The sequence below is a fragment of the Maylandia zebra genome, linkage group LG15, assembly GCF_041146795.1.
Source record: "Maylandia zebra isolate NMK-2024a linkage group LG15, Mzebra_GT3a, whole genome shotgun sequence".
Classification (NCBI taxonomy): domain Eukaryota; kingdom Metazoa; phylum Chordata; class Actinopteri; order Cichliformes; family Cichlidae; genus Maylandia; species Maylandia zebra.
In genome coordinates, this window is record NC_135181.1 from 2227501 (window position 1) to 2460176 (window position 232676).

Genomic DNA, 232676 nt, shown 5'->3' on the forward strand with positions numbered 1-232676 from the left:
GGCAAAGCACCTTAATTAGCACATTAATTAACTGTGAATTAATAAAATAAGAATAATATATTTAACCAAACTAGTATTTCTAAAACCAACAAGTTGTGCACATCTCTATTACACACAGCTAACTTTACCATCAACATGCTAACAGTCACATCTTTAAGAGCTAATCCAAATATTCACAACTCTAATAGAGCTCAATGTCATCTTCACTGACCGCACCGCCATAGCTAACAACACATTTAGCAGGTACATGTCCTTTAACATCCTGCTGGGGATTACCAAACCAAACTCCCTGCTACCTCCATTAGCTGTCAATATATGCATTCTTAACCTTTTCCACAGAGCCAAGCTAGCAGCAGTTTTCATGCTAAGCTAAACTAGCACCCTGACCTTAGCTTTATGTTTGATGGTGCTAAATGGTATCTAACTCTTAGCAAGAAGATATATATACAGTAACAGTTTTGGACATGCTTACCCATTCATACAGACAGAAAATGAATATGATAGATTTCATAATTTATCAAACCACTCTGTTAAATCTGTCTTTAAAAGCTTCCATGGCTCCATTTACATGTTAGCAGCTTTTGTTGTAAGGCAGACTGGGGCTTTGCTGACTGGGGAAACTTGAGAGGGAAGCTGAAACAAGCACCTCAAAGACCTGTGTTTCTCATACATTCCTGTGTGCAGTCCCCTTCCTGCTGCTGGCCTTTTGCCCACTTATACATTGTGCTATTGTGGCCACCTACCTGTCGCTGCAGCTTCACTCTTACCAATTCTGCGCTTCTCTGGCCATTCCACATTTAAATATCACAGTTGCGGGCATTAACGTCTCACCACAAAGGGTACAGGAAGTGAAATAAACGTTCACCGGCCTTTCAGGAAAAGAAACCTGTACCGGCGAAGCAGTGCATGCGGTGGTTTGCCGTGATGGTGGGCAGAGAATTGGACCGCTCTGCTGGCGTGGGTAGCATTTGTATTTTCACTGCCATGAGTGCCTGCGGTGCCGTGCGGGGCTGGCTGGCAGGCTAGGGGAAAAAGACCCATCTGTTGTATGAGATTATTTCAAACCAGGAACAGCACAGGATGTCACCTGTTTGTAGAGACTCAGGGGAGGTGGGATTATGGGGAAGCATGTATGTGTGTGCGTGTTTGAGAGAGGAGGTATGAAAGTGAATTTCTCAAGACAATGTGTTCTCTCATCCAGTCTAGTCACAGAACACATGTATGTGTGTTTAATGTGAGTTAGTATAGCTGCCAACTTAGCAATGTATACATTCATCATAAATAGACTCCCTGAAGAGAAAAGAAGATGCAGCATCCTTTAATTTATTGTATTTTTTGCAGTTCTTTCATACACTGACTTCAATTATCTGAATTTGTTCTATTTTTAAACAGTAACCAAATCTTTGCTGCTGCAACAACTCAGAAAGTTTCATCTAATCGAATGTCTGCAGGAAATGGACAGATGACTACAAGATAGCACTACCAGCTTCTGGGAGGACTTAATCATATCTGATTAGAGTCCCCCCGTTTTACATGATGTTGTTTTCGGTTAAATGTGCATTAGAATCTATGTTGTTCGTGCCAAAGATTAGGGATAGGCTGATGCATGGATGTAAAAAGAAAAGAGATAAATGGGAATCTGCTGAGCTGTTAAAACTGCCTAAAAAGTGCGTGTACGAAAAGCCACCAATAACCTCCTTTTATGCACAGACCAGTTTCATTTTCATCTGAACTTCTTCTCTACATACACAACTGTTCTTGTTTTTTCTTTTTAATATTGGTGTCTGGCTAAATGCTACTTTGATACCACCCCCATTTTCAATTTTACACTCAGTTTAGACTCACACTTTGTTCTTGCCTTAATCATGAATTTAATACAAATCAGCCTTTATTATTTGATTTAGGTACATGATTAAAATATTAAGTCATAAATGTTATTTTGCATATTTTATGAATAGCTATACTTGTGCATATATGCATGAGCAGTATAAATGATGAATGAGAACGAGGCGTTTTAAGAACGTTTCTACGTCTAGTATAACCATGAATGCAGTGGACAGAGAAAATGCAGAGGACACAGATGGTATTTTACACTGTATATTATATATTACCTATCCAGGAGCTATGGAGCAACATGAGGTGTTTTAGGGTTTTTTAAGTACTCTCTTTCCTTAAGCTCTGTTTTTGGTTTCCATTTTGATCTTCTGCTAATCTGCTAAATGTTCAACTGTGTTCACCACCTATTTGCCAACTATGTTTATGTCTTATCAGTTATTTGTTTGTGTTTGTGCTTTGAAGCTTTATGAGCATCTACCATTGCAACAATAAATAGATTTTAAAAATTAAAACTTGTTATAAAATGGTGTATATAATTTGTAAAGATGTGGAAAAAGAAGGATTTTTACAGGACTGTGCACACTTACTGCTTCCACATGAATTAAGAGAATAGGCAGCAGCCAAGTGCTGCTAATAAAATGTACATGATTAACTCATCATCGTCAAGTGTGAGCACTTTCATTAAAACTAAAGCTCTGGCAGTTTGCTGCAGCATCCTGCTGTGTTAACGCCATGCAGCAATCTTCCTAAGAGTGGACATCCCAGCAGCTTCATCCCAAGAATGAATCCCAAGGCCCGACCGGGCAATGCTCAGAGACACAGAAAACCTCAGAGCCTTGGTTAGCAGGTTACATGTTCATGACAGTGCAACTAGAAAACGCTTGAACAAGTATGGCTACTTTGGAAGGGTTGCCAGAAGAAAACTTATTTTCTCTATAGAGTACACTTCAGTACAGCTTAGATTTGCAAAGCTGAATCTGAACAAAACACAAGACTTTTGAGCAATGTCGTCTGGACAGACTAAGGTGTTTGGCTTTAATACACACCAGACGAAAACGCTGCATATCAGGACAAACACCTCATACCAGCTGCACACTGCTTTAATGGTGGAGTGATGGTTTAGGCTTGTTTTACAGCCACAATACCTGAGCACCTTGGAGTGACAGCTAAAACTTGGTTGAAATGGGCTCAACAGGACAATGACCCCGGGCACATCAGCAAATTTGAAAAAAAAAAAGAGAAAAGAATCAAGATGTTGCAAAGGTCCAGTCAAAGTCCAGATCAGAACTGCCTGAAGTGCTGTGTCTTGCAACAGACACTTGCCCTATAGCAGCTGTGATAGACTCCAGGCCAGTGTTTCCCAACCACTGTGCCGCGGCACATAGGTGTGCCGTGAGAAATGATCAGGTGTGCCGTGGGAGATTATCTGGTTCCACCTGATTAGTACTCTAAGCCAGCGGTCCCCAACCTTTTTTGCGCCACGGACCGGTTTATGCCCGACAATATTTTCACGGACCGGCCTTTAATGTGTCACGGACAAATACAACAAAATAAAACTAGTACCGGTACTGAAAAAAAAAGAAGATTTATAACACATGTGAAAAGACCCAGGAAAACCTTGCTTGAATATATTATATTGCGCAAATGAATTCACTTTTTGACTTAAACTCTACCACTGAAAGTCCAGAAGCTCAAATAATATTATAATAAATAATTGCATCTAAGAAAACCTGTGACATAGATTACAGTTTCCTATTCCTCTGTCAAACACATGTAAATCACTTAATGATATAAATGCTTATTGCAGGCACCAACTACTAAGTATTAATGCTTCTCCACTGGTAATGTTTCTTGACTTTCCAGGAAGATAAATAGACAGAAGTTGTAGTTTTGAGGTTGTAGAATTCGGCTTTAGACAATTCATCAGTTTAGATAATTTGGCTAAACTGTTGCCCTGTGGGACTCCATTGTCTGCTTTTAAGAAGCTAATTTGGCTAGCTTTTAAATGATCGTGACCAATATAAACCATTCCCCCCAAAATAGGATAAACCCTAAATTGTGAAAAACTAGAACTCTAAGCTTTAAAAAAGTGAAAACAGTTGAAAATGCCAGAGTGAGATGTGCCCACTGCCTGATCAAATCCTCAATGGTGATGAAGCACCACTGAGGGAGTCGGACCTTCGGCCAAGGTTAGAATGATGCACCGCCTGCATCCTAATGGCTGTAAAGCAGAATCCCTGTCTGCGGGTGATGAATGAGTGTCATGTCATCAGGGAAGGGGAACTAGAGGAGGAGAAGAGGAGGACGAGGAAGATAAAATTTGGCTCTAGAGATGTTGCCCACAGGATGCTCAGCCACAGACCTCAGGAAGCCCTAACCCCTTCACTCTGCCATCTGTGGCTCAGGGGTGTGTGTGGCATATGTGAGTACAGGAATGTGTTATTTGTGCATACAACAGAATTAGTTTAAGCAACTTTTGCGGCGAGGTAATATCAAGTAATTTATGCTGCGTTCATAAACATATATGTTACCAGTGCTTGTTTTAATGTTACATTTTTAAATGTGTTTTTCTGGATATTTGAATCTCTTTACACACCTGTGCGTGTTTGTACATTCTTGCTTGATTTGTCATTTTTGCGTCCCTGTAACATTCACACACACACACACACACACACACACGCTCAGCACCTCTATCACCTCTTGCACCTCCGTCGAGCAGAACAGATGGGAGAACAGGAGAGAGGGTTCCCACGTCCGCTCCTCCACTTCGTCCAAATTCAAACCATCGCAGCCCAGCCTGCCTCGACCCTGCCAGAACCACAGTGACTCAGCCAAAACACACACATGCGCACACACACCTCTGTTGGAAAACATACACTCCAAAAATAATGTGACACACTCATATTCAGACAAGCATGATTAAATACACTTTTTTTAAGCCACACATTCACATAGAAACATACACACACACCAGCCACATCGTCTCCCCGATGGTCGACCGATGCCATTGAATTAAATTACGATGAAGTAATCAGAGTGATGTTTGCAGCAAACAATCTCACATCTTAGGTTAGAGAGAGTTTGCTGCTAAAATGCAGCTTGTGATCCAAATCTGTAGCCAGGGTGAGTATTTGTTGCAGCTCAATGACAGGAAATGGTGCCAGATCACTGCACCTGTAATGTCATTTGTAGCCTACTGTTGTGCTCTAAATTGTGGGCACAAGTTGCAATAACAGGATAATGGCACATTTCCCTAGCTTAAATAACGCCCTCTTGAGTCAGTTGCTTCAAAGGTATCATCATAAATCAGTGGAGATTGGCACAATATGTCCTCTGCTGAGGTAACCTGCTATTTGCTTACCTTTTTTTATAATATGCTAAAACAAAGCAATGTTTGAGGGGCTTCTATATTATAAATTTTATAAGACAAAATCTGTGATTTATCGGGTATCTTTTGCAAGAAAACTTATCAGTTGGCTCTAACTTCAAAAGTAGGCCAAATGTTAACCTAGTTAGCCACGCTATCAAAGAGGTTACACTTTCCATCCTTTATGCACTGCCTCTCTCATGATCTTGGGAGCATCCTCCATTGTTTCCCTTTAATACATGGTCACCTACAACTGCCTCATTTGAAATCAGGCAGACAAGATATCCAAAAATAGATTACAAATTAATGCCTGCATGAGTTTGTTATAGCAATAAACTGTTTACATTAAGTGAGTTACATAGGAATATCTTTCTGGTTAATGCTAACATTAGCTAACAATAGCATCTACTTTTCAAACAGTGGAGTAATTCCAGTGTGTGACTAAAAGAATGGTGTTTCAAATGGAAGTGAGAGAGCACTTTCACGTTGACTCTTTTTAGATTTCTGTCATGGTGTGCTGTGTGCAGGCAGGAGAAGAGGACCCAAACGCAGGAAGAGGCAGCTTTATTGCGCTGTGGCAGAAACTCCAAACATAAACTCACAAGAACAAACCTAAACTGAAAACACAAGGCTAATAAAAAAAACACTAGGAAAACCCTGGAGATGAGAGACTGGGAGCACGGAAGCAAAGCACACAGCTTATTGAGGGTACGACACGAGGTAGGAACAGGTAGGAACACAGCCGGGAGAAACAAGACCTAACGAGACAGATGTGAAGCTAGAAACACTGATGTAAGACAAACCTTCAAAATAAAACAGGAAACAAGAAACAATTCACAAAGACGCAGACTTGTAACTGAACTACACCTAAAAACGAAACCCTTGACCAGAATAAACTGAAACATAGATTTATAATAATGCTCAACAAAGCATAACAAGAGAATCAGAATACAACCCACCTATCCATCCATTCGCTTCCTCTTATCCTTTTCAGGGTCGCGAGGGGCGCTGGAGCCTATCCCAGCTGTCATAGGGCGAGAGGTGGGGCACACCCTGGACAGGTCGCCAGTCTGTCGCAGGCAGAATACATCCCATAATACAAAATCAAACCAAAACATAAGAACTCAAGATGCTGGTTCAAAATGACCCAGAAGCGTGACAATTTCACTGGGAAAGCACTGCCAGCCTTGCTTGCTCTGACAGAATATCACTGAGAAAAGATTACGATTTAGGATCAAATACACACTGTTCTAACACAAGGTGTTTGTTAGAAATCTCCTCTTTCTATTTAACAATTTTCAAAGTACAAAGAATAGTGTTTAAATAAGCAGCTGTTTGCTAGGAAGTTCTTTATATCACGTTGAAGAAAGAGGGGAAAAGAAAGGTGGCGTTCATTTATTTCCACTTTATAAACTGTCAGGTAATTGGTTTATATGTTTATTTCTTTTAAAACAATCACAGTTCGAATGAAAGACAGTAGACGCAAGGTGAACATGCAAGATGTAGAACTAGTGAAGGTACATGAGTTTAAATACCTGGGGTTAACCACCCAAAGTAACAGACAGTGCACACGGGAGGCGAAGAAGAGAGTGCAGGCCGGGCAGGAGACAAGTGTCAGGGGCAATTTGTGACAGAAGGAATGCAGGAAGAGTAAAAGGGAATGTTTGCAACATGGTAGTGAGACCAGCTCTGATGTTTGGTATAGAGATGGTGACATATCAACAAAAAACAGGAGGCTGAGCTGCGGAGCCCCGCAGGGGACATGGGAGAAAAAAAAATTAAGACGGACTTTTGCGAGATCTCGCAAAAGTCAACTCACAGTCCTGATCTGTAGCATGCTCGACATCCCTACCCTTGTCACTCTTGCGAGATCTCGCAAAAGTAACTCGGGATCTCGCAAAACTTTTGCGAGATCTCGCAATCTCGCAAAACTACGGAGCCCCGCAGGGGACATGGGAGAAAAAAAAATTAAGACGGACTTTTGCGAGATCTCGCAAAACAAACTCGGGATCTCGCAAAAGTTTTGCGAGATCTCGCAAAACAAACTCGGGATCACAAAGGTTTTAGCCGCATTCTTCCCGTTAGCTCGAAGCTAACGGGAGGTCGAGACCTACTACAGCCGGGAGGAACACCGCTTTCCCGGCACATCGTGCCTCGACCTCCCGGTCGGCTTCGAGCCGGTGTCCGAAGAATGCGGCTAAAAGTTTTGCGAGATCTCGTTTTCCCGAGTTTGTTTTGCGAAATCTCGCAAAACTTTTGCGAGATCTCGCAAAAGTCCGTCTTAATTTTTTTTTCTCCCATGTCCCCTGCGGGGCTCCGTACAAAACAAACTCGGGATCTTGCAAAACTTTTGCAAGATCTCGCAAAACAAACTCGGGATCTCGCAAAAGTTTTAGCTGCATTCTTCGGACGCCGCCTCGAAGCCGACCGGGAGGTCGAGGCACGATGTGCCGGGAAAGCGGTGTTCCTCCCGGCTGTAGTAGGTCTCGACCTTCTTCGGCCTTCGACCTCCGGTTAGCTTCGAGCTAACGGGAGGTCGAAGGCCGAAGAATGCGGCTAAAACTTTTGCGAGATCACGAGTTACTTTTGCGAGATCTCGCAAAAGTCCGTCTTAATTTTTTTTTCTCCCATGTCCCCTGCGGGGCTCCGTAGCAAATAAAGATGCTAAGATATTCAGTGGAAGTGACCAAAATGTACAGGATTAGAAATTAGTATATCAGAGGGACAGCTCAGGTTGAGCGGTTTGCAGACAAAGTCAGAGGTAAGGCAGAGATGGTTTGGATGTGTGCAGAGGAGGGAGGGTGAATATACTGGACAAAGGATGGATCCTCCAGGCAGGAGGAAAACAGGAACCTCTAAGGAGGTTCATAGATTTAGTTAGAAAAGACATGCAGAAGGTTGGTGTGACAGAAGAGCATACCAGGGAAAGGGTGGAGGCAGGTGATCTGCTGTGGCAACCCCTAAAAAGACCATCCGAACAGGTAAGAAGACAGTTTACAGAACAATTAGTAAGTCCAGCTGTCACATAAATAGCTTATTCTTGAATCTGAAATTGAGCACCACTATACTAGATGAAGAAACTCAAGTAAAGTACAGTTTTCAGGTAATTGTACTGCACAAAAAGCTCTACACTGTACAAACATTAACAATGGCTCTGCTCCATTAAGCTTCTGCCTTTGAGCTCATGGGGTTTTGGATTGTAATGGATGTTATCAGTTTACACGAGTGCTTACCCTCTACTTTTGTTTAAACCGTGAAATGCCATTCCACACCTCTGACTGAAAACAAAACTCATTTACAGTGTGAGTAAATCACCAAACAGTACTACAATCTACCTGCCTCGCTGTGAATCACCCGCTGATGCTGCACCCCGCTCATCGAAAGCTTTCACAGTTTTACATACCAGTACTGTTCTGTTAAAACCAGACCATTGGCTCACTCTCTCTCTTAACAGAGAAAGAAATGGCATCAGAAAGTCTCAAAATCGATGACTGTTTCATGCGGAAATCATCTCTCTTTCTTTCTGTTCTCCACTGCCTGAGTCCCTTCTGGCTGTTTTTATTCTGCAATGACTAGAGTCAGGGGGACAGCCGGAGGACGGGCACAGAGAGCGACGAATCGCAGTACAGGGATAAAGCTGGGTAGTAATCGATAAATAGCTGGCAAAGGGCTGGGGCCTGGGATAAACAGTGAAGATTGCTCTGAGGGGCTAGCATTGATGTGTGATTAAAGTCAGAGAATCCCACTGCCGCCCGGAACTTGTGAGTGAGATCTCTGACGCCTGGGTAATTGGTCTCAGGAAAATCAATGGATTTGGTGAATGAGCCAGTTCCAAGCAGCTGGACAGTACAGAGTCGACACTGACATTTTCACCTGAGGCTGAACCTGACATTTGTGTTTGAATCGGCAAAGGTCTGACTTGACTGCAGCTAGCAAAAATATTGCTGAGAAGTATAAGTGCCCCTGTAGACCCTGCAATCATATTTTCTGTTGTTGTTGTTTTTGGTTGTTGTTTGCTTGCTTGTTTTTATTGTGTTATTTAGTGTTTACATGAAAATGTAATGCATAGTCAGTATTTTATAAGCTGATTACAGCAATCTGTTTGGCTCTAGAGGGGGAAATAATTCATGGCACTTCATTAACTTTGTATGATGTGAAGGTGCCTTCTTGACAATTCCCTGTGGTAGAAAAAACAAGAAAAGAGTGAGAAATGCCTAACGGGTATATGATCCAAGATTCAAGTTTTGTTCGTTTGATTTTTTATTTTTAAGCTGCTGAATTGAGTCTTTCATCAGGTCAAAAAACTAGATACCAGCAGAAAGATTGAGAAACTGATAGCAGTCAGTAACCCAGATATCGTAATGTCAGTTTTAGGTCTCATACTTTTGATATTTAAGCTGAAGAGTAAGTAAGAGACAGTGTGTAGCTTGTACTACAGCTTGTATGTCAGTGAAATGTGTTTCAATTAGAAAGCTGCAATTAATAAAGCATTTAAGCGCTTTAGCTAGCTACAGTAGCTAGCTAACACCTTAGCTAACATTAGCATTCATACATAGGATACTAAAATAACCCCCTTGAATATGCAATACAGCTAAATCTAATATTAGATTTGATACATGAATACATGACTGCATATTTGGGCTAGTGAAGGATACAATAAAGGCGATATGGTACGTGTATCCTTAACTACACAAAATAAAGAGAGAGCAGCTTAATGATTCTTTCTGAGACGTTACTAGCTGAGCTAACTTCGGACACACATAAACATAGATGGTTTTTATCTACTCTGGGCTGACAGAACCAAGGAGAGCGTTAAGAGAGGAAGGGGTTAGGCTGTGTTTGTGAATGACAGATGGGCACTTAACTATCACAGAGACACTTTGCAGTGCGGACATTGAGCTGCTAGCTGTTAGCATGAGGTCGTATTATCTACCGCAGGAGTTTACACATGTATGCCCCCCCAGGCTGTTGCTGCAGCCTGTAATGGATAACATTGCAGGCTGCAGCAACAGCCTGTAATGTTATCCATACTGTTACCAGCAGACTCCAAACACAGCGTCCCCATGAAATTTAATAATCTCCATGTTCTCCACTCTGCCCACTTTTACCCAATATGTTACCTGCCACACCAGACACAATAAAACGCTGGACTTATTGTAGACCAACACCAAGGAGGCATAAAGCTCATCTCCTCAAGGCTCTCCTCAAGGAGAAGAAGAGAGCCTCTAGATCAGGAATGAGGAGGAGATTAGAGCAGTGCAGAAGGAACTGAGAAGGAGGCTCAGGGATGGAAGAAACATTTATAGGAAGAAGATGAAGGACCAACTACAGCAGAACAACATCAGTGTGGTTTGGAAGAGGCTGAAGACAATTTCAGGTCTGGTCAGGTGGAGCTATCAGGAGTGGCCCACCACTTTCCCAGTGGATACTGGACCACCTCACTGGCCGCCCACAGGCTGGTCTGCAGTATGGAGGCCCTGCAGGGAACTGTCCTGGCACCGTTCAGCCTCTACACTGCAGACTTCTCCATCAACTACCCAGGCTACAAAATTCTCTGATGACTCTGCCATAGTTGGCCTCATTACAGGTGAGGATGACTCAGACCCACCACACTGGCACACGTGAACACAGGTGACACTGAGAAGGTGAACTCTTATACTGTAACTACCTGAGTTTTCACCCGAACAATAAACTGAACTAGAGTCACAACACTAATGCTCTTTACAGGTAGGGTCGGAGCAGAGTCTACCCTCTGAGGAGACTGAAATCTTTTGAAGTGCAGCAGGCGCTCTTGAAGACCTTTTTTAACTCTATGGTGACGTCAGCCATCTTCTTTTGGGCTGTTGGAACAGCAGTTTATCTACAGCTGAGAGGAAGAGCTCATTAGGAAGGCCAGCTGTGTCCTAGGACGCCAGTGCAGGTGGTCAGAGACAGAATAACTTTGGTAAAAATAACATCACTCTTGGACAATGTCTCCCACCCCATGCATGAAGCTATTGCAGAACTGGAGAGCTCCTTCAGTGACAGACTGCTGCATCCTAGATGCACAAAGGAGTGTTATCGCATGTTGTTACTCTCAGCAAATTTTAGACTTAACCATCACTGCTCCCAACAAATGCAATAAGTTGTTAATATTATAATTATATTATAGTTGTTTCTATTGCTGCAGTGTTCTAATTTTCTGTTTTAGTCTTTTTTCTGTTCTTAAATACTTAATAACTGTACAATATTTCTTCCCTTATGTCGTTAATTTCTTTTTGAATCTGTCACTTTGCTGCTTGAACAACTAAATTTCCCCAATGAGGGACAATAAAGTAATCCAGTTGTTAAGTGATGACGTGACGAATCCTACTACCGGGCCTAAAGTAGTCTGCGTTTAATATGGCTTTTGTGTTGTTAACATGTTTAATGTTTTGTATTTTCTTCTATTTGATCTCAAAAAGCTCCTAAAATAGTCAGTGATCACTGTTGACCTCCCTCGGCTTTTATTACCGCTAATCATTTATTTAAGCTCAGTTTTTAAAACCTTAGGATGTAACTACAGCCCAGCCCATGCAGCAGTATATGAATGACTAACCTCGTATTGTGGATGGATTATCTCAGTTGTTCTCCTGGCTGAAGTTTGGTCCTTTTACAGCATCCTGCCATGCGATTACATTTGTTCCTGACCACCGAGAACACTCACGTTAACTTTTATCGAGTGGAAAAAAAGTTAGCTTGTTTATATTATGCTAACATAGCTGTGTTGCTAGTGGTCACGTAGCACAGCTAGCCAAACTTCAGTAACCCTACGAACGTCACTGCTGTTTAGTTTTCTGTCTTCATTTATGTTGGAAGTGATAACAGAGCTGTATGTTTTAATTTGTTTCCAAAACCCCGCAGTCAGGACATGCTATATTGTATTTAGATAGAAGCTAGCGAGCTAACTCCCTGCTAACTTCTAACTCCGTTAAATGTCAGAAATTCCGTTTTCATGGATGCCTGGATGTTAAACTCAGTTGTTACACCTGGTAGAGCAGAACGCTGATCATTTTATTAAAGATGAAAGACTTTAGACAGTTTTTCAACACGGCTAGTGACGTCAGACTGAACAATCGGATACTCCTCCACTTGTCCAGTTTCACCAAGTTGTATTCTAACTTCACAAAACTGAACAAGAGGACCAAAGAAGAAGCTGCAGACCTAAAAGACTATCTAGAGCAGTTAAACAGTATTTGAAAGTCATGTCCTTAAGAAATAGGAAAAAGAATCCAGCAAAGACCTGACAAGACCTGAGAGAAGAATCTGGTTGTTCAGTTGATCAGCAACTGTTTGCTGAAATCTCCTTATAAATACTGTCAGTGGATGTGTGGCTGTCAAAGGGGACATTTTTGGTTCAAATGATTGCAAATATATACAAAAGGGTTCAGGAGATGTCTACAGTGTCTACAACCATCTGTAGATGGTAAAGCTTCAGTCATGGATTGGCCTCCCCTGAGCCCGGACATAAACATTATTGAAGCAGTGCAACAGAACAAAAGGCAGAAACATCCAAAGAGGAGCTTTGAATGTCCTTCAAGACGCCTGGAGAACTAATCTGAAGACTACTTTAAAAAAATTATAAGAAAATCAGGCTCTTTGTAGAAATGTTTGTACATTTCAATTGACTCTGCCTATTTTCCATATTCATAGAAAATGTAAAGAAATAATGTGTGGCCTTTAAGTTGTAAACTTAGGAGAGATTCTCTAAATTAAAATATTGAAATACTATCAAATGTTCTCTTTATTAGTTTGACATTATTGGATAATTTAAAAAAATCTCCTTCAAATGATTATGATCGCCTTCTTTCAGACCTGTAGCACGATCAACAGGATACCGCTGATGTGTGAAGTGATTTTGTGTCATTATTTGCCAAAAGCTGTAATCAAGACGCTAACAGCAGTTTTAATGTAAAAATGTAACGAGCGTTCAAAGAACAGGTGAGTCGTGCTGGTGGGTGTTTTCTATACAGGAGTGGAACCGGAGTTTCTGCCAGAGAGGAGATAAAACGATTGCCAAGGTGGGTTTCACAGACTCCTGTGATGTTCTCAGTTTCATTCTGAGACCTTACCTGTTTGTATCTTGAGTGGCAGCTGGCAGGCGGGTGGAATTCCAAAATGGCAGAAAGAGATTTGGTGAAGAGTAGGCAGGCAGGTGAGTAACAGGCAAGTGTTATCCTTTACAAGCGTACTGGCCAGCTGGAATGCTCAGGTATAACCGGAAGTGTCTGTTAAATTCCTCATGGAAACAGGAATTCAGGAAAACAGGGTATCCATTCTGGCAATGGGTGGGCAAGTGGAGAACAGACGAGAAAGCAATGCTAGAACGCAAAAAACATGTAGGCTAGGACCATGACACCACACTCTGTGATATTTAAGGTAATATAGAACAGTTCAGTGGCCCTAATAAGCAATCATACAAATATACACCAATTAAGCAAAACATGATCAGCTTCCTAATATTGTGTTGGTCCTTCTTTTGCTGTAAAATGACACATTGTGGCATGGACAGACCCCTGAAGCTGTGCTGTGGGATCTGGCACTAGGATGTTAGCAACAGTCCTGTATGTTGTGGTGTGGAGCCTCCAAGGATCAGACTTGTTTGTCCAGTTTGAGCTACCCTGTCACTGGTTCACTGCTGTTCCTTTCTTCCAAACTGGGAACACCCCACAACACCTCTAGCCTTTGCAATTTGGCCCTCATCAAACTCACTCAAATCCTTATCTTTGTCCATTTTTCCTGCTTCAACTTTGAGGACAAAATGTTCACTTTCACCCTCCCACTCACTATCATGTGTAGATAGTAGATATAATCAGTGTTATCCACGTCACCTGTGACGTGTCCCTTAGCACAGCGGTCCCCAACCCCCGGGCCTCAGACCGGTACCGGTCCGTGATTCGTTTGGTACCGGGCCACGAGAGTTGAGGCTCAGGTGTGAAATGTATGGTTTTCAAGGTTTTTAGCGTTATTTTCTTTTCGTTTTTATCGTTAACTCTGTTTTCCTGGGTCTTTTCACGTGTGTTATGAATAAATCTTCTTTTTTCCGGTACCGGTACTAGTTTTATTTTGTTGTATTTATCCGCGACACCTTAAAGGCCAGTCTGCGAAAATATTGTCGGGCATAAACCGGTCCGTGGCGCAAAAAAGGTTGGGGACCGCTGCCTTAGCATGTAGCTTAAAGTGCCTTTGTGGCTGTTAGCATGGCTGCTAATCTGACAGCAAACTCTTGTGTTTTTTCAGAAATATTTCACGAGATTGTTCTGATCAGTGTCTGGGGCAAATGTTTTGTGGCTAAATCCCAATCTTAATCTTTTTTTTTTAATTAATGTCTCCCATAAAGAGTCAGATCCAGTATTTCTGTGTATAATGAAGAAATGATGAATTTGCACACCTTGATTAAAATAATGATGCTTTGATTCCTAACTATTGAGTTCAGCTTAAACATATCAGAAAAAGAAAAAGGTTGTAATGCTGAAGCTTATATAAGACATCCCATTCTTTTAGTGTTTTCCAAAGAAACAAAGCGCAGCTTTTTGTTCCCTCATAAAAGTCTCTGGCACAGCACAACATACATTCATCCCACCCTTACTGAGCCAGTAATGATGTGTACAAGCATAGACAGGCGAGCAAATGTAAAGTGGATATTTATAATTATTGTGCTGGTTCAAATGGCTGCATTCCTCTGTGCCACGTTTTAATAAAGAACCAATTTGTCAAGGACAATAAATTGTGACAAGTGGAATCAGGTTGGTAACTTGATTTCTGCAACCCCAACGTCGTCTCTTACTCTGTTCAACATGACAGATTTCGGTTCCACGGGCCCTTCATTTTCAAAAAGGTCATTGATGATGCGGGGACACATCAGCACACATCTGATCGAGTGACAGCTGTGCCTGCGAGCCATCTTTCTCACAGCACAGACCAATTAGAGAGGGTCTTGTATCAATCACAAATCAAATAACATCTCATCAAACCCCCTGTCTGTTTTTGATTCCCCCTTGCCCCCAAGAGATCCACGGGACTCCCCAGATTTCATCTCCATCACCCTTCTTTGGGCTTCTGACTAGAGCCCATATCGTATCTTAACAGTGCAAAAACTAAACAGATGAACATGAACACACATCTTCACATACAGATACACACACACACACACTGCCCAGGGCAGTGAGGGACAGTGCAGGTAGCCAACCCAATTAACACCTTAATGAGGTGGTCCCCAGTAGCTGTCGGATGTGCTCTGCACACACAGCCGAATGCACAGCTCTTATTTTCTGGGACATAGCATCCAAGGATCTTACAGGTCAACTATAGCTGGATTCTCTAGGTTCAAAATTTCCTGAAGGGCAGCCAGCATAGATGAACATCTTTTAACACCCACTGGTGTCAAGACAACCATCTCACCCTCAACGTCGCAAAGACAAAGGAGTTGATAGTGGACTTCCGGAGGTGCAGAGAAGTACACACCCCCATCACCATCAACGGCGCTGCTGTGGAGAGAGTGAGCAGCTTCCGGTTCCTTGGCGTACACCTGGCTGAGGATCTTACGTGGTCAGTACACACAAACAAAACAGTGAAGAAGGCCCAGCAGCGCCTCTTCTTTCTCAGGAGACTGAAAAGATTCGGCATGAGCCCCCGCATCCTCAGGACCTTCTATCACTGTGCCATTGAGAGCATCCTCACTGGATGCATCACCACCTGGTATGGCAACAGCACCGCCTACAACTGCAAAGCTCTCCAGCGAGTAGTGCGGTGCTCTGAATGGATAATTGGAGGTGAGCTTCCCTCCCTCCAAGACATCTACAGGAAGCGGTGCCTGAGGAAAGCGGGGAGGATCATCAAGGACTCCAGTCACCCCAGCCATAAACTGTTCAGACTGCTTCCATCAGGAAGGAGGTTCTGCAGCATCCGGTCCCGTACCAGCAGACTGAGAGACAGCTTTTTCCATCAGGCCATCAGACTGCTGAACACGTCATAGACACCTCAGCTTCACTACTGGAACTTCAACATTATGCACTCCACACTGTACATAAATGCCACTTGTTTTGCACATATTCAACTCTGTATATTTTATATATTTTATTATTATTATTATTATTATTATTATTTTATTTTATTTTTTTACTATTTAATTTGTAAAAATGTGTATACACACACACACACACACACACACACACACACGTAGGAAAATATTTAGTATACACATCCAGAAATGCATACACTATTATATATTGTACATATATTTATTAGTTTCAGGTTGGCCATTCTTGTATTTTGCTCGTTTGTGTTGTTGTGTTTGCACATCTCTGTTGCTTGTGGGGCTCGCACACAAGAATTTCACTCGCATGTGCTGTGCCAGTGTGCCTGCACATGTGATGTGACAATAAAAAGTGATTTGATTTGATTTGATTTTGATTTGATTTAAAAAAAACACAACTGGATTAATGCATAACTGCATAAATCACTAGTGGAGAAACCCAGAATTTGCAGACAAACCCCAGTTCTCTTTGGATAAACTTTGCTTTCCCAGTGCATTTAATAAGCCACCAATCATGGAGCTGCTGTGCAAAAATGTAGAGTTTTTTATCCGTCACTCATTGTCATCAGTTTTTTGTTTTTTTTCGTAGAACAACAACATACACCAGCAGTTCCCAACCTTTTTTGCACCACGGACCGGTTTATGCCCGACAATATTTCCACGGACCGGCCTTTAAGGTGTCGCGAATAAATACAACAAAATAAAACCAGTACCAAAAAAAAGGAAGATATATTCATGACACACAGGAAAAGACCCAGGGAAACCCAGTTAACCATAAAAACGAAAAACCCTGAAGACCATAAATTTCACACCCAAGCCTCTCATGGCCCGGTACCAAACGACTCACGGACTGGTGTCGCTCTGTGGCCCGGGGGGTTGGGAACTGCTGACATACACCATCGTACATGGAAGAACGAGTCCTGAAATTCCATCAGTCTGGGACAACATGGAGGATACTCAGAAAGCCTGAAACCACATGAGAACCACGGCAAGTTTTTTTTTAAAAGATATGAACCACCTGTCTAGCAAATAAGCGAAAATAATGAGACAAAGCTTTTAATTCAGTTGCTAAGCTAGACGTCCAATCGGAACATCTCAAGTAGGGCTAGCTATTTCTGCAAACCACTTTGCAACCCCCTTCCACTCCAGCTCCTCTGTTCATGCCGTTTCTGATTCAGCGAATGTCATATTTTCTCTCATGGATGTGCGATCGGTTTTGTGCCAGGTATTGCTGCTTTCTCCAGCTTTCCATGTGTGCCATACTGTCAAATAGAAATTGCTGCAGAAGAAAATACCAGTGGGTTGACCAAGCCCACAAGCGAGTAACTTGAAGAATTATGACTATTTATCTCACACAGAGGCTGTTTTAAACACCAGTTTAATGTTAGTATTCTAGTTAATACAGAATATATATAATTTCATCTAAACATGAGACACTACTGAACTACTTTTTAGTGTAGGGCCAAGAAAAGCTGTTGATAAACATCTGTCCACATCACATCAGTAAATACAACAGAAGGCAGACAATATTAGTCTTATAAGTGAGTGAGCCTTAGTGATTGCAGTGCAGTCGTAGTGGTATCCAGTGTTTTAGTCTTAGCAGGACAAGTTGACAAAAGCAGCGTGATGAAGACAGAAGAAGAGTGTTGGACTTGTGAGCTCCTGAAGAAACTTTGAATCTCTTGCTTGTGATCAAAGAGGCAGAGTGACTCAACCCGAGCTTTAGTTTAGCCACTTGTTCTCTCCTCAGAGTTGAAATCCAAGTTTGCCTGGAATAATAATAGCACCTTGATGAGGCTCTGTGCGGCACACTGCAGCATTAGGGCAGGCGGTTTGATTCATGGCTCTGACAAAAATCCTCTTGTTTATGATCACACAACATCTGTTGACGGTGAATCACTCCTTGTAATCAGCACTCTGCTGCTGTTTGATCATTTTATCAGTCACAACGTAGTGTGACTGTGAATGTGTGTGCGTATGTTTATGCGCGCCTCTCAAAGCACTTTGCAGCACAGGCTCCTATACAGGCAGCTCTATACCTGCCTAGAACTGCACTAATAACAAACTGCTCGGGGTTATGTGTTTGTGCTTTTGAGCATGGATTCGATGGTAGATGAATGAAGCCATAATCAGCACGTGAATGTGCGCGCTCGCTCCTGAGGGTCCACGATGGTAGCGGTTTCCTATCATCAAAGCCGATAAACATCAAATAGCTATTCAAACATCCACCAGTGCCATTAATGAGAATGTACCAAATACCAAAGACAATGATGTAGCAGCTCAAGCAAATAAAGCTGCGGCCTGACCCTGGAAATCGAAACCTGACTGTTATCCGTTTGTTTTTGAAGTGAGAGCGTGCGCTGCTGCCACTAATTCCAAACGCTAATTCAAAGAGGATTCGTAGGCATTTTTTCTAGGTCAAACATCACAGCTTTGAAAAGCTCTCCTTCCCTTGCTGTTATGGGGTTGTTGTTTTTTTCTGGTGCTTCTGCTTTTCTAAATTGCACTTCTGTTGAAAGTGACAGGAGTTTTAAAAAAAGAGGTGGGTGGGTGGGTGAAGGGGGGCAATCTAAAGGTTACAAAGTGGAGCCAAACAAGAAAAAAAAAACAAGCTTGCACAGGTTGGTAACTCTTGATACTCGCTGAGAGGCATTACATCTTTCATTTGTATTTGTTTTCATGCTCTTTGAGCGATGTGTCTTACTCTAAATCTTCCCCTGTTCCCGGTAGAGAGATCAGGCCAAAGCCTTGAACGCTAAGCGAACACGAGGGACCAGATACAAGAAACCTTGATCCAGAAAAGCTTAGCCATCAGCTGGCTTGAAGGGTGTCGCAGGCCTCCAGCACCATGTGCTGAAGTGATAATCTGTGATTTTTTTTCTTCTTGTTCTGGCAACATGTCGGTGCTAAACGATCACCTCTGCGGTGTTTTGCACTGGTCTGCCCACCAATCACTTCAGTCCAGTGTCACTATTACTCTGACATCACTGGGCTGACAGCAGCTGATGACCCTCCACTTAAATATATAAGGACACTATAAATAGCAGCCTGACAGTTTTCTACTGAGACATGAATCAAACATGCCTGTTAACAGAGCGCGTTACTCGAGTTATTTCTTATAGCGACAATTTCAAAATGAGCAGCCGGCACAGGCACAGGACTTATAACCCCAAGTAAAGATCAAAAGAATAACGTCATAAACTAGCGTACACGTCTGCAAAAACACGACCCACAGGGCAGGTGCTTGGTAAAGAAATGAGCACTAAAAATAATTACAATCTGATAATGATAAACAAAAAATGTGTCCATGTCCAGCTGTCTTTGTGAGCATTAAAGACCATAGAACGTTTTTATATCTTTTTCAAGACTTTTAAGACTCAGTTTGAGGTCTAAAATTTCAACATCATCGTAACAAGTCCAACCATAACTGAAATCCCAGGCAAACAGAACATGTCATTTCTGTTTTTATTCAATTGTTCTCCCAAACCTTTGGTGAATAACAGGGAACAAATAAAAGAATCCTTCTAATTGACACATATATTTTCCAAAAGATCCATTTCTTTGTTTCTCCAAAAGTAGGTTTACTTTATTGTGAGGGTTAGTTAGGTTTGGGGTAACATTTATACAGGATAGTTCATCTTCAATCATCAAAGAAATCATCAGTGATGAATCCTGACCTAGCCATGTTTTCTGGAGTCCAGCAAAATTTATTTTTCAGCGGAAAAACACAAAATCAATTTTAGTGTTGGGATCTAGTTGACGACTTAGACCACAGGGGGCACACTCGGCTTAAAATCTGACAATCACTCATCCCAACGACCTCAAACTTGATACTGCACTTCCCCGGTCCGCTCAGCATCACACCTGTCAGTTCAGTAACTGATCAATGGATGTGCAGAGATTTCTTGAACTGTGTGTACAACATGTCAGTGTAGTAATAGTTCATTTGGCTACATACAGGCACTGCTTTTTAAATGTTTCCATTTTCATCAGAAATGATAAAAATTAAAGAAAATAATCAGTGTAAAGTTTTAGGTGTCAAAAATAAGGACAGGGCGTTGAGTACTTCCACTCATTTCCTTGTGAAGCTCAAAGGTAAGCTGGAGTTTTTCTGTGGATTTACTTTGTCTCAGCCTCTTTGATCTTCTCACATAATCCGAGAAACACATGAGTTTGAAATCAGGGAAGAATACAGGAAATCTAACGTGCCTAAACTTTTTTGCTCAGTCCCTCTTTTCCACATTGCCTTTAGCTCCTCTACGTTAGTGGATGAATATATTTGAATGTATTCTGTGTGTAACTGATGGGTAGTATTTTTAGAGCAGCAAGAAGATTCTTAGTTAAAACTCCAGAATGGAGTCTGCATGTTCCTCCCACAGTCCAAAGAAATCCACATCTTACTATAATGGTCACAGCATATGTATGTATCAGGGATGTTCCTGACGACTAATTTCTTAGTCAACTAAACGTGGAAAACAATTAGACTGACTGGTCTAAAACTAAGAAACACTCAGATATAGGGCTGCCACGATTAGTCGACTAGTCACGATTACGTCGACTATCAAAATCGTCGACGACTGATTTAATAGTCGACGCGTCGTTTGAAGCTTTGTAAGATCACAAAAGACGCAGGAATAAGTAGTAGGATTTAAGAGTGTAATAACGGACTGAAACAGAAGATGGCAGCACTGCATGTACAAGGATGCTGCAAGCAAGCAAGCTGCCGTTAAACCCCGAAGAAGAAGAAGCTGTGTCCCAGAATTCATAGCGCAGCCCAGCTCAGTTTCCAACAATGGCGGCAGCTAGTTAGTTTTAATATTACTCTTATTATTCTTTCTGGGTCACAGAATAAACGTTTAATATATTTTCAGGCGAGAATGTAGCTGTGTAAACCTCAAATATCTGCTCAGTTTATCAAGACACCGCATATTTTCAAAAGCGCTCCGACGTTTTCGGAGACGTCTGTTACCCACTAGCTCGATAGCTAGCCGGGGGCTAGGTCACTAGAGCCGTGAGAACCAGTGTTGCCAACTTAGCGACTTTGTCGCTATATTTAGCGAGTTTTCAGACCCCTTAGTGACTTTTTTTCTAAAAAAAAAGTCGCTAAAAAAAGACGTGAAAGCGCGTATCGCTTTTACTCTCAACAAGCAGCGGGTGCTGTAACGCAGTCAGTTCTTCTTTTACTCTTATGCTGTTTTGTGGATCACAAGGTTTAAAACTACTTATAAACACACACACAAAGTAACTCCACCAGAGTGCCTATTTCAGGTCACTTTTGCCGGTCCAAGCCCGGGTAAAGGAGCAGGGTTGGAATTGTGACATTAAAAAAACAATAATTGCTAAAATAAATTTAATTTGTAGTTCTAAATAAACTCTAAATGCATTTAGGACGTTTTTTACTCACTTTATGTCTCTTCCACGATGTTATTTCTCTCTCCAACAACATAGGTTACAATTAGATTAGCATGACCAATTATGCAAATTAGGCAATGACGTCATTTAGCGACTTCTAGCGACTTTTAGGACAACCAATAGCGATTTTCCTTACTGAGGAGTTGGCAACACTAGTGAGAACACCGGACTCCCGGCAAATCGTTTTCAAACCCACCGCCGTCTTTCACTACTCAGGTTAAACATGATATATGAGTCACTTAGATAACTTAAAAATGTTATTGTTTGGCTTTTTTTAGTATTTTATTTGTTCCTGAGTAAATCTGTTTGGCTGAGATTAAAGTTTTTACACAGCTGAATAAAGGTCAAGCAGACAGCTGATTATCAGAAGTGTGAGATGCTCGAGAATTTACTCCGGTGTCCTGTTATATTTTAGATAGCAAGGAGTTTATTAAACTTCACTGAAACAATCTGCAAATTTCATTAAAATTTAATAAACTATCATCTTGTCTTTATTTTTAGTTAGCACAGACCTTAAACACTTAAAGCTGTAAGCTAATGATAGTTATATAAGAGCAGATGCTGCTGGTGCAATAAGCTGTAGTTTTACGTCCAATGGATGATGATCTGTTTAGTCGACTATCAAAATAATCGCTTGTGGCAGCCCTACTCAGATATCAAGTTAAATTTGAGACAATTTAACATCAAAAAACTTAAAGGCAGTAATCACTTTGTCCAATGATGAATCATGTCGCTGAGCTGCGCGGCTCATCGCATCGTCAGCATTGCGTGTAATACTCCAGACAACGAAGAAGAAAAATTGTCCATTATGAATGTTGCACGCTGTTCAAAGATTCATGACAACGACTTCAATAAAAGTTAAAATCTAAAATAACAGAAGAATAAATCATCCATCCATTTTTTTATGCTTATCTTAAGTTGGGTCACGGGGAGCAGCAACCTAAGCAGGGAAGCTCAGACTTCCCTCTCACCAGCCTCCTGCAGCTTATCATATGTAGAGGCCAGGCCAGCTGATAGATGCATGTTCTCCAATGGGTCCAGGTCTACCCTGGCAAGTCAGAACATGTTACCCAGAAGACGTCCGCTATAGCTGGGCTTCTTTAGATGTGGCGGAGTTGCCGCCGCACTCTGAGACCCTCCCGAATAACTGGAATTCTCACCCCATCACTTAGTGAAAGCCCTTCCATCTTGAAGAACTAGCAATAATAGTGTTGATCATCAATCATCAACTTTTATGAGCTTCAACCTGCCTCTTATCAAATAGTATGTGTAATATACTTTGAACCCTTATCAACCCTTCTCCACTTTCACTCAGTTCTTTCTCAAACTCGGGCTTTTCTTTCTTTTTATAAGTCCTTGAATAGAGGAGCAGATTTTCAACACTCTGGTGTGAAGACCAGAGTCTCCACCGTTCAAACAATGCTTGATTTTCAGCTGGTGCACTTGTGCAGCAGGTACTGACTCTCTGTGAGCCCAGCCAGGGCGGGTGCTATGTGCCCGGTGTTGCAATTTATTCCAAACAAACCACTTTTGCTGCTTCCAGAGAAACAGCAGATTCATTACCGCCTCATGCCCGAGGGCTTTTCCCTGTTAAATACCGAGAAAACTCCAATCCCCTTATCAGTGTTTACAGCGACAGCAAATAAAAAGAAAAAGTGAAAATGACTTTAATTTATATTCAAATGCCACGTATTTTACTTGAATTCTTCCTTTTATGCATGGCCAGGCTGGCTCGCAGACAATACATTTACAGTGAAACACGAGTGAACTGAAGCACCACCTTGGGAACTCGGCAGTCTTTCAGAATGATCCTCTGAGGTCTATATTTAGACACGAGAAACCCCTGAGGTAGAGGTTTGTTTTGTTCAACAGGGAATACAGTTAAACTACACCATGATGAAAGTGTGTCACACACACACACACAGAGCGTGGTACCCACGGTGATAAAAGATCATAACTGACGATGCAGCTTGAAAAGAAAAGCAGCATGCTGACAACACTGGTGCTATAATACCTGTAGAAAACAGAAATATGTTGACATTTCTTATTAATACCTGTATGCGCTGCAGCCGATGTATGAAGCGAGTCCTTGGCAAACAAGTCTTTGATGACGCTCACTCCTGTGTAACCACCGTAAGTTTACCGTGCTCGAAAAACACTCTTGTGGTGCTTTTTGGACACCTCATATAAACAGACAGAAAGAAAAGCACAATCGTTCATGTGAAGCTACTCATCGCGTAAAGCCTCGTGTTTCTGCTCTGTTTTACATCACCCTTGTTTACTGCTTCAGCTTGTCCTAAATAAGCTCTAACCTCTACTTACTGTGAAGTAGGGTGTTTAGCTGAACCGACCATCAACCGCCACTACTTTTGTATTTTCATTTTTGAGGTACTAGTGATCCTCATCAAAGGGTTTGTTTAAAAAGCTCTGCGGCTTACTGACGATAAATCTGAGAGAACAGAATGGGACGCACGAAACGAAAAGAAAAAACACCGCCTGGTGTGTTACAGAAAATACAGTATGCGTGGGTGGTTTGACACGTCATAGAACCTTACACAACTATTTACTCTGAGCAACACACCAGTGGATTTTTAATCAAACAATTAAGATATGACTGAAATTTTTTTCAGGGTTTTCAGCACAAACTGTTTAAGAATTATAAACCTTTGTGTACAAAGTCCTCTCATTTACAGTAATGGGACAAACTAATATAAATTTAAACATAAGATTTGTTTTAATATTTAAATGAAACTACTTTGAACTCATGAACATCACCAGTTGTTGCATTTCCTCTTTTGAGATACTCTGACAGCCTAGGTTTCATCTGTAGTCCAAGTTCAATTCAATTTTATTTATACAGCGCCAAATCACAACAGTCACCTCAAGGTGCTTTGTATTGTAAGGTCGACCCTACATAGAGAGAAAAACCCAACAATCATATGACCCCCTATGAGCAGCACTTTGGCGACAGTGGGAAGGAAAAACTCCCTTTTAACAGGAAGAAACCTCTGGCAGAACCAGGCTCAGGGAGGGGCGGGGCCATCTGCCTCAAGATTCTGGGTTCATCCAATTCCCAAGATTCAATTCAATTCAATTTTATTTATATAGCACCAAATCACAATAACAATCGCCTCAAGGCGAGAAGCCAGCAGCAGGGAGAATTTCATGGTTTGATCCCGGAGCAGGAGTGAAGCTCACAACTTCTTTAGTGCATGTTTCGAGATGTGAGTGGAGCAGTTTGAGCTCCTGTTGACAGAGTTGGGACCACATCTGAGGAGGCTGGGAAATCATTTCAGAAACCCGATTTACCAGCTCTGTGTGTGAGGTGAAATAGTATCATTTTACTATTTGTATATTGAGTACTGGTGGGTCTATTTTAGGCTGTGAGTGCACTTGTAGCCAAATGGTAAAAAATCTAACTTGATCTGGAAAAATTTAGTCAGCAAAGCAATGAAGTGCCAGCAAACAGGCCGAGTTAAACAGGCTACAATTACAGAAGCTGCAGTTTAAAACTCCATCATACTGTATGCAGCAGCTAGTGAAAAGTTTGCTTCATTAGCACGTATCCCTCTGCATGCATGCATCAGTGCACATGGGAGGATGACCGAGTTGCATACTCGACTCTGCTTGTCGTTTCTGTTTTTTCTTCTTCTTTTTTTCATATCAGTGTGGGCTGACAGTTAACATCGCGCCGAGGTAGAAAAGTTACAGCAGAACTGTGAATGGAAATGTTTTTGGTAGACAGCCATTCAAACACAGCCTGTTTCTTCAGCATCTGTTGCCAGCTTCACGGAAGCTTGAGCCTGCAGCCTCGGGCTAAATCCTGCTTTAAAGACGACAGCTCGTCAAGATGAGTGACAGGTGCTGGGGTACGAACTTGGCCAACTGAGTATGAGGAGGAGGGCGGAGCTGACGATACACTTCCTACCTCAAGGCATAAAGTTACATCTGGTAGCCGGGTGTTACCGTGATCATTTAAGAGCTTTTTACTGCGAGGGCCCAGAGGGCGAAGTTTGTACAGCACCAATCATCTTTTCACACACCGCGTAAGGCTTGTCAGGTCACCATTACTCATTAGGTTGTTTTCTTCTAAGTGAACCAGCTTTACAGAAAGACTGTCTCGAGGAGCTGGTGGCTCAGAATCAGCCCCTGCTTTGTAATGACGGAAAAATTACAAAGCTCTCTGACCCGTTTAAGACACCGAGGGCTTTATGCACTTATTTATGACCGCTTCCTGCGTGCAGCTAAGGGGAGGGAGGTGGCAAGCGCAGGGTGCCACTGTGCCTCTATCACTTTATTAACAAAGGGAGGACACACGGCACAGCGGCGCATTCATCATCCAACCAGCAGCCGGCCCTGCGGATAAGACAATACACATTGCTTTGAGCTCGCATTTGCTCACGATGCTGCAGGTGTGTGTGTTGCTGATGGTGTTAGATCCCTGCGTAGTTGAGGTAAGTGATGGCGACATCCCACAGATCCTCTCCAGACAGCTGGGAAAACTCTAATGAGCCTGTGAACCTGCTGAGAAGTGTGTGTGTGTCTGTATGTGTGTGGACGTGCGAGGATGTGGTGAGCGCCTGTGTGTGTGTGTTTACTGCGGTGTGTAGACAGTCCTGTGTTTTCAAATCTGTAATTCTTATCCCAAGACTGAATAAAAATAGAACCCTTTCAGACTGATGCATCTCTTATGGTTTGCAAAAACCAGCTCTTCATATTCCCCAAATACAAAATGAAATCAACTTTATCTGAATCACTGCTCTCATCTGTCTTCCTTTGTACAACAACATCCTGCCTGCTTTGCTTCAACCATAAAAACCAGTCGGTGATAAAACAGTATTGCAGCCGGTAGTTTGTTGTTAATACAGACTGAGCGTGTGTGTGTGTGTGTACGTGGCTTTAGCTGTGTTCCACTCATGACAGCCGCCCAGCAGGGGGGAAACACACACTCCATCTTGTGACCTTTGCGGGTGTTAACGTCGTTGCCATGGCAGCGACGCTTGATGCTTTGACAGGTCTGATTTGCCCTTGACAGAAATACGGCTACAGGCCTCGCATCTCCTCGTGTCCTTGTCTCATCTACAGTATATAAACCTGTCATTTTCACACACACACACACGTATCCATATGCTCTACACATGCAGTTAAATTGCATTTTAACTGTATGAGCTCGTGGCGAGCTTCCCGGCTGCGAGGCCCCCTGCTGGCCTCTTTGTAGCTCGAGACTTAAGTGAGACGAAGCCGTTTGAGGAACAGAGACTGTACAAATTCACGTTGAGCTCAACATACTCCATCTATCCCTCTTTTTTTCTCTCCTCTGTTGACTCCCCCCTAACCCCCCATGACTCTTTGTCTTACGCTGGTTCTCAGGCTAAAAGTTCACTTAAGATTGGATGGAATCGGTGTGACTTCAAATCCCAGCCACTGCTCTAGTGAGTCATGGCGAAATATTTCACTATATAATAGATGGCGCTGTAGTGAGATAACCTGATATATCTGATGATGGCGCAAACATGCACACACATAAACACACACACACTGCTTCCACTATTCTCCCTGCTCTTTATCTCTGTCTGGGCTGCACCGGGACCCTGTGTGCACCTCTCTGACGTTGACAAAGCACTATGGGTGTTTTTGGCAGTCATCCTCCCCTCAGCTACCTGCTCACCACTTCATCAAAACCACAGGCACCAAAATGGCGAGGGATCCATCAACTTCCCACGCTGAGAGATGATGTCATCAGCGAGGGACGTCTCCTGGGGGACCATTGCTGATGGCATGATGGTGCATCAGCTGCTGCTAGGTCTGAAAATGCCCTTGCTTATTTCCCTTTATGGATTTAAGTGTGGAACTTTTTTCAAATCCCATGTTTATGTGCAAAAACTTTCACGTAAACATTTGCCCGCTTACTTCAATAAGATTAAAAAAGACATAGCAATGGGAAAAAATGAATATTAGAAGAAACGACTCAAAACCCATAACTACACATCTAAATGCACACCAGTCAACACACAGACGCAACAAAAAAACACTCCAAATCCAGAAACATCTCAAAACACAAAACAGTAACAAACAAACCTCCAAAGGTTTTGGAAATTTGATGCAAGTCAAAAATGAATCAAACAGACACAAAAGAAGAATGTGCATGGAGATACTAAAAGTAAATATGTTCATTTAAAATATATATGCAGTTGGAGGTTTCGTCCACTCCATATGGACGGTCAGCCCAATCAGTTCAGGTCAATTCAATTTTATGTGGAAAATAAAATATGAGCAAGCATTTGGCAACAGTGGGAAGGAAAAACTCCCTTTTAACAGGAAGAAACCTCCGGCAGAACCAGGCTCAGGGAGGGGCGGGGCCATCTGCTGCGACCGGCTGGGGTGAGAGAAGGAAAACAGGATAAAGATATGCTGTGGAAGAGAGACAGAGATTAATAATAACTAATGATTAAATTCAGAGTGGTGTATAAACACACAATTGTGAGGTGAAATGAAACACACAGTGCATCATGGGAAGCAGTGCGGGCCCATTGCAGCGTAACTAAGGGAAACTAAAGAGAGCAAAACACAGCAGACTCCCACTGAGGTCAGTGAATGTAGCACACATATAAAGGTAAAAAAAAAAACTTTATAGGAATATATTTTTCACTGTTTGGTCTTTTTCCAATTCTCATTAATTGTCATATTAATAAATACAAATTAACCAAAGAATACATTAACTATAAACATGAATCTGTACTCAGTATGAGGAGCTTGGTTTCTGGGATCTTTGTTAGTTGCATTGACAAAAGAAGGACCCGGCCACCATGATTCAGTGAAGTCCTTTTTCGCTTGGTGTGGGTCTAACTGTGAAACTGCACTCACTGAGCATATTCAGGATAATCCTCCTTCTGGGGTTCAGTACAGCCACAAAATAGATTCAATGCTTTTCATTTGTGCTTTTTTAATACGACTGAAAATGAGAGAAAGACCCCTGAACTCATCAAGAAAGTGTTTACTGAGTCACTTTTCCATAGACTTGTTTTTGCAGCCACAGGTAACCCCCTCGTGGACATTAAAGACGTGAAAGCTGTGTCCATATTATGTGGTCTGTTGTTAGCACAATAATAATAGTAAAAGTGTTTTGGACATTACATAATGTGCAAATGTAATCAGTTACTAATGTAAGCAGCAATTAATGAAGCAGTCACATTGCTTTCTTTCACTCAGCGCAGTAGTGTCAAAAGTTGAATTCTTGCCGTCTCAAAGCTGCCACACTCTTGTCTCATTGCAATTCCCTGCAAAACCACTGCACACCCACACATATGATTTCATTATTTTTGGATAATTGGAGCTCATCTTGCGGGTTTGTGGGAGTGTGAAGACTGTATTTGATTGACATCTTGTTCACTCTCTTGTTTGCTTTGTCGCACCAGCCTTGGGGGGACAAATTACACCCACCTTACGAGGCTTCCCACCTTCAACCTGAGCAGAGGTCTAATCAGCCAGAATAAGTGAAAACACATGTGAATGTGTATGCTGCCTTTAATAAGCAGTATTTACTTACTCGTGATGAGCAGCTTGCTCAGCTCTGCTGAATATATGCATTACTCTAGAAGTCCTGACAGGGAAGCTGCAGGGTTCGTATGCCCTCCAGCTCTGAATAAAACCAGGGGATCTCTGAATATCTGCTCACCAGAGACTAGCTAATCTGCAAGGAAGATATTATAAGAGCATGAAAATAAAACAGTTTTGTTGCTCCTGCAGGCCATATTCTTTCTTTTTAAGTAAGCTGTGACATTATACATCCCCTTCACAGAGATAACGTGTCTTGTACGTCACACTGAAATCATCAACCTCCATTTAGCTCCTGAAATACAAGCGAACTCACTCGCAACCTGAAAACTGTAAACACTGAATTTGGTGCTCACTGAACAGACTTGATGTGCCAGTTTTTTGCAGCTCTGTTTGCTCCAAAGCATTTTTTTCCTAAATCAAATGAACAAGTCACTAAGCTGGTTACAATAAATGATGGAAATATGGAAACAGTCCACATTTACCAAATTAAAAAAATATCAGCCAAAACCCAAGCCAAATGGCTCGCTAAAGCTGGCACTGGCAACTTTATTTATCCAATAAATCAGTTTTGTAATGACTAATATCTATACTATCGCCCACAGCTCATAAGATTCTTATGTTTCTTGATGTGTTTAAATGTTTTGACTCGTCCTAGCAGTGAAAGGACAGGTTTGTAGCAATAAAAGGTCTCAGCATGGATGGATTACAAGAATAGCGAGTCCTTGAGTGACCTCTAGTAGGTATATGTCTTGTGTTCAGGCTTTTGCACACAAGCTAAAACAATGATGACTGTCATAACATGGATGAATTACTGGAGCTGTCTCACCAGTCAACACTAGTTGCCATACAAGTGCGAAACCTACATGTTACGTGACAATTCCAAAACAGCATTTTTCAAGTAACATGAACAATAATCACATCATTTCTAAACACGTGGCAATAACTTGCCTGCCACATTGTACGTGTGATGCAGCAGGACGGAGACCATCCAGCGACCACGATATATATCAGACATATATTCCCTGACCGATTGGCAAATGGTTGGCAGAGGTTGATGGCAGAGGTACGCGGTGGTCACTGCAGGTTGCTGCGATTCGCTGCATTTTCTCCAAACAAAGCCAACTACTCTATGAGCAGAAGTGAAAAGTTACTCAAAATGAGTTACCAAGATCATGAACGATGTGCTTACAGAGGTTAGCAGAGAAAGAGCCTTTTCCCATAGATTTCTATGGAACTGGAAGTATTTTTGGAACCACAGCTATCATCATCCGGTGCCCTACAGATAAAATTCATCTTTAAGGCACTTCCACAATGGCTTCAAATTTCTGACTGGAAAGCTACATCCACTTTTTTTAAATGCCTATGTTTGTGACCAATTATAGTCTTTTCACATATACATAAAAAAAAACCCCACACTGAATACATGTAAAATACTATATAGTGCATATATCAAGCATAAATTATATTACTCATCCATGCACAATTACAGGGCCCTGCTTTATTCTAGGTCAGCGGTCCCCAACCCCCCGGGCCGGTCCGTGGGTCGTTTGGTTCCGGGCCACAAGAATTTATGGTTTTCAGGGTTTTTATCGTTATTTTTTAATTGTTTTTTTTTCGTTAACTCGGTTTCCCTGGTCTTTTCCCTCGTGTTATGAATAAATCTTCTTTTTTTGGTAGCGGTACTTGTTTTATTTTTTTGTATTTATCTGCGACACATTAACTGGTCCTTGGCTCAAAAAAGGTTGGGGACCGCTGCTCTAGGTCATGTGAGCACGCGCTATAAGAACTTCTGGTATAAGTGCATATATTCAGAGTTAGCTGCTTGTAGTAAATTTATTTCGTGTGCGTATTTTCAGTCTTTGGAGTGTATACTCGTCGTTGGGCCGCCATAGAAACCTTTTGAGTTTTGCTTACTTTTTTCTGGTTTTCTCCTTGTCAAGCCTCAGAGAAAATACTAGAAGTAAAGAGTGAATTAGCCTCAGTCTCAGCTGTAGTTGTTGGTCAGCACTCCAAAGTATTTCACCTTCTCTTGTGACTCTGTTAAATTTATAAAACAAGTCACAAACAGTGGTCTTCCTTGGGATCTGACATATACATGATTAGTACATGGCTGTGTACTCTGTGTTATTGTGTAATCTCTCACTATGAATGCTGTAAATCCTATTTGAGGTAATGTAGAACACTTTAAGGCTCCCTAAGTCCTCTTGCATGACACTCATCCTGAATTTGCATTTAGCTCCTCTTCATTATTCTCTTTCTCTCTGTGTGTTTTCTTTGGCTGCTCTCAGCGTTGCCGTCAACACTGATTGGTTTCCTTTAACCAATTAAATCATCCGAACTCATTAAAGCATAATTAACTACATCCACTTTGTCAGCACTGCTCCGTTTTGCCTTCACCGGTTCTTTTTGTCGTGTAATTGTGTGTACCTGTACTTTCTCCGCATTACAAGAAGAATTTGGATTCCTGGCCCTCTCCATTCTTCAGCCCTTTAATTGACATAATTACAGGATTACAGTGTAAAGCTGCTACTCTGTCACTTCAGTGCCGCAACCGGCGAGGTGACAGTGCAGAGGCGGGATCCGCACAGCCTCTCGGTTTGACACCAACATCCAGGAGGACAACAAAGATAAGGAGGGCTAGAGGGAAAACCCTGGTTGTGACAAGAGCAAATTAACCTGCTGTGCCCGACAGAGAGCTGTCGCGGTCTCCTCCCTTTGCCCCAGTCATTCTCCTTCCTCCCTCGTTTCCTTCCCTTCCGTAGGCCTCAGCTTGAAATTTTGGTTTACTTTTTCCCGCCTGCTTTAATTGAATAAGGATCTGTTGTTATCAGTGGTTTCTTCCTTTATGTAATCTCTTTTATTACCGTGCTTCACCATAATCACCAGAAAGCTGGTCTCTCATTCTCATCTCCCAAAAGAAATAAAAAGAGGGTTTAATTTCCTAACAAGGTGACCACTCCCTTTTTCCCATAGACTCTCACTCTCCTTCAAACTCTGTTTCTTCTCCTCTCGTTCCCTCTCTCATTATTGTCATAGCGACGCGGTAGCCTCGGGCGTCTCACCTGGTCTGAGACGTTACTAATCGTGTCCCGGAGCTAAATGGACTAGAATGGCATCTTTATCAGGCCTTTGTTGTCTATAATACCTCTGCAGCACCCCGGGCGTGGATTAAATCCCTACATATCTAAAGTCATCTGCTGCTGCCAAAGTGCGTCTGTTAGAGTGGGCGTGTTCCGTCCTCGGGGAGCCCAATCAAGAGGTTACACAGAGCAGCAGGTTGGCAGGGGCAACATCATATGTTGTGATGTGTGTGGGTGTAGGAGGTGTGGAGGGGAGGCTATGTGTGCGCTAACTAGCCCGTGTGCAAAGGGAGGACCTCCAGGCTCGTGACTAATTAGGAACAGCAGATTGGTTAATAGAAACGCGTGTTAACATGTAACGTGAACTCCCAGCACGCCCTCTCTTTGACACCGAAGGCCCCTTTCTTTGCCCTCTATGCTCGAAACTACAGAGACTCGATCTCCCACCGTGACCTCTGCTGTCAATACAGCGTCAGCCTGACTGACGTGCCGTTTATTTGTCTCCCCCTCCTCTGCAACATCCACCCTTCCTTTGTTGTCTTTCTGCGTGACTAAAGGTGTCACTCACTTCCTTCTAATCGCAAAGTTACATGTCAGGCATCCGCTTCGCTGCGCCGCGTACATGGGTGAATTTGCCGTCATGAGCACGTTTATGCTCGGCACACATATGTTAATGAGAGACTGGTGAAAAGGAAAAGAGCCGTGCTCGTTGATTCCCATTGAAACTCACGATCGGCCTCGTGCGGGCTGATCAGTTGTGCCGTCAATCCAATGCAGTTTACAACCTGCTTCTATTATTGTTGATATTTCAGGTTCACACATGATAAGAGTCGGTGGAGGTATAACGATAGACTGTCATTTACATTTGTTTGGAGCAAATACAACCCCGAATCTCTGCTTTGGTTACTGTGGAGTGATTTTTATTCATCTTCTTTTTCGCCAGTCAGCCTCCAGCAATTCCGTCATGCTCATTGCAAGAACTTCTCTGCTTCTCGGGGAAACTGTGATAGATTTCACAGCTGACATTTTGACTTGTCACAGCAGAGAAAGCACAGGCGTATTAATGATGGCTCAATTCCATTAAGCGGAGATCCTGCCACCTGTGACGAGTTGAAATGTCTGCATGGAAAAAAGGTCTGGTGTAAAATGTTCTCGACTGAAAATCACTGATTACTGCTCGCAAAAAGAAAAAGCATAAAATAATCTTCTTTGATCTTATTTGCTTACACTCGGCTTTTATCCAGAGCAACATGCAAACTGTAAGCTGAATACTTTCTGTAGTGTTTATTTTGCCATGTAGTTGCCTATAAAATAAGATGCTGGCACCAGATGCTGGCACCAGTGTAGTCATTCCTCAACAACAGAATAGTCCAGTTCAGTCCCAGTGCAGGTAGATTTCTCCTGTTTCGAAGAACAAGCTTCGATCACTCTCAAAAAGGCTTAAAGTGTGGGGAGATTTAACATGCACTTATTTAGACAGACAGGAAAGGTTTACGGCATAAACACAGGAAGTACCGATGGAAGAAAAAGCTCCTTCACATTAGAATAATGCTCTTTCACAATAAATGCACACTAAAGGCTTGAGTTTTTGTTCCTTGAGCAGAGTTACAGTAAAAGATATTCAAAAGCATTTACAAGTTGATTTTGAAAACATAAAATCAACAAGGACTCGATATAATTTCAATAAAAAGATGTCTACATATGCATATTTCAAAGACTGTATATCAAAGATGGCTGTAGCCACCATGACATAGCCCAGTCTTGCCTTTAGCTTTATGGACATCACCGTCTTGATTTTTTACTGCTGGGAGTGAGATTATGTATGCAAGGGACTGGGGTGCTACAATATTAGATAATGCTAGTAGGTTTAGCTTGCAAGAAATGTCCATAAGGTATCAGTAGAACCCACAGACATAGATTTCTACTAAAAAATAGATTTTTCTCTCAGTAAAAATTTACCACAAAAGTTTTGGATTCATGCCATTAAAAATCGTCCAAAAGGCACCAGCATCCCAAACATGTGGCAAAAATCGAAATGTCTTAGTCATGTATAAATATTTTGTTTTTAATCTATAATTATAGAGATCAAATAGTATTTTAATCAGGCTGTAAACAAGTAAAATCCACCATTTATAGCAAAGGAGTGTAGTCTTTAAGAAGTGATCCTCCAGTGGCTATTTGAGAACTGGCCCAGGTGACTTTTTTTCAACTGACAAATCGCACTTGCGTCAAAACCATCGGCCTTTACATCTGCAGCTGTAGCCTTCTGACATTCATAAACAATGACAGGCACTCACAACAAAGACGTTTTAGCCGATGATTAAACCAAATACTCGTTACTGTCTGATGATAGGACTTATGAAAAAAGGTATGTCCAAGGTTATGTCTTTATAGGTAATCAAATACAATACTGGGGAGAAAAGACAATAGCAATGATCTCTGAGAAGCAACTGTTGCTGCCCATCAATATGGGGAGGATAATCCTCCCCATATAAGGTCAAACTATCTGACGTCCATCATCTAGAGTGAGAAATGTTATTCATGAATGGAAAACATTCAAAACAGATGCCAGTCTTCCCTCGAGTGGTCCCAGCAAATTCACCCAAAGGTCACAGCAGGAAACTCAGAGAAACAGCAAAAAACCCGAGAGTGCCATGTCAGACTCAGGCCTCAGTTAGCATGTTAAAGGTTAAAGTTTCTGAGCGTACAATCAGAAAAAGATGGATGAGTATGACTCGTTTGGACAGATTGCCAGGAGAAAGCCTCCTGGACAAAAAAAAGGACACGAGAGCACATCTTAGGTTTAATCTAAACAAAGAAGGAGACTTTCACATGAAAGCAAAGTGGAGCTGTTTGGTTATAATGTGCAGCAAAACCAAACAAAGCACATGAGCACCAACATATCATACCTACTGCCAAGCACGGCGGCAGAGGGGTGATGATTTAGGCTTGTTTTGCAGCCACAGGACTCAGGCACCTGTCACTGACTCCATCACTTTTCTGTATTCCTCCAAAGTTTTCTAAATGTGCAGCCATCTCTCGAACAGCTAAAGTTTGGGTCATGCAACAGGACAATGATCCCAAGCAGAGCAGCAAAACAGAATGGTTGAAAAAGAGCAACAGAACTGACTGAAATGCTATCCGGTCGTTAAGTGATGAGGTGACGAATCCTACTTCCGGGCCTAAAGTAGTCTGCGTTTAATATGGCTTTTGTGTTGTTAACATGTTTAATGTTTTGTATTTTCTTCTATTTGATCTCAAAAAGCTCCTAAAACAGTCAGTGATCACTGTTGACCTTCCTCGGCTTTTTTTTACCGCTAATCATTTATTTAAGCTCAGTTTTTAAAACCTTAGGATGTAACTACAGCCCAGCCCATGCAGCAGTATATGAATGACTAACCTCGTATTGTGGATGGATTATCTCAGTTGTTCTCCTGGCTGAAGTTTGGTCCTTTTACAGCATCCTGCCATGCGATTACATTTGTTCCTGACCACCGAGAACACTCACGTTAACTTTTATCGAGTGGAAAAAAAGTTATCTTGTTTATATTATGCTAACAAGCTGTGTTGCTAGCGGTCACGTAGCACATCATTATATACCAGCTAGCCCAACTTCAGTAACCCTACAAACGTCACTGCTGTTTAGTTTTCTGTCTTCATTTATGCTGGAAGTGATAGCAGAGCTGTACATTTTAATTTGTTTCCAAAACCCCGCAGTCAGGACATGCTATATTGTATTTAGATAGAAGCTAGCGAGCTAACTCCCTGCTAACTTCTAACTCCGTTAAATGTCAGAAATTCTGTTTTCATGGATGCCTGGATGTTAAACTCAATTGTTACACCTGGTAGAGCAGAACGCTGATCATTTTATTAAAGATGAAAGACTTTAGACAGTTTTTCAACTCTCAGTAATGCCATAGTGATCGTTTGATATATGGACCTGCAGCGGAGTTTAGACCCAGACACGGCTAGTGACGTCAGACTGAACAACCGGATTGTGGGACTAAAGAAAGCTGTGCATAAATGAATGACCACCTCAGTGAACTGTGGCAACATTGTAAAGAGGAGTGAGAACTCCTCAACAGTGATAAAAGTCATATAAAAACAGTTACTTAAAGTTGTTGCTGCTAAGCTACTGAATCATGGGCTGTACGTAGCTGCTGACAGGTCGGCTTCTGTATTTTTTTGTTAAAAAAAATAATGGCATGATGTGCATCATGTGTTATTGTTCATCTGACACTGTATTTAAAAAATGTTAGACCCTGCTGAGAAACAAGTCATCGATACATAAGAACCGCAGAATTGAAGGAGTGTGTGCTTTCTTTTTCACATGACTCATTTATTGTCTTCAGATAAGTGCAGTTTGTAGACTTGGTCTTAATCCTGCCTTTGCTTTGGTATATCAACTTATAAAACAGCTTCATTTCTCCTGTGATTCTTATAAACTGAGATGCTGCTTTCCAGAAATCCCATGTCAACATTTGATGGGGTTCACAAATGCGGACTGGTGCAGTCTCTAAAGATAAACTGGTTGCTATAGCTTTGCCAAAACCCTTTAAATCCTCTGGCCAAATTATCCCAAATTGTAGTCTGAAACAATTAGAGAAGGGAAACTGAACCAGGATATAAAGTGATTGCCTCAAACATACTTAGGAGCCGCTGACTGTTTGCTCAAGATCTTTTTGCCTGACTATGGATTTCTCAGTAAAGATGTCTGGATTAATATGGATTTCTGCGTTTCTAGCATCTACATATTGCCATCTCTCGTCCTCAATCTGCTGCTAAATATTCCGCTGCTCGCCTGCAGTAATGAAACAACTGCATCCATCTGGCTTATTTTTTGTTTAGGCATTGGAACGCATATTGTACAGTTTCCTAATCTGCGAAAACAAATTGACGAGGAGCACATGAAGACACAATTAGTCTAGGAAAAACCCCAAAAAGAGCCACTAAAACATTCTGATTGTTTGAGAGTGTTGTTGGCTCAAAAAAAATATTGGTTTGAGGGTACAGACAGCTTGGCAAAAGCAGGTTGTGTGTTTATCCGTTCCTCCCTTTCCCCCCTCCCTCTCAGTGTTGGTTTCCATCCAGTTCCAAAAACAGTGAACGTTCAAAAAAATAAAAATAACTTTTTCTTCCTTCTGAAGGAAAACCAAATGCCTCTTTACGTGAGGTACGCACAAGGAGGTACTTCACCCTGCTCAACAAGGGGATCATAATCTTCTTGACACAGACACTCTGGGTATTGGAGCCGGCCTACAGCAGCACTTCTAGAGTTTGTCAGCAAGAAACCTGCTTCTCCCAGGATTCCCATTCTGCCTCCTGCCTCACACTTTAACACTGACTTTGTCATTAAGGCCTCTTTCTCTGTTATTCCTGTTCCCCCTCCTTCCTTTCCTCATCCTCCTTTCTCCCTGTCTTCCTTCACTCTCACAGTCCCAGTTACCACAGCCTGCTATTACACATCTGAGTCAAGCATTTAATTTGCATCTGTAAATGACAGAAAGAGGTTGGATTTAAGGAGAAGTCACATATTGCATTCGCTATTTCTGTGTGTGTGTTTGTGTATATGTTAGTTGTGTGTTGCCATACATTTATCTTTACTGGCCAGGAATAGCTCCGATGACCCCGCTGTGTGCATGTGTGGGAGCTGCCATCACAAGTTAGCAGGATCCTACATCAGTTTTGTCTGCGCTACACGACAGTCGTAGCTGCAGCGCTGTTACAGATGGTTGCTATTTTGGGGTGGAATCGGCCAGTTTTATTCCACTTTCTTTCTCGCCTTTGTTTTTCATCTCATTTTGATCCGTCGCCCTTATTTCTGAGACAACTTTCAACCTCGTGTGAAATGCTCATCGTTATTCTGTCTGTCAGTCTGTCTGCGTCCAAAAAGAGATGTCTGATGTTTCTGTGTGGGCGTTTTTGAACACCCTGCTGGGTGGGCGGGCACCGTGGACACCCGAGTTTGTGAGTACGATAACTTGAGAACGAAGCTCTGTAGGATTTTGAAATTGACACCACTGTACAGCTACTAAAAATCTCAGGCAATTTTGAATTTCGAGGTCAAGGTCAAAGGTCAAGTTTTCTGAAAGTCTTATGAATGCCATAACTAGCAGTGGCACTGGCAGCCATCAGTATATTTATGCCTAATATCTTTTCTTATATTAGTAAATAGACTTTAGTGAAGAGCTCATTTTAATCAGAGGGTTATATATAAAATAAAGAACAAGCTGTTTTCTTTAATGGGCCAAATTACAGTCAACCCCGTCCTTTTTGGCTACTTAAGTATCTTTATAGATCTGTGATGTTATATTTGTTACAGTTTTTGGTCAAATCTGTTTTAAAAAGGACATTTTTTAATGTCAGTGACACCTTTAACCCAGATAAATAAAGGTTTTATTTGAAATTCACACAAAAACAAATTTCTCGCACGTGGGACTAATAAAGCTTATCTTATCTTATCTTGTCTTATCTTAAAAACTGATTGCAGCTTGTGCCTTGTGATACAAATGTTCTTTCTAGCGCAGAATGATTTGATATCATTCATGATAAGATAAGATAAGATAACCTTTATTAGTCCCACACGTGGGAAATTAGTTTTGACACAGCAGGAAGTGGACTGTGCAAAAGTTATATAGCAAAAATTAGAATACAATACGAATAATATACAGTACACAACTGAACAGAATAGAATAAAATACAATACTATATACAGTAGAATAAAATAGAATAAAATATACAATGGGATAAAAATAGAATACAAATTCTATATGCAACTGAGTAAAAATACAACTTTGTCAGAAAAGAGTATTGCACTTTTATTGCACATGAGAGATATGTTTGAGCCAACGAGTCTTTTATAACAGTTTAAAATCGCTTTTGGCAGATGATCACGTTTTAGCACAACATTGTCCTTCCCAGCAGAATGACGGCAAAGGTTCAAATGATGGAGCGCACCGGAGGCCAGAGCATATTATGTCTACAGTGAGGGGTCGGCATGGTTGATGACGAAGATCGAGTTAAAAAAAACAGCACAAGGGGATGACCCGAATTACAGAATTAAAAGAAGCAGAGTCAGAGAGCAGAGAGAGCAGATATTACCGGGATGCAGGGACTTGTTTTCTTCCTGGACAGAGGCAGAGATGGTGGCGTCCTGCTCAGAAAGCAGCTGTACGAGCCCACAGGTTGACACTGCAAAAAGCCGTGTGACCACTAGGGACCGGTCTTTACAGCGTTGGCCTCCTCTTCCTTGTTGCCTCCAGTGGTAACAACATGTTTTTTGTGTCTTGTTGTTGTTTTTGTGCACTCCCAGCAGGATTGGAGAGAAAACATATTTTTAGTGTTCGTTTTTCCAGGTGTTGAAACATTTCAAGCTTTCCCCCCAAAAACCTCACCGATTTGAAAACATGTTTACAGCGGGCTACACCGCCACAGTTATCCGCCGAATAGAACGAGCCAAAAATACCCACAATACGCTACATCCAGGAGAGTCCGGGCATTTGGATGGAGTTCCTTTTCCTCGTTGCGCTCGGATGAATGAATCACGTGAATGTTTTGATTTATACAGTCAAACCTACAAGCATTCGGGAGAGTTTCTTCTCTTCAGCCTGTCGGTTCGCCAGAAGCAAAAAAACAACCAAAAAAAACGATGCGTGACAACTTGATGGATGGTGATAATAGTAGGGTTTGTATAAGGCCACTGTGGCATTCAAATGATCTCCAGTAGTCTACACGCTGTAGCGAGCCGTTTAAATGCATGCTTGCTGGTCTGCATAGTTTCGCGGCCATATGGGAGCACACGCTGCAAATGTTTCCTTCAACAGTAATGGGCTTTAATTTTTATTACATGTTACCATTTGTTTTCGCATCACAACTGTGTTTTCTTGGCATTTTTTTCTGGCTTTCATTAAGATACTCGGCTTTTTCATGCTTTTGACTTACATAATGGAATTTTATGCGTGACCAGGCTTTCTTTTGATCCTCTTCTACGTCCGGCTGAAAAGCTTTCAGATGTTTTGTTTGGAGATTAAAGCCCATTGTCTTTGAGCAGATTGCGCTAAATGCGGACTGTGTCACCGAGTAACGCTGTGGGAAATGAGAACAGGATCTCACTTAGCATTTCACCTCGATTAAAAAAAGAGAAAAAAACAGACTCTGCGGAGTGGCTCCATGTGATGACACAGTCATTACTCATTCTTTTTGCTGCATTAACCAGGTGCAGAACTTTATGGAAATTGACTTTTTTTTCTGCCCATTTCTCCCTGGACATACTTGTGTAGACTCTTTAAATCTTGTCACGAGAGTCCATTTGCTGCTTTGACCTCAAAATTAAGTTTGAGACCTTCCAGAAAAGGCAGGATCTGAAGCTTTCGGGATCTCCTGTGTTTCTATAGATGACAATGACCCAGTTGCCTCAACTACTCTTAATGATTGCTGCTGGAAAGTGCTCATCATAGACATCGCTTTTTATTCCTCGAGGTATTTATTATCCGATCAGAGTAATTAAGTGTGTTGCTTTCCTAAGAAACTGTTATTTGCTGCGGTTAGCGAGCTCTTTGCAATCCAGTCACTCTGTTCTTTTTTTTTTCTTTCACGGGGTAAACCATTTTCTTTCCAGCCCCGGATCTTGGCTGTACAAGTAAGGAAATCTGTGCATGCAGAGAGTGCTAAAACCTGAGTGTGATGATGAAGGCCATTGGAAAAGGGATAAGTGATTCAGCAGGCGGATCAATAGAGAAAGATCCATGCCTCACAGCCGGCTCAATCAGACCCCCAGGGGGTGAGCCAAACATTAGGAGACAGAAAGATGGACAGAGAGTGGCGTGTGTGTGTGTGTGTGTGTGTGTGTGTGTGTGTGTGTGTGTGTGTGTGTGTGTGTGTGTGCTGAGAGAGAGCATGCTTTCATTTAAGGCCTGATTAGACCAGCAGAGAAAGAGAGAAAATGTGGATCTTTTGTCTCACTGCTTTGGCATTTCAACCGCTATGCTAATGAACCACATTGTACTGAAGTGAATTATAATAAATTGAACCAAACTGAAAAGGGGAGACATAGAGACTAAGTGCTTCGGGATTGAGCTTCTTCTTTTTTCATAATTTCTTTTCACGAATTGATCATGAATCTAATTTTTCAGAGCCACACGACAAATCAGATGTTTGATTCGCCCTTGAACTTAAACGCTCGCTTCCACTCAGGTTCATTGAAGCCCGAACGACTCCGGTTCCTCCACGAGATGAGTCACTTTCCTCGCCACTTCATCCTCTAACCATTTGATGTGTGATTGATTAAAATAGAAGCGGGTGCAGCCTCATCACGCTGCTGCATTGATGTTAACATCTCTGGTTGCTGGTGTGGATTTCAGCACTGACCTCTGCTCAGTCTTGTAAGTCAACCCTGCAGCCCCCCCATTCTCCTTGTACGACCGTCACACTGATGCCCCCAAAGACAGTTCAGTTTAGCCCTGACAAGCCGGCACACGTGACTCCCCCCCAGCACTCACTCTGAGATGTTTTCCTTACGTGAATAATGTATCAATTTCTACAGAAACGGCAATGTTTGCATTTCTCTCTTCCTCTCTCTTCCTCTTCCTCTCTCTCTCTCTCTCTGGATGGTTCTCCCTTTTCAGTCTGAAAATAGAGTGCAGAAGAAGGCTGTTGCTATGGTGATACATCCACTGGCGTTGCCCGGGACATTTTTAGCCACGCGATGCGCGGGGGGATTTAGCTCGCCTGTAACTTTCTGTAATTTCCATTCTAATTATATCACTTCTGCTTGCGCTGTGTGCCACCGCATGGGGTAAAACAGCCGAGCACGGCTGGGTGAAGATCCAAGACTCTGCTCTCTCCGCTGCCCTTACACCACATTATGCCATGCTATCGCATAATATCAGCATTCAAAGAAAGAGGAAAGACGGGGACGCGGGCAGGGAGGGGGAATTTGTGCCTGCACGCTCGTTGCACTGGTACGTGAACGAGAAACTGAGACAAAGGGAGAACTGCCCGAGCAGAAAGAGTAATGCTGCTGCAGTACTGTACATGACAGAAGGGTGGTTTTACAATGTGATAAAAGACCACACTCTGTTACTACTCAGTGGACAAATCAAATGAGAGACGAGCTGAGATTAGTTGGGCACTCACCGGACTTAACATTGGTACCAGCAGGGGGTCTCAGCTATCACTAATCACCAGGAGTTTGAACTGCGTGCATGCAGCAATGCTACAGCTTCCTATGAGGTTGCGTAGTCCACCAGCCAGGATAAATGACACATATATTATTTGTCATATTTCATTCATGTCAGTATCCTACTAAACTGTCAAAAACAGAAAGCCATATGTGGACACATTTGGCATGTATTAAGACAGATTATTGAGCGCTATGTTTAGGTGACTGAAGCACAGTCCTGCTGTCAACTAAACAAAACAAGGGGAGGGAAAAAGAGAAAGTGGGCTTGTAAATCTAAACGTATGTGATGACCTAAATGAGGCGACGTCTTGATGCATGCTCAGTCATCCAGGTAAGTAAATCCCCAAAAGTGGATTCTGTTTAAAAGATCGGAGAAACCTGCAGTCAGAGACTGAAGAAGTCACCTGGACGAAACGTTTCTCCCACTGAAAACGTCCAGATGAACAGAATCAAGCTTTTGGGGATGAGGAGGTAACATTGCAACACCTAAAGGTTAGACAGCACTATTAAAAAGAACAAAACTGTAAAGCAACATTTACACATCAGTCATATCTCTTATTTCTTACTTGTAAAGGAATTAAAATACTGGGTCCGTCGTGGGTCTGAACTAGTGGACCTGCTGTGGTTTAAAAAACAAAAAAATAACGATTTTTTATGTCTACAAAAAGAGTGAATTTTAAATTGTTCAGTTTCAGGAAAAGTGGGTCAGAATTACTGGCAATAATTTCAGCTATAATTAGATTTTTCTTTTTTTGGGAGAAGTGTGGGGGACATGAAAATGGCTCTGCAGAGTCTAGATTATTGTGAAGCAAAAGTTCTGTATATGGCCATAATTTAAAAACAATCATGCTTGTTAATTATAACATTAAATATAAACCTATGGTGACACTGAATGAATTACAGTGTAATTTCAAACTACAGTCTTGTGCAAAAGTCTTGACTCACCCTTTGTTTCTTTATATTTTTCTTGAAACTCAATATTTGGTGTGACCACTTTCACGTAATTTCTTTAAGTAGTCTCCGGGAAGAGTTCTCCAGGCTGCTTGGAGGACATTTAAAGCCTTTTGCTCTGTTCTCTGTCAACATGATCCCACACTGCTTCAGTAAAGTTGAGGTCCGAGCTCTGGGGAGGCCGATGCACGACTGATGGTGTTCCACTGTCTGTTTCTACACCCAGGTATGCTGGTTGTGAACTGGCAGTGTGTTTGGGGTCATTGTCATGCTGAAAAATGAAGCTGTTTCTTTCCAAATGGTGCTGCATGCTGGATCAAAATCTGATGGTATCTTTCTGTTTGTAGTTCCTTGGACTTTGACGACAGCTCTGTCTGAAATGAAGCTTCCCCGTGTTTCACAGATGGCTGTACCTCTCTACAGACCTTCTGATGAGGTTTTGAACCGAAAATGTTCTAATTCGCATTTATCACTCAATAAAACCTGATGCCAGTGATTTTCATCCCAGTTCATGTGTGATATGGGATACCTCAGCCTTTTCTCCCTTCCTTAAAAATGGCTTCTTGACCCCCACTGATGTAGATGGATCAACTGAAGGGTCAGATGGATTTCTCAGGTCCTGTGTCAGGTCTTTCAGATGCCATTTATCTGCTGCAGATCGTTTTTAAGCCTGCCACTTCTTCGTGTGTCCAGTTTCCTCAAATGTTTTAAGGACACACAGCACACCACGCCCAGATATGCCAAGGCTTCAGCTGAAATCACCTCGTTGGTTCGAAGATACTATATTATCCTTTATACCTATATTGTATCTTTGCCATCAGCTTTTTTGTAGATTGAGAACAAATGATGTATTGTTGTGACATGCTGCTAATAACAAAGTGCCTAAAGATACCATTTAAAATGGGTGTTTGCTAGTTTTTTTTAATATTCAGGCAAAACATTGTTTCATTCTTTGTGTTTTTATGCTTAAATAATTCATAGGCAAACGTTAAGTGGCTTAAGAAGCAAAAAGAAACATTCCTGTGGACTGAAAATGAGTGAAAGAGTCGGCAGTGACAAAGAAAAACTTTGAATGGCATTCAGAAAGTCTGAAGAACCATCGCTCAACATTTACAGTGACAACAAAGTCTGCCACCTTTGAAGCAAAAGATAAAGAAATGAGGTGTGGCTCAAGACTTTTGGGATGTATACGATTGGCTAAACTTTTTCCTTTCCTAACGTCGTCTCTGAGATGCAAAAATAGCCCTACAGTACGTGACTGACAGAGAGCAGGTTGGGACTTCAAATGCAACTGCTGTAAAATCTACCAGAGAATTACTTGTGTTTGAAGACAACTTACTTTAGGTACTTGGATAGCAGCACCAACCAACTGTGTAAAAAGTGTTTTGTTCCAAGACACTGTGCCCACCATTTGGAAATAAAAAGAGACACCCACTCTTAAAGGACAGAACAAAAGTTTATAAAACACTTGTATTAATGGATAAAATGTGCAAACTCTTTGGAAAAAGGAATTCTAGCACAGTCTCAGGCGTTGCCAGTCATGGGTGCCTTTTTCTTTCGTGGTATCTCTCCTCACTCCAGTGATAAAGATTTGGTGGGGTAGCGCTGGGAAGTAATTCCCAAAGTAAGGAATTATTTTAAAAAGTGTTGTCTTTAAATAATTCATGGACATCAAAGACCTTCCTCATTGAACCTCATGAATAAATCAAAACCTTGGCCAAGCTCAGCGTTCCACAGCACGACTTCACAACAGAAAAACCTGAAATATGTTTAGAGATAAAACAGAAGGAGACAAAGGATGGAAAAGGAGCAAAGCAAAGAAGATGTGTAACATCTGAGCATTGCTTACTAAGCGTGCAGAATAGTTAGAATGAATCATCTTTGGATGTTTAACTTCTGCTGAATAACTCTGGTGCCAAAGCCTGAGACATTTAAAAAGTGAGTGAGCTGCTTCTCTAAACTAAAGTGTATGTGTAAGGAAATGAAGAGTCTGACTGATGTAGCCGTTCCCTCGTTGACCATGACATCTTGTATTTCCTAGTGTCATTTTACGCTCCATTAGGGCTGCTGATGTTCATTAAAGATGACTGCCCTTCAGCAGATGTGGCACCGCAAACTAATTACAACTTTTAGCAGCCGACGCCCCCAAACCTTCATTCACTGTCATAGTTCTGCGACAGAAAAAACTGAAGTTGAGTCGTTTCTAAGTTTAAAAGATGCCAGAACTCGGTAAAAAGTAAAAGCCAGTCATTCTTCACTTCAGCACATGCCTTGTGCAGGAACTAGACTGTGTATCATCCTCCAAGTAAAAACTCCACTTTTAATTATTTATTATCAATTGCATCAAAGTTGTAGGTTTGCAGGGGCCAACAATCTATCATCGGATTTCCTGCATTATATTAGTTGCTCTTATGAGGGGCCATTTAACCACCTGTGTTATTATTCTTGTAAACCTTTGGATGTTTTCTTATTTTCTGCTGTGTGAGGCTTTTAAAAGGTAAAAGCAGTATGTGTGTATCCCATACAGCACAGCTTCCTACCTGATGCCTTTTAACTTTCTGCTCAGATGTTTCATTTGCAGTGTCATTTGGCATCTTGCTAACTGGAATATAATATTCATAATCTAGTTCAGGGTCAATGCATGTGTACACTGCAATATATAGACTAATGTAAAAAAAGAAATGTTTTTGTTTTTAATAAAGAAAATAGTGGTTTTTATAACTATTATAACATTAAACTGCCTGAATATGTTCTTAGTTAAACTTACACAGCGTGTACTACTCCCTTCATGGGGGAGGTCAAGTGTGCAAAGTACATCAAAGTCTCTAGTTTGAGAAACAGACACCTCATACGCCTGTAACTAGCTGCTTGTTCACACGGTAGCTTTAAGAGTCAGACTGTGCAAAGCTGCACGAAAAACAAAATATTTGGGAACTTAAAAAGCTTTTATTTCAGAAGGTTATTTGTTGAGGGAGCCAGAGGTGGGGAACTCCAGGCTTCAAGGATCAGTGTCCTGCAGGTTTATCAACCTGGGTCAACACACCTAAATCAAATGATTAGGTCATTACCAGGCCTCTGGAGAACTTCAAGACTTGCTGGGGAGGTCATTTAGCCATTTAAATCAGCTGTGTTGGATCAAGTACACGTCTAAAACCTGCAGGACACCGGCCCTTGAGGCCTGGAGTTCCCCCTCCCCTGCTTTAAACGGTAAGAAGTATAACTATGTAGATGTATTATATAACCTGGTATCACTTCTTTAATTATTAGTTTCCATTCACTTTAGTTTGATCAGTTATACTCGGTAAAGAGAAACCTTTTCTTTCAGAAACAGTAACATTTCTCAGTGACTCCAAACTTTTTAATGGCTACATTCTGGTACTAATACTATAACCTGCAGTGTGTGGAATCTGTTAAAAATAAACAGAGCTACCTTCAGTGGGTCAGCATTGCACGAATCCTCTCTGTGTCTCGTTTGCTTTCTGTTGTTAGCCCTGTACACTTGCTGGCGGTACATCTGACCTACTTTTTCCAGCCAGTACAAAAGATAGTTAACATGTGTCAGCTTGTGCAAACAAGTTCCCTGTGCCTTTAAATGCTCCTCTATTCATTTCTAGAATACATGACCTTTTTTGCATGCTGGTTTTTGCTTTGGGGAAAGTCTGGTTCTGAATTGGCCTATGACAAACATACAACAGTAATTGAATTAGATGGCCTACTTCTGCTTAGTTACCAGTTAATGTAGGTATGGTTATTCAATTTCTCCACTTTCAGCTTCAGCAAGAAGCTAATGCAGATTTTATTGTTGGACTCCGTCTATTTGTGGCTTTGGCAAATGGCCTTGTGCCTTTCTCTGTGAGTTAACATTAGCAGTACTAAACTGGACATGCCAAGTCTTATTATTAGTGCCTCTAAAATTAATTCCAGTACAGAAATTCACTGTTCCCTCTTGCTTAAGAAATCATATTTTTATTTGTTTATCTGAGCAGACTACAGCGTATATAGCAAGGACCATTTTCTGCATTCTCTGGCAATGAGCCTTACTTGGCTTCTTATAGTGTTTAAGTAGATATTGAGTACGCACAGACTCCTTACACACAGGAAATGTAAAATATTGCAGTATTGGTGTTTAGTTCAAGAGAAATCATTTGGATTCTTGCAGTTTTTCTGTGTGTGTGTTTCTCTCTCACACAAAATCTTTCTCTCCATCTTCCTCGGTTCCTCTCTTCATCCTCTTGATTCCAAGTAAAGCAGGCAGGCAGTCTCCCTTCCACGGGAGGCCTCTCCACAGCAGATAATAGTCCATTCCACTCATTTTGGCTTCCTTTTATTTGTTCACATCAACATCAAAGCCTGTCTGTTTCCTCCACTGGGGAGCAGGGCTTTAAGTCTTTGACTGATCTGCCTCGTTCACTCGTAGCGCTGCCCTGGTGATGCCCATCCCTTATCGCATGTGTTGGAAACACACGTGTTCATACATGCTAATACACACACACAGGGAACAAGGAGCTGCATAGGCATGTTTAGAGCATGTGTAGAAAGCCTTACATAGAATCTATGGGTTGTAAATCAGCGGTCTCCAGCCTTTTTTGCGCCACAGATCAGTTTATGTCCGACAATATTTTCGCAGGCCGGCCTTTAGGTGTTGTGGATAAATACAAGAAAATAAAACCAGTACCGCTACCAAAAAAAGAAGATTTATTCATAACACACAGGAAAAAGATCCAGGGAAACCCAGTTAATGATAAAATAATAAAAAAAATCACAATAAAATCAGATAAAACCCCTGAAAACCATGAATTTCACACCCGAGCCTCAACTCTCGCGGCCCGGTACCAAACGACTCACGGACCGGTACCAGTCCGTTGCCCCTGTGTTTGGGGGCCGCTGTTCTAAAGTATAGTGGAAAGGAAATAATAGGATTTATAATGGTTTAGGCAGAAATACACCAAACACAGGAAGAGCACAGCTAACCTGTAGCAATGCTAATGCTCTCTAACTAGCTTGCTGTGGGAGATTTTTCAACCACATAAATGTGGTTTTGTTGTTAATTATCATCTTCAATATAAAAGTATTTAATTGTGTAGTCTTGTGTTATCAGATATTCAGCAAGATACGAAGCACAAAAGCTGCTAAGCACTAGGCAGATAGCTTTTTATGGTGGATACGAGTCTCCAGGATCCCATGTTAAAAATGGGCGGATAATTAGTATTAAAAAGAATGACATAAAGAAACAGACAAAATACGGCTGAAAGTTGTTGTCAGCTGTAGACCTGGTGAACTCATCAATATGGATGCAGGTAAAGAGTAAATGTAGGGGCATAGATGCTGACAGTGGAGCTGACACAGGAACTACAGCTGTGCCTGATCTTTTTCAGAGGAATCTTTTTTGTTTGTTAAGACACTTAACACTGACCTATGAATCATTCAGACATTTAAAAGGAATCTATCTCAAGGGATGAACATCGCAAAGAATAATTTAAAATTTTATCTTTAGGCACTTTCCTACCAGCAGCCCGTCTTGAAAACATATAATTTGTTATCATTTCTTTAGTTGAATCTCTGAAGACTGGCAAAGATAGCACAGTCATAAATTTGCACCACCAAGGTGAGTCCCAAAGAAAACTTGGCATATCTCATCATGGTGTGCAATGTGTCTTTATAACATTTTTGGAAACCGGACAAATAGGGACAAAAGAAGAAGAAGTGGCAGGGCTGTTTGCCAAAACCTCAACTGAAATGGTCTCAGTGGAAGGATGGCTGTTAAGTTATTCTCACAGAAAGGAAACTGGGAGAAAAAGTTGAGGGATGCCAAATTACACAAGAACTGAAAATCAGTGCAACAGGTCTTACTGAGGGATGAATCCAAATTTGACATTTTTGGTTCAAATTGTCATCAATATGTACAAAGGATACCAGGAGAGAGGTGCAGCAATCAAGGACTCACATGGAGTAACAGACCTCACAGACATCAACATTGTTGAAGCAGTGTGGGATCATCTTTACAAAGAACAGAACAAAAGGCAGAAACATCCAATGAAAAGCTTTGAATGTCCTTCAAGAAGCCTGGAGAACTGTTCCTGAAGACTACTTAAAGAAATGACACAAAGCTTGACGAAGAGAGTTCAAGTTGTGTTGAAGATTAAAAGTGATCAACACTGACTTTTAATCTTGTTTGGACTGTATAAACTCTGTTTTTTCCCAACATACTGTATTTTGATTTATGTTTGCACAAGTTTCAGTAAATCACAGCACCTACTTAGGGGTGGCTCTGCACTTCTGCACTGCACGCAAAATGTCTTGATGCATGCTCAAGAAAAACTGTCATTGTGCAAATGCACTGTTTGTAAGATCGGGGAAACCTGCAGTCAGCTGAGACTGAAGAAGTCACCTGGATGAGTGACGAAACGTTTCTCCCACTGAAAACATCCAGATGAACAGAATCAACTTTTGCGGTGTGCAAAATGTTCAATTTTCCTAAACAGTAAACAAGAATATATTTTCTAGCTGGTTGCATGGAGAATTAGCTTAAATTTGACTTTTTCACAGTAACAATATATGACTACATGATCCCATTCCTATAGTACAGAGATAAACCAAATCTTTGGAGTAATGAAAGGAAAATTTTTCATTTGGGGAGTTTTTTGCTCAGTTGGAGTCAATGCTACACACAAAAAGACACGACACTGTAGGATACCAAGCTGTTACTCTTCAATCTAACGTTAGCCAGTCGTGGTCAGATGTATTAGCCTTACGTGAGGTTTATTTACAGTGGCAAATCTTTCTGTTGCCTGGTCTGACAGCTGCTATTTCTGCCTGATGTACACATTGAAAATGGTGTTGAATTACAAACATGAGCTTGTTCTGAAGTGGGAGGAGCTCCTGGTGCCCCGGGAGGTATTTAGACCCGTCTGCACTGACAAACTGAAATGATTTCTTAGAAGCTGAAATTATTAAACTGGCAGCCTTGGTATGAACCCTATATGCTAAGAAACATAATGATTAGGGTTTGAAAGAAAAACTGAATTAGAAATCATCAGGGAGCATCAACTATTACTGTAATAAACAACAAGGCGGATTAAGAAAGAGCACAAAATCTGCTCTTGAATTTCAAACCAACTTCTTAAGTACCGGTACCATGAGATCATTTCGTTTCAGCGCTGCAAAAATAATTTCACTTGATAAGCCCATCAAAACATGTGCTCTGCTTATCATTGTTGTCCCTGAAGTTGTTAAGTTCCCCTTCAGAAAGTGCTATTCAAAGGTTTATTGGCATGAGAGGTCCATTCTTAAACCCCCACCCCAATGCAAACACACACACACTCACATTGATGCTGAAGGCACAAGATCAATTGCTGATCAGATGATGGGGGCTCCTTCTCTTGGCTTTCTTTAGAAGTCAAGCTCTTTGGTTTCCACGTAATTGGCCTCTAATCTCTCCTTTCTGTATTCTCTTTCTTCCCCTCTCTACTCTGGCTTTATTCCATCTGTCTGCTTGGATATCTGTCTTCTCTCCATCTTCCTTTCCCCGTCGGCCTGTTTTCTCTTTGCCCGTTGTTTGACCACCCCCACTTCCTCCCCTGTGTCTCTTGACACTGCTCCTAATTACAAAACGCGTAGGGACCATTAGCGCGGACCTCCAGCCGACGCCTGTCCCTTTATCCATTAATTCCGTCCCTTCTGTCGTTATCTTTCCATCTCTGCCCCGCTTCTTCCTCTGTTCTTGGTCAAAAGTCGCTTTGTGTGGAACACATTAGGCGAACAAAGGCAGCAGGCTGGAGCGGTGATCAGAAAGGTCACAGCGATGTACGGCCCTCAGCACTGCTGCCAGGGTCAGGCCTGTCTCCATGTGGACACACTTAACACTCACACAGCCAACAGCGGTATGGCATTTTGCAGGAAACACTTTTTTTTTTTAGCGTTTCTTGAAGTAGCATTCAATGCAAAGCTGGAAGGTTTCCTTTGGTTTGGGGAAAATAAAGCGTAAATTTTAGCACTGGTTCCATTAGACAGAGCTTTTTAAACAACAGCTGTTTATTATGAGGTAAAGGGCAGTGCACCCTAGGGATGGGTATAGTTTTGGTTTTACCAGTATACCAGTACCAAACCGGTACTTTTGAAACGGTGCCGGTGCTTAAAGAATGGAGAACACACAATTGGTCCAAAAACCTCATGTTCAGCTGTTTTTTTGTAAAAAGATAACAATGTTAGCCTTTTCTGCAGCTATGGGGCATATATGGCATCACTCTTGGCTGGAAGCAGTGCTTAAACAATGGAAAAAACACAAACTTTGTCCTAAACCTCTCATGTTTAGCTGTTTTCCACTTTTTCTTTGGTCATTTTAGCCTTTTTGGCCAGGGTGAAGGGAGTATCTGCCATCAAACAAGAAGACAGCCGCATGTAGCTATGATGATGTTTGCTAGTTCACCTTACATGCATTAATGTAATAACGTGGTTAGCCTACTCAACGTAAATTACACACGAACAACATTAAGCTCCTCACGCAGAGAAGAACGGCTGCTGCTGCATCATCATCCTCATCATTTCTGCTACACTGGCAGGGCTAGGGGCCAGGACTCTCCTCTTCGTGTTCTTGGGGGATGTTGCTAACTCCGGGTCCGATAACAGGCACCACACTGCAGTAGATGCGCTCGGTGTGAGGTCTCGCAGCAAGCTATCAAATACGGCGCATTTCTCGGCTTTTAAAAAAACGCTATGCGTCGCCAGGTGTTTCATCAGATTCAAGGAGTTACCTCCTTTGACAGTATCACAGTATCAGCTTAAAGCACTTGTTGCTGCTGAGTTTGCATCTTTTGCTGTGAAGTACAGCCAGACTTTGACCGCTTCGCTTTGGGCATTTTTAATCTGTAGCTCTGCTCTAAAAGAACATACGTACCTGGACCCGCCTACTACGCTTGCAAAGGTAAAATGATTGGCTGGAATCCAAAGTGTATGACATCTCATGAACAATAAAGCACCGAAATGTGCGCTGCTTTTCGGTCTGGTTACTGCCGTTTATGTCAGAATGGCACCGGATACCGGTACCCATCCATAGTGCACCTCTACAAGAAAGAAATCAGGAATCTACAAGTGGTTAATTAATTAAATCAGTGCTTACAAATAAACTAATTAAACTAATAAACACAATGGATCAGTGGACCCTCGGGTCCTCTACAGGCATGGGGCTTTGAGGATGGTTGCCCTCCATGTCTTCACTTGCCTAACTAAAGGTAAGTAGATGAGGGGGATGGTTGCCAATGTACACTGAGGTTTTTTTTAAAGTTCCTGCCAGTCAATCACACCCCAGTGTTCCTCTCTAGTTTTCTGACATTCTCTTTATCCTCTCAAGGATAACTAGTGTGCGTGGGAGGTCTACCTGTGTTTTCTGGATTTGAGAAGGCATTCATTCATGTCCCTTGAGGTATTCTGTGGGGGATCCGATGGTAGTATGGGATGTCCCACACTACCATCCCTTTGGTCCCTGAAAACCATTGCAAGAGCTTGGTCTGCATTGCTGCCAATAAGTTTGACTTATTTCCGGTGAGTGTTGGACTCCTTCAAATCAAATCAAATCAAATCAAATCACTTTTATTGTCACATCACATGTGCAGGCACACTGGCACAGCACATGCGAGTGAAATTCTTGTGTGCGAGCCCCACAAGCAACAGAGATGTGCAAACACAACAACACAAACGAGCAAAATACAAGAATGGCCAACCTGAAACTAATAAATATATGTACAATATATAATAGTGTATGCATTTCTGGATGTGTATACTAAATATTTTCCTACGTGTGTGTGTGTGTGTGTGTGTGTGTGTGTGTGTGTGTGTGTGTGTGTATATACACATTTTTACAAATTAAATAGTAAAAAAATAAAATAAAATAATAATAATAATAATAAAATATATAAAATATACAGAGTTGAATATGTGCAAAACAAGTGGCATTTATATACAGTGTGGAGTGCATAATGTTGAAGTTCCAGTAGTGAAGCTGAGGTGTCTATGACGTGTTCAGCAGTCTGATGGCCTGATGGAAGAAGCTGTCTCTCAGTCTGCTGGTACGGGACCGGATGCTGCAGAACCTCCTTCCTGATGGAAGCAGTCTGAACAGTTTATGGCTGGGGTGACTGGAGTCCTTGATGATCCTCCCCGCTTTCCTCAGGCACCGCTTCCTGTAGATGTCTTGGAGGGAGGGAAGCTCACCTCCAATTATCCGTTCAGAGCACCGCACTACTCGCTGGAGAGCTTTGCAGTTGTAGGCGGTGCTGTTGCCATACCAGGTGGTGATGCATCCAGTGAGGATGCTCTCAATGGCACAGTGATAGAAGGTCCTGAGGATGCGGGGGCTCATGCCGAATCTTTTCAGTCTCCTGAGAAAGAAGAGGCGCTGCTGCGCCTTCTTCACTGTTTTGTTTATGTGTACTGACCACGTAAGATCCTCAGCCAGATGTACTCCAAGGAACCGGAAGCTGCTCACTCTCTCCACAGCAGCGCCGTTGATGGTGATGGGGGTGTGTACTTCTCTGCACCTCCGGAAGTCCACTATCAACTCCTTTGTCTTTGCGACGTTGAGGGTGAGATGGTTGTCTTGACACCAGTGGGTCAGGGCGCTGACCTCCTCCCTGTAAGCCGTCTCATCACCGTTGGTGATAAGACCCACCACTGTAGTGTCGTCCGCAAACTTCACAATGATGTTGGAGTTGTTAGTGGCTGTGCAGTCGTAGGTGTAGAGTGAGTACAGGAGAGGGCTCAGTACACACCCCTGTGGAGCACCAGTGTTCAGTGTGATGGGGGATGAGGTGATGCTGCCCAGTCTGACCACTTGGCGTCTGTCAGACAGGAAGCTAAGGATCCAGCTGCAGAGGGAGCTGCTCAGTCCTAGATCCTGCAGTTTCCTGTCCAGCTTCGAGGGAACGATGGTGTTGAATGCTGAGCTGTAATCTACAAACAGCATCCTCACATACGTGTCTCTCTTCTCCAGGTGTGACAGGGCAGTGTGTAGTGTCAGGGCTATGGCATCATCAGTGGACCTGTTGTGGCGGTATGCAAACTGTAGAGGGTCCAGTGAGTCGGGTAGTGCAGAGCAGATGAAGTCTCTGACCAGCTTCTCGAAGCATTTGCTTACGATGGGGGTCAGGGCTACAGGTCGCCAGTCGTTCAATGAGGAGATGGTGGAGGATTTGGGTACAGGGACGATGGTGGCCATTTTGAAGCAGGCTGGGACTACAGACAGAGAGAGGGAAAGGTTGAAGATGTGCGTGAACACTCCAGCCAGCTGAGCCGCGCATGACCTGAGGACGCGGCCGGGAATCCCGTCCGGACCAGTAGCTTTGCGTGCGTTCACCTTCCTGAAGCACTTCCGCACATCCTCCTCAGACACAGTGTGCGCACTGACGTCATCCGCGGTGCGCACACTGTCCGGTCTCATGGTGTTCGCTGTGTCGAATCTAGCGTAGAATACGTTTAGATCCTCACACAGAGAGGCCGTGGTCTGCTGTGTGCTGGTTTCCCTCTAAAGTCTGTGATCGTGTTTAGTCCCTGCCACATACTCCGAGGGTTGTCAAACTGTTGCTCCACCCTGTCCCTGTACTCACGTTTGGCTGCTTTGATCGTCTTCCGGAGTTGGTAATGTGCGTGTTTGTAGTCCGATGTGTTCGCGGAGGCAAAGGCGGTGCTCCGTGCCGCCAGTGCCGCGCGAACATCTCCGTTAATCCAGGGTTTTTGATTTGGGAAGGATTTGACTGTTCTGGATGGGACGACATCTTCCACGCATTTCCTGATGAATACACAGACTGAGTCTGTGTATTCATCAATGTCTCTGGCGGCCACGTGAAACATTTCCCAGTCCGCGTGATCAAAACAGTCCCGCAGCGCAGACTCCGATTGGTCCGTCCAACAGTGCACCGCCCTCCGGGTTGGAGCTTCCTGTTTCAGCTTCTGCCTGTAGGCGGGCAGGAGCAGGATGGAGCAGTGATCTGATTGGCCGAATGGGGCGCGGGGGAGGGCTTTGTACGCATCCCGGAAAGAGGTGTAGCAGTGGTCGAGTTGTCGAGTTGCCCTTTGTCACTAATTCTGTTCATTATTTGTATGGACAGAAGTCCAGGCATTGTTGGTCTCAGAATTTCTTTTCTTTTTGCAGATGATGTGGTTCTGTTGCCTTCATCAGGTGGTGGCCTCCAGCTCACACTGGAATAGTTCACAGCCAAGTGTGAAGCAGAGGGAAAAAGATCATCAGCACCTCCAAGTCTGAAGCTGTGGTTCTCAGTCCGGAAAGGGTGGCGTGCTGTCATGAGTGAGCAGAGTGGGAGATTTACAAACAGATATGGGCCATGGCTGCAGTGATGCAGATGTTGTACCGGTATGTGGTGCATGAGAGAGCTGAGCGTAAAAGGGAACCCTCACCTATGATCACTATGATCATGTGGAAGAAGATGGATGGATGGACCTCCAGCCACTTCAAGTGCTAGACTCTGCATAGCATAAGGCAAGACACAAGAAACACATTTTAACGCAAATAAAATCCCCAAGGGGATGCAGATTGTGCAAATTGTAGTGTCCTGACTTACTCCTGACCACTGCTGACCACACTTGACTTACTCCATCACCCCCCAACCCCCAAGATATAGACTTTGTTTGTTCAATATTGCCACTCCAACAAGAGACGCCTTGTGAGAACTCACTGATATGAACATTAGTTATGTGTAACCACTGTTCATGAATATGGATCAAATGACCTACAAAGAGTTTTTCAATTGCTGCTTGTTGCAACCCTATGACATCATCATGAGAAGTTTCTGGAAGATGCAAGCAATGATCCAGTTTAGGGACATTAGGTTTCAGTGTTAAAACAGAATTTTTCCACCCAAAGCAAACGGCAGCAATAGCGTCGGGTTGGGATCTAAATATTACTGTGGAAACTCTGACTTAGAGCTGCACTGTTGTTGCCCCACTTGTGCTTGTACTTGTGTTTCCATGAAACTGCACAGCGTGTAGGAAGATGTGGTGTTTAAAGTGCCTGCATTCATTGTCCTCTCTCTTGTCAATGGCTCTCTGTGTTGTACGCTCTGTGAATGATATTTGTGTTAGGCGCTGTGGCTCGTGTCAGGCTTCCAGAGGACCAAGAAAATTAAATCCCATTAGTGTTTTATTCTGCATATATCTCCGGATGAACATGCAGTGCAATCTGAGTAGGCAAGGTTTGCCCCTCTATGGCATGTACAAGCCTGCGCATGAGTCGCATTTCAAACTAGCTGGCTGTGTTGCATTACTGCACGTTGTTTGTCGCTATGGGACAGCCTTGACCCTGCGTGCGCTGTGTGATGTGAGCCCTCCATCCTCTTGCTATGCGTTTGTCATGGGATGGTGCAGCTCCTGGTCATTACGGCAATCACATGTTAGATTTATGCTGCCGCCTGATGTTTCATGGCTTTATAAAATGAGATGAAAGTGGATCTCAATGGCCGGGAAGGGAGAGGGGGGAGCGTGAGGGATATGGGAAAGAACAAAAAAATATGAGGGGATTAAGGGCGGCGGGGCGTCCTGAGCGTGATGCTGTCGATATTCATTAGCCGATAATGAAAGTGGACCATTACCTTCTGCAGCTAAGTAACTGTTTTGTAGAAGGAAACATGAGCAACTACGTTTTTTCAAATTGGTAGACATCGGGAAACATTGGAGGCTAAACCAGGATTGACCTTTGCATGCACACTCATAGTGCACACAGGCACAGCCCCCATGCCAGCCCCACTCCACTTCACCGGGCTCCAAACAGCAGATGGAAGACTTCATTACTGCTGTCGTTCTGAGGATGACAGACACACACACACACAGAGATTTTACTGAAAATTAAATGTTTGGCTCACACCCTGCATCTTTTTCCCACCTTTAGTCATTACACAAACCTCTACAGTAGATGGAAACATAAAAGCTTTGACTCATAAATGCAGAGTACATAACACAGTTCTCTTCTGCACACACACACACACAAGCATGTAACTCTTGCAAGACAGTCGTCATGCCGTGTCTCGGCAATACCATAAGCTTGTTGGTTTTGTTTATTGTTAGTCTCCAGGCACTGGGAGGCCTTTTTTACTCATGCGCGCGCGCACACACACACACACACACACACACACACACACACACACACACACACACACACACACACACACACACACACACACACACACACACACTCACACATGTGCAGGCGCTCCAAATTGTTCGATTAAGTGGGTCATCCTCTCCTACAGTCTCTTGAAAGAGAAAACAGCTTTTTTGTGCATTTCTAGCCGCGAGGCAATCGCACCCGTCCATGGTTTTGGCTGCACCTTTTAGGAGTATTTATGGAAATGACAGGACAGCACTCTGGACGGCTACACGCTGCTCGCTTGTTGCTTAAGGTGTGTGTGTGTTGCATGTGTACACATCTACCAGGAAAAAAGAACTCGGCAGCTTGCGTGTGCGAGTGCGAGCCTGCGTCAGTGGTCATTACTGTTTATTTCTCTGTGTGTCTATATCTCTTGCATTGGACTGCTCTGCACATTTGGCAAGAGAGCGCCGACCCTGACCTGTCACTGCAAACGAAAGTCAACTATCCTCCAACCAGTCCACTTTGACTGTCTGAGAGAGCAACACTGAGAGGAAGGAGAAAAAGAAAAGGAGAGAGAGCCAGAGTGTCTTTCTCTACCCATTCTTTCTGTCTCTTTGGACAGCTCTGTGGCAGCCCAGTCTGATCAGACTTCCTATCGCTTTGGAGTATTTGGACTGAATCGACTCCAGCAGCCACAGCTGCACAGGAAACGCCGTTGCACAGTGAAATAAACAGGCGGCACATTAAAAATGAGGGTGCATATGTCATCAGACGGTATTCAAGGTCTTTGGTTAATGAAGCATGTTATCTCTCCTGTTTGTGTAGTGGTTGTGCACCTGCGATGCTCCGGGTGTACAGTCTAATGCCAAAGGACGCCCACAATAACACAAAAAGTGCTGGTACTGTGTGTGAAGGTGTTAAGTCATGAAAAAAATGCACTAAAGCATTATAGTCTATTAAAAATAGAAGAAGCAAATAAAAATATTACACTATTAAGTACATGTTAGCTCATAGAATGTGGATAGAAAAATTAGTTAGCAATTATATCCCATGTTTACTATTAGCAACAAAAGCTTTGCTGTCTTTTATTATGTTTCTAATACATATACAAGTGGTTACATCTAACCAAGACGTGCTGTTATTTTATCACCATGCACGGACCTTTGTCAGAGAAATGTTGTGTAATTCTTGTATAGGTGCATAATATAGACTCATTAGAGTTTTAAGGTGAATTGAGTAAAATGCTTTGTGAGCTCCAGTTTTTACTAATATCATCAGAAATTTAGATTTATCATCTGTCATCTCATCTAATTTGAGAAAGCAGCAGAGACTGAAAAATGAAGTCTGAACGGAAGTGACAGAAACTGCAGTTCCACAAGTGGCCACTTGAGGCTGCTTTCAAAAACGAGACAGTCCACAAGACTTTCAAGGTAAAATGCGAACCTTTGTAGCATGAAGAAACAAGGGTACACCCTCACACAAAGAAAGGTCAGTGTTTCTTCTTTTATAACAACTGCATAAAAGTACACAGTGTTTATAAAAGCAAGCAAAACCAAAGCAGCAAAAATGTGCACACAATGAACCAGCTGAACAACAACAGTTGTTGTTTAGCATTCTCACATTATGTGAGACCTTATTCACCAAGTGACCGAGTGATATGTGATATTTGTCCACGCTCATCTATGCATGCAACTCACTGACAAAACTAGCTAGCCAGCCTTAGCATTAGCTTAACATTCCATCATCTGGTCACTGCTGATGTCGATAACCCACAACAGACAAAACACAGTAGAAACAAATAGGTGGCACCACCCTCACTACAGTTTATGGCTGTGGCAAACACCAGCGTACACAGCTTAGCGATCTTGCATAAGTTTAACGAAGAAGGAATTTTATTCAGCACATATGAGGAACCAAAATGATAAAATAAATATGCATATTTTTTATTTATATATATTTTAGTGAAAGCTTGGCTTAAATACTGAAAAGCCAAAGCTCCTTGGTAATTAAGCAAAACTTCATCAGCTATGAACTTCAAAATCTGCTCTCACTTTACTGTTTTTAAGTTGTTATAAAAGAAATACCTCACCTATGCTGGTTTGTTTGTTAGGAAAGCAAGTGTAAAAGTCCTGTCCGTGACTTTTTTGTCTACTAGGAACAAATGTAGGTGGTCACAGTGTAGGTGTTTCCATCGTCTCATATGAGAGATGTTTACACAGTAGTAAGATTTAAATCACTTGTATATAACACACCTACACACCTACACACATACCTATTTGACCCGCCCACTGCCTGTTTCAGGTAGAACTTTAATGCTTATCATAACATATAGAGACATCAGAGTCAAGTTGTGTGTGTGTGTGTGTGTGTGTGTGTGTGTGTGTGTGTGTGTGTGTGTGTGTGTGTGTGTGTGTGTGTGTGTGTGTACGCTGTTCATACCTATGGAGCTTATGTCTACACCCTAACAGCAAGGTTGACATGAAGCTGAGAAGGAGTGTGAAGGGCACAGCACCTCAGGAGGAATGACACAAACACACATGCATATACAGCACACGTGAACACACCTCCTCTCCTTTCTTTTCTCTCTTCGATGACTCATCCCACCCAGGGACAGTGAGCGAGCGAGGCAGAGGGAGAGTGAGGGAGGAGAAAGGGAGAGGAGAAGAATTGGAGAGTGTGAGCGGCGACACAACGGCAGAGAGGCAAAAGCAAGTTAATAGATTCACAGAGAAGACATATGGCGCAAAGCATCTCCTGACTGACCTTTAATTTCACTGCTGTGCAAATCCCATTGTGTTCTTCGCTCTAAAAGTAATTCACAGCCATTTATTGGCTCCAAACATGCATGATGAGGCTCACCGGTCCCATGTGAAGTCTCACAAATGATTTCCCTAAACATTCCCGTATTCTCCTTTAAAATGCCTTTTCCTTCCCAACTAGCTCAGCAACATGCTGAGCTTTGTCCCCGCTGGTCCACTCTACTCATTTGATGGTATCTGTTAGAGCGATCCCAAACTTCCTAGGCATTCCAGGTCTGTATCACTGCACATCACAGACAAAACTCTCTTCAAATCCCATGGTCTCTAATGTCTTTATCTTATGGTGTGGGGATATTTGAGAAAGTAGATAGACTCTCAGGGAGCTAGGAATGTTGTCACAAGAGGCGATTATGCTGCATTGAAGGAGGCACGCTATTGAGCTGGCTGTATTGCTGAGGATATGTCTGTATTGCTGACTGCTGCAAAGCCCACAGATAGTTGAGTGGTCAGGTCCCATGTGCCCGTAGAGCTACACGCAGCATATGGCTCTACTGCATTGCTGTTCTATCCTTTCTGAACATTTTAAGGGCACTAGGTTTGCTCCATAGTTAAATATACTATCTGATAATAAAAAAAAGCTCCCTTCTCTGATTACATTGAGAGTGCGTCAGTCTAAAATTGACCTGACGGTGATGTGTCCGTCATGTAATGATGCAGTTCTCTGACAGGATGGTTTTAAATGAGCTTCAGTCAATTTCCAAAATGGGCTTTATTTTAAACCCTGTGCGTTCAGTGTGGAAGCTTTAACTAAAGTAAATAATGGTAGCAAAGCTCGTTCTCCTCATCGGTGTTTAACTGCAGTGTGTCATTCTGATTTCATGTTGAAAATGAAGGTGAGGGGGGTTATATACTTTATACAGCTTTTCCACTGATGGTCATTTTTACGACCATCATGCCGCCTCGCAGGGCAGCAGGGTTTGGGTTGCTGCTAGATTGCTTCAGATAATGCAATGCTCTCAGGCGGAGCCCAGGTTTGTGTGTGCTGTGGGCCTGCCTTGCTGCCTCTGAGGGGAATGCTTCTACCCAGAGATCCAAACCGATCCCCCAAAAAGGTGTAAAAGCAAGCCCAGACGAGTCCTTACAGAGTGGCATACACTCTAGAGCTTTTGGTGTCATTATTAGACACAAATCAAAGTGATTTGGAGCATCATATCTGAAAATGTAAAAACTGATTTGCAGTGAAGTTTTTTTTAAAGTCATGTGCAGAAGCTGGGTGTTAATTAGTTAATGATTAAAAAAACTAATTAGGCTCACTTGCAGAGGATCAGAAATGACTTAATCCTTTCTCAAAGTCTTCTCAGAGCTAGTGCTAGCATGTTTCCGATAGCCCAGGGATATACTAGAACCTCAGGCTGTATGACATCATCTGAAAAGTGAAGTCAATGCCTTAAACTTGCATTTTTTTCCCCCAATGGTCAGCAGGGGGCAACACTCTGGCTGCAGAAGGGTTTATAGCTCTGTGGAGGTCCTCTTGAGAAAACAGCCCTCAGGTCCTTTGCTTACTGAGCTCAGTAAGCACCTTCCTGATAGGTTTATAGTGTTAGTTGCTAGTTTCTGAACTGAAGTTCATTTAGTAAATTAAGGTGTCCAAATGGGCTGTTCATCAAGGTATGCTTTATGGAAGCTTTCTTCATGTTAAAAGGGAGGTTTTCCTTCCCATTTTGCCAGCTTCAAAAACTGAATTCAACTGTCTACTTAACAAGTTGCTACCCTCTGTGTAACGTCTTACACAAAATTTGTGGTTGACTAGAGAAAGCGCACATTTGCTGGGGACGGCCTGCCTGCCTGTAGAGAGCTCTGTAGTCTGATGGAGGCACTGTACAAAGGATGTGGGCCGCTCTTGCTTGTGCTGTTGGTCCGTCAGCCAACCACAGAGAAGAGCAAAGTTATAACACACAAAGAACTGAAGTAAAACAAAGACTGTTAAAAACAGTGAAGTGTCCACTGCAGGCACTGTCTGTGCTTTTTATGCTTAATTTTATTCAAGTTTGTCGCTACCTGCTCTGTTCTCAGTAGTCAAACATTCAGCGTTCAGCAGACGCTCACGTCATCTATTTCCACACAGTCAGGACTGCACAGTGTTGGACGACCCCTCTCCCACCTCGTCTGAATGGAAACGTATGTGCAGATGAACACATTTGCATGACTATAAATTAGACTTTAGAACCATCAGTTAAATGGTCCAGTTATTCTTAACAAAATGTTAGCTATTAATTAACCAAATAGTATTATAAATGATGATAATATCAAAGGAAATATTTTATCAATCTTTGTATTTTCTTCCACTCATCTGGGGCTGGGTCGCAGGGGCAGCAGCCTAAGCAGGGAAGGTTTAACCCTAAGCCCAGACCCCCTCTCACCACCCACCTCCTCCAGCTTGTGCGGAGTAACACCAAGGCGTTCCCAGGCCAGCCAAGAGATATAGTCTTTCCAGTGGGTCTGCCCTTGGGTTTCCTCCCAGTGGGGCATGCCTGGTACACCCCCCCCCCCCCCATGAGGAACCCAGGAGGCAGATGCCTGAACCACCTCAGCTGGCTCCTTTCGATGTGGAGGAGCAGCGGCTCTGGAGCTCATCACCCTATCTCAAAGGGGGAGGCCAGGTCTTTCTGTCACTACCCAAATCTTGTGAACATAGGTGAGGGTAGTGACGTAGTTCGACTAGTAAATGAGAGCTCTACTTTTCAGCTCAGCTCTCTCTTCACCGCGATGGACCAGTGCAGCACCCACATCATTGCAGCGGCATATTCCCGAGGCACGTCCCACAGCACACCCCGAGGAACATGGTCAAATGTCTTCTCCAAGTCCACAAAGCACATGTAAACTCCCATGCATCCTCAAGTATCCCCGAGAGGGTAAAGAACTGGTCGAGTGTTCCGCAACCAGGGTGAAAACCGTATTGTTTTTCTTGTATCCGAAGTTCAACTAACTCTCCAGCACCCTAGCATACACCTTTATGGGGAGGCTGAGGAGTTTAACCCCCCCTTTCGTTGAAGCACACCCTCCAGTCATTTTTAAAACATTTTTTAAAAATTGTGGTTGAATGTAAAGCCACAAAGCTTCTGAGAAATATCCAGACAAGCAGGGACATGTAGTGACTGAGGTAAATTTCATTGAGTAGCCTAAAAGAATGCATTACCTGGGGCACCACCTGTCCACTTTGAATGCCAGGTGGATGGAGATACAGGTTATAGATGCTAGCTAACCGCTAGGCCTCGCTTCCACTGACTCAAGTCACTAAACTGGAAACCTTGACTGTATTTGGGCTTTTGGTGCTTTTTGGAACATTTAAGTCCATTTCTGATTAAAAAAGAAGCTCTCAGTCTATGAAGTCTGTGGTCACTTCTGGGTAAAACAACCCCCAACCATCACACTTAACCTTTACAAACTAAGGGGTGACATCATAATGGCTAGGTCTAACTTTTATGTACGCCTATGGTTTTACCTCCATGTTATGCAAGAGTAACACTAACAGTGTTTGGAAACCGCAGCTAAACCAATAATGTTGCAACCACAAATTTGCAAACTTGTGGCCTTTGAAACATTGCTTGCAAATGTTGTGAGTGGTCCTTGGACCTGGTCCTGGATTTAATGCAAAATAAAATAGGCACTCGGCAACCTTTTACATAGGAGTAGAAACAGAATATAACCAGTTGGCAGCCATTTGAGCTGAGTCCCATACCACAAAGAGACAAGTCGCAGATGAGTTTGGCTCATCGCCACAGACTCAGACTGATTACAAACCTTGTATGTGGTGACCTGTGCAAACACCTTGCAACTTAAAGCAGGTACCCCGAGGTTGAGGGTGTTGCACCATCAACTTCTGGGGAACCAGTAGCTGCTGCTGCTGCAATCGCTCTCCAAAAGCAATTCAAATTCATATTTTTACTCTAATGTGTCTGAGTTATTAGCCAATATGATTCTCTGTGTGCTAATGGACTAATAATTCAATTTATTCCTAAGCTGTACACCTATTTGTACAGCTTAGGCACCTATGGCTGCTCCAAGGGCCTGGGTTGAGGCCCACTCCAGGTCATTTTCTTTGTGTTGTTATCCCTGCACTGTCTCCTTCTTGTCCCGTCTTGATTTTTGATTCTAAATGTCAAAAGAAAGAATAGATGATCAACCCTCAGCATCAGTTCCAGGGTGAAAATGCCCCCACTCAAAGGGTCACCAAATAGTTTGAGTAGTGTCAAAACAATGTAAATCACATGTTACAGCACTCGTAGGAAATAGATCTCAGTGAAATTAAAAACCTACAGAAGACTATAAACGCATTTGTTAAGCCTGATAATTATATATATATATGTTAAACCAAAGGCATTAAAAGTCACTTAATGGAACTTGAAGCTCCACTTAGCTCATCTGTGTGGCGGTAGACAGATAGACCCATTACCACTGTAGCCAGCATCCATAACATGAATTAGCATCGATAGTTCTGGTAGGAGAAGCCACAGACAGTGATCATCAATCGGGACTGAGCTTATTAACTTCAAAAACTGCTCCAGGGTGTTAATAAGATGGCTGGCGAGTAGCAAAACATGCTGAGAAGTGCTGTGGTTGTAACACGGTCATGTTCCTGTGTCTAAAGCTTTATCTGTGCACTTCTCTGGAAAAGTAAATCCACACTTTGTCGAAGCTGCTGTGATTGGTTGGCTTGAGTAACGATTTGTCCAAAGATCATGCCTGTGCTGGATGGTCTTTCATTGCCTTTATTGTATCTATAAGACAAATTCCAGGATTCTGTAATTTCTGTAAGTTTCTATAGAAGCAACAAGTTTACTTCCAGTCTCCACGGTTTCAAATAAACTCAACACATGGGCATCAGAGTGGAGCAAGTGCCAAGTTAGATTCAGCACAGGACAATAAATAAAGCTTATTGTAGTGCTTTCCATCATTATTTTCAACACACCAACATATTTTGGTAGAATGGTGATCCGCCAGAGTTTCAGAGACCAGAGATTCAAATGCCAAACTGCACTAAAGCTGTTCTGGAGGAGCACGGTAGCACAGCACATTAAAACGCCTTCTAGTCCATTTTCCTTTAATTTGTCACATGTCTAAATATTTGTAAGAAGGGGAAAAAGTTCCGCTGTGATGGTAGAATTATAAATTCCTGGCAGGAGTGGACAACCAGTGTACAGAGGTCCGGCCTAGCCAGCTGCTGAGAGCTGCCATTCCCAAAGAACTGAGTGTTTGGCAGGGGACGGCGTTGAGACACACTGGGTCCCCTCCTTCAGCCTGGAGCTCTGCGAGCTCTACTTATTGGAGGAGAGGAGAGAGCTCAGCCCAACGGGAGGCTTTGCTTGTCAGGCCCTGAGCGTGCTGAGTGTGTACTTGTCGCTGTGTGTAAGTCGGCGTGCCAGTTTGTCTGCACCAGTGCGCGCCGTGTTGTGCTTACGTGTGCGAGCGCCCACTCCAGCTGCAGCGAGATTTATAACGTGGCACGCATGTGTGAGTGCGAATGTGGATTCTGTCACCCGCTGGGCCTCACACACATTCCAAAATAAACGGCTCCCACCGAGGATTACTATCGATCCGTGCGGAGCGCTCGGCTGCATTTGGAAAGAGAGAGTATGCAACTTCGTGTCTCTCTCACTCTCTCTCTCCTTCTCTCAACCCGACCTGTCTTCTGAGGAATGTTACGTGTCTGCATGTCTGCAAAAAAAAGAAAGAAAAAAGTGTACGGGATGATTTGGAAACACAGTCCACTAAAGTGTTACAATGACAAATCACTGCTAGCTGTCTTTCAGACGTGCGAGGCTGGGAGTGTGCGCGCGTGAATGTGTGCGAGAGGGCTACAGAGACAGGGAATGTTAAAAGGAGACGGGGAGACTCTTACACCTCCCTCTCACTTCTTTTTTCCTCTGTGAACTTAGAGAAAATCTTTTCCTTGTCAGACTTGAGGGAGAGACGGGATGAGGAGGAGGGGGGAGAAAGAGAGACGATGAAAAGCAGAGAAACACACATGGAGAGGCAGCACAGAGAGAGGAAATAAAGAGGCTATTTGACAGCCAATACGCCTGCCTGTTTCCTGTCACCCACATGATTGCTGACCCACCCCTCCGCCCGGCCAAAGCCTCTGGGTAGACAGGCAAAGATGGCAGCCCCATTTAAAGAATGAAGTATCATGAATGGATGGATAGCTCCTAGGCTGCTCAGCGTCTGCGAGCTTGCGTGTGTGTCTGAATGCGTGTTAACAATAGCGCAGTGAGTTACTAGAACTGAGTCATTATATTAAAGTCATCTCATAATTTCGGAAGTATATAATGTGAACAAGCAGATAAGGAAAGCAAATATAATTGAAGAACACAGGAAATTCTTGTCAAACTACAACAACAACAACAAAAAGAGGCATCTGTGGAAATGCAGGGTTGCCAGGTCTTTGTGACCAAACCACCGCAGTGAGCTATCAAAACCGGTCTCTGTCCAGCCATATATGCAGATTTTAAAGCCCGACAGGATCCCAGATGTCTTGTAATATCAACAAAGCAACACTAAAAATGCAAGATTCCCTAAACAGCTCTTTAGCTCGGTTCAAATCTTTATTTGTCAGGGACCGTGCACAGCTACGTTCCAGTCTGCAGTCCCAGAGCAGACAATGCGTGTATAGACTTTCACCTTGGTCCTAAAATAGTCTAATGTGATGAGTTACAGCTTATGTATATGTATGCAAAACAGCTCTACCCATCGAGCAGACAAAAAAGTAACCTGTGGCAACACTTCAAAAGTAGCTGGATTTCGCTTAAAAACCACAAATCTTCTTTAACTCTTAGGCCCAATCTCCACACTCATGGACTCGCAGACTTTGAGGAGCACTCCTGCTAAGACCATGAGGACTTAAGGCTGTCCCACTGTGAAATTGTCAAGTGCACGAGGGGCTCTCTCACAGACGTTTTGAGCCTTTCATGCACACTTTTCTGTAAGTCCAAATTTCTGCAGCCTTTGCCTATAGGGGAATTAGCTGCAGTTCACAGCGTTGTGACATTAAATGCAGGGTTACCAAGAGAAGCCTGAAATCATGGAAATAAGCACCAATCAACCCTGACATCACGAGAAAATACGTCTACAGGAAATCAGAGGAATTAAAAAATATACTATGTTCCACTCCCAGTTTATTTCAGACAGCAAACTACTAGATAAACGTTACCCTAAAATAAGCAAAAGCAAACAAACATACATATTATGTTAATAATTATAGACTACTTGAATCCAGTCATTTTTGTGTGTTGTGTTTTATGGTTTAGTTGCATTTTACCCAGTTGCATCCTGTTAAAATTAGCACTGATTTCAAACTCTTGACCCCATAAGAATTTTCCCTGCAGTTTATTGTATGGACCAATAAAGGACTTTTTTTTTCAGGCACAAGAAACATTTATTCAGTGTAGTTGTTTTACTTATTTGCTTTACTCGCTTATGGTAACAGATGGTTGTTGCTCGTGGCGTCCCAAACCAACACGTTCTCACTCCCAAAGCGTAACATTTTACGCTAGGTGACAAATCGTCGGTATATTGCGCTTTCGGCCACCCAACATGTCTTTATGTTACGAGTTCGGAAAAATGAGGAATCAGTCTACACATGTGCGTTTATTTTACTTAAATCGCTTTGGAAAACACTATCTAACACATTTAAGGTGGCGGTTACGGTTAGGGACAAGATCAGGGTCAGGGCTGGAATACACGGCTGGAACGTGTGTTATCGCGGGAGCGTCATTCTATTCGATTTCATCCACAATTCGGCGCGTAGCATAGGAACGCAGACGGTGTCATGGTCCTGGGTCAGTGTTTTTGATTGTTGTACTTTTACTTTTGATAGTTTTATGTATTATGACTGTTGTGTTTTGGTTTCCCAGGGTTTAGTTGTGTTCCCTCTGGTTGGTGTCATCCCTGCCTGTGTGTCCCCTTTAGTGTAGTAAGGTCTCCGTGTTTAGTTCGCGTTTCTTAGTCTGTGTCTTTGCGTGTATGTGTTCCTGTTTTACTTTGAAGGTCCCTGTCTGATGTCAGTGCGTTCTGTTTACGTTTCCCTGCCTCGTCAGCTGTGATGTCTTCCAGGTGTGGTCCCCTCCTGTTTCCCATCCCTTGATTCCTGGTGTGTGTATTTATAGTGTGTGTTACCTCGTCCTCGTTGCTGGTTCGTCTGCGTCTCTCCGTCTGTCGTGCCTCCCTGCATCTCTTTCTGTTTTGTTTCTGTTAGTTATTCCCATGGAACGCCTCAGGATGTGACAAATCGTCAGTGTGTTACGCGTCGGGAGTGAGAACGGGCTGCCCAAACATGTGTGTTGCCCTCTGGTGGTCGAACTATGCAACATCAAAACTTGTAAAATGGTTGAAGGGTGTTTCCCTTGTCAATTCATTCATTCATTGGCAGTTATACATGCTGATATCATGACACGGGCAAATAGCTAATATCTGCTGATAATATCAGCTCACAGATAAACCAGTCAGGCTCTACTTGTTTCAGCTAGTAAAGACCAGCTGGGAATTACTGGTACAACTAAAAACTAATTAGCTCTTGGAGTTTTGGGGGCGCTGGCATTGTTAAACAAAGTAGAACCCAATAATGCAAGCAGTTTGTCATGTTCTCGCTATCCACAAAGATATTGGAGATTTATTTGGGTTTCAGGTGGATGCAGCAATGTAGTTTGTGATTAGAAGTGTTTAGTTGAGCATAATTTAAATCATCATGAGTGATGCCACAGTCACAATATGTAATTAACTGGTTGTCAGCATGCTGACCCAAGATGGAGCTGCTTTGAAACACAACACATAAATAAGTAAACATGTATTTTTGTGGTTAAAGAACACACATATTAATAGAGGGCATCAATGCATACACAGTAAACCGAAATACCATAATTTGTACTGTGGCACATCTGGAGGAAGTCTGGCTTGCATGATTAGGTGTCAGCCTAGCGTAAATGCAGTCTGTGGATTGGCAACACCTGCAGTTTAGTTAATTTTATCTGACAATGTTGTGATCATAAAATAATATGTTTGTCTGTAGCAGCAGCTTGGGTTTCTTTAACAGACTCTCTCCATTTCTCCTTCCCTATCGTGCTGTTCTGTTGCAGTTCGGCTGTATATGTGTTAAGCGGCAAATGAAATGGATCACTGAAATGTAATTTAAATGAACTGTCAATAATGACAGACATTTATAACCACTTAATTAAATGTTCCAGTCCCACTGTGGACAGGACTGCTAAAACAAAGAACCTCTGCTACCATTTCTAATAATAATATACAAATAAAATACTAAAATTGCATCCAGTATTGAGTTAAATAGTAGTCCTCTTTTGAAGACACAAACACTATCAAAGACCAAGCTTCCAGGTTTGAAGGTAACGTAGAAGTATCTTAACTCAGCATTCATCTAATGGAGACCAAAACGACTTCCAGTCCTGCAGAAGTCTGCAGGAAGTCCTTCATTGGCTCTGAACTCTGTAAACAGTTTCCTGATGAGATTATGGCCTCAGTCATTCATTTCTGCTTATATTGATTAAAAAATTAAGTCAGTTTTATAAATTATAGTCATTCTAAGAAGTAATTCGCCAATGAGAACGTGGTTTCACAAACAGATCTGGTCTAGGCCATCACAACAAAATGACAACAGCGAAAACATTCAACTGGAGCTTCATAATAGGACTTTACTAACCAGTGGGTGACATCGATCTATTAAACTGTCCAAGTTTGGAGCTAGCCTCGAGTGGCTATTCATGGAACTTCCAACAGGGCATATAGCAGTTTAGTTATTTTAGAGAGCACATGGACATAAAAACCAGATCAGCTGGTTGTTGTTTTTTGCATCCCAAACGTGTGCTGCCGGCACAGAATTTGCCCTCTGGTGGACAAACTGTGCAATATCAACACTCGCGACATGATTGAAGGGTGTTTCTCCTGACTCTTTTATATTTCTTTATTTTTATTGGCAGTTTGAAATGCTTATACCTATAAATGAGTCCAGTACAGTCCGTTCTTTAGCCCCAGAGGTTGCTGCCTAGTTTTTCAAACCCTGCTGTATTTGATAAAATATGCTTTGTGTGGCAAAATAGGTTGTAAGAATCTTTTTCTTCACCGCAAGTTAGTTTTTCATGTGGGCACATTTTCATAACACTAAGGCTTTTTCTTAATGTGTTGACATGATCTTCCTGTCTGGCTTAACCCACCAGAGCCTGGAGCCAGTGCCAGGCTAATTCACATTGTGGCTAAGACTAGCCAAGAAATACAATGACTACACTTGTCTACTTACTCATTATGATAACCACAGACTTGGAGATTAAAAATTTGTGTGCCAATAAACACTGGGGAACTTTAGCTGTCCAAATGCAGTGGGACAACAATGCTTCTTTTTTCCATCCTATTGCTGATTGGCTGTTTGATGACAGGGGCGGAACAAGAACAATTCAGCATTTCAATTATTAAATAAATTCCTGCTGATTTTAATCCGAATTCTGAACTGAACGGACTCTTTGCTGAAATTACCCATCACTCTACATGCCAAACACACTTGGTCCTCTGGTGCTGGATCAAAGTAGTAACCTGACTGATTTAATCACCCGGGTTATATCTGTGTGATCAATAACTGACGTAGTTGACTGCATCATTAGTGACTATAGTAAACCTGTAATAAATGCTCTATTGGTGTGTATTTTTACGGCAGTGAATGACTTGATCCCAGTTTCAGTCTTAAAACTTACAAGATAACCAGTAGCTGACGAGTAAAATCATCACACATATCTTGTTTAGCTGTGCTGCTACCTGGACTCTGTTTTTCCTTCACTGTCTTAAGCCTCGGCTCGTCTCTCCTCTCCCAGGCTGTTTGTGGGGCTCAGAGATAAGATCTCCCTCAATAGCAAACTTTGGAAGACATCTTAAAGATCCCCCTCTGTCGCTTCAGCTTAATGCAGCCCCCTAGGCTTGCAATACAAGCACACATGCAAACACGTACACACACACGGCCTCCCTCTAATAATAGGGGCACGGCGAAGCAGCCTGGATATGAGGGCCTGTAAACACACTTCATTCTCCCAACACTCGTCTTTGATCTTTATTAAACATAACAGTTTCCTTGGTGCGTTTTGAGCTCAACTTGAAGCACCGCACTTTGCCCGCTTCCATTTCCCCGCCCATATATATAAAAAGAGAGCACATTTGGATTTCCTTGCTGTGGGCTCTCAGTGGGCTGATCACTGCCACGTCTGTCAGATTCATTAATTCAGAAGTGTGGCAAGCAAGTTCTGGTGAACTGTTTCTGGAGGCTACGTGTTTACATCTCAAAGCACCCTATTTTGCATATCTAATGAAGTTTACTCTATTTTTAGCAACGTGCAGGAGTGGTAGGCACGCATTACTTATGTTATTGAAGGGTTTAAATGGATTATCAAAGCTGCTTTTTGCCCGTCAAAAAACCTGCTCAGTCAAAGTTCTCACTACTCTGGCTGTTTAACTAAGGTGTTCAAGCCTTCCTGTTAAGGGTTCCTGCTTCCTGTGTTCACAGGAAAAAAAAAAAAAAAATCATGTCCTTCAGTTTCTGGATCCCATGGTCCATAATGATCTGATCTCTGTCTCCCATAGGCGGGCCGTTGCTATGGTAACCTGATGACGCTCTGAGGCAGGATGGGGAAAGGAGAGGAGGGAGGGGGAGGGAGATGAGGAAGACGGTAGCTGCACGGGAGATTAAACGAGTTCAAGAAGATGACTCACTCTGTTAGGAAAGAAAGGCGTACGCCATATTTTAATAAAGGTGCTGTACTTCTGCCTCACACGGCGACGCAGTCAAGTTTTTCTAAGTAGACCCGAGTGAACCCCGTGTGTGCGTGTGCCTGTGTGCGTGAGAGAGAGACAGAGAAGGTAAAGGAAGCGGTGTTAAGGCTACTTGACATGAGCAAATGAAAATGTGATTTATGACCCGGGCAAATGCGTCCAACGGAGCTCAGTCTAGTTGATGTGCAAAAGGACAGAATGCCCCTCCATCCGCCATCTATAACAGCTTCTACTCCCTTGCATGACTCCCTGCATCTGCCTCTCTGCCCTGCTGTTGCCATAGCGACCACTTGGGTACAGAATCAAAACAACTTACTGGCTTAAAGATAAATAAATAAATAAATAAATAAATAAAATCCCACATTTTAGCTTTGGATGTCATAATGGCTAAACGAACCTTTTGTTGAATAGCCTTCTTATGTTCTAATACTTAATTATTTGTATCTATGTCACAAGGATATATATCTATAAATCTATATCTATATAGATAGATATATTAGTTCCTTAATTTAGTAATGTTTGTGTGTTCAAAATGCATCTTACTGAAGATTTAGAAGATTTATTATTAAATCAAAGGTAATATGATAATCATTATACTTTAATATTATCATATTACCTTTTTTTACTGCATTTTTTTGCTACATATATGTGTGTGTGTGTGTGTGTGTGTGTGTGTGTGTGTGTGTGTGTGTGTGTGGTAAAAAACTGGTGAATGAATCGTCTTGTTAAGATTATAGACGATCTTTGGACATGTCTTCCGTACACAATGGCATTCTTTCAGGGAACAGAGCTCTCTCTAGGACCCAGGGCGGGCACCGGGGGAAGTCCTCTGCTGCTTGCTGCTGCTGGCGGGGCAAAGCAGGCACAGCACAGGAACACACACATCCACGCGCGCGCACACGTACACAAACTTGCGCATACACACGCTCACCGAGCTCTTCTCCGACAGTAGAGAGAGAGGGAGAGCGCGAGCTCAGAGAGGAATAAACAGAGGGAGAGAGCGAGAGAGACCATAGGAACGCAGAAGCGGCTTGTGTGTGTGCGTGTGTGTGTGTGTAGGTACGCTTGCTCGGCGGTTAGAAACGACTGGCTGGGCGGATATGGAGGGGCTCGGGAAAAACGCTGGGAACTGACCGAGTACCGAAACGAAGAGTGAAAGAGGGAGAGAGGGAGAAGAAGGACTGACGGATAGCACGGTAGGAAGGACGGAAGGAAAGGAGGAGAGGAGGAGAGAGAAGTCTAAAAGAGGAGAGGAAGAGTGTGAAGAAGGGGCTCGTCTGGAACACAGAAGGATCCTAAGGTGACTTTACTGGGCTTTTTGTGGCATTAATGCAGGTCTGGCAGAGGTGTGTGTGAGTGTGTGTGTGATGATGACATGTGCTGCACGGCTCTGCACTTAAAGGGAAGTGCTGTGGAGGTGCGTGTGCATGTGTGTGTGTGTGTCACTGTAAGTATGTAAGTATACAGGTGTGTGTGTGTGTGAGAGAGAGAGAGAGAGAAAGAGAGAGTTATGAAGGTTGTTTTCCACAAGCTAAAAAAGGGGCCAAAGTGAGCTGAAGTGACCGCTGTAAACTGGAGTGAAGGGATCAAAAGGAGTGGATACTTTTTAAGGGAACAGTGTGATCTCATTCCAACACAAACGCACTTTTTCTTTTTCCTGGTAGGCTACTTTAGGCTGAAGGAGAGAAAAATAGGGGCAAAACACTCTCTTTAAGTCCGTTTTCCCCTTTCTTTCACTGTGTGTGTGTGTGTGTGTGTGTGTGTGTGTGTGTGTGTGCGCGCTCAGGTGTTTGGAGTGCAGCAGGTAACACATCACTTGGCGGCGACGAAACCAAGGCTGAATGAATGTTGTTTTTCCCAAGCTTGAAGGAGGCTTGATAAGTAGTAACAGCTTCTGAAACGTGTGTGTGTGTCTGTGTGTGAAATAGAGAGGGAGAGAAAAAGTGTGTGTGTGTCTGTGAGCCATAGACGGCAAACAGGTTGACGGAGGCAGATCTGATCAGACGCACAGCAACAGAGGAGAGAGCATGGCACAGGCTGAGCAGCAGCACATTGGATTACACACACGCGAATACACACACACACACACACACACACACACACACACACACACACACACACACAAGCTCTGTGGCCAGGAGAACAGCTGGGAGAAGTGTGTGTGTGTCTGAAAGCCTTACACTTAATGCATGCATCTGCTTTTTCACATGCAGGAATGTTTGCCTTTGCATTATCTTATGTGCCACTGTGTGTGTGCACGGGTGCGTGTGTGCGTCCTACTGAATTTGCGCAAATTCAGTAGGACGAGGGTTTTGTCGTCTCTCTCAGACAGACGGCGTGTGTCTCTACCTCCGTCACCCCCCCCCCCCCTCTCAACCCGGTCTGGAGACAGGAGGTGGAGGAGGTTTGGGGAGGGGAGGAGATCAGTTGACCAAGAATGAGGCAGATGAGAAGATTAATCCAGTAGCGAGAAATGAGACAGAGACGGAGGGGAGAGGAGAGGATGATGGAGATTTTAGGACAGCAGCAGGGGGAGGAGGAGGAGGAGAAATGGAAAGAAAGCAAGAGAGGATGGAGTGAAGGAGACAGGGGGGCTGACATGCTCTCTCCAGGAGTGCTGCGAGAGCTGCTCATTCATAATTCACCTCCATGGCAAACGTTCATTCACATATTGACCCCCCATGGCTGAGCTCAATGGAGTTCTCGCCCCTCCACCTCTCACTGTCTCTCAATGGACACCCCTGTGGTGCGACGTTCAGTTAGCCCGCTTCTTTTTCACTTTGGAGACAGTTGAAGCTCTCAGACGAGGCTTATGCCGCTTTTGTCCGTTATGGCCGTTTTGACGCCTTTAGTTTTTCCAGCTGGAAGCTCTGATGGGAGATTGAACTGTGTAAATTGAATATTGAATTCAGACTCCACCCTAGACACAGATAATTGGTATGGATGGATCAGTGGGTTAGTGCTCTCAGCACAACTGTTGTTTGTCTGATTCCCTCAGCACAGCTAAAACAGCCCATAATGGATCTATAATTCATGTGTGAATGAATTGAGTAGTATGCAGTTTGAATACAGTTTTTATTGGATGTCATCTCGTGATTTATTCAACATAAACACTCAAAAAAATGGCAGTTTTAATATTTCTCGTTGCACTGGTCAGGCTCAGAGCTACGCAGTAAGCGCTCTGGTCAGCTGTGGCTTTGAGCCACGTGTGTGTCTGAAATGCACCGTCAGAACAAAGTATACAGCAGAGGCTACAGCACATTTAGTTCTGAAAGGTAAACACTACAGAAGTGCACCTTATCAGCAAAAGTGAGAAAAAAAATGTCCTGACTTCTTAAGTTTTATAGGTGAAAAGAGGACACAGCACGAAGGTAAACTGGCGGAAAAAAACAATGGAGAAAAAAAGTACCAGATTATAGTTAAATCAGCTGTTGTGCTGTGTGAAGATATGGCCCATATCTGGGCTCAGAGCAAGGCAGTGCACAGACGACGATCGCACTGCTACTTCCATTGTAAAGAGTTTGATTCCTGCCTGGTCAAACTAAATATGGTTACACTATTTATATTTATTGTTAGCCAATATCCTCATTGTAAACCCTTGAATTTTACCATGTAGCAAAACTTTCTTCCAAAATACATTGATGCATAGACACAGGTGCAAATATAATCACTACTTTGTGTAATGGAGTACTTTTTTATTAAGAAATTTCCACTTAAAGTGGACATCTGTGGTCCGTGATCTGGTTTGTAGTAACTGGATACTATATTGAAATATTTTTGTTTCAAACTAAATATATCTGTATACAAGAGAGAATTATGTTTTACTGTTTAGTCCACTCTGCCCTCAGTGGAGCATTTGGCTGGTGGCAACATTTAGAAATGAACTCAACACAGGGGCAAACACTGCAGTTCCTCTAAATGTCCACTTGGGGCATTCCCCATAGACGCCAGTGTTAAAATGCCGAACTTAACAACGTTAAAAAGCACGTTCAGAGCCTGGGTAGAATATGTTTTTGGTCTTTAATTTAATTTCCTCTTCATAACTACTGTACAGAGGCGGAGCCTTTTGAAGTGTTATTAATGCTTAAAGTGATTAAGTATTATAAGCATGGCTGCAATGCGCGGTGGATGGTTGCCACGACAAGCAAGCGTTGCCGGTAGCTGTTGGGTAAGCGCCACTTGAGCTAATATGAGTCACCACACTGGAACTTTGAAGTGAATTCAGACAATAATAATTCAGACAATTATCTGACGGTATGAGTTAGAGTCATTTTAACCAACAGAAATTCCAAGAAGTGAGTGCTCCAGTTTTGAGAAAATTAGCATTTTATGGACCTTGCTAACCTAGCAGCAAAAATAGCAAAGCTGACCCTGAGATTGGCGACAGCTACAGGAGAAGCTACAGCCACCCCTTGTGTAGAGTTATACAAGTTTTATATTTCCACCTCTACACTGCTAAATTCTCTGAGGCAACATAAGCCCCTCTTGATTGTACGCTACAGGTAGGCGCTGAAGTAAAGTGTGGTATTACAAAACAGCACAGGCCAGGGCTAGCTGAATAGCATGCTAGCTTCATTTGATATCTCTGCATATTTTGCCATAATGTCAGGACTGTTAACTAACATGCTAGTTTATGAACTGAGATTATTTTTCTCCTACTTATTTCCACTCAGAGATGAAAAAAGAGCTTTTGTTTCATTAATGTTGGAATCACAGACTGTATATAAAAGATGGACATAGTTATTAAAGTACAAAACAGTCTATGAGAAAACAGCCTTCAGCTCCCGTTCTCTGTCACCTTGTCAATGTTTTTTTCTCAACACGTTTATGGCTTATGGTTTATTTAAATCTTACTGAATAAAACATTCAAATTTTGTGAATTATTTTCCCCGAGTCAAAAGCTGGACAAAGCAGGATGAGCTGTTCTGTGTGACTGACACTCAATTATCCAGTGAGTGTCACAATCAGATCTACCTGTTGTTGTTATATGTGGTATCTGGTTTCAGAAATGCTCAGGTCTGCTAACCAGTGGGTCAGTTATACAGTCTATGCTTGTAATCCGTAGTCCACCACGAGACGCTAAAATACTCCCACTCGCCGTATTTTTTTACTTAACAACTGCAAAGCAGCTCCAAAAATAATTGAACTTCTTAATAGCGATTTTTAAGCACCCAACAGTGCCCCGAGATTCAGTGTTGTCCCAGCTGACTTCAGATCTTTTAAAACTCAGTCAGGAACTCCTGACTCTGAAAACACTGATAGCAAGCCGGGAAAATTTTTAGCACGAGCCATTAAGCAAAAGCATCTTTAACGCCGTCGCCTCACTGGTAAATGCACCAACTGTGATGGGAAGTGTCTTTTGATTCTCTCCTGAATAAAGCATCGTCAGTTGGCAAATATGCATGACAACAAATTAAATATGTGACTTTTAGATATACCGTGAGTTTTTATTTATTTACAAGAAACAACTTGTAAACTTGAACTTGTGGCGGTGCTTTATTGATTGCAGTGAAGAAGAAAGCCGCTCCTTCTGTGTGTTTGCGGTAATCGTTGTATTTCAGGAATTATTTATTAGTTAATGACTGAGCCCGCTGTGATTGATTAGGGCTGATGAACTTTGCCTTTCATGCACAGGTTCATATGTTAATGCAACCGGAGAGTTAAAAGACGGGCTGTAAATTGCAGTGGAAACGCAGCCGGCCAAAGTAGCCGAGATGGCTTAGAAGAATAATGCTCCTCTGTATCCCCCAGGTTATAATTGTCTTCAATAGGCCTCCTGCTGATTTGAAATGGACTCATTGTCCACAGTGCTGGGCACCTCTGCTCAATTAGCCCCTCTCTCCTTAAGTCCTGCTGAGCTATTGGCGGTCGCATCCTTAGATAGTGCACGCACATAAATGCTCACTGACACACACACACAAACGCGCACGCGCAGCATCGTGCATAGAAAGACGTCAGCGGGTGTAAAAATAGAGCTCATAAATAGGGGGAAAAAGTGTTTTATGTTTACAAGGGGTGATGTCATGTTTGGTGTAGATCCATAGCTGACGAATCGGAGGGCAGCTGTGGCGAGTATCAGTCTGCTCGGCTTTGGCTCTGCGATCTGGCGATTTTCTTTTTCGGTGCTTTTAAAGGAGCGGCGTTTAAGGAGTTGCAGTTTAATGTGTGTGTGTCTGTCTGCTTGTTTGTGCGTTTTCAGCGGCAGAGGCATGCACACGGTGACGCTGCTCTGGTTGCCAAGCAACACAGGAACGTGGGTGGAAGGATTTCCTGTCCTTAGGAAGCTTTGTTTATAAGTGGGGGGGCGAGCGAGTGCGCGCGTGTGTGCAGATTTCAGTGGTACGCTTGAGTGCCTGTGCGTTTTTAATGCACTCTTTGCCTCAAGTCAAAGTGCTACATAAAAGTCATCTAGGACACACACACACACACACACACACACAGGGAAAAGGCAAAAAAGGACCTTTTTTAGTCTGAGTTGGATTTGCGTTGCATAACTCCTCCAGCCGGTCTGTTTGCGGCACTCTGTCTCCTTCTCTTCTACCCCAACACTCTCGATATGTCACAGCCACCACGCTCACGCCAAGCTGCCTCCCGCTGATGATGTCATCAGCATGCCTCACTTTATGTTTCCTCTCGCACATGAGATTGCAATTATGTGCCCTTCATGCAATCACAAAAAAACAAAACAAAACCCAAAAACCCGTGCACGGCGTGCCTGTCCTGCAGGCGTCGGACCCCGTGATTACGTAATTGACATTGAGTGAATGGGATGACGTCAGCTTGGCTCTCTCTGACTCTCCTCTCTCTGGCTAGTTACAGTGATGTCATAAATGGATGCAGCCATACACTGCTTGTGTGTGTGTGTGTGTGTGTGTGTGTGTGTGTGTGTGTGTGTGTGTGTGTGTGTGTGTGTGTGTATGCTGGCATGCAAAAGCATGTGTGAAGACAAAAATGACCTCAGGAGCCATCTGATTTATATAATGACATTACTCCTCCCCCTTTTTTTTCTGTTAAAGTGAAGATACTTTACAGCTAATGGATACTTTTTGGTATTGTATGCATCGTTCATAGACACACACACACACACACACACACACACACACACACACACACACACACACACACACACAGTGTTAGAGCTCGTTACAGCCCCCTGAGAGAGGCTTCTATTTGAAATGGATACCCCAGTGTCTCGCGACGGGTAACTCCATCGCCTTGCTGCCCTCCATCTGCGACTGTCTGACCTTTGTCGATTCTCATCCCGAGATTCGCCGACGACTGCAGGCAGGCAGTGAATGAAAAGGGAGAAGAGATGGTGCTGGGTCGTCTCCACGGATACTGTACTCGCCAGTTCTTATTTTAGCAAAAGAAAACACAGCGTCACGGAGAAAGAGTGATTTTCTTTTCTTTTTTAGCGGTTGGCCTTCTTCAGTGCGCCACAGAAATATCTGTTTTTAGCTCTCCGTTTGAGCTACGGGGTTTTTAAGCACAGAGGAAGACTGCTCTATTTGTGTCTCGGGTTGAACAGGCCGCCTGTTGTGTTCTCCAAGTGTTGTGGTTGACGCTCTGAACATCAGCCATCTAAATCTGGATCGGAGAACTGGGAGCTTTTAACGGACCTGAATACACACACGCAGACGTGCGCTCAAACACACTTTGTCTTTCTGCTGTCCTCTGATAGTTTTTTCTCGTTCCAACCTCAAACCCCAAACCGTGGGGAAATCACACCGCACGGTGGCTTAAAAGTTTATGAACCGGGAAGCAAAACACACACACACACACACACACACACACACACAAGAATGCTTTAAGTAGACACACTCGTGCAGACACACAGAGAAACACAAAATATGCAGATTTTCCCCAATAAACTGATTAGCATTAGCTCAGCCCTGCTAAGGCCAAACCACAAACAGAGTACTGTACATAACCGCGCAGCAGCTTAACACTGAACAGGACTGTTTGATACCACTGCGCAAATATACACACACAAGCAAGAAAAATACACACAAACACACAAGACCATAGCAGCACAAGCAGATCATGAACGCTGTCCAAGCGAAGTCCGCTTCAGCTAGTAACAGTTCGACATAGATACACAACCAAACTGATTATATACACATGCGCGCCTCCCCCCCCCCCCTGGAGTCTTAGGGCCTTAGTCAGCGTCTGTGTCCGTGCGTGGGCCTGTTCCCTGGCAGGATGAGGGGAAAAAATACCTTCCCATATGATGTAAACACCAAAGTCCCTGTTTGTGTGTGTGTGTGTGCACGCATGCTTTTAACACTATGTGTATGCGTGTGTGTGTGTGTGTGACTGGCACCCTCTGAGATAGGATTCGCTCGCTGTGACAGTTTTCCAAATTATTCCACAACACAGTGCAGTTTCTTTTTAAAGATAAGTTTCTCTGCCATCTCTGCTTTGTTCCACTGCACACAGCGGAAAGGAGAAAGACGGAGTAGACAGAGGGGCTGACGTGTGACATCACTAACCAAATGAAGGCAGTGAGGTTAAAAAAAAGGAGAGGCCACTGCTTTTAACTCGATTCATAAAAATCTCTATTATTGATTTTGTGATGGTTTTAGTGCAGGCAGCACTTTGTTTTGACTAATGCCAAACAAGAGGACTTCATTATTTCTACTGTTTTATAGGAAATATAATTATTGAGTCTTCAGCAGGTCCCTTGGTTTTTGTGGGGGGGGGGGTTTTTTTGGTTTAATAACGCGCATGACTCACACGTTAAATGTGTGTGTAGTGAAGAAAATGTCACTGGCAATTATTGCTACAGTTAACTCAACGAAGAGCTGTTAGTTAAAACGCAGCATATCCTTTGTGGGGTTTTCATTTCAGGGCTGTCAACGAATATTCTGCATACGATAATGAATCCTGATATTTGACTGTTCGATTGTGGAACGAAGCTGAAGTGAAGGCAGGTAGAAGGCAAAGGTGGAATAAAAGATGCAGGTAACACACAGAGATGTATAGATGCAGATTGGAGAGGAGCGTGCAGTGAGTAGCTGAGCCTCCTGTCATTAGTGAGCATACACGTATCAGCTGGTCAACTGTAAATGATGGCAGATGCTCTTAATCCTCTGAGGACTACAAAAGTCTCGAGCCACCTTTCATTTCTTTATATTTTGCTTTCAAGGAGCCAGACTTTCTGGTAGTTTTTTAAAGTGGTCTTGAGCAATAGTTCTCCAGGCTTTCTGAAGGTCTTTCAAAGTTTTTCCTTGGACGCTGTCTGCTTTTCAATCATTCAAGCTTAAAAAAAAGCACCTTACTCAAGAGATGAACCAGTGTTATATCTACACATAACAGACAGCTTAGCAAAGAACCAATTTGAAATTGTGTCTTTAGGCACTTTGTTACTAGCAGCCTGTCACAAAAACACATCATTTGTTCTCATTTCTTTAGCAATGGGAACACAGTTTGACAGCCACATCATAGTATTTTTGCACCAACAAGGTGATTCCCAAAGAGCTTTTAGTTGAAAATCTAGCATATCTCAGCACAGTGTTCAGTTTATCCTTAGAAATGTGAGGAAACCGGACAAGTGAAAGACAAAAGAAGAAGTGGCAGACCTAAAAAAGAAAACTGCCTACAGCAGATAAACAGCATCTGAAAGTCATGTCCTTAAGAAATAGGAAAAAAGAAACCCAGCAAAGACCTGACACCGGGCCTTCGGTAGATCCATCTATTGTTCACTGAAGCCTCATCAGAAATGGTCTCTGTGGAAAGACGGCTGTCATGAAGCCGTTCTAACTGAAGGGAGAGGAGGCTAGGCTATACCAAATTACACAAGAAATGGACTGAAAATCAGTGGCAGGGCGGATGTAGTGATGACTCCAAATTTGACATTTTTGGTTCAAATCATTGTCAGTATTTCTGGGGGAGGTCAGGAGAGAGTCTACAAGCATTTGTAAAATATGCTGGAGGCTGTGTATGCTTTGTGGCAGTATTTCAGCCAGTGGTGTTGGAGATCTTGTCAGAACTGATGGACTTATGAATGCAGAACAATACTGACAGATTTTGATCCACCATGCAGCACCGTCTGGAAAATGTCTGATTGGCATTGGCTTCATTTTCCAGCATAACAATGATCCCAAACACTGTCAGTGCAGAAAAGCATGGATTGGCCTCCCCATTATTGGAGCAGTGTGGGATCATCTTGACAAAGAACAGAACAAAAGGCAGAAACATGCAAAGAAAAGCTTTAAATGTCCTTCAAGAAGCCTGGAGACACACAAACATGTATATCTGCTAATTAATGATGACTAGACTGACTCATAATAATAATAACAGAAGTCTGCTCAACAGAAAACAAAGCAGAAATATACTCATGGTCCATACCACACTGTAGGCCATATTACCTATTTTAATTCTATTAAAATATTCCAAAAGTCTGATTCATTGACTACAATTGGTAGTGAAGCCAAGCAGACACTAATCAGCCACAGAGCCCTGTGTCGGCACATCTGTCAATCAAAATCTCTTATGAACTATTATACTATATACTAGGGTTGGGCCATATTATACCATTCACGGTAATACCGTTAGGCAACGATAGGAAAATGAAATATCGCGATAGAATGGGAGTAAAACGCGCATGCGCAGTGCCTTTGTTTTCATACGCACATGGCCGATTGTTGAGTGAAACAGATGAACCAGAATTGGTTTGTAAAAATGGTGCAACTTCCGTGATGTGGAACTGGTTTGGTGTTTGTCCATCAGATACACAACAAAGCACATTTTTTTGCAGAACATGCAAGCGGCCGTTGTTATTGTCATATTTGTCGGACTAAGATGCTCTTAAATCTGGGAGTAATCTGGGTCCTAAACTCCGTAAGCTTCAGGTCAAACAACACTGCAGCATCACTTAGAGTTAAAAACTGTCTAAATTCTTTCATCTTTAATAAAACGATCAGCATTGCTGCTTTACCAGGTGTAACTATAAAGTTTAACTTCCAGGCATCCATGAAAACAAAAGTTATTACATTTAACGGAGTTAGAAGTTAGCAGTAAGCTAGCGGAAGTTAGCTCGCTAGTTTCGCTAGTTACCTAAGCATGATATAGCATGTTCTGACGGAGAGATTTCTGAAAAAAATCAAACGTACAGCTCTGCTATCACTTCCAACATAAATGAAGACAGGAAACTAAACAGCAGTGACGTTTGTAGGGTTACTGAAGTTGGGCTAGCTGGTATATAATGATGTGCTACGTGATCGCTAGCGACACAGCTATGTTAGCATAACATAAACAGTGAAGCTGGAGGACGAACACTAACACTTTTCCACTTATAAAAGTTAACGTGAAGGTTCTTCATGGTTAGAGACAAATGCAATCGCATGGCAGGATGCTGTAAACGGACCAAACTTCAGTCAGGAGAACAACTGAGATAATCCATCCACAATACGAGGTTAGTCATTAATATACTGCAACAACATGGGAATAGAGCAGCTGCCAGAGAATTCAACATTAATGAATCAATGGTACAGAAGTGGAGGAAGCAAGAAGAATGAGTTTAATAAAGTTTGATTTATCTGACTGCTTTGTTTCGCTTAATGTGCCTTATAATCCCGTGCACCTTATGGTCCGAAAAATGCGTACTGCACACTGCAGTTTAATGTTGCAAAGCACCTCTTTTTAACTTCAGTGGATATTATACATGGTTATGCTCAGGATATGTCAGCCCATTTCTACTGGAAATGCCTTTTGGTTAAACTTTCAGCAAGGAATTTGCATTTGCACTGTTACATTTTTATAAAGCTTTAATGTACATAAAAACCAGCTTCTTGTTTAAGTGAAAATAAATGGAAGGTTGTCTTTTTGCACTAGTAATGTTGTGGAGTTGTATTTTGTCTCGCATCAATTATATCGTCGGTTATATCGTTATCGCAAATTTTCAAATATATATCGTGATAAATATTTTTGGCCATATCGCCCTGCTCTACTATATACTATACTATTATAAGGGGCAGGGATAGCTCAGTAGGTAGAGTGGTGGCCCAATGATCGGAAGGTCGGAGGTTAGATTCCCCTGAACAGCTACCCTGAGGTACCCCTGAGCAAGGTACCTGCTCCCTGGGTGCCCAATGGCTGCCCACTGCTTCACTGTGTGAACGGGTTAAATGCAGAGAGGAATTTCCCCACGGGGGTCAGTAAAGTACACTTACTTTCTTTCTATAAACCCAAGCTTATTGGAAATGTCTCGTTTTTGGAACCAGACTCAAGTCGCCCCTAAAACTGCAGTTTTGGGCTCTGCTGCATTGGGCCCAGTCTCAGTCAGTGAAGGAACGTACATAACACAACATCACATTAGAAAAGCTACACACCTCCACCTAAAGGGTAGGCCTCAGGGTCAGGTGATGTTACATTTAAAAGTAACATCTAAAGAATGCTGAAACAGTATTCTGTTACTTTGTAACCAAGAGTTCATGTGTTACCAGAAATTATTACATTGGTAGCTTCTCTTCCAGCACCTAACCAACAACAAGCTTGTGAATTTCCCTCGAAATGATAGCGTTAGCTGAGCTGAAAGCTAGCTAGCTGTTCAGAAGACGCCACACCGGAGTGGTTCTCCTTACCCCTGGTGCTGTGGAGCTGCTGAGTTTAGTTAATAAAATAATTCAAATACTAATGATTTACCCCCAACACAGTGCATCAGTTACAACAGAGAATTAAGAGATTTTCAGAAAAAAGTAGTAGAAGAACATCAGAAGTCACATCATGGTAACTCTTAGTAGTAAATACTGATCAAGCTTCGAAAACACTACATTTACACTTCCCATAATGCAGCATGGAAAACACTGGTGTCTGCGTTTTTAACCCTGAGCTTGCAATGATGGCTTTTTGTTTTTAAAAAAAGCACAAAACTTCTAGTTGTCAAGCCTACAGCAATCGTGATGACATCATTAGTGGTTACTTTTTTCAGCCACAGATGACATTATAAAACTGCTGTCTCTGCACGAGTGCACCATGTTTGCTAGCTGCTACCCCGGGGGCAGTTTGTCATTTACATTTCGACGAACGAGACAAATCTGTCGAATGTACTATTTAGGCGTATTCCCAGCTAAAAGTCGAGCCTCTGCAGAAGCAGCCCAGATTTTGCAGCTCACCGATTCTGTTTTGAAGCGTCACCGTGCACAAAGGGAACAAGGCAGAGAGGACAGGAGCCTCGTTCCTGTGATAACCTATAAAGAATTCAGCACACAGATGGGCTGAGCTACCTGCAGTCCTGATGAAACACACTTTTTTTTTAAAGTTGGAGGCAAAGTCACTTTCCCTTTGCTGTACTCGTGTTAGTGTTTGGTAGCTGCTCGCAGGGATTTGCTGTACGGAAAGCCGCAAGGGACGCAAGTCATCGAGGGACGTCGCTCAGTCACGAAACAAGGGAACCGTACCTTAAAGCTCGTTTTCAGACAAACGGAGGGGACAGGTGTCACTTGAACTCGAACAGCAGGAGCAGAAAAACTCTTAAACCACTGATGTTTGTGTTCCTCTTTAGTGGCACACTAACAAGCTGGTGTTCTGCTAACTTTACACTTTGTTTTCACCGTGGAGCGCTTACAGTGGCACAAGATTTATTATGGTCTGTCGTGAGGCACATTCAACACATCTCTCCTCAAACACTGAGTGAGTGGGAGAGCCAGGTGCAAAACAATCATCACCTGTCATCATATTCATTATAACCACATTCAGATGTGGTCAGGGGCACGCTGGGAGGGGGCGGGGGGTTGGTGGGAGGCCATCGCACTGCAAATTATATGTGCCGTAGGTTTGTTGCTAAGCGACTTTGTCACAATACCCCTGTGACCTTCCGACCCTGCCAAGCCTGGTGTTACTGTCCCCGTCTCACACTTGCATGTGCATGCGCGCGTGAGTGTTATCCGAGACGATGGTGAGACTGCCGCATAGCAACCGAGAACAGCTGTGATTTCTCTGTGGTTCGGACGAGCGTGTGCGTGCAGATTTGTTGTGCGTTTGCAAGAAGCTGCCGTCACTGTTCATCTATGCGCACACCCACTACAGCATAATATGGCACGCTGTCACTTCCACAGCGTGATAACGGCAGAGACTCAATCAGCCAAAATGCCCCCCAACACACACACACACACACACACACACACACACACACACACACACACTCGCTCAACCCTGTTGTCAAATTGCAGCTGAAAATAGAGAGCGGAGGGAGCGATGGAGCAGTCATTTCCCTGAAGATCCATTCATGTAAAATACTGTTATTCAAACCTCCCTCCCCCTTATTCAATAGTCTTATTCATCTCTCTCCTGACTGTAACACCAAACAGGCCTTGTCTTCTGCTTCCCAGCGTCAGCCTTTGCGCCTGTGCACGCACGAGCGGGCGCCTGTGCGTTGTTCTCAGCTCTTCTCCAATAAGAGGAATGTCCTTGGCCTGTCCGACCCTCGCTGCTCCCGCTGAGCCCTCCGTCAAACACCTAAGGCGGGCTCTCCCGTGCTGCTCCAGCCAATCGGGTACCCTGGCAGTTAATGACATCAGTTAGCGGAGGATCTTTAGGACTGGCCCCTCGAGGTGATTCGTCGGGGAGCGAGTGCTCTTATTGTTATGATGATTAAGTGTTATATGAAGGGCTATCAGAGGAGAGCCCCTTAATGAAAGTGGAGCGCAGAGAGCAGAGGCAGCAGTGGTGCCGGTGTTGGTAGCGGCGTAGAGAGCTACAGAATTGAGCTAGAAATAGAGTAACGTTGGAGGGAGAGAGGTGGGGACAAAAAAGAGGAGAGTTTTAAGGTGGAAGACGGAGAGATACTGTGAGAGAGAGCGAGAGGGAATGTTGGGCTGAATATTTAACAGCTGTGTCCAGACTTGCTGACTCCGGGTGTTCATGATCTGAATGTACCATGAGAGGTAGACAGTGCGCACAGGAAACTGCTGTAAAAGAGCGAAAGGGGAAGAAGGAGAGGAAGAGAGAACAAGTGCACGTATGTGCAAATGCATCCAAATGTGCACGGTTTTGCCTTTTTGTAATTTGTATTCATCCGTGGATCCTTGCAGGAATGCGAGCATGCGTGTGTGCGAGTGTGAACGCCGGAGATTCCCTGGCTGCTCGGTGAAAGCGTAGAACGCCCTGCCTCGGAGGAAAATTCCATCCCACGCTGTTGTAAATCATCAGGCTGGGATGTCCAACGTATTTTGTCATTTTCCTAATGTGCACTTGTCATTCGCTTTTTTTTGTTGTGCCCCCCCTCACAACAAAGTCTTTTACTACATTTCCCAGAAAGCCTCCTGATTGATCTTTATCTGCTGGAGTCTAATGTCCGTGTAGAGTTCCATCAGGATTTCTTAGTCGAGAAATCTGGAGTTCTGCCACTTTACTGAAGACCGCTACAAACTGAAATACTTTGTAAAGACACTGCTTACTGAAAAAAGTGAGAGCAGCACCCTTTATCTTGTTATATTGTTATTTCTCTGTGGCTCAGTAGAACTATATTAATGTGAAGTTATGTTAAATTGGACTTATTATATTTTCGTTCTGCTTGAGTAGACACCAGAGCTTTGTGTCTGAGATGGACGTGTTGGTAGCACCTAATACATTATCCAAGCCAAGGGTGGAAAAATGCTGCCTGAAGCAGAGCATTCAGAGCAGACTGAAGCCTGAGCGTTTGGCGCAGAGTTTATTTGTGTATACTAACCTCATCATTTGAGTGTATATGTATTACAGAAGATAAAGGACAGCATAATAGGCCAATTTCTAAATATCCAACACTTTGCACTAGAATTGAACTGGACCGGTTTGCTTTGCATGTTTAAGGGTGTGTTTTTTATCTGGACAGTTTTCAACACTTAAAGTATTCTATTAGCATGGCCTGCACTGACAAGCGTAGTACCACACACCCGAGTGCTTTTTCTCAGGTGCACTGATTACTGAAATTACCTTTTTGACTCACCTTTCTGCCAAAGCATTCAAAGTTGCAGTCTTACGAGCCGAACAGCAACTATCACTGCTACTGTTACAGAAGTAGTATGCTTTTTTTCTTTATTACATTTCCATCTGCATTTTGTGTACACAATGAAGTAACTTTCTCACTTTTCAAGGCTGAAACAGAGAATAGTTGTGAAGCATTTGAATGCTTTCATGTAGAGATGCATAACGCATGCATTTGCTTCTTGTAGATGTGCTAAGGAACACAGCTGCACAGACACATGAACCCTTTGGATGAGGCTATAGTGAACATAAGGTCATCAGCACACTGTCAGAGGTCTTAATACTGAGCCCATTCTGTCAGTCGGGTGCAATCAGTCTGTATGCCGGGTCACTGACAAAGTAAAAGTCTAACAATTTGATGACGAGGTGCAAAATGTGAGTGGTGTGCAGCGATTATTAAAGTGCTGCTGATATGCTGAATGACTCAAGTTGGCTCAAAGCTGTTTCGATGGTGGTCTTTGGCCATATTTCAGTCCAGCTCAGGCACAATCCAGGCTGATCAGCTGATGACTTTCCTTATATCTCTCTACACATCCAGTTGACAAATCTGTTTAAGTTGCCTGCCTAGAGTTCCTACCCTCTTCAACCCGCTTTGCAATCCACCCCAGCTCCTCCTTTAATGCCTGTCATAGATGCTCTGTTCTGTGCTGAGGTCTCGCTGCTGCTCTCAGGCTTTCCATGTTTGCACTCGAAAGGGGGGGGGGGGGGGTTGGATACCAGAGACGTGCAGCCAAATATATATAACCGCAGATGAAAATAATCTTCTTTTTGACTACAGTGGTCCTTACTGAAATGAATGCAAGTATTAGATTGCAGCACGAGTAGCCATTTTTTAGGGTGAGGGATAAAGTCACATAAGATTCTGCAAAGCCCCGTCATAGAGTGCAAACGGGTGTAGAGGTTTGGGATTTGATGAGCCATCAAAGTCACGGCTACACTCCTCCCGGATCGTGTTACCACATCTCCGCAGTTCCTGTGCACAACCGCAGAGCCCCTCGAGCCTGCTTAAGTGTTAGCCTGCCTCTGAGTGGGTACCTCGGTCGTCTTCAGGGTTAATGTCGGGCAGCAAACAGATGGACCCTTCTCAGTTTATTCAACAAACTCCACTATCACTGGCATTCATTTGGCACTTGACAGATGGAAACTTCCGACTTGGGTTCACGAACTGAAAGCATAAAAGAGAGGGTTTCAGATACCTCCTGCAGCGATACAGAGAAAGTCAAGACTTACAGTTGCTGCACTGGGGCTAATTCAGTTTGTGCTGAGGAAGAAGAGGCCCGGTAAAGCACAAGGTTTCCCTTACTTTCCTGTAAAAATCTCCGACCAACACTGAGCCTTCATCACATATTTTGCACTGGCAGAGAGAACATCAGCACACACCCCCACCCTCCCCCTCACACACATCACCCCTGGCTAAAGGAATGTAGTGGAAAACGAGGGACTCGAGATAGAAGATCAGAGGCCTTAATATGAACCACATTGTGTGTTGTTCTCCTATTTCCCATCTCCTGTGTTCTCCGCATCAGGAGTGAAACAGCCTTTGATGAATATCTACAAAGAGATTTGAGACTTATAAAGAGCGGCAATTTAGCCAGGTATGTTATCTTAAGCCTGGTAATTTGGGAATTCAATTCACTCATCGGGGGGAGCCTGCGGTGTTTATCGGGCTGACTCGCATCAGCGCCGTACGTTGAAATAGAGGATCTGGGGGCTATCCAGTCAATAACTGACCGCATCTCAAAACGCAGGTTATCGCATCGCTTATACCCACAATTCCCTCCCTCTCTCGCGCGCGTGACCGTGGATCAGGACCTGCCTTTCCCCTGAGTTACACATCTAATCACAGCAGCATCATCCCTCATCCCTAATTCTGTTGGCAGGGCCTGTCAAACAGCATACGCTGAAAGACGAGGTGACTTTGAGATGCTGCTAATGACCCTAGGATATAACTCCCCTCTGTCTTTTACTCCCACTCTCTCTTTCTTCCTTGTCCACTCCTGTCTTTATTACTCGCGGTCATGCTCATTCTTTTTCACTGCCTCTCTCTGAATCTGCAGATTAGAAAACACAACCCAGAGCAGGGTGAGTGGAAACAGGGAGTCATGCCTATTTTTTTTTTTATTTAGTATGTGGAAACACTGCGGAGTCTTTAAGGGTCAACGCGAAGACGAACTTCTGTTCAAATGTTATTCCACCTTTGTTTAAAGCGGGCAGCCCCGCAGATTAAAAACCTCCTCCATCACGAGAGGCCAAGCAAGACTCAGCATCTGCGCGCGCACACACACACACACACACACACACACACACACACACACACACACACACACACACACACACACACACACACACACACTCTCTCAAAGCCTCAGACAGAAAAACACACCCCAAAAAAGCAATCCTAGCCGAGTACTGACTACTTTATAAGCACTCCAGTAGACAACACTTCATCGTCAAACCAGCGGGCTCGTTGCCAAACCTATTTAAATCTTGACTGAACAAAGCAAAGGCAGCTCCTTATTGTGTCTGCCACAAGAACCTTCATTAACCGTGTAAACTCAGCAAGTGAGCTTCAGATAATTTCACAGCCTGTTCCATGAAGAGGGAGACGAGCACATACAGGCACTCGTGCCTAATTTGGTTTTGAGAGAGACGACAAAAACAAATCACGGGACTGTAAAAAGACTTAACTGCTACATCGAGAGGATTCCCAAATGTTTATATAAAAAACAGCAGGTGGATAGGGTGAAGAAGGGGTGGTGGCACCGATGAGCAACAGAGTGCGGTCTGTAACGGAGTGGGTGACGGTGTGTGGATATAAAACAATATAATCTAGTGTTTGCATGAAAGTGAAAAACTTTTTCTCTGTCAGCAAAAAGATTTTTTTAAAAACCCTCATGACCCAAATTCAGCTTTTGTCCTTTTAAAACCACTCACTCCGTTGCACAAGTTTTTCCTACTTCCCAAAATAGCTTCGTTTTTTTTTTCCATTCAGCCTAAGTGACTGCAAAACAAGCTGCAAAGGTTGTGACTGTGCTAAGATGGGCAAAGCATCACCAGCTTCAGACGTTTACACACATGCTCTGCAGCTCTGAATGCCAGTGTGCAGCAGTAGATGCTCTTTAACCTGCACGCGCGACCCAATCAGCACCACCTCCAAAACCATCGAAGGCACGTCTTAATAGGATTCCTGGATCTTCCAGCATTTTCTGGAGTTTGTGTGTTAAAATAGCTGCGCTTTCTTTTCCTAGTTATCTGAATTTCACCAGCTTCACCAACACACCAGGTTCAGGATCTGGAGGTGAGGCTTGCAGCATGAAGCATTTCTTATTAGACACTTAGTTGCAGTTGTAGTTTTCTGTTTTTAGTTCAGTCTATTTCCAGGGTTTGTTTCAGTTCCGTTTTTAATGTTTGGAAATGTTTTATTTTAGTTTTTATTAGTTTCATTGTTAGTTGTAATCTTTTTAATTATTATTGTATGCAGGCTGTAAGTCAGAGGCAAGATTTAGGTACAGAAAGCAGTGACACAGTCTGCCAGATATCCAGAATAAAAACATCTGTTATCAGGCACGAAGCTGTAACATTTTTATCAAACAGATTGTTTCTACTGAATTTTAGTTTGTTCGCCACGTTCACAAAATTGTTTCAGTTAGTTTTCTTTTTTTTTCAAAAGGATACTTTTTACCCCTCAGCTAAAAATCTCGGATGAGCTGGAATCTCAGAGGTCAAGTTTTTGGAAAACTTTGTGGATGTGATAACCGGAGAACAAGGGACGTAGGATTTTAAAATTGATACCACAGGTCTGTCTACTTTTTAAATTTTAATTTAGGTATCTAAATATTGTTTCACGTCTACTTTTAGTTTGTAGTTTACGTTTAGTTGACGTTAATAACCTTGCTTAGTTACAACCTATTTCTAAGCTTTATACATCTGTAGAGTCAGTATCAGTAGTCTCATTGGCACTTGGCTCACTCATCGGTTTAAAAAGAGAAGTCAAAGTGCATTAAAAACTTGATGTCAGTTCACTTTACCTGAATTTCATCGATAGACGAAGCCATGAGTACACAAACATGGAAAAAGCTTTTAGGTCGTCCACGCTCTGTCACTTTAAGAAAGTATTCGGATAACCGGGATTAATATACTTGGAAAGCTGTCAGCGAATAAAGCCCGTGTTCAATGTATCTACGGGATAAATCAGTCCTGTAAGTGCCGGAGGATGCCCTGCAGAGAAAAAGAGCCTTTTTGGGACTCCGTTCGAACGATAGCTCATATCACTTTTTCTCTTTTGGCCTGTTTGCGAGTTTGTAAACAGCCTGAATTTTGTTTTGTCAGCATTCGGAACACGTTTCAGTTGACATAAGGTATCTTGTGTGGCGTTAAAAACAGCTTGTAGGAGTGGGAGGGAGGAGTGAAGGATGTAAGCAGAGTTGTATCATCAGCAGAAGCCGTGGAAGTATCGTCAGCAAAGGCAGGCCGGAGAGGACCGCATAGGTTACTGACAAACTGCTGCCTCACCCCCTCGTCCTTCCCGTTTCACTATCTTTCAAATTCCACTTTCTTTTCACGCAACCGGAACGGAATTTCTTTCCTCCTCTGGGATAAGGGTGATCTACTAAACTGCTTTACTTTCTCGTCTAAACACAAGGCGGTGCGGTTTCTCGATCGCAAACTTCTCTCAGCCTCTTTGAGCTGTTTTGTTATTGATTCCAGTCTGTGGCCAAAGCTGGAGAGCTGGGGAAGCCAAAGAGGGCAAACCTTTGGAACCGGACAGGCTCTTCCAGCGCTTGTTGCCATGGTTTTTTGTTGTCGGGACAAACTGTCGACCAGTGGCTGAGCGCCTGAGCTGCTGTTTGTTAAAGATAAGTGGAAAAGCCAGAGGGGAGAGAGACAGACAGACACAGAGAGGGAGCCCTGCTTCTTCTTCCTTTTTTCCCTTTTTTTTGACTGCAGGACAGCCGACTGAAGAACACTCACCACCTCAAAGCTTCATCCACCCCACTCTCCCCTGAATGCGGGGATCCCGATAGATCACGCTCCCCTCTTTAAACCGTTCGCTAAACCTTTCTCCTTGCGCTTTTGTGACCCACACTCCTCTCTGCCCACTATCAAAGCTGTGTTGGCTGTGCTCGGGCCGCTTTGATATGGTATAGTGTTTCTGGCAGTCTCCCTTTCTCTTTCTTTCTCCCTCTCCCCTGCTCTCGGTCTGTCTCTCCCTCGCGTTGTCTCTCCTTTCCTACAGTATTATAAAAGAGCACTGAGCGCCAACAGGGACCTGCTCACTGTCAGAAAGAAAAGGCAGGGAGGCCTTAGAGGGAGAGCGGGTGGGGGGATTGGGTGATGGAAGGAGAGGTGGAAGCAGTCAGATAGTGTTATCTTTATTACTGTTATAATTATGATTGTTGCCGATGTCATCTCAGGTTTGATAGCATCTTTATCAGATCTGACCTTGGTATTAGATCTGGTTATTGTATAAGGATCCTTTTAAACTACTTACTTTAGGTTCTGCTTTCGACATTTTTCTTCCAGCTGCACTGGTGGGTCCGGTCAAGAGCGACTCGGTGTACACTCCACTGAACCGTAGTTTTACATTTAAATAAATGAGCTCTTGTTTTATCTTAAATCCAAACAATAATAACACTGTGAGGTCTGTGTGTGTGGCTCTGGAGCGCTGAGGTAATTAGCGTAGCTTAGCATCAAGCTGGACAGAAAGCTAATGTTACAAACATAAATATTCAGCTTTTAAAACCTGTTCATGTGAAGAATTTTCTTTGCTTGTTTCACTCAGATACTAAAACGTGTAAATGATGTTATTTAGCAGTTAAAGTTACATGTAATCGTGTTTTTTAATGACAGATGAATTTAGATATACAGATTGTATAAATAGTGTGTTTGTGGATTCTTTAGTTTGGGATCTGTCTTTGGAAACTGGACACAGTGATGTGAGAGATTAGAACTGGTCAGCTGGCGCTAAAGCTAACTAGCTTGCATCTGTTGCTGTGTCTGTTCTTCACTCTGGTATCAGTAGGGATGCTAGTCACGTGCACTCACTGGAAAGACTGAACAGGCGGCTCTTGAACAAGCATGGTGTGGACCTGGGTGGACCACCTTTTGGTTTCTCACGCAGTGTGACTCTAAACATAATGTTTTACCCATTAAGTCCTAAAACTAGCAGCTGGAATCATGAACTCATCAGGAGTTTGTTTACTAAGTGAGCTGCTGTCTCTTTCTAAGACTTATTATTGCATCACGAGGATTCCCCCTCCCTCGCTGGCCGTGAGAAACGATGCAGACTTGAATGGACTTGACTTTAAGACTCTGAGGTTATAGCCATCTTTCTAATACAGTCTGTGTTTTCTGCTTTGGTTAAACTGAAGCAGGAGTGTGGGTTAATGCTAAGATAGTCTTATTTATATTTATATAATGCATTTTTAGTCTTACTAACCGCTCAAAGCACTTTAGACTACAAGTCACAAACAACCATACATGCATGTACACTTTAAGGACTTCTGTAGATACAGGGACTAATGCCATGCTAGGACAATACACTGACTTGGACAAAGTGTGCGAGAAAACGCTGGGCAGAGTGAGTAACCATGTGAGAGTGCCCAAATGTGCGATTGCATGTCGGCCTATGGTGTGTCACGGCCATAACCATAGGAGTCTAAAGCCTTGGGCCTGGGCTTTTTTTAAGCTTGACCTGACTGTCACAGGCAGTTCTGCACACACAGTCTAGCCCTGCAGTCCACCAGGGACCTCCAGGCTGCACACACACACACACACACACACACAAACTGAGGTTGCGAATGTGGATGCTTGAAGGTGACTTGTGTGTGTGTGTGTGCGTGTGTGTGTGTGTGTGTGTGTGTGTGTGTGTGTGTGTGTGTGTGTGTGTGTGTGTTTCTGACTCTGATTGTTCGCCATCCGCAGAGAGAGAGGTTGGGGGGGGGGGGTAAGCGTGACTCCATGATCGCTGGCTGCTGATGAATCATCCCAAACTTACTCTGTGTTTGCCTGATGCAAATGTCTGTTTGCTTTGTTGGTTAGCCTACTTTGGAGGATGGAGGCTGTGTGTGTGTTCGTCGTCTTGAATTATTCACTAGCAATATTTGATTTGGCTTTTTTCCTTCTTCGTTTTTTCACACCGTGCATTACACATGTCCGTTCTCAGCTTCCTTGAGTAAAGCAGCCTGGTGCTGCTTTAAAGCAGAACCAGTGACCCTGTGAATTGATGCGTTTTATGTTTTCATTTTTCAACTTGAAAGTTCTGGGGCTCAGTTCCCCTAAATATACTGTATATTATGTGCTTATTATCTGCTTAGTTGCTTTGCCAATAGACAGTGGGGATAATGTTTAATCCTCTGGCAGAGCAGGCTCTGCAATATTAAGCGTGCATTGCAACACAAGGGTCCTGACCTTTCTTTGTTAAGTTTCTTATGCCTTATTAATTATAGCTTTGATTTTGTGCTTTTGGCAGTAAGTAGTTGGAACAAACAGCTCAAGGTAATATTTTGCACTCACTTGAGTTTTCTGAACAACTGTCTGAACCCCAAAGAGGTTTAATTTTCACTTTTCACCCAAATCATGCATTTATTCCTCGTAGTTAAGCAGCTGACATTTTAGAGTCGACAGTGTTGATTGTTCAGTTGTTCTCAATAGCTTAACTAACAGTAATAAAGATTCCACGACATCCATCTGAATTCCCTTGTTCTTTCTCTGCAGCTCCAACAGCAGGTCACACTGTTTCAGTGAAATATCTACCTGAAGACCTACTCGGTACCAGGTGCTTGTTTTAGTACCTGCTCGTTCACAATTCCAAGGGAGCTGATTGGCCAGTCGATGGCGTCACTCGATGAGTCATGAGAGCACAAAAACTTCTTCAGGAAAATCAAAACTGCCACTTTTGAAATGTGGCAGCGAGAGAAATGGCTACACAAAAATAAACACTGTGGTCCCCTCAGACTGAGCAGCAGATAGACGGCCTCCATTGTTGTGTTGTACTTGTGTTATATACAAATGGTGTCATGGGACTTTTGGCTGCGTTGCTATGACAATGCCACACACATAATCAGTTGTAATGGACCAAAACCAAGTGTAGTGGAGTCGAGTTGGTACTAGTGGAAAAGAGGCTTATGATTGAGCATGCATCAAGACATACCAGTCATTAGGTTGTATTTCCTGACTGGTTTTCAGGTGGCTGCTTGAGGTAGCTGGCACTCACTTGGTAAAATATGGTTGCAAAACCCCTTGTTATTTCTTTAGTAGATTTCTGCAGTTGACTATAGTTTGCATAGAAGGCGGTCTGACTTCTCTGTGGACTGTTTACTCGCCGAACGGTTCGGAAACGGTTAAAAGTGAAGTGAAAATCAGAAACTTTCACCTCAAAACTAAAAGTTGTCCCTTTGAAGTGCATTTGTTTCAGTTGTTAAGGCACAACCTTTATTTTGAAGGTGTGGTTGCAGGCAAGTCAGCATCGTCCCTGCAAACCACAGGTGACTGTGACAGCCGGCTGCTGACCACAGTCTATAAATAAGATCAATAAATAGAAACAAAGTACAAAACTAAATGCAGACATAACTCATGATGGTGTAAATGTTAGCACTTGTCAGGACCCACCCCCTTATATACATCAAACTAAACTTTATACAGGCTGCCTACATTCACGTACACATATCAATATTCATGAAAAACAGGATGTGGAATAGTTTTTATATTTTCAGTGCAATAACATGAGTGTATTTTCTCCATTTAAACAATAAACATACACAATAAATGCAAAAACAAACAAACGGTCTATGATTGACTATGTAACCTGTAATAGAAGAACCTTAAATATTCAAAGAGCGGGTCAGTTAATGTACATTTACTATATTTTGATTGAGGTAAAATGCAAGCAAAGAAAATAGCCAACAGATGTAAAAATAAGAACAGGCATCAAGTTGTAACACGTTCATATGCACATGTGTTTGCAACAGCTTTAGCTGCCAGGCAGCTGAGAGCAGCCGCCAGCACAGAGGGGTCAGGAGGCGTCCTGAGGGACGCCCTCACCCCTGACCTTCATCCCGTAGCTCTTTGCTGTCGTGGATGACATAAAAGAAGAACACAGTGAGACCTTATAGGATGTGATCGGCCCTGCTCCGCTTCCTTAAAGCAGTCAGAAGCCCTGATATTTGTCACCAGGGAAAAGCAGGAAATGTAGACGGTGGACGGGGGAATGATTTCATGGGTTGAAAATTGAGGACATCACAAGGGTTCCTACAACCTTTGTTGACACATATGTAGCAGAAGTTATTATTTCCCAGTCTCTGAGAGAGTTCTCAATTTCTCCTTCTCTCTGTTGGTCTTCCTCTCCCCTTCCATCCATCCGGTATATGTGTAGGAGGGATAAAGGTCGTCCTTTTGTCATCAAAACTCCAGATTAGTTTTGCCTCGGTGCATCTGACTCTCCGCTTTATCACTGTGGCCAGAGGAGCCACAAGGTTCAGCTCACCCCTCTGCAAAGTAATAACTCCTACCAGCCACTATTCTATTCTCTGCTGCTATCTGCTGCACTACTATTACTACTCCATTCTGAGGTGGGGGGGATTATTTTCGTGGCACCTGCTTTATTGGGCTGTATAGTAAAGACTGACAAGGAGAGGGGGGAACGGGAAGATATGACATACGACATACAGTTTGTGTCACAAGCCACCATCAAACTGACAAAGTTGTAAGAGTCGCTTGATCCACTGAGGCCCAGAGCAGAGCTAAATGAGCTGCTGACAGCATGTCTCCAGCCTATCTGGCTTTTATTTTATTATTTGTGCATTGATGTGGGTTTTTTTTTTTTGTAATTTGATGACTTGGGGATTTTGCTGAAAGTCAGTTTGGCTAATATCACAGCAGACTCCACAACAAGACGGCGAAATGAAGGATATTATTGAAATGTTTCCTCTGGCTTTCGGCGCTGTGAACGACTGCAAGTAAGACAGAAAAAGCTGCCAACGGGGAACGGAGATCTTCTGAGGATTACGTAAAAGTGGCATGTGATTTAGACAAGTGTCTGCAAGAGCATGAATGCAGCGCGAGATGATTACACCGTCAATTAGAGCGCATGAATTAGCGTACAGCCTGTCCACTCTTGCAGGCGTTTGTTAACCTTCTCCCCTCCATGTAAACACCGGTCCCCTCTGCCTTCAGCTACAGAGACTGCCAGGTCAGAGGTCAGCAGGGGTACATCAAGGTCGCTGACAGTTTTCAGAGCAATGATGCTCTCTGTTTCCGTCTAAGGTCTTAATGGTCTTAGCTCTCAGTTCAGCTCCTTGAAATCTTCAATTTTCCTTCCTTTTTTAAATCTGTTCATTCTGTTAAATCAAGTTAATTGATCCACTATTAGCTCTTGAACCTAAAATAGCATTCTGATCGTTTCCTTCCTGTTTTTGTTTTTTTTACACTTGTGACATGAAGAAACGCCGGATTGATTTAAAAAAACGTTTTATTTTAAATCTTGCACACCTCGAAAGCCGAGGAGCCGTTGAGCTGGAAACATGCAGCAGGAACTGTGTCACACACACTGACTTAGGAAAGCAAGGCCCTTTCAAAAGAAAACATAATTGCTCCTAAACACAGCTCACAGTTAGCCTTTTGCTTGGTTCTTTTTTTCAAAGGAATGAAGCTTCAGGTGTGTTCACTACTTTACAAAATTAACAGTCTGAATCCCACTTATGTTTTTCCATACAAGAGTATGGGATACTGTAATATTTCAAATATATATGAAAAAAAATGCCATTTTGAGAAAATAACTAATTTCGAGTTAGCTCTGCCAATTAGGAAGCTTTGTGAAGTTACATCATTTCCTTGTTACCCGGAAGCAGAAAGCTAAAGGCATCCACATTCCAAACCTTCATGCTATGTTATCGTTCACTAGAAGGCATTCAAAGCTGAAGAACGTGGTGCCAGTTTGTTCACATTGGTAGCTCACTGATCCTGTCACTATTCGAGTGCTCGTGCATATGCGTCATCTGCTTCTGGGAAAAGGGCATCCTTCATGGAGCGTCCTGACTGGCAGAGCTGATGCAAAAGAAATCAGAATTTCAAAATATTAAGTCAAATTGTTGACATACCTAACTTGAAGCTTGAGCTTCCACAGGAATGAGCTGAGTTGATGACCTAAACAGTTGAGTTACATCATAGATTGGCCAATTTCCACGGATACCCTGTCAAGCTTTCCGGGTCAGGATACCCTATCCAAACATCCATAGTTCTTACCTGAGTCCCGTGGATTCTGAATTCATGGCAGCATAACATTTGCGAGTGCACAGCCCATCACTTTCCTTTTGGATGGAGTTTTCATTCTTATTGAATGGTGTCTTTTAGAGTTTATATTATCAGGGTGCAGAGGAACAGTGAGAACAGGCACACTGTACAGAGCTCAGCTGCTTGTAATTGTATTGGTATGCACAGACACTTGCATGAAGAATGCACTAGACAACTAGTCAGACAGTGTACTTACAGTCCAATGCGCACGTGCACACACACACACACACGTAGACAAACGCAGAAAAAAAACACATGCGCACGCTAAGCCAAATGTGGACATGCCAAACAGAGACGAACACAAATCAAAACAAAGCATGCAAACACAAAGGAGATCCAGCGAATGAAGAAGACAGAGAGAATAGCACAGTCCCATCTGTCAAACAAATGTGAGGATGCTTCTAGCACGTGCGCGCGCGCACACTCGCAGCAAGCGTTATTTAGCCTGAACTTGAGCGATAGCTGCCTTTGTCCTTTAGCAGTTGGTCCTGAGGGCTTCGCAGTAGAAGTTGCATGAAAGTTTGTTTAGAGCCAAGCAAGTGTGTTAAGCTTTATGAGAGCCCATGGGAGACATGCTAGCACACACACACACACACACATGCATCCCCTCATACACACACATGCACACTCAGGCACGAGGCTTGGGCGGCAGCTCGCGATGGCCCCAACCAACAGTGAGGAGTTTGTTGTCATAGCAACAGTAAAATGAGATGACTTTACTGTCAGCCGTAATGTTTCATGGCCCCCTTGCCGCTATGGCAACATAACAAGGAGGAGGAAGAGGAGACAGAGAGAAAGAGAGCATCTGAGCCATCTATGCATTCCGGTGGACTCCTACTAGGAACAATGTCACTCCGATGCCCTTTCTTCCTTCTCAAGACAAACACACACATGCACCGTGACAAGCCTGTCAAACACGCATAAATACGCACACACACACGCACACCTTGAAAAGCCTGTCAAGCACTCTTCCCACCTCGCCCATCCCTTTGATTGTGCTCTCACTATTCTCAGCTATCGTCACCGGGGCAATTTGAATTCATTATGCTCAATGTCAATATTGGTGCAGCAACACTGTACCTTCAGACAGGTACAGCTTGTTGAATGAGCGCGCGTGCTGTCAAATAGCGCGAGGACTGGAAAAGAGGGACGAGAGAGAGAAGAGAGAAACGAGATCAAAGCTTCGCCGAGCGTGTTCCTGCGCCCATGGAGACCGTTAGATGGAGCGGCGAGGTGACTGTAGGCTGGCCGGCTATACGTGGAGCAAGCGCTATACATCACTGTTCTATATTTAGCGCCGTCCTTCCGCTGCAGCCCGTCGGCACCGTTAAAGAGAGTTATCTGCGCTGGGAGAAAAGTGAGAAAAGGGCGAGATGGGAGGGAGACGCGGCAGAAGAGAAAAGGAGATGAGTTGTTTTGCTCTGTTGCCATGGCGACGCAGCGGGCCAAAGCTGTAGCGAGCTGACAGTTGTCACCGTGCAACAACTCGCCACGGGTGACAGCTGTCAGTCAATCATCCAGAGTGAGGGGACAGATCGGCTGATGATCACCTTGGATTAGAGAGCGATCGCACCACACGGGGGCCGCCCAGAACGTATCTCCACTTAATCCCCCAGTCCTAATGGTGTGTGTGTGTGTGTGTGTGTGTGTGTGTGTGTGTGTGTGTGTGTGTGTGTGTGTTCATCTGCTTTTACATTCACAACCTTTTAGAACCCCTGCTCGTGTTTGCATGTTCATCCGGACCTGTGCAGATTAGATTTAGATTTGCATTTTCACGTGTGTGTGTGTGTGTGTGTGTGTGTGTGTGTGTGTGTGTGTGTGTGTGTGTGTGTGTGTGTGTGTGTGTGTGTGTGTGTGTGTGTGTGAGAGCAGGCATGTGTGTCTCGTCTCTGAAACGTGTTGAGAGCGAGCGGAGCAGATTACATTTTTGCTGTAGCCGCTGCCTGGGTCCTTCCCACAGCTGTCTGTGCTAGAGGACAATCAAAGGCCCGGTTGCGAGCCTTCTGATTGTGGTGTGATACTCAGACCCGTTCCCCTTCAATTACGGCGCTCTGCCTGCGTGTAACGAGCACAGCATCGCTCTTATGTTAGCAGAATAACGGTCTGATTAGAATAGGGATAGATTTGAACTCACGCTGTAATTTGTTTTGCTCTTTTCTTTGCAAATTTTCCCATCGCATCCCTATCACATCCTGCTGTGGAACTAAGTCTGACCGTCGGACTCCATTTCTAATGTTTCAAATCCACCAGATAAAGGGTTTTTTCTTCTTCTGCACTCATTTGTCGCAGCACGTTTGACAATTACATTTTCTCCTGCTGGAGAGATGTTAAATCACCAGCGATTCTGCGACCCCACAACTATAAGACCTTTAACAGTACTCATATGTTATGACAGCAACCCCATGTAATGTCAATACTTTGCTGTTACGCTAGTAATTAGAGGGTAGTTGTACAAGGCAGGATTTCCTCAACCGATGAAGCACTAAATTTGCTGTTTCAGTCAGAAGTGGATAGAAAGCCCAGGAGAGAAATGATGATGTATACTTTCTCCTTCAGATCTAACGCAGCCTAATTGGGAATGTGGTCAAAATCTTGTTATGCGCCTCCACCCTTTGGCCTTTAACAAAAATGAATGAACCAACAGTTTCATCAGCTAATGTTGTTTCTTTTCTCTCCTGCTCCCCCCCAAAACCCCTCTTTTCTGCTGCCTACAGGAGCGAGCCCTGGGCTGGATGGGACCCACCATGCCCCCCAGTAAGAAGGCCCAGAGCCCCAGTAGTGGAGCTAGTGCCTCACAGGGCATGAGCCCACTGTACCGGCAAGGTGACGCCGCCACGGCGGCGTCTGAAGCCGAGGCGGCTGACCTCTCCCTTTCCCTGTCCGCCTCCTTCTCCAAGGCCGAAGACGAAGAGCTCACCAGCCTCTCCTGGCTCCACGAGAGCACGGACCTCCTCAACAGCTTCAGCCATTCTGGGCTTCGTAGCGTCTCCCCTCTGCAGGACCCCGATGGCCAGCACCCTCGCTCGCCCTCCTCCTCGTCTCCCTCCCCAGACGACCCCCTGCTCGGTGACGCGCACTCAGCGTACGACTTGACGGCGGGGGCCAACCGAAAACCTCCGTACTCCTTCAGCTGCCTGATTTTCATGGCCATCGAGGATGCGCCAAACAAGCGGCTGCCGGTGAAGGATATCTACGGCTGGATTCTGGAGCACTTCCCTTACTTTGCAAGCGCCCCCACAGGCTGGAAGAACTCAGTGCGCCACAACCTGTCGCTCAACAAGTGCTTCAAGAAGGTGGATAAAGATCGCAGCCAGGTAAAGAACTTCAACATTACTCTGACGAATGTTGCATAATCGCTCCTTCCAAGGTCGTTTGGAAAACGAGGTTTATTGTTGAGTCATTGACTTCATCAGATGATGAATTTGCATGATTTCAGTGACTTAAAAACTGAATTGCCAATCAAATCTGATACAAAACTGCTCACAATTTTCATTGAATCATCTCTTTGTTTCCACATGCATGCACAAAATTACACAAGATTATCACGAGGATTATTTGTTTCCCAGTTTGACTGCCGGTGCTGTACTTTGGGAGAACAAATGGGACTGTCAGGACAGTTAGCAGTAAATTGTGCATCCGCTTGATTTAAATGTTCTCCTTCCTAAATTTTGCACTTTGAGAAAGAAACTCCCAGAAATACAGATGCTGCCTGTGCTGTCTTTGGAAATGCCCGCAGTACTTTTTTGATGCTCATTTTGTGCAATTAATCTTTGCTCAATAGCTCGAACATGATTTGCTCAGCTCAGCAAGCACCATAGAAAGCATTGATTTATGCACATGAAAAGGCTCAACACTGCCAACTAGTGTTTTCGATGCAGAATTACAGCACTCCAAAGTCCTGTAAAACATTCGAGATGGTAGCTGGCAGGTTAGACTTGATAAGGCAGAGCCACGATGGTGTGTATGAATGCACTGATTGCATGTGGAATAACATGCTAGTCTAGTGAAAGCTGTAGTAGTGAAGAGCTGGATATAGATTATTCGTGATCCAGCTATCATGCCTTTCCATTTCATGAATAAAAATAAAAAAAAACAGTTATAAATCGAAACTGTGCCCTCAAACATGGATTATGGATTTGGAGAACTGTTTCATCCTTACTCCTGATTCTTTTCCTAATCTATATCGTATATACCTGTGATGTACAGCATCACTGTAGCCAGATGGTAAACACAGGCCCATTATTCGCTCTCTCATGTGTGGTTATAGCTTATTTCACAGCCAGACAGTTATCAGCGAGTTTGCAGGCATATCCAACTTGAAGTCAAACATATTCTGTATTTTGTCTACAGCTGTACCAGATTCGGCCTTATCAATAGTTGATGATCTCTGCTTTCATAGTTCTCTTTCACTCCGATGATATGTGCTTCCCCAGTGGGAACAGCATTTCGCTTTTGATTTAAGACTTGATACAGTCTTTTATACCGGCGTTCTCATCCCGATTTTGCTCCATTAAAGACTCGGGGTAAACGGGGAATGAATCCCTCACTCAATTAGCGCTAAATTAACACTGGAGGATTTAATAACACAGATGCCAACAGACTTTAGATTTCATCTCGCCCGAGGGTGTCGGGGGTGGGCGGGGAAGGTTGGGCACAAACAGTGAGGATCAATGCTAGCTTTGCGTGTTTAGCTGATTGCGATCATACTGGGGGGATATGAGAGCTCTCTGTGCTCTCCTTGACCAGCGTGTGAATCTGAACTCTTTCTTCTGACTGAGCTTGTGTGTGTGTGTGTGTGTGTGTGTGTGTGTGTGTGTGTGTGTGTGTGTGTGTGTGTGTGTGTGTGTGTGTAAAAGAAAGAGAGAACAAAATGGATGAAGGATGGTGTGTGAGTTTGTGCACACGCCCTCACGCTATGCTGTCATCTGGCCCTTGACTACAACGGCACAGAGTTTCTCTTGTATACATATCTCCATAGTAACAAGGTTGCAGTTGATATAAAAGTATGCTGTTGCTGTAGCAACGGGAAAACTGATTTGGCTTTACTGACTTAGGCAACTGTGTGTGTGTGTGTGTGTGTGCACATTAGCCTGAAATGGGCACTGAGGTGTTCAGTGGGGGAGAAAGAGTATACGTCCTCATCTAGTGTTATATGCACATATGTGCCTGTGTGTGTGTGTGTGTGTGTGTGTGTGTGTGTGTGTGTGTGTGTGTGTGTGTGTGTGTGTGTGTGTAGAGCAGCGTGTGCAGAGGTGAGTTTGGCAAGGACAGCTTGTCTTGTCTTCCTGTCACTGCACACAGTTTAAGACAGCACACTAATTAACCCTTCAAACCTATTTCGTTCTCTCGCTCACACACACACACACACAGGGCATGTCTGACACACAAACAAGTGCGCACACACTCACAAGCATGCATGAATGCTTAAAAAGCCTCACACACACATATGCGCTGTGCCGGTGTGGAAATGAGGGCACATCTCTGCAGACTCTTACTCTACCTGCCAAGTGCTGTGCTTTATCTGAAGCTGCAATTACAGAATCTCTGTCATTTTTAGTCAGACTCTGCCATTCAAAGCTTTTCAGTGAGAATATCTGCATGTGAATACAGCTTTTTGTTCCCTCCCGGCTTTGCTTTTTCCTTTACCTGTTTAAGTCTTTTTCAGTTGAGTGTGCAATTACAGGGTGTAAGATATTTTTCGCTCTTTTTTTTTCTATTTGCGGGGCCTCATTATGTGTTACGTACTGTTGGGGTGGGGGTGAGGGGGGTTTGGTGTAGGGGAGGTCAAGTTATCGTTGTCCAGGCAGAGAGAGAGAGAGATGGGCAAAGCGTGCAGACACGGCTTGCTTTGAACACACCAAATTATATTTCCATCAATTTACAGAGGTGGAGATTAATATGACAGTGGCCTATTTGTTCCAGTGGCTGTATTTCTGGGTCATATCCAGGCAGATGACAAGATGGGGACTAGTTTAGAATAAGCTTACTGCTCCCTGTGTGTGTGTGTGTGTCAGTTTTGCGTGTGGGAGTGCAAACTTGTGAGAGAGAGCGTGAGAGAGTACCACGGTTGCCATGGCTTTGTTTACAAACAGGATTCTTCACTGTGCTGAATGACAAGTGTTGTTGCCCTCAGACTTGTGGATGAGTGTTGTAACAGCACACACACACACACACACACACACACACACACACACACACAGTCAGCGATATATCTCTGAAAGCCTCTTATGAAATCACAGCGGAGAGAATGGGCAGGTTTGTAATCTGAAACTCGCTGCGAAGTCTCTCGGTGTTGCACTTAAGTGTGTCACCTTCTAACTTAACCTTGCCCCGTTCAGATGAGAGGCGTCCTTGATGCCTTTATGTTTCAGCACTCGAAGCATTATGAAGAGTGTTTGAAGTGAGCACAGGAAAATCTGTTAGTTTAAGGTGGTTTTTGATGTTCATTTGTCGGGACTTTGTTGCAGTCACAAAACTACCACTGCTGGATTTTGGGGGGAAAGCACAGATATGATTGTGTTGCATTTTCTAGAGTGCAGTGTTAGTAAGCCAGGGCTGATACTGAGGGTGCTGTCTGAGTCCTTCTCACGGTTGATCTCACAACTCAGCTATCTTCAAACAACTTGTTTGAAGATAGGTTGTTTTGATGCCTTATCTATCTTGTGCCACTCTCATTTCATTGGTCACCAGGACATGAAAACATTTAATTAAGTCTCAGTCAAAATTGATAAAAACCACTGACTTTCCCAGACTTTGGTCGTGTAAGCCACTGTGACCTAAATATTTTTCCTTCTCAGTTTTGCCAATTTAAGCATCCAATAGGCTCAAATTTTGGTCATAACTGTATTACCCTTCCAGGACCTGGAGCTCAGTAAAGCACCCCACCCACAGCCAAACCCTTCTGTTCTCTGATTGGATTGTTACATTTGTGATTGACATAACATTGACCAATCAGCTGAAAGGAAGAAAAATTGGGTCAAAATTTGTACTCGTAAGTTGAAACCCACACACAGCCAGGGAAGTTCAGCGCAGAGTTTTACACAAGTTTCTTGCTGGTATCTGTAACCAGATCTTATCAAAAAAAATTGTAACTTGTGTAAATATTTCTTACAAACACACAAATTCTCATCTATAGATGCACAAACATTAAATTTTCAGATATTTTGGTTTACAAGGTCACAAAACTCAGTTCACAACTATGCATTTAATTTACAAGTACAAAACATTTATGACGACAGTTTGAGCCATAAAATCCTGTCACAGTGGGATCAAAGAAAGGTGAAAGGTCCTTAAAGGACGAGCAACACTTGTAATGGAGTAAAAATATCTCGTTTCATCCAAAGAGAAGATATCTGTGTGCATACATACTGTATGTTAGTTGTATTGAAAGTAGAAAATAAAAAGGTTTATGTTCATGAACTTTCCAGCTGCTGCTTGACTTCTCACTACATCAGCTGTGATGATCTACACGAGTATTGTAAAGAATGGAGTCGCTCTGCTCGACTAATGGATCTAATGACAAAGGCTACGTTCACACTGCAGGCGAAAGCGCATCAAATCCGATTTTTTTGACCCTATGCGATCCATATCTGATCATGCTATGACAGTGTGAACGGCACAAATCCGATATTTTCAAATCCGATCTGGGCCACTTTCGTATGTGGTGCTGAATCCGATACATATCTGATGTTTCAGAAAGCGACTGCTGTTTGATGGTCAAGTCGCATTAAATCCGTCTTTTCCGTCACCGACACAAGACAGACACCAATTATCAGCGCCGGAGAAGACATCGCGAACGCTTCCTGGCCATCCCGTGTAGATGTCAGTGAAACTGTTGGGAAGACAACGTTGGAGAAATGTGAACATTTTATTTGTTCTGTATAATCTGCAGATTCTGACAGAAATCTGCAGCTATCCTTTGAAGCAGCGCTCCTCTGAAACAGCAATAAGGATCATTATTAGGTTATTTACATTATTATGTAAATAACAAAATAACTTAAAGCAAAAACTGGGAAACGTGAAGTCCGAAGTCTTTATATTAAGGCCCATCAGTCAAACAACACTGTTGCTCTGGGTCTAAACAGAGCGCGTTGTGTGTGACGTCTTCTTTTGCGCATGCGCCGCTTTGAGCGTTCACACTAGAGCGCGTTTGCTGTCGCATTTTATTTGTAGTGTGAACGAGCAGACAAAAAAATCGGATTTGATCAAAAAATCGGAATTGAGCATCAAGACCTGCAGAGTGAACGTAGCCAAAGTTACAAAGAAAATGGTCATGGCATAAACGATAAGTGTCAGGCCTAAAATACTGCCTGTAGATTGGTTCAGATTGTCAGTATGTTCAGAGGAGGCGGTGCAACAGTAAGAGTTTACATCCCTCTGTAAGGCACGGTGGAGGCTTTGACATCATCTGAGTCACTGAATTATCGATACACAAGATTACAATTAAATTTTGATCCTCTGTGAAATACCATCTGGAAAACCTCAGATTGGCTTCATTTTTCAGAACGACAGTGATGCCTGTTAATGCACAAAAACCACATCTGGATAGACAAACATACAACTATCAGTCATGGATCGACCTCCTAAGGACCCAGACTTTAAAATCATTGAAGCGTGGAAGCATACATTTACAGCTCAGATTAAATATTACATAAAAATAAACTATATAGAAAGTGTCTTTGAATGCTAGAGATGCAGAAATGTGTGCATGTAGCACAGAGCCATGGCTCAGTGTCTAAATGAGTCTCACAGGCCTGAATGTGTTTGATCTGCTGCTCACCTCAAACAAGCACAAACATACGTTTTGGATTTTTATCTGTAAGTTTTACAGCTTTTCCTACTGAAAAAAACCTCCCTCATGGCCGTTCACACTACACAAAATAATTAAGCCATAAACAGTTAACCTGTTGATCCCCAATGCCCCCTGCCCCAGAGGTGAGAGGGAGAACATGTAGAAAAACAGTTACATATGTAACGTCTTGAAACTGACAGAAAGGGGAGTTTCACTGCTGCACCACAGGCTGTACGTGGCCCGCGGTGTAAAATGACCCTGGTATAAAGAAATGAAGGGTGCAGGATATGTGGATACCATCGGCCGAACTAAACGCTGAAAACCCCCAAATTTCCAAACATATTGTACTGATTTTTCCAGACTTTTCTTTTACAGGTAGATTTTCCTGGATCCTTTAGGTATGCATATAAGATCATATGTGGAACAAAAACTGCAAGCAGGAAAAAAACAAGTCAATTCAACTTGTAACTGAAAAAGGATAAATTCACAAGGATCGGCTCCCTGACTGAAGTTTTTTAAAGCATCTTTCAGGTGAATGCTTTGCTTTTATGCATCAGATGTTTCCAGTCATAGTGAGCAGAAGAGCAGTGAAACACAGGCTTTGTTTTCCTCTCTAATGCAGATAGAGATGCAATGTTTGTCTTTTCTCTTAAAAATACCTCTGTAGAATATTGACAGATAGAGTTGGTCTGTGCTCTGTGTGTGGGTGACAAATACACAGCAGTGATGTACGGGGCAGAAGATCTACAATTTTACTTCTGTTTACTTTTACTGCTGCCATCTTGGATTGTGAGGTTGGGCTTGGTAGGGTTTCTCCGACTTCTCCCCTTGCTTTCTTCACCTTCTCAATAACAGCCAGTGGAACAAATTGCAGCTAGTGTCGCATTTAGCAGCTAATATACCAGATATTTCTGCTCTGGAGTCAGTGGAGGCCAAAAAATGAGCTAAAAACAAGGAAAACATGACTCAAAGTCCACCGTAAAAGGCACGATGTAATTGCTGCCTTTAGCCAAAAAAGACAGCGGTCATTAAACGCATCTCTGCCTTTGTCTATGTGTTATTGTTCTGTAACAAGTTTGCTTCTGTCATTGTGATTCACAAGTCATGAGCCTTGTGACCTCATTGCCCTTCTCCAGTGCAGCCTTTGGGACGCACTGTAAACATCTGGAAGACTGCTGCTTGGGAAGTTTGGGAGAGGTTTTCCACAGGTACCGTGACAAGCCATGGAGGAACCAAAACCCCGGTGATCTCGCTCTAATTAATTGCTCAGTGACAGCATATCACAAGCACTCTGGGAGTCGCTTCGCTTGGGCTCAGTCCAGTTTGTGTCTCTTGTCCTGTCAGAGTTTATATGTGCGGTGTTTTTGAGTTGGAGGGGGAGAACTCGTGAAATCGGCCGTAGCAGCTTTTTAGAGCCTTGAAACAACAGATTCGGGTCTTCTAGAGTCTGCTTTGTTGTATTATTGACGAAACACAAACGTAATCACCGATTCAAACAACGAAAAACCAAAACTGAAATGAAGGAATGACGACAGCACGGGAAGAGCAGAACTCTGCTCAATCGAAAGCACGTGGGGAACAGCTTTGTCAGCCGTGGAGGAAAAGGGAATTCGTAACACCTGTAGACGACATTTCGGCGCATTACACCGCTCGGTTTTTCTACGTCCTGACAAAAAAATTACCTGTTGTCCGGCCAACGTGTAATGTTCATTCCCAACTGTGCCGCTTTGTCCTTTTGTTGCCAAAGGGCTTTTGACGAGTGCTGAAATTGTCCGTCTCGAGGACCCTTTTTCAAAAGAATATTCGCCTTCTTGTATTTTTCCACTCCTTTTCCCCCCCTCAGCTCTCTTTACTCTGCATTAAACTTTGTGCTCGTGAGCTGCAGACATCATATCTCCAGCTTTACTCAGTGTCTGAATTAGTGTTCAGACATGTATCTGGTCCGTGCTGCACTAGTCCTCTGGTATATTATTAATCCTCCTGATTATCTCTGTGTAAGTAAAGATGGATCCTTGTGTCGCAGCGGGTTAATCAGGGTTTAAAAAAGCCGGGGTTAAAGCATTTACCGCATCTGAGGATGTCCGTCATGAAATTGTGCGCAGGCCTGATACTTTGGATTGGTGGTGTAGGTTAAGTCATGTTGCACGGTGGACGAGAAAGCCTCTTACACTGATGCTTCCACGCAGAGTGGCAGCTCTGTGCTCTCTGCGTCATGCATCTTTTTTTAATCTCATTTCGCTGTTTGAGTTGGAAACAAAATTTACTGTCTCTTCTCATAATAGCCACTGCAAACTGCTGAAATGGGTCTCCGTGGTGTATGGATGCCATTATTAATGATGATAAAACTGTTTAAAGCTGTAATTATAGTTGAGGATATACAGCTGTGCTGAGGAATAGTCACAGGACACGTTTTGTTTGCAGTTTGGACACAAATCTAAAACTCCTGGCTGCTTTCTGACTCCTCAGACCCGTGACACTGAGCGCCAGAGCCCATTTCATTCTAATGACGAGCTTAACCTTTAAAACTGTTAGGTAAGTTCTGTAAACAGCTGTAGACTTTAGTTTTAGCAAACATTAGTCAGACGGGAGGACGTCGCTGGGTACTATTTTCAGCTGAGCATGAAGACGGAAGTTTAGTGCCAGTGGGTTCTTACAGCTATGATGATGTCTATGGGATTGACTGGAAAATGAGCCGATGCTGTACGTTAATGCGAGATTAACGTACAGCTGTGGCACTGAGGAACATCAGATCACTTTAAATATACTCAGACGTTACGTATTAGTTGGATGAATGTATTGTTTCTGTTGTTTCTATGGGAAAACTTTAAAAGTGGCTTATTATATACCTTTCTTTGCCTTCTGCTGTTTAGATGAGATAAGATGAGCTTTATTGACATTTCAGGAAAATGGAAGCGCTGCTGTACTTGATGAGAAGATTCCAAACACGAGGTCAGCGTACATCACACACAGTGTTTTTGTGCTCGTGACTCTGGATGATGTCGCTGAGAGCAGATAACTCACCTCCTGTTCAAACCTTTGGTTTGTAAGGGGCAGCCAATCACAAGGAAAGGCTCAAAGGCAGCTAAAACAGCTTGATTGAGGCAGCAGATCATTATTCATGAGTCCAAAAAAGATGTTTTGAACTGTGGATCATGCAAAGCTGTGTCTGATTAGCAGCAGCATCACCTTCAGAGAAGTATAACATCCTGAATTACATCATGAGCTCACAGATATCGTTTGTTTATTGTAAAGTGTAGCATACGGCATCTTTGGAAAAACACTGCTGACCCCATTTTAGTTTGAACACTCTGGGAATGCATTTTCACTATCGGGGGGGATGTGGCACACGCCCCTGCTGCCATTACCTGACCATTTTCCAGATGAAAACAAATTTACTGCAGACAGCAAATTACCGGCATTGCTGACTTTGTTTTCTAAGCATTCTCAAGCACAGCAGCACGGACAGCAGTGAAACAGTGCCAAAGTGAATGTATAATGAACGTGTCGCCGTGGATGTGGAAGAATCAGCGTAAGCAGTCACAATACAACCTGTTGAAAGTGATGAGATCTGAAGGCTCAGCGTTCATGTGAACAAAGCTCATAGATTTAATCTAAAATGAGGGGAACACTAAAGTGTAGTGTAGGTTATGTCAGGATATGTGTGATGTTTCGTCATGTAGTGAGGAGTGTATGCTACTTTTTTTAAAATATCTCCCATTTCGAAGTGAGACCAGCCCCCACAGCTTATATAACACAGGAAACAGATGTTAGCAACACACAGTCATCCCTCTCGCACTCTGTCTCCCCGCCTTTGTCTCCCCCTTCTTCCCCTTTTTGTCTTTTACTCACATCCTGATGCGTCCCAGGCAGGTTGCAGTTTGTGTAAAACTCTGTTGAAAATAAACACCAAACTACTTGAACGCTGGTTGTAAATTCAGTCCTAATGGTTCACCTTGTGCACACGCCTCCTGCCTCCATACATCTGGATTAGGAAATGTGGCCGCCCTCTAATAATTTGGCAGCTTTGCTGAAGCACAAATTTTCAGTACAAGTTAATGGAGCTGAAAGAAATGCAGGAGGGTGACAACTGTAGATTTGGTTTATTCTAATGAGAGGAAGACTCAAAGAACAGCGTGTCACACATCCTGTTTTAAGGTTATTTTTGCAGCGTTAAATGAGTTAGAGAATGCAGGCCGTACACCAAACCACTGTGGTACACGAGTGGGAATTAATAACAAACAACATTCAAATTTGACATCTAAATTTAGCTTTCAGTGAATTTTAGAGTATTATTTCATGTTTTCACAATGATGCATTCAGGAGGTCATGAGTAAAGTACCAGAAAGGGGATGCAAACCCCTCTGTACCCTCCACCTGTGGATGAACTGATAGGACAGCACAATTTGGAAACAGCGGGTGACGCACCCTTGTTTCAGCCGTGCACTCAAGTGTTTAAAAAATGTAGGAGAGAGGAAACGCATGAAATTTCTAGATTGGAATATTTTTTTAATCTGTGTGGTATCAGATCTGAAAATTCACAAAATGTAACCCCCTTTCTTTGCAGATTTGTTAAAAAACAACAAAAAAAAGTCCTTTTCACCTTCTCCAGCTTCCAAGATTATGATGCTTGTTGCCAAGGCGACTGTTCTAACCCAGGTGGCGGGCCCTTCCTGTGAGATGCGCCCTGTGATTGGCCTATCGACAGATAGGCTACAGATTAAGCATTTTGATTGGCTCGCTGGCTGGTTGGCAGCGGCGGGAGCCCCAGCAGACAGAGATTCTGGAGAGAGCATTGATTCAATCGGCTGGCAGACAGTAGACACACACACTCACACACATACATAGAGGTATATATACAAACGCAGGCGAGCTGGAGGTGCAAGGGGAAATTTGGCCCAGTGGGGGTCACCTCTGTGGGAGCGAGTGTATGTGTGTGTAATATCATGCTCTCCAGGAGAGGCGTTGCTGGCAGTAATAGAAGCACTCCCAGGAGCACACCACGCTGGGTAATATCACACTCCCCAGGGAACTCGTCATACACACATTCTCACACACACAGAGCAGAACAAGGCACATATGGCCTGTGTTCAACACGACTGACATACTAATGCAAAGATCCAGACGGGGGGACACAAATCAACAGTGCGCACACATCCTATTAGCTTCTTGCATTCTTACAAGGTCGGGAGCTGCAGCAGCCCGTAGCACAGTTTTTGACTCTGTGGACATCTAAGGATGAAGAGCCACGCAGAGAAACACAAGAGGTTCTGCACGGTCACCGCTCGGTGGAGATGATGGAGCCTGAAGGATAAAGTTGGATATCAGACGTGATTGTGAAGTTTTGAACCTGTGCTGCAAGACATCAGATATTGGTGTTTTTTGGTTAGTGTATATGTGACCTGCTGCTCTAATGTTTAACCGGAGCAGAGCTGTAGGAAAGCAGGTCATACAGCATCGCAGGAAATTTAGTTCATCGCTCCCTCGCCTTTGAGTCCTGTTTTTCAAATAAATGTTTTCATTATGTGAAGTGTAAAAAATACATACGTTTCACATGTAGGCCTGATCAGGAACCTGAGAGGAAAAGCTTTCTCGTCGAATTTCTTCTGACAAAGGAGGGAAAAAAGACTGAAACTTAAGAGAGCTCTGTACACTTTTCCAGTTAAGTGCAGAGGCATTAGCCACTATTTGCAGCTGCTTCTTTCATGTGTTATCTGCAGATTTGATCGGGTGCTACAACCAAATATCCAACTCCAGCCGACATCCTGTCATTTCCTCCTGATTTAAATATTCACATATTAGTAAAATCTTCTTTGATAGACAAATCTTTGTTGAATATATTAATTAGAGGTTTTATCAATACCCTAAACTGGGGTGATTTGCATAGTGGTTTGTGTACCACTACAGATAAGAGGTTGACCCTCTAATGTAGCAATATGGTGATTATTCAATCCTTAATTAATATTCGTCTGCATAACTGTGATATTTCCCTCTTTATAGATTCCTGGGCTAGAATTAGGAGATTGTCAGGAGTGGACATTAAAAAGGGGCGGGGAAAAGATGCTGGGGTGTTGTAGAAACTGCATCATCTCATAGTTTGTCCAGCAGAGCGGCTCCAACACTTGTTTCTGATACATTATCCTCTTAGAGACATTTCCTCAAAGTGCCATCACTAACAGGGAAAACTATTTGGCAGTAGTGGCTTAAACCAGTTTTATGTCTGGTGCTTGTTTCTCCAGGTGTTTACTGATTGGTTCCCCCCCACTTCTAAAATAAAGCCTGCATCCTTGATTTCCTTTCATATCGACTGAAAATCAGAAGCCCGGAGTCCCGTCGTCTTCCCACCCATAGCCTGTACCTTTTTTTAATATCACAGAGCACTATAAACTGAGTTGAGGACGACACCTTAAATTTTTGTTTTGTGCGTTCCTCCCCAATCTCTGCCTCTGTCTCTACCCCCACCCACCCAGTTTTTCCAAATTCAGATGACAAGGCAGATGAAAGCATGCTGAAGGCTCTGAGAGACAGAGACAGTCTATTTTCATGGCACCCTTCTCTATAATCTATAGGCTGGCTTCACTCAGGTTGGGGGGCCGACAGCTTCATTAGGTGAGGGGGGGAGCCGCTTTGATCTAAAAATACGCACCATCTGGAATGGAGAAAGTTAAAGAGTTTGCCTACGTCCTCATCAGAAAGAAGCTTCATGATTTCTTTTTTAAATAAAGACGGACAGGAAAATGCGGAGCAAGGTGGCTTTGAGGATGTTTTACTTCTCGTTCCTCTGAGTTTTATCTTCCTTGGGAATGCAGGATGGCTGTGTGTGCACGTGGTTTGGTAAATAGGAATCCTGTGAAAGGCTGAAGTTGAGCTTTGGGCTGCAGTCATTGTTCTTCAATAACAACTTTCTCCTCTTCGTTTTTTCTTGCTGTCTTGCAGAGCATAGGCAAAGGCTCTTTGTGGTCCATAGATCCAGAGTACAGGCACAACCTGATCCAGGCTCTGAAGAAGACGCCGTACCATCCCTACTCACCCAGCCTGACCACCCCCTCCACCTCCCCACCCACCCTACCGCAGACATTTCACCACAGGTAAGACGGACCCTCTTATCCACTGACTGAGTGAATCTCGGCCGGTTAATTGATAAACCCGTCGACAGGGAGGGGATGCTGCCAGACTCTCGTCATGCTTGCCTCTCTGAAGAGACTTTAGAGAAATGAACACGTTCAAGAGAATTTGTGGCAGCCACCTGTTCAAAGGTATCATGTACTTGTCGTGTTGAATTGTCTCTTAGGTATGAATGAAATTCAGCGGTGTTCCAGAAATGTCATCCTGAGTCCCGCACATGCTTAAAGTGTTTAACTCTGCTTTTTTCAGCATCTCTCTTCATTCTGTCTTTATTTCTGTTCCAGTCTTTGCTGCTGTGATATTATTTACGTTTTCTACGCCATAACATATGAGTTCCTTTACTTAAAGTAGTGAAGCACAGTATATTTAATATACCAAACAAAACAGCTTAAATGATAAGTCAAATGATCTTAATATAACGGGATAACAGCGGAACTTATTTTAGGTTTAATGTGCCTAATGTTGGAGCAACACTGATATCGGCTGATGTTCATATTTGAGCTAAAATATCGAACCGATTTTATGTGCTACACGGCGCTCAAAAATCTGTAAAACAAATGTTTTTTTAGTACGACTTTGCTAAGCTACGAAGCCGCACCGCACAGCATTACGGCTACTGTAGTCAGGAGCCTCGCGGAGTAATCAGGGTCCTAAACTCCGTCTCCTTCAGGTCCCAAAGTCAAACTAACACTGAGAGTTAAAAACGGTCTAAATTCTTTCATCTTTAACAAAATGATCAGCGTTGCTGCTTTACCAGGTGTAACAATGAAGTTTAACATCCAGGCATCCATGAAAACAGAAGTTATTACATATAACAGAGTTAGAAGTTAGCAGGAAGTTAGCTCGCATGATATAGCATGTTCTGAGCATGACTGAGAGATTTCTGAAAACATTTAAACGTACAGCTCTGCTACCACTTCCAAATGAAGACAGGAAACTAAACAGCAGTGACGTTTGTAGGGTTACTGAAGTTGGGCTAGCTGGTATATAATGATGTGCTATGTGATCGCTAGCGACACAGCTATGTTAGCATAATAAGCACAGTGAAGCTGGAGGATGAATGCTAACTTTTTTCCACTCGATAAAAGTTAACGTGAGGGTTCCTGATGGTTAGAGACAAATGCAATCGCATGGCAGGATGCTGTAAACGGACCAAACTTCAGGAGAACAACTGAGATAATCCATCCACAATACGAGGTTAGTCATTAATATACTGCAACAACATGTGAATAGAGCAGCTGCAGAGAATTCAACATTAATGAATCAATGTTACGGAAGTGGAGGAAGCAAGAAGAATGAGTCGACTTATCTGACTGTTTTGTTTCACTTAATGCGCCTTATAATCTGAAAAATATGGTAATCAAGTGTTGCACCTACCAGCTCAAATTCATTGACTCCTTATTGCAGCTGAAGACATCAAAAGTGAGTCTAGTGTTTAAGTTTGTCAAGTTTTTGAATAATTATGTTATAATTGAGATTAGAGTAGCAATCACACTAATCGTTGTTATTGTTTTTCCTAAACTCAAACAGCTTTACTGTACTACTTCCTGCCCTACTAACCACAGAGGAGAAATCAGTCATCTCTAAAATATGAAACTCAGGGATAAAATGCATTTAGTCAACTAGAAATATTCGATTTTGCTGTGTCACAGGATTAGTTTAGTGCCCTGTCTGAGTCTTTGTCCCCGTGGCTAATTGCTTGGGAAAAGTCAGCACAGCTTTCAGCCGCACAAACAATGGAAACCACCTCACACAGTGGCCACAATCAAAAGATGAGCAAATAAACTATTTGAACTTAAACATTAACAATCTCTAAAGTCTTTGGTGTCGACTGTTTATTAGTTTTTCTGTTTCCTAATTCCACACAGCACCTCAACCTCTCTCTTTGTTTGACTCTTTCTAAAAAAGTCGTGGATACTCTGCAATGAAAGGCTGGAAACGGGAGCTTTTTATGAATGTGCGTGCCACTCGGTGGGTTCGCTCTTTTGTTTCACAGTTTTCTAAGGAGGGAGCCGTGGCTGTTTACTCGTGGAATGAAAAAGAAAGTTCTCTGGGTAAATTATCCGGAGAGAGATAAGTTCATTCTCGTAGTATTTATCTGATGTAAGTGGATCTCCGAGAAGCAAATAAAGAGCAAATGAAATGGGGACTTCGGTGCCAGCATCCACATATAACATAAAGCCTGCACTCTCGTCTGCTTGCTTACTCTCTCCATCCTCTCCCTCCATCTGTTACTCTTCACACCCACTCTCTCCAGGCGTTATATACCTGACCTGCACCATCCTTTCCTTAAATCTTTTTGCATGCTCTTTTGATGCAACAACACTTCTGTCCCTCCTCCTATCTCCCTCCCCCCTCAGGCACATCACAGGTAAAAAGCCTTTTTTCTCCCCCCCTCCACCTCACTCTTTCCTCCCCCCTTGTTTTGCCTTTCCTCTGCTCCTACTGTGCCTCTGTTCCACTCATCTCGCTCTCTTGTCTCCTCTTTTAATATCCCACACACCCTCCTGCTCATCCTCAGGCATGCATTACAACTAGTGGGGCACCCAGTACTCCATCTTCTTTATTTATCCCTGCTGTGATTTATTCCCTCTCTCTCCCTCTCCACTCTTTTCACTCTCTCTCCATCACTTTATCATTCAATTAAATTCCCCTTTGTCTACATTCACTTTATTCTCCGACTTCTCGCAGCCTCCCCCCAAACACACACACATCCCTCCACAGTGCGGCGGCATCCACCTGTGTCGTTTCCTCCACGTCTCTCTCCTCTCCTGACCTCACCTCCTTCCTCCATCCTCTCAGTTTCCAGCACCTTTGCCCATCCCGACTGATACGTCAGAGAGAGCTGCTATGAGTTGCTTTATTTTTTAAATATTTTTCATTATTATTGTTTCATTTATCCGCTCCTTCTATTTTTTGTCTCTCTGCGACTACACAGCCACTGCCAGCCCTACAACCCGCTCCACGGTTGATCCGGGTAGGTTGGCTTGCAGAGCCAGTGGACTGTGTAAGACAGAATAATTGGTTCACCGTAAAATGTAAAAGTGTCATTTTGAACAATGAGGTATGTGGAAGTGGAACAAATTGGAGGCTGGATTTGGAACATGCACGGGAGGGCGGAGGGGTGCAGGGAGAGGTCGGAGTGTGGAGGGGTAGTTGTTCATTTGCGTCGTGGCACACAGCAGGAGATGAGAGTGTGTTTCTCGGTTTGAGCCGAGCTGCAGGTCCACTGAGACGCTGCACCTGAAGAGCATCCCCCCGTGTCTGTGTATGTCCAGTTATTTCATTGCTTAATCCCAGTTTCGATGTAAGCTGATGCCTGTGAGCGCTTTGTTTTCTCTGACAGTTACTGGAAAAACTCAAAGAGATTTGAGTGATATAAATCAGGGTACTGCAGCACAAGAAGACACCAGAACACAGTGGACGCGGTGTTGTGAAGAATAAATGAGACAATTCAACAGGTTATTGTGATTCTCCGAGTTTTCAGTATGAAGTTAAAGAGAATTCACTTATTACTGGTGAGAGGAAATGATGAGATTTATACGTTTCCCTCCAGTTCTGACCTCTGATTCAACAACATGAATATTTGTTATAATAATAGACAAGTTGTTGGTGTGCTTTAGACAGCAGTTGAATGTAAATGCACAATCACAGCATGCTCTCCACTCTGGACCTGCTGGATCAAAAAGTTCATAAAGACTAAAAACTAAAGCTTTACTCAATATAAGCACTTTGGAAAGAATTTATTATTAGTGTTTAAACAGACTGGTGTGAAATGAAAGAGTTCAGAGGTCAAGAATTATTAATATTTCCGTTCATAGCAGCAGAAGAACAAGCAGACAGAAAAAAATGGTCATAAATGGCACTTTTTTTCTTGTTAAAAAGACTGTATATAAAAGATGGCACTATCACCTTGACATCACAATCTTGTTCTGTGGAACAACATGTAACATACCCGTAAGCAACGTTTACATTACAAGCTTTCCACGCTGTAAATCAAAAATAAGGCTCAGGGGCCAAATTAAGCCCAGCAGAGACACCAAGCTGGTCCACTGAACAACAAGTTTTACAACCTTTTATTACAGGTTTAAGGCATATTGACTTCACTTTGCAGAGAGGAAGATGACACCTTATCTTTTTAGTGTTTTTGACCTGAAAAAACAGGCAACTCAGGGTAAAGTTACGAATCAACAAGGGCTTTGAACTAAATAAGCCATTCTTCACTATATGCACAGAGTCAGTGGTTGTTATGGCGATGGATCTGTCAGTGTTTCTCACTCGTTTCGCATTAAAACAAAGCGAGCTTTACTTGCAGATGCAGATCGTGTGCCTTTAAGTTGGATTGCAGTTTCACCCTCATCTTCTATCACAAAGATGAATTATTAAACATTACTTTAGATTTTTTGTGCGTGTGTTTTATCAGAAGTGTAGCGCTACCGTTTCACTCTGAAAAAGGTGCTACGTTACGTCTTTCAATGTCTGGCATTAGCTTTGTCCTTTATATGTATCCTGGAACTCAAGTCCAATCAATATAACACAATATCTCTCTCAACAGCTCTCACGCTCAAGAATATTATGTTATGAAGTGTAATGACCGTGAATGGTTGCACAGCATGTCTATTATGTTAAGGTCAAGGACTGTCTCAAGCCGCTCTATACAGCACAGAAGTGGGAGATGAACACGGGGAGTGATAGAGATAGATAGGAGGAAGTGGCTGAGAAGGGTTGTGGGGTGGGGTGGAGGGGGGGTGTAGCTGGAGTGCAGTGACGCTCCTTTGTCCTCTGCTGTTTGTCGCTCGCACCTCTCGCCTTTTCATGGCTATAATAACTCACACCACAGCAGCCAGCCCCCACGTGCTGTGTGCGCCAGAATATGGGTGCGTGTGTGTGTGTGTGTGTGTGTGTGTGTGTGTGTGTGCGTGTGTGTGTGAGAGAGAGAGAGAGACTCTGCTCACTTAAGTGTCTCAGTCCAGCTCTGTGCTATTCATGCTTTTTTTAAATGGGTGTGTGTGTCTGACACATGTAATGGTGTGTGTGTGTGTGTGTGTGTGTGTGTGTGTGTGTGTGTGTGTGTGTGTGTGTGTGTGTGTGTGTGTGTGTGTGTGTGTGTGAGAGAGAGACAGAGCATGCTGGGTAGGAGGTCAGCTCTATGGTGCATTCCTTCACACCCCATCAGCATCTGGATGGAAGGAGGAGGAGGGGGTCTCTACCTCCAGTTCTCTCTCCTCCCTTTTCTCCCGAGTGAGGGGATGTTGAAGGAGGGGAGCGGCGAGTTTAGCCCCTCGCCCACCGCATTAAATGCACAGGGGTTGTCTTGGCAACGGGAACGCCACCATGGCAACACATGTAGTATAAGTCAGGTGCTGTCGCGCTGCAAACCCATTTGTTGAGAAAGGGAGGGAGAGAGAGAGGTGAGGCGGGGAAGAGGGGAGAGACAGACAGAGAGAGGGAGAGAGAGATGGGGGTGAGACGGGCGGGAGTGGGGGGGCTAGGGAAAACAGACAGGCTGTTAGCACAGGAAAAATATGTTATCGCCGTGGCAACGCAATGTGGCAACTCTCCATGGCAACAGCAGGTGGCTCAGGGGCTGAAATTTGCTGCTTCCGCTGCGTTTGTATGCGTGTGTGAACAGTAAATATCTGCGTGTGTGCGTCCATCTTTCCCCGGCATCTGGCGAGGTGAGAACCGCTTCACGAGTGCAGACGTGAATCCTCTCATTCAGCAACATAAAAACACAACTCGTGCTACAAAGGAAACTCTCCAAATGAGTGGAAGCAAGTTCACAGCGTTCCCCAGGTGTTTTCTGTGCCCTGTCTGTGTGTGTGTGTGATACCAGTGTTGACTGTGTTTGAGAGACGGCTCGTCTGACTGGGAGAAAAGCTCGTCTGACTGGGAGCTAAAGACCACTCAACCTGGAAAAGCCCCCCCCCCCCCAACGCTCTGTCTTTAAATTACAGATCCAGCAGCATCCCTTTTGTGTGTATGTGTGAGTGGAGATATCTCTGTCTATGTGAGAAATGCCGTCATTACCTCCCTCATTAGTGGTGCAATGATCACCTAAACCGAGTCGCCGGCTTTGTGTTTTCCTGTGTGTGTGTTTTAATGTGTCGCGCGCGCCGTATACAGATCGGTCTTAAACATGGCTGTCTGGCATGAGTGCGTGTTAAGTGTTTGCGAGCTGATGATTTCTTTCTTTCTTTTTTCTTTCTTTTTTTTTAATGTGTGTGAATGGACGAGTGGCGGGCGGTGGGGGGCTGTCATGAGAAATTACCCCCATGGACTACAGCGTCGAGGCTGTAATTCTCCGAGGTAATCACAGGGAATAATGGCAACAGTGGGACACCCGGGAATCTAATCACTATAATCAGAAGCACTGGCTTATGGGCTCAAATTCCTGCCTTGCTATCCGCCTCGTGATGAAGCCGGCTGGGCTAGTTGGCTGCTGCGACGCGATCAAATGATTGACCAGTTTTCTCTCCTCTCTCCTTTCTAGTCCTCCGTTGTGGTCGGGGAGTCCCCTCTTCAGAAAGAACGGAGGAGTACTCCTACAAGGTACTGTTTCACCTCCGAGTGTGTGTGTGTGTGTGCGTGTGTGTGTGTGTGTGTGTGTGTGTGTGTGTGTGTGTGTGTGTGTGTGTGTGTGTGTGTGTGTGATCTCCCGCCTGTTTCTTTCTTTCTCTCTGTCTCACCCGCTTCCTCTCTCCTCCTCCTCTCTCCCTCCACCCTCTACGGATGTGCCAACTCCAATCATCTCAATTCCAAATCCCTCTTTTTAGAAGCGCACCTTGAGAATACTGAGTGCTGAGTTCTGACACTTGGCTCAGCACCAAGTGTTTTCCAAGTTTGTGGAGAAAAAAAATTTATAAAAAGGGGGGGGGGGGGGGGGGGGGGAGAGAGGAGTGATCGAGACACGGCGAGCAAGGCAGGGAGAGAAAGAAAGGAAGAAAATCTGAGCTTCAAATCAGAGGCTGGGGAGCAATCCCCTTGCCTCCTTTGCTCATCTAGTGCAACATATGTACAGTCTCACTTTATTTTTACTCCTGTGCACCCCCCACCCCCCATTTCCCATTATTCCTTGCCTCCCCTCCCTGCCGAACACCCCCCACCCTTCCCTGGTGGTTGGACGGCCGTTTAAATGGACATTCAATCCCAATCAGGGAGCACTCCAGGAGCTCGCTGGGCTGCCGAGCCCTAAATGGAGGAGGAAATGGATACATTAGGCGTCTGCGGCGCGCCCTCCATCGCCGCTGATAATGGAGTAGTAATGGTCAAGGAGCCGGGCTTGGAGAGAGTGTCTGAAAACCTGGACTCCCTCTGGACACACACAGAGAGTCTGAGTGATGCGTCTGAACAGCTGGACAGATGGACGGATGGAAAGAAAGGGGTGGAAAGCTGATTTGGGAGTGCGCATGTCAGGAGGAAACACAGGAGAAAAAAGTCATTTCTTTTTTTTAATTTTCCTTTTTTAATGTGTGTCTGAAAGGAGCGAGTGCAGGAATGGACAGGTGGGAGCGTCAGAGGCAGCAGGGACGGGAAAGCTGTGAGAGACAGCCAGAGGCAAAGACGAGGGAAGAGTCGGGGTGGGGGTGGTCGGGTGCCAGAGCGAGCGAGTTTGGGGCTGTTAGTGCCCTCAGTTATTACTTCCATCTCCCATTCCCAGAGCTTTCAGAGCTGCTCCGCTCTGAGGTGATGTGTCCTGAAATGTGCCTCTCCCCGCTCGACGTGGAAGAATGCAAGGACAATGGCTGGGAGCCGAGTGCTCGACGCAACCTATCACCCCACCTCCACGAGGTTCATTATTCAGTAGCTCTAAATTATAAAGCTTCTGCTCGGTCTAAGTGCTCTTTTTAAACTCAAAGTTCTATCATTTCTGGAGCTAACTCATTTGGAACCAGCTCTGTGCCGTTATTAACCTGTCAGCTGCAAATGAAGGGTGTATCCAAGTCAATAGAAAAATTGACCAGCTTGTAAATGATTCATCGCAGGCAAACCGGTGCATCACAATCGCTTCAAACAAGCATCGGCTTTATGTCTGTTGACAGATATCTATTGACAAATGATTACCAGCAATTCCAGCAGGACTGCAAATCCCGCCAAATGGTGGGAACTCATATGCTTGTACATTTCTCCATAGGTTTGCTGTTCTAGTAAATGATAAGCCGTTACAGGAAGCGCACTGTTGCTGCAGTAGCAGAGGTGAAAGTTAAGTACAATTTGGAGGAATTCAAGAAAAAAAAATATTTACGACATTTTTTTATCAGCTGAGTTAATTTGCCTTTTAGGCTTAAATCATAACTAACAAGTGAAATGCTGCCCAAAGTTAATTAACGACCTGATGTTGTGTAAAATTCTTATAATTATCTTCAAAACAGCCGGCTGCAATATTAAAATTAGCTGAAGATGTAAATAAAAGTGGCAAACCTGCACTAAGTCAGTATGTTATAATACATATAAAATGAATCATCTCTCTGCTCTGCTTTTGCAAAACTTCATTATTATCAGTATTTATGTTTGATGTGGAAGAAAAATCTAGAAAAGCACGTGATATAAAATATATGGAGCCGAGTAAAAACTAGATCGTGATGATTATGTATGCATGTGTACTTATTCAAACCAGGTACTTCAGTAAAAGAAAGGTTCCACCTGTCTTGTCGGGTCTTTTTGCACTGCAGCGTTGACGCTTTTACTCAAGTCTAAATACGTCTTCCAGCGCCGTGTAGGTGTGATTTAAAAAATCTAAAACGTTCAGCAACTTTGGTTCAAAAGCTGTTTTAAGATTGCACCCAGGAAGTCCTGCTCTCCGTACTACTGGATCTGCTCCTGTGTCAAACTCAAATATGAACTTCCAAAATCTCTGATGTTGAGCAACAGTTTTGTTGAACTGGCCAAAAAAAGCTTTTATTTGTGACAGGTTTGCTGAACTTTTTCATTACGCCTCATATGAGGTGTAGACAAAATAATGAAAGACTTCATGAAACAGGAATTAAGGCACAGGATTCAAAATCCTCAATAATGTATGCAGCTTACACTGGTTCATTCAATTCAGTGTTGTTTATTTATATAGCACCTGTCGCCTCAAATCGATTTACATTATATGGTAAAGACCCTCCGGTGACACAGAGAAAACACCATCAATCAGACGAGTCGCTGTGAGCAAGAACTTGGCAACAAGGGGGACGAAAAACTCCCTTTTAACAGGAAGAAACCTCCAACAGAACCAGGCTCAGGGAGTGTGAAGAGAGCCAGAGATCAATAATAAACAATAATAATACTTGAATAACGTCAGACCCTCCCTGCCTGGTACATGCAGTTCTCTTACAGGCCTGTTCCCGTGTTTTCTAGCACGTCTGTTCTAAAATGTGTGGTCTTTTGCCCTAAACCGAGAGAACGCCGATGACATAATCAGGGTTACTTTCTCATGCTTTGAAGTGCTCTCTCTCTCCAGAGCCACAGAAGATACTTTACAACAGCATTCTCAGGATGAGAAGAGCTCCTCATGTCAAGTAAACTCTGCTTCAAGTATAAAATTGATGTAATATCCCTCAAAGCTAAAACGAGACTAAAAGAGTTCTAAGAAGCCTATCGTTGCGCATACTGAAGATCAAAATAGGCGTAGAGGAAACATTTGAAAATCACAGGTGCTGATTAGATTTCAGCCTGATAACGCCTGTTTGTAGTTGTGTTTAAAGGGCTTTTTTTCAAGTCCGAGTAATCGAGTGTTGCTTTTATTTATTTTAATCTCCCACCCCTGCAAGTTATAGCAGATGTCAGTCAGCCAACCACTTAAACACTCGGCTGTAGCGTCAGATAGACAAGCCAGTTAGACATCCAGTTAAACTGCCAGCAACTTCAGCCCACCAGCAATCCAGTCCGTCAGTCAGCCAGTCAGTCAGACACCATTAGTATGCATCCTGCCCTCAGACTTTAACACACAGCAGCCAGGCCGGGGGAGAGGCGGGAGGCGGGGGTGGGACACGTTTTGACTGAGCGAGAGGCCACGTTCAAACGGTTGCATTCTCAAGGTCTGCTGGGAGTAACCTTTGACCCTTTGCACTCCACGTGTGTGTGTGTGAATTCAGCGAGTGTTTGTGTGTTTTGGTGCCTCTGCTGGCCGCGTGGAGACTGCAGCCTGCAGGGCCATGTGGAACTCATTTAACAGGAGAGCAGAGGAGGTTGAATGCGTTTACGGCACATGAGAGGGGAGGGAGGCCGAGGGCTCTCGCTCGTCCTGGAAAACAGGCAGGCAGGGAGACAGGCGGCAGGCGAAGACGTAGGAAGCAGACAGAAAAGGCAGAGCAGCTGACCAGACATCGGAAAAAGACAGACTAGAGGATATTTTCTCTCCAGGAAAAAAGAGATAGAAATGCAGACAGACACCTTTTCTTGTCTGTTCATACATTTCTTTCTCTTGTTTTCTGCTTCCAACCACACAGAGCTTTTTTTCCTCTGCCTTTCTCCAAGCTTGTAAAATGTAATGCTCGATCTCAGCGAGCGGGGACGGGCTTTGGGAGTGCTGCCTGGTCTTTCTCAGCTTAGTTTGTCACCTCATATCCACAGCATATGTCCCAGGTTTTTTACCTGTGGCGTCGGCGTGCGTGCTCGGTTGGAGATATGAGTCACCACTATACATAGAATGACAGATCGATGCACAGAGGGGAAAAAATCAACAAGTGAGGATGGAAGAAAGAAATTCAAACAGTCAGCAGAGCGAGGAGGTGAATGTAGAGGTCACATATGTAAGAGGAGCTCGTACCTATAGTAGAGGTTATATGTATGTGTGTGCAGATGTGTGCATCTAGGATAAACTGCTGTTGCTGAGGTGTGAGAGCCCATGTCAAACATTTCTCTCTCTCTCACTGTTTTCACTCATGAAATCTAGACAAGACTGAATCTGGACGTCGCCCACTGGTTTGGGCTCAGCTGCATTAGCCAGTGATGAAAGATAAAGCAGATGCAGTTCCGCACATGGCCACTAGAGGCTCACTCCCAATAACATGTCAGTCCCCTTGGATCTCCATGTTAAAATGTCCCGATTTACAGTCTGATACAAACAGCTGTTTTGGTTTGTATATTACATTTATGCTTATGTTGTTTTTAATAACATACAATTTAATTCTTATTTAAGCTTAAAGTTTGCACCAGGTGTCACCTCAGCTAATCCAGCCCACTGAATTTGCTGTGTTTGTGCCTTTTCGGCGATAATTAGCAAAATAATGAGTCTTACAGTGTTACCACCAGACTAAGAACTTTGAGTTCTACTTTGTTCGTGTGTTACTTAAAACTAATTAGTAGATATCAGTGTTTGTTTGTTGTTTATGGAAGCAGCTTGCTAGCCAAACCTGCCATCTAGGTCAGTGGTCCCCAACCCCCGGGCCACGGACCGGTACCGGTCCTCGAGTCGTTTGGTTCCGGGCCGCGCGAGTTGAGGCTCGGGTGTGAAATTTATGGTTTTCAGGGTTTTTATCGTTAACTCTGTTTCCCTGGGTCTTTCCCGTGTTGTAGTTGTGTGTCTTATTTTGAAAGAAATATTCACACGTTACCATAGCAACCAGAGAGCATTAAGGGGCAGAGAGGAGGATGTGACTCTCAATGTTGTTGGCGCATTTCAGGAGGATGCTGCTAATAAAGTTACACAATTAAACAGCGAATTCATGTTTATTATTTACAAAATAGCACAGTTTTTGTCTCGGTCGTATCATTTTATTTTGTTGTATTTATCCGTGACACAAGGCCAGTGACTTTGCTCATCTTTTATGCACAGTCTGTTATCGAGGCAAGTTTAAAGCAGGCTGACACACAGCAACCAGCCGTTTGTGATGAGGTTTCAAACAGAGCCGCCTGCTCTGCTCTCACATTCGAGAACTGATGCATTAAAGATTGTTTACCGTCCACCGAACCGACGCGTCTGCTCGATAACGTCGTGAAAAGTTTAGGGTGCGAACTAAGAAACGGCTTCTCTGCCCTGCTTTCCCAGAGTGGTAGATCCCTTCTGATGCATGATCTACCACTCTGTGGCATGTGGAAAGGGAACCGTTGCTATGGTAACCCAAAGCCTGACTGGAACGAGAGGTGGGGAGGAGAAAGGGTGGGTGCGTGTCAACCCGGGGAGACCACTGCCCACACGCACACATCCATGCAGTGAGTGATCAAGATTACAAAAGAGACTCTGTGCAGGGACTTACTTATAAGGTTATGGAGAGCAGAGCTGGAGATATCAGGGGCAGAGCCGCGCTAACAGGAGTCAATAAGATTACTGTGGACACAGGCGGCCAGAGAGAGGCAGCAGACGCACACTTACAATGACAAAATCATAATGCACGAGTGTTCGTGTGTGTGTGTGGCAACATGAACCAAATATACAAGATTGCTTTCCACATGGGGGGGGGGACTTGTATGTTTTAATGAGCTTGTGGTTCTCGAGGCAAATTAAATTTCTGCTCATAACATCGATCATAAATTCACTGTATGGGCTGAGATTTAACCCCTCCTCCCAAAAATGCTTCAGCTGCAGTGTATTGATGGCTTGATGAACGGTGTTCACAGTCACACCTTAACAAATGTTTCTGCGGCAGACAAAAGGAAACAGCAGGTCATCGTTTGCGAAACACAAACTGACCCCAGAGATGAAAATGACAGCTGTTCCAGGGAACTGGGATGACTGTGGTGAGCAGCCAGCCTTGAATAATGAGAGCTTTTGGATCAGATGTACGCTCTTCTTTTCTCTTCTCTTCAAAGTGTATAATCTGTGTAGAAACTATATATAGATTCACATAAATTACAATTAAAGCTTAAAACCTGTTTAGATCTTCCTTCTGGTCTGCCACAGTCCAGTCTGAGTAGGAAACCAGAGACAAGACTTTGGCCTCGGTGGAAAATCTGAAATGGCTTAAGAAACAAATTATCATGTGGAACTTCTTAATGTTTGTCTTAAATCTGAAATGTTTTTCCAGCTGAGGCATTGTTGTAAACTAGAAAAAGTTCTAGTATATACTTAAACACCCTGAATACTAAAAAAACTTTTTACATTATTTCTCCAGCATCTTGATTGCAGGTTAGCTGTAAAAGTTTACTTTGTCTACCCTTAGTTTACAATCTCTTTCATAATTACAAATTAAAACCATATGTCGAAATTTCACAGACCTGAGTCACTGCGCGATTCATTGGGGAAGATGTTTTTATCGCTGTATTACTGAAAGTTAGATGACTGTTTTTAAACAGCACTTTTAATCACTTTTCTTTATTATGATGATCAGCTGGTTCTTATATAGCATTTTTCTACACTAGCTGATGACTCAGAGCGCTTTATACAACATGCTTCAATCACCCAAGCACTATTTTTTATCCTTAAGTGATTTAACTGTAACACATACTCTGATGATGGATGCATCGGAGAGAAACTTGGGGTTAGTAACTTTCCCGAGGATATTTGGCATGCAGACTGGAGCAGCCATGGACTGAACCACCAACCTTCTGACTAGTAGCTGCTCTGCCTCCTGAGTATTTTTAACCCAGTGCTGTATTTACATTTATTCTTTCAGTGATTACTTTGGTTATATTTGCCATCTCTTATATCTATTCTTCATGATTTGTGGTTAGCTCGGCGTTTTCATTCTTTATAGTTTTGTATATAAGAATTTTTGGGGCAGCTGGAAAACACTTTGCATAAACGCCTGTTCTACACACATAAAAGTGACTTTATTTGAAAGACTGAAGCTTCTTAAATGTTGTCAACTGTCTGTACTTTAAATATGAAGCTACAGCTAGCAGCCGGTTAGCTTGGTGTAGCGTGAAGAGAGGAAAGAAAAGCTAACAGTCAGGGTGGTTCTCTTTAAAGTTAATATAAACTGTCTGCCACCAGACAGCAACTTTTAGGAAATCAAAAATAAATGAATATATATCATATTTTTTGTTGTTTAAGTGTTTCTATCTTATGCTAAACTGAGCTAATTTAAGCTAACTAGCGCTGCACTGCAGCTCTACATTTACCGTACAATCACGAGAATAATATCAATCTTCTTACGTAACTCTCAGCAAAAAGGAGCAACTAAGCTAATTTCCATACATTAGCTGCACACACACGATATTAAAATATCAAGGTGAAAGGTTGGACGTTTTTCTGCCTGCTGTTAGATTGGCTCAGGTTTGTAAGCCGTAACCTTCGTCTGTCACTACAGATTTTTAGGCCCAAGTTGTTCCGAAGCCAGTCCATTTCCACGACCGTGTGTTTCAGGATGTTGTCTGTGTGGGTTTCTTTCTCCAGTGACCTCTCTGTATTCTGCACCAGTCACATCATGCTTCAATGTGGTGACCACATTAGCGAGGTGATTAGCAGCACCTGTCTTTGCCAGTAGAAAAGCTTGGCTTTCCAGACATGAGAATTCAATCTTTGTCTCATTAGTCTGCAGAAAGTATCGTTTGGTAAACTCCAGGTGGGCTTGCCATATGCCTGTTTTTTCAGCGGAGTAAAATGGCACTTAGGCAGAGTGCCGCAGAGTTGTCCTTCTGGTGGGTTCTTTAGTTTCTTTGAAAATTGGTTTGCGTGACCACTGGCTACACTTCCTCCTCCCTGACCAAGGCTTTTCTTGCCTAGACCAGATGGACGACTGTTGGAAGACAAACTTCTTCCACAACAATAGAGCTCGCTGCCCAACGCAGTTGGATGTCGCAGGTCTGCTGAGGGTTCTTTGAGCTTCTTACTGTGGCGTTAACACTGATCTGTTGAGCTACTAGTTCACCTTCAAGTTTAATGCTAATGATGGAAGTCTTATAGGCCATTTGTCATGTGATCAAGTAGTTAAAAGTTAGTTGAAAAAGTCATGATAACTATTATATTCATGTCTGACACAAAGAAATGGAAGTCTTGTTGCCTAGATAACCACTGAATGTATTTGCCACACAGCCATTAATCAGTAAAAGACTTTCTTCACTGAATAAAGTTTGAAGGTAAAAAAAATAAAGTCATTGAATGTCTTTATTTAACCTTTATTTATACACAAAGTCTCATTTACAAGAGAGACCTGTTCAGGCTTCAGGTTCAGATGAAACGGGGGGAAAAAGTGAAATTTAATGACGGTTTCATAAAATAGACACTGAATCATTTTTATCTGCAGCTTTAATTTCAAAATACTAACCCGCTTTGGAAAATGTTGCTTTCTGACATTTGAGACGAACCAATAAAAAAGATCAGCAGATAAATTAGTAACGTAAAAAGATGTGAATTTGTCCCGTTTTTCTCCCTCAAAAAATAGATTTACTTGGTTATTTTAACACTTGGGTTCGAAACAGATGTGCCTTTCAGATTTTCAGATCTGCGGTTTCCCCCTTTGCGTTCCAGCGGCTGCTGTATCAGGCAGGCTGGATTTGGCCGTGCCCAGCGGTCGTTGGTAATTGAATGACTTGCAGCGGCCTTAACTCATTTATGACGCTTTCCTGCTCAATTTAACCTTGCCTCGCTCATCAATATTGCCCCGTTGGCCTCCTCGAATGGACAGTGGATGCTCATCGAGCTGCTCCCGGGTCTTATGGAGGTCGGATCTGAGAGGTTTTTGTTTTTTTAGGAGCTTCTTCTGTTGCTGGCTTTTTTTTTTTTTTCTTTCTTTTTTTTTTTTATCCCTCCGCTCGTCACTGAAACTGATTCGTGTCTTGCGTGTAACTGATGTTCCATCTGCTCTCTCTTTCAGTTCCTCGAGGTGTGATCCAAAATGGCGCCCGTGTCAGGAGCCAGGCCCTCTTCCCTGTTATCAGACCCTTACCTGTAAGCCCTGTGGGGAGCAGAACCTCGGCCATAAGGTGGGTAAACTTTGCTCCTGCTGCCTTCAAACGTATAATTAACACCAGCGGGGGCTGCACAGACGCATTCCCTCTCCCACAGACACGCCTGCACCTACATGCAGTGGCACAAAGCTCGGGGAGCTCCCAAATTTTCCACTGATAGTTTACATAATTACATCTTTATTGTGCTCGAAAGTCAGAGGCGTTCACACGCTTCCCGCCGTGCACAACGTTTCATCCAGGTGTGTTTATATAATGGCCTCTCGCAGACACACAAACACAAACAGGTTTATTAGAGGGAGAGGCCTCGTGATTCAAAGAACATTGGGAGCATGCACGGACATGCACATCCATCACAGGAGCACGAGAGTATGATGGCCTGCACTGCATAATGAATTAAACATACCCGAAAGGCTCACTAAAGGTTTGCAGTGAATATTTGATCACTGTAAGGGAGTGCATGTTTTTCTTATGAGATATTAATATGCTCACGCTCTCATTCTGGGGGGAGGGGGGGATGTCCGGGGGGACAGGGCACGCTGCTGAAGCTACTTTTTGATTTATGGGTTGTCAGGATTAACCCCCATCCCACGCCGTCCTTTGACGCTTTACAGCGAAAAGTGTCTCCCGACTAATAGAGCAAAATGCGCGTCGCAGTGTAACGAGGACGAACAGTTAAACGGCCTCGCCGCAGAATCGTCACCGTCGAGGCGCTCTGACTTTAGAGTTCGCAAGGTTCTTTATGTGCTGAGCAACCTTCGAGACAATGGGTGCTGCTAAAAATGCACCGTGTCATTGGGGTGGGGGGCGCAAAGGTGGCAATCTGAAAATGAGGCAGCTCGTTTCTGAAAAGGATGGCTGAGTCTTTGTGAAATACGGGCTTTTATCTGACCTCAGAAATATGCGCATGAGGCCCGAGGGAGCTATTTGTGGCTGATAGATTAGAACCTGAACTTTCTTTCTAGTAAAGCAGAGAAGCTTGAGTGTCAGTGGAGTGAAGCAGGTCCAGGCAGGCAGCCCGCCTGGCAGTGTGACAGCACGAGTAACGTTATTCTCTCCCGCTCTGTGTCCTCGATCCATACAGATCATCCCTGGGCGATTATCTAAGCCGAGGACAGGACAGCCCAACCTGCTACTCTCCTCCGCCCTGCGGCGAGGACCTCCAGGACGACCACACTTACAGCACCGCCAAATCCCCCAGCAGGCTGTGCTCCTCCCAGGTCACCTCCCCTTCCTCCCCCGTGGACGACGACGACATTATCGCCGTGGAAATCCAATCAGACGTCAAACCCGAGCCCCGGGAGATCCCACTGGACTCTCACGTCACCACTGCCGCCACCACCACTACCTACATTTCCCAGCAGCCCCCGCGCGGACAGAGACGTAGTTTGGGGGGAGCCGGGACTCTGGCTGGGAGCAGTTTGCCCTGGACCAAAAGCCGAGCGAGAGGCATTAGTGACACGCTGCCGCTGAAGAAGCGGCGCGCGGCGACGGTGGAGAAGCCGCCGGAGAGCGACGACGAGGAGATGAAAGAGGCGGCGGGATCGCTGCTCCACCTGGCGGGGGTTAGAGCCTGCCTCAACAACATCACAAACCGCACCGCCAAGGGCCAGAAGGAGCAGAAAGAGGCCCTGAGAAACTAAGACACACACACATAGAACAAAGCATAGACACACACACACACAGACGGCTTATAGCTCCAAGCACACACACACACACAGATTTACACACACACACACACACACACACACAACTAGGTCAACAGGTAACATTACTACAGCATTAGTCTCAACGGACACTTGTCATCTCCCTCTATCTATCTGCAGGGCATTAGGTGAATCCTACTTATTTGTGGCAATATCAAAAATCTATGTTTTCCTACATGTTCAGCAACACTAAACATCGATGGGTATTTCTCATATGTCTTTGTTGGTTTTTTGTTGTTTAAAAAGGGGATGAAAGCCATAAAAAAAGGAAAAAACAAAAGCACGTTTTGTCACTAATTTGGACGAGCGCGACAAAACCGAGTCACGTTGCCGGGAGGGGGAGGGCGGGAGCTGATGATGGCTGTTTGTCTTACCTGTTTGTTTCTATGTGAATCTGTAGCAATCTTGCAGTGATGCCGGCAAAGGCGGGTCGGCCGCCCGCCGGCATCACTCTCCTACATCCACGAGCACAAATGTGAGACTGTGCCAAAGATAAGCGACCAGGTTGCTTCATGTAGCCGATACGACAGCTGACAAGAAAAAAACAAACACAAAAAAAGTTCAAAGATGGCGTAGTAGAGCTAACGAGAGAGAGCGAGTGACCTTAAGTGTGGAAATAAATGTAAAACCCAATGTGATATATATTCATGCACTTATTTTACGCCACTTATAATAAAAAGCATCATGGGTAAAGACATGGTTTATTTCAAGAGCACTCATAGTATTTAAGAATAAATATATTAAAATTTAAAAAAAAAAAAGGTCATGTTTTATCACCATAGAGACGGATAGTGTGCCGGGTCTGAGGCAATATCTCCTTCATTTTGTTGTTGTTGTTGCATAATGTAAAACCTCCTCCCTCCACCCCCTCGTACTTCTCTCCATTAGACGACGTAGATACCTGGTATAGATATCATAGCTGCCAGTAGCTGCCACCACCTTCCTCTTCATTTGACAAAGAACTATATACATGAACTGTGGGTTTAGGTTTCTGTTTGTGTCTGTTTACCCTCACTCTACCCTCATAAAGATATAAGCAATTTGCCCCTGTGCGGGCAACTCTGTAAAAAGGTTAGAAAATATTTTATTTTTTTCCTTTTTCTTAATTGAAGCAATTTGACCTGCAGGACTTTCTCAGTTATATTGCATGGGTGCTTGTAAATAAGATAAAAAGCAAATCTTTTTTATTCAAAGATCATGTAAGATAAACGATGTATTTAGCATGAAGCATGACTTATTTTCATATAAACCTTGATCCTAGAGGAAAGAAAAAAAAAGTTTTGCCGCCAATTCTTATACCCGTGATTATATTGGAGATTTTCTTTTCTTTTTTTTTATTTCGTCTCCTTGTTTTTCTGAGCGGGCTTTCAAAGACACGTCTTCAGGGAGGAAACGTGGGAGATCACTCTGCAATTAGAGGCCCAAAGGACGCCACCTCTGGGCTTCGGGTTCAGGCTTATAACGTAGGCCAGCTGAAACACCTCTTGGGGGGGTGGGCTTACGACAACTTCTGCCTGTACAGTGATTTCTTTTATTTTTTTTTTTATTTAATTGTTTTAGGTGTTCAATGTTAAACCCGGTGTTATCCCAGAACACGTCTGTGGAGTGTGTGCGTTTGTGTGCCCAGGAACACACACCCTTTAACATCGTGCCTGCCTGCCTGCCCTCAGTACCTCTGTTGTCACAACAGAACCTGTCTTTATTTATAACAGTATTGTTTTTACTTTTACTTCAGTGTGTAAATGTACGCGTGTCCTTCCTCTCCATCGGCATTGTTCGGTGTAAATGTTTGAAAGGGGCGCGGGAGACCTTGTAGATGCCCTCATATCTCCAAGAAAAGAAAAAAAAAGACGACATGGGAAGGGGACGTTTCTTTTCTCTGATTTACAGACAGTATTTTTAACCCCAGGTGCATCATGGCTAAAACGGGAATGCGCGCACAAGTATTATCCGACCCTCGTCTGCGTATAAAATAAAGCCGCTTTTTAGGTGAAAACGTAGGCTGGGCTTTGGCTGTAGCAGCAGAGCCAGACGGGGGAGAGGTGGGGTGGGGGTTTGTTTGAGCTGAAGAGACGTTGAACGATCGTCAGCGAGCCAAGCGGGAGGAAAACAAATGCATGCTCCCATCCACCGGCACAGTCTTTCGCCACCTGTAGCATGCATCACTGGCCTTGCATTTTGTGTGGTACCCATAAAGAGAAAAAAGAAAAAAAAAGGGGGGGTAAAGGAGACACTGTTAGTGTTGTCGTTGTGTGCCATCTGTCTGTCGTCTGATGTGTGTCTGAGTGCTCCCGGGTCAAGCACTCTGCTGTATTCGATGTACCAATCCGCCGCTGTGGTGACTAGTAACCGCGTTGAGTTGGCATGAGGCATGTCGAGGGGGTAGAACGTGTCGCTTTAGCAGCGCACGTTTGTTTTTTGGGGGTTTCTGCCTCGGGCTCACTCTGTGACATGCAGGAAAGAAGATCTGTTCACCTCTGAGTCCTGGTAAAACACATGAACTGTACCTGGACGTATTAAAGCAAAGTGCATCCACTTCACTGCCTGAAAAGCCCCCAAACAGCAAAGTGTTTTCTTTCAAACCTGCCAAACGTACCACAAAAAGCTCCTAGAAGAATAGTTGCCATTATTATTATTTTTTTATTATTTGTTGACGTTTTTACGCGCCTTTTAAATTTTCCTGTTTCTTTTTGTTTCTCTCTTTCTCTGACAGACTTATCTATAATACTGCCATTATTTTATTTTTTCCGTGACTGTCTGAGCTGAATATTGGAAAGCCATAGGTTAGAGATGTCAAAATGCAAAACTGTTATTGATCTGTGCGATGTGATGCAGGGTACACCCAGGTGTTGTTTTCTTGTTTTCTTCTTCTTCTTTGTTTTTTTTTTCTTTTTCAGTAAATGTTCAGTTTTCTCCTTATTGTGCAAATCATATTGCCAAAGAATGATTTCAAGACCTATTTCATCACTACATGTAAATATCAACGTTGTCCAATACCGTGGCAAAAAATATATAAATGTTGTTTTATTTTGTTTTCCATTTTCTGAGAAACTACAATGATGTTTATGTGATGTATTGTCTTCCAGTTGGTTGCAATAATAAAAAAAAATACGAGTTGCAGAAGCTACGCTTGGCTGTTGTTCTTCAGTGGATATCATGAAAGACAAAAGCATAGTTACAGTCGGAGATATGGACGTCAACTGAAGTGGCACCGCTGTTACTCATCCAGTGGGCAAATCTCACACAGTACTGTGGGACATAAAGTATCAGGCAACCCTAATTTCTTTATATTTCGATAAAGCAATGTGAAATAGGTGCAGCAATTTATGTGCAAACATACATGGAAAAAAATGATTTTGCATAATTCAAACGAGCTCAAAAGTCAATATTTGGAATGACCACCTTTATTTATGGGCCACCAAACTTTGGAAAAGTGCACTATTGCTAAAAACCATCATCGAACTCAGGTGTTCCAATCACTTCAGTGGTCACATGTGTATAAAAGTTAGCATCTATGCATGCAGACTGCTTCTGCAAACATATGTGAAGGAATGAGTTGCTCAGTGAGCTCCAGCGTGGTACTGTGATAGGATGCCACCTGTGCAACAAGTTCAGTCATGAATAAAATGTTCTCTACTAAATGTACCACCGTCAGCTATTCATCTATTAATGGTGTTATAACAAAATGGAAGTGATTGGGAATGCAACTCAGCTACAAAGTGGTAGGCCACGTAAACTCGCAGAGCGGAGTCAGGACATGCTGACTTTCTACAGAGTCAGTCACTACAGACCTCCAAACTTCACGTGTCCTTCAGATTAGCTCAAGAACAGTGCGCAGAGAGCTTCATGGACGGGTTTCCATGGCTGAGCAGCTCCAGCCAAAGATTACATCACCAAGCACAATGCGTCAGATGCAGTGGTGTAAAGCACGCTGCCACTGGACTCGTGTTCTCTGGAGAGCACGATTTCTTTGTAGTACAAGAGTCCAGGTGCTGACCTGGTCTGTCGACAGACCTTTGCCCATCAAGCTGTGCTATCTTGGGCATTTTTGTAAGACTTTAATTAATTATATGTTTTTGCAACAGACTGCCAGTAGCAAAGTACTTTAACATACTACTAAAAATAGGTTCTTTGCTAAGGCATCTGTTTCAGGTGCAACACTGGTTAATTTCTTCAGTTGCCTTATATTATTCTTGAATGATGCATCGGTCAGTGTTAAACAGCTCCTCTGAAAATGGTCAGGTACAAGGACTGGACTGGAAATGACTGAAAAAGCACAAGAAAACTTTGAAATCCCACTTTGAGCCCACCTTGAATTTCTCTTAAAAATTCGAGAAAATCTGGCTCCTTGGAAGCGTGTCTCAAGACTTTTGCACACTGCAAGCCCATTTGCAACCCACCTCCACCACACATAAACTGCTGTAAATCAACCATTCTGAGTTTTGTTAAGAACATATTGACTGGAAGCTGATCAGAGTACTAAACAATTAGCTGTTTTCATCTCAGCACTTCAAGTGAAATGTAGTAAAGGATGTCAGCCTTTGTCATCCACCTCCTCAGCACCACACACAAACCCACACTTACTAGTAGAGTGCTACCTTTGTGATACTAGAGACTCTAATTTGCTCTCAAGACTGACCCCAATCATTAACCTCACATATTCCCATCAACAAGAGTCTTATCATAACCAAGCCTTTCCCGCCAGTTAATTATTCATTTGCTTCCTCTAATCATTTAAGTTCAATACTTCTGATTAAAGTCCTGCTCCCCCTCCCTAAGGGAAAGAAGTAAAAGAGTTAAGTGTACCAAAGAGTGCCTCAGTGTCTTATCAATCTGAGTGGTGCCATTTTGGAGCCGTGTGGCAGTGGAAGCCCATTCATAATTGAAGCAGAGACCGGCTTAATCTTGAGCCAGTGCCTCCCTGTGCAGCACGCTCCCACCACAACACAACTGGAGCTAGCAGCTCCTCTGTTGCTATGCAACTACAGCGAAGAAGAAGAGGGGGGTGAGAAAAGAAAAGTGTGCATTCTGTGGATCTTTAGAGGGCATCTTACTACTCAGTTACAGAGAGTGAGACTCAAAGGTAGCGACAACATTTCATGGATAACATGGCTTCACGTCTGATGAAATCTCACATTCAGAAGCACAGATTAAACAAAGTCTTTTTCCTATCATGTCACTTCTTTCCTCTTTTTCCCTCCCCAGCTGTTCTCCACTGGAAAAGGTTTAAAGTGAATCCAAAAGCACATCCTTGTCAGGGGCGGACAGGCCTTTAATTTCATCTCAGTGAACTAAATGAAATGAATTCAGGTGGTGTAATATGCCATTTCAGAAGAGCCACACTGAACCGCTGAGTGGATTGATGCACGCGGAGAGCTGTGTGCTCCCCGGTCTATATCATCCATATCCTCAGAATGACCAGCGAGGCAAGTTTCCATGGAGACAGAAGTGGAGGTAACGTTCTCTTGTCAGCTCTCATTTATTGCAAAGCTTTATTGTTTTTTGTGGGGGGTAAATTTCCCCTTTGGTAGTCAGGGCAAGTCTGTTTCAGAGCAAGCAAACAAGGCCAGTGGATGTTGCTCATCCAAAAATTCACTTAAATCTGCTTTTATTGAATAACGTGGAAAACAGTTGCGTGTTTTACAAAGTGGATTGTGTGAGTGTGAGTGTGTGTTTGAGTGTGAGTGTTGAAATGTGGAAGAGAGAGCCTGTTTTCCTGGTGCGTGGTGTGATCACCCTCTTGTGGTGGCACGATGTTACTACATAAAGCACACTGGCCCCACAGAGAAGCATTACAGGTGCAGTTACGAAGCTGGTAAAGGTCAGACTTGTTTAAGAGGCACCTGTGTCGCATGAAAGTATTAAAGTGTGGACCAGTAGTGAAAGAAGCATTCAGATCCTCTGCTTAGGTAAAAGTAGTGCTGAGCTAACACAAGGTCCAACGATTAAGTGCAAAAGTCAATTAAACTGTTGGTGTTGTTACAAGTGAATACATGAAAAAATTATTAGCACTATTTCTTAAATAGCCTTTATGCATTATATGTGATAAGAATATCATGTTTTTCCTATTAATAATGGTTACATCTATAAACATGTTGGCACTGACAACTGTATAGTGACAATAAAGGCATTCTGTTCTATTCTGTTCTATATGTATATTTTTTAAAATATTATATTTAATCTGCAACAACCAACCTTGGCTATTAGACAAAAGCATTTCTCCAAACATGTTGAATAAAACTGTTAACATTAAAGGAGACATACTATTTCTTGATATTTATTATTATTGTTGGGCTATACTAGTGCAGCTTTACACGAGTCATAGTTTTAAAATAATCTGTATTTATCTTATAGTGGTCTTTGGTTTATTCGCTTTCTAAAATGAGATGCTTTAGGTTCTGATTGGCAGCCCCTCAGAAACCCCTGAGAAAACCTGTCTAAAGCCACCCCAAGGCCTGAGCTTTTAGCTCATGATTTGTACATATGCTGAAGGCATTATTTGAATGTTTTCCCATATTTAATATGAGCATCGATCATTACAGCATACAGTTTTAATATATGATGGAAAACAGGAAAAAGAATAGAAAGAAAAAGAAAGAAAAAATGAAATAAGTTAATTTAAAATGACTTAGCTATATGCTAATAGGCTTTTATTAGCATTTTAAGTAACCAGCTACTTTTATCTAATTAATTCCTCTATTTTTAATTCATCACATGGTTCGTAATACTTACACTTTCCCTAACTCAATAAACAAGATCACAGAGCATTAAGCTAATGCGATCACTGAGGATTCAGTTCCGTTTTCTAAAAAAAAAAAAAAAAGTATTATTAAACTACATTTCCCATGAGCGGCTCTATTAATTGGTCGTCATACTCCGCACGAAATCTCGCGCTATGTGCGACCTGACCCTGCCCTATGTCTCGCGCACTTGCAGCTTCTTCGCTCAGTATATAAAGCAGGACAACGACGGAAGGAGGACGGCTGGGGAGTCGCAGCCCGGGATTGTAAATAAGACCTCCTAAACTGTGTTTTATTTACAAAAGTGATGCCGGCTGTTTTAAAATATCTTTCCCAGTTGTTTTAAATCGTTTTTCGTAATTTTTGGCTCTATTCCTCGCCTATTTCCGTGTGGTTTTTACACTACGCGTATAATGGCGAGCTCGGCTAACTCGAACCCAGTGGTAAGGATCAATCTCTAAGGATTGTCAGCGGGGGAAAATGGGGGTAAAGTTATTGGAAAGCTGTCGACGAGCTGGTTTTATGTATTACAGTAAAATGAGTCTGCTTTAACAAACACTTCACTGTTATATCTATTAAAGGGAATACTTAAGTTTCAGTCAATCGGCCATTATAATTAGTTTTCGAAACTAGGTAGTTCTTTCATTTGAAACCATCTCGGAGGAGGAATGGCTTACTTTAGAGAGGCAGTGTTTGAGTAAAAATAAGAACACGTGTAGAAACTGAGGTTTAACGATGAAGATGTAATTTTAATTTAGTGGTTTATCGGCAGGTTGAAGCTTTCATTAGTTGGAAGGTTACTTTACGTGATCACAGTCTAATAGCGTGTATGGCTAAATTCATTTTTGGTAGACGCTTGAGCTGCCAGGTTGTCTAAAAATGCTTGTTTGTTCGTAGGAGGAAGAAATTGTCAATTTAAGCTTTTATTATTGGATAGCTTATGAAATACAGATGTACGCAAAGCACATTGTCATCATCCACGCCGAGAGAATTGAGCGTTTAATATATATAGTTTATATAAATATATATATATTAAAGCCTCCTCAGTAGAAAGTCGTCAACTGCCTCATCATTGTCCACCATTCCACGACCAGAAGGCAGGGTAGCCGTCCCAAACCACTTCTTTAACCCATACCATATCAAATTTGTCCTTGCTACCTGCCAGCAGAGCCAAAAAATATTTAGCCAAAGCTGAGCACTGATAAGCTAAGACACCGAAAATGTCCTTCACATTCCGCCACACACTATTTAAAAGAAAAAGGCTGTCGAGCGCGCACTCTGCGGCTCCGTAAAATGGCTTCCTCGTCTCCCTTCTCTCTCGGTTCTGGCCCTCCTCCTTTTCGCTGCCTGGTTTTTATACAGCCATATTGGCTCTCTAATATAGACTGCCCGGGATGGGAAGGTGCTACTCAACGCTACGTCACCGGCTCTACATATAAACAGCAGACTGAGCTTTAAATAGTGAGGAGCAGACAGGCCGAGGGGGAGGGAAGGAGAGACCGAGGTCTGCGCTGCGGACATCGGGGCAGCGCAGTGCGGTGGCCCGCGCGTGTGTCGCTTTGTTTCAGCCTCGTATCACTCCGCTGAGACGGGACCGTTGGGCCCTGGCGGAGCTATAAACGTTATGTTTGCTTTTTCCAGCGCGCGCGCAGTTCAGACCCCGGGGACATGATGTTTACCTTAGTAGTAGTAACATAAAGAGCTAGTTTATATGGGTTAGCATAACAAGGCACGTAGCGCCGTGGAAACGCTGCAGCACGAACCCCACACATGATACTCAAGTGGGGGCAGTTTTAGAGTTTAGCTGCCCGCGTGCAACAACTATTACCGTGTCATACCAATGAAAGTCAGTGTGGCGAGGCGTAAATAAATGTGATAATTATAACACCATCAGCTGTATACTTGATGTTTTGTTGTCGTTTTGGCAGCTGGGAAGCCCAAAGAGGTGTGTTTGCTAAGTACACTGTTGAGGGCTAATTTTGACATAAAACCCAAGCTCATAATGATCAATACTGACTGTACCAGACATGTTGTTCATGCTTTACTGGGAAAAGCAAAAGTGTCTCTAATATAAACGCCATACTGTAAAAGTTTCTTTCCTCTTTTCTTCTTTTTTTTCTTCCTCACAGCCTAAATTATACAAGAATGTGATTGACGATGTGATCAATGAGGTGCGAGAGCTGTTCCTGGACGAGGGAGTAGATGAGCAAGTTCTTCTGGAGCTGAAAACGGTAACCGTCCCTGTCAGTGTTGCGCCTGCATATAGTAACTGCAGGGGAAATGCCGCCTCCTGCAGAGGTGTGCGCTCTTTGTAGTAAAGTGTACTGTAGCACGCTCCCCCAAACCAGAGCGCTTTGGAATAACTGCTGACCACTTCCTAGTTTGGAAGCTGTTGTAGTTGCTGTCTGGATGGACAGAAAACAGACTTCTGGAAACTTTCTGATTAACTCACAAAAATGTCATTCATGTCTTGTTCCCCCCCCCCCCCCCCTGTTACCATGGTTTCCTGTGATGGATGGTGCTCTCACTGCCACTGATGTGTTGCAGAATTTGCTTTGCAGCGATTTCTGTATGAGTTTTCTGGTGCAATCACCACCTTATATTCCAGTGTGACTTTCAGTGTTGCTTTACTGTTATAACACCTGCGTATGCCTGTGAGAAGGTGGTGTCTGAATACCATTGAAATGACAACTCAAACAGTGTGTACACTGCATGATATGCTCAATTCAAGAGGAGGCTATGGCACATAAGCCTACTAGGCAATGTGATTGACACAAATAAGCAAAAAATTCAGTCTTAGCTTCATGGATTAAACCAGTTTATTTGACCTCACTTTGAGTTTGTGACCCATTAGTTAATATTGATGTCTGGCTCTCTTCCACAGTCTCTTTTACCTGGTTCCCCCCCTGAGCCTGGTTGTGTTGGAGCTTTCTTCCTGTTAAAAGGGAGATTTTCCTTCCCATTGTCACCAAACACTTGCTCAAAGGGGGTCGTCTGTTAGGTTTTCTCTGTATTATTGTACCTTACAACATGAAGCACCTTGAAGATGACTGTTGTGACTATAAAAATAAAACTGAATTAATTTAAACGATCGGCACGTCTGGTCGGTGTGATGCGTTCACAGGTGTGTCGATAATGACAGAATCTGCGCTAAACATTTACCTGGATGGAGATTTTCATTTCAAAACATGTTAGCATGGATTTAAATGGCGTCTTTGGCAGCTTTCTAACATGTCTTTGTGCTGCCTCCGTTTGTCTCTACAGCTATGGGAGAACAAGCTTTTGCAGTCCAAGGCAGTGGAGGGCTTCCACACTGACGAGCAGAAAGCCCTGCAGGCCGCACAGCAGCAGCAACAACAGGTTCAGCAGGTCCAACAAGTCCAGCAGGTGACCCAGCCAGCTCAGTCCCAGCAAGTCATCCTGCCGCCCCAGCAACAGCAAGGTTAGCCAGCAGTGGCACACAGTGGTAAAAACATTTCTGAACAAGTGCAAAAACCCGTGAACGCCTTTTTGGGCACTAAAAATGTCGCCTGCAGCTTTGAGTTATTTGCCGAACTGGCACAGGAAACAATGAATGCTTACTGATCGTGTGCATTCTTTGTACATTTTATGAAAAATATGAGGAATTGACCTGAAAATGTTTGTCTCCGCAGCTCCCCAGCAGCAAGTCATTGTTCAGGAATCTAAGCTTATACACATGGGTGGAACGGGGATGGTGAGTGGATCATAGCACCAAAAATAAATGAAACTGTTTTTCGGGGAGGCATATAACAAGTAGCAAATGTGTTTATTAACAGACATAGGTGATGCGATATCCATATGTGTGATGAACAGAACGAAGTGCTGCTCATTTTACGTTTTTAACAAATTCAGACATATTTTCTTTGAGTAGAAGTGAGAAGCAAGAGAGGGTCTCTGCAGGCTTCTTCCTTAGTCCAGAATGATTGATCAAGTGTCACACGGATGGGGCAACAGGACTTGGAAGAGATTAACGGACTATTTAATAGCCAGGACTGCAGTGGATATAAGCCAGCAGTATGCAGGAAATCTTTTCCACTTTTTTCAACAGCACATGTTTAACGCAGCATCTGTCCATATGAAGCTTTCATCTCTGCTGCTGCTTCTTTCTGTTTTCTGCAAGTGATTTTTGTATAATCCTCAAACGGTTCTTCAAAGCTTCACTTGCCAATTTTTAATCGTTTTCCAGTGGCTTTGTAGATGCAGCGAGAGGACAAACATGCTGCTTTTATCATGTCAGTCAATGCAATCTGAAGTTCAGTGCTTTAAATTGTAAAGAAGTTCAAAAACATTAAGTACTTAACATTGAAGTCTTTCATTCTTGAACCCTGAAATCCTCTGCTTCTGTATTATTTTGCATGCTTGTCACCGCGTGTGTTCTTCTTTCCTCCTCTAGAGTGCAGCAGCTACCGCAGCAACCCTGGCTTTGCCCACAGCGGTCACCCAATACCAACAGCTCCTCACCAGCCAAGGTAAAACATGTTTATTTGCATTAAATTGCAAAGAAATGCTGTTTTCTCTCTGAACTATCTTCATGTGTAAAACTATATTTACACAACGTGCACCCACACGCTTTGTTTTAACGTCTCAGGCCAGATCCTGCAGTTAGTCCGTGGTCCCAACGGGGCTCAGTACATCATCCAGCCCCAGCAGCAGATCCTCCTGCAGCAGCAGATGCAGCCTGGTGGCGTGCAGGCACCGGTAATACAGCAGGTAAGAACTGTCACGCAGAGGGGCAGGGCTGCATATGACAGGAGGAAATGTGTGTGAAAAACAAAGCCAAATGGAGAGAGGTGGGGGGAAAAAGTCGTGGTGTGTCTGATTTATCTGCGTAATCAGTTCAGTGTCCGTTTGTGACAAGTAGGTTAAATAAGGCTACATATCTGTGGGCCCTGTGGCTCTGACACAGTGGAAGAATCAATTCTTGGAAAAATAACCTCGAAATATGTAAGAAGTGCCATGAAAAACATGAAATGATTCTGGGAAATCGGGAGGATGCTGATTGCTCAGAGCTTACCACTTACCCCAAAAGAAATAGATCCATGACTCCACTACTTGTGACTTTTCCTAAATAAAAACACAGATTCAGATCAAAACTAGTGCCAAATTTCATTCATTCAGTTTAAATTGAGTCGGTTAAAATGTTGCAAAAGTGTTGTGCATATTCAGGTGGAGATCTTGTTTTAAAATAGAGTTTACATGTCGTGTTTGGGTTTTTTTTCCCTTCTCTAATATCTGTTTAGGTTCTGGCTCCTCTGCCAGGAGGCCTGTCCCAGCAAGCAGGAGTCATCATACAGCCGCAGCAGATTGTCTTAACCCCAGGAAACAAAGTCCAAGGCAATACACAGGTCAGAACTTCAGTTCCTCCTGCACTCATTCCATTTATATGGAAGTAGTTTATGCTCTATAGTAGTGTTTCCTCCATTTCTGTTCTCTTTGTTGTTTAGAGAAATTAGAGTCTGTTTAATGTTTTAGAGGAGCGTCTGGGAAACCTTTGTTATTAATAATAACACCTGCACTGTGAAAGCATCGCGCATCAGTCAGTGTCACAGATCAGCCGATTACACTGACAAACAGCATTTCCACTCAGATGTAGTTTTGGTGTGAGTAACTATGGAAAGATTTGGTTAGCTGGCCAGTGTAACTGAGCTACACTGCAAAAATCTGCAACGTTAGCTTTTAAATCAACAGGCTAACATTAGCTCAGAGCAGAGGTCTTCCCTCCACGAGTTCAGTTCTTTAATAACTTTTTCTTTCAGCTGTTAGCCAGCATTAGCTTACTTGCTAACACAGACAAATATCTTGATACCCAACATGGCGACTAGCTGGCAGACCTTATCTTTGCTACAAAAATGCTCCTTGAAGTCGCATCATTTTTGCTGTCCTGTCCTTATTTTGGCTTTGAGTTGGAGTCTGTTGTGTAAAGAGCTGGTTATTTTGTCCCACATGAAAGCAATGCTAACATCATATGGGCGTACATGTTTTTAAACTCTGAGTTTCTTTCTACCGTCAGGTGATGCAAGCAGCAGCTATGGCGCCACAGCCCAGCCAGGCAGCAACAGCTCAGGTCCAGCAGGTCCAGCAGGCCCCAGGAGCAACTGCACCACAAGCCTCAGCGCAGCCCCAGGCCCAACAGCAGCAACAGGCCCAGCCTCAGGCACAGCAGCCTCCCATGATGCTGCAGGTGGACGGAACCGGGGAGACGTCTTCAGAAGAGGACGAGGATGAGGAGGAGTACGACGAAGATGACGATGAGGAGAAAGACAAGGATGGAGCAGAAGATGGGCAGGTTGAAGAGGTGAGCAAGGGAGGAAATAAGAGTGTTCAAAAACTCGCACGTTAAAGTTGCAGTAGGCAAGAATTTTATGGTCATTTAATATGAAGTAAGAAAGCCGTAAACTTGTAGCACTGATGTTTCTGCCCCTCTTCAGAGCTTTTGTTTTCCAGAGTAGCTAGCAGTAGCTTTCCACAGGTAGCTGTCGTTAAACCCCGAAGAAGTAGCTCTGTCCCAGAATTCATAGCGCGGCCCAGCTCAGTTTCCAACAATGGCGGCAGCTAGTTAGTTTTAATGTTACTCTTATTATTCTTTCTGGGTCACAAAATAAACGTTTAACATATTTTCAGGCGAGAATGTAGCTGTGTAAACCTCAAATATCTGCTCAGTTTATCAGGACACCGCATATTTTCAAAAGCGCTCCGACGTTTTCGGAGACGTCTGTTACCCACTAGCTCGATAGCTAGCCGGGGGCTAGGCTAACTAGAGCCGTGAGAACACCGGACTCCCGGCAAATCGTTTTCAAACCCACCGCTGTCTTTCACTACTCAGGTTAAACATGATATATAAGTCACTTAGATAACTTAACAATGTAATTGTTTGGCTTTTTTTTAGTATTTTATTTGTTCCTGAGTAAATCGGTTTGGCTGAGATTAAAGTTATAGTTTTTACACAGCTGAATAAACATCAAGCAGACAGCTGATTATCAGAAGTGTGAGATGCTCGAGAATTTACTCCGGTGTCCTGTTATATTTTAGATAGCAAGGAGTTTATTAAACTTCACTGAAACAATCTGCAAATGTCATTTAAATTTAATAAACTATCATCTTGTCTTTATTTTTAGTTAGCACAGACCTGAAACACTTAAAGCTGTAAGCTAATGATAGTTATATAAGAGCAGATGCTGCTGGTGCAGTAAGCTGTACTTTTACGTCCAATGGATGATGATCTGATTAGTCGACTATCAAAATAATCGTTTGTGGCAGCCCTACTACAAAGGTTACTCTGTAGTTTGTGTGGCTTTTCTGCAGAAGATTTTATAACACAGCAGGTTATATTTGGCACTGTTTGGTATCGGGCAAAAAGGAGAACGGGTTTAAAATCAAACTATTACTTGTTGCAATCTAGATTTGTGCTTTTACTGTTTAAATAAAGAAAATCCTGAATCTTAAACCACGTTTCTGAGCAGCAAACATTTGTGATGAATCTGATTGTTTTGGTTTCCTACTCAGGAGCCGCTGAACAGTGGAGACGACGTCAGCGACGAAGAGGACCAGGAGCTGTTTGAAACAGACAACGTAGTGGTGTGCCAGTACGACAAGGTAGGAACTGATATATTCTGAAAGGCTGCAGTGTGTTCAAACCTGCCTGTGTATAAATATGCGAGTGCCTCTTTGGTACTTTTATGACATGTCTTGATATAGATCCTCCTGCGCTGGGGCCCGTTGGCTTTTATGCATATCCGACTCGTTTAGTTTCACATCAGCATCCAGACAAAGACGTTAACGCTGAGATTTGCAGAAGCAGTGAAAACAAAGAGATTATAAAATAACAGCGCAGAGCAGTTTTACCGTGTTAATGTGATTGGTACTCAGCATCGCTGTCAGCCTTTGTTTGCCAGTATCATTCAGGGCGCTGGAAAGGCTGCTGTAGATTGAAGGACGGGGCTTAAACAGTTTTCACAGCAGCCTCCTCGTTTTTGGGGGAAAATGTCAGAAATCGTTAAAGAGGTATTTCACATTCCTTGTTGTGAGTCTTCACTGTTTGCCTTTGATTCCCATCACAAAGCATCGAGTTGTTACATTATTTGATGTTAATTCAGTGGAGAAAGGCTCCAGCAGCGGTTAATGCCACAGTGAGTTTGTCTGGCCTCGGCGCAGAGGCTAAAGACATCAGTCTGCGTCCACTGTAAGCTGAAACAATGTCCATCTGTCCTTGACGCCTACAACACTCATTTCCTTCTCTTTACTCTGCAGATTCACAGAAGTAAGAACAAATGGAAATTCCACCTGAAGGATGGGATCATGAATCTGAACGGGAGAGACTACGTCTTCTCCAAAGCCATCGGGGATGCCGAGTGGTGAAGCAGAAAAAGGAACGGGAGAAAGCAACAGGAGCAGGATCTCTGTAACTCCTATCCAGTTAACAGACAGTTTAGCATCCTTCCACATCCTGTGACTGGATTCATTCAGGAAACTGTTTCTGAGACTCAGAACTCTTGAGACAAACCCAAAGGACTGTGAGGTACTGTAAAACCCGGGTGTAGTCAGAAAACACTCGACTAGCCTTGCGGGATGAGAAACCAACAGAGGAAGGGAAAAGCCCCGTGAGCCGAGCACCGTTTCTCTTTATTTCTTCTTCCAGGCTTCTCTGCCTTTCCCCCCCAGAGAATTCACCTAACTTTGGAAAGAAAGCATTTCACCATCATACAGGTGTAGAGGACCAGGGTGACCTCGGCTTCCCTGCCACACAAGGTCAGAGGTCATTCGTTATAACCCCATAGATGAGAAACACCTTTGCAATCACTGTAGTCGGTTGACTGGATTGACTCGTGTCTACGTTCGTGTCCAAACTTAGTGCCACCAGTCGAGATCGCTGCCTTTAGAACGACCAGAATCACCTGTTTTTGGCTTCTTTTTTTAATATCCTAATTCTGTCTGAATTCACGTTTATGAAAAAGGTGCTCCAGAATGTTTTTATGTAGGCGACCTGTTCTTTAAACATTATGTTTTAAATGCGTTTCATGAAGGAGTTAAAAAAGAAGGTAAAATAACATCACCTTACAATAACTCGTTTTTTTTATCTTCGTCGCAGCACTTAACCCCCCCTCCCCCAGCACCCCCCCACTGGCTTCTCTGGGGCTTCATTCCATCTTTAACGTTAAGAATAAAATAAAGATAAAAGCGTGAGACACTGAATTCATTTAAGGATTGTACAAAGGTGTCTCAGTTTGTCCTGTTGGTGAATCGCCTTTGCTTTTATTTTTAGTTCTCTGCAGCCGTCGGAAATTTTGCACTGTCGGTTTATCAGTGTGTTGTGAAGTCAGTCAGTCCACTTAATCAATAGCCGCAGAGACGTGTGTGTGTGTGTGTGTGTGTGTGGGACTGTACAGACACGTGGTGAGTGTGTGTCGTTGTCGCTGGTTTTCTGTGAAAAGGTTTCAGTTTATTTCTCTCACAGTCTGAAAATGTCACAGAGCAGTGAGGTTGGTGTCTGTCCTGTTTTTTCTATTTATTTCTGAAAGTTCATAAATTGTTTTTCTTTTTTTTAAGGTTGGAAAGCCGCACCAAACTGTGCTCTTATAATCTAACAAGTGTTCCTTTTTCTTTTCTTTTCTCCTTTCTTCTTATGTCAGCCTGATAAAAGCTGCACGGCGCTGTTTTCCAAACCATTTCGTCCACCGTATGTTCTCGTCTGCTTCCGTTTTATTCATGACTTTTAAACTGAGGATATTTTCTATCCAAGTGAGTTTAACTCGAGGGGGGGTTGTGTGTGTCTCTGCAGTTTGTTTTTAGTGCCCCTGTTGCAGCAGTTTGAAATAAAGTATATATGTGTTTTGACTGTTGTGTCGACGTGGTGCTTGGGTGGCTCCATAGTTGTTTTTTAGCTGCACAAAGAAAACCCTGATACAGGACCTGATGGAGAAAACAGAACATTTTTCACACGATTTAGTTGAATTATATGAAATTTTTACATGAAAGGCCAAAGGAAGACTTTCCACACATGGCCCCCAGTAGATTTATTTCCTTTCCTCTGTTCGTCATTTCCATATGTAGATGTCGTGCGTGCCTTTTTGAACTTTAGTTCAGTTTTTGGTGGGGGGGGGGTCACAGATGCTAGACTGAGAAGGATGTCTTATTAAACTGTGCTCTATAACCATTTTGTCGTGTGTTCTGCTCTTCTGATGATTAATGAACTGTACTGTTGGTATTCGTGTAATTTTCCTAAATCAAGTTTGGAATCAAACTCAAGGTTGTGCTTTGAATACATAAAGTTGTCTTTTGCATAAAAAGAAAGAAAGAAAATTAAAATTTAATTTTTGCATTATTTTGTGGCCTAAATCAGTGTCACTCTCGCCCCCTCTGTTTCTTCCTACCTTCTTCTGTGATACCTGGTCAGCTTTTTGGTTCTGCGCTGATAAAAGCAAATTTATCGATTACTCGTGGGAGCATCTTGAACACTAAACTATTTAACTGTTATTTCAGTTACTTTTAAACTATTTTTGCTCACATTTTTAATCCTGTTGAGACTCCGTTTTTAACTGCTACTATTAGATGTGGCTCGAGCGGTAGAGCAGGTAGTCTAATAATCAGAAGGTCAGCGGTTCCTCCAGTTTACCAGCTGGAGGGGTTCCTGGCCAAGATCATTAGGAAGTGTTTAAATATGTGTGTATAAAAGTTGCGCTTCACCAATTCAGTCTCCATTTCCGATTTGTGTCACACTTCTTCTAGGGGAGTAGTTGGTGAGTGCAGACCTGGTATCGTCTGGAGCAATCTGTTAGCGGCCGAGGCAATCAAAGGTTTTTGAGTCAGTACTGTGTACTCTTTAGTAAACGGTTTCATTTTGCACGTGAGATAGCATCAGTTTTCTGTGAGCGTCAACACACATTTTTCCCGGTGGTTGCCAGGGGGTCGTGAATCTCTAGCAAGATGGCAGTCAGTTTGATCGTGACCACCTTCAGCCTCTAGCAGCTACTAGGATGCATCTTATCCTCACAAACGGTGGTTGGCAGGTGGTCATGGACTGGTCTTTAGTAGAACTGCAACTGCTACAGTGTTACACATTTGAAATGGTGGAAAATTAGCAGTCACATGACTGCAAGACCTTAACAAATACCAGTCCCCTTCCCATTTAGTGAGCCAACTGTTTCATGAGTTTATTACTTATGTGTTTCATTATTCTTTAATGAAACTTCTAATGCCGTTCATACTTTTTAAATGTTTTTGGTTGTTTTTTTCTCTGACATTTAAATTTTAAATCTGTTTCCAAGACACTCAAACCAGTAGTCCTGTCTGCTAGCTACCAATGACGACGGAGTTTTGTAGCATGGCTGAAGCTGGTACTGTAAATATATATGAGGTACATTGTTTTGTGTAGAGAGTGAGCCACATTTTACACATTAGGAATCAAGGCAGTTGAATCCATTGAAACTTTGAGTGACAAAGATGGCAACAAGGACTAATTTCTTTTAAGCAGCGCCTCGGACAAACATCAGGAGCCAAACACTTTTGTTTCTTCTTTTCTTTCTGTGGTTTAAGTTGTTAAGTTGGCCCTCGATTTAACTCAAAGGAGCATGAAATGTCTTAAATCTATCTTGTCTTAAGCTGTAGCTAACTACAGTTATTTTTGTCTTTAGCAAACCGTTATCTTTTTGCTAACTTGCTAACCAGCTAAAGGCGCTCGGTGTCAAAGGCTTACTGTCTGACAGACAGCGGGGATTATCCTCCTTGCAGACATGGGTATCTGTAAACACCATTCATAAGTCTTTCTGTGACACTTCTCTGAAGTATGTAGTTGTGTTTATGTTAGGCGTCTTTGTGGATGAGTCACACAGTCACAAACAAATGGGCAGACATGGTTGTCTGCAAGGACCAACCATCCAAGTCTTCATCACTGTGGCCCACGTGCTCCGGGAACGTGCTGTAATACGGCTTTAACTCAGCACGATTCAGATTTCTTGATTGAAATATAATCCTTGCACATACTGTCTTTGTCGCTGCGTAACAGCTCTGTAGGATCACTTTCATGCATTTGCTGCAACCTGCACGAGACCCCGAATCTGCATCGCCCAATCTTCTTTTCCATTTTTCTATATCCCACCATCTGGATGACTGTCAGGGTTTGCACAGCATGGGCGTTTTCCCGGCTTTTCCTCTAATTCCTACCCAAACCGACACAATCCCAGCGTATTTCCTTTCAGGTAATTATGAGATAAAGGTGTGGTGCAGTCGGGGATCAAAGCTGAATCAGAAACTACATGGAGATTTTTGCACTTGATTGTAAATGGATTTGAGGGCAGACTGTCACTTCTACAATATATCACACTTCAGCGCTGAATAGACGTAGCGGAGGAGCAGTGTATCCCTGGCTGCTTCTGATGAAGTGGGCCCATTTGCTACTCCTGGGCACTCAGACATAAGAATCTGAGCTGCTGGCGAATGAGGCTTATAATGAGACCCTGGAGATGTCTTGCTCAGACTCTACAGCTTTCTCTGCTTACCAGCTAACCTGTGGTGACTGCCAATCAGCTACGTAGCAAGTGGAGTAGCCGGGCCTGCTGGCTGTGGCATGTAGAGCTTACCAAAGTCTTAGAAAACAGCAAACTGTGACAAAACAGAAAAAACGGGACAAAAACCTTCATCTGTTTTCAGCAGAGATTCTGTCTATCCGGACTTTGGCTGCAGCAGGACTTTTATAGTATCCTAGACTGTCTCACATCAAGCTGTGAATGTTGTTCTAAACAGGTTGTCACTTTTCTTTTTTATTATAGGCCTGCTTCAAAAAGCCAATGCCATATAATTGCTATCTGTGCTGTTATGGGGTGATTTCCTCTGTGGAGTACTTACCGAGTTGATTCAGTCATTCTTACACGAATGGGTAAGTTATTTAAAACTAGGGAACAAAGGTGTATTAAAGTGAAACCTTATTGTGTTTGATACCTCTTTCAACACCTTTCAGAATTGGTCATTTTTAGTTTAGGTGGGGAGGCACTTTAGCTTTGTCCCCATATTTGAGCTGTTTTGGTTTCTTGCACTATAAAACCAAAGAAGCCCTCGACATTATATGAAGCAGCTGGTTTTAAGCATATTCCCAATCTTACCCTAAAGTCATCAGTTTTAATACCTGTGTCTGACTCAAGTAAAAGTCATGTGATTTAAGTCCACGTGGGGCAGAAAGCCTGCGATGAATCATCTTCGGCTAAATCTGCAAGTACGGTGCTGCAAAGTCTGCAGTCTTAGTTCACCTCAGTACGCATGAATGCTCCAGCACTTCTCTGCTTTTTGTTTTATTACTGGGGTTGTGCAGGTGGAGTTGCATCACTGTTTCATGTATTTCTGGTTTAGGATCATCTTCACACGGCAACAGCTGTAATTTGAAACGTCGCCTGTCAGCAGGAACTTTCTCAATAAAAACAATTTCCAGTTTATTAGAAATAATTGATCCAAAGTAGACACATGTTCTAAATTGCCTTCCATACACACTTGCACAATAACTAAGGTTTACTATCAGTAGTATAGAGTAGCACTTGTCACATCATCCTGTGTATAAAGTATTAGAATGTATTTTGTTGAAGGCTTGGAGCCATTTTTCTTTCCTGGTTTAACTCAAGTGTCTGCAAAGGTTGTAGATCCTAAATATGAAACTCATTTCCTGATGAGTGAAACCACCTGCAGAACAACAGAAGAATGAATGTTTTCACTGACTAAAACCCTGCAGTTCGCTCTGGTCATCATTCAAGAGCTCTCCAGGAGACAGAGGAACTTGACTCTTTAAGAGGGCCATCCACGTTGACCGGGCCAACGAAAGGAATGACGCCAAAAATGCAAGAGATTTCTTTTTGTTTCCACAACCAAACACTGGATGCATACTCGTAGGCTTTGACCTCGTCAGTCCCTCTGTTCACGACTCCTTTTCCCACTCTATTTGAGTTTGGCAACCTAATCCGGTGTTATCGAGGTGCATCGTCGGGGACGGGCCTGCTTATTTGAGGAACGGCTTGGAGATGAGTTTATTTGTAATACTGGGAGAGGAATGATGAGGCAGGCCTGAGACCCAGCTAGAAGAAGAATATCAAAATAAATCCATTTCACAGTCTCATTCAGTTTGCTTGGCTCGGCCTATTACTTGGGCCATGACCGTACCTGCAAGTCTGTAAAATTCCATGTAATCATTCGGGAAAATGCTGGATTCTGCAGGTATATGCCACTACCACCAGTCGCTTTGTGTGCACCCAGACACCTACGCAAATGTGCATAGACTTTGATTTTTATCAGTCTTGTCGTGCACACACTCGTGAACAGTGAGTTAACACTAGCTGGCAGCGGAGACGTCCTCTCATGAAGGCAGCCAGGCCCATCGTGCTCCAGCTCCAGAGTGCTTTGCATCTGAAGGGTCCAGACTGGCTCGCTGTTAATACGTGATTGGAAGAGATGGACCTGAAGCCGTGGAAAATGTTCAACTGAAAATGATGTCCCGTCCGCTCGGAAATTCACCGCCAAGCGAGGTCTGGAACGCAGTCAGCGGATGCCACTCTTAATTTTCCCGACTTTGAAAGTAGAGACCATTCCAGTTTGTGAGGTTTAGAGTGATACAAAGTTGGGAATGTTGCACTATATTTTCCATGCTGACACAAATTGCAGCAATCTGATCGAATATCTTCAAGACAAATATGGATGCAAAATGTATTTTATTTTTTTTAAAGAAAAAGATGTGAACTAATCCCCACTCGCCCTGTTCATCTCTAAAGTCACTCAGGAGAGGAAACGCTAACCTGATGTTTAGCCACTATTAGCAGAAGGTTTCCTTTAATGCCTAACAGCTCAGCATCACAGAAGTTCACATGGGTCTCAGATATGCTAGCTTTAAGCTCCCCGCTGATTGTAGAAGTCACTGGTTTCCACACAGGGATGGAAAAATACCACGATAACGCTGGAAAAAACAACCAGGACATCCCAAAGGAGACACACAGCTTTAACAGTATGCATTAGTGATTAACACACCACTGTGTGATTTGCAGAAACTGCCAATATTCCAAATAGGTCTTGTTTTTGGATCGCATGGTTCAATGTGAGATGTTAGTTTTTTGGAGTGGGTTTCTGAACGAGTTAGCGACCGAACATTTGATAAAGTTAAAGTAAATCACACATGGAGCAAAAGTAAACAGATATTTTATAAATCTAATTAAGTGATACATCAGTTTGTTGTTGGCATATGCAAATAAATGCACTTTTTGTAAAAAAAACTTTCCAACATCACAGTAAATTACTGTAATCACCAAATGTAGTTAGACAAGAAATGCAAAAAAATAGCAATAGGCTATGTGTTCTGTTCTAAATCATATATTTATAGTATATACAGAGGTATTAATACAATGGATTTGAAAATACGTTTTTTTACATCCTGGGTTTAGTTTCCACTGAACGGCACTGAGCCAGCAGGCTGTCCTTGAACACGATAATCACATATAAACAGAGTTCCTCAGAAAAAGCTTCGTGTCACTGGAAGCTGAAGTACGTCAGATAATGAGTAATATTTGCCTGTCTCAGTGCCAGACTGTGCCACACATTTGGTATCAGCCTCAAAGTATAATTAAGATACTGAAAACATATAAATGAGTGTTAATCCTGCCATTTTTCCCTTAAAATGATCTCTATTCTGCAAAGGACTATAAGTGAGATGAAGTCAGGCTCGTATTTCCGTGACACTTGATATTCTCCAACAACTGGAACCATAAAATCATCACAGGCGAAATTGTGAAAACAGCTGAACTCCGTCTGAAAGCTGAAGCAGATACAGGATGCTGGAGCTGTCTGTTAAATATCCCAACACTTCAAGGTCTCTCCTCTCTCACCTGAGCCTGTCTTATGTTACTGCCTTGAGCCGGCCTCATGTGTCCAACCTCTGGCTCTCTTCGGGATTCTTCTGTTGGCTGATTGCTTGGTGGGAGGTATGTCCTGCGGACCTTTTCAGGTGGATAGGCACTTCTTCCTGGCCTATGCTCCCTCCTTTGCGACTTTTATCCTTGTCTCTCCTTATCTGAGATGTCCCGCTGCTGCCCTTTGACGAGACCGTCTGGCCTCTGAACAGCTGTGCTCGCTGCTGACACAGGCCCACCTTACTGAGAAGGATGAATATGTCTCCCCTGAAGGCTTTAGTGAAGATGGCATAGAGGAACGGGTTGGCACAGGAATTGAGCGGGTAGAAGAGCACCAATAAAATCTTGGAGTTGGACACGGTGATGAGCGGCCGGTCCAGCACGGCTGATATGGCGTAGAAAGAAATTGGTGCCATGCACAAGAAGTCAGTGAAGATGAGGACAGCCATGCGCTTGGCAATGTTGGTATCCTTGGATCCGGAGTGGTAGTGAGGGTTATGCACCGTGCAGTAGATCTTGAAGTAACAAGCACAGATGATGAAAAATGCTAAGATGTTGAGGACGAGCACTGACATGATGTAGATCTGAGCCGCTGCGGACTCGGTGTCCATGGGGAGGCAGATGCTGACCTTCTGGTAACTGCTCACGCCGACCAGTGGGAGCAAGGCCAGGAGGATGCAGAAGACCCAGCCGCCTAGCATGACAGCCGCTGCGTGGTGCAGGTGCAGCTTGCGATCCAGCCGCATGGCAAAGGTGATGGCGTACCACCTCTCCAGAGTGATCGCCGTCAAGGTGTAGACGGACAGCTCGCTGGCGAAGACTGTGAAAAACCCAGCAAGTCCACAGCCGGGGCCCGTCTGCCAGTCTATGGCGTGGTTGAAGTATTCGGCCCGCGTATGGAGGTCTACAGAGGCGATGAGCAGCAGGTAAATCCCCATGCACAGATCTGCAAAGGCCAGGTGACACATGAGGAACCGGGAGACTGAGAGCTTGTAGTGGCTGGTGAGGAGCACCAGGAGCACCACCACATTTCCCAGAACAGCCAGCAAGCTCACAAACCACACAGACACCCGCAGGAAGCCAAAACCCATTATGTCCTCACAAGGATTGAACTCATCGGGCGCCGGTGCGCACGCCACCTCCTCTCCCTCCTCGCACACCACATAGTCGTAACGACTGTCAAACTCCTGACTGTTGTCCTCCTGGGGGTTCTTTAGGGTCTCTCCGAAACCCACATCCTCATCTGGGTGGCCTCCAAAGTAGGCGTGGTAGTGCAGGCTGCCGTGGACGTCACCGCTCTTCCAATCTTGCTGGGCCTCTCTGTGATCCCCGTCTTTTAGCTCCCGGTCCGGGAGTGTTTCCACAACACTGTCCTCCTGGAGGGACGGCATGCGCAGGGGCCCCACGGAGCGCTTTTGATGCTGGTCATACAAAGCAGTAAGGTTGCAGATGATGTACTCCAAAAAGCTGAAAAACACATGCAGACAAACGCACAGAACATTGAGCCCATAAAATAATGATGCAGTCATCTTTATATCCACTTGAAGGAAAAGGGAATCCTGTTTTGAGAGCCATTACTAGTCTGGCTCGACCTCGTTCCTACAATAACAGCAGTGAGTGACACTAATTATGGAAGCACTGTAATGAATTATAGGTAAACACGTCAGGAGAGTTGATTCAATCCCTGCCAACATCTACATCATGCAAGTGCAGCTGCTGCCGCTCACTGTGGCGGATCATCCAAATACACGAAATTCAAGGACTACATTTTTCATGCTGCTTTCTACACTCCACCAGCTACAAAAAAGAAGAACTGACAAACGCACCCTCGCTTCTTTTTAAGGTTTTTGAAGCCGCAGCAGTGGCTCGGGTATGTCAGGTTGGCGACGGTGAGGTGCTTAAAGGTCTTGATGGGTGGCAGTTTCTTGAGGGCCCAGGCATCACGTGCCTTCAGCTCCCGGACAGAGTCCATCCCTGTGGTTGGCAGGGAGGTGATCCCTGTTTGGGACACGTCTCTGAAAGACAGGTGGGGAATAAAAGACCTCAATTTTGGCCAAAAGAAAATGGTTATTTCCACCTGCAGTAATTTATATTTGTTGGCACGTTATCTTCTCGGACCTCCTCAGCTTTCCACATGCACAAGATGGAGAAATAAGCAGCAAGACAAAAGATTTGACACTGATTACAACAGACATGACATGAAAAGGAGGAACTAAGGTGTAGGTGGGTTGCAAAGAGGCTTACAGAGGAGATTTAACACTTGGGTGTATCGAAGGGATCGCCATAGATCTAGATTTTTGACCTTATTAGTGGCAGACTGGTCATGATGGGAGAGTGTGCGGGATGCAAGTCAGTCACACAGCACAGACGATTCAGAAACAGTTGGGGAGAAGGCCAAACAAATGCTCTTGCCCAATGGTGGGCTCTGTTTTCAAAGGTACCTTCGATATCTCAAATATTTGCTATATTTCCACTCTGCTGCTGCTTTTCTTTGCTGGAATTTACATTAGGTCCACAGTCTGTGGAAAATATGGGATTTAAACATTGTTTTCCCCCACAAAAATCCCACACATCTGTGGGGCTATGAGGTTACTCAAGAGGTGATGCAGCCGCGTCTTGGATAACACTTTGAAAATGGAATTACCAAATAAGACATTATGAGCTCAGAGGCTGCAAATGAGGCTACGTCCGTGATACAGCTGATAACATGCAGGTAAAAAACTCTGTATCCCATAACATAAGCATGCTAAAATAATACCAAGCACAATACTTTAATCTCACAAAGTGAAAGAACAACACTCGGCGACTTTCAAGTCCAGACTTTGGAACAGACATACTTTGAGCAACCCAGAAAAAAAGCTAGACATGATGAGACCAGCGAGCTCACGGATGGATTAAACAACACCCTGCATCTGTTTCCTGGAGTGAACTCCTTAGCCCATCATCTTTAAGTAATTACACGCGGTATTTCTCGCACTCAGCTGTCATGCCAAAGCCAGCTCAACCTCCTCGGGACGAAGACGTCCAGGGAATTGACAATTTCACCAACATCCTGCGTGATCCTGTTATCAGGACATTCCAACCTACAGTGCCGCACACGCCCCCCCCTCCCTCCACGGGCCAAGTAGAGTCCAAGCTCCGCTTTGCTGTAGTTTCCTAACCCTACATTGCTACAAGTCATCAATTCATTTAATTAAATCAGATGTTTTCTAAGAGTTCATTTGTTCTTTTTTTAGTCCCGTTTGCTCTCCGCTCCTCTCTGTCCTCTGGTCTCTCTCGTGGGGCTCGTTGTGAAACGCCGTTTTAAGAAAAGGAAACAATAACAAAAGAGGAGCGCAGACCCTGAGAGTGTTGGTCCGATTTTGTCATTTCCAGATGTTTCGCTCATGACCTCATGGAGGTGACCTAACTCAGGACATGTTCCTCAGTGGAATAGAGGAAGAATACCTGCACACAAAACCAGTTTACCTTAGCAGACACTTAGCAGCTAGAGCCGAGCCACAACAGCAACCGGATAGCTGTGGTTAAAGGTGTTTGCATCAAATGTCCTTATATATGAGGTCACAGCAAAAAAGAAAACGGTATCGGAGAAACGTCGGAAGTCTCTCCATCACATGCTCGCACACAATGCGTGTCAGGTTTCCTGGTGAAAGGCGCAGCTGTGGAGGAAGGATTTTTCCTCTGTCCTGTTTCACAGACGTCTCATCTAGTCCACACACTGTGAACGAGCACATTGCTGAACTCTAACTGGACTTACCGTCAGTAACTTCCTAAACAGGGCTAGTGCTAAACAGTGTTGGTCAAGTTACTTGAAAAAAGTAATCAGTAACTAATTACTGATTACTTCCCCAAAAAAGTAATCCCGTTACTTTACTGATTAGTTATTTTCAAAAGTAATTAATTACTTAGTTACTTAGTTACTTTTTAAAAACATGATTTACAACCTGAAGAGGTGATAAAGCGATAGATCTTTCAGCCCAATTCTACTTTTTCTACATAATCCATCATACAAAATGTAATCAAATGGAAAAGTCTCTTTTTTTTAACTTGTTTTATTAGTTTTAATCTTTTAACTTTATGCATCAAGCAAAAATGTAATTATCTGCAACATTCTCTGACTTGAATAAATTAGTTTAACATTTAAACCTATTTTCTGCACATTCCAGCACATAAAATAATTTTTTGTGTGTGTTTACACTCAGTCTTTCAAATAGATGCAAGTAAAACACAGCAGAAAATAAATAAAGTCAAAGACTCAGCGGTCCTGTTGCTCTATTTTCACCTGTAAAGCAGGAGTGGGGCAGGCGGAGGTTTACCCTGGTGCAGGTGTGCTGCGGTCAGTGGAAGAATCCGCGAGTTTCTCTGTGAGTTTCCCATCACGTCGTAGCGCACTCGGTGCTTGTTTAGAGGTTTTTTTTGCTGTAAAAAGAAGTTTTCTTCCCACGCACAGCGGACACTAATGTTTTTGTCACTTTTTATGGAATCAAACTCAAAGTAAGGTCAGTACTTCCACGCTTTAAACGCTGCACGCTCATACTCTCTCTGCACTCGATATATGATCCATTGTTGATCTGCACACAGCTGTTGTCACGAACGTCGCACTCGCTTACGTCACTGTCGTGAGACATTCTCGCAAAAAATATCACGGTTTTAGTAACGCAGTAACGCAGCGTTCCTACGGGAAAGTAACGGTAATCTAATTACCGTTTTTGCAATAGTAATCCCTTACTTTACTCGTTACTTGAAAAAAAGTAATCAGATTACATCTCTGGTGCTAAATATCCCTCAAAACGGTTTGCTGTGGGTGTGTTTTCTAATCTTTGTTCTGTTCTGTCTTTTCATGTTTTAAAACCTACAGCCATATAAAACCGAAAGTGCAGAGATTAATAACAAGTATGATTCAGTGCAGAGAGGTCTGTTAACATTATCGCCAGTTCTAAAAGTTTCAGGTTGTGTCCTTATTTACCCAGAAACAGAAGAAAAGTGTGAAAACCTACGTAGACGCTACGATTCAGGAGCTGGTAGAATCACCTTTAAAAATGAAAGGTAACCATTTTCTGTATGACTTTGTGAGTCTTTCACATTGCTGTAGAGGAATTTTGGCCCCATCTACTTGACAACACTGATTTAGTTCATTGTGATTTGCAGGTATTTGTTTATGCACAGCTCTCTGAAGTCCCCAGTATGCCTGCAGCGTGGTCGCTTTGATTCCATTTATGCTCATCGTTATGGTGCAGGTGGCAGATAAAACCTCTACATCAGCGCTAACACAGGAACAGACAAGAAGTCAAAACATGCTCAATCATTCAGGTAAGGAAATCCCAAAAAGATTTCAGACTGAAAAAGTCACTTGGATGAGTGATGAAACTCTACGTCCAGATGAACAGAATCAACTCTGGGAGTTTATAAACACCTCATTTCCACTTTAGCAACAACTGCAGGGGTGGGAGTGATGTAAGGCTTAAAGGTAGAGGTGAGGCTGCTTTAAAAACAGGGCTGCTGGAGACCAGAAATAAATGGCTGACGTCATGTCCATCTTTTATATACAGTCTATGTTATCAATATGCAATAAAATATTATGCAATAATAAAAAATATATATATAAGTGTGTAGAAGTACAAGGAGTTGATGAGAGTGGCTCAAATTTTCAGGTACTCACAGGAGAATGGGGCCGCTGATGGTTCCCGCAAAACATCTGTCATCCATCTCGGTTAAATACTTATTCCTGTGAAGGTCGCTGGACAGGAAAGCACAAAATTACGTTTTTTCGAGAGAAAGAAAACCTGCACGTTGAAGTCAGACTGACAAAGGTGAGGTGCGGGGTCATATTTCTCTTGTCTTTAGGGTCAAAACATCACAGAAAACGTCTCACTTGCATTGTTGATTCAAATTCGAAAGTATACGGTTTGACGGTACCTACTTCTCACCCTTGTGCACATCTCCCTGAATCCCTTAAATCTAATAAGGATAATAGACATGTGAGGGATGTGTTTGTCTTGGTCAGGCTGTGCTGGGATCAGTTCTCCCCTCAGCGCAGATCAGGCGCCAACACAAACACCCGTGTGGTAAGACTCACTAGTTACCGACCAATGGCTTAATTGGGCTGTTATAAGGACGTGGACTTGAGTGTAGGTGTTGTAAAAGAGGAGAGGGGTCTTAGATTAATATCATTAATATCTCATATCCTGACTATGCAGGATTCTGGACCAGAGGTGAAAAGCAGAAAACATGTTGCGACAAGGAGGGAAAAGGCGATATTGTTACCTTTTCTCTGCTCGGTGATTTATGAGGTTATTGAATGCAGGAGCATGAAATAGATTTCTACAAGCCTGAGGACTCGTGTCACCGAGTATTTGGGAGAAGGCCACTCTTAATGCAGACTTCCTGAAAGACATATTTGGAAACATATTTCCCCGTGAGAGCTCCTCCTTGCTAATCAAGAGCTGGACTTTTTGAGTGCATATGAGAAGGCCCAACTATGATCCTTCTGTAGCGCAAGTTTGGGTAAGGAAATAGACATCCCAGATGTCAGAAAGTGTTAAACCCAGGCAAAATGCTGCATAATCTAATTTGTGGGAAAATAGAGGGCCAATAAACTGTTTCAGGGCCCCAGTGACAGATAGTTACCCAGATACGCTAAAAAAGACTTTTAAATCATTGTTTTGATTATTCAGTGTGATAGCGTCTGAAAGTGATGGGAAAAGGTTTTTTTTGCTTTGTTGGTCAGAGTTAAGAAGGTTTCTTTAGCTTCTCAATATTTTAGTAATAATTTAAGTAATCACTGTTGTTTCTTTGCCTAACAGCTGTTCATCCAACCCAGTGGGTTGGATGGCTGGTGGCGTTCCAGTGTTTCCAGTGCCTGTTAACTCTGTGTAAACACAGAGGTCTAACACAGAGTTAGGGGTGTTTGGTTATCTATCAGCATTAATGAATTCCTAGACCTTTTAACCCTTTAACCATCACATCTAAGGTCCAAACCCACACCCCTTTGTTTCGTTGTTTTTCTTTCTTTGGGCTTCAGTAAAGTGCTGACAGGTGGAACAGATGATGATGATGATGTCATATGCGCCACCAGCTACAGGTTGAGACATCCGTCACCTTGTATTCTTCAGATACATCTTAAGGCCTTTTTCCCCTCTTGTGAACATGTGTGCAAAGTCCTCACCAACATCCCACCCAAAAACCATCTACCTTCAAAGAAAACCAAATGCAGCACAATGAAATCCAGAAACCAAAACCCTCGAGCAAGAACAGAGAACTAAGAGAAAACAACAGCATGCATTGTGGTGCTCCATGCTGTGAGGACATCCCCACTCCGAATAAGGCCACCTAAATCAGGAGCCCAGACACCCCAGAGGACCAAAACATACAGGGAACACCAAGCTGCAGTGGACACCAGGGTGTCGAGCCCGAAACATGCAGGAAGGCCCACTGAGACCCAGCAGGGCCCAGACAGCCAGGAAGAGGAGCCCACAGCACCACAGGAGCCAAGGCACAGCGAACAGACCCAAAGCCCCGGAAGGACACCAGCCAGGACAACCAGGGTCCAGGGAAGAACCCCACTCTCTCTAAAAGTTTTTCTTGTTAAATTGTTCTTCTCATTTAATGAGGGGTTCACTTAGAAAGCAGATGATGGCTAACCTTAAGAAAAGTGCACATTCAACAAAACATCTTTTTTTCAGGATATTATCTCAGATGGACATGTTCATGTAAGCGTTTCAGTCATCGTCTCTGTTTCCTGTGAGACACTAACATTCAGTCATGCTGTGCGTGCAGGATTGAGTGATTTCCTGCTGTCGTTTCAATGTCTCACCATGACACATGGCACTGTGGTGTGAACATTATTACTGTAGCAGCACAGATATTAATAAATACAACTCCAGTTTACTATATCAGTGCACATAAAAGGCCCTGACTAAGAGTGAGGAGGATGACAATCTGTGAAGAGTGACAGGAAAGCAGAGGGAGAGAGGAAGACATGCGGCACATGGTCGCCTGCTCATCCCAGCGAGATAAACCAGCACCCAGGATAGACTTTTTCAAAGAGTTTAAACTGATCACTTTGTGTGGTGAAAACCACATAAAGCCACCTGATGAAAACAAAAACTAGCAGGAGAAACTAATGTGAGAGCTGCTTCAGCTAAACACTTCTTGGAAGGAGTTAAAAAACAACAACAACTTTGCTCTATTCCTCTTTAGCCGTAAAACCCTCTCTGTACACTGATAATCAGGTGGTTCTTAACACACTCAAAATCTAGTTTCACTTTAATTTTGTAATGCTGTCTTCCTCGGGTCCTCTAAGCGACAACCATTTGTTTCCCCCTTCACTTTTGGACTCGACATTCTCAGTGTGGTGTGACAAGGGTATAAAACAGTTCAAACATTTATATGTGGATGGTGTTTTCAATAGTTTTCCCAAGTTGTCTTCTCATTATAATCTCCCTATTACCCATTTGTTTCGCTATTTTCAAATTCAAAATTTTGTTGCCAAGTGTTTCCCAAATTTCCCCTCTTTACCTCCAGAACAGCAGTGGGAAACTACGTTATATTTGTTCCTCATCACAGAGGAACCATTTTGAAACCCTATGATGCTATTCTGTCTTTTAGTAACCACTCTAATGTTAAGCTTTAGCGTACATGGGAAGGAGAACTAGGAATTCGAATACATGAGGAGTCTTGGGAACAGGCTATAGCGAGGGTACGATCTTCCACCTCCTGCGCTCGTCTTGGACTTATTCAATTTAAGATCATACACAGTGTGCATTTCTCTAAGTCTAGACTTTCTGAATTGTATCCAGAAGTGGAAAATAAATGTGATAAATGCCACGGTTCTCCTTGTCACCTTAGCCACATGCTTTTTCTGTGTCCTGAGCTACAAGGTTTCTGGACCGGGTATTTTGCTATTATGTCAACTGTTCTTGGGGCAACTCTTCATCCTTGTCCTCTGATTGCTGTATTTGGGATTCCTGTTCGCTCGCTTACACTTGATTCCACACAAAAGGACATTATTGCCTTCACATCCCTACTAGCGAGACGTCTAATATTGTTGCATTGGAAGTCTGTTAAGTATCCTACTATTTCCCGGCGGCTTAAAGATGTCATGTTTTTTTTAAAACTTGAAAAATTTTTGTCTTTGTTTTAGAATGCGTTGTTTTTTTTCATATATATATATATATATATATATATATATATAAGTTTATTTACTTAGGAAAATGAAGAAAGGTTGATTGTATTTCGGTAACTGCAAGTACTGTTGTTTTCTTTTTTCAATAAAAATATTTTCAAAAAAACAAAAAACAAAACAGCAGTGTGGAGGCACCTGGAAATCAGCCTGACAGGTTCAGATGAGTTGTGTCTGATAAGGAGATACTGCTGCTGGTGGAGCTTGTTGCTAAGCAATGAAATTAAAGGTATCATTCGCAAAAGTCCCTTCAGTACAAGCAGAAGAGATGGAAATATCGAGATGAGACAAAGGCTGTATTTTCTTTTATTTTGAAATGTGCATTTCACATGGAAAGGTTAAAAAAGAAATACTGCACTAAGAGAGACGCCGCGCTGAGGAGCATCTGTCTCACAGTACCAACCCTGACTTTTTGAGCAGTTACTATCACACACATGCAGCGAGTGTATCCTCCTCAAAAGTAGTAAAAACTAGAATACGTAGGGGCAAAAACTACACTCTCCCCAAACAGGTGCCAGTGAAGCTCAAGCCAGCAGCCGGTTATCTTGAATTTGGCCTAAAGGCTGGAAACAGAAGGGAACAAATGAAACAGTACCAGTGTTGTTGTTTCTCTTCAGCTTTTATAAAGTTTAAATGGGACAGTTTAAATTTAAAACCTGGCAGACAAGCTGTTTCCTTCTTACTCTTTCCGTTCTTTACTGCGTTGGCTATAGCTTCATATTTACCTTACCATTCACCATTAAAGTCTGGAAGGCATGGGGGGAAAAAAAGCACATTTCCCAAAATTCCCAGCTCTATAACCAGTCATACCAGTTTTACTTCAGCGTGGTGTTCAGTCGCCAGAAATACTTACACTTGATCTAACTTTGTCCCGTTGAAGGCATGATGTCGTATGGATCTGAAGCCGTTTCCATACAGCATCCTGGAACAAAGCAATAAATAGTAACATCGAGAAAAAAGGAGAAGGCACTCATCAGGACTTGTCTCCTTCGGTTTAATAACCAAGCTGGTGAATGAAAATACTTTCCACATGTTGATCCTTCATCCGCTCCTCTGCACCAGTGACAGATGAGTGCGGCCTACTTGTTTCACTTTTTATGGTGAGACTTGTCTGTCCGTGCAATTTAGCGGTTCTTAAACCCAACATTTACCTCACTTCCCTCATTCCCAAATCCAACCGCATGCATGTGATTGCCCGTCAGTGGTGGGTGAGAGTGATTGTCCCGTTGTGCTTGTTTTTGCTATCTTTGTCAGCTCGAGTGAGGTCGGGGTGAGGACATGTTTTTAAAGTGAGGTCATTTTGCACGGCCCCCATTTCCTCTGGTGGCTATTTTAAGGTTTTTGCTTGGGTGAAAACAATGTTACAGTTTTTCTTCTATAAGCTACATGCAAGCGTAACATATTAATATGGATTTGCATCAGGTGTGCGATTGAGCTTTTTTAATACAAAGCATATATGTGCATCTGCGTGTGGTCCCCCCTGTGAGTGCGGTTCATATAGCTCACACTGTCAGCACTTCGCTGGTGATGCCACAGAACGCGTTGGCTGGGATCTCGGTGATGTAGGGCTGATCAACAATTTCCCTGCAAAGGAAGACGGAGAACGGGCAGGAAATGAAGTGGTGTTGTAAATAAATGCCTTTCACTGGAAAGAGGCATGGGGAGAAATGTGGTGTTGATGATTGTTTCGCAAGTGTTACAGCTGGGTAGGAAAATTAGATTTAGGAAATAAAGGAGCTGACTGAGTGGGTGAGGACAAAGAGAGATGAGACTGTGGATGGAGCTCATTTTAAACAACACCAGGGAGGCAGATAAGATACGAGCGCACACACACACACACACACACACACACACACACACACACACACACACACACACACACACACACACACACACACAGGACTTGGCAAATTTTGTATGTCAGTAACTTACAAAAAAAAATAAAATCCAAAGAAAAGTGGTAGAATTTCACAAAATCGTGGCCACGCTTCCCATTATTCCCGCTGGGTTGTGTTCCAAATGACTTGCCCAGCCTTGTTTTGTGAAGTACAAAGGAGCATTATCAGTCTTTTCATTCTGTCTGCTTTGACACACAAACAATAACCACGAACCATGAGATGCTAACTTTTCAGAATAAAAACACTACATTATTCTGTCAACAATGTAGCAAAGAGAGGAGATGATAATGGCCAAGTATCCTTCTAAGTCTTATTGATTTACCATATTATAGTAATCAGTTGTGTTGATGTTCAAAGTAGGAGTTTTAAGAAGCAACTTACAGGATGAAGTTCATGTCGTTAGAATGGATGTTGCTCAAATCAGGGAAGAAAGTGAGGCCAGTATTGAAAATCCCCCTGAATGGCACAGAGAAGGTTACATTCATCAGTAATTGATCACCTTTAAAGGGGACCTACTATGCTCGTTATCCACTTCCTGGGCTCTAATAGTGTTTTTGCATCCTTGATACTAGATTTTTGTGCTTTGGTGAAACCATTTATTTTACTCTCTGTCTGAAACGGCTCATTTTAGCTCCCTGTCTTTAAGCTAACTGCCCCTCGCTACCCACAGACTGAAACTACAGACAGTATAAAACACTGATGTAGCTTCTGGGTCAGAAAAACGATGCCAATGTGGAAATGCCTTAAAGTTACAGTGTGTAAAATCTCATCACTAGATGTCCACTGTTTACCTCGACTGTCAATATGTCTGTTTGCTCAGGAGGAGGCTGTAAAACTTGTGAAAGGATACGAAACGATGAGTGACTCACTTCGATGACAGGATGTTGAGGATATTGGGAACCTTTCCACTGTTAGCTGCTGTTGGCCGGCATCAGTCACCTTATCTTTGAAGTGGATCTAACCTTGTTATTCTGACACTTACTGGATACATTTTTTTAACATTGATAAAAAGTTACGTCTGTTTCGTAAATTTCAGTCATTCAAAATATAAGATTATCTGAGGTATGAAGCCACACGCTTATTGGTGCATGAGTTGTCAATCACAAGTAATTAGCCAATGAGCGTGCAGTTTCACAGTCAGACGTTCCCGCTTTCTGCAATGAAAATGCTGATGGTGGAAACACGTGACTTCAGAAACCAATTGGTGGAGTCACAGTAGCTGTGTCCATCTTTTATACTATCCGTGATTTTAATACAAACAGGGCTGTGTGCCTGAGATGATCATATTTTAGATATCCACTCTCACTGATGTCAGAAAACAACCCTGTGAGACAGTGTTTAGAGCACCCTGACCTCGCAGGGATTACTGTGACAGGTGCAAACCTCATTATTTGAACATTTGGGCCATGTGAGCTTTCACTAGTCTGCTATGTATGACAGAAAATAAAGAAAACCATTATACGTCCACTTTAAAAGTGCAATGCATGCTACTCTCATTATTGACTCTCTGCTGAATTCATTATAAATGCATCATAAAGTGAGAGGAAAGAAAAGACAGACTGTATCATTTAATATAAACAGTCCTTAAAATATAAGCTTTTAATAGCCAAGTAGAGGCAATGGGCTTTTTAACAGAAGCTAACCATGAGTAAAGACATCATGTCAAACTGCTAAACGTTGGCCTCCTGAAAGGAAAAATGTCTTGACTGATCCCCCCCCTCATGTTTTGACTTCACTCTAATGTTGACGTTTTTAAAGACCTGTTCTAAAAGTACTTACAGGTACTTGAGCTCTGGGAGATGTTTAAAGGCTTCTGGGTCAATGTAGGTCAGACTTTTCGCGTTCCGAATCTCACTGAAAGAGCAAACACGGAGAGGTGTCAGCTGCTGCCAATGTGCTCACCTTTGAATCCAAACGAATGCAGAGCATAGGTAGAAAACGAAGGTGTGTCGACGCCATGATGATTCAGAAACACACGCGCTTTACAATCTTCAGACCTGCCGAGGGAACAGAGCAAGGTGGATGCAGTGAGCAAGAGAAGGGAAACTTGGTGCAGACAGCCAGGATCGGAAGTAAAGTCCAATTAGTGTTTCATTAGTGTGTTTACTCTGGTGCGCCCTGTGCTGCACTGAACTCTTCTCACTGCTGTCTGAGGCCATGAGCTGATCTGGAACGTGTATCCTGGCCTTTCTTCACACGCCTGGCAAACCTCATTTAAAGTTCCCGGGTAGATGAGGTTCATCTTCCCAGTGCTGTTGTGTAGAAACTCGGGGCTTACAGCAAAATATCGGAGGCAGTTAAATAAGCAAATACAACTTTTCCATAGTCTGTTAAGTTGGCTACTAAACTGATGAGTGGCAGCATTTCAGTGGGGCGAGGAAACCAGGTAAGCTGAAGAGTCGGAGTCTTTCTTATTATCCTTTGAACTCCAAAATCGGGGTCGGGATTTGATTTCTTTTTACTTGGATTACTGGTCGATCAAGTTTGTGTTTCTGTGGGTGGTCCTCTTTTCTTTGTCTTTGGCGGGTGATGTCAACCGTGCAATTTGCGCTGTTGCATCGAGCCTAAGTAAAAACTAGAACTGGGTTTACATAGCCAAGGTAAACGGCACAATCATGACAGAGAGGAAACAGCTCTGCCCTGTACATAAAAATAAAGGACACACGGAGAAAATGACATTTTAAGCCAAGAGAAGAGAAAGAGGTGTTATTCTGGTCACTGACAAACACATTGATTTTTTTTTTTTTTTGGCCACTTGGGGGCACCAGCACAAACTATAAATACTACATTTACAAATTATCACCGTAATTTCTCAGTTAACCTGCAATACACTGACAAAATGTTTTTTTTATTCACTTGTATTCTGTTCTTTGGTTCCCAGAATTTCCCCCGCTGCTCTTCCCCCTGGCTTTTCTTAACCCCAGACTGAAGGATGCATACTGCACTCTAGCCCACCCTTTAAACTGTGCTCAGTCATGGCATGCAGTTCATACACTGGTCGAACAAGCCAGACTTCGGGGATCAAAAATACTCAATCATGGTACAGACCTGATTATACCATCTGTGTTTCTCTATGTCTTATGCTGTACAGCCACACCTCCTTTCTTTATATTTTGCTAGGAAAATGGGAAATAGGTGTAGTGATTTATTTACATGTGCAAATGTAAATATAAAAACAGTATATAAGGCAAAATCAAAATGATCCCTCACTGCTTAAATAATATTGAGGCTCAGACTTTGTCCACGACTGATAGTCTTCCATTGTGTGTTGTTATATTTAGGTATGCTTTGGCTGCTTTGGCAGAGTGTTTGGGATAACTGTCATGGAGTATCAAACCCCGATGACACCTGTGAGGATCCACACAGGCTGAAATGCAGCCCTGAACCATGACAGAGCCTCCACCGTGTTCACAGATGGTTGCAGACAGTCAGTGCTGTTCCTCTCCTGACTTGACAATTTCAAGTCAGGAGAGGAATTCTTTGATTTTCAGTCTAGTTCTTGTGTAATTTGGCATAGCGCCTCATTTTCTCCATGTTTCCCCTCCTTCAGAATGGCTTCTTGACAGCCACCCTTCCACTGAGATTATTTCTAATGAGGCTTTGGCGAACAGTAGATTCGCTGACAGCTGAAGGGCCAGATGTATCTCTCAGGTCCTGGGTCAGGTCTTTGCTGTTTTCTTAAGGACATGACTTTCAGATGCTGTTCATCAGCTGTAAAAGCGTTTTGGGCCTGCCACTTTCTTTGTACTCCATTTGCCCCAGTTCCTTACATTCTTAAAGATACACTATGCCAGGATGTGCCATGTTTTCATTGGATATTCCCTTGTTGGTGGGAACATACTATTTTATGCCCATCAGACATTTTTCATAGATTCAGCTAAAGAAACGAGAACAAATGAAACATTTTTCCCGCAGGCTGCTAGTAACAAAGATACAATTTAAAATCACTTCCTTGCTGAGTGTCTGTGAAGGTTCTCAGTCATCCAGGTCATCGTAGTCTAAGGAGCTTGGAAAGGAAGCCGTCTGGACTTCTTTAAATTGCTTGAAGACGTTTCACCTCTCATCCAAGAAGCTTCTTCAGTTATGGGGTCAAATAGTGGAGAGTCCCAGATTTAAGCCCTGTAGTAGTACCCCACCCCCCAAGAGGGACAAAGGACCCCCTAATGATCCCCTACCTAATCACATGAGCCAAGGTGTGAAAAAGGGTGTAGGTCACACTCAGCCAGGGTTTCGGGTGAGCTCATTGTGAAACCCTGGCCCCACCCTATCAGGGCCCAGGATGTGAGTGGGCGTTAAGGTGTCTGGGAAGGATCTCAAAAATGGATTATAGATGGCAGACAGTTGGTGTCGTAAGCCCCGCCTCTGTTCAAAGATGGTCGCTCACAGTGGACATAAATGGCTTCTTTCACTCCTCTTTCAAACCATCTGTCCTCTCTGTCCAAAATGTGAACATTGGCATCCTCGAAAGAGTGTCCTTTATCCTTAAGATGCAGATGGACAGTCGAGTCTTGTCCTGTGGAGGTGGCTCTTCTGTGTTGTGCCATGCGCTTATGAAGTGGCTGTTTGGTTTCTCCAATGTGGAGCTTCTTCAATGAGAGGTGAAACGTCTTCAAGCAACTGAAAGAAGTCCAGACGCTTTTCTTTCCAAGCTCCGTAGACTTCCTTGCTAAGTCTGTTATGTGTAGACACAGCACAGGTTTATCCCTTAAGTTAGGTGCCTATGCTTGAATTATTTCATAGGTACAAGGACTGGACTGAAAATTATTTAAAAAGCAGCCAATGTCCAAAGAAAGGCACTGAAAGAAAGCTTGAAGAACTATTGCTCAAGACACTATTAAAAATTACAACAAAGTCCTGCTCCTTGGAACCAAAACATAAAGGAATGAAGGATGGCTCGGGACTTTTGCACAGTTCTGTAGCTGTACATGAGGCACACGATGAGCCAGAGCAGTGAGCTAAAGAATTCCAGTTCAGTGAGTTCAGACCATAGTTCAAATAAAAATACTGATTAGCACAGCTTTAGCCTTTATGTGGTAAAGACCTGTGTTTTCTTTGTGCCAAACAAGAGTTTACACTTTCATAAAAAAGTCATATCCAGACTGAAGCAGCGTGAAAGTTTACATATGAGCCGTATAGTTCGAGTGTAGCATTGAGAGATTTCAACATTTTTACCTCCCTAAAAAACCAAGTATTCATCGCACTGGTAGTTTCATGTTATGGTGGCACAAGGGAAACTTTATCCAACCCCCTCTGAATTCTTAGCTCCAATGGCAAGTCCTTGATCCACAGCTGCTGTCGGCCTCAAGCAGCCAACAGGAAGCAGAGCATTAATTTGTGTCTGACCCTGAAGGAAACCTGAGAGAGATGCTATTATCTTATGGATGGCACTACACCACACCAATCAGCGGCAAATAGGCCCCAGAGATCCAAAATACACCCCCAGAACACACATACAACCCTCAGCTAGCAGCTTGAATTATTACTTCTGTCTGTGTTTTGATATCTGGATTTCAACAGCTAATAAGGAAAGAACTCGGATAGAAAAGACATCCAAATCATGTCGAATTAACTTTTCTAGCTGTTAATCATAATTTCCGTCTCAAACGACTGCACACGCCCGCGTTTTTTAAGAGTGGAAACAAATTGGCATGTGCACAAGCTCCTGTGTTACAGGATGCTATACCTTGGAACAAATCATTCACATGAGCAGGAAGTCTTGCAGTAATATATGAAGTGCTGGGAGGTGTTCTGCTGGAAAGTGTGTGGTCCACGCAAGACACTCAGCCATAAATCTCTATCCCATAATTGAGAATAGAGTGCACCTTGCTAGACTTTTTCCCCTGAGCTGCTTCAACGAGAGCTGGAGCATGAAGAAAAAGAGCAGAGAAGCCAAACACTGGCTGCTGTTTAGCCTCTCTGCTCTAACATCTTATTAGAGCGAACTCAGTAGTAGCTCACCAAATACATCCAAGATAATGAGTTATTTCATTGAATTGAATTGTTTATCTAATCTGCATTTAGTATTCCCACAACAGGGTTATTTCTTTAGCCTCATGAACTGGCAAAAGCGCTCTGATTACAAGTGGCGAGCAGTGTGAAAGGGAGAAATAAGCTCCTGTCTTTCCCTGCTTTCATTTGCTGCTGGCAAGGTTCAAAATTAAGCAGTTTTTTCTCCCGAGAGAGAGCAAATGGAACAGCTTGATCAATAAAGATCAATAAAGAGTGTGCCCTTTTCCTTTAGTTACTCACATGTGGGTAATTTTCCTCAGGCTGTAAAACGAGTGCTTCTCCAGCCTCTGCAGCGTCATGTCCACAGATATATATCTACGAGAAATAAACAAAGCTATCGGACAAATTGTCTGTGTAATATAAACATAAACGACTTCTTTGTAGCACATGACTTTAAAGAATGAAGGTACTGTGGTCGTGTTAGGAGGGGGGAAACATAAGACATGTTTTCACAAATGAGTTTGTGGCTCCAAAAATCATCCTAAAGCCTGAAAGTCTTTCCTGAATTTATAAGTCCACCTTGTGTAAAGCCTCCAAAGTCGTGGGTAATTTTACAGGCATGCACCTCGCATATACATTACTTAGTCATCAGTCACTCGGCTGCATGCTCTGAAAATAATCACTTACTTTTTTACAGTTATTATGAGTTACTTGATAAAACACACCTCTGTGTATCTGAAAATATAATTGACATTTTATTGATTTTCTGTCCTGAAGTCTGCCTGTTCAGAGTCAGTCGAAATGCTGGCCGTGTGCACTTTTGTGTGGTTCAAGCTTATAGAAAACCTCTCCTCCACACATCCGTCTCTCTTTATGCATGACTTGGACGCAGATGTGGAACTCAGCAGCTGAGGATCAAGGCTCAAGTGTATATTTTACCTCAGCACAAAAACTCCACCTCTACACCCAAAAATCTCTGCTGGAATACCTAGGCCATGTCCAAGCCCTGCTGTGGTGGAAGGAGAAACATTCCTATTGCAGGAACGCATTAGCTCTTCCAGCTCTGATTAGAAGCCAGCGGTGACACTAAACAGAGAGCATATCGTCTGCTTGGGTGAGAGACAAAAGGGAAAGGGGTGGCTGGGTGTGAGGGGAATAACCTGCACTCACATTCTTGAGATGTTGACCACGTTGGCAAAGGCATCCGCTGGCACAGATGATAGACGGGTCTCAAAAAGCCACCTGGTTAACAACAAACAAACAAAAAACCCCATAATGATGAATATTTAATTTGTCACAAAAAAGTTTAATTCCAATTTTACTTGTAATTTCTTTTGTAATTGTATGATTAGATTACATTTAATGACATTACAGTAAGTAGCCAGAGCCAGAACGTCACTTTGCTAAGCTAAGTTAGCTCAAATTAGCTTAGCATAAAGATTAGAGATGTAAGGAAAAAGCCTGGTTTAGTGGTTATTTTTACACTTCAGTTGTTTTGCAGACTAAACAAATGATAGAAGATATAATGGACAAGTGATTTAAAGGTGGTTTTGTTACCTGTGATAAAAGTCAGAGAAGTCTTTCTCTATTTTTTCCAGTATTGACACTTAGCTAACTATACACAAAAGAGATGCTCATCTGCTATCCCTTTCTATTCCCTCCATCCCATCTTCTGTCAGCAGCAAAGTCAGGAGTGCATTTCCCAAAATAGCAGTTTATTTACATATTCACATTTCAGTTGAAAGAAAGAAGGAAACAAACAGTACAGGCAATGAGGGAAAGAAAGCAATATCACAAAGTCCAAATACTAGCGGGTCTCCGGAAAAAAAGAGAAAAAGATGAAAGCTTTCTCTGAAGATAATGGGGAAACAGATCCCCCCTGAAGGAACAGAAAGGAAAACAAGGACATGAATGTAAGCTGGCAACCAAATCAAACAATGTCTGGGTGTGTTTATGATGTTTCAGAAAGTGTAGTGTGCGAGACATTAGAGTTCAGGAGATTTAATGGGTAAGTTGTCATGAAGGAGAAGAAAACAGGTGGAAAGTTCTTAGGAAATAAAAGACCAAGACTGAGAACTAAAAAAAGCTGGTAAGGTATGTGATTCACGTGGAAGAATAGCTAATGGTTAAACAATTTTTATGTTATGGGGAAAATAATGGAATCTGGACCATTTTAAATATATATATTTTTTTAATTTTGTAAAAGAGAGAATCTTTTAAATGAAATTTAAAACACTAAAAGAAAATATTTCAAAATAAGAAATAATTTCAGAATGGGATTATGGGAATTTTGTTCTCTCTCTTTTTTTTTTGATTCATAAACTTTAGCCTTTAGGCTTTAGCCAGAAGATGATTAGCCTATTAAAGAAGTATCTTTAAACATTCATGGCGAAACATCTTGCATGGTTCTACTTAAACGTCAGTGCATGGATGCCTACCTACAACAATTTACCCAGACTGAACTCAAATCCATCACATACACAATCAGACAAAGCAGGTCCCACTGAGACTAGAACTCAGATTGCTAGATTCAAAGTCCAGAGTGCTAACCATTACACCATGGAACCATCAATTCGTTACAAGAAAGCTATGTGCTGGTATGGATGTTGGTTGCACATATCTTTTTGAGACTCTTCAGAGGGGACGTGTCATCCTGTCACGATGTACCTCATCAAGCAGGCTAGATTTATTGAGAAAGTATACAAAAAATATTTTGAGGAACCAGTTGGTGACTACCTAGCGACCAGTTGAGACCACCTGGCAAGACAAACTCTTTGCAACCTTCAGCAATCAGTAAACGCCAAAACATTTAAACGGCAAAGTGATTGTCAGGGGGTCGCCCACTGCTCGCTAGCCTTATGTGACTGGGGCTTAAACAAAACTACGAAATGGGCGGTGGCTATGTCCAGGAACATCGAACAACAATATATATAAAAAAATGTAAAAAAAAAAACACGCACATTAATAGATAGGGTGTTGTCATTTTTTGCGAAACAAGAAATGTGTTGACATGTGCTAGTAAATGAAATGTGTTATTAAAAAGTGCAGTTTAGCCTTTTTGACATTAATCAACTAATTCGCTACTTCATAGGAAATAAATGAGTGATAATAATCATTAAATCTTTACACCAGGGCATCATCTAAAATGTTCAACCTTTTCTTTAAGGACACACGACCTTGCAAATAAAAAGTGTTATTTCTTTCCTTGCTGGAGACTTTATTGCGGTGGACTTAGGAATCATAACATAATAATAGAGGAAAGGGATTAAGATGGTATCCACATGTGTTGCTGTCATGTTATATTCCAGGCTCATGGGATGCACATTTAGAGTTTGTTCCACCACATCCTGATTGAACTAGCAACAGTGTACGCAAGCATTTGGGGAAAAGAACATGACTCAGCCAAAGCCAGCATCTTCACGCACCTTTGGTTCATCAGGGGAACAAAAGACTAATTCAGAGGCTGAGATTTGGCCGATGAGTCCGCATCACGCTCGCACGTGGAGCGGGGTTGTCAGTCTGCAAACACGGGCGCACGGCACTCTGCACGCGCTCTGACAAACTCAAACAAACACAGCGACACAGAGCAGACCCTGACACCAAACACCCCGCTCAGAACCACGCAGTTTCACCGCCACACTCCAACCAGAATGCATTTTCCCTCAGGAGTACAGGGAGAAGACCGGTGAGGCCATCTTGAAGGGCTTAAGGAGAGAATTACTACCCCAATTTGTCATTTTGGATAGAAAACCTAAAAAACAAACAGGCTGGGAATTGACTTTGAAGTGGGGAGAGGCCACATAATTCACAGTGGTGTCAGCGCCCGATTGACAACATAGCTGTGTTTACTATGAGCTCTCTTTAATTTTGTGCGTTGGCTGGTAGAGAGGCTCTGTTACATATTGTGCTACAAACCTTTCTCCAGATGGAATCGTTTAAAAAAATAAAAGTTCCATAAAAACGCAAGAGTGTCCACTGCACACTTGCTTTCTGACATTTACTTGTTCAGTCGTGTCTTGCAATAGACACGTATAGAAGCGCTGTTAAAAAAGTGATTTGTTTTCTCATAAACACGTGCAGAAATTAATGCACCACTAACAATTTCCACTGCATGACCCATTGGTAGAAATGAATGGCTAGTAAATTGTCAGTGTTTCCATTAATCGCATCTCATCACGTTCAACATCCTGCTTTTTCTCCTCTTGCATTAATCAGGGTGCTCATCTGTTACCATTCAGCAAACGGCATTAGGATTTCACTGTGAGGGGCTGTTTTATTAGACGTTGACTTGTCACATGTTTAAACTCTGATCAAAAAAAAAAAAATCTGAGGTTTCTGAAGAACTGGAACTGCTGCGTTTCCATTGAAGTGTTTTTCCCTCTTAATTATTCGCAAATGGAACTCTTGGGGTGTTTGCAAAATGTGCTGTAAAAGGTAAATATTGTATTTGAATGCAACGTCCAGACGCAGGCGGGTGTCACGCTAGGCAGGCTTCTCAGCACGCCTGTGCTTTTCCTTTCCACCTCTCAGAGTCCCGGTGGCACACGGAGTAACCTCCACACACAAAGCACTCTAAACTCCAAGTATCCACATGTGCACTCTCGCACACACACACACACTCAGACGGCTGCTTTGCAGTCCCATTTCGTTTTGTGGGAACTTTTACACGTTGTCCCGCACAAAACTATCTTTAAAATCTTTAACCAAACTCTTGTGCTAATGGCTAAATTAGCACAGAAAGCTTCAAGGCTTTTACCCACAATGGGACATTTTATAAAAGGTCATAGCTCACAGCTTCACAAATGTCTCAAAGGAAAGCTTGAGAAGAGTAAGTAACACACTCGATTGCTTTCTGGCAGAGATGAACAGATTGTATGGCTAAATTAATACCCCAGCGACTTCAGCTTAACTCTGTCCAGTAAAATAAAGGTCTGCAAACCAGCAGTTCAAAGGTTCATCAATTATAACGTAAGACTGTAAAATATTAATAATATGAATAATGATATGGTTTAGTTGTATAAACCGTACAAAAGCTCTATTTTGGCCTCTGCTTTTAAGCTACATTTCCTGGCATTAAGCTCTTTTATGCTTCAAAAAGCATATACGAATATTTAATTCTTAACTTTCAATTTCCCAGTTCAAAATCATGTAATGTGAGTGCTTTGAACTGAGTTTTGACCCTAAAATGAATACAAATTTTTAATAAGTACCATCCCTTATTATAACATTGTTATAATGGCAACATATGTAGTAAATGGTATTGGTCTAACTCCTGAATTTCTATCACGACAGTTTCTAAGGAGAACCAAATGGTGAAAGACATCTCTGGCAGCAGCCACGAGGTGAAAGGCCAAAATAAACGCAGAGCTGGACCTAGTTGGAGTCGCAAAAAGTGGACAGTATTGGCCTGACGAGGGCATTGGGGGGGATTTGTTCCTCTGTGTTTGTCTAGGCTATAGGAAAATCTAACTTTATCACACCTCATCTGCTGGAACATCCCGCTCAATACCCGGTGTATTTTGGGCTTATTTGGCAGATATTTTTATCAGGAGCGCTGGCAGTGCTAGGCTGGGCAAACTGAACAAGAATGTGAAGAACATTGAGGACATCGATTCACGTGGACATATGAATTGAAGCAGTGACGGGGAGGTAATTTTATGTGATGGGTGCTGATGAAGGCAATGCAAAGTATTTGGAATTTTGAGATGGAGGGACGCTCTAGTAACTGGAAGTGAGGAATGGGGATTATCACGGCACAGCGCAGAGCCTTCTCCTGGGCTTTAGTGAACACTACATCAGGGATAGTTGGAAGAGGAACAGTTTAAAATATCAAATCAATAACCAAATTATAAGGTGTAAATATCACCGTTTATATCATAGCTTACTAGAAAATGTGGATTTTTCAAGTCCATCATGAAATGATAAGAACTCTGAGAAGGTGTGTTTAACCAGGCTGCTTTACCCTAAATGCTAACATTTCCATACTAACAATGGCAATAGATGCTAGAATTAGCATGAAACTGAAGGAGATAAGAATTATATTTATATAGCGAGTACTGGGGTGAAAAAAGAAGAAAAAGATTTGTGTATGATGATAGTGGACACATTCGAATAATTTGCTTGCCCAAACACGTGTGGTAGACAAAGAGAGTACATCAGTGTTGTTGAATTTTAGCCGACTGACCTGTGAGACCAAAACTTCAAAAATGACAATCATAGTAAGCATTCAAAGTAATAACCTACAGCACAGTAAAGTATATTAAGTCATTATTAAGTATTAGGTATAGTAACTGTTGAAGTACAGCGCAAGTCCTTCTACAAACGAGGTAGTTTTTTTTAAAGTTTTTAATTAAACTAATGTTTTCTTTCAGTTTTTACCAGGTCGGAGTTGCTACCTGGATAGAATCACTTGTCAAATCTTATTAAAACTGCTAAAAAGTTATTCTGACTTTACCCCAAAATAAGGTGATAAAAAGCTGTTGCCACTTTGCTGTTGCAGAATTATCTCAAAGATTCTTTGAGCACCATGTTTCTCCGTTGATGTTTCTGGCATATTATTATATTTAAAAAAAAAATGCCCACTTGGTTATGTTCCAGGTCATTACTAAAGTGCTGTACATCGTGTACAATTAAACGTTACTGTTTGCTGATTTCAGTGGAAATACCCTTTCTGATGTTTCCAGTGTTTCCACATCTGCGATGGAGTCCATCTGAGGGGCATGTGTTTCCATCAGTCAAGGCCACAGCAAACGGGTCGCTCTCTATTGCATAATTTTCACCCTCTACTTAAGCAGTTTGGGAAATGTAAAAGCCCTGCTACATTTTTCAGAGGTGATCCTTACGAATTACATCATTGGCTCCCAGGACAGATTTTGTTGGGGTCTCAGATAACAAGATGACTATTGTACTTTTAGTTTATTTATTTATTTATATTTTAACTTTTTACAGTCAGCACATGATTGCAACAAACTATAAAGCTTTTAGTGTAACTTTGCTTTGCTTCATTTCCCTCCTAAACTAGGACTTTCCCAGACAAAGCAAGATATTTAAAGATGTCACATTGGTCTCTGAGAAAATATTAGGAGTAAACTCCACTTTTATTTCCCATTTCACAGACAAGACAAGCTTTAGAAAAAGCAGTGCGCAGAAAATTGATAATGAAAATGATGATTAGTTGCAGCCTGAGCTGGCAGTGATGCTAGAGGAAACACTGTCTTTGCAAAATGAAAACAAGTGAGTGAATGTTGGCTTTTAGCAGTATTCTTGTCATTGATGATACCATCATCAGTGGCGGTTTAGCACTGTAAATTAATACAAGATACACACAGAAGCACATTTTAGAGGTCAAAGCAGAAAGTGAAAAAAATTATGTGAGGAAATATGAGCCTGTTATTGATTGTTAAAACATTTCTTATCACCAAAGAGCATCTCTGGTGTCTGCAGTACATTTGTGCCATGCAGTGGTCTCACATACAGGACCCTAACCTGAAAGCTGTCAGTACCTTGGTAGCTCAAACCCTCCTCAGACGTTGGTGTCAAGATTATTTCTTTCTTCTTCCTATCTCGAAAAGTCCTACAGCTGATTTACCAGAGCAAAATAAAATAAACTATGGACAAAGGCACACCCGATGTGGTATACATATAGCCTAGTCAGCAAACAGAGATCCAGCCATAAAGGTGATTTCCAAATATTCCAGTGCAGATGTGATTATTTTAAGACAGAGTGTAAAAAACAAATATTACATTAAAACTGATTAGCATGAACTTTTAATATAAAACCAAGAGAGGTTTTCACTCGTGTTTTGAAATGTTCTGTTTATATTATTTGTATAGTTTCAGGTTATAAAGGTGGCTTAACTGAGTCGTTTTAAATAAAACCTACTAAACTGGGGTCATATTATTTCACAATTAATCTTGTAATTGTTAAATGCATCTCCATGAAAAATGAAAATATCAGTGTTCTTTTTCATATGTTTTAAGGCTTTACAATAACAAATAGTCAAATACAAGTGACACAGACAACTGCAGATCACAGTAATGCTATAACAGACAAAAACGATACCTTGAAAATGAAAGAATAACTACTTAACAACATAGACAGTCTCAGGATCCCCTGGGTGCACTTTGGAATATTCATGCTATTATAATGATTTTTCCTCGGGGTTAGGAACACTTTACATTCACAGTGCTTGGAAGAAAAAAAAACAAAAACAGCAGGATTACTTTCACAGACGCGTTTTGAACGCCTACTTACAGCGTCTCCGTGCTCGCTGGGAACCTGGGGAGAATATCAATGTCAAAGCAGGAGATAGTGAGAGTCTTCCACTCGGAGCACTCGCAGACGGCAGGGCAGGAGTCAGCCTCAGATGCAGTGCTAATAGGGAGGGTGACGAGCGTAAACAATGCGCACGTTATCACCTGCATGCTGAAGTGCTGCTGCACACTGGCAAGTGTTGGGTTTCGATGGTAGTCCCCCTGAAGTCCACAGCCACAAAGAAATCTACCAGTTTGAGTCAAGCTGTCCCTAATAGCCTGTGCTGTTTGCTGTTTTTCATGAATAATCCTTAGAGTGACCAAGTGGAGCTGCACTGCACTGTTGTGCACAGTTTGCTTTACCGGGCCACAGGAGTTTTCTGTGAAGCTGGGGATGCTGTAGGACGGGCAGCTGCGGCTCTGGTGGGTTTGGAGGTTCTCTTCAGCTGCTGGAGGGGAGGGTGAAATTATTGAGACAGTCTGGTGTTGTGCAGAATGTAGTCCACCCCCTTCTTGACTAGGATTTGCAGGAATTTTAAAAGTTTTGCTAATAGATAAACTACATTTTTACACAACTTTTTTGTTCGTTGTAATTATGTTATAAGCACATAATAATAATAATAATAATAATAATAATGCTATTTATTATTATTATTATTACTATTATTATTTTAATACAACTTAAAGTATAATGTATACGTTTTTAACACAATTCTTTTTTTAATACCACCTTGTGGTTTTCAGTATGCACATGGACAAAATTTTCTTTTTTCCCCTTTTCTATCCTCGAGGGCGGCAGTACTGGCGCAAAAAACACACCTTTGGACAATGTAGTTCTCAAATAATCAATTCCCACACTGCTCCATGATGGGCAGCCTGCACTTCCCAGCGTTCCTCAGAGTTGCTCTGGTCCGTTTGTTTTGCTGCTCAGACGCGGCTAGTTCAACTTGCCACAGCGCGGAGAAGCTGAGGGTTGTTCTTCTGATGGCTGTCTTCCGCATAGCGTGAATTCAACCTCTTCTCTTTAATTAGCATCTAACGGTCGCTTGTATTCTATGTGATTCTGCTTTGTAGTTTTTGTTTTGTAGTCTTATCGCAAGGTTAAATTCATTGGCTAACGTTTAGTTAGCTAGCTGGCTAACGTTTACAGGAGTTTCCACTTGTTGCTAGCCAGGAGGAGCATCGCCCACAACAATGCCAGGATACCCTTGGTTCTCGTGGTTTCCTTGACAGATATCTGTTTCCTTATGTGTGGTCAAAACAATGGTGACACGGCTCCCATGTGTTGTGACAGAGTTATCAATTGTAAAAAAGAAAAGAAAAAAGTTCATAGGCATCCCATTTTCGTTCTTAATCTGATTAACGGTGCACTTAACAGCGTTTTCCGCTGATGAAAGTAGTGCTGCGCCATACTTTGCGAAGTCAGCCGTTTACGGTGTCCGCTCCTCGTCTCAAAGTATGGATATATCCAGCGACTCTGACTCATACGACAGGACCCCGGACCACCGGTCACGGCGGCGCGAAGCCCACCGCAGACCTGGCCGGGACAGGGCGAGAGGCAACGGGAGAGAAATCGACGGGCGAACCGTAGACATCTCCGAGAAAATCAGCACTCTTGCAAACACCTTACAGGTACTTTGCGCAGGTTTGCGTCAAAAGACATGCTATGTGGATCTGTTCAGGGTCCACCTGCAAGCATTCACCTGTGTTTGTCCCCAACCATACGACCAAGTCAGGTGTTGGGAGATAACAAATCACTTAGGTATAAGTTTCATCTCATCATGGGCTGGGAACACACTGAACAATGGTCTGTTGGCCTTTTTTCGGCAAATTTTCAGTATCAGACTCTTTAGTTACTGCATTTAAATGATGTTTATACACTTTTTAAATGTAGGGTTTTCCATCAGTTTATGGTTCAATTGTTATTATGTAAAAGAAAAGAAAAATCAATTGCCGTGTGAGAAGGCAGCATAATGCAGTGATGCTCTTCCTTGTGTTTGTCTGATTCAGAGTGCTCCTGTTTTTGTGTCTCTTCTTTGGAGAATTAACCTGCTTAAATGGCATGTATTCCCTATTTACATGAGTAATAAATGGATACCAGTCAAACTTGCCACAAAAGATTTAGTGTTGGTATAAATTCATAATTAACATTCATAGTTTGGGAATGAAAAAATAACCACTGGTGTCAGAGACATCCTTTTGTCTTTCATGTGCTTTTTTCCACCTGTGGTTTCCGGCTAATGAAAGCACCTGTATATATAATAAAATGAATGGATGGATGGATAGCTCTGTATCCATAGCCTGTTTTGAATCCTTAACACATTTCAGCAGTCTTTAACTGGAAGTGTCTTAATGGCAGGACACCAGCAGGAACTTGACCAAAGTAGACAAGATGCTGGGTCAGTACAGGGAGCACACAGACGACCAGGCTGAAGCCATGGCACTGGTGAGATGCCTGTTCTCTTAGATGTCTTCTATTTTATTTTATTGCTGTACTACATATGTTAAGGCTGTTTTATTCTGCTTTATTTAGCTATTTTACGTTATAGAGCCATTTAGGTTTTTTTCTTGAGTTTACACTTGAAGTTAGTTTCATTTTTTAAAATTATTTATTTAGAATTTGATGATCGATGTCCTTTTTTTCCTTATTTAGTTTGTTTTGTTGTCTTTTATTTAAGCTGTTTTGCTGTATGTTTTATGTTAAGGCTACTATAATACAAGAATTTCCCAAAGTTTGTGATAAATAAAGCACATCTTAATTCTAGCAGTTTCACCCACTAATTTATGCCTTTTTATTCAGGTTTTTTTAAGTGAATGACACTCCCAATTTTTTGCCAACTATATGTTTATTAGATCAGTTTCTGCTGACAGCATTATACATCAGTATACATAAGGCAATCAACAAGGACAAACTGTATGGAAAAGAAGGAAAAGCCCCCAGAAAAATAGAAAAATGGGGAGTGACTTCTTAGGGGTCAGTTTGCCAGTTGAACCCATTTATCATACACAGCTGCATGGGGCCTTTGGTAGCAACACTAAGCAGTCAGAGATGGCTGGTTAGAGATGGATCATCAGATGCTGACAGTGAGGTCAAATCCATTCTCTCTAAGTATGTTAAGAAAGGGCCCCAAATACGACACTCCCATTTATGCTTAAAAACAACAACAAAAACGTCTCTCTGCCTCCTTCTAAGTCATTTATACTTTTTCATGCATCAGCTTAGGGAGAACCTAGAGGAGTCAATCAGCCAGCTGCAGACACAGAGGCGATCCAACGGGGTTCGGAGCTCCTCAGCCTCCACCCTGCATACCAGCGACCTGGAAGCTTCCTCAGGATCAGGTATGAAAAAAATGACCAGTAGAACCAGTGATCGAGTTTTGTTTAGTAAGTCTTTTTCAGAGTATGAAAGTGTTCTACTTCCTGCTATATGTTTATATTGTTTGTTAGTTTGCAAAGCAAACCTCTGATAAAATGTATGCTTGTGATTTCAGAAGGCCAGCGTTTCTACCCCACTTCTCCACTTAAGGATTACACGAGCCCTCCAGGAAGGAGGAGGAGGTCTCAATCTGCCAATGTTCGCTTCAAGGAAACAAGCCTGGAAGGAGACGGTGTAAGGAACAACAGACCAGCTAGTGCTTCATTCACGTTCAGCATATTGCCACTAGAGGGCATATTGGGTAGATCCACATAGAGTATGTTGTATAGTCCAAAAAAGTTACTTTTCACTGGCCACAGTGGAAAATGTCATGGGGTCAAGGAAAGGTGTGAAGGAGACTTGATAAGTAAAGAGGAGGATAGTGTACGCTAGACTCCTTTACAGTGTCACAGCGGATGTCTGCTGTATTGAAAAGTACAACATCCACAACATAGATTAGAAAATGCACAACTTACTCCACCTCAGCATGTTCTTACCAGCTGAACAACAGTGGAACTTAAAGGCACTTTGATCAGTTAATACAGCTCATAATCTGAAATTAGAAAGTTTTTATAAATCTGCGTTCTTCTAACAATGCAAAAGCTCAACAAGAAGCCAATTTTATTGTAGTCGTGTAAGAGTTAAACTGTGGTTGTTGCTGTGTGATAAAAATTAAAAACATAGGATCAGGTTGTGGACATGGATGTCATGTTTAATACATGAGCTGTGCTATCTTGTCAGATTTGTTGATCATTTTCAGTCGCTATAGATTATGGGAATGACCTCCTACTTTCCTAAAGAATGGTGTAATGTATCCTCTGCTGATGGAGGTAAAGGAAGCTTTGAAGCACTTTTATTCAGTTTTTGTAGAATTTGTGCAGCTCTTACTGTGACTGCCAAAACAATACTTCTGGGTCATTTAACTTAATTAGAAACCTCCTAAGCAAAATTGGCTGTTCAATTACAACCCATAAGTGCAGTATCGGGTTCTGTGGATGTGTCTCTGCTGCTGCCGTCTTGGTCAGGGATTCTGACTGTGGCTACTGACGTTTTCCTGACAGACTTTTTTGCTGCTATTTAATTTTTTGAATGAAAGAAAGCATCAGGTGATATGCTGATTTATCATCTCCTATTTGAATAAACCTCTTTCATTTGATACATAACAATAGGTTATCTGCTGAACTTGATAAGCGGTTAAGAGGATGGATAGAGAGATGGATAGTTATGATAATCCAGTAACCTAAATCCAGTATTTCAGGGGATTAGTCTGACACTAAATGAGGCTAACAAAAATTAGAAAAATAGATGAACATTTGAATCTCATGAATATTTTTCATAGTGTAGGAGAAAGCTGGTTATTATTTGTCAGTCGGCTATGTCACTTTTATGTGTTATCGTCTTAACTAGTCCTTAATTAATCTGTATGTGTGTTAAATCTCTTTAATGCAGGGCTCGCAAAATTTTAAAATCCCTGGTAGCCCTTCGGGCAGACACTCTTTAGTTTTTGGTAGCCCGAAATAAATTTGAGTAGCCCGAATAAAAAAAGATTATTTTTATTGTATAATATTGTAAAGGAAACAAAACATCAATTAAAAAATTGTTAAAACACAAATTACAACAACTGTGTAAACATTACAATCAACTCAAATATCTGGTTCTAATTAAACAGAATTTTCTGTGAACTTGTTAGAACTGTGTAGAACATGAATTAGTCTGTGTCAGATCCTGAATCTGAAATTTCCACTGAAGTCTCGGATGAGAAAATGCCACTCGACGTTGAGGGCATAGCATCTCCTTCATCAGCTTTCTCTTCCTGTGCATTGCCCTCCATTTCACTGCTCTTTGTTCTTGTCGGGGTTTTATGATCCAGGTGTCTTGAACCTTTTCCAGAAAACATCCAGAAACGAATCGACTTGTCAGGGCAAAAAGATTCAACTGTTTCCCCATTAATGGAGAGTTGCATGCAGTCATTCAGTGTTTCAGGGTGTAGAGAGGTACGATGTGTTGTCTTCACTCGGTTCATGCAAGAAAATCCTCTCTCACAGATGGCTGTCGATGGACTAAGTGTCAGCATTAATTTCACCAGCAACAAGATATGAGAGAGATGTTCTGGATTCTCAGAGAGGAGATCTCTGTACAAGCAATCTACTTTGCGACCCCGGCGTTCTGCAAGCCACACTTTTAGATCCATCCATTCTTGTGGAATTTTCTCTTTCTCTTCTGCATCTAGCAAACAGGCAAAATGTGTGACAAGATAACCCACCTCTTCATCCCCATAATTTGCTAGTTCTTCTCTGGGGTAGGGAAGAGTGGAAGGGTCAAAAACCTTGAAACAAGAGAGAGGCTTTTCATGGAGATTTTTAAATCTGTTGTCCATGTACTTGACTGTGTTGTCAATAATCTTCTGGATCTCTGCACCAAAGGTGTCTTTGTCTGTTCCCTCACCTCTTCTAGCAGGTCGCTGACTTTTTGTTAGCTGAGTTCCACAGTAGCAAATGCTACCATCCTGGTTCGCTGTGAACTTTGTGTCCAAGGTTTTCTGATATTCTCCTGGTTTTGTTTTTAGGCTGAGTAAGCGTGATGTTGTGCTCTCAACTAACTGATTTGTTCGTGTGATGTTTAGGTTATCATGCTGAAAATCAGTAGAGCACTTGGATAAGATAAGATAAGATAAGATAAGATAACCTTTATTAGTCCCACACGTGGGAAATTTGTTTTGTCACAGCAGGAAGTGGACAGTGCAAAAGTTATGAGGCAAAAATTAGAATACAATAAGAATAAATACAGTACACAACTGTACAGAATAGAATAAAATAAAATACTATATACAGTAGAATAAAATAGAATAAAAATATACAATAAGATAAAAATAGAATACAAATACAAATACTATATACAACTGAGTAAAAATACAACGATGACAGAAAGGATTATTGCACTTAGTATTATTGCATATGTATGGATGTGTGTGCTTGATCAGTTAAAGTCTTTATTATGGAGTCTGACAGCAGTGGGGAGGAAAGACCTGCGAAATCTCTCCGTCCCACACCGTGGGTGCCGCAGTCTCCCACTGAAGGAGCTGCTCAGTGCTGTCACAGTCTGCTGCATGGGGTGGGAGATGTTGTCCATCAGGGATGACAGCTTAGCCGCCGTTCTCCTGTCACTCACCACCTCCACTGGGTCCAGAGGGCATCCTAGAACAGAGCTGGCCCTTCGGATCACCCTGTTCAGTCTCTTCCTGTCCCCAGCAGAGATGCTGCCGCCCCAGCAGACCACACCATAAAAGATAGCAGAAGCCACAACAGAGTCATAGAATTTCTTCAGGAGTGGGCCCTCCACTCCAAACGACCTGAGTCTCCGCAGCAGGTACAGCCTGCTCTGCCCTTTCCTGTAGAGGGCGTCTGAGTTATGAGTCCAGTCCAGTCTATTGTTCAGATGAACACCAAGGTACCTGTAGCTGTCCACAGCCTCAATGTCCATACCTTGGATGTTCAGTGGTTGCAGTGGAGAATGCTTGTGCCTGCGGAAGTCTACCACCAGTTCCTTGGTTTTACTGGCGTTGATCTGGAGGTAGTTCAGCTGGCACCAGTCCACAAAGTCTCGGGTCAGACCTCTGTACTCCTTGTCGTCCCCATCAGTGATGAGGCCGACTATTGCAGAGTCATCAGAGAACTTCTGCAGGAAGCACTGGGTGGAATTGTGGGAGAAGTCTGCAGTGTAGATGGTGAAGAGGAACGGAGCCAGAACCGTTCCCTGTGGGGCCCCCGTACTGCAGACGACCCTGTCCGACACACAGCCCTGAGTCCTCACATACTGTGGTCGGTCGGTGAGGTAGTCCAGGATCCAGGTAGTGAGGTGATGGTCCACTCCAGAGTTCACCAGCTTGTCCTTTAGAACCGAGGGAAGAATGGTGTTGAAGGCACTGGAGAAATCAAAGAACATGATTCTCACAGTGCTTCCAGCGGTCTCCAGGTGAGCGAGGGAACGATGTAGGAGGTGAATGACGGCATCATCCGCTCCAATGCCAGGCTGGTAGGCAAACTGAAGTGGGTCCAGTGATGAGCTTATTAGGCGCCGAAGCTGAGCCAGGACCAACCGCTCCAGGGTCTTCATCAGGTGGGATGTCAGAGCCACCGGCCTGTAGCTGTTGAGGTCCTTGGGGTGTGAAGTCTTTGGCACTGGTACAACACAGGAGGTTTTCCAGAGCTGTGGAACTCTTCCCAACCTCAAGATGGTACTGTAGTCCAACATGAAATGCAGGAAGCGAACAAATTTCTCAGTCTTCATCTCCTGCACCACCCCCTTAGCCTTGGCTGCATCCTCGGCTTTGACATCACTTCCTTCTGCCATGTTCTCCATATGAACAACAGTGGGAGTGTAATTTTTTTCCACAGCCTTTAGACATCTCAGCCGGCTTGGAAGCCACCGCGTGCTCTTCAGCCCACTGAAATGTGCCAGCCTCTCATTTAGCAGTTCACTTATTTCTGTCAGCTCTCTTCGCTTCTTTGGGGAATAGTAGTACATCTTAAAGATGGTTTTCAGTGTATCTTCAAATTTCACCAGGTACTCACAGCCTTTCACGCTATCCAGCACGACTAGCTCTAGTTTGTGTGCCACACAGTGGATTGTTATGATGTGGGGTATCCTCTGTTTCAGTCTCCCAGCTACTCCTGTTTTCTCACCCATCATCACTGCAGCACCATCAAAATTTGCACACACTACTTTCTTTTTCCATGTGTCCTCTCTGATACCCATGGTGTTCACTGCTTCATCAATAGCCTCTAAAATACCTGCAGCATTTGCACTCTTGACTGGCTGACATTTGATCATGTATGTGGCTATGTCACCATTATCCCTCACATACCTGACGTGAACCAACTCCTGTTCTATTATACCAGTGTCTGTACTGCCATCTGCAAGAATGGATAAGAACCTGCTTTCTTGAATTTCCTTTACAATCTGGTCTCTTGAATTTTGTGCTATTGCTCCAATAAACTCTCTGCAAGCATGGTCATTGAGGTAAGTGGAACCAAGATCTAGGCCATTTGCTTTCTGAAGTTTGCAAAGACTGCTAAATTTTGCCAGTGGTAGTTCACTCTTTGCAACATAGTACGCAGTTCTAAACAGCTTTTTCAGGACTTCTTGTTGTGCTTTGTTTATTTTTAGTATGGTTTTTGCAATTGGTGTTTGTTCTGGGACAGATGCTGCAGACTGAGCACCAATGCATTTCTTGTGATGCAGAGATTTCTCATGAGTTCTGATGGGGTCTTTCCTAAAATTAGTGGTCCCAGTAACAAAGGCGCTTGTCGACTCAGCAATAGAGGGAAACTCACGACACACCCGGCAGAACATCATGTTATTTACCTTGTCATATTCCAGCCACAGAAATTCTTTTGTCCATGAATCCAAAAAACTGCGCTTTCTTTTTGCCTCGTAATCTGATTTATCATAACTTTTCCGCTTTGTGGTAGGCCTTTCTTTGCCTGTCCCTTCTTCATCCTGACCTGTCTTTTTTGGCTCAGCAGAACTAAAATACCTGCGTAAATCCATCTGTCTTTACACATGCCAGAGATTTTTTTTTTTTTAAATTCTCTGCGCAGTCAACCTCTAGCACGTTTAAGCTTGCTGCGGGAGATTTCACGTGCCACGTTTGAAGAGTAAGCTAGTGAGTGATGTTGTGTCCTGTCTGACTATACCATATTGCACCACTAGAGGGTGGTGTCGTGAAATAAGAGGAAAGTGCAGTCGGGAAATTGTAGAGTTAGAATATAGTTAAGACGGCTATCTGATAACTCGATATGTCTCCCTGTTACCTCTACGATGTAAAGTTATGTGCTGCATTCATTAAAGAGCACTGTTCTTTGATGAGGACTCAGCTAATTACTCAGCTACATTTGCGAAAGAAAGCAAAGGCATTGTCATATATTTTTACTTCCTATGATAGCCCGACGGGCAGGGCTGAGATAGATTTTGGTAGCCCGACTGGAAATATCACTAGCCCCGGGACGTCGGGCTAGCGATTTTGCGAGCCCTGTAATGACACTGATGGGACATGGAGGTTGAGGCAGAGTTCAGACAGACTGTCCTGTTTGTTGAGTCCCAACTGAGAAAGTTAAGAGACGATTATCAACAGCAGAACTGAAGATAAGAGAGTAAATAACTCATCTACAGCTCTTATTCCAAGTCAGAGTTTCACAGAATCAGACTGTAAATTTATTTAAGTGATGGGAGTAATCACATTAGTTTGATGGCCCAACAACACAAAAAGGAGCCGGAGGATTGGATTACTCTTTTTAAACATTATATCATTGAACTGTTTATGATTACTAATGGTAAATGGACTGGTTCTTATATACGCTTTTCTAGTCTAGCTGACCACTTAAAGTGCTTTACACAATTTGCCTTAAAAAACACTTTTTTCTAGTGCTTCTATCTAACACTCACACACAGTTACACTCTGATGGATGCATCGGAGAGAGATTTGGGGTTAATATCTTGCCCAAGGCATGCAGACTGGAGCAGATTGAACCGCTCACCTTACTGGTCTATCACCTGAGCTACTGTTCATATAAGATGAGGATTATGGTGTAAACTTACCTCTGCATCCTGTATAATAAATATAGTTCTAGTATTTGTAACAAACCAAAATGCCTCCTGAAACTTTCATTGTCAGGAGGCACAGCTCTCTGAACCAATATGGCATCTGTGTGGTTGCATGTTTTCACTGGACAGCAGCAATCACCTGTAAATAAGACATTTATTACGCCACCTTTGGCCTAACGTGTCAGTTCAGTTGAATTTAAGTCTTTTTATAGCACCAAATAACAACAACAGTTAGCTCAAGGCACTTTATATTGTAAGGTAAGGATTGTAGAATAATAGAGAGAAAACCCGAACTATAGCACAGTCCCCTATGAGCAAACACTTGGCAGTGGGAAGGAAAAACTCCCTGTTAACAGGAAGAAATCTCTGGTGGGACTGGACGAGCAGGGAGGGGCGGCCATCTGCCGCAACCTTCTGGGGGTTGAGGGGAAAACGGGATAAAGGAAACAGTACTGGGCAGAGCCAGAGATTAATAATGACTAATGATGAAATGCAGAGACATGAGTGACAAAGAAATACTGAGTGCATCATGGGAAACACCCAGCAGTCTAGGAGGGCTCAGGGTCACCTGATCCCGCACTAACAACTGTACATGCTTCATCAGAAAGGAAAGTTTTAAGCCTAATCTTAAAAGTAGAGACGGTGTCTGTGTCCCGAATCCAAACTGGTTCCACATGACCTCTTCTAACATGGTGATATGAGGTACTTAATATAAGATGGGGCCTGATTATTAAGATCTTGTATGTGTAGAGAAGGATTTTAAATTCACTGGCAGCCAATGAAGAGTCGCCAGTATGGGAGAAATATGCTGTGTTTCTAGCCCCTGTCAGCGAGAGTGCGCTCACTGCAGCATTTTCCATCAACATCATTTTATTCACATGGGTTTTCATTTGTGTTAGTTTTTCCCTTTCAGATATCTGTAGTGTGTTTTCACGATGCAGCGATGTGGAGCGCCGCTCAGCCGTGCCCTGCTCGTGTCTCGCGTTTTGTATTCAGCGTGGGTTTGTGGCTGTCTCACACAGATTCATACCCTGCACCAGTCCATGAGGGATCTGCGTTGTGACCAGCAGAGACTGTCTGATGACCTGGATAGAGAAATCCTCCGGAGGAACCGGTATCTGAAGTCTGAACATAAAAGCTCATACCTTCTCACACAACACATTCACAATTGAATTTGACAGCTATTGTTTTTATGTTACTGCAAAAGTCATTTTATGGCCAAATCTCCAATAATGGTTTGTTGTTGTCAAGTAGCATAATTAAACCGTTAGCCAGAGCAGCACTGGTGCTAGTTTCTCTTTGCCAAATTAGAAAAGCTGCAGAGTCGTTCAGACACACTAAATACGATTATTCTCATTTGTATTCAGTCTGACTGCATTGACCTCTGAAAAAAACGCTCATTACAATAGGTTGTTTTTTGAAAAACAAATGTGGCTTAGTAACAGCAGACGGCTCTCTTACAGTTTATTAAATTGAAGAGCGATACGTTTCCAAGAGCATTACTATGTATGTCGCACTGTTTTGGTAAGCCACAATGAATGCAAGCAGGCTTTTATAGTCTCTTCTTCTTCACTTCTGCCCACAGAGTCATCAGTTTAAGTTCTCAGCTCTGGGAAGACAGTGTTGGAATATTGATCTTTTACTTTTCATATGCACCGAACATAAAAAAAGTTTTTTGCTTGGGGTTTGCAAACAGAAGCACGGTTTCCATCTCTGTGAAGTCTCCTTAATGAAAAGGTGATAAAAGTGTCACAGGGAACTTAAAGAGACGGCGCCGTGCAGTCAAAACGGATTAGAATTTGACATTTTGAAGTTATTAAAAATCACTCCTACCCAGCGCCGCTGACCAGAGCAAATTGATCCAGCGTCGTATTTCAGCATCCGAAGCTGCATAATTATTTTTTAGTGCTGTCAAATAATGCATTTATGGGTCCTGGAATAGTATTTCCAGTGTTTTGCAGTGTAAATATTTTCAGCCAGCTTGATTTGTCTGTTTTTGTTTTTTCCCTTCTTTTGTAGGGCTGATATTGACACCAGGCGGGCGATGGAAAGCCTCACAGAGCACATGACAGCTTCCCTGAGACAGGACTCAGTGAGTTGTGGCTGTGTATTTCATTGCCAGTACTTCAAGTGTGCTTTCTGGCTCTGTGAATGTGTAAAGAAAAGCGGAGGCATCCAGAATTTAAGGCCATCGCATCACAAATTTTGATGGATGAAAGCTGCTGTATAAAGCATGGAATATGCAAATAGCTGGAGTTTCTGGAATAGAAAATGGCAAAAGACAAATGGCTTCCTCTTTTTTTTTTAAAGTAGGCTCATAGTGCTCCAACTTTAGCAAATATTTCCCTTTAATTTCCAGGCACACAGCTTGTTACTGCACCATCAGTACTGTGACAAATACACAGCCCCACATGACGCCCAATATGTTTAATATTTTTTATCTCATCCTGTCTGTGGGCGTGACAAGATAAAGCTTTTTACAGGTGGATATGATGCTTCCTGATTAGGCAGGGAGGCGCTGCAACGCGAATGTAATACACTCAGTCAGTTATGAAAGATATTTTTATCATCCGCACTTTTAATTTCCTGTTTTCTCATCTATCGCACGCTGATGCCATTCCTGCGCCGGCGCGAATGTTCGCGTGACCCGAGGAGCGCTCATTCTCTCTCTCGCCGTCTGTAGGTGTCGTCTCGTGTGGAGCGGCGTCTGCAGGAGCTGGAGAGAGAGATGCACGGCGAACAGAGGAGCATGGGCGGAGAGAGGAGGCCGGAGCAGCGGGCGGCCGCGTCTGACGAGCCGCAGGAGGTGACACCACTCCTCGCCACTCACCTCCCACACCTGGCTCTTATCGCTAGGGGCAAGATGGAGGCACATGAATTCAGTGGAACGATTTAACTATAACTAATGACCACATTCATTTATTAGAGACAACACTTAAAAGCGCCAAGTGAATATTAAAGTTATGACTGGCATCCGTGTTACCTGGTGATCAGCAAAGTTGATCTTAATCACAAATATATCTATAATTCATCCAAGATTTTAAAAATGCAAATTCTACAATAGATTATACAGCAACACAGAGTTCCTGTAGTAATACAAGCCTCGTGCAAATGTGATTATATATTTATTCGTGTTCCTTCTGCCGTTGCATAAGAATGTGTTGGTCCGTGTTTCCCACAGATGTGTGTCATGAAATGAGGCGCACACACTTTCAGAATGGAATTATTACCAAAATAATACGTTTCTCTGGCAGATATCTAATTGGACAAACACTTGTGGAAAATAAATGAATAATAATAAACACAATGAGCTGCTTCTCAGTCCAGCTTTTCATCAATCATTGCAGTTTAGAAGGGATAACGACAGCGATCATTCTGCTCCATGTTTTGGGGAAGCATTTGCATTAATATGGAGGACAGCAACAAGCACAACCTGGCCCCGAGCCAGCCAGCAGGCGAACAAGAGATGGAAAGGGTCGGCGCAAAGGACCTACTTTCTTTACCAAATAAGAGCGAGGGGATTGTCCGGTGTTAAATCGCTGGTGTTTTTGTCTAAGACTGTCTAAGACCTCTGTCAGTGCGCCCCAGGGTGGCTGTGGCTACAATGTAGCTGCCATCACCAGTGTGTGAATGTGTGTGTGAATGGGTGGATGACTGGATATGTGAAGCGCTTTGGGGTCCTTAGGGACTAGTAAAGCGCTATATAAATACAGGCCATTTAAGACTGATACAAAAGTGCTGAAAGGAGTGTGTGCCAAATGTGTTTGGATTACCAATAATACACCTCAGCAGCTTACCCAGGTAAAGTCTGTGAATGGGAAACTGCTTTAGAAAAGTTTGGATGGCATTTTAGGCGCAAATAAAGAAGAGTTTGTTTTGCTGCGCAGCATAAAGAAAACAAGCTCAAATTCATCAGAAGAGTGAACACTCAATGAAAATATAATAGATGTTTTGAGGTTTACTGGACAATCAGATTTATTATGTACAGACGGGCTCATCAGCAGTTTCACCTTTAACCAAAATAGTCTTTGAGATCAGTTGGAAAGGTTACACGTTCAAATCTCTCTTTAGTCCTTCTTTGTCACATATGCAGAAATTTGGCTGATGAAAGCATGTCAGTAGCACCTTCCACAAAACAGCGCGGGGCTTTCAGGCAGTCTTTTGTTACACTGGGATTTTCCCAACATAATAACGCTGCCATCTGTGGTACAGAGATATTACAGTGAAAGTATAGTGGACCGTAGAAACAAAAACAGGTTGTCTGTTCAGAATTTGTGGGAAGTCAAAATAAGCATACTTGGTGGGATTAGTGAGCTTCTACAGGTTTAGATACAAGGATGGTTATTCTCCCTCACAAATACAGTTACAGAGCAGGGAAACATCGAGGTTTCTAGTGGCTTTCATGCTTACTGTACCTTCAATAACAGATTCTATAAGGTTCTTAAAGCTCGTTCTGCTTTATGAGACTATAAAACACACTAAGTAATTGCGTTGTTATAGTGCAGATGGTTGCTAAGCAAGAAATTGCTGCTTTCTTATATTTAATGCCAATCACGATCGTTGTCAAGACGTGATTTGTCTAAAAGCACAAGTGGCTGTGAAAGCGCTGTCATTAGGTGCACTTTAGTGATGTAGCTTGATGCGCATTATCTTGTGTTATTACTCATTTCTATTGCTACTTTACATTTAACCACACAAACCCTCCACATTATAGATCATCAGCATAATGCCGCTTAATGATATTTCTTGGTTCATCTGTATCTTCTCCCAATCTGTCACGTCTGTTGTATTTTACCGGTGAACCACAGAGGGGCGCTGTGTATCCAGACTGATAACCTGTGTGAGCAAGAGTTTTTCAACACGCTGTGTAGTGATGGTAGCTACCAATTCATTTGCATCCCTCTCCTCTGTCGTGCCCTAATGGGACACCAGCGGGGCCCAGGGCGATGGGAAATAATGCATTTGCCCAAAAATTAAGGGTAAATAAACAAGCATGAGGAAATGAAGAGGAAAATAATCTCTTTCACTACTAAAGAGCAGGAGAGGAGGGAGAGCAGAGGGCACATTTATTCCCCACCGATGGGCCCGCTGTGATGTGAATCAAATAGATGATGAGTCACTTGGGTAGATGTTATTGCTAGCAGCCGGTAATTCATCACCACAGCCCGCTTAGAGTGAGTGGGATGGAGTGGGATCTAAGCTCTTGTACAAATCCACCATGGTGCCAGTATCTCGTTCCAAGAAAAAGGCGATGATGATGGGGGGAGGGCAGGGGATACTGTGATGCAATAGCACTTCTCATGTGTCATCTTTATAGTGTCTCACAATAATACACGGTGTTTCCTGCATGGAATTTTGTTTGTGTGTTTTAGACTTTAGGGAGATGCCAAATTGGAGCCAGTGAAAGAGCGGAGAAGATGGCAGCCAGGCTGCTCAAAGCAGACAGGGAGAAATCCAAGGTAAAGAAACTGAGTGTTAAAGGAGCGTTTTTGCATTAGAGAAAATTTGGGATGATCTAAACGCCTTCGAGAATCTTGGTTTCAGTTTTTGCCGTACTGCTTCAACGATCGTTTTAAATAAGGCATGCAGAGACTTTATTATTGCATTGTAGCTGAAAATGACATTGAAACTTTCTATTTAATGTTACGGTTTTCATAATTGCAGTAATACAAATTATAATGTTTACTTTTTATTTACTGATATAGAAAACTTAATTGTGGCTCAAAATGTGAAGGCTATGATTTGTACTTATTTGACAGATTGTTCATTTTCTTCTTATTTGGGAATTTTTGTTGAACAGATATGTCTATTATTTTCCAGGCAAGGAAAGTTAAGTTTAAAACATTGAATTTGTTTTGATGATTTTTGTTTCGTTCTGCTGTAAGTTTCTGGATTAAACCCTGATACTGTTCAAATTCTGAAACACCTGTTCATGTAAATTGTTTTTGCTTCGCTGTCCTCAGATGGGGCAGGAACTAGAGAGAGCCAGAAGACTGCTGGAACAGTCAGAAGATAGCAGAGAGTCCCTCGTTCAACAGGTTTGTTTGTCCTCTGCCTGATTGTATGTAAACCAGTAAAGCTCATGAGACAAAACAGTAAGATGAGAAGAGACTTTTTGGAAATCTTCAGTGTTGTTCTGCCTGCTGTCAGACAGTCGGATGTCTTTTTTCTGCGTTTTCTTACACGGCTGATGATCCCCAGGTGGAGGACATGCGCTGCGAGCTGCAAAGGACAAGGGAGGAGAAGACGGGGCATGAGAGGGCACGGCTGGAGACTTCTCGGCCCAGTGCTCAGCCACATGGCAGCTATGCTGACAAGGATGGTGGAAGAGGTGGGCTGCAAGGGCCAGGTATTCGGTTGTCAGGGGAGAAGAGAGTGTATGGATGCAAGTTAAATGGATGGTTTTAAAGATTGCTGTGCCAGTGGAAATGGATGCTAAGATTTTGTTTTTTAGGATGACAACTTTCGGGTTTTAAATGTACAGAGTTGTGAAATGAAACACCGACAGCTCTGTTTCCTTCTTTTGCTCAATACTCGGGGTGTTCAGTAAAACACAGCAAAACAGCACAGTTACAAGCGAGCAGCAGAAATGAAACGCAGAGAAGGTGATGCAAGACAACAGAGCAAAACAAAAAATGCAGCCTGCTCACTGTGAAAACTTGAGTGTGGACTTACATTCATTCACAATGTGTTCACAAGATATACTGAAATTTTTAAATCGTGGGATGATTTATCTGTCACGTGGATGCTCGTTTTAAACATTTTCAAATAATAACATCATTGTGTGTAGCTCATCTCTACCAGCCAAAATCTTGGGCTTCCAGTCGATCTATACTTAACTAGGCTTTTTTTACTCATGATGGCTCTGCTGTTGTTTTTAGGGGGGGCTGCGAATCAGAAGAAAGAGGAGCTAAAGCCTCAGTCACACAGGCCTAGAGGGCGGTCAGTGACCACAGGAGCAGGGTCCTATCACTATCAACAACTGTGTACTCCCTGAATGTCTGGAAAGGGGTTGCAGGCTGTTGCCAGGGGAAATCAGTTGTTGTGCAAAGAGGGCGCTGCACGTTTTTGTGATTGCTTTCACAATTTGCGTTGCACTTTTCAGTTCCACTCCTTTGAAAGAAGTTTCTGAGTGTTTGCAGACAAGTCTCCAGGACGTTTTTGGTGCAACCATTCTAACATGACATTTTTTGCAATCTCGTGCAACCTCTTGCCAACTGTGCAGGAAATATGCACTTCTCCCTAGCAACTGGTGGTTACCAGGGAGTCACTGACCCGTCTCTAGAGCTGCGTGAGTGGTGCTGTAGCACCACTCACACAAGCTGCCACCAACCTCCAGGAACAATTTGCAAGCAGGAATACACATTTTTCTCTCATGACCAGAGGTTGCGAGGTGGTTGCAGACCAGTCTGTAGGCGTGTTTGACTGGGGCTTAAAACTGTGTTTCATAGAGAGGATGGACACAGAGGCAGCCCAATAAAAGATTAAGAACAGTATTTTTTATATTTAACAGTAAATCATGCAAAGTGTAAAACTACTCTAGTTGAGTTCAAGAATAAAAATAAAGTTAGAAGCTTATCTTACATCCCCCGTTATCCTCGTGTCGTGTTTTTGTGTTTCTGTCTTGAAGGTTTGATTGGTTAATGCAGAGCAAAGTAAAAAGGCTTCAGTGCCAGCAAGAAACAAGATGGTGAAAGGAAAACTTAAATGTTGGTGAGAGGACTGAGAATTGGTTTGAACTACACAGAATATCAAAGATTTATTACCATGAAAGGAGAAAAAATTGAGTGTATATTTGAGAAAAATATTGAAAATCCAACTCTGTGCGTCTGTTTTTTTTGCAACATTGATTTTAGGACATCAAAGTGTCTTTAAAGGCAGTGAAAGCTCCAAAATGAGAGATTCTTTAAGTGTCTCACGTTTTCTAGAAGGTTAGGTTATGTAAGGGTTTGTGCTGTTTAGTATTAGGTTGAGTGAAAGATTATTTCTTAGTTCATAATAACTTCATTAAATCCTCATAGCGTGCTTCTACAAATCAGTACTTAAGTTGTGGAGAATCCTTCATGAGTCGCAGAACTTTTCACTACTTTTGTATTCTGTTCGCCAGATGTTTGGTCGGTGACCAAAGTGACCAAGTCTTTAACTTTAGTGGCCCATGTAGAGAATATCATCCACGGCATTATACCCATTGTGAGCTCTAGGAGCAGTGGGACCACGCCGTGTGGCACCTGGGGGGACCAGCTGTTGCTGAAGGACAGTTTGCAAAAGAATTCTGAAAATAAACTGAGAGTGAATCTTATTACATTTCCCTTAAAAAATAAACCCAAAAACCCGATGCTGTAGCTTACCTGTTGATTGTCATTTTTGTTCCACTTTTTTTATATTTTGTTTCCACCGTGCAGTAACAGCACTCTGGATGTACGTCTGCTGATAGTGGTGTGCATGTGTCAATAGATCGCTCAGACCTGGAAAAGGAAGTGGCAGAACTGCGTGTTCAGCTGTGCAAAGCCTCGGTCCGTGGTGAAGTCGAAGAACTGAAGAGGGCTCTGGACTGTAAAGAGAGGGAGAGGGTCCAGCTCAGCTTACAGTTGAAGGTGTGTGCGAGTCACAGGTGGTTCAAAAAAGAAAGACGGTGCATTTCTCGGGTCGTCTTACTCCAAAGACTAAAGAAGTCTCAGCTGGAGTTCAAACGAACACATCACAAGCATGCTTTTGATTCTGCCCATGCTGCTGTCTCCACCCCGTGCTGAGGTTATGTATGTGGGTCTGTTGCTTCTCCTCCACGGTCGCATCCCCTGCCTGCTCCATACCCCTTGATCCCTTTTATATCGTCAGATGAAGCGACATTTGGAATAGATCAGGAGTCAACAGGCAGTCATTTATCCTTCTCAAACTGGTGCAATGTGTCACTCCCATCACTGAAACAAGATGTAAGAAGAAGAAGGAGGGAAAAAAAGAGTATTGCAATTCCTTGCAAAGTTGGGGCGTTCAAGGCTGCAGTTGGTATCAATAAATTGTTAGTAGAAATAGCTGCACTTCAAGCATTGGCACATTTCTCTAATCTCTGATGTTTCTTTTACTGAAAATGTGTTTAAACACCCACACTTCCCCTATTGCAGAGTAGGTGCTGAGAGAATATGCGGGTGTTTGCATGTATCACCTGGGGCGTCTCGTGCCGTTTTTATGTCTAAATCGAAATAGACGTTGGAAGTGTTTCATTTTTAGTGGTAAATGAGAAAAATGAAGTATAATGAGGAGAATGGGATGGAAGATTCAATTTTTCAGTGGCTGAATTTATATACAGTCTAATAGGTCTATGACTAATCAGTGTATGACTAATTACTCCTAACTGACAGCCTTATTCAGTATAAACGCCTAAACGGCAACAGGGTTACCTTATTTACCCTTGCTTTCCACTTCAAACTTGCAACTTCAAAGAGATTGTGATTTTCTTGTGGATATTACGTTAATCCAGAGCAGCTCTTCTTTTAGATTACTTTTCAGACCAGCGATGTAGATAATCCAATTGTACGTAGCGTGTAAACACCCTCAGCCGCCTCTGACCTCTCTCTGTCTTTGTCTTTTGTCTCTTTCTTAGCTCTGTCATGCCAACCCTTTATTCTTTATCTTTACTCTAAATATATCACACCTTTTTTTCTTTGCTTCTCTCCTCCTTTTTCTTTTTTCCTACCCAGCATAAACCCATTATTCCACTCTCCCTTTTTCCTGCTTCCCCAACCCCCCCTCACACTAGCAATAGTCACTCACTGAAATAATCTAAAATGCAATTCTCTGCTCCACAGAGACACACACCTTGACCTTTCTTTTCTATATATACAAGGAATTATCGTCAGACCTGGCGGTGCGAGAACAACAGCAGCAGCGAATGCTGGAACAGCTGAGGGACATACAGGTCGCTTAAATAATCAACCTTTTATACTGAAGTACACTCACATGATGTTTACCTCTTTATTCTAAGCCACAACTTTATCAGATTTTAATATTAAGATGTGAATAAACTAATCCTGTGGTAATAAGATGCTTGAGATTCTTCTTGTATGGGAATGGTTGCACACGATTTTATATTCTAAAGGATGAATATACATTTTATTCATAAATTCAGTCTTCCTTTCAGAGCCGAGGGCAAGCAGAGAGGAGAGAGACGGAGGCATTACTCCTCGAGAGCACAAGGAGCAGAGATGAATTGAAGACCAGAGCCCAAGAGGCTGTGCGCCAGTGGAGGGCAAAGTGCAGGAGACTGCAGAAGGAGCTGGAGGAGGCGAGGGCTCGGGCTCAACTTCATACTGACAAGGCCTCACAGGTTGGTTGAAGCAGATGCTTTCATAGCAGTTTTTTTGGACACAGCTCACAGAAGCAGCTGATCCTGTTAATGTTGACTTTCAGCGCTGAAATAAAAAGCAAGAATCTTAAAACGTCATTGATTCCAGTGAACTGATCTGCCCTGTCTGTAAAACTACATCTTTGCTCTTTTCAAAATGGGCACTCTGCCAATTTTACACATCAAAATTGGTTTCCTTATCTCAAGCAGCGCTTCGCTCTCCTGATTTGGACTCAGCCGGGGTCTAATGAAAGGTGCTAATGAGTGACATTATGGGAAATGTCAGCGTTAAGAGCTTGACCCGTATTAAGGGCCAGAAAATCTAAATATCTCAGCATCCACTGCATTGATTTTGGCTGTTTTCTTTAATCCACCCACTGTGGGTCGAATAACCTTACGGCTGCAGAGTGCTGAATCACTTGATTGCTTCTGCAAAACAACATTTTTCATGAATCATGTGTGAATGTCCAGCCTAGGTTCATATTAATGTGTTCTTTTAACTCTAAAACCACGTGAGAGGCTTTCATCTTTGCAATGAAACGTGAAAAAAGCGTTGTACGTACAGAATACATTGTACTGTGTACAAGATCGTGCCACCGGTTAGCTTTTAATGTGTATTAGCGCAAGTTAAACCAGGACTGCTAAAACCACTTTGCTCTGTTGGCTCTGGTAGTGCTTTCGGTTTATAATTGATCAAAGTGAGAGCTCTCAGGTGAACCACCAAAGGTTCACTGTGGGAAATCTAGCTGGATCTGGTGGGAAACTGCAGCATAAATTCAGCATTAGTGGCAGTTGTGTCTTAAATGCTCCACCTCCGCCCTCTGCTGCTGCTGCTGCAGGTACAGGCTGTGTTACAGCTGGCACCACTGTTAGCTAGAACCAAGCCTCTTTGTTGCTTTGTCTTAGCAGCAGAGTCTGGCTCACGCACAACTTCTGTGACTTTGTTGGTGTGTTGTGAAAAGTGAAGTGATCAATAATGTCTGTACTAAAATGCAGTTATCAGCTTCAGTAGTGACGCCTCGGGCAGCAGGGAGAAACAAAACTGTAGCTGTGCTGCTCAGTGAGGTCAGGATACGTGGTTGGATGATGGAAGGCTACAGTTACATACATAATACTGGCAACTAATGTGGACGTTATGGACACCACAAAACTAGTAGTTACAGCCTGTCCTGTTTTCCTGATGTTTCATGTTTGTTAGCAACTTTGTGTTTCTAGCTGTGTTGTAAAATGTGTTTATTTTGTTTAAATGTTTGTTGTAACATATTTTGGGAAGTTTGTATTGCAATTAATTAATTAATCTGAGATAATTCTTGTATCTAGATGGACTTTTAAACCAAATATACAGGAGTCAACAAAAAGCACAATCTGAACTCAGAATATAGACAGAACATTACAACAGGAGTATGAAGCCCTGTGAGCCAAAATCCAGCACAAACAGGAAATATTTGTCCAGTTAATGATTTGCATAATGACACAATTCCCACTGTATGATCCATGTGTTACAAAGCCCAGACCCCAGAGGTCATTGAGCACCTGAGGAGCCTGAATATGTAAGTGTTTGTAAAGTGTAAGGTGAGCAAATGTAATCAAGAACATGCTAATGGTGTGATGTTATCAGCTTCCTGTCCCAAATTGCAATTGTAAATCCTCATAAGAGGCTTGATTGTGATAGATGCTGCTTGTAGACAAGAAAACGTGTAACCACCAGACAGTTCATTGGGTATACCTCACCTGGATCCTTTGTTTGTCTTCAGACTCAGCTTAATGCTTCATGGCTACACGATATAGCAGGGTGCTGGAAACATTCCTCACAGATTTTAATGCATCACACAGTTCCTGCAGCTTCTTTTCAGCTGCATTTATTACGTGAATTTTCCGTTCCACCACATCTCAAAGGTGCTCAACTGGATTCACATGTGGCAGCTGTGGAGGCCATTTGAGTACAGTGAACTCACTGTCATGTTCCAGAACCCAGAGATTATTTGAACTTCGTGGCATCTTTGTGAGAGGATCGGTACACTGTGGTCCTAAAGGCACGGACACATTCAGCAACACCACTGAGGCAGGCTGTGGAGTTTAAAGTGGAGTTGATGCTGGTCATTCTCCTCTGACTTCTGGCATCGACAAGCATTTTTGCCCAGAGAACCGCCTCTCGCTGGATATTTTCTCTTTTTTGGGCCGTTCTCTATAAACCCTTGAGATGGTTGTGCAAGAAAAATCCCAGCAGATCAGCAGTTACTCAAACTCTCAGACCACAGCTTTGCCACGTTTCAAAGTCCCTTAAATCACCTTTCTCCCCTATTCCCTGACTCGGCTGTGATGACCATGTTTACGTGCCAAAATGCCCCGAGTTTCTGCCATGTGATTGGCTGAGCCACTTCATTGAATGAAGTGAATTTATATAAACCTTTTATTTTTGGGCTCACTAAAGTAGCTTTGCCAAAATACTCCTTATTTACCTTTTACTGGGCCTTGATACAGTGCTTAGTGACATCAAGGAGAAGGAGGAGTAGAAAAAACTGAATGTGAAAGGATGTTAATCGCAGTCTGACACCAGAAATTTGACCTCTCAGGGATTACAAGTACATCATTTGAAAGTCTGGTGATATTAATATGAGCATCCTCCATTGTAACAATATTTATAAGACAAAGAAATCAGGAAAAGCATAAACATCAGAATCACTGCATCCCTGACTCCTCTCTTTGTTCGTGTTCATTCATCCTTCATTTTGTCTTCGTGTCATAGAGGACGACTTTGTGTCATCGTCCAATTTAAACTTTTGAATAATGCATTTTGAATTCACCCGCCATGACCACAAATAGATTACCGTTGCTTGGTATGTTAAAGTGGTCGTGTTTCGTTAAATAATTAACGCCCGTCTATTGTTATTAGCTTAGACGTCACCCCCCATCGATTCCCATCCCATTCGGACTGAAGGAGTCACCTCCAAACTGGCAGTCAGCACCTTGTGCCTCACAGACAGACAGTCAGACCGACTCCCACCTGGCACACTCGACGTGATGCGAATTAATTACAAAATCATTTTTGCCCTCTTAATGAATTAGGGGAGAGAATCAAGTGCTCAATTAAATGATTAGGCTCTGAGCTGCTGCAAAGTCTCTGCAAATTCCAGTCAAAGCCGGAGTATTAGAAGCAATCTGCCTTGAGCAGACCTGACCATTGTCCCTTATCGAGAAGCTGAGTGCAAGCATTTTCCTATCAGTGCAGGAGCTGGTACTGCATATGTTTCCCCCCGCTCCGTCTCTCTGTCACTCTTTCTCATGCACTCATCATCATTGTCAGAGCTCTTCTTTGTACACCATCTCCCTCCTCTTCTTCATTTGTCATTCTTCATTCATCTTTTTTTTCTCTTCCTCTACCCGGCTCGTTCTCTTTATTGCTCCCGCTCTCTCTCTCCCTCCAGGCAGCCAGGGAAAAGGAAAACTCTCAAGCCCAGCTGAAGGCGCTGAGCCAGCAGACTGAAGCAGCCCGCAGGGAGCTCGCTGAAATCCTAGGCCGCTTGGCCCAACGTGAAGAGGAGCTCCACCGCAAGGACGTGGAGCTGTCGGAGACACACCAGCGCCAGTTGTCACTGCAGCAGGAAATCCGGGAGGTGTGGGGTCCAACACCCAGATAGATTTCTCCTTCTTCATTATTTTAATTACTAGGATTTTAAAATATGCAGCAGTGTTTTCAAATGTCTAGCACTGCAGGGATTTTATTGAAAAATCTCAATCGAGTAATCTGAGTAATTCCTTTTTAATTGCTTATTTGTTTTTTATTTTTCATGTAAAATCCAAAAATCCATATAAGATGTTGCATTAGAGTCATTAAAGAGCTGTGATAAGATCCTAACAGGACTCCCAACCCCAGGTGAGGGAGGCCTCAGCCACCCTCGAGGATGAGACTCGGCGTCAGGCCGCCGTCCGAGCAAGACTGAAAGAAGAGAACCAGAGGCTGCAAGAACAAGCTGACACCCAAGCTCGCCGTTTTCAGAGGGACCAGGACGCACATGCTGAGCTCCAGGCTGCCCTGAAGCAGATGACTGCAGCCCACGCCCAGCTCGCCCAGCGGTTGTCTGAAGAGGAGAACTGCAGGAAGGAGCTCCAAAAGAGCACATCAGAGCTTCAGGCCAAGCTGACAGCGCTACAGGAAGAACGGACTGTGCTCAGCAAGCAGCTGCAGCTCGAGAGAGAGGTGCATCAGAAGGAGCTAGACGGCTTGAAGGCCACAATGGAGGACAGCAATGCAAAGAAGGCTCGTGAAGTGCAGGACATGCTACAGGTCTGCTGTCAGGAGCGAGACGAAACACAGGCACAAATGAGAGAGCTGAAGGTAGCTGTGATCATTAAGATGTTGTACAGCTAATGTGGAAATGGATAGCTTAGTATAATCACCGGTATCAGCAAGAGTGAAAAAATCCAGAGGCATTATTTACACGAGTGTCAGTTAGCTGTGTGGTAACTGTTAACAGCCCAGAAATAATCTGACACATAATCTTCAGGCTTTTTTTGAGGATTAAGCAAAATACAAGAAATACATTATTAACTTTGAACAAAACTATTCTTGCTCTTTTTAGTCTTTGTTCTGGGCTAAGCTGCTCGCTGTAGCTATTTATTCTCCAAATCCAAGAATTCTCTCTTTTTAAATATTCCTCATCAAAGCTAAACTCTAAAAACTGCATCAAATGCTTTTATTTTGTCAAACCTTTTCAGATGTTCAAGGTGTCCCTACCCAGGCATGGATCACAGGGCGCCAAACTTTAATTGGCATTTCTACAAATTCAGTGCAGGGTAACGTACCCCAGCAGCTAAACATCTGGTATATTTCCGACCCAGTGAGACACAGACTAAATTCTCATTTAGCGTAATTTTCTTCATTGGTCGTGACCCTGTCCTCTGAGTACTGGTGAATCGAGGATAGCTGAGCTTTTAATGGTGTGTGGTGCCCTGTGGATCTGTGGGGCCATTCTACAGCTCCAAGCGTGAATATTTAAAAACCCAGATATCAGACCCCCTAAAGTCTCATCAAGGCACTGTTGGAGATAGGAACTTCACTTGACTCGGTCCCACTGCACCCACACCCCCCTCCCACCTTCAGTATCTCCAAAGATGAGCCCTCCCGGGTACATTGTTTCTTAAGGGGCATGGTCCTCCCTGATATGGCTGAGTTTAGCCCATTAGCTGCGCTGAATGGCATTAATATCTGACATAGCTCATTGTAATGGTGCCATTTCCAAGTGCGGTAAGGACAAGGGCGTTTGCTGGAATGTTTTTAAATATGAGCCTACAGGGGCGGCAGATGTCCCTCAGAAGCCCACCCAATATTCACGTATCATAGCCAGAAGCCTGTATTACAGTTATGACACAGTCAACTGTCAGAAATGGCTTAAAATATTCACATTTCCACGTCCTTGTCCTCTTACTCATGATTTCTCCTCCTCTCCCTCTCCCCTGCCTCGCTCTGTCTTAATCGCTCTCCTTCTGCTTCCCTCCATTTAGAATTTATTTGCTTTTAATGTTTTTCCATTTTTTCCTCTGTTTGTGTCACTCCCGGTCCTGAATAATTGTCATTCATTCCACTTTACTGTATCCTGTGTAGTTATTACGTTATTATTATATATAGAAAGCTAAAATCTGAGGCTTGCCTTTGCAAGCTTGAGCAGGACTCGTTATTCGTTCTCTTGACCTGTTACTTGATGTTCTCTGGCTTTGCAGCACATAATGTCACGTTGTATTGTGAAATCAGCTTTTACTTGCAAGAACTGACTTAAGATGTTTGGATCCACTGATAAATTTGGCGCATAAATTAAATCTGGGTTCAAATCAGTGACATGAGAACTTGTATCTGTTCTGTTTACTCATGGTATTCCCAGAACTGCCACCTGTTTAGTGTTGATAATTTTTTACCCCGGATAAACCGCCCGTGTTTATGATCTCGAAATATTACCTGTGTATCATGGCATTAAAAACATCCACTCTCTTCTAGGCAGATGCAGCGTCAGACAAAGAGCTGTGTGGGGCGCTGCGCATCAAGTTGGACAGGATGAAGGATGAATGTGATAAGCTGGCAGCACAGCTGAGCACAAAAGAGGAGGCGCATGCACTTCTCCACAGAAAATACCAGCTACTCAAACAGGAAGTGGAAGACAAAGTAAGCCTGGCTTCTTTGGGCGTGCTTTTTCCAAATTCTTCGGTTAATATTACGGGCCAGTTGTTAATATATGTGTGTGTCTGTGCAGATGTTACGTTTTAGGAATATATGATATTTGTTGCTTGATAGAAACACAAGACATTTGGCTATGAGCAAGCAGTCAGCGACTGCATGACAGAAACTGGTTGCTGTTGCAGTTAGGTCCATATGTTTCTGGACACTGACAGGATTTAACCTCTGTACACCACCACAGTGGATTTTAAATCAAATATGACTCAGGTGCAGCCTTTCACCTTTGGTTCACAGGGTTTAACAAAATTATTGCATTAACTGTTTAGAAATGGGATTATTTTCTACATGTCGGCGCTCTCACTCTCAGCAGAGATCATCATCATCAGCACTTTTCCCCAAGAATTGGTGACTTTTTATAACCTTTTTCGCAAGATTCTTCCCCAAAAAGTGGCTGCAGGGAATATCTATAGACAGTACTGTTATCTATAGACGGAGCCCTTACACCCATTGCTCTCCAGCAGCGATAATAACGCTTAAAAGTATAACTCAGTGCTGCAACATTTCATTCCCTTTTTCGTGATTCTTTTTCAAATTCCCAACTGTGGGAATTCTTGCTTTAGCTCAGAGTGAGGCACACCTTCCAGCAGCACTGAGGCTGAGTTCAGTTTGTGAGAGAGACACTGTGCTGCTTCTAACTTTCCCGCTGAGCGATTTCAATCCAGCTGTTTAACCTGTGTGTATCATTTAGTCAGATGGTAAAATCTGAGCCCATCAGGCTTCGACTTTCCACTGTTCAGAAGGTGTTCAGGACAGATAATCCAAACATAAGAAGAGTTCCAGGGGTTAAGTGGTGCCAAATCAGCACTATTTTAAAGAGTCTTTATCAATATGTCCTTAGTGGCTTCACAACAGCTGATGAAGTATTGAATCCCAATTCACCTCTTTGACAGGACCCTGATAAGTTGCATGGGTCTTTTTCACAGGAACCATTTATTGATTTGAAATCGTCTGCATGCAGAAAAAGGGCTCTTATTAATGTAACATGGGCAGTTTATTATCTCAGGGACAGGGTAATGATCCATGTTCCCAGGGCAGAACTGATCACTTGGTTTCCATCCTTGAATGTATTGATTGACTGTGTCCTGGTAGAGACCCTGAAACTACTGTAGCTAAAGAAACGTAGTATCTGCTTTTTGAGAGGAAACTGAACAAGTCTGATGCCCACGGTTTTTTGTTAGTCTGAATGTGTTTATTGAGGAAAACCAGAACATCTGACAATAATCTTGTAACAGGTGACATAAATGTCATTTATGCTACGAAAGAAGAAAAAAAGTTCTTATCAGTGTCTTTTAAACTACAATGGCATGAATTGAAACACCTGCTAATTTGCAGCACCTCTACTCCGCTCGGCTGTCTGCCGTTCTCCACAGGTCAGGTCAGCCGAGCGGAGACGTGTTTCGGAGTCGGAACTTGTTAAGTTGGAGCAGAAGGTGTTGGAAATGGAATCGGAGCAAGAGGCAGTCCTTACATCTTTGGGCGAGGAACTAGACGCAGCCTGTCGCAGCCTGGCTAGGAACGGCGAAGACAAGCTCCAGGTATTTCCTGCCTATTACATTTTGTTTGTGTTTTGAATGGTGTTGAATACTGTCAGCTTGCTTTTATACATTCACAGCACATTTGACAAGCACGGATCATTTTCTAAGTAACAATCTAGTCCTGCCAGTCCACATACTCTGGAGAAACGTGTATAGTCCTTCCGGTCGTTGCTGCACTAGATGCAAACTTAAACAGTCTCTTGTTAGGTTTGCCTCTCTTGTCGGTTCATGCTGGACAGTGTGTGGCAAGAGTAGGTCTCTACAGGCTGGAGTGTTAGTGACAGCAGCAGTCTTGTTTTGTCCCACTGTTTGCTCAGTTGTTGTTAACTGTCAGAATAATAACATTGACTTGTGCTGAAGAGACCTGTTCTTGTATTGTGATTTTGCATAAGGCTGTGTCTTCTGTTTATTTGCCAGTGGCAAGAATAACAACTATTTTGAGAACCTTGGAAAGTATTTTACAGTTGGTTACAAGTTTTACCTGATAAGCTTGTGTGTGTGTGTGTGTTGTTGTGCTTATATAAATGTTGCATGTGTGTGTTACCAGAGACAGAAAGTCCAAAGGAAATACTCGTTATGACTCATCTGTTCTATGTCCAAAAATCCATGATGAACAGACACACATGAAAAAAAAACATGAAAATCAAGCTCAGACTTTCTTTAACGTCACAGAAAGTGCAAAAGATCAAGTTTGCATGTCTTTCATGTTTTTCTACAATGTCCCATCTATTTCAGATGGAAACGTTTCTAAAGCAAATATTTAGCGTAACGTCTGTGACAGGTCAGGTTGACAAGGCTCATTAATAACAACTACGACTGTAGTCTGACAAAGTAAAGGAGCTGAGAAGAGGTTCTGCACAGTGAGACAGGAAATGAAAATGGGGAGAAAAATAGTAGTAGTGAGTGTTGTGGCTCATTGTGTAAATGTGAGCATCTTTGAATGAAGTCTTGAGGAAAATGAATATAAAAGTGAACTGTGTCATTGCCTTTTAACAGACTGAAGCATCCACGTTCCATACCCCATATCTTATTTGATCTATTTATTTATCACCCACCTGTACATAACCATGCACTTATAAATCTGCTTATTAGACTGTAAAGCCTCCACACTACCTACTGAGTGTATTCTTTAACCCCCCACCCCACCCCCACCACCCACTTCGCTTAAAGCTAGTTTTCCTCTGCTGCTCCAGGCTAATGAACCCTGGCTGCTCTTATCTGCTCTTATAGATTTCTCCAGCTGGTCCTGCAGTGCTGCAGTCAAACATGCGAGCCAACACCTTTCCTCCTCTGTAATCCATGATGCCGAAAGAAGTCAATTTATAGCGATCGGGCTAATGGGGGGATCATTAACGGTTAAAGGGTGGATTAAGTTTCAGCTACCTTATGATACCCTCCTTCCTTCCTTGATTTTAAAAGCACTAAGAAGCAGGAAGTTTGAATGTGGTGTAAAGATATTTAAAGTCCAAGAAAAAACAAACTTTGCTGAATACAACTTTAATTGTAAGACGAGTCAGGTGATATTTTTATGCCAAAATGACTCATATATGGCTTTTCTACTGTATTTGAGCACTGAAAGCAGCTTTATGCAAAATGTCTCATTCACCTCTTCATGGTGCTTTGGACACATTAATCAACTAACAAGAATTTAGTGGACAGGTTACGGTTACGGTCAGTGAGACCTCACAAAAGGTTTCAACTGTAAACGTTAACAGGTTGTAGCCAAAAGGTTTAAGGGCTGCGAGAGTTGAGGCTCGGGTGTGAAATTCATGGTATTCAACGGTTTTATCGGTTTTTATCGTTATTTTTTAACCGTTTTTATCGTTAACTTGGTTTCCCTGGGTCTTTTCCCGTGTGTTATGAATAAATCTTCTCTTTTTTGGTACCGGTACTAGTTTTATTCTGTTGTGTTTATCCGCGACACCTTAAAGGCCGGTCCATGAAAATATTGTCGGTTCGTAGCGCAAAAACTGTTGGGGGGCCGCTGAAGTAACAGACAAATATAATATTTCAGTTTCACTCACCAGGACTGCAGGAAAGAATTCCTTGGATGACACGTCATGTTTGTTGTTAGATAATTCCATTAAAACCAATTGAAAAAGGCACCAGCACCACCAACATGCCTGAGAGCTCCAGTTCAGCGACTTGAACTGTTTGAGGTGACAGATGATGGCAAACATGTGGCACGCCTGTCAAAGTCAAGCCAGTAACTGAGACCTGAGCTGGTATCCTTGTGACCTGTGTGCATAAAGGCCCCGTCTGTAAACATGTCTCTGATTGCTAGTTGGACGTCTGTGGGATTGTCTCTGTGGCCACCAGAACTGCGTCTTTTTGGCACTTCCACATAGGCATAATTTTTTCTTCTTCTCTTTAGTCTCATAATTTACCACAGCATGGCAACACAGTCATTTTGGTTCTTTTCCTTAAACGCTAACCTTGTGAGTCATCTCCTTTTATAATAAACCCCTGTGTGTCTTGTCTTTCAATTGTGGTTTATTTTATGCTCCCACTCTTCTGTTTTGGGCTGAGCTGCATCAAAGATCTGTGTTTAAATCCAACTCGAGACATCTGTCGTTATTTTTTTCTCTCCCTTCCATCTTCTCTCCTCGTCTTTTCATAAACTGTTTAATGAAGAGTAATGCTGGTAATCTCTATGAAAACATCTCTCTGTGTCCTCTCCATTTGCTGTTGGTCTTAACGTCTCTGTCTTTTTGCTTCTCGAAATTCTTCCCAGCTTTTCCGTCGTCACAGTGGGAGGCGCAGCAAACACACTGTAACCAAAGACGCACAGCCACACATTTATTCGCGTTGTGAGAGAGATGTAAACCGGGTAGTCACACATTTAAATTAGCGGTGGCAGATGCTTGGAATCCGCTGCTGTGCTGCTGTGAGGAATAGTGGTGTTTCTTTCACTTCAGGCCTTTCACAGCACTTTCAACTCCCAGCCTACTTGTTCAGTTTTTCAACAGTTTCACCTCCTTTTTGTCTGCTACTCTGCCGTGTGGCCTTTGATGTTTTTGAAAAAAGTAAAGAGAGCGTGAGCGAGAAGCGCAGAGGCATGTTTTATCCTCCCACACAGTCACATGCTCTGGTGTATGGCTGTACGCTCCCTGAGACGGGGACCTCTGCACAGCGGTGCTCTGTTGCCGTACTTTGAGCTGCCGTGGCAACAACTTGGGAGATGCGTTTTTGTTTGTATCTGGTTTTGAGTGGCAGCTTGAAAACGCTGCCTGACACCTGCGCGGTGACGACGTTGCTCGCCAAGGCGCAGGACAGAAAGGGTCCAAAAACTCCTGCTGTGTGTTTTCCATGTCTGTTGATCATGTGTAAACACCTTGCCACAAGGGTGTACTTGAAAAAGGGTTCTGCTTTTGTCTACTTTGTTCATTGCTGTGTGTGAGTTCGTCCATGTGAATTCATGTTTGTTATATCTGCTGGCTTTCTTTTTTTTCCTCGGTAGGTGGCAGGAGGGGGTATGGTTTCACGTTGTTAGCAGGGTGGGTGGGTAAGTCTCTATAAACACGCTCAAAAAGCTATTTGAAAAGGTTTGTCAAGGAGAGTGGGGTGGGGTGGGGTGGGGTTTTGTTTTGTTTTTTGGCTTTTTTTGTTTTTACCTTTATAAAATCCATTGGAGTGTGTTATCACTCTACCAGTCATGAAACGTCTAAAGAAATGTTTTTGTGCCATCAGAAGGCACAGGACGGCTTTTCTGTTTTGGATGAAGGGAAAACCCCAGTTTTCCAAAACGTGGTACTGCAGCTTTCACGGCCATTGGAGCCTAAAAAGCTTGTGATCATAATCTAAAACTATAGTTCCTGTTTTAAATGAATGGGCACTTATTGACAGAATGCATTTCCCTATTTTCACTGTCTGTGTGTGTGTGGGGGGCTGTTAGTAATTAATATGGTCATCTCAAGCACCGGCTCGGGCTATAAGCACAGAAGCCCCACCCCCTTGCTGTGAGACCCTCTGTTTGTATGGGCCAGCCAATCAGAGGAAGGAGAGGACAGCCATTTTTTTTCCGGGGAAACAAACAACAAACACTCTGGGAGGCAGCTCATTCTATAGACAGTGCTTATTTTTAAGGGAATATTATTGTATTATGTGTATATTCATTTTGTTTTCTTCTGTTTTTAAAATGCTTTTACTACTAAGAAGTCTGTGAGTCTGCAGTAATAAAGGTAGCAATGGCAGCTGTTGAGAAATGATGACTCAAACATTATGTAGGAGTAAAAGGTATTTCAACATGATTAACTTTAACTTGTTCTAATATCATCCTATAGTATATTTGGCTACAAAGTTTTATTAGGATTCATTCAAAACGTTTTGAGCGATTGTGTTTATAAACAGATGACGTCCACACAAATGCTGCCAGAAACATCCTTAGCAGAGGTAAAAATGCATGTAAAGTTACTCTTAGTGCAGGCTAAAGGCTGCAGCTGGTGCAGGGATTTTAATACAGTTTTGTGAATGATTGTCTTAGGATGAATTGTGGAATGTACAGACTTTGAAATGTAGAAATTAAAAATAACAGTTGTTTTGTTTTATTAGTTTTTGTTATTTGTTGCTATTTGTTTCCAAGGAAACAAAGGAATTGTAATTCCTTAAAAACAACAACAACTTAACACTATCTGTGAAGAAAGTAGCAGCAGCGCAATATTGATGAAACACAAGTGATAAATGTTGGCCGATACTGATGTCGAGCTGGTAATACCTTAATGGACTGTGTTAGCCTCAGTGAGCTCTTCATCTATTTGGCTTTTTTTAAGCTTTACTTTGATGACTTTTATAACCTGCAGCATCGGACTCTGTTTTATGTTGTATTTAATGCTAAATAGCAAAGGATGAAAGGCTAACCAAAGATGTCGAACACTGTAAACATGCTGCAGTGTTTATAACCGTACTAGAATACTGATGTTATCTTTTATCTTCAAGCACCACTGTGCTTAAGTACTAACCTTGTTTTTGCTCCCGATTAGCCATCAGCAGAGACAGGAGAGACAAATCCCCCATTAACAGCCAAATAAGAAAAAGCAAAGTTGAATTTGGCGTGAACCTAAAGCGGCCACGAGGTTAAGAATTGTGTCACATGACCACATCATCTTTTGGTTCTCTGTCATGAGTGTGTTATTCTTCCTTTATGCGAGCTTACTCTCCATGCTAACAACACCAGTAGCTAACAAAAAAAAGGGGGGGGGGGGGGTTATGCATTGTGAAACATATCGCTGTGTTTGAAATGCAACCCCAGTGGCTATTAAAGACATATCGATCATATTCTATACATAGAAATGCAGAAACTTAAATGTGGCTCAGCACAGCCAAATCTAATTAGCATGCACATGAATTCACCACCTCATGTGTAACAAAGAGATAAAGAAGCATGAGAGGGATTATTAATCTTTGCTGACAACTCCACATGTGCAGCTGGCACATTTCAGCAGCTGCATAGCACTTGGCAGAGGTGTGCTCTCAACTGAGTGTCGTCTAGTTATGTGACTGCGTTTATCTGTGTCTATCTTTTTGCCTTAAGAGTGTGTGTGTGTGTGTGTGTGTGTGTGTGTGTGTGTGTGTGTGTGTGTGCGTGCGTGCGTGCGTGCGTGCGTGTGTGTGTGTGTGTGCGCGCGTGCGTGCGTGTGTGTGTGTGTGTGTGTGCGTGTGTGTGTGTGTGTGTCAGCAGTCATTAGGACTTGGCAGGCAGTCAGTTTGTATTGCTGATGCTGACAAGCTTGTCTGGGAAAGATTGGAACATACTCCCTGAGCTCGTTTTTATGACACGCACTAACTCTGTGTGTGTGTGTGTGTGTGTGTGTGTGTGTTGTGTCATAGCTGTTTAACATGCGCACGCCAATTTAAGTTGGCAGAGGCCCCTCTTCACTAAAGTTAAGAGTTTTGACAGGAGGCTGTTCGATCTGGTTCCTGTCCTCTTGTTTGTCCATCTGCATTTCGATTCACTTGCTGTCTATCCAACTTAACTTCGCCTTGTGCTACAGCATATACACGTAACAGCAACAGGAAAGTTTGCTTTTGTATTTATTTGCTTGTTTTTGTAATTTTCTAACAGGCAATTTCTCAGAGACCTGAACTGGTGAAGGACTCGCACCGCTGGCTGGCTGAGACTAAGGTTTGATTCAGCTTTTGTCCCTGGAGAGAACCATTCTTACACACACAAATAATACAGTCAAGACATAGTGAAGATTTTTGTTTTAACAAGGGATTATATACAATATTAACATAAGGGTTTGCCAGAGTTGGCTTAAAACTAATTTGCATCTGCAGTTCTTTGCCAGGTTACATGGCGAAGATCATAAACGTAAATTACAAAACAAACAAAGCGTCCGCACACCTATGAGAAAATAGACATCAGTGTTCATATTCTGTGAGTTTTTAAAGCTGGTGATAGAGCTGCAGTTCTTAATGAAAAAGAAAGCAGAGGGATGAAAACGTGCAGCGCAGTCTTAAGTTGAAGATAACCTTGTAGATTTGACAGATTCTGCTGTGCGAAAGTTTAAAAAATGAGGCGGTGGAGGAGCTGCCAGACCGTTTAAGATCTTTAATACCAAACACATCTCGGAAAATGATTTCATATTTTTCAGACTCATTAAATGACGTCTCGCCAGACTTTTTTGTCCAGTTTTTTTAAGGTTTTTTTTTTATAAAGAGACTCCTGTGCTTTAGTGACTGTTTCCTCAGTTTGTCCCCAACATGCTAAACAACATGAAATATGAGCAAGATGGAAAGTGTGAGCAGCATGCAGTCAGAGGCAGCCTCTAGTTATCTGGCTTTACCTCATTTGACAGAAACGTGTGCATTTTCTTAATAAGTTGCTAAGAGTTCTGAACAACAATGGTTGAGTAGTTAAAACCTCAATTACCAAAACTGCACGAAGTCTTTCATGTCTGGATAAAACTGCTTTAAGCGATGCCAAAAATGTCTTCATGCCAGGAAAGCCCTCCACCATAGATGTGGAGATATATTTGTGCAAACATTTACTGTGGTAAAAACTTCTCAGAAAACTATGACGCTTCATTGTTGAACTATTTTGCTGTGCACCAATGTGTGCTTAGAGTTTGTAATAAATGTCAGTGTCATTCGAATGTCAATGAAAGTCAGATAAGAGTTGAGATTTACCAGGTTCCCCAACGATAGCTGTAAATTAAACTTCTCACAGACGTGCAGCCATATCTTGTTATCATCGGTGCTTTTATATCAGTTATCAGTTTCCATGATGTTCTCGCGGGGCTCATGCGACAGAGGAGATGCTCGCTGTCGTCCTCTGCCCTTTTAGCTGCCACCTGCCTTTCTCCGAGACAAATCAATCCCCGTTTATTGTTGTAAACTTTCAAAAGAAATGTGTAATTAAAGCTGTGGCTGTGATGCATGATACCGTGTTAAAATGTGTTTGCACAATTTGTAGTGTTTATCACTGTAATGTATCTCCTGTCAGAAATTCTCTCAGAGTAATGTGCATTTACAAGAGTAAAACGCTGGAGAACAAGGGAGGTAATTAGCTCCCTTGTTAAGAGTTTTTATGGTAGTATAATGTAGGTATGATTTACAGGCTTACAGTGCACAGTTGGAATAACAATTGAACCAGTCATTTGGCTCTGCTGTGGAAGCCTGTTGTAGGAAACAGTAAATTTACACTGCTGTGCTCATTTTGTGTGGTTTGGTTTTTTTTCTGACGTGACTTTACAACCTGGGTCTGGATTCAGCTAAAAGACAAAAATGAAAAAATAATAATGTTGAGATTTGAGCTGTAAACTGGCAGCTTAGACAGGAAAACGCCTTTGAAAGTAATGAAAAATTAAGTTGAAATGATTTGGCTGCACAGGGAAAATAAGGATCAGGAAGTTTTGTCCTCTTAATTAAACTCCTGCTCAGTGTCCTTTGCATTGATTGGCGTGCAGGATTCTATGTTAGAAAACCCAGAAAATCCCTTGTCATGTTCCAACTTGTGTATTAAATGTAGTGTGTCATGGTGGGGCCTGAGGCTGGCTGGCCTGATCCCCTCCACAGTTTTCAGACTAACTACAACAATGTTTGTATTTATTAAACCAACCAGACCAAGCTGCGCTGGCTGTGTGAGGAGGTGCGTGAGCGCGACACTAGAGAACAGCGCCTGAGGAGGCAACATCAGCAGACCAAGGATCAGTTGAAGGCCCTCAGGCAAAGCCGCGACTCAGAGCAGAGAGCTCTCCTGCAGCGCCTGGACCAACAGGAGAAGCTGATGCACTCTCTCAGCACTGAAAAGAAAGGTAGAATCTAATTGGAGAAACGCCTTCATGTTGATTTCACTCACACTCGGGATGCCCCTGCACAGCATCAGGCGACACAAATCACAGTCATTCTGCCTGTAAGGGCAGCTAGCAGCTGTTAGAGTGCACAGGATGAGAAGTCCTTTAGTTCTCCATGCTCTCAGCATTCACGAGGGTGAGAAGTTGTACTTATCACAGCCAGCTCTCCATGAAAGTCTCCTCTCTCTCTAATGGTTCCTTTTGATTAACACAGCTGTCAGACTCCAATCTCCCGTTTTCATCCTCTCACATTTACATGTAATCACACCATCATTAAGAAAGTCATTCAGTGCAGGCGTGTGACAGAAGTGTTTTTGTTGCTCACTGTTTGTTGTGTTTTGCTGTAATGGATGCTGGTGAAAATGACTGTGTGTGTGCCTGAATCATTGTTTTTTGTTTGTTACGATGGGTCTGACTGTTTGTAGTTGCAGATGTTTGAGAAAGAATCTTAATGGTTTGTGAACTTTGAGCCTCGCGTGGAAAGATGACTTGTTTTTCCCAATGTGAGCCCCATTTTTGACTGAATTTCTCTTAATGAGCTGTAACTGGCAGAGGAAGAGAAGCTTGTTTTCAGCGCTTCGTCTGAACAATACGGGGAAATGAACCTAATTTGTGTTCCATTACCAGAGATCTAAAAGACACAGGGGGACTGGAGACAGCTGGATAGCTGGCTATGGTCAAGGAGATGGAAACAGAGCTAGCTATCTGTTTACATTTTTCTTTTCTTTCGAGTAAAGTGATTGGACAATTCAGTTAATGATACACGCGCAAGATCATTTCGATCACCTTTGGAATCAGCTCCTCCCGTCTCTGGATCAGCAGTTTGAGTCTGCACTGCAGGCAGGAGCAGTGATGTGGTCTCTTTAGTAGTTAGAGCTAAGAGTAATCTTTTGTCACAGCAGCAGTATCTGAGTATTGAAGGTGTGGATTTTATTACCTCTGCTATAAACTCTTCTTCTCAGTAACGGCTGTAATTACATGGTGCATTTTGCAACTATATCCTCAACCATGCATTATGGTAAATACTAATTAATGAATATTCTCAAAGGGGGAGCTGTATTCTCGTGAGCTCTGAGAGCTGCTTGTTTTTATCTCAACACATTAGCCATTATTGCCAGCACTCAGCGGAGACATTGTGTGGTGTACAGGATTTGTGTCAGATTGCGGTTGCGGTTTGTGTATTTTTCCTAAGACCTTTCATCACTTGTGCAGTGCTCCCTGTTGGCCCTTTCCCTTAAAAACAGGTCTGCAGTGTATGTGTGGAAACAGCTGTTCTAGTATTACAGCTCCTCCTGCAGCTGAGACGGGCTGGACGTGTCGGTCAGCGGAGACACTGAGCTGTGAAAACGTAGCGTCTGTCACAGTTACATGTTTCAGATCATCAAACCAGTTTTTAGATTAGTAAAGAGAAGTCGAGTAAATACGATGATTTTGACCGCATGGCATTAAAAACTGTGTAATTCTGTTAAATTAAAACCACAGAATCTCATATTTCATGGCTTTTCCTAAAATGGGCTTATTGGTAAAGTACTGAAATTTGGGGTATGTGGGGGTAAAAAAAATATGAACTTAGAACAACCAAAGACGCTGCTGTGAAATTACCAATTACCTAACATTAGGGCTGCTCAATTAATCGAATTTTAATCACGATTACGATCTGGGCTTTCAACGATCATTAAAAATGACTGAGCCGATTATTAGCCCCTCCCTCATTTATCCGCGACACCTTAAAGGCCGGTCCGTGAAAATATTGTCGGGCATAAACCGGTCCGTGGCGCAAAAAAGGTTGGAGACCGCTGATTAAGAGGACCCGAGGGAAGCTCGGAAAGCTAAGCAGAAGTTATTTGGAGAGTGACTGCTGTTGGTTGAAAAGAGAGTTTAAAAAAAAAACTTCAGTGGTGTTGCACACTATTTTATATTATTTTTTTAAAGTCATTGTTAACCCTTTAAAGCCGGTCAGAGCAGCACACTCCGTTTTCCGTAACTATTTTTAAATCCCTGTAGAATCTGAACCGTGTAAGCTAGCGCAATAATTTGTTTTGCATATGAAACCGGAGGAGTTGTACTTACATCTGATGCCATCAGCTTGTCCTCGGTCACGGTTTCGTTCCACATATAGCTTTGCAAAAATTGCATAAAAAGCGCTTGCAGGAACAAAAACATAATATTCCAGAAACACGCTTTGCCGATCCATCAGCTGTTCGTAACACTTCCCACAGTGAAATGATGCACATGCTGTTTTCTTTGCAAATTTGCATCATAGGATTGTTTTTTGTTTTTCCTGCAGTATATAAAAATTGCTGTATCTCCAAAATAAAACTATGAAGACACTCAAAATAAATTTCCTGTTGTTGTAAACTTTTTTTTGCAACTTTATTGTATTTAAAGTTTTGAGGGATAAGCCTCTTAAATTTCTCCAAGTAGAAATATATGTAAACAAAACAAAAGCGATTTTCAATTTTTTTGTAGTTTATTGCACTTTTTTGCAATTTATGTAATTACTATGGACTTAATGCATACATATTATTAAAATATGGGCTATAACAGTTGCATAGCAAATTGAAATGCTCCCACAAATGGCACTACAGCATGTAAAAAAATAATATAAGCTCTGGTGGACTTGGTTCTATAGTAGGTCTTAAAGGGTTAAATAAATATCGTCAAATAATCGTGATCTCAATTTCAGTGAAAATAATCGTGATTATCATTTTTGCCATAATCGAGCAGCCCTACCTAACATCACAATGGTTTACACACATTTTTTAAACTTTAAGGCTTCCAAAATTATCTGGATGTGATTCATAAATATGTAACTACAGTGGCTAAATATAAATAAAATAAATAAATCCAGATCAGAGCAGCTGATCGAGGTGACGAGGTCGCGGGGTGTGGTCGCAGGTTTGGTGATCAGAGGCAGACGTGAACTAGATGATAAACTTTGACTCTTCTACTTTTACAGTACCGTATTTCCCGGACTACAGAGCGCACCTGAATATTAGCCGCACAAGCTAAAATCAGGGGAAAATCCTGTTTTGTACATACATTAGCCGCACCTGACCAAAAGCCGCAGGTGTTTCAATATTGACTTATCATATGTAAGAGAATATGCACAAAGCGAATTGTCAGGAAAGAGATGGCTGTTTGGAGACACACCCCTTTTATTAATATTTTGAAAAACAAGTTATGGGTACATATTTGCACATGTGCTGTGCTTCATAAATGAGTAACAAATGTAGTACATAACAGTAACCTACAGCACACCAGAAAAATAGATTCAGACTACCTTTTAGGCTCAGGTGCAGTGACACGGCTTTAACAAGAAGAAAAGTCAGTCACTCACCACCATCTTCCTGCGCACTAAAACCACCAAAGTCCTCTTCTCCAGTGTCGGAAACGAACAGGCTCAGGATGGCTTCGTCATCCACTCTCAGCTTCTTTCCTTCGTTGTCACTTTCAAAACCAAAGATAATCCTCATTGTCATTGTCAGTGTCGGAGTCGAACACCCTCTGAAGGGCCGTGGCGGTGTCCTCCTCTTCATCATGCAGCAGTCCAGCCCTTCGAAATCCGTTGGTGATCGTGGATGTTTGCGCACTTTTCCACGCTGTCAGAATCCACCGGTGGAGTTGAGCACAACTTGCTTTTTGCAAGTTTATCGCCGCTCATCATCCAGCTGAACGTGTAGCGCTACTTTGAAGTTTGTTTTTCGCGCTACTTCGTACGGCACTATGTTGCCTGGCGGATGGACATGTGACCAACATACCACTCTTGAACCCCGATCCTTCCGCCAGGCAACGTAGTGCCGTACAACAGCGGAACAAACAAAACAAATCGTCTTACGATATCACAAAAATCATGGACAATCTATAGAAAAGCCGCACCTGACTAAAAGCCGCAGGGTTCAAAGCTTGTGCAAAAAGTAGCGGCTTATAGCCCGACAATTACGGTAATTAATAAAAAATATGTTTCTTACATTTTTGTGGGTAACTGTGAGGTCAGATTTAAAAAGGAGGCAATCAGCTGTTCAGTCGTTGTCACAGTGTTTATTGTAGCTCAGCTACAAAACGTGTAGCTGCGCTACATCCAGAATAAACTTAACTCTTCATAATGTTCTTTCTCTGTAATACTTCAATTATTTGCTAGTTATTCTGTATACTTATTATCACTTATTAGTTAATTGTTTTGCCCTGTTTAACTTTATAATCTGTAATGAAATTATCAAAATCATTTATAAAACTAATGAAAACCCTCAAAATGTTATTTTAATACTCGTTTTGTTGAATCTTAAATTTAATTTCAATCTTAAATTTCAATAATTAGAAGGAAATTAGTAACTGAACTTCTTCAAGAAATGATTTATTTGCCATTAGTGCTGTGGTAGGATGGAGTCAAAATTAGCCCTCCTGGTGCTTCTTATGAGTTAGGGTATAATGGCAGTTCTAGTGTCAGGGGAAGCTATTCAGACCAAGCTGGATCTGTGTGAAAATGTAATCGCCCCATAAACCTAATAACTGGTTAACTCGCGATAAGTGGCAATGAGTCTTTGAGATCACTGTGGAGGAATTTAGTCCGCTCTCCTTAGCAGAATAGTTTGAATTCAGCCACATTGGAGGGTTTCCCAGAATGAACGGCATCCCCATCAGAATGAAGTCCAGACTTTGACTAGTGTGCTCCACTTGTGGATTATTGTCCTGCTGAATAATCCAATCAATCTTTAGGGCATTAAAACTACCTGGATTTTCTGGTGGTGAGCAGAATTCATGTTTCCATCGATTACAGCAAATCATCCAGGTCCTGAAGCTGCAAAGCAGCCCCAGAGCATCACACTACCACCACCATGTTTCACTGTTGCTATGATGTTCTATGCTACTTACACTTATGCTACATACCTTTTAGAAAATACAGCTTTTGTTTTGTCAGTCTTCAGAATCAAGATGAGCGACATAAGCAGTTTGTCCCTCATTTACCTGTCGGGGTAAAAATAATCCATCAGCACTGCACAGCACCGAGCTGTGTTTGGATTAGGGTTCATCACATGGCCAGAATGTAATCAGTATAAAACAAATCATCTTTTCTTGTGTTCTTGGAGGTTAAATGTCAGGAAATCACTTCTCCATTTAAAAAAGAAATGATATTTTTTATTATTAACTAAAACCCCAAGCAGGCTTGTGTTTGAAACAACAGTCAAAAGGCAAAATATAGTAAGTGAGCAGCTCGTGAATGACAACAGCATCCTGTTACACTTAAACTGCAAAATGATGCAATTAGTAATAGTTGTTTCATCAAGAAGCTGTATTGGTTTCAGATATTAAAAACATCCAGCACCTGCACAGGTGGACCAGGCATCACAATAGAAGCTAGTATTATTTGGCCTGGCCTTACACAGCTCATATGGACCACAGATATTACTGTGACATCTGACAACTCGCTCCATCAACTGCACCATCTCTTCTTACACACTGATGTCATTCCAGAGCTGCTGGAGAGAAGTCGCAAGAAAGAGGACGAAATGAGAAGCCTTCAGGTTAGTGTAAATTATATATAATATGGTTAGTTTGTGTTTAAGTTGGCAAAGTGCTGTGCAGAAGTCTTGAGCCACCCATCATTTCTCTTAACTTTACAGGGAAAATGTGGAATAGGTGCAGAGACCCATTGGAACATATGCAAACATACATGGAAATGCAGCAATAAGACAAACCGAGTTTGTACGATTCTACATGCTTGAAAGTCGGTCAGTATTTTGGTGTGACCATCTTTATTCTTCAGCACAGCCTGAACTCGCTTATCATTTATTTAAGTCGTCTTCAGGAACACAGTGTTTTGCTATTACGATATGCTTTTACTGAATAGGCAGTGTGTCTGGGGATCATTGTCATGCTGGAAAATGAAGCCATTACAAACTATTGCTTAAGAAGTCTTAATTAAAAATAGATAAAAACAATTTTAAAATAAAGTATGGCTCCTTGGAAGCTAAATATAAAGAAATTAATTGGAGACTCAAGATTTTTGCACAGTGCTGTATATCTGGGTTTTGGTCATCTGAGCTCTCTGAGGGTGTGTTACAAACATTACTTCACAGCTGTAGGCCTGACAGACTCCTTGCTGCCGAGCTTGGACAAGAAGCTAATTACTGCGGACAAGATGGCTCGGAGTTTAAAAGCCACTCGAGGCCTTGTTTCTGTCTTTCAATACTGCAGCAGCTACACTTGGCAGGACACCAACCCACCTAGTCTCAAGTGGACTGGTCCTTTATTCACTATTAAACAGCAAGAAACACATGCACACACACAGGCAGCGAACCGTCTGAGAAGAGACCGTCTAGCTCTGTGTGACTGTGCACGGAGTCTGCGGGCTCATCTGTGGCTGCATAATGGCACCTGCCAGAGCTTGTGCACTGTTTTAGACACCACCGAGCTTTTAATTATGAAGGATGAGGAGACAGAGATGTAAAAAGAAAAGACGGTGTGAAGGACGTAGAGTTTAAAAAAAAGAAGTTGGGGGTGGGCTGAGGCGGGAAAAAAGTCCCCCTGTTAGAAACCATCAACACATTACAGGCACGGGGGAGAAGCAGTCGGTTGGAGGGAAGAGCAGGTGTGCGTTTGAGTGGCAGATAAGAGGCATAGCATCACTTATGCATCGTTAGAGAGGGAACATCAGTCAGGAGCTGGATGAGCGGCGAGAGTGGTTTGTCTTTGTGCGAGTGTGTCGGTGTGTGTGATAAGAAGTCTGTTGTGTGCTACAGACTCTCCCTAGCCCCTGCATTTCATTCCCTTGTTACCCGTTTGTTGGAGCACACTATTTCTCTCTTTTGTCAATTTGTTCCTCCTACACACGCTAACACAAACACGTGGTTTCTCTCTGCTCAGCCACCATTTTGAGCCGTTCCCCGGACTCACTGTCTGCATTTATATGCATTTAAAGACCAGTGCTACAGTTCAGTAATGTTACTGTGTTTGTGTTTTCTTTAGGACCGTGTTTTGGATCTGGAGCTGGTAAGATGTGATGTTTTACATCATTTTTCTGTTATTTTTATTATTATTTTTTCCCAGGTTTTCAGCTGTATTTGGCTCAGCCGTGTAGGCAGGTTCACCTAAGGCTGTGTTTGCCCAGCAGCCCACAGAGGCTAACACAGAAAATGATTTCTTTAGTCAAGGCTCAGAGCTCTGTTAATCATCATCACTCTTTCTGATGAGGTTAAGAACCAGGCTGCACTGACAATGCAGCATCGACCTCACCATCCGAACGGTTAACGTCTACCACTAACATCTCTAATAAGCTATTACGTGTCAGCCAGAAATTAATTAGCACCACTGAAAGAGTGTATTGACCCAATCGCTTATTACTCTCTTTAAAAAAATAAATAAATGAAGCCACCCAAGCCACGCTGTCCATCCATCACTATTATGCAGCATGCTTGTCTACTTCAGGCTTCAATTAGCTGTTACAAGAAAGAAGGAAGAAATAGCCGGACCGCCAACATCATTTTTGCTTACTGCAATCACAAAGTGGCAGGACACATCGACCCATCTGTCACCAGCCTGGGAAATGGGGACCATCAAGTAAATCTTACTTGTATGTCAGCGTGCCATTCAGCGTAGCAATCAGTGTGACGCCTTGTAACAGCCAGCTCTTTTGATGCTTAAATGCTCCATCTGAATGTGAACAAAAGGCTATTGAAGGTACAGTGAAGAGATGAATAGAAGGGCGTGCAGCTAGAGTAGTACTTAATTAAAGATGGTGCTGAGTGTGTTGTAACAAGTCCTCAATTAGCTTTTGAATTGACCAAGCAGTATGACATCATGTCTGTTTAAAGGTACAGTCAGTAACTTTTTGAGGTTCTTTTACAGGAAAAAGAAGGTTACTGTACTCATAAATATCCATAAAATTGTGTGTAATTAATCTTCTAACAAACTGATTTCATCTCAGAAACTTATAATGAATCTATTAAAAAAACAGAGGGGTTGCAGTTTGTGGATGCCATCACGTTCCTCCACCATATTTGAGTACGGTGCCCAGGAAGGACATCTCCCTTTCAACTGATGGTGTCTTAAGTTTGTAGCTGGTTACATACGCACCAAAGGCAGAGGAAACGCTGTGTGCCATGGAGGGACATTTGATTTCATACCTTCACCTTCATACTCTGAACTCTCATATATTTTTAATGCCACTGTGCTTTTGTTTTTGTTGCCAATAAATTGTTAGAAAGCATCGTTTCATGTAGAATGGGCACAATATGGCACAGCTCAGCTCCACACGTTGTGCAGAGATTTAGGCGTCACACACTGTTCAGGATGTAGATAGATTATTGGCTTTTTTTGATGCTGTCTGCCACGTGTCGGCTCTTTTTGGGGCGTATGTGGTCAAGTACAGAAAAACATCATATTTTTGCTCGTGCTTTCACCTTGAAATGTGTTGAAACTTTTATTTTGAAGTCCATTATGGATCTGGTATCTGGATCATAAATGCATTTACAAAACAACTTTGGACTGATGTGTGCACAGTCAGAATTCAGGTTAATTTTGTATGCAGTGTCTGCTACTCCACATTCAGTACTGTCATGTGGGAGGGTATAAATAATACATAAATGTGCTGCTAACAGTATCAGCCACGGACCCTTGTTGTTTAGCCAGTACATCCATTATGTGTGCAAATACAAAGGCGTCAGTCGACTCTGCAGAGCAGTTAAACCCACGAACATCCAGCTGCGCAACCTTCATCGGTGATTATCGTTTAAGATGAACCTTGACTCGGAGCGACGTCTCATTTCACTCTTATTTCATCGACTTTTCCTTCCTCGCTGTTGTTCTTTGATCTTTTTTGTTGGCTGTAAGTGGGAAGTGCTGACGAACGAGGAAAACGTGGCGAGGGAAAAGGAGAGGCAATTAATGGAATTGGGAAGTGGCCCCAATATTATTAATCATTAAATCTCCACGTGTTGTTTTGGTTTTGTAGCATGTGTGTCTACGTGTTTATGATTTTTGGGGTTCCTCGTTGTGTTATTGGATTTACTGACATCTGCGTCGGGATCACTTGGATAACTTGTAATTATGATGTTAAAAACACAGATGCTGTTTTCAGTTCTGACAGTTTTCAGTATCTTCCATTTACATTTGTTAAATATTCGTGTGTGTGTGTGTGTGTGTGTGTGTGTGTGTGTGTGTGTGTGTGTGTGTGTGTGTGTGTGTGTGTGTGTGTGTGTGTGTGTGTGTGTGTGTGTGTGTGTGTGTTTTCTTTTTTTTAAGAATACAAGAGTAGCCCTGGATCACTTGGAGTCTATTCCAGAAAAACAGCTTCTTATGGAGAACTTCAGAGATTTGGAGGTGGGGATCACATATAATCTAGATTACTTCTTTTATTTGACTGTTAATGAACGCGCAAAAATTAACCGAGTAACTGCACAATTAGCTCTGAGTCACATATAAGAGGATTAAATCCTATAATTATGGATTATTAATTGCAAAACTATGGAATTAATGCTTTACTAACTTTACCACTGCACAACTGATTAGCAGGCAAACGTAATGGACAAAACACAAGAGCCAGTTAAACTTTCAATCATCGTAACATAAGGAGGATTCCCTCACTAAGCTGCTGCAGCAAGACAGTCAGAATGCCACAAAATCACATGAAAAAGTTCTGTCTGCATCTCCCTATTGTCAAACTCTAGCACTAACCTAAATGGCCTGATCATCATTTTCAATATAATGACAGATGTTTATCAGCGAAGGTCCTCTTAGTCCTTTGTCAGTCTCAAGTTCCTGACACATACAGTGAAGCATTGAAACAGCTGGAGGAGGCTCAGCACCGGGCAGATGTGACTAATTGCATCTTCCATGGTTAAAGCTCCGCATCATGAAGCAGCATGACTCAGCAGAATCATCACTGCTAAGTTTATTGTCAGAGGCCTCAAAGTATTTTATTCCTTTGCTCAGCTGTCGAAGATAAGCTTAGCTGTTGCTAATCTGTTTGCTAATGCACAAAACAAGCAAAGACCAGGACTGCCAAAGGAACCAATTGGGGCAGTGGTGATGTGATGTCCAGAACAATGTCTCAAACAAATGAAGCTAACTAAATTTTTAAGAAACACTTTAATAGTGTAAAAATAAATTAAAACCAGTACAAAGAGCAGGATCACATCCATGTGAAGCTAAAACGAGCACCAAACTGTGAGTCAGCCCAACGGAGCCGTTGGTTTCAGGTCAGACTGTGCTGAGAGCAGAGAGCAGAAAAAGACTTCAGTAAGTAAATGAAGAATTGAGCCTCAGCAGGTTGCTTCACTCAGCAGCATAACAACAGCTTAACTGCATCTGTGTGAGTGACTCAGTCTAAGCTGGCAGACACACAGCCTGTTATGTCATGTTGACTCCATGCACACCAATGCCAATGTGCGTTATACTAGATTTTAGCTAAATAATTAATGGTTAGTTTATTGATTTTGCTTATTTGGGCTTTTATTATTGATAGGGAGGTAATCTACATGTTAAATTCTTTCTGTTATTCTCATTGCTGATCAGTAGTCAGTGTAAATCTATTTGATAAGTCCAGAGCTCTAACTAAACCTCAAATAACGAAATATTTGTCTTGTTTCACAATCACGCCCACCTATGTGTAGTGCTGTCACATCCAGGTATTGTGTAGTTTGCTGAGTCCTGCAACACTTGTGTGTGAGTGTAATGGACTGCCAGGCTCCAATTTACTGTTATAGGAAGCACTCGTGAATTCAAAAGATTAGCTTGTGCACTTTGACACCACTACTATTTATTCAGTTGTTCTCTGACTAATTAACCCAAAAAGAAAAACTGTTTAAGATTGTTTAGATTCTTTTCTTTTCTGCCTGTTTAGAAATAGTCGCACAATCTGATGACACAGCTTCTGTCTTGTGTGTTCAGGACTCACAGCAGCAGAGGGAGATGGTAGAGGAGCGCCACGCCAAATACAAAGAGATCGTCTGGGACCTGCAGCACCAGCTGGATGAGTCCAAACGCAGGATCCAAGAGTACAGAGTATGTTAGACACATGGTTGCAGTACCTTGATGCCTAGCAAGAGACGATACTTTAGAACAACAACCTACACTTTTTCTATTTCAGTCACTAATTGCGGCGCTTTGTTCAAACAGCAGCTGTTTGGATAAGGATAGCCTGACTTTGAGAGTCGGTTATGAGTCTGGCTCACCCACACAGATGCCGGTGTGTGCACTGCACCTCATTTGCAGCTCGTTTGAATAAATGAATAAATTCGCACAGTGGTAACATAGCATGGATGGACAGAGCGGGACAGGCTCTGGGGGTGCCACTAATGTACCCCCCCCCAAAAGACAAAAACAAAACCCCAACTTGAATTTGCCACTCACTGTTAATTGCTACTGTCATCCTCTCTGTTATAAAGCAGCCGAGGGAGTCATCAAGACATCGTCGTTGACAGCTGATTGCCATCAGCAGTTTACAGCCTCCCCTAAACAGCCATACAGTCACTTTTTAAATGGCTTTAATCTGCCAGATTACCCCATTGGTTTGCCAAATGACTCCTGCGTTGAGTGATAAGTGGCGATTGCATTAGCTTAATAGCTGCTGCCCACTCGGGGTTTGTTTAAGGAAAAAGGATGGATGAATGTCTTTATAAGACTTCCATCTTAAACAGAGGCAGCAGTGCTTACAAACAGCTTCCACATCACGTTTAGCTGAGGCTCTCGGACTTTTCTGCTCAGATTATCTCTTTGGTCCGCCGCTGCTCTGGCCTCGTAGGACATCTGGAAAGTTAGTGATCCATATCCTGAGGATAAAAGACAACAAGCGCTCCGTGTCATACTTTAAGCAGCCGCTGCACCTTTGTGGACCTTGCAAAAGAACCACAGAATATTAAGGGATTTTTTCAAACTGCACACCAGCGTTTTTGGAGACCTGTAAACTTGCAAGTGTGGCAGCACAGGTACACAGCATTCAGCCACAATATTAAAAACACCTGCTTTCCTCCTGCCTCCTAAACAGCCTCTGACATTTGTGGTGTCTGGCACTGGGACGTTGGCAGTGGATCTTTCGGGCTGGGATGTTTTGTGGATCAGGTTTGTTCCAGTAGATGCTGGTATGCCCAAGACTCTGATTTGTATTACTCGAGCTGTTTCTGAGCAGTTTTTCTTTTTGCAAAATGATGGAGGGAAGCCCTCTGTGCGTCAGTGCCTTGAGGCGGTGCAGGTGGGGTGGTCTCTGTTGTCTGCAGGAGTGATCAAGTAGGTGGCCAGGTTTTAATGTTATGACTTTTTGGCGTATACTTACTGGAAAGACTGAGATTGCTTATGTAAATCATTTTGTCGAGCATTTTTGATATGCATACAGGTATTTTGGGGACCCAGACAGCAGCCCCTTTCCTTTAGCGTGGTGCATTTGTCTGCCTTGTTCCCTTCCGTGAGCCCAGACTCATTCAGATGGTTTATTTTAGCTATAATAAAATGGCCTGGCGTGCATAATCTAAGAATCCTGCACAGCACACTTCACTGTCCATGTTGATCATTGCATGGCGTAAAGGAAATTTTACATTATTGTTAAATTAAGCACACTCATAATGTCTCACCAGCTTCTTGATGGATTGTCCGTTCGTTCAGTTCACCGGCTTTTTGCATCTTCACATCACGAACACTGCAGATCAGCAAACTGCCGTCTGAGGCTCAGTGATGTAAAGGGCTGAATAAAGTAATAGAAATGCATCGGCAGCACAGACCGTAGCCTCCAAAACAACCATACAGCTGATTCGACATCTTTCTAAGACAGTTTCAATAAAAACTGGAGTTTATCTCCTTCACGGAGGCTGGATTTATAGCAGGACGGCTGCATTAGATTATCTTTATCCAGCTGTATCATAACCTGACAGCAGAGTGCATGCACCGATGCCATCCTCAGGCTCACTACGACTATAAATCTCTTGAAGGTTTCTTTCTCCTTCCACCCAAAGAGCTGTTGTGTGTGTTTGGTTGTTTTTTGTCAATCTGGTGTGTAGCCTACATTCTCGTTACCATGTCCTCCTCTTCCAGCACGAGAAGTTGGATGCCACTTCCAGGAGCCTCAAACTGGCTGCTCTTTCTTCCACTATCAAAGGCTCCAGCACGTTCCTTAGCAGCTCGCTGAGATCTGACACACTGTGTGAGTACGGAGCAGCTCTGACAGCCTTTCTGTTCTATGCTTTGATGGGAGTCGTGTATTTCCTGCATCTCTGTATTGCTGATCATTTGAAAATATACAGTACGGCGGTATTTTGGAGTAAAATTATTGTCAAAGTATTCTTATTTTTCTAAATAACTGCATCCAGACTGTAGTGAAAAGGATGTTTCGGTGTTTCTGATCTGCATTCATTTCAGTATAACGCTCACCAATAACCCAAATTTCACCATGTTACATTCAGGGCACAGTCTCGCTTTCATTTAGTATGTAAACATGGCAGCCGGCGCTGAAACTTTCCATCAGTGCTCTGGAAATGAGTCTGCCTGTATCACTGCCAGTGGCTCCCAGCCAAAATCACTTGTAGCACTTTCCTAAGCCGCTTACAAATATTTGGCTCAGCGCGAGAGGAGCGTACTTTCTGTGGCTTTGTGTCCATTTTACCTCCGAGATTTATGGAGGCCAAAACATGTTCGTGGCTGTTTAACACTGGTGTTAATATACAGAGTAATTCCCACACATAGTTGCGACTTCCTCGGCTGTAGCAGGTAGTGCAAATCATATTTTATGCGCCTTGTTAGTGAGAAATGTCTTGTTCACAAATGTCGCGCTGTGATTGGTTAGTAAATGAAGCAGGACTGTAACTGTGTATCCTTTCTTCTCTCCTCTGCCACAGCGCCTCTCAAACACTTGACCACTTCAGACCTGGACGACTCCAGAGTCGACGGGGCCAAACCTCTCGCAGATTAGTTCAACCTTTAGCAAACCTTTATCCATCTCTACAAACACACACACACACCGACTCTACCTGCTGGTGCTCATCCGGAGCGAAACGTAGTGAGAGGCCTTGCACTCGACGCTAATCCTCCACGACTACCTCAGCCAGGCAGTCGGCGAATGTGCTCGGGACCGAGACTGTGACGTTTTATTAAAGCAGAACTTTAAGAAACACTTTAAAACATGAGCTAAATATCTGCACGCTGTAAAGAGTTTAACTGTTATTTATAATCATGAATGTATTTCAAAGCAAAACGGTTTCACTGTTCCACGTTCTTGTCTTGTTCTAGATGTGGTTAAATGTCTGTTCTGCTCTTATCATCATGTGTTTCTGCTAAAAGACAAACTCCATAAATGAACTCGTGGTGCCTTCTGAACAATATGCAGTTTTTTAAAACTAGCGCAATGTGACAAATGTTTTTGTGTGTGCGTTTCCATCCAACTCTTGATGAATGAGAAACTCTTTCTATGTTTTGTATACTGCAGTATTTATATTTGTAAGAAAGAAGGAAATGAGCACAGTTAGATGGTTATTTTGTCATGAAATATGAAGGAAGTGTATGCACTGTGAATAAATCTGCATGGAGCTAAATGTCTAGTTTTCTATGCACACTTGATGTCCCCTTCATTTCAGACTGAAGTGTTTGCTTTGCAGCAGCTGAGAGACTCCAGCTACTCCCAGCGGTATCTTTTGCTTTCAGCTGAAATCCTTCAGAGGGACAACCTAAAGCCACACACGAGAGGAACGTCCTTTTAATTTACTGCTCGGCTGTTAAGGCAGAAATACAGTCCCCGGTGCGTGAATATTAAAAAATGTTTACATAATCTTTGTTTGGACATTCTGTGTTTGCACGGGTTGGTTGTGTACAGCATAAAACCAGATGTCACTGGATTCTGGCAGAGCAGGGAAGCTCAAACTGATGCAAAGGTCAAAGATTCCTCTGTATATAAGTAAATACATTAAATACTGTTACTTTTTTTTTTCATCACTACTGATTTAATAAAAAATTGCAAATACAAAAGACATGTTTTATCGGCCTGTCACACTTCTGCCATTATCTGCCTGTATTATGTCATTTATTCCTCTCAGCCTTAATAAAACATGCTATTAACGTGTGTTTGTTTTCTGTTGCAGTGATGGCTGTAACTTTATGAGAAATGCAAAAAAAGTTTGAAATGATCAGAGTAAACATTTAACATTAATCACCTGCAACTCAACACCTCAAAGACTAAGGAACTGGTTGTGGACTTCGGGAGGTCCAGAGAAGGTCCACTGCCGGTTCAGATAGAGGGGGAGGAGGTGGAGGTGGTCAACAAGTACAAGTACCTCGGGCTGTGGGTGGACAATAAACTGGACTGGTCATGCAACACAGAGCACCTGTATAAAAAAGCCCAAAGCCGACTGTACTTCCTCAGGAGGCTGAGGTCTTTTAACATCTGCAGGAAGCTCCTGAGGATGTTTTACCAGTCGGTGGTTGCTGGAGTACTTTTCTATGCTGTGGTGTGCTGGGGGAGCAGCACAGCAAAGAGGGACTCATCCAGGCTGGAGAAACTGATCAGGAAGGCTGGCTCTGTGGTCGGCATGAAGCTGGACACTCTGGTGACAGTGGCAGAGAAAAGGACATTAAAGAAACTGATGGACATTATGAACAATGCTGGGCATCCTCTGCACACGGCCATAAACAATCA

At 42.8% G+C, this 232676-nt stretch overlaps 4 protein-coding genes across 14 annotated transcripts; 3 read left to right on the plus strand and 1 right to left on the minus strand.

Annotated features, from left to right (window-relative positions):
* Window positions 1-72976: 72976 nt before the first annotated feature.
* Window positions 72977-135873, plus strand: ches1 (checkpoint suppressor 1). The gene is made up of 6 exons (XM_004542246.4): window positions 72977-73404; window positions 102071-102670; window positions 115081-115232; window positions 121763-121821; window positions 130950-131058; window positions 132125-135873. The coding sequence occupies exons 2-6, from the start codon at window positions 102089-102091 to the stop codon at window positions 132681-132683; spliced, it is 1461 nt and encodes a 486-aa protein (XP_004542303.1). The 5' UTR covers window positions 72977-73404; window positions 102071-102088; the 3' UTR covers window positions 132684-135873.
* A 3813-nt stretch (window positions 135874-139686) lies between these two features.
* gtf2a1 (general transcription factor IIA, 1) lies at window positions 139687-149825 on the plus strand. Its single transcript, XM_024805114.2, has 10 exons — window positions 139687-139929; window positions 141616-141717; window positions 142751-142928; window positions 143140-143201; window positions 143901-143976; window positions 144096-144217; window positions 144748-144852; window positions 145518-145802; window positions 147011-147100; window positions 147755-149825. The coding sequence occupies exons 1-10, from the start codon at window positions 139900-139902 to the stop codon at window positions 147860-147862; spliced, it is 1158 nt and encodes a 385-aa protein (XP_024660882.1). The 5' UTR covers window positions 139687-139899; the 3' UTR covers window positions 147863-149825.
* cep128 (centrosomal protein 128) lies at window positions 148164-232103 on the plus strand. Of its 7 annotated transcripts, XM_076873659.1 has the most exons (27): window positions 148164-148252; window positions 160344-160419; window positions 160522-160683; window positions 183014-183100; window positions 183873-183993; window positions 184146-184264; window positions 191695-191795; window positions 192692-192764; window positions 193356-193478; window positions 196045-196131; window positions 196636-196710; window positions 196874-197021; window positions 199127-199266; window positions 200514-200585; window positions 200808-200993; window positions 204437-204625; window positions 204886-205347; window positions 207001-207165; window positions 208608-208772; window positions 214834-214893; window positions 216835-217027; window positions 222539-222588; window positions 224033-224056; window positions 226307-226384; window positions 227954-228067; window positions 230087-230195; window positions 230887-232103. In XM_076873659.1, exons 4-27 carry the CDS (start codon window positions 183047-183049, stop codon window positions 230958-230960), a joined length of 2982 nt encoding a protein of 993 aa, XP_076729774.1. In that variant the 5' UTR covers window positions 148164-148252; window positions 160344-160419; window positions 160522-160683; window positions 183014-183046; the 3' UTR covers window positions 230961-232103. The 7 variants fall into 7 exon arrangements, with proteins under 7 accessions (XP_076729774.1, XP_076729776.1, XP_024660980.2 ...); XM_076873661.1 differs by lacking the exons at window positions 148164-148252; window positions 160344-160419; window positions 160522-160683 and adding an exon at window positions 172727-173515; XM_076873655.1 differs by lacking the exons at window positions 148164-148252; window positions 160344-160419; window positions 160522-160683 and adding an exon at window positions 181573-182286.
* tshr (thyroid stimulating hormone receptor) lies at window positions 154520-181604 on the minus strand. Of its 5 annotated transcripts, XM_076873662.1 has the most exons (11): window positions 181474-181604; window positions 180656-181103; window positions 173572-173643; window positions 172702-172776; window positions 168232-168306; window positions 166834-166908; window positions 166061-166138; window positions 165408-165476; window positions 161033-161110; window positions 157200-157388; window positions 154520-156840 (listed from the first exon to the last, which is right to left on the minus strand). In XM_076873662.1, exons 2-11 carry the CDS (start codon window positions 180823-180825, stop codon window positions 155385-155387), a joined length of 2337 nt encoding a protein of 778 aa, XP_076729777.1. In that variant the 5' UTR covers window positions 180826-181103; window positions 181474-181604; the 3' UTR covers window positions 154520-155384. The 5 variants fall into 5 exon arrangements, with proteins under 5 accessions (XP_076729777.1, XP_004542299.1, XP_076729779.1 ...); XM_004542242.4 differs by lacking the exon at window positions 181474-181604 and having other exon boundaries at window positions 180656-181139; XM_076873664.1 differs by lacking the exons at window positions 180656-181103; window positions 181474-181604 and adding an exon at window positions 173959-174208.
* Window positions 232104-232676: the final 573 nt, after the last annotated feature.

What these genes read in the sequence shown, in the direction of transcription:
- gtf2a1 (XM_024805114.2), top strand. Translation starts at nt 139,900, where the DNA reads ATGGCGAGCTCGGCTAACTCGAACCCAGTG. An exon ending in TTCTTCTGGAGCTGAAAACG is followed by an intron (nt 141,718 to 142,750) that starts GTAACCGTCCCT and finishes TTGTCTCTACAG; the next exon opens with CTATGGGAGAACAAGCTTTT. An exon ending in GCCGCCCCAGCAACAGCAAG is followed by an intron (nt 142,929 to 143,139) that starts GTTAGCCAGCAG and finishes TTGTCTCCGCAG; the next exon opens with CTCCCCAGCAGCAAGTCATT.
- cep128 (XM_076873655.1), top strand. Translation starts at nt 182,113, where the DNA reads ATGGATATATCCAGCGACTCTGACTCATACGACAGGACCCCGGACCAC. An exon ending in CGTCTGACGAGCCGCAGGAG is followed by an intron (nt 193,479 to 196,044) that starts GTGACACCACTC and finishes TGTGTGTTTTAG; the next exon opens with ACTTTAGGGAGATGCCAAAT. An exon ending in TGCAGCAGGAAATCCGGGAG is followed by an intron (nt 204,626 to 204,885) that starts GTGTGGGGTCCA and finishes TCCCAACCCCAG; the next exon opens with GTGAGGGAGGCCTCAGCCAC.
- tshr (XM_076873662.1), bottom strand. Translation starts at nt 180,825, where the DNA reads ATGCAGGTGATAACGTGCGCATTGTTTACGCTCGTCACCCTCCCTATT. An exon ending in GTGGTCAACATCTCAAGAAT is followed by an intron (nt 172,777 to 173,571) that starts GTGAGTGCAGGT and finishes TATTTCTCGTAG; the next exon opens with ATATATATCTGTGGACATGA. An exon ending in GGGACAAAGTTAGATCAAGT is followed by an intron (nt 161,111 to 165,407) that starts GTAAGTATTTCT and finishes TTTCCTGTCCAG; the next exon opens with CGACCTTCACAGGAATAAGT.
- ches1 (XM_004542246.4), top strand. Translation starts at nt 102,089, where the DNA reads ATGGGACCCACCATGCCCCCCAGTAAGAAGGCCCAGAGCCCCAGTAGT. An exon ending in CCGCAGACATTTCACCACAG is followed by an intron (nt 115,233 to 121,762) that starts GTAAGACGGACC and finishes TCTCCTTTCTAG; the next exon opens with TCCTCCGTTGTGGTCGGGGA. An exon ending in CGGAGGAGTACTCCTACAAG is followed by an intron (nt 121,822 to 130,949) that starts GTACTGTTTCAC and finishes TCTCTCTTTCAG; the next exon opens with TTCCTCGAGGTGTGATCCAA.